This window comes from Phoenix dactylifera, chromosome 10 (assembly GCF_009389715.1).
Source record: "Phoenix dactylifera cultivar Barhee BC4 chromosome 10, palm_55x_up_171113_PBpolish2nd_filt_p, whole genome shotgun sequence".
NCBI lineage: Eukaryota > Viridiplantae > Streptophyta > Magnoliopsida > Arecales > Arecaceae > Phoenix > Phoenix dactylifera.
The window spans coordinates 6,370,954-6,574,126 of record NC_052401.1 but is presented as its reverse complement, the minus strand read 5'-3'; the positions used below and the strand labels follow the sequence as shown (position 1 = coordinate 6,574,126).

At 40.1% G+C, this 203,173-nt stretch overlaps 12 protein-coding genes across 28 annotated transcripts; 7 read left to right on the top strand and 5 right to left on the bottom strand.

Moving 5' to 3' along the window:
• Positions 1–1,384: 1,384 nt before the first annotated feature.
• On the top strand, positions 1,385–9,202 carry LOC103720303 (protein LOW PHOTOSYNTHETIC EFFICIENCY 1, chloroplastic). The gene is made up of 3 exons (XM_026809686.2): positions 1,385–1,867; positions 2,743–2,970; positions 5,109–9,202. The coding sequence occupies exons 1-3, from the start codon at positions 1,624–1,626 to the stop codon at positions 7,478–7,480; spliced, it is 2,844 nt and encodes a 947-aa protein (XP_026665487.1). The 5' UTR covers positions 1,385–1,623; the 3' UTR covers positions 7,481–9,202.
• A 2,982-nt stretch (positions 9,203–12,184) lies between these two features.
• LOC103720292 lies at positions 12,185–25,665 on the bottom strand. 8 transcript variants are annotated; one of them, XR_003388109.2, is made up of 7 exons: positions 25,459–25,665; positions 24,844–24,911; positions 21,280–24,706; positions 20,536–20,597; positions 15,077–15,143; positions 13,077–13,829; positions 12,185–12,960 (listed from the first exon to the last, which is right to left on the bottom strand). XR_003388109.2 is itself a non-coding variant. In XM_026809689.2 (5 exons), exons 1-5 carry the CDS (start codon positions 25,592–25,594, stop codon positions 12,864–12,866), a joined length of 3,795 nt encoding a protein of 1,264 aa, XP_026665490.2. In that variant the 5' UTR covers positions 25,595–25,665; the 3' UTR covers positions 12,185–12,863. The 8 variants fall into 8 exon arrangements, 3 of the variants coding, with proteins under 3 accessions (XP_026665490.2, XP_038986832.1, XP_038986831.1); XR_005513685.1 differs by lacking the exon at positions 20,536–20,597 and having other exon boundaries at positions 13,077–13,348; positions 13,471–13,829; XR_005513683.1 differs by lacking the exon at positions 20,536–20,597 and having other exon boundaries at positions 13,077–13,340; positions 13,471–13,829.
• Positions 25,666–41,181: 15,516 nt separating this feature from the next.
• On the bottom strand, positions 41,182–46,502 carry LOC103720290 (very-long-chain 3-oxoacyl-CoA reductase 1-like). The gene is made up of 3 exons (XM_008809925.4): positions 45,828–46,502; positions 44,890–44,959; positions 41,182–41,629 (listed from the first exon to the last, which is right to left on the bottom strand). The coding sequence occupies exons 1-3, from the start codon at positions 46,469–46,471 to the stop codon at positions 41,372–41,374; spliced, it is 972 nt and encodes a 323-aa protein (XP_008808147.1). The 5' UTR covers positions 46,472–46,502; the 3' UTR covers positions 41,182–41,371.
• Positions 46,503–48,740: 2,238 nt separating this feature from the next.
• Positions 48,741–49,130, bottom strand: LOC120112233. The gene has a single exon (XM_039131102.1). It carries the CDS (start codon positions 49,128–49,130, stop codon positions 48,741–48,743), a length of 390 nt encoding a protein of 129 aa, XP_038987030.1.
• Positions 49,131–49,862: 732 nt separating this feature from the next.
• Positions 49,863–51,925, top strand: LOC103720289 (anaphase-promoting complex subunit 11). 2 transcript variants are annotated; one of them, XR_003388106.2, is made up of 2 exons: positions 49,863–50,246; positions 50,432–51,925. XR_003388106.2 is itself a non-coding variant. In XM_008809924.4 (1 exon), the coding sequence occupies exon 1, from the start codon at positions 49,870–49,872 to the stop codon at positions 50,131–50,133; it is 264 nt and encodes an 87-aa protein (XP_008808146.3). In that variant the 5' UTR covers positions 49,863–49,869; the 3' UTR covers positions 50,134–50,397. The 2 variants fall into 2 exon arrangements, 1 of the variants encoding a protein (XP_008808146.3); XM_008809924.4 differs by lacking the exon at positions 50,432–51,925 and having other exon boundaries at positions 49,863–50,397.
• Positions 51,926–52,966: 1,041 nt separating this feature from the next.
• LOC103720288 (DNA-(apurinic or apyrimidinic site) endonuclease) lies at positions 52,967–92,841 on the top strand. Of its 2 annotated transcripts, XM_008809922.3 has the most exons (9): positions 52,967–53,388; positions 56,914–57,006; positions 59,233–59,377; positions 61,610–61,808; positions 63,345–63,423; positions 64,442–64,503; positions 71,747–71,833; positions 73,016–73,119; positions 92,326–92,841. In XM_008809922.3, the coding sequence occupies exons 1-9, from the start codon at positions 53,128–53,130 to the stop codon at positions 92,397–92,399; spliced, it is 1,104 nt and encodes a 367-aa protein (XP_008808144.2). In that variant the 5' UTR covers positions 52,967–53,127; the 3' UTR covers positions 92,400–92,841. The 2 variants fall into 2 exon arrangements, with proteins under 2 accessions (XP_008808144.2, XP_038986829.1); XM_039130901.1 differs by lacking the exon at positions 71,747–71,833.
• Positions 92,842–93,861: 1,020 nt separating this feature from the next.
• Positions 93,862–107,076, bottom strand: LOC103720287 (kinectin-like). The gene is made up of 8 exons (XM_008809921.4): positions 106,580–107,076; positions 106,193–106,483; positions 102,703–106,089; positions 100,392–101,241; positions 99,644–100,293; positions 95,174–95,318; positions 95,011–95,092; positions 93,862–94,197 (listed from the first exon to the last, which is right to left on the bottom strand). Exons 1-8 carry the CDS (start codon positions 106,808–106,810, stop codon positions 94,095–94,097), a joined length of 5,739 nt encoding a protein of 1,912 aa, XP_008808143.2. The 5' UTR covers positions 106,811–107,076; the 3' UTR covers positions 93,862–94,094.
• Positions 107,077–109,407: 2,331 nt separating this feature from the next.
• On the top strand, positions 109,408–116,353 carry LOC103720286 (phosphopantothenoylcysteine decarboxylase-like). 2 transcript variants are annotated; one of them, XM_039130902.1, is made up of 4 exons: positions 109,408–109,568; positions 115,086–115,452; positions 115,728–116,029; positions 116,140–116,335. In XM_039130902.1, exons 2-3 carry the CDS (start codon positions 115,114–115,116, stop codon positions 116,010–116,012), a joined length of 624 nt encoding a protein of 207 aa, XP_038986830.1. In that variant the 5' UTR covers positions 109,408–109,568; positions 115,086–115,113; the 3' UTR covers positions 116,013–116,029; positions 116,140–116,335. The 2 variants fall into 2 exon arrangements, with proteins under 2 accessions (XP_038986830.1, XP_008808139.1); XM_008809917.4 differs by having other exon boundaries at positions 115,728–116,353.
• A 2,524-nt stretch (positions 116,354–118,877) lies between these two features.
• On the top strand, positions 118,878–128,377 carry LOC103698759 (cystinosin homolog). Its single transcript, XM_008780806.4, has 8 exons — positions 118,878–119,094; positions 119,248–119,380; positions 121,441–121,530; positions 121,652–121,776; positions 121,975–122,017; positions 124,436–124,553; positions 124,640–124,689; positions 127,988–128,377. The coding sequence occupies exons 1-8, from the start codon at positions 118,976–118,978 to the stop codon at positions 128,132–128,134; spliced, it is 825 nt and encodes a 274-aa protein (XP_008779028.1). The 5' UTR covers positions 118,878–118,975; the 3' UTR covers positions 128,135–128,377.
• Positions 128,378–128,672: 295 nt separating this feature from the next.
• LOC103720283 lies at positions 128,673–132,901 on the top strand. The gene has a single exon (XM_017845972.3). The coding sequence runs from the start codon at positions 132,085–132,087 to the stop codon at positions 132,703–132,705; it is 621 nt and encodes a 206-aa protein (XP_017701461.2). The 5' UTR covers positions 128,673–132,084; the 3' UTR covers positions 132,706–132,901.
• Positions 132,902–133,950: 1,049 nt separating this feature from the next.
• LOC103720284 (anaphase-promoting complex subunit 2) lies at positions 133,951–157,331 on the bottom strand. 7 transcript variants are annotated; one of them, XR_001880153.3, is made up of 17 exons: positions 156,109–157,331; positions 149,974–150,063; positions 147,735–147,966; positions 144,613–144,893; positions 144,378–144,449; positions 142,888–143,129; positions 141,856–142,272; positions 141,511–141,712; positions 141,266–141,380; positions 141,087–141,169; positions 138,650–138,769; positions 138,351–138,439; positions 138,191–138,272; positions 136,135–136,317; positions 134,906–134,974; positions 134,632–134,816; positions 133,951–134,284 (listed from the first exon to the last, which is right to left on the bottom strand). XR_001880153.3 is itself a non-coding variant. In XM_008809912.4 (17 exons), the coding sequence occupies exons 1-16, from the start codon at positions 156,319–156,321 to the stop codon at positions 134,694–134,696; spliced, it is 2,613 nt and encodes an 870-aa protein (XP_008808134.1). In that variant the 5' UTR covers positions 156,322–157,331; the 3' UTR covers positions 133,951–134,284; positions 134,647–134,693. The 7 variants fall into 7 exon arrangements, 6 of the variants coding, with proteins under 6 accessions (XP_008808134.1, XP_008808132.1, XP_008808135.1 ...); XM_008809912.4 differs by having other exon boundaries at positions 134,647–134,816; XM_008809910.4 differs by having other exon boundaries at positions 133,951–134,816.
• Positions 157,332–161,394: 4,063 nt separating this feature from the next.
• On the top strand, positions 161,395–201,346 carry LOC103698315 (telomere length regulation protein TEL2 homolog). The gene is made up of 13 exons (XM_039130898.1): positions 161,395–161,844; positions 162,145–162,173; positions 165,272–165,374; positions 170,382–170,556; positions 174,593–174,790; positions 175,838–175,998; positions 181,642–181,918; positions 182,518–182,732; positions 182,807–182,905; positions 182,988–183,502; positions 183,634–184,397; positions 184,476–184,674; positions 200,853–201,346. The coding sequence occupies exons 1-13, from the start codon at positions 161,664–161,666 to the stop codon at positions 201,006–201,008; spliced, it is 3,072 nt and encodes a 1,023-aa protein (XP_038986826.1). The 5' UTR covers positions 161,395–161,663; the 3' UTR covers positions 201,009–201,346.
• The last annotated feature ends 1,827 nt before the right edge of the window (positions 201,347–203,173 follow it).

The following is a 203,173-nucleotide window of genomic DNA, read 5'->3' as shown; positions in this document are numbered from 1 at the left end:
ATATGCAAGGGACTATGGTTAGAGACAAGGAACAAGGGAGCATTCCCAGATCTCCTTTTCTCCTTACCCAAGAAAGGTGAGAGTTTGGCAATGACTTTCTAAAAAGTTGGCCAACATAAATCTTTGTCCTTGTACACCCACCTAGCCCAAACCATAATGAACCATGGTAATAATGGGTTAAATAGGTCATTTGATTTCAACCTACCAACCTACCAACCTACCAAACTAAAGGAGCTTTTGGTTCATCCATGCTCTCTCTTGTTGGAAACCATGAAATTTGGTGAGAGAAAAATTGCTGAAAATTGTTGGAACCAGCAAGCAGCTAATTTGTGGCTAGAATCATACATAAAAGAAAGTCGACTGTAATTTTATGTCTTGTTCAAAAGGATAACCTAGCTCATAAGGAGCTCATTTATGTCGCACGAGTGGATGAGATCACTCAGATCACCTAAATTGGACGCATATATACATTTCTTGCATGATTCGGTCTAGGCTTAGCCTTTTAGTTATGCTTGCTTCTGAAGTTGTAATTTCGCTCAAGTCTAAATCTAGCTCCCAACACCATCAAATTGTTATTGAAAAAATGGATTAGTTGCAGGCTGTAGGCTTCTAATGATCAACGATTTCGATTAGGTTCAAAACGGTGAACATGCCTTTTCGGAATAGTATCTTGGACTCATGCATGTTGGAGAAAATTATTATCTTAACTGTGTGAATCCTCAAAGCCAGAGTACCATGATTTGCTACGTGCCAAGTGTGCATCATTAACTAGAACCTACAATCTCTATCGCATATCAAATGCTAAAACATTAGGTGTGGTTTGTACCACCCTTTGTCTTGCCTGAAAAATATTTTTCACTTAAATTTTTTTCAAATTTAAGTAAAATACGCTCGTTTATCTTCTCTCAAAGGTAATGTCTTCGGAGACATAGTCACAATTGGTTCATCTCCAACAATAAGTACACTTATCGACCATCAAATTGTATCTCTAGCTATCAAGAAATAAGATGATTAATTAAGCTTCCTAGTTGGATTTTAGATTCATGTCGAGTGATCAAAAATCAATGAATCCTTAAGTTAGATTACCTAGAGTCAAATGTTAACCGAGTTTCAGTGGTTTCCTATCAGATTTTCATACACTTATCCTTAAATACCACTTCATTTTCTAGTCTTTCATCCATTGGCAAATGCAATCTTGATGAAGTGGTTAAGAAAGACTTTCTAGTCTTTCATCCATGGTGTGTCACCAACCTTCACTATTAAAAAACCCCACCATATTAGACCTAACAGACCATCAGCATCATTATGCTGCCCAAAAGCCAAGCGTGTTGCCACCCACCATGTGCTGTGTGCTCTCAAATCCCCCTTAAAACTCGCCACAAGAAGCTCCACTCAAATTACTATTCTAGTAGGACATCTCCAAAATATACCTTCTCTTTAGAAAAGAAGCTTATCAGAGCCTGTACTTCAGCATTTCTTTAGATACAAAGCATCTATCAATGAAATCTTTATCTTGAAGCACGCTTCCAAAGCCTGTCCAACCTCTCTATAAGTACTCCACACAGACACCAAACCATCAGCACGCATTTAGAAAGAGAGAGAGAGAGAGAGAGAGGAAGAAGAATGATTAAGCTGAGATCAAAGAAGCTCTTCAAGAAAAGTTCTAAATTGAGCAGCGGTGGGAGCGGCGGCGGCGGCGCTGGAGGCTGCGGTAGGAGCGGCGACATTGAGTGGGAGCTGCGGCCTGGGGGCATGCTGGTTCAGAAGAGAGAGGGAGCAAAGTGTGATAGAGAAGGGGTGATCACTGTGAGAGTCTCCACTGGATCACATTGGCATGACATCTCCATTGGAGCCACCTCAACATTTGGTAAGCAAAGGCTTCTTTTGCTGATATTAGATGTGGAGTTATCAATGCTGCTTTGGCTATGAAAGTGATATAAGGTGCTCATTTACTTTTTAATTTAGAAAAAAAAAAAAAAACTCAAACGCTTATCATTTTCATTAGTATTTTATTGCTGCATTTGGTATCTGTTGCTAGCCATTATGATGGCAGAAAACAGCTTGCAGCAGCAAAAACAAACAGTAGTATAGATATCAACCCATGCTTATTTAGAATAAATTACTAACCATATGATCATCAACAACAATTCTGAAATTTGTAATGGTACAATATTAAATAAGTGCAAGGTGGTCAATATATAGTTGTGTTATGACAATCATAAAATAGAAAACTTGCCACTAAATATTTTCACAACATGATGGAAGCATAATAACAATATTCTCCGAGTTCATGATAAAATTTTGAAACATTCTCATTCTTTTCCTTGTCCAAATGCTTCTCCCTGCTAGTTTCAGATTATTCAATCATCTACATATTTACCCATAAATTTTCTCAACTTACGCGAGAAATACTCTTTGTTCTTATTTCTTGGGCACCTATTTTCAAATAAACAAATATATATAGATACATTAATGATCTTGAATTCTCTGTTTTATTAATATGTCAAATTCATAGTCATATAAATCTTTTTCCAACTTCTGAATCTCTGACCCAAGACAACTTGATCGAACTTGCGACTATAGAGGTTTCTTAAATGTTAAATATGCTGTATATCAGAAATGTTAAACATGCTAGAAAACTATAGTAAATTTTCTTTTAGTGTTAAAAGCTGAACAATTGATCAAATTCCGCACTGTAATTATGCAATAGCTGATCATCCATGGGTTAATGTGGCATTACAGCTGAGTTGAAGATGATTGTAGCCATGGTGACAGGGTTGGAGCCCAGAGAGCAGAGGCTTTTGTTCAGGGGGAAGGAGAGGGAGGATGGGGATCACCTTCACATGGTGGGAGTCAGGGACAAGGACAAGGTACTGCTGTTAGAGGACCCAGCCATCAGGGAAATGAAGCTGAAGGGAATGACAAGAAGCCAAGTCATGGGGAGCCCTTGTCACACCATTATTGAGGTGTAGGCCATGGGGCTGTGCCTTTGTTTCCCTTAGGACTGACTACTTCAGAAGGTGCAAGGCCAAAGGTTCTGCTGCCTCTGCAAAAGATGAGTAGTCTGCTTCTGAATGTAGTGTGGTCTTGAGTTATATGTAAAGCTGATCTCAAGTGGAGATGTTACAGAGTTGCATTCCATAATATATGGTCTGATGGAATGAGAACCTGGCTCACCTGTTTACTTCCAAGTATCAACATGATGCTGAGTTTTATGTGATAATTACTTTTTATCAAGGCCAAAGGTTCTGCTGCTAATTACTTTTCATTTAATCATTTAATTTTTGGGTAACTCTAAGCTTAATAAAATTGGTGAGCTAACACCCTCCCTTTCCATCAAAACAAAAAAAAGGATGTAAAGTTAGTCGTTTAATAATTTTTTAAAAATTTAAAAGAATTGCAAAGAGAATTAAGACCCAAATTTACTTGTAATGTAGGCGTACAAAATTTGTTTTTTTGGGATGTGTTAAATGAAGTGAAAGATGACTGTTATCCGAAGAGTTCGAGGGAGGGGATGTGGGAGATTAAAATTTTTCACTCTTTACTTCATGAAAACATTTTTAAAACATTAAAATAAAGGGTTCTTAATGCTTGGATTCATGTTGGTTGAGTAGGCCGATCAGCATCATACACCCTCATGGTGATCTGACTTAAAATCCATCTCTTTTTGGAGAGCATGAGTTCGATCTTTCGAAGCTTTAGCAACTTTCTCTGAAGCACATCATGGATCCATTAATGTCTCACATTAATATGCTTGGTTCTGAAAACTTAAGTCCTGCACAAATGGATGACACTTTGACTATCATAATGTACGATAATATGCTTTTTGCTTGAGCCCATGCTTCAGCAGGCAATAAATTCAGCTTCTGCAGCAAAGATGGGTACCCACCTTTGCAATTTGGACTCCCATAAAATAGCTCGTCCCACAAAAAGAACCAAGTAATCCAAAGTACACTTTCTTGAATCAATATCTCCTGCCATATCTACATCTGTGTAGTCTTATGACGAAGGATTGCCTTATCCATAACACAAACACCTCTTAGAGGTTCCTCTAAGGTATCTTTGAAACCATATTACTGCTGCCCAAATGCTCTTTTCCTCCAGGATTGGGAAGAAACAGGTTGACCAAGCTAGCTGCATTTCGGCATATATCAATCTTGCAATGGCCAAAGCATATTAGATATTCTTCATTTCATTGATATAAAGGGAAATGCAAAGTAAATTGGCCCCTACATTCTTTCAAATCTTTCCAGGGTTGGTTTTGGAAAAACAGAGATTTCAATCACCTCTCTCCAGCTTGCCATCTTCATGTCACTTTGGTTGCATGGTCCCCTTCTCCTGCAACACATCATCAACAAAAGCTACATAGTTTCCTGCCCAGATCTCTCTTTCTTGTCTCCTTGGCTCCTTCCCTCTTCCTCCAACATAAATAAATAAATAAATAAATAAATAAAATAAAATGTCCATTTTGTCCTTCCTACAGCCTTTCTTATTCCGGTCTAAAGTAGGCTTTTTTTTTTTTTTTTTTACTAGACCAGATGATTGATACAACACGTGTACAGATGCACCCAAGAAAATCAGAAAGCAAAATATTACGGAGCTCTAGAGGCAGCTCCCCATCCCCCGCCCATAGGATGTTATTGGCATGGTTAGCCACGGAGGTGGCCACCCAATCTACAGCCCCATTGGCTTTTTTAAAAACATGCTTCGTCTGGATAACCCCTCCATCCAGCATCTATCATCTAGATATCTCTAGTTTCAGTTTGTGGAATAAAGCAGGATAAGTAAGGCCTAGAATACTTATTCGTGGTAAATTGGATGGGGAGCAGGCCAAGTGTCACCCTGCCTTATCCCAACCTTGTGTTGGGCCATATCTAAATGCTGGATTTTCCCAGGCCTGCGAGGGGACCAGTACTGGGAGTCTGGGATTGCTGAAGTCCCCATTCCACAATCTCCAAAACCAAAAGATTACAGCCAAACTTCTAATCCGTTCTCAGTTCTGAAACCAAAGGTAAGATTCCACCTCCTCTTCCTTGTGATATAGATTAAGAACCAGGCTTTCTATTCTCCTTTCTCCTTGTTAGTTTTCTCAGAAGGCTGCTCTTGAGTGCTAACTTTCCTGAATGGAATCCCTTTGTCTGGAATTTTACTTCTGCGCATAAAACACCTCTCCAATATGCAATCTTTAAGCAGTTATTACTCAAAAGGAGCCTCTTTGGCGACTCCATATCTGGATTCTGATACTTTTCCCCACTATACTTTGAGGAAGAGGAGGACGGAAAGAGGGGTTTGTGGTGGTATGTGTGGTGGCAGTAAATTCTCCCACCTGTTTTTTCTTTCAAGCAGTACTTGCGGTTTAACTAGTTCTAATCTACATCCGAGAACTGGGTTCTCTGCTAACAATCCCAAGCTAAGCTTTTGTGAATCAAAGATGAGTCCTTTCGGAAAGTACTTTGCTTTGGCTTTGGCATTGGAGCAAGAACCTGATGGGTGTGAGCATGTGAAAGAAGTAACAGAATCAGAGAAGCCTGAGGGTAAGGAGGTTAGCTTTGACTCTTCGGGAGGTATTGGAAATAATGAGATATGTGATGCCAAAGATGGGGAAGAAGAAATGGTTGTGGACTTCGAAGAGACTGCTCGCAGGGATGGTGCTGAGTCAGTCGAGAAAGACCGGATCGATGTCCGAGCATTAGCTGCAAGTCTGCATGATGCTAAAACTGCAGATGATGTGGAGGAGTTATTCAAGAATTTGGAAATTTTGCCTCTCCCTGTTTATTCATCAATGATCAGGGGGTTGGGATCAGATAAGAAATTGCATTCTGCATTTGCTCTTGTTGAATGGTTGAAGAGAAAGAGGGAGGATACTGGTGGATCAGTTGGCCCGAACCTCTTCATTTATAATAGCCTCTTGAGTGCAGTCAAGCAGACTGAACAATTTGATAAAGTTGATGAGGTCATGGATGATATGAAATCACAAGGCATTGTACCAAATATCGTGACTTACAACACTTTGATGTCAGTTTATCTTGAACAAGGGCAGCCTAACGAGGCCCTCGATGTTTTAGTGGACATTGAGAATAATGGTCTATCTCCATCTCCTGTCACCTACTCAACTGTCTTATTGGCCTTTAAGAAAATGGATGATTCATATGGTGCACTTGGATACTTTGTGAAATTGAGAGAGCAATATGAGAAGGGGGAGGTTGGGAAAGATAAGGATATGGACTGGGAGACTGAGTTTTTAAAGCTTGAAAAGTTCTTGATGCGCATCTGTTATCTAGTGATGCGCCAGTGGCTTGTGAAGGAAGAGAATCCAACTGCCAATGTCTTGAAGCTTCTAAGTGATATGGATATGGCACGGGTAAAACCAAGTCGTGTGGAATGTGAGCGGCTTGTGTGGGCATGTACTCGTGAAAGCCATTATACTGTAGCTAAAGAGCTGTACAGAAGAATAAGGGAGATGGACAGTGATATTAGCTTATCAGTATGTAATCATCTCATATGGCTGATGGGTAAGGCTAAAAAATGGTGGGCGGCTCTTGAAATTTACGAGGATTTGTTGGATAAAGGGCCTAAGCCAAATAATCTATCATATGAGCTGATTATTTCTCATTTCAACATCTTACTCACTGCTGCTAGGAGAAGGGGGATCTGGCGATGGGGTGTTAGGCTGCTTAACAAGATGCAGGATAAAGGCTTAAGACCAGGAACTAGAGAATGGAATGCAGTCCTTGTTGCTTGCTCCAAAGCATCAGAGACTTCTGCTGCTGTGCAGATATTTAGGAGGATGGTGGAGCAGGGAGAGAAACCAACTATACTCTCTTATGGAGCACTGCTTAGTGCACTTGAGAAAGGGAAGCTTTATGATGAGGCACTGCAGGTGTGGGAGCATATGCGTAGAGTGGGTGTTAAGCCCAATTTGCATGCATACACGATATTGGTTTCGGTTTTCATTGGCAAGGGAAGTCCTGATATGGTAGATTCTGTTCTTCGTGAAATGGTATCATCAGGTATTGAACCAAATGTTGTCACCTACAATGCAATAATCACAGGATGTGCTAAGAATAAGATGGGTAGTGCTGCTTATGAGTGGTTTCACCGCATGAAGGTTCGAAAAATCAAGCCAAATGAGATTACTTATGAAATGCTAATCAAAGCTCTTGCACAAGATGGTAAACCAAGACTTGCATATGAGATGTACTTGAGGGCTTGTAATGAGGGGCTACATCTTTCTTCAAAACCTTATGATGCTGTTTTAGAGTCATGTCAGGCTATGGGTACAAGCATAGATCTTAATGCTTTAGGTCCTAGACCTGCTGAGAAGAGGAAAAGCATAAAGATAAGGAAGAATTTGTCTAATTTCTGTCATTTTGCAGATGTACCTAGGAGAGGAAAACCATTTGATGAGGCAGAAATGTACTCTACACAGATGCAAGAAAGTCAATATGTAGATGGCATTATTGATGAAGTCCGTTCGTGAGACTATCTGCTAGCTACCCTTTGTACTTTGGCTGCCCTAGTTTTCATGCATTAATCGCTTAGAGCAGAATTCATCTTCAAGGTCCTTTATTACGCTTTTTTGGTGAAGTATTAAATCGCAGCAAATCTTACTGCACCGCCTCATATCCATTAGAATTTCATTGGCACAAATCAATAAGTTTGAGATTAACATTCCCCTCTGCACTATGATATTCTGTCAGTGAGTATAAAAGGAACCACTCAGTCTCTTAACTTTTTACCGTGCTCTGTTGTTTGCTTGGGCATAATTAGCTTCTTTTTACTTGAATTTTCTGACTGTTATATAATTCCAACTTGTTTTATAAAATCATTTTCTGATTTATAACTCTCATTTTCCTTCTGCAATAGGTGTATATATCATATTAATTGGATTACAAACAATGTTTGACCACCTATTGAAATATTATTCCTAGCTCTGCATGCTGGAATGCACGATTTTCATTAAAAACAACAAAGCAGTACATATGCTACATGCTTTATGATAAGTGTTTTCGTTGTGAAACATGTGATTTGTTCATGAGCATCATAATGTACATAATTAAACATTATCTGCATCTTCTTATCTATTAGTTCAAACAAAAAATTTCCAAGTCAGCACCTCTAAGTATTGTATCTGCCTAATTGGAATTAGACTTATATAACGTGTCCATTATTTTGTTCAATAGTTATTAAATTGAGGTATTGTAGGCTTTTAGGATTAGTTCAACATGTTCGAGCTAGAAATACTTCCTCATTTATGAAAAATAAGAGATATCTTGCTGATTGTTCATCGCATATCTTTCACTATTAATTATAGGCACATTTGATATGAATATGAAGTTTGTTTTAAGGATCCATCAATCAGCTTGTTGAGTGGTCTCCTCTTCTCCAAAAGGTGCCTCCTCCTCCTTTGTGTAATTATGTCTACAATGCACATGCTGTCAAGATACCATCTCATTGAGCTTAGTGCTTTGTGCATGGTTTTAAAAACTGCTCAAACGAGATGGTACGACCAGTACCATGCCGTTCTGACACGGAACCAGCATCCGTACAGGTGTCGGGATGCTGAAACAGCTATATTGGTATGTAACGGTCATATCGGTCCATACCAATGCATATCGGCAGTATTGTACCAGCCATACGGATCGGTATCGATGGTTTTTCAATTTTTTTTTGGAACATGTTAGTTTCGATACATACCGTCAATATCAGTACGATACTAATACTTTATATTTCGACGGAAAAATGACGCAGGGTTCAGTACGGCTATTTAAATCCTTGCCTATAATATTCTAGCTCCAAAGGATTCACATTCCTTTCAAGCAAGAAAAACTGAAGTCTCTATTTCAGAGAGAGAGAGAGAGAGCTTAAAGCAAATGCCAGAGAGGCATCAGGATAAGGGTGAATATTTTATAGGCCCAGAAACTCCATTCAAGACCATCTATCTTCAAGTACAATAGCAAAGATGAATTACATTTGGTGGTGAAGATGTAGCACATGCATCACATGGATGCTCAATGACATAAAAGTGGATCATGTTCCTCCAACAACTATTTTCTATGTATTATTGTTATCTTATACAAATATCATAGTTCAATTTTATATGAATACTATTCTTTTGTACTTATGTAGTTTGTGTAATATTTGCATAGCAGTGACCACAGCTTTTGTCTTTATATTTACTGGGATATTGGTATGATTGATTGATGATATTTTGCATATTTTTTTTCTAAGATTCACTTTTATCCTTACCTATGCATTGTTTTTTTATCATAAACTAGTCAATGATGTCTTGACTAGTGCATGTAAGACTTTATGGCCCTTGTATTTTTGCAACACTGCTATGATCATGCATCGGCATTAATGTAACATCTCAAAACATCTTTCTCTGCTGCACTCGGAGTGCTGTAATGCAAGAAGACTTACTATATAAAATGTCAACCAAGAGCCCAAGTACCTGGGTTATGTGTATCTTGAATGTTGAGACCTCAAACTAATGAAAAATCAATGGTTTGGGCATGTCACAGTTTCTGCAAAGAATAGAGGGACAAAAAGTAGAACAGAGAGTAATAGGATTCAGAAAATAGGATTCTATTGAGGCATTCAAGATTCATAATCCACTACCTGATTTCATGGTGCACTGAGCATGGTGCATAAGCTGCAACAGTTGAGACATTACCTTGCTTTTCAATCAAGAATGTGCATAAAGTTCTTATTTCATCCTAAAAATTTGGATTGTTGAAAAAGCATGCTCACAATTCAATGGACTTGAATCCAAAAATATAAACCAAGATCAATTAAAACTTGGATCCTTCAGGATGCCTTCACAGAGATATGGATTTTCAAGGATATGTAAATCGTTTTGCATTTATCCAATTTTGTATCAGCCTATCTTCATAATTCTCGAACCCTATTCCAACAATTGTGTCATGTGAAGATCTAAAGAACCACTGGCACCTTAGCACTTGTGCATGGAAGCTTAACTTGAAACTCTGGATTTTTTTTGGCAGAAGGAAAAAAACTATTGATGGTTTAGTTCATATTGTGGGAATCTCAATAAAGGTATAGCTGTCACACAAATTGTGACCCCCCACACAGTATCAGTCACCAAAGTAGACATGAAGTAACACTATACAAGCACATTTAGCTTGCATTTTCTTCTTGAGACCTTTTTACTTTTTTTTTGTCATGTGGGAGTTAGAATTAATTTCTGTTTACTTCCTTTTATCCATTGGGGGAGGAGAAAAACGTTTTTACTCGGCCACAAAGTTTATTTTGTACACAGCATAGGGTTCTATTTTTCTCTTAATGGGAGTTCTAGGTATGGGTTTATATGGTTCCAACGAACCAGCATTAGATTTTGAAAGATTAGCTAATCAATCATATCCTGTGGCTGTGGAAATAATATTATATTTTGTTTTTTTATTGCTTATGCTGTTTATACTTGTGGTTTGATCATGCAATTGAGTCAAGTCAACTCTGTTCATCAAGTTTTGATTCCACACGTGATAGCAAACTAATTATTGGACTCAACAAGTTAGCATACTGCCATAGAATTCTTAGAAACATGGTCACCCAATGCTTTACTCGTTCATGTCTTCCAAGTGTTCTAAGTTGACCTAGTTCTTTTGTGGACTTGACAAGTCAATGAATAATCTCATACATTCAAACTCATAGGTCAAGTCATCTTGATGTATGATCTATGTCTAATTAATCCAGGTTTATCAATTCAAAGGGGACTTTTAATCAGTAGCGGCTTCTGAGATGTTGCAGCGAAGTTGCTTCCGGGTTAAAACTAGACATGCAAGTTGGTGATGCAAAGCCTGGATGCTGCCTACAATACCTTATGGTTCTTGAGTCCGGGATCTTGGTCTATGAAAAATATACATTTTTATGCCAGATATCGCAAATTATATATATTAGCCATTGATTTGGGTTTTAACCATTGTTTTCATCTCAGCTGAGGTATCAGTACGTATCAGTACATGGCACTAATGATACGATCAAGCTAATACATCTGCTCTTATTACTTTGGCTTATGGAAACTGATATATTTGAGATATCAGTTGATATAATAACAATATATTGGTCAAGATTTTACATTTTAATATAGACTTAGTTATTAAATGTTTACAAAATGATTTCAATTGAACATTATTCTCATGTTTATTATATTAGCTGTTTGACATCTGGGTTCTCAAAATATCCTTGTTTTCTCCAATATTTCAGAAGCTTCCATTTCAACTAAGGGAAATCTAGATATCAGTTTATCCTAGTCAGGCTACCATTCTAGATGGCCAAGATCTTCAGTTCGAGAACCTCGGTTTTAACTTGAAGTTTGTGGATTTGTACATCGAAAATAGAGATGTGAATGAGCTGACACCACTTCATCTCATATCATCTTGGGTTGGATCATCATATCAGATTCATTCAAATATTTCTCTCTCTCTCTCTCTCTCTCTCTGCTAGGTCATCTTTCATGGACATCCTAGTTGTAGACATGATTTTTAAGCATATTTTGGTTGATCCCTAGAATTCAAACAAAAATATTTGGATAATGTTTTTTTTAAAAGACTATTTATACTATCATATAATGTGAATTCTAGTGGCCTCCCAAGCAAAAGATAGAAGGTTCGAGTCTTGAGACGTGTGATCTCGCTAGTGATCTGTATAAATATCCAAGATCTTTTCAACATACAAATAATATCAGACTCAATAAATGTTTGCATGGGCTAGTGATTGGGTTAGGATTCACTTTGGCTTGTGACATGTTTTGACATGTTAGCTCTCCGCTGCCCCTTCATTTTCAAAAACAATATCCTCTTCTTCTCAATGAAACGTACCACCTGACAATTTGATGAATCAGGCCAAATTAGACCCCCTAGTTCAACTAGGACCAACTTGATTAATCTTTGTTCTATTAAACAACAATTTTAGATTTTTTTTTTTTACTGAAATGCAAACTACTTATGTGGATGATAAGGCTTTCCGCTCTCCTCCAAAGAGCTGTACTTTAATGTTGAGGTTCTTTCTTGGCCTGTTCTTTATCACCTACGACAGTTGCTTTTTTCAGCAAATTTGATCAAGAGATTTTCCATAGTAATGGCTAAGTAAAATTACCAGTGACTTCCTTTAAAAGTAAAATTAGCAAAAATGAAAATATATGTATCAAGACAACAACCTTTTCTCAAATCACAGGTCTAGTTTAGCTAAATAAGAGATCAATCTCATAGTTTTCTAACAGCCCCTCGAAACTCCTTGCAACACACCAAGCTCCTTGCTGCCTCCATCTCATCAGATATATGTCATTGTCAACACATTCCAACAAGAAAGCTGCTAGGTTTCCAAAGAACTTTCCTGGACAGGGTGCAAACCCAGTTTTTGGTATGAAATGAAGGGGGTCTGGGTGCTAATCTGGGGCTACAATGCCAACATTTCCTTGGTGGTTCCTGGAAACCATGGCCTACAGCCTCTTCAGGGATGTGTTAGGAGAGACGAAGAATTTTCCAATAAATGGTCTCCTATACTTCTTGAGATCTGATTCACCAACAAATATTTCCGAAAAAATGAATCACTGTCAATTTAAAACCTCAACCAATACCATGGATACATGAATAGAAGCTCTAATCCTCATAATTTGCTGACCGTCAAAAGTCGATACGAGAGCAGGCGAGGCCAAAAAAAAAAAAATGCAGAAAACAAGGTGTATGATTCTCTGCACGGCCACACTGCTTTATCAGAAACCAGGTGCCATAGGTGGTAGAGGACAGCAGTAGTTTCACTTGCAAAACTGCAAGCATTATCAAGGTGCAGCAGAGTCCGTTTGAGTTTCAGGGACTATGTCGATGGACTGGATTTCAGAGTCCTCAGCTTGTGATTGAGATGCCAAAAGCCTCGCCTTTTTGTAGCTGCTTGCACTTCTGGATCGTGCCTAAGGGCATATTCTTTTTGGATGCATTTGATCTGGTAGCAAGGCAAACAACAAAAAATTATTACTAGTTTGCAAAAAATGTTAGAATATGAGAAAATCCTTTTGCACAGTTTCCTAGTAGAAAATTAGGAAGCATATCCATAGTTACCTTCAGAAGTGTGAAATCAAATTACAGTGTGCATGCGCGCAAGCTAGCAAACAACAGCCACATTCTTTACCTCAGCAAACTCTAGGTGAAACTCTTAATGTTTACAACTAGCCAAACACAACAACCATATTTTATTCAGTTGTACACTCTTGGTCACAATAAGCTTAAAAGTTAAGCTTTTTCTTGAATACTTCCAAGGCCATCTTTCTGCTAGTGTTGCAGTGCAGATGGATGTAATAGCGCTGAGTTTCTGATGTCGTGAATCTACACGTCTAAAACAATATCATCAGGTCCACAGAATGAACATTGGTGCACATAGACAAAACGTATAACTGATAGAAGTTAAAATTATCATTAGATGATGCATCACGCATAGTAGGCATCTTACACAAACCTCATCAATGTCCCTTTCAGAATGGCAAGTCTGATGATCTTGAGTGATGTCTCCAAAATAAAGCCATTTGCGCATTAAAATTGCCAATGTGAACTAGTGTCTGAATCTCTTGCATACTTTTCATCTGTAAAATAATAGTCTTCCTCATCCTTTTCATGTTTGACCAAGCCCTTGCATCTCTTTCCACCCCACTCAGTTTTGGTACTATGAAGTTCCAACCTGGCATTTCCAATCTTTCCGGATACTCGCATCCTACTACTCCCAAACCTGTCAACCAATTTTCCTTGAAACCTGATGTAGCACCTCATCCAACTACTATTTGTCTCTATTACTAACTAGTTATTTTCTCTTCGATCCACCTAGCCAAAGAATCTCTCATCAAAAACATAATCCTAAGAAGTATTTGGACATTCGTGTGAAGTGATATCATTCATAAAGATATCCACATTAGACAAGGAAGCTTAAGAGATTCACTATGAAATTTAAGATATGGAAGAGAAAAAACTAGATATGACCAACTGCAGCATACCGGGCTCGGAATTGCATCAAAGAGTCAAAAAAGGCCAATAGAACATCTAGGTAAATTGAATGAAGGTTGTGTGTACATTATCAGGTTTCTATGATAAAGTTACCCTTCCAAAGCCAGACCCCTAATTTATTATGCAAAGCATGTTGACAATTAATCACTAATTATGTTTGACATATCTAAGTTAAAGGAATACCTTTCTTGTGATGACTTTCAATTATTCAATTTCCACATTTCTGTCTAAATATTCATATGTTTGAAATATCTTTTTCTAATTAAATAATCCATGTTCTCAGAATATTGCAACGACATTGTAAATAAAGGGAGATGAATAAAATGAGGCTATGAGTTTCCACTTTAGGTCATTATTATTACAATCAAGGTATGCTAAACTCAAGCTTAGTGAACCTATTGTCAATAAATAAGAATGATAAAATTAAGTATAGATTAGCCTGATGACATCAAACAGACTACAAGTATAACAGCCAAAACATTCAGCATATACCCAACTTCTGTGATCTATAAATCCCAATGCATATGATACCTTAGAAGTGACCAAAAACGAGAGTCAATTACAGTAACAATCTTGAACAATTGTAAAATTATCCAAATTATGATTTCCTTGTGTGTTAATTTTCTCCCTTCATAGTGAACACCACATAGCAGATGGAAAGCTTTTCCAATGCAAAACTTAAAGGATAAGAAAATCTATTTATTGTAACAAAACTAACAAAAGCTCTGAGAATAACTGACTTTTGTGATGATTGAAATCTGATCACAACTAACTTTTAACACCCCATATTTTCAGGTAGAGGTCTCCACTAAGAGACACTCCTCTGATTGTTCCATTATGATTAATAACAAGGAGCTAGATTTACCTGCATGTCCTACAACTTGCATAGCTTTTTAAATTTTCTAAAGATCAAGAATAAAGAAAGTAAATTGAACAATCATGTGATTAAGGAAGAATGTCTATTTTCTAGCATAAAACAAGTCAGTAAAGCTTGAAGGTATGAATAATATTATTCAAACTAGAATAGAAGAAACATTTTTATTATTAAATCTTATAAATATACTTACTGTGACAGAAAGATACTCCTACCATCAGTTCCCTCATCTTTTTTACCATAAGCAGCAGGTTTAATTCCTATAAAAATTAGCAAGGAACATAAAAGTGTGGAAATTTGCTCATACAGTGATTATTTTGAGCATATGATTAGTTGCAAAAACTATAGAATAAATTTTGCAAATTATGACAGCAGAGTATATGTTTCCGAACACTGAAGCAACATGATATCAGCACTACTAAATATGGCCAACAACAATAGCTAGTTGCAAATACTCCATAAGAAACCACACTAAACCAAATCCAATCAGTATAGTCTAGGCTCACAAAACGTGTCTAGAAAAACATTGAGAAATGTAAGCTACTAAAAAAAAGATGAATCTGCACTACCATGACTCAAATTTTGAACAAAACTCTAGCTTGTCAATGATACTAGGATCTCACTCCATTATGAATAGCTAGCAGATGAGAAATAGAGTAGGAGCGAATGCTCTAACTGGTTGCCGCCGATGTAATGATCTGGCGGTGGCAAATTCCAGAGTATAACTACAATAGGTCATAGCTCTCAGTAATGATACAAACATGTGCATTATAATAATGAAACATAATCAGTCAATCAAGGTCATAGATACCCACTTAAGCATTGCCAATGACTAAATCTCCCTTTCAACTACTCATCAATTATTATCTTATGAATCAATTTCAAGACAAATATTAGACCAGCCATAAGACCATGAACTACATGTTATTAAAAGAAGATTAAGGTAAATTCTCAACGATTATATTGCATAGTATGATATATAAGGTCCCAAAGTAATGCAGAATGCAGTCAACTTAAGCTGCCATAGAAAGCTAAGTAATTTTTTTTATTTTTTTATTTATTGATATATTTTTAATAATTTCTATTTAAAAAATGTTTATATCATAAATTCAAAAAAATATGATTTCTAACTCAGGAATTACTTCTGAATTATCTAATACATGCTACTAATTTTTCGTAATTTTAGGTATTAATTAGACATTTTAAATTTTTTATATTTAAATTAATTTTTAGATATTAATATATCAAAAAATTAATTTCAGCTCAGATCTATGTAGAACCCAACAATGGATACTACATATATATTTTTTTAGACTCTCGGGCATGTATAAAAGACTACTTATTTCTCATTTTTTTCTAAATTTAGGCGTAAGCTATTGTACACATGATCGCATCAAAACTTGAATGAATGGATACCAAATTTTTATATAAAGTAGCTTGCATGTCCCTAAACACATTTATGATTTTACATTTTTTTAAAAAAATATCATTTTTTAATCCGAAAATATATTTTTAATTTTTAAAAATTATATAAAATTCGAAAAATAAATTTTTTTATGTTAATGTGTGCATCGTCCATAAATCTACAACATATAAAAAAATAAAAAATAAGCCCAAATTCAAAAATTTAGCATGAACTTCTTTTATTTTGCAATATTTGAGCTATTTTTTTAAACCCAAAAAAATGAAGGAAGAAGATAGCCTGAATCGGTGTTATTTGTGAAATTTTTAGCCAGGAGAATCTTTGGCAAGAAAAGGCAACTCACCATTGAAGGAGCTTTTAAAGCCCCCAGCAGGCCATTGTGGCATTATTGCCATTTGCCACAGTGTTGCTATGGCAATTGAGAAGGCCTTCCCAATGTCACTGAAGGGGCTTTTAAAGCCATGGCAACAGCATTATTGCCACAGTGCTGTGGCAATAATGCCAAAGCACTGTGGCATTGCACTGTGGCAATAATGCCACTGTGCTACTTGACTCGGTGTAAACCGACTGGTTCGTACCAAGTCATCATCGAACCGGTCGGTTCCGATACAAAAAGGACCGGATTTAGCCAGTCCTATTACGATTCCGGCCCGAAAGGGCCGAAACTATTTTTTGTAAACGAACCAACCCTATTCCGACACGAAAAGGACCAGATTTGGCCGGTCCTATTGCGATTGTTTTCTGCAAGCGAACCGATCCGAAAACCGGGTCAATTCGGCATACCTTGACATACATACATATACCTATACATACATACATACATATACCTATACATACATACATACATACATACATATATATATACATATATATACATACATATATATATACATACATATATACATACATATATATACATACATATATATATATACATATATACACATACATATATATATACATATATACACATACATATATATATACATATATACACATACATATATATATACATATATACACATACATATATATATACATATATATACATACATATATATATATACATATATATATTGCCTTTATCCTTTATCCCAGTTGCCTCCTCTCTCCTCATTTCATTGCTGTCAAACCTCACCATCTCCTGATCTCCCAACCACCCATACTCTACAGCTACCACCCCCTACTTTCAACCCGCCTTGCCTTCATTGCTACCACAATCCTATCCTACACGCCCCTTCTCACCAATGCCCCCACTAACACCCTCAGTAATTACCACAACCTTGCCCTTTTCTGGCCCTTCCTCATCACCCTCACCCACACCTTCCATGACAACCTCCCCCCACCCCCCCTCAACATGCTGGCCATTGTTGGGAAGTAACATCACGGCAGTCAGTTGTGTACCCTAGGGAGTTGAGGGAGTTGGGCATTTACCAAGTCAGGTCAGACTTACCTCAGTCTGCAGATCTCAGTATTAGACCAAGCCTAGATTGCAAAGAGTTATCCTAAGACAAGGCGAAGCCAGGCACGAGTCAACATGTTGAAACTTGATGTCCGAGTACCTGACCAGGTTTGGTCAATGCCTAGATATAATGTCGGTTCACTAGTAAATGATTTACCATAGTCCCCAATTTAACCTAACCCAGCAAATTCAAAATTTTTGTATTTGATGTGTCCATGCACATGAACGCCAAGACACTTCATGACAATCCTTGACACTTCAAAATTCAAATCAACAAACCATAATGCCGTCATGGTCATGTATCAGCTCTGGGCACTTAATACCTAGAAGTTTTCAAGTTGAAAATAACATGTAGCAAAGATTCCATAAATTTTATGAAATTAAAAAACAAATTTCTAACAAATTACACATTATATACATATAAGTATGCTTATCTACATAAACATCTACATATTAGTATGTCTCCCCATATTCTGTTATTAGAATTTTGAAGGTTGCTATGTCAAATTTTATCAGACATTTTAACATCTAAAACCTATGTCATAACATTGCATGAGCCTAAAGGCAGATTTTAAGAATTCAATGTTGCAGCCACTAGGTAGTTAAGGTGATCTTCATGTGAAGACAGAATTTCTAATGAGGATACTCCAAATGTTGGCCATCTAGATTATAGTTTCATCAAAAAAAGGATCTAGGTATCTGACAGTGCTTCATAGATTTCTCAAAATAAATATTAATAATTAACATTAATGGTAACATGTTTCATTGACCTAAAGCAAGAAATCCTTAGAATTTCTGGTTAAATCAAGTTGTTCATTGAATTGCACAATAATTTTGAGTTAGACAGTTATTGCATGCTGCCAAAAGACTACTGCAAGATACTAATAGTATGGTGGGATTAAAATTTTCTGAGTCCCTTGAATGGGAGGGACCTGTACATAATTGCTTGGTCTCATTGGTTCAGCCATAATATGGAAATCCCACATCCAAGGATGTATATAGAATAAAGGAAGCAGCAACCCACCTGATCAAGCCCACAAAGCAAGGTCCATTGGTGTGGAATCAGAATTGGGTTCAACAAAAGATCAAAAAAAAAAAATATATTTCGGTTACCCAAAAAATCAGAACTGGTTGCCTTCAAAATATATTTTGATCTGGTAAATATCTAAATTGAATTAAGAATATTAATAATGAAACAAGAAAAGCATGATTAACAAAATGATGTGTAGAAAATTTTAGACTAAGAATTAATGAAAGGTAGATTTGAAGCATTATATCATTGCATATGAACTCAAGTAAATTTATGAGTTGAGCTGGTTTATTTAGTCTTAGATGAAGGACAATCATGTCGTCTTAAATGTTCGAACACGTATTTTATCCTGAACTATATAAAAATGGAGAAAGCATCACCAAGTCAATTGAATTGATAAGATTGGGCAATTAACATGGTTTCGTACTTGAATCAACCAATTCAATCTGATAAAGGTTACTTCAATACGGACCAGGTTACACAGAAGAGTTGGTTTGCTTAAGACTACACAGTGAAGGACTGGTTTGGATCTGGCCATTCAAACATGTTCTCCTAAAACCGAATTTGGGGATACGTTGGATTTGGTTGAAACTGAATCTATATATATAGGCCGGACAATTAAATGGACTGGGTTCCTGCCAACAATTTTTTGTGCCTAATATGCCAACCCAACTATGCCCAAAATATATGCTAAATGCATAGTTTACTTTTAAGTTTTGTTTATACCCAACGGTCAGAAGATCCAAGCAGTTGTCCCCGTGTTAGAAGCAGGTGCCACCTGTCTGAGCATGATGTTGCACAAATCCATGCTATGTTCTACTCTGATGTCAAAACTTTGATATTTAGTTGTAACCTGAAATAGTTCGGGCCAGGTGTGGTAAAACTAAGTTCAAGCTAAGAAATCAAGAAACAAACCAAGACTATCCCTTGCACTGCCCAGCTTGCTTGATGTATACCCATAAACACATCATTCTTGAGCGGTGCACAATAATTATTTTAATCATAGCTCACAAAGTTTGTCCTGAGAAGTCAGGATAGACATGCAGAGGTGCAAGAGGATAAAGCCCATCAGGCTGACCCCTATTAAGGGAAAAGAAAGAGGAGGTAATCCCGTAGAGGTTGGAAGATCATGGTTTCGTTTCTAGCATTCATCATTTCTAATGTGGCCCTCCGTCTTCATTTTCAAGATTCACCTGATGTAATTTCAACTTGTCATGTATAAACTTCTAGAGCCATACAAAATGAACGGGGAAAGCAGTAAAGGCTGATTTATGATGTTCTTAATCTTTGTATGGAACAGATCATGAATCTGCCTCTCATGATAACCTACCAGCAATAAACACTACAGCAAAGAATAATTGAGCTAGTTTAGCATGTGCATATAAAGGGACAACCCAAAAATAACAGGATTTAGATTTCTGAGATGACCTTTAAAAAACAGAAGAATACAGCTAAAATGCCAGGACAAAAACTTATAAAGGAGAAAAAATAATGAAAACAATCAGATAAGGCTTTGCTCTTGGTTAGTTTGGAGTGTGATTCACAATCGCCACTCTATATAATTGCAAATAGAACTGTATCAGTAACAATTTTGGCAGCAAAGATCACACATAAACTAGAGTCCTTTCTAAATAGAATATTAAATGCACAGTATAACATAGATGATTTTACTATGAAAGTGGAAACAAACCGAGCAAGTAAATATATCTGGAAGGAGAGAATGAGAAATTATAATACCAGAAGAAGCATGAGAGTAGTCCAGACAGGGAATAACTTTGGAAAGTTCAGTTAAATTGACTCTGCATACAAATCAAGGGCGGGATGCACCTTCAATCTAGGCAAAACTCATAAAAAAGGGGAAGTCCTACAATAAAGCTGAATGGATATGAGAAAGAAATTAGATTCCATGACAGTTTGTGGCAAAAGGTCATGGCCTCAGTGGTAATAAAATTTTTAAAAACAGAACTATAGTTTGTTCCAAACAGCTCAGACATTATTGATCTTGGTGACATTAACAATTCCTTTAGGTTGTGGCAAACAACACACAGCCTAACACATGGAAAAATTAAAGCCCACAGCAAATTATTTCTGATGAACAATTCCGGATATATGCTAACTCATCTATTCAGTTCATAATGCCATAGATCGACTGTGTACCCATACCATACTGTACCAGGTCAGAACTAGTACAAAACTTATGTTCGGGTTGGTATAGGCTTTGTACGACTCCACACTGCCTCATACCGATGTGTACCGAGGTGTGCCTACCCGTACCAAGATGTAACGAGGTAAAAAGTGAGAAAAATGATTCAATGGCGATTTCAAGCATGGGGTACGTACTATATCGTACTAACCTATACCATACCGAACCACTAACGTACTGGTACAGTATCCAGTACCAACATTGTGGACCTTGCATAATACAGTATTTTTTCTAAATGAAATAAATTCAAAAAGATAAGAAAGTAAGAACACCAATACCTGGAGTCTGTGTTTCTTCAAGGTCCCCATCTGAGTCAGAAGACGTAGATGAATTATCTGAGGCTGCTTTCATAGGATCTTCTATATTACTAATCCCAAACTCATCATCAGAACTTCCACTTGTAGCATCATCAAATATTGCACTAGAAGTAACTAACAAAGGCTTTTCTTGTTTAGAATTCTTAAGAACCTTCCCAAATCCTTTACTTGGAACCTTCCTAACTGCAACTCTATATTGTTTAGTTTGGTGTGGTATATCTTCTGTGCTGTCACTAGATGCTGCCAGATTAGCCACTGCATCAGCACTATCACTCTGAGTAGCAGGTGCACCTACAGCACGACCTCTGATGACAGTACTTAAATTCTCAGACTGGAGGACATCGTCTGAGGAGTGCACAATGGCAGTGTCATCCTGATGATTATGAGATTTAAGCTTACCATCAGAAACAGAAGACTTTTCCTTGGGATGATGCACATGCTTGCTATGCTCATTCCTTGACAGGGATACCTGACAAGAAGTGTCAGATTTGTATTCCTGAAGCTTCTTTTCAGGTCCGCTATCATCATGTGGCTTTCGTGGTGAAATCATAATAGAAGAGGTATCACCAAAATTCACATTGGATTTACTTGACCTCTCTACAGTTTTTTCATTATGCACTTTTTTAGTTTTAACTTCCTTATCTGTGAGTTGTACCATAGAATCAGTCAGAAAATGCTTACCAGGATCAGCATCTTGGTATTTCTTCTTATGCATGTGCTGCTCATTTGAACTTGAAGGCTTTACCGTGTCAACAGTGGAATCTTGTGAATACATGCTTGATTTTTTTTTCCTTTTACTTTTTCCCTTTTTTAATTTCCCAGTTACAGTCTCCTTCAATGGAAGCTCCTTTGCAGAAAGAACAGATTCATGCTCGACAACTTTAGGAAGAAAAGAATCGATGAAGTTAGTCTTGCCACTACCATACCCGGGAGGATCCATATGTTCATGCACTTCAATAGAATCTGCAGATCTCTTATGGGTCATATTCTGGCCAATTTCTTTACCAGAATTATCATGAGTATTTCCCAACAATTCCTTTCTGTTCTTTTGGGTTATGTTTTTTGCTGAAAGGTGGGCAGTTTCATGCTTGTTAGATGAATCATTGAACAACGAGGCTGAACCTAGTTTAGATATATTCTGTGAAGCATCATCAGGAAGCATCGTAGCATTAGATTCATTACCTGAATCTCTGTGAGTAGTTCCAAATGCTCTCTCAAAATTCTCTGGAGTACTCAAATCCCTTGAAGATAGGTCATGATTGCTGGACATGTTGTTTAACACTTCTGATTTGGCTAATTTTTTCTTGTGGTGATGTGAGATTTTAGCATTGTTATTTGAAGGAATGACAAAATCTACTTTTGAAGGACTTCCAAGAGCTGCAGGCTCTCCATGACTGGTTGTTGGCTTAGATTCATTACCCAAATCTTTATGGTTCATATCCAATGTTTCTGTGGGCTTTTCTTTAACAGGACCTTTCCCCAGAGAGTGGGCATGATGAACGAACTCATGATTTTGAAGTTTGGATTTGGCTGATTTTTTCCTTTTCCTACATGATCTTTTCTCATTAATATTAGAAAGCATATGAGAATCCACTACAGCAGAATTTTCAAGGGCAACAACCTCTCTAAGAACAGTTGCTCCCTCATACTCTTTACCAAGTTCACTATGGGGGTCACCTAATGTCTCTTTGCAGTTCTCTTCAGTGACTTGATCACGTGAAGGATGAGCACTCCCATTTTTATCAGGTTGCAGACTGGTAAATTCAGTTTTCTTTGTATTCTTTTTCCTCCTACTATGTACACTTCTAATATCAGTGCCAGAAGGAACTTCAACGTCTAAACTTGCAAGGTTGTTAGGATCCCCAAATTTTTTAAGAATGGTTGCTGCATCTGATTCTTCATGCAGATCCCTACAGTTGCCTCCAGATGCTTCACCAATATTCTCTTTATTCACATGTTCTGAAGGATGAGCAGGATCAAACTTGCTTGACATGGTTTTTGGTAATTCATTATTGGACATTTTTCTGCTGTGAAGCGAGTTAGTTGGAAAGTCATCAACTCCAGATGGATTTGTAAGTGATGCAGCCACTTTCAGACCATCTAGAATGCTAGGTTCTTCACTCCATTCTGTATGGCTATGATCCAAAGGAACTTCCTGGTTCTCATCTGCTGCATTCTTAGTAGCTTCTTCAGTATGGACTGCAGCATCAGGCACTTTGGTCAGAGTTCTATAGTTGTTTACCCCTGCTTCCTTGGCATGACCTTCAACGGCTTGTTCACCTACAGGAATAACAGTACCAGTTAAATCCACTGAGCTATCATAAGGTCCAATTTTGGTATGGGGTTCCTCCATGCTGTGTGACAAGCTAGTACCACCATTATTGAATGGAACAGCTGGTTCAACTTCATCAAGAAACTTGGATGACTTTTTTCTCCTTTTCTTTTTCCTTTTATCATCCACTAGATTTTCTGGCACTGAGTCACCTCGGAGTAGTTTACTGGATAATTCCTCTATAAAAGCCAGATGTTTCTCCTGAGAATTGGTTTGTGGTGGAGCATTTTCCAACTTGGGTGTCTCTTTCTTATAGGCAGGCCTTTCAAAGTTATTTCCTATTGCAGGATCCTCAAGAGGTGCCTCCCTAAAAGAGCCATCTTTTTCCTTGTTGTGCTTTTTCTTCTCTTGAGAAAGATGTTCTGAATCTCCATCCAAAATAAGATTGTTCACTGAGATGTTACTCCTTTTTCTGAATTTTTCTTTCTTGGTAGCAAAAATAGAAGCATCTCCATCGCTAGATCCAACATCAGGATTCTCAGATCCTTTTTCTCCACCATCCTCCTCTTGACCAACAACAAGGTCAGTTTTGGACTGTACATGCAGTCCAACCTCTTCACTGCCCTCATGAACTTGTCCTTTGTGCATGTCTGTTACATTAGGAATCTGATCAAGTCTAGACACCCCTTTCTCTCTTAAGTTCATCCCCTTTGATGTGTCAACATTTGTATCACCCATACCAATCTGATCATGTGAAGAACCATGCAAGCTTTCAATTTGACAATTTCTAGCATTTGGCAATGATGAATTACCATGATTGGCTGATCTGTCCAAAGAAGTTTCAAGCAATGATTGCCTTTCATCCACAACACCTTGCAACTTATCACGGCAGTGGCCCAGTGAGACCCTAACATTAGGCTCTGCATGAAGCTGAACATGCTTTTCTGATTGCTCAACATTCTCACTTACAACATTTTCTGCAATTCCTGCTTGACTTTTCATCATGGATACAGGAGCAGCATCGATATGAAGAAACCAAGTCCCTTTGATCCCATCGAAAGCACCTCTAACAAGCATCAAATTCGACAAATTATAGAAGGATGATCTGCGCTTGACCTGCCAACATCAGAAAAAATCCATAACTTAGTAACAAGAAGTAATTCAATATAACAACTACAAAGAAAACAACAAGATAAGAGCATTCAAGGATCTCAAAGATAAAACTTCACAATAGCTCAAATTTGCAAGCATACCTTCATTGCATGGATAGTGATTTCTCCAACATTTGGAAAGCAAAGAGCATGCTCAATCCTTATCTTCCCTGCTCCACAAAAGCATGAAATTTGCACTGAATTACAAATCTCCAAGAGAAGCGCACCAAATACTTAAATATGAGTAGAAACAACAGAGAACAACTACAAACTCCTGCATGAACTATGAGAAGATAAGATCGAAGATAGAAATGAAATGAGATCACAAACCATTAAAAATAAGGAAAATAGGAAAAAATATAGCATGAAAATGTTACAATTTAGTGCGGAGCGATTAAATGGTACAGTTACTACACTTCTCCAATTGATAATACCATAAGGAATGTAGGACCAAAAATCGACATTTGGATACTCAAATGACTCAAAAATTTCAAAATAATTCTATAATCTGAAAATAAAACAAGCATAATACGATCGAGAGAAATAACATATACACCCTATCAAGATTTCCATAAAAAATGGAGGGGGCGGGGCAAACCATTTGGAACCACAAGGAAATGGAATCCAAACTGAGGAATGCAGAGAGGCACGAAAGAAACGAATCCAAATCAAGAGAAGAGATTCGGAGAAGGGAAGGGAAAAGCATCGGGGGCTCACTCCTGAGATCAGCAACGGTGTCGTCCGAGGAGACGACCATGGCCAGATGGGTGTCGAGGCTCGAGTCGACGAAGAGGGGAAAGGACGACGCCGCCGCCGCCGCCGCCGAAGAAGAAGAATGGTTACCTTTCGCCATTGGAAGTGAGGTACAGAAGGGGGCTTTCGGCTTCTTGGCGGAGGGGAAGGCGACGGGTTTAAAGGAACGAGGGCTTTACCGGCGAGGCCTGCAACCTCTGGGACTGTCGTATATATCGATAGGAGTTCATGAAATCTGGACCGTTATTTTGGGGTACATCTGATTGATGGTTCCAGTTCAACGGTTGGAGATGGACAGTTGCTCTCTTGGTGAGATCTTGAGCTGCTAACGACGTCCGTTAGGTGTCGCGGCGCGGCTCAGTGGGAAAAAGGAAAGCAAGATAAAAAAAATTTTAAAAAATAAACTGAAAAAGAAAACGATGGAAGATTTTCTTTAATTCAATCCGGTTTGAGCATCCAAACATCGACTGCAACAAATTTTTTAGGATGCAGACATCTGGATGTATTATAAAATGGTTTTGATCGTAAAAAAGTGGAACAGAAAGTCCATTTGATTGAGCATCTAATTTTTAAAAAAAAATATGTAAAAAATATTTTATGCCATTCATAAATTAACTAAAAAAAATTTAAGTGACTAGAATTAATATATATATATATATATATATATATATATATATATATATATATCTTTAAATTTTTTTAAAAAATATTTTATCTTGATTTTCAAATAATAGAAAAGTGTATTTTCTATATCTACGTGAGTTTTTATTTTCTATAGAAGATTTTTTTATCTTTTTTATTTAAAATCTCTAACATAAATAAGTTATTTTATTATATTTTTGTTGACGTACTTTTTTTCCTTTTTTTTCGTTCCGATGAACAAAATGGGTTTTTCATGTAGAGGAGAGTTTGAGCTTGAATACAAGCGTAGACACATAGACATGCAAAACATAAACTAGAATTAAATTTGTCTAGTTTGCTAAAAGTATTTATACAATAATATATTTTAATTAGTGTGTGTTAGTGTGGGGCACAAGTGAGGCGTAGATTGAGGAAACTATGAATGCTGTGATCACAATAAAAAAATAAATATTGTTTGCTCTAATTATGTTTGATAAACACGCTTTCACTTATAGTAAGCATATTTCCTATGTTTCTCTTTCATTAAAAAAGAGACATAAATTATATATACCTGGAGCACATCAAACTTGGCTTGAAGCATATCCACTATATGCCATTATATTTTGCCTTAAACAATGATTCTTAGTGTTGGGGGAAAAACCCCAAGTCATACCGCCACGGAGGCGCTCGGCCAAAGAGCGCCGACCGGAAAGGCGCTCGGCCAAAGAGCGCCGACCAGGAAGATGCTCGGCCAAAGAGTGCCGACCGGAAAGGCGCTCGACCGAAGAGTGCCGACCAGCAGGGTGCTCGGCTAGAGAGCGCCGACCAGAGAGAGCGCCAAGAAGAGGCGCCCAACCAAAATGACCAAGTAGGGATGCTCTATAAAGAGTCGACCAGAAAGCGCCGACCAGGAAACCAACCAAAGAGCGCAAGACGCTCGCCCAAAGGGCCCCGAGCAGAAGTACTAGAAGCAACCCTGCCACAGGGCGCCCCTCTGGGCGACCAGCTCGGCTCGGCACCCCTGCCGAGCCGATGCCTTGCCTAACCTTCCCGAAAGGTCTGGCGGCTATACACGCGACTCCACTACGACCTGCCACTATCTCCAAGCCATCAAGGCATAAGATCTCCGCAGGTATTTGGCACGACCTGCCATTAATGCATGAGACCCCCTCAAGTCTCCGATGCACTCAGTAATTTAATGAACACGGCCCAAGACGATCTCCGGATCACTGAACCGTCAGAGCGTATGGCTCTCCCTGACCGCCGGTTCACTCGGTAATAAATGCACTTACCATCCACGGACCCCAGGCCCACCACGGCCGGCGGTTCAACCACTCCAACAGGTCCGATCGACCGTGACAACTCCCTGACTCCGGTCCGATTCGGCCTTATTCTCCACTACGCCATTAATGGGCCAAATCGTGCCCAATTATTACAAAACAGGACAAACCTCCTGTCACCTCCCAGGTAACAAAAATCCTTCTATAAAAGAAAACCTGGGGGAAAAGGGAGAAAAACCGAACCCGGACCGGAACACAAAAAAACAGCACAGACACAATTGAGCACAATATTCTCTTCATCTTCTCCATATACTCTCTTCCTTGCTCTCTCCACATATTGGCCCCCTCTGACTTAAGCATCGGAGGGCCGGCGCCGGGGAGCCCGGCCACCGGCTTCTTTTTGCAGGACAGGACAGGACGCCCTCTTCGTCGCTCACCCCACTCTCGCTCACCCTCCAGGAGGACGCGGCCGGCCGGCGCACCGCCGTCCGCCCTCCCTGCGGCGGAGCTCCTCCTTCCCCGGCTTCGCGGCGGCCCCCGGGTCCAATTTCCAGCAACAGTTGGCGCTAGAAGGAGGGGACCGAGTTCGCTGCCATGAAGCTAAGAAGCAAAGGGGCTTCCAACGCCTCTCGACGTCCTCCACCCAGTCCTGAGCATTCCGTCCGAAACTCACCACCTCCGGCTGAGTCAGTTCATCAAGTTCGGCCGGAGCAGTTTGATGCCCTGGTGCAACAGGTGCAGGCCCTGGCTACCGTTGTCCAAAGCCTGCAGCCCAGGGGCATCCCAACGGCACCGCCTCCTCCGGCTCCAGTTCAACCGGAGCCCCCTACAAGCGGACTTCCCCTTCGAGGTCAGGACTCCCAAGTCCAGGCCTAGCTCTGGAGAGAGCACCCAGCCAGGGGCCACGGAGGCTGGCCACAGCCTTCAGAAGCTGAGTCGGTTCCAGGGCAACCTGTGCTCGAACGAACCGCTGCAGCGATCCTCCAGAATGGCGAACTCGACAAGAAGGTCGAGAAGCTGGAGCGCCAAATCCAGGCACTCCACGGGAGGAAATCAGGACGTGACGGCGACTTCGAGTTCAATACGAAGTCGCCCTTCTCTCCGGAGATTGAAGATGAACCGGTTCCACTACGGTTCAAGATGCCCCAGGTGGAGCCTTACAACGGCAAGGCTGATCCCCTTGACCACCTGGAGAGTTACCGGGTCTTAATGGCCCTACAAGGAGCCTCGGAGGCCATGATGTGCAAAGCTTTTCCGGCGACACTCCGAGGACCAGCCCGGCTGTGGTTTGCCGGGCTGAAGCCGAGTACTGTCTCATCCTTTGAGCAGCTCGGCAGACAATTTGCTGGCAACTTCGCCGCCAGCCAGCCCCAGCGACGGACGTCCGACTCCCTCCTGGACATTAAGCAGAAGGAGGGAGAGTCCTTCCAAGAGTATTTGGATCGGTTCACCGCCGCAACATGGGAGGTCCGGGAGCTTGACCAGTCAATCGCCATGTCGGCGTTGAAGACTGGAGCCCGGTCTTACAGATTCCTCTTCTCGATTGAGAAGAATTTTCCTGCGGACCTCACCGAGATGTTCGCCCGGGCGCGGAAGTACGCCAAGGCTGAGGAAGCCGTGGCCGTTAGGCGGGGCGGGGCCGAGCAGAACCCCAAGAAGAGACGCCGCGAGGAGCGCGGCCAGCCCAGAAGCTCATCTCCGCGACGAGCTAAGAATCCGCCCCGCCCGAAGGGTCCACCCCGGTTGAGGGGACCACCACAGCAGAGGTTCCCACAGCGGGCCCGCACGCCCGAAGGGAGGTATGAAAGATACACTCCCCTTAATGCTCCTCGGGCTGAAATCCTCATGGAGATTGAGAGTCGGGATTGCATCCGGCTCCCATCTCCGAAGCCAAACACCAGAATCCGGCGTGATCTCCGGAAGTATTGCCGTTTCCACCGGGATCATGGCCATGATACCGAGGAGTGTTACCAGCTCCGAAATGAGATCGAAGCACTCATCCGCCGAGGGGTGCTCGATCGGTTTGTGCAAGGCCGGCGTGAAGGGAAGAGCCAGCCGAAGGAGCAGCACAGCCTGAAGGTTCAAATGCCAACAGGCCCATCGCCGGCGTCATCAACACTATCCGAGGCGGGACCTCGGCTGGGGAAGCCACAGGGGAAGAAGTCTCCTCGAAGCGCCCGCGCACCTCTGAAGCCGTCTCCTTCTCAGATGATGATCTAGAGGGAGTCGAAACTCCCCGTGATGATGCCGTGGTCATCTCCATGATCATAAATAAATTTGATGTAAAACGCATCCTGGTTGATAATGGAAGCTCGGCGAATGTTTTGTATTTTGGTGCTTATTGTAAAATGGGGATGACAAAAGAGCAACTACGGAGGATGAATGCTCTGTTAGTTGGATTCACTGGGGATTCAGTCCCAGTAGAGGGCGAGATCGACCTTCTGGTCACAGCCGGGCTCGCCCCTCGTGAAAGTACCGTGGGTATGAGCTTCCTTGTAATACGCCTGCCCTCGGTTTACAACGCCATCCTCGGAAGGCCAGGACTCAACGCCCTCCGAGCAGTGGTCTCGACTCACCACCTGCTGATGCGATTCCCCACCAGCCAGGGAATCGGTGAAGTTCGAGGGGACCAAATGGTGGCAAGGCGATGCTACCTAGCGACCCACGAGGCAAGACGACCAGCCGAGGTGCCTGCCCCAACAACTGACCAGCCCTCAACTGAAGCTATGGAGGCACGGGTCAACCCCCAAAAAGAGCGGGTAGAGCCTGGTGAGTTGTTAATTCAAGTTTTCTTACGAGAGAACTCTCCCGAGCTAACCGTGCAGGTTGGCTCTGGCCTTGGCGAACACGAGAGGAGTCGCCTCGTCAACTTCCTACGGGACAATATGGATGTCTTCGCATGGTCGCCTGCAGACATGCCGGGGATAGATCCGGAGGTCATGGTCCACCGGCTTCAGGTGAAGCCGACCTGCAAGCCCGTGCGACAAAAGAAGCGAGGCGCCGCCCCTAAACGACAACGAGCAGCAGCCGAGGAGGTCGGCAAGCTCCTTGAAGCCGGCTTCATCCGGGAGATATCCTACCTGGAATGGCTCGCCAATGTGGTCCTCGTCAAGAAAGCCAGCGGAAAGTGGCGTATGTGCGTGGACTACACCGACCTGAATAAAGCCTGCCCGAAGGACAGCTTTCCACTTCCCAGCATCGACCAGCTCGTGGACTCCACCTCGGGTCACGAGCTGCTGGCATTCATGGACGCCTTTTTGGGATACAACCAGATCCGCATAGCGCCAGAAGATGAGGAAAAGACAGCCTTCATCACCGACGGGGGAACCTACTGCTACAAGGTAATGCCATTCGGCTTGAAAAATGCCGAGGCAACTTATCAAAGGCTGGTCAGCCGAATCTTCAAAGACCAAATAGGCCGAAACATGGAGGTCTACGTGGATGACATGCTGGTGAAAAGCAAGATGGCGCAAGACCACATAGCCGACCTCAATGAAGCATTCTCCACACTCCGAAAGTACCAGATGAAGCTCAATCCAGCTAAATGTGCATTCGGGGTCACCTCCGGCAAATTCCTCGGCTTCATCATTACACAACGAGGAATTGAGGCCAATCCAGAGAAGATCCGAGCCCTCCAAGAGATGACGCCTCCCAGGACGGTCAAGGAGGTACAACGGCTCACAGGCCGAGTCGCAGCCCTCGGGAGATTCATTTCCCGCTCGGCCGAGCGCTGCCTTCCATTCTTTGCAGCCCTCAAGAAGCCGAAGAACTTTTTGTGGTCGAACGAGTGCCAGCAATCTTTTGAAGAACTAAAGCATCTCCTGGCTTCCCCTCCCCTGCTCATAAAACCTCAACAGGGTGAGCTCCTCTACTTGTATCTAGCTGTCTCCCCTGTAGCAGTAAGCTCGGTCCTGGTCCGAGAGGAGGGCAAACTCCAAAAGCCAGTATACTACACCAGCCAGGTCTTGAGGGACGCCGAGACCCGATACTCCAAGCTTGAGAAGACTGCCTATGCTTTGGTCATCTCGGCTCGGAGGCTCCGACCCTACTTCCAAGCTCATACAGTGACTGTGCTGACCGGCAGGTCCTGCAGAGATCAGATCGTGCGGGTCGGATCACCAAATGGGCCATTGAGCTCGGGGAATTCGACATTGAGTACCGGCCCAGACCTGCGATCAAAGCACAAGCACTCGCAGACTTTATAGTCGAGTGCACCATACCGGATGAGGTCGAACCCGAACCTGAGCCACCGGTGGAGCAGACCCCGAGTTTGACATGGACTCTGCATGTCGATGGCTCTTCAAACTCGGGGGGTAGCGGAGCAGGGCTCATCCTCACCAGCCCAGAGGGGGTGGTCGCCGAGCAAGCCTTACGCCTCGAGTTTTCTGCTTCCAATAACATGGCGGAGTATGAAGCGCTCGTCGCCGGGCTCAAGCTAGCCAAGGAGCTAGGAGTGAAGGACTTGAAGGCCTTCAGTGATTCTCAGCTCGTCGTCAACCAAATTGTGGGCGACTTCGAAGCCAGAGACCCGACCATGCAGAAGTATCTTCAGAAGGTACGGGATCTCGCCTCGACCTTGGACTCTTTTCACATTCAACATGTTGCCAGGTCGGAGAATCTCAGGGCCGACCAGCTATCAAAGCTGGCGTCCTCTCGCATGAGCGAGCTTCCCAAAGAGGCAGTACTGGAATATCTCCAAAAGCCCAGCACAGACGAGCCCGAGCAGACCCTCTGCACTGAGTTCGAGCCAAGCTGGATGGACGAACTCATCAGCTATCTGCAAGACGAAGTCCTCCCCACTGATGAACAAGAGGCTCGCCGAATCAAGCACCTCGCCACCCGGTACGTACTATACGAGGGAAAGCTCTACCGGAGATCCTTCACTTCTTCCCTCCTCAGATGCCTCCGCCCAACGGAGGCTGATTACGCCATGCGCGAAGTCCATGAAGGGATCTGTGGAAATCATCTGGGAGGATGAGCATTGGCCCACAAAATTCTACGGCAAGGATACTATTGGCCGACACTCCAGAAGGATGCTATGGACTTCGTCCAAAGATGTGACCGGTGCCAAAGGAACGCCAATATTCAGCGCCGGCCCTCGGCTCCTTTGACTTCTATCAGCTCCCCTTGGCCTTTTGCCCAGTGGGGAATTGACATCCTCGGGCCATTTCTACTGGCCACCGGGCAAAGAAAGTTCCTGGTCGTCTCCATCGACTACTTCACAGAGTGGGTAGAAGCCGAGCCCCTCGCTCGGATCACCGAGCAGAAGATGCGGGATTTCGTCTGGAAGTCCATTATCTGCAGATTCGGGCTTCCCCGCATCCTTATCTCTGACAACAGTCGCCAGTTCGACAACATCCACTTCAGAGAGTTCTGCTCCGAGCTTGGCATTGACCATCGCTTCACCTCGGTCGCGCACCCTCAGACGAACGGAGAAACCGAGGTAACAAATCGTACTATTTTGCAGGGTCTCAAAGCCAGGCTCGACAAATCCAAAGGACAATGGGTCGAAGACCTATACAATGTCCTGTGGGCTTACCGGACCACATTCCGCGTCCCCACCGGCGAGACTCCCTTCAACCTAACATATGGGACGGAGGCCGTCATTCCACTAGAGATTGGGCTTCCCTCTCCAAGAGTCGAGCACCACGATGCCAGCTCCAACTCTTCGCGGCTCAGAAGCAACCTCGACCTGATCGAGGAAACAAGGGAGGCCGCCCGAGTTCGTATGGCGAGGTACCAGCAAAGGACAGCTCAGTACTACAACGCCAGGGTCAAAGTTAAATCTTTCAGACCGGGGGACCTTGTCCTCAGAAGAGCTGAAGCCTCCCGACCAACTGAGCAAGGGAAGCTGGCCCCGAACTGGGAAGGACCATACCGAGTCACGCGCATCCGCCGACCCGGAACTTATCAATTGGAGTCTCTAGATGGGACTCCCATTCCGCGGAGCTGAAACTCTGAAAATCTCCGCGTGTACCATCAATAAAACCCCAAGGGGTCCCCCATTGTTCAACTATGAATTTCATTCTGTGAATTTCATTTTATGATGGTCTGCGTACTTATTTTGAGCTCACCGACACTCCTCATTATCTTATGGTGTCAGGTTTATTTCTCCTTCCCTGACCACGGTTGGGATGCCCCGATGCCTCGGGATGATGGAGTACCTGCGTGGACTCCCTGAAGATGTTCGTGAGTTCGTGGTGCGCTCTCCATCGACCAACGAGCTCGGCTCGTTCTCCTACCCTGACCACGGTCAGGATACCCCGCCACAACGGGATGCCCCGATCCGTCGGGATGGCCCGAGACGTGGGTGCGGTCTTAAGTGACCAGACGAGCTCGGCTCGTTCTCCATCGACTTCCACCGACGAGCTCGGCTCGTGCTCCATCGACTATGAGTTGAGGTCCTCTCTGACCAGACGAGCTCGGCTCGTTCTCCTACCCTGACCACGGTCAGGATGCCCCGAGACGTCGGGATGCCCCGAACTTCGGGATGCCCTGAGACGTCAGGATGCCCCAATATATTGGGATGCCCTGCCACAACGGGATGCCCCGATCCGTCGAGATGGCCCGAGACGTCGGGGTGCGGTCTTAAGTGACCAGACGAGCTCGGCTCGTTCTCCATCGACTTCCACCGACGAGCTCGGCTCGTGCTCCATCGACTATGAGTTGCGGTCCTCTCTGACCAGACGAGCTTGGCTCGTTCTCCTACCCTGACCACGGTCAGGACGCCTCGAGACGTCGAGATGCCCCGATCCGTCAGGATGCCCCGAGACGTCGGGATGCCCCGGCTATAGGGAAGCTCGAGACGTCGAGATATGAGTTGCGGTCCTCTCTGACCAGACGAGCTCGGCTCGTTCTCCATCGACTTCCACCGACGAGCTCGGCTCGTGCTCCATCAGCCAACGAGCTCGGCTCGTTCTCCTACCCTGGCCACGGTCAGGATGCCCCGAGACGTCGGGATGCCCCGGCTATAGGGAAGCTCGAGACGTCGAGATATGAGTTGCGGTCCTCTCTGACCAGACGAGCTCGGCTCGTTCTCCATCGACTTCCACCGACGAGCTCGGCTCGTGCTCCATCAGCCAACGAGCTCGGCTCGTTCTCCTACCCTGGCCACGGTCAGGATGCCCCGAGACGTCGGGATGCCCCGGCTATAGGGAAGCTCGAGATGTCGAGATATGAGTTGCGGTCCTCTCTGACCAGACGAGCTCGGCTCGTTCTCCATCGACTTCCACCGACGAGCTCGGCTCGTGCTCCATCAGCCAACAAGCTCGGCTCGTTCTCCTACCCCGACCTCGGCCGGGATGCCTCGAGACGTCGAGATGCCCCGATTTATCGGGATGCCCCGATGCATTGGGATGCGGTCTTCATTGACCAAGACGAGCTCGGCTCGTTGTCCGCCGGCTTCAGCCAACGAGCTCGGCTCGCTCTCCATCGCTGGATTTCTCTGCCGACGTCCCCAAAAAACGGAGTCCGAGCAGAGAAGCGTCTTCAGTCGCCTCGGCGCCAGGATGCACACGGTACAAGGTACCCATTTACTTAATGTTTCTACATTAATATCTCTATATTGTCTATTCTATTCTTGGATTTCTCTGCCGACGTCCCCAAAAAACGGAGTCCGAGCAGAGAAGCGTCTTCAGTCGCCTCGGCGCCAGGGCGCACACGGTACAAGGTACCCATTTACTTAATGTTTCCACATTAATGTCTCTATATTGTCTATTCTATTCTTGGATTTCTCTGCCGACGTCCCCAAAGAACGGAGTCCGAGCAGAGAAGCGTCTTCAGTCGCCTCGGCGCAAGGACGCACACGGTACAAGGTACCCATTTATTTAATGTTTTTACATTATCTATTCTGCTTTTGGATTTCTCTCTGCCGACGTCCTCAAAGAACGGACACCGAGCAGAGGAGCATTTTCAATCGCCTCGGTGAAGGGGTGCTCACGACACCAGCACAATTATACTAAGCCCGGTGAATCTCCGTCACGAGCTGACGAGTATTCAACCCATTCATTGGAAAAGAATCCGACCCGCCCCGGCAATGTGGGGCTCGGACCCAAAGTTTACTAACTTTGCTAAAAAGTTTAAGTCCCAGTGACCGCTTTAGGGCTTGGTCGAATTCTGGGCTAGGCTCGGAAAGACTCTCCGAGCCCAAATCCCTTAAGCACAAGCATTGCTATACCACTGGTCGAAGGGCCGAGCAATGGAGCTCGGCAAGCCGAACCTAAAACCAAACCCTGTGGCGGGTAAAGCTGAGGCCCTAGAGCCCATATCCTCGGAACCTAAAATGGATCCGAGCAGAGAAACTTAGCAGACGAGTTTTCAAGAAAGTATATTCATTTCAAAAAAGGTCCGTAGGCTAAGTACAAAAATTCGGGTTTGGCCCTTACAAGTATGGGGGGCCATCCCGACTTTACAAAAAATAACAAAAATTACATCGTCTCGAGCTCGACTACTTCGGCTCCAGCAGCACCAGGAGTAGCTGGCTCACCAGTCGGGGCCTCTTCGGCGGCCTCGGCAGCAGCAGGAGCGACCTCGGAGGCGACCTCGGTGACTTCGGGGATCGCCTCGGCCGCATCACCCCTCTCGACCCCTGCTCCCGGTTGGAGCAGGTTCACGTCAAAATCCGGGAGGAGCCGCCGCAATTGATTGCGGAAATCCCGGAAGCGTTGGATTAGCCCATTCACGCCCTCCTCTGCTAGGAGGTCGTGAAACTCCTCCGACTCGCGGAAGAGCCTCACCGCGTTCTGAGCTTGCTCCCGGACCTCGAGCTCCCGAGCCTCATGATATGCGGCCTTCCGCTCGAGGTTATTCAATCCCCGCTCGAGCTCTAAGTGGCGAAGGCGGGCGTTCTCCACCTCCTGCTCGCGGGAGGCCAGCGCCAGCTCGGCGGCAGCCAGACGAGCTTCCGCGGCGCGCAGTTCGGACCTCGCCAACGTATGCGCGCCCTTTTCTTCGTCGAGCTCGGCGGTGAGAGCTCGAACCCTTTCCTCGGATGCTCCTACTTTTTCCTGGAGCATCTGACATTCGGCCTCGGAGGCCTGGTACCTTGCCTCGGCGGCCAGGTACCTCGCCTGGGCCTCGTCATACCCACGCTGATACCTCCGGGCCCGCTCCCGGTAGTCGTGGGTGATGTGCATCAGCATCTCCGTCTCGTGCAAATGCTGTAAAAGAGACGAAAAGAAAAACATAAGGCGCTGCGAGTAAAAATTTTACAAATTACACAGATGAAAAATTTTACATACCCGGACGGCGCTGCAGCGGGTAGAGTCCATGAAAGCATTGTAGCTCATGGACTGTATCAGGGCCCGGTCGGCCGGGAGCAGCGCGACCCGAAAAACTTTGCGCGCCACTCGAGGGTTTTCGAGGGCTGAATCGCCCTCGAACACCGACCAGTTGAGTGCCAGAGGCACTCGCTCCTCCGAGCCCGATGGGCCCGGAAGGCCAGCATCGGCTGGCCTAGGCAGAGCCGACCCCGAGGCTCCCTGACTACCCCCCGGCTCGGAGCTAGGGGGCTGGGGTCGGGCAAGCGGCCGATCTGACTGCCGCACGACTGGAGCAGGACGCGCAAGCGCGGGACCTGCGGAACTCCTCTCCTGGTCGGCAACTGGAGCGTCCTGCCGACCAGGAATTTGCGCCAAGGGCGTCGGGCATGGGAGCGCCGCCGAAGCTCTCCGGGAGCCCGAGCCCCTGAAATCCGCGCCCTCCCCCCGACCAGCCTCGGACTGCGCGAGGCGAGAAGGGCCCGCCTCAGAGTGCGAAGGGCGAGAAGGACCCGCCTCGGTCACTGCTAGCGCCGGGGGCGCTGGGGTCGCCGAGACCTTCTGCTTCTTTCTCGGCTCAGTGGGCTCGCCCGAGAGCTCGGCTGCCCTCTTCTGGAAGCGGGCGTAGAGGACTTCGCTTTTCGTCACCATCTTTGCGATATCTGCAAAGGCAAAAAGGATTAGAACATTAGAACAGTAAGGAAATAAATACACCTTGTAATTACTCTTACCGTGGGGACGCGCCGAGCTCAAGCCCACGTTCACCAAGGCGTCCTCACATATGAGGCCGTTCAGTAAGATGCCGTCCCCGAGGCTGCGGATGGCGTCGAGGATCCCCTGCTCACGTGGAGAAAGTCTGGGGGGTTTGTTGATGGACTTGAGCTGGGCCGGTCCCCACCTGGTCAAACCCCCAGGACTGTGCAGAACCAAGGAAGAAGAATTTCTCCTTCCAGCCATGAATGGATGAGGGGGCACCATGAAAAAGTGGCCGACCCGCCCGAAAGGGCGATATACAGCCACTCTCCGTCTCCCGGATTCGACTTAAAGATAAAAAGTCGTCGGAAAACGTTGACAGAGGTCGGAATTCCCTGCAGTAAGCACAGCGATAGGAAACCGACCACTGTCCTCCAGGCGTTCGGAGTGAGTTGCGCCGGAACCAACTGGCACACCGTTAGCAACTCATTCACGAAGCCGTGAAGAGAAAATCGGAGGCCGGCCCAGAGCGATTCTAGATGCACTCCGACCCGGCCTACCGGAGGATCGGCTATCCGATCCCTTCGCCTGGCGGGCTCCAAGCGGAACCCGTGAAGAGGGAAAAACCACTCTTCGGTCATTTCGACCTCCAGGACGCTCATGGTAGACTCGACCTCACTGAGGAGAGAACCCATTGTAAGGGAAGAAAGGGATTAAGAAAGAAAAAAGGACGACCTGGGGAAGACGCCGGAGAATAGAACTTCGGACCGTGAAAGGCTGAAGGAAGAAAAGCTGGAAGAAGGCGATAAGAATGGGACAGAAGGCCAGGGGAGAGTTTATATAAACCTCCCCAATGGCCCTGATCGGCGAAAAGAAAAGCCGCATCCCGTTGAGATGACCACACGTGTCGGTCCAAAAGACAGAACGACGCATTTAATCAGGGCTAGCGCTTCGGACGCCGAAGCGCCCCATCGGATCGTGCGGCCCCATCATGAGCCCACGACGCGAGGACGCTTCGCAAAAAGTGTCCCAATAATGAGACTTTTCGGGAAGGGAGAGACGCCGCCTATTAAAGGCACCTCGAAGCGCTCGATAATTCAAAATACGCAATAAATTAGGATTTTCGGAATCCGTAATGACCCAACTAAAGCTACTTCCCGCGCTCCAGCTGGTAGCCAACTGGAACTCGGAAGTCGGGGGGTAGTGTTGGGGGAAAACCCCAAGTCATACCGCCACGGAGGCGCTCGGCCAAAGAGCGCCGACCGAAAAGGCGCTCGGCCAAAGAGCGCCGACCAGGAAGATGCTCGGCCAAAGAGTGCCGACCGGAAAGGCGCTCGACCGAAGAGTGCCGACCAGCAGGGTGCTCGGCTAGAGAGCGCCGACCAGAGAGAGCGCCAAGAAGAGGCGCCCAACCAAAATGACGAAGTAGGGATGCTCGGCTAGAAAGAGTCGACCAGAAAGCGCCGACCAGGAAACCAACCAAAGAGCGCAAGACGCTCGCCCAAAGGGCCCCGAGCAGAAGTACTAGAAGCAACCCCGCCACAGGGCGCCCCTCTGGGCGACCAGCTCGGCTCGGCACCCCTGCCGAGCCGATGCCTTGCCTAACCTTCCCGAAAGGTCTGGCGGCTATACACGCGACTCCACTACGACCTGCCACTATCTCCAAGCCATCAAGGCATAAGATCTCCGCAAGTATTCGGCACGACCTGCCATTAATGCATGAGACCCCCTCAAGTCTCCGATGCACTCAGTCATTTAATGAACACGGCCCAAGACGATCTCCGGATCACTGAACCGTCAGAGCGTATGGCTCTCCCTGACCGCCGGTTCACTCGGTAATAAATGCACTTACCATCCACGGACCCCAGGCCCACCACGGCCGGCGGTTCAACCACTCCAACAGGTCCGATCGACCGTGACAACTCCCTGACTCCGGTCCGATTCGGCCTTATTCTCCACTACGCCATTAATGGGCCAAATCGTGCCCAATTATTACAAAACAGGACAAACCTCCTGTCACCTCCCAGGTAACAAAAATCCTTCTATAAAAGGAAACCTGGGGAAAAAGGGAGAAAAACCGAACCCGGACCGGAACACAAAAAAACAGCACAGACACAATTGAGCACAATATTCTCTTCATCTTCTCCATATACTCTCTTCCTTGCTCTCTCCACATATTGGCCCCCTCTGACTTAAGCATCGGAGGGCCGGCGCCGGGGAGCCCGGCCACCGGCTTCTTTTTGCAGGACAGGACAGGACGCCCTCTTCGTCGCTCACCCCACTCTCGCTCACCCTCCAGGAGGACGCGGCCGGCCGGCGCACCGCCATCCGCCCTCCCTGCGGCGGAGCTCCTCCTTCTCCGGCTTCGCGGCGGCCCCCGGGTCCAATTTCCAGCAATACTTAGCACATTCAAGCATAGAGAAGCGTGACTTTGGGCATAAGGTCACTAGCACTTCGACAAACATGACAAAAATACTTCATCTTATAGTTTTTTTATATGTTTTCCTGAAAGCAACTAGAAACCATTGTCAAAGCTCACTTTCAAACATTCAAATAAATTAATTACTAGAAAAGTAATCAAGCTTTCATCGCACCTCTTTTTGTTTAGCTATTAGAGAAATCTAATCAACATACTTTCAATTTTATTAAAAATGAAAACACACCTGCTTAAGCATGCGCAAATCTACTAGTTTTTAAATATTGTCCTAAATTTGGATTTGTTATGTGTTTATTGCACCTTCTCTTCTTGCAAATATGCAGCTTTAGATATTTAATTTTGTAGATACTTGCAAATAACACTTCACCACAAGAGGCCATAATCTTTAACATCTTTTAAGTTACTAGCATAATCCTAGATGGCATAGTAACTAAAACTGTAATATTATAGGCACCCCATTTTGTGCTCATGTATTATTTTTTTCCTTGTGGCATGAGGGGTTGCTGTACTCCAAGAAATTATTGCCTCCTCAAATTTTTACGGATGACAATCATATTTTAATCCAACTGGAGCTTCAATCTGACCAAATAGAAGCTCTAAAACACACACGTGCGCACACACTCTCACCCACTCACGCTACCATCAGCAGAGGTGCGATTGAGCCAAGTAGCTAGAGATCCTAGCTCGACTCGATTCAAAATATTTGATTTTGAAATTGGACTTATGATTGATCAAGCCTTAACATTCATGCTTGTACTCAATTTGATAAAAAAATAAATAATACTCGAGATCGGCTTGAATATCAACAAAGCCATACTTCAGCTCAAATTCGAGCCCAAGTTCAAGCTCGAATTCGAGCCTTAAGCTTAATTAAAAAAAATAATTAACATATAATATAATATTATATTATATTTTAAAATATTAAATTAAAATATATATATATTATAAATAAAAATATAATATTATTAAAAATATCAATATTCAACTATACTTGCGAGCCTTCAAGCTGAATGTTTTACTACGCGTGCTCGATAAAAATCGAGCTAAGTCAAGCACTCAAGCTCAAGCAGCTCATTAGCTATTCAGTTCATTTACACTCCTAATCTACAAGCAACTAGCTTGACAAATTCAGCTGTTGTACCATCATTTGAAGAGACTTCACCCCACAGACCATTTCAACTATTGTGGAAATTGACAAGATGCAATCGGTGGTTGCAACTCCCTTTCAGATAACCATGTACAACCAGTAGCATTATTTCTGCATCAAGGGGCAACGACTGACTCACCTACTCGGCCTCCCAAGTGACCAGATCTAATTGTATTTATAAGACCTCAGGAGAGTGACTTTTCTTCAAGTCTCTACAACTTAATGAACAACACAACCCAAAAAATGCATCACTGGTCAAACAGAGAACTAGTTGAACTTTTCATCCAAGTATACAATCAATTTCCCAAATTACAACTACTAAGAACAAGAGGAACCATCAGTAGTTATTCCTGATAATGGAAACATCGGATAAAGCAAACAGATAACTGAAGTATAAAACATATTTTGCAGCTAGATATCATCAAGATGCAAGCATCAGACACTATTGTTCTTTCTTTTTGGCATCTTTGAGCTGCCCCCTCTTGCGGATGCCAAGGCAGAAGTGCAGGCGCCAATTGTCGATAGCAGCCTCTGGCAGCATGGAAAGTAGACACCATAGGAGGGAATGCGGCCAGTAGGGTGTACATCTTGGTTTGTAGCCGATCCACCGTAAGGCAGCACGAGCGTAAGCGTCTGCTGATGGCACGAAGAAGGAAGATCTCTTGATAGATGCCATCTTTGTCGCCACGTACAAGGGTACCTGTGCACGAAAAGCCATATGTGGTCAAACACAAGTATCACAATTCCAGATAGATGACTTGCTGAAGTGGATTTGTTTGACAGAAGAGGACTCGCATGCTGCCTATATAATTTGTTGATGTTTGCGGTTTACATTTCTTACTTTGACACCGACGTTAGACCTAACAACAGCACTAAAGCCCAAGGACATCGTAGGAAGACACCACAAGAAATACAATGTCAATGAATGTTGCTGCAAAATAACAGTTATAATTTCTGGAAATAGTATATGCATGCGTTCTGATACATAGGTACCAGAGGCAAGTTGACCTGTAAGAGAAATTTCCAGAACATCATTCTACTGGCATTTAGTTCCTCTCATTTCTGCAAAGCTTTTGCTTGGAACTGATTCCAGTTCATTGCTATCAAAAATTTTTCTTTAATTTTTCAGAATAACATATAGGCATGTTATCTACTCAGTGATTTACCAATGTCATCACTTAAAACAAATAAGACATTTCAAAGTTATATATGACTGAAAGCACCACATTTTAAATCATATAACAGTCTATGGCTGATGTGTGTCAGAACTTCCAGGCAGAAAACATGTCCGATCTTATGCTTACTAACAAAAAAGCAAGTAGAGTGGTAAATCCTGTCATCCTGAGTAGTTTCTATGTTGTAATTATACAGCCATGCGATCTTTAGTTGATATGTTGAACAGCTTCCACTTCAAAGTTGCATAAACAACCACTACTAAAGGGTATTATCAACAATATCAATAACAACTGTTTCTAAAGTAGAGCCAAAATTTGATACGCATATAAAGCTGTTGTGGCCACGGGATCTTTAAGGGGAATCGAGTTTAATAAGATGATTACCTACTTTGATATTCAGGAAGTCATGAAAGATACACCATGGATATCTTTTTATATCGAACATATATATATATATGTGTGTGTGTGTGTGTGTGTGTAATATATATATATATATATATATATATATATATATATATATATATATATATATATATATATATCAAGAAGGTTTTTTATAAGGAAGTACAAGGAAGCTGTCAGCTATAATGACAGTAGTGCTTTATACACTAATGAATATCCTCGGTCTTTCACTGCAAAACATTCTAATTATTTGTACCAGACTTACTTTCAGACTTCCTTTCACTTCAGGTATAACTTAAAGACCATAAATCTTCTAAAAAAACAATATATATTTGCCGCTGCCTGCCTTGACATCACAGCTATAATCTCATTGTTTGCAATTTGCTTATTTCCATTGTTTTAAATAAAAACCAGGAATTAATCTTTAAAGATGACTGCTGTCCAGGCTTTTAAATGACTTCCTGATCAAGTTGAGGAGGAGAAAGGAGGGAGGGGAGGGGAAGGAGGGGGGGGGGGGGGGTGTTGTGGAAAGCTGATAATATTTTCTGCAATTATATGGCACATTTAGCATTGTAGACATCATATAAGCTACCAAGCTGATCAACCAGATTCTTGAATGACTGTCTATTTCTAAAAGTTTGACATCCATTGTTCCGTTATTAAATTTACTTTTTGACTAGCGGCTTGTGCTTACAAAGATGAATGTGGTTCCCACAGAATGCCCGGCCTTCTTCTGTCTCGTCTAGACTCCTTTCAAGCTTAGAAAAGCCTTGAAGAGGTTTGCTCCCTGGTTATATAAGATGAGGCAACTAATCTATTAGGTTTGAATTCTTGCTGGCCAAGTGACAATATATTGTTCCACAACAATGCTCTATCTTGTCCAGAGATGCCTATGAAAGGAAGTGACAGTAAATTATAAGGATAACATCAAGTTAAGAGCTGGTTGTAATGTTGTCTTGAACTTAGATGGACTATACTTTGGTCCTTGAAGGAAAACCTATATAGACAAAGCAAGGCTTGTTGGTTTGCATCCAATGAACACATTATCTTATCCTTCGCATTCTTTTTAATTATCTTCAATTATCAAAAGTAGACAACAATGCACATCCATTATTTCTAATTCTGGTTGTTAGTCTACTACTCTAGTAAAGTTCTCATTAAAGAAGTTTCTGTAATAACTTTATTATTACTCTCTTAACCAAGATCATATTATCTCCACTCTTTTTGCACCTGATTTTATTGACATCTCCATTTTTTCCTACCCAATACTAACAGGTTATAGGCTTCCATTGCGATTTTCTATTAAGTGTAACCTATATCAAAAGTCAGATACATGGCCTTGCTATTTAACCACCCTCTTTATTTTACTTCTCAAGTCTTTGTGTCAGTATGAATCAACCCATTACTAAAAGAGGGGGGAAACGAAGAAATCAATAGAAAAAAAAAATCATTGAAAATGCTTGCTTAGTCATGCCATATACACCACATTTTGATGGATTAAAAAGAAGAGCAAAATAAAAGAAGAATAAATGTAGTTGATAGGAAAAGACAAGTTTGGGTCTTTTATTTTATGTATCTGACAAAGGCAACTAATAGGAAAGCAATGAATAGAAACAAAATTAGAAGAATATAATAACTATATGCTAAGGATAGCTGACAGTACCAGAGAGAAAGTAAAATAGCAGTACAAAGCACAGCCAAAAGCCATATAAGAGAACCTCATGCTATCTGAGTATGAGATAATGAAGTATAATAAGGCCAAACGTAGCACCAAAAGGAACAAATAACTTATGTGAACCATTTAGATAGTATGTTTTACTAGTAGTCAATCTTGCATGCTTCATACCTATTTCAAGGATAACCAACAGATCCAGAAAGAAAGTAAAACAAAGAATAAAGCTCAGTCGAGAGTTGAATAAGAAGAGCTCATGCCATCCTGTATAAAGTTTTATAAGCCTAAAATGAAGAACACCAAAAGGAGAAAAAACTTATGCTAGCCATTTACATGGTGCTCTTTTCTTCTAGACAATATTGTGCCGTATCTCAAGGATAACTGACATAGTCAGAAAGAAAGCAAAATAGCAGAATAAAGCTCAAGATCTGTACAAGCAAAACCTCATGCCATTTAAGCATGAAGTTTTACAAGGATAAAATAGAGAACACCGAAAGGAGAAATTAGCTTATGTTAAACAATTAGATGGCGCCCTTCACTTCTAGACAATCCCACATGATTCATACCTATCTAAAGGATAACTAACAGAGCGAGAAAGAAAGTAAAATAGCAGACTAAACATCAGTCAAGAGACACATAAGAAAACCTCATCCCATCTGAGTATAGATGTACTTGTCAAGGATGCATGAGAAAAAACAAAGAAAAAGTTACCTGGCATTGCACATCTATCCCCTTGTTCTTGTACTCAACATAGAGGCATCTTGAGAATTGGTCAACATACCTGATAACAAACAAAAATACCTTGTTAAGAACAACCAGAGAAAAGAACAGAAACGCATCCCTCATCACTCAATACCACATAGCACATGCTACCAACCAAACCCTTAAAAGAAGGAAGGCAAAATGATGATGAAAGATCTTGTTCAAGCAATAGCTTATATGAACTAAATCATCTGTATCTATCTTGATTAATGGATGCGAATTGGAAAGCTAGTTTTTTTTTTAAGGATTTCTTTGCGTGATAAAAAATTTTCATTGAACAAACAATTATATAATCCAATCCTCCAGAACCGGAAACACAACGAACGTATGAACTCGTATAAGGAAGTGAAATAAGTTTTTCCTGTACAGACTCTAAATTAAAACACCACAAGAGGCCAGGACTTTAAGGATCACACCAAATTGATGACCCTTAAATTAAGGCTTTCTAACAAAGATCACCTTGCATACGGACTCCAAATTGATTTGAATTTTTTTTCCATTACTTACTCATATCTGCTAACCAATTAACCCTTATATCATCCATTTGTAACACCAAACTACAGCTAAGCCAACTAACAAAATCTTCCATCACAAATTCAAATCTAACAACTAAAACATAAAAATTTAATAACAAAAAAAACAGACTTGCTTGTTAAATAAGGATCACTATATATTACCAATATACAGACTTCTAATGACTTTTTCTAGAAAAAGTTTTTTTTTTTTAATGATCCTCATTTTGCTTCCTTCGAATCATCCATTTCTCACACCAAACTAAGCCAACAAAACTTTCCGACAAAATCTTTCATAACAAATTCAAATCTAACAACTAAAACAAAAAAACACTATCATCGAAATTACAACAAAAAAAACCGTGCAAAACTTACGCTTTGGTGGCGGCATAGACAGCATAGAGCGGATCGGAGGGAATAACAATGGCAGCTCCCGACCCGATGTTCACGATGGCTCCCCGCTTCCTCTCGAGCATCCCCGGCAGCACCGCTTGGGTGACCCTGGTCACCCCCTCGACATTCACCTTGATCAAATTCCTCATCAACTCCTCATCCACCTCATGAAAGAACCTCGCGTAGGGGTACGACACGCCAGCGTTGTTCACCAGCACGCCGACGTCGAGCCCCTCGATGGCCTCCCGGAGGTGGCGGACGCCTTCGACCTGGTCTCCGGCGAAGTCAATCACCACGGTTTCGATCCGGCAGCCGCCGTGCTTCGCTCGGATGGCATCGGAGACGTCGCGGAGCTTGTCGGGGTTGCGTCCAACGAGGACGAGGTGGAGGCCGCGGCGGGCGAGCTGGAAGGCGAAGGCCTTGCCGATGCCGTCGGTGGAGCCGGTGACGACGGCCCAGGAGCCGTAGCAGGCGCGGAGGTCCTTGACAGGGCGGAGGCAGGAGACGTAGAGCCAGGAGAGGGCGGCGAACGAGAGCCTGAGGGCGGAGAGGAGGCCGAGGGAGGCGAGGAGGAGAATCCAAGGCGGCTGGGACCGTAGGCTTTCGAGGCAAGCGCAAAGCTCCATTTCTCTCTGGGTTTCGGATCTGAAGTCTTAACTCTCTGAAGTGAAATGGGCTGTGGGCGGTTTATAAAGCAGAAAGGACCGATGTAGGGTGGGGACAGCTGGACGTGGGGTGGGTCTGGATGGTTGAAGTAGCTGAGCTGAAATTAATAATTAAAATTTAAGACTGATTTTGGCAGGAAAATTTTGTATATTTCTCTATTAATTTGGTATTATTTATTTATATATCTATTTTTTTCTATTTATTAGGGGGTATGGATCCATTGCATTTTTAGACATACATTCAGAATATTGTTGAAAAATTTGTATAAAGTTGAAGGAGGGAAAAAAATTAGTCTATTGCCGAATTTATATTCTTGGGACAATTATATCGTGTTGCATGGCATGCACTAGGAGCATGTTTGGTTATTCTTGCCGCAGAAACCTAGTATGGTGGTTGTTGCTGGTGGTCCAAACCGAGAACGATTGGCACAGCGGTGTGAACGGGATTCCGTCTGAGCTGCCTTGGTTGATGTTGATTGTGCTTCACCTTCCACCGGGAAACCTGCAAGCAAGTCTCGCACCACCACTGGGGTAGTGGGGGCCCTCTGACGATCAAGTCAGAGGAGATTGGAGGAGAAGGAGAGATAATTGCAGGTAGTAGGAGAATGCTCTGGAAGTTCTTGCTTACCTCCCCCCTTCTCCCCCCCGCAGCATATATACCAGGCTGGGGGGTCCTTCGGGGGGGTTGGTCATCGTGTGGCACGATGGAGTTGCCACTGACATGGCCGTTACAGGGCGTCGTGGGGCAGCGCTGGGTACGGCCGTGACAGGGTGTAGTGGAGCTCCGCCTTGTACGGCTGTTACAGGAGATCGTGGAGCAGCGCCGGATACGACCGTTGCAGGGACAGAGGGTCGTGGCGTGCTTCAGGGGAACAGCCTGTCGTTGTCGAGAGGTTGCCGACTCGGGATCGGATTGCTGGATCAAGGGGCAGCCGACTCGGGGTCGGGCTGCGAAGCCGGAGATATCCGACTCAGGGTCGGATTGCTGGATCAAGGGGCAGCCGACTCGGGGTCGGGCTGCGAAGCCGGAGATATCCGACTCGGGGTCGGGTTGCTGGATCAAGGGGCAGCCGACTCGGGGTCGGGCTGCGAAGCCGAAGATATCCGACTCGGGGTCGGGTTACTGGATCAAGGGGCAGCTGTAGTCTTCTTGGGCGCGCGTGTCGGTCACGTGGGGCATGGTGGCTGAGTTCCCCCGTAACAGTGGTGATAGAGAAACAAGAAGGGCATTTGTCGATCTGCTATGGTGGAAGACAAAGTGTCAATCTGCACACATAAAAAAAAAAAAAAAAAAAAGCAAGAAAGTCGTTGGAATTAATCTAGCTGGGAAGCCTCCAATTTTTTCTGAGTTTCTAACAGTACTATGATGCCATGAGGCTCGATAGACATAACAAAATTTTCTGCATTTAGATGCTAGCTTCGTACCTCCATCAACATCTCCAGGAGAGGCTTTAAACTAAATATTTCTTTTATTTTTTGATCAATTAAATGTTAATTTAGATCCAAACACAAAACGTTAAAACCAAATTTGAAATCAAGAATTATGCTCTTGTTCAACCTTGAACCAAGCTTCATTCAATCTCGCATCGATTTCAACTCGATTTAATATTATTATCAAGCTGGTCGGATATGCTCGGCCTGATTTAGAATTAAACTTGAATCGTGATCAAAAATAAGTCAAGCTTGATTTGGAAATTCAAACTCGAAACTAATTTTAAACTAAAGTTGGTGGGACCCGAATAGATTTGTTCACAGGGTGGTAGGGTTGGGTCGACTTTGGGTCGGGCTACGGGTAATTTTAGATCGAGTTTGGCCTTAAAATTTCGGGCCGGGCTTGGATAGTTACGTGGCGCGGCTCGGGCTTGAGTCTGGGTCTGACTCCAAAACCTAGTCCGGGTTCAGGCTCGGAGCCGGCCTGATATCTGGCCCGAGGTCTGGTCGAAATCATGGCCGCTGGGTTCTTCCCCGATCCCTAATCAAAAACATCGGTTATCCGCTCGGGTTCTCGACTTCTCGTCTCTCCGGCTCCACCACCTCTCCGATCCCTGAAGCTCGTACCTCATCGCCGGTCGCCGGTCGTCGGTCGTCGGACCAAGCAAATCGACGGGGAGCCTCCTATCGTCAACCGACTGCGGTTCCATTGAGGTACCATGATCTCTCTCCCCCCTCTTTCATCTTCGTTCTCGTTTGGGCCCATTGTTTTTTGTCTACTGCTCCATCACCGTGATGTCTAATCGCCGATTTCGGTTCCATTACCGTGATTGGCCCATCCCGGCCAGCCTCCCACCTCCACTGCCAACCCCCTTGCCACCACCTCCTTCTTGAGCGGCACCGGTGGCAGCATCGCCTTCTTCTTGCCGCCGCTGGACTTCCTGGACCGCCGCTGCTCCGTCTTCTTCGCAGTGCCGATCCGGTACTTGAGCCGGAACCGGGCCAGCCGGTTCTCAAAGGTGGGTTGGCGGTGGCGGATGCCGGAGGGGGAGGAAGAGGAGACTTTGTCGGGCTTGGGATCGCCGTTGAGCGCATGAGGGGTGAGGGGGAGGGGTTTTCTTCTTCTATTGGTAAGTAGGGAGGAATTCAGGGAGGAAGGGGGTGATGGATTGGGGGAAACTAGAAGCATTGTCAGACTTACTTTGTGGTTTACTCTAGCAAGATTCAAATCTGGGAAAACTATGAGAGATTGTTAACATTTTATTCTTTCTCATTTGAATGGACTCCTTTAAGGTTTTGACCAACTTTAATAGGAGTTCCCTTTGACATCATAGCCTTCCAACACTGGTTTTGGCTGGAAGGGATCACAACAAAGACATCCATTTTGATGTTTGGTTGATAGGATGGAAGAATATACATGAAGTTGATGCCAATACTCTTTTCAGAATTTTAAAAACAAAATCCAATACTTTTTCATAGTTTAGTTTATGGTGATAGGCTATTTGATTAATATTGTTGTGGGATGGTAGGGTGGAACCTCCTAGGAGACATTCTTCACTTGTTAATCCTGATATTTGGGATGTTAACAAGTTGGTCGATCCTCTTCGACATTGGTGTTTATAACCGACTCTTTGCATTATATCCATGGTTTAATGTTACTATTGTCTGGTTTTCTAGGACCATTTATTTTGTATACACTTAGAATTTTCATTAAAACATGCAAGATTTTTCACTAAGATTATTAGCCATTGTTGCTTCCTGGGATTATGTTCATATTAGTATCTCAACTTTGAAATTGTTCCACGTACCTATCCAAAGGAATAGTTGAAAAAAAAAAGAGGAACTCGCTTGCTTAAACTTTTTAAGGGCCTTTAAAAATTTATCTGAAACCTAAATTAGTAATAGCAATCTTTTCTTCAGGTGGCATTATGAAGGTCAAAATACTTAATTGGCATGCCGTGGCTTCTTGGACATGGGATGCTCAAGATGAAGCATGCGGGATATGTAGAATGGCATTTGATGGCTGCTGCCCTGATTGTAAATTCCCTGGTGATGACTGCCCATTGGTTTGGGGTGCATGCAACCATTCTTTCCATCTTCACTGCATACTGAAGTGGGTGAACTCACAGAACTCACAGACATCCCAGCCACATTGCCCCATGTGTCGCAGAGAGTGGCAATTTAAAGCATGAGAATTGATGAGTGAGTTCCTGGAAGCAGCTTGTTGTTTACGGTCCATTAATGTGCTGGAAAATAGAGTATTTTCTGTTAGATGAAAGTTGGAGACTTCCCTTCTCTATTTCATGTAAGTTGGAGAACATCAAAGCTACTGAAATGAAGTGTTCCTTTGTCTGCCAATTTTGATCATGTTAATGCTTCGGCGTGACAATAGTTTATGCATAGATTGCATACTTTTTTGAAAAAATTGCAATTACTGCGCCGATATGCCTTTTATGCATTCATTTGTTGTTCTTTGTGCAATTTATTCAGGTTCTTCAGACAACTTGATATCCTGTGTACCAGGTGCTGGAACAAGAAAAAAAATCTGTGTTTGCACACGGTATTGGATTCTCCTTTGAGAATGTAGGTCATGCTGTTGGTTGGTTGATCGATGCACCTAATATTCGAAATAGTTCATTATGAGTTCTGTTGCAACCTGGATTTCTGCAGATTATTAGTAGGGCTGTTTTCTCCAACGAAGCATGGGTGCATTAGCTTTTTAAAACAGAGCTGGCACTACTGGTGTATAGGCAACTGCAAAGTTTTATTACTCAAATTGATATCTTAATACAGGAAGAAAAGCTTTATTCTTTTTAGGATTACTCTTGGATTGCAGCTGCAAAATTTGACAATACATCTTTTATCTCTGATGATATGATTTGAATACACTTGTGTCAAGCCTAATTTCACCTTTCAGGCAATGGTTCCTTTGAAGCAAACTTAAAGGTCGGTCGGGCCGGAGGGCATGAGCTCAAAGCTGCCACCTTTATCAACGGGGAATGTTTAAACCTGCCAATTAGTGTTCAAACATCGAACCTGGAATTTTTCATTGATTAGGTGAAGAATGTGATCTCATTATAGTAAAATCAATGTGATTCTAAAATTCTCTTTTAATACATTTTGCAATGTAATGTTTTCATAATAATTTATATCATTCCATCTGATTCTCTGACAGAGTACACTGGTTATCTTCTTCTTAACATGAATATCCATTATGTTAACAATATTATGACTGGAATTATGGGGACTGGTGGAAATAGCCTCAGAGTCTCTTTGATCACCAGTTTCTTGCAATGGAACCTGTTGTCCTTCTCGGTGTTGGCCTTTTCCTTGGTGCTGACCATGCCTCCACCTGAGAGCCCTCTCCATCTCGGGGTGCCTCATTAGCTCTGCCATAGTGCCATCACCAATTCCAACCTTTTTGATGATGTGTGTGGTCCCTGGGCTGAACATATAAATCTTGAAAGTTACGATGAGACCTTGAGGATTTGAAATAGCATACATGTTTTGCCATATTCTCTTTTTACATTGGATCAACGCCTTTAGATATATTTACTTCATCTAAAAGAAAACAAAATTCTCTGAACCTTTCTTTGTTATTTTTGTTACATTCAAGTCTGACGGTAATAATATTCTACGGCTAACAACTCGCTTATTTAATTAGACTTATGGACCATGATAGGTATGAAATGCCTAATATTTTATAATTTTTTTGTTTTTTTTAACTTGAGCTTGAAAGAGCAAAAGGCAAGAAAGCTGAGTAAAACTCAAGGTTGATCGAAATGTATATCTTAAGCTCACATTTTGGCCCCACATTCTGCTCATTTGCTAGTCCAGTGATCACTTATCAATATAAATTTCAACTGAATAAGAGATATATATTGATGTACAACTTGGTCACTTAATCACATGCTCTTTCATATGTATAATGAATATTGGAAGACCCTAAGGGTTACTACAACTTCCCACCTTACCACCACAAAGCTCAAAGCTCCTGACATTTTGTTATGCTTGGATGATTATATATATATATATATATATATATATATATATTCATATATTCATCGAAATTGGTAAAATTGTTCAAAAAATGTGTTCATGTGTTACAATTATATAGTACAAAGAAAAGAAATACATATTGGTAAAAAAAAAAAAATTCTTTCTCGGGAGTTCTCCCTCTTTTATGTTAAGGGGATGGAGAGTCACATGTGAGCATATAATCTAAGCAACAAGTAAGTTAATATAAATACATACATATATATACACACACACACATACGCGCACACACATATATATATATATATATATTATTATTATCTTGGTTAAAACCATATTTATATTTCAGCTGGAATTTTCTAATCTTTTTTTACCAATGTTAAATAAATAATATAAAAATATCAATAATGATGAATATCTTTACTTTATCAAATTCAATTGGTATTCTAATATCTCTCGGTCTTTTCTTGCTTACTATATTTTTCCAATTTACTATTAAAACTACGTTTGGTATTGTTTCTATTCTTTTATTTTTATAGATTTCTTACAATACAAAATATAGTTGCTTCGCTCTCTCTATTTTTTTTAAATATTAAGAACCCATTATTTGGTAGATAAATATTGTTATAATTATTATATTATATTATATTATATATTATGCTATGTAACTAGAAAAATCTATCTAAAATTATTATAATAATTATATATTGTAATCAGAATAAAAAAAATTTATTCATAATTTTTAAATATTATTATAATTATTATAATATTATATTATTATTTATTGTATTATAATTATAATATTAAAAAGCCGGCAGAGAAATAAGAAAGATATAAAAACTTATTTTTAAAAAATAGAAAAAAAATTTTCTCTTCCATTTTTGTAAGGAAACAATAAAAAATATTTAAAATAAATCTAACCAAACACATGTTCTACATTAGTTCCGTATTTTTATTTTTAAAAAATAAAGAAAAAAAACCAAATGGGTCTAAGTTTTCTTTTAATTTTAAATTTTTTAACGCCTGGAACGTTGCAATCAAAATCTTTAATGGTAGAGAGAGAAGAGTGGTATTTTCCAACCTCGAACCCTGAGCTCCGAACCTCCAAACCCTGTTTTCCAGAAGCACAGCACAACTTCTAATCATAGTTTCGAAGAGAGAGCGATTCTCCGGGAGAAGGAGGGCATAACATGAAGCGGTTCTTCAAGCCGGTGGAGAAGGAGGGCTCCTTCAAGAAGCCCGCTCTCTCCGCCCCCTGCGCATCCGCTCCCGTCGACGGAGGCATCGCCGGAGCAGAGGGCGAGGGAGAAGCCGGAGGAAAACCAGAGCAGAAGGATCCGCTCAAGTTCCTCACGTGGAATGCCAACAGTTTGCTTCTCCGCGTCAAGAACAACTGGCCCGAGTTCTCCAGATTCGTCCAGTCCCTCGACCCCGACGCCATCTGCGTCCAGGTCCCTACAGTTTTTCCCCCCTCTCTCTAATGTTAATGTGGATTGCTGTGGGTTTAAGGGTTTTGTTTCTCGTTTTGAGTTTTTCCTTGGATTTTAGGGTGGGTTTTGGCGTACATTGTGTTTTCTTTGATGGGTTTGTGTTTGTCGGTTCTTTGATTGACTTGAGACGACTAGGAGTTGGCGTGGAGAGGTTTTTGTTACTGGAAATTGGAAATCTTGGCCAATTTTTGATGTAGTGTTAATGTTAGTGTTGCTGTTAGAGTTTGTTTAGATTTCTGGAGTGGGTTTTTTGTGTACATCGTTTTTTGCTTCATGGCTTTGTGCTTGTTTCTTCTTATATGGGCTTAAGCCGCTTGAAATTGATGTTACAGAAGCTTTCGTTACTGGAAAGTGGAAAACTTGACCAAGTTTTGGTTGTAATGTTAATGTATATTGCTTTTTTCCTTTTCCTTAATTTTTAAAGAAAAGGCCAAGGGTAGATAAAGATTAAGATATGTAGAGAGGATTTTCGTCTATGCTCTTGGTTGTTTGTTGGATTTCTCTTTGTTGCTTCTTTTATAACTTCAATTGATGTTAGAGAAGCTTTTGTCACTGGAAATTGGAAATCCCTACTAATTTTATGATTCTAAGGTTGACGTGGACTACTCAGTTTAAGATCCCCTGCCCCATTTTTTTTAACAAAGATGACGTTTTTGGGCATCGTTCTCCTAAACTTTTACCGTGTATTTTTGTATACCTTGTGTTTTGTCCGAATACTTTGTTATTCCATTCGTTGATTAAAGGTACTTCAAATTAATGTTAGAGAAGCTTTTATTACTGGATATTAGAACACTTGATCAGTTTTAATAATTGCTACGAGTTTAAATTTTAAGAAAAGAATAAGGGTTTTAGGTATAGTTCTTCGATATATAGATTCGGATTTTTAGAGTGGGTTTTTGTGTATGCTGTGCCTTGTTCTGTGGCTGTGTTTTGTTGCTTATTTTATAACTTCAAATTGATGTTAGAGAGGCTTTTGTTACTGGTAATTGGAAACCTTGACCAATTTTGATTCTATTATTATTGTTTTATGAAGTTTAAGAGTTTTTTTTCCCATTTTTTTTAGGGAAGAGTAAGGTTTGGGCATAGTTCTTTTAAATTTTCAGAATGGGTTTTTGGGCACATTTGTTTTGTCTGAATGCGTTGTCTTTGTTGCTTCTTTTATTGCTTTAGGATACTTCGAATCAATGTTAGAGAAACAAATCATATGTTTAAAACATATTTTATATAAAACTCAGACTTCTTTTCGATTCACAAATTCCATTATTGTCAGGGCAGTTGCATCATCCCTTTCCAGATGTGCTCTCATATCATCAGACCCTGACGGCAATTTGGAATATATCTTAATAGTACACTCTCTTTAGTATTAGACATACTCAAGAAGAGCATTTCATTAGACAAAGTTTGAGGTGAGATGGAGCAAAACGGGTGTGCCTTTATGATTTATCAATCTTTGAAGGCCCTGCTATCTTATCATGTGCATTTCACATGTTGAACTTGTGTGAAGATCAAAGAATATGATGTGAGGGATTGCCTATTTATTTTCATTTACTGGCTATGCTTTGGTTGCCCAACAGCTAATTTGTGGATTTGCATGGAACAAAGGTATTCATAAATGAGCTCTAAAGGACCTGACCTACTTGTTTGCCTGATGTCTTGGTATGAGACCCACGCTCTCAACCTTGTAATAAGATTTTTTTATTTTTTTATTTTATTTTTTTTTTTGGGGGGGGGAACGTGGGAGTTAAAAGTTGGTCTTAGGCTCTTAGCTTTTTTATTTTTATTTTTTTTGGTTTCTTAGGTTGGCAAAGATGATAGGGTGCTTCAAGGAAATTTTAGTTGCTAGATATATTTGTTAAAGTTTTGTGATATTTGATGTCTTGGTCCACATGCATTGTAATTCAACTGTTTAATGTGGTCTTGTTGTTGGAGGTATTCATCTATTTTTTAGTAAGCAGCTTTACCCAACAGATTTAAGATTTATATGCTACCTGATCTATTACTTTTTCCTTGAATGACTTCATCTCTAGATTTTACTTAGTAGTGAAAATCAGATTTTGCGCCTTACCTCTTATTGAAAATGTTAGGGTGCTTTGAAAGAGGAAGGTGAAGTCTTGGTGCATGGATTAATTTTTATTCTAAATATAGCTGTGCTTATTTTGACTGCAGTTGTATTAAATGGTATAAGGTGTTATGTCTGAAGCAGAACTTTCCGCCCTACCTCTAACATGAAAGCCGAATGATGTATGGAACCAAACTCAAAGAAGGCATGGTAAAGATCGTATACCTGCCATGAAAGAAGTTGCCAATGGCAAGATCTAGCCCAAAAATATATAGATGCCTAACCCATCAAATAGGAAAAAAAAAGAAGTGAACTGTCTGACTTCAAAGTCGAAAGACAAAAAATATTTTTACAAACTAAAATTTCACCCACCACATGGCCAAATTGAAGATTCCAACGGCTGCAACCCTGCCAATAGGTCAAAATAATTTGAAACATCCTACTCTTGTTACCAACCAAACTTCTCAGCCCATTTTGCTGCTTCATAGAAACCCCCACATCTTATGCTTTTAGAGAAAGGAATGCTGTTTGAGACTCTGAGAGGGTTTTACAACTTTCTGCCCTTAGAAGAATATCATGCCAAGTGTTCCTTAGCCTTTATAACAGTAAATAACATGCTTCAATCAACCAAAAAAGTTATGCGTGACATGAATGTTAAAGATTAATGTTGCTTGTAATGAACTTAAATTAAACGTGAAGCTTAACATGTGAGCATTTGTAAAACACAAAATAGCATGAGAATGACCATATCCAAGTAGGTCGCATATTCAGTTTCTATAATGCCATATGATAGCTGATAAAAAATAAACTAAGACACAAGATCCTATGTGTATTGTGTGGACAAATCTTTCATATAGTTCTTCTCCAAAGGTGAGATAGAAGGTAACTTTATGAGGATATTGTATGGACAAATCTTTCAATAGTTCTTTTCCAAATGTGAGTTAGAAGGTATCTTTATGAAGATATACTTAATAATGCTAGCCAGATTTATGGAACTACAGATTAATGTTTTTAAGTTGCAAGGTACAATATCAGCATAATAAGGTACGCTATACTAGGCTGAACCGGGCGGTATCAGCGTACCGTACCAGTTCGGTACCGGTATCCAGTATGGATGGTGTACTGATACTCGGTATACTAAAAAAACTCCGTACCGTACCATACCGATGCTGTGCTAGCGTGTCACCGGTACAAGGTCCGGTACCGAGACGGGAACCTTGGCACAATCAAATTCTTTTTACATTTCAAAGCATGGGAAAGATGATTTCTGATGTTTGGAACAACATCACAATCTACTTGTCAAACTGGCATTTGTTTATGACCCAATTCTTGGTTGGGTAGTATGCCACAGTATCACTGGTCACTGAGTTTATTTTCAGATGCGTGATTTGGTTAGATTTTAATGTCTTCTAAATGGATGTTTGTAGGAAGTTCGAATGCCTGCTGCTGGGTCCAAAGGTGCGCCTAAAAATCCTAGTGAACTGAAAGATGATTCAAGCTCTTCACGCGAGGAAAAGAAGGTACACATTGCTTTGGATTTATTCATTTTTAGCTAATTTTGTAATGGTTATAGGTAAACAATGTGCAAGTTTCTTCCTATGTTAGCTTGATAATACAATGGCAATTATACGGAGTGACAAATGTTCTGTTTTTTTACATAATGGTTCGGTGCCCAACAGACACTTTTTATCTAGGAAATCCGTTCCTGGTGTCATGATTTTTTTTTTTTGCAATATAGTGCATTTTAATTTTAAGCTATAGTCTAACCAAACATCAGTGATGGTGTCTGTTGAGTTCAGAATCTCGAGACGAGCACTAGATGAAGCAGTATAAGGGCAGATGGTGTCAGTAAATAAAGTTGAAAATCCTATATCTACAGGGCATATTGGAGCACATGAATTATCCAAGTAGGACTGTCTGTCTAGTATCCATTTAATTGTTTCAATTTTTATAGTCAGAAGATGTCATATGTGAGGCTTTGGTCATATAGATTGAATAATGGGAATGGGATTACTCGGCCCGTAGATGGTGATAATACCTTTAAATTGGATGATTTATACTTCATTGGACTGAGTAAAAGTTATTAGCTTTACATGATCTTCTACTTTAATGAACCCTGAAAACTATTATTTATGGAGTTTTGCATTTTCTTTTTTTAGATTGCCATAATATTAATATAATTGGGAGGTTGGTTGTCAAAAAAATCAAATTGTTAAATTATTCCAAATCCATAGGTTTTATGTGTATTAGTGAACCGAAATATGTTAGCAGCTAGGAAAATATACATTATCTTAAGAATAAGTTTGATACATATAAAGTAGTGGTTATCGATAACAAATGGTTAAAAATGACTTATCAAACTGGAAAGTACTTAAGGTTCTTGTAGTGGTTGAGGCTAGGATGGAGGAAGAATTTGGTAGGCGAGAAGAATGCTAGTATTAGGTCTCCGAAGTGGGAGAGTTTCCCCTAGTTTCAAAAATTTTTCTCTTATTTTTGGCTAGGGTCTAGTGCCCTATATATAATGGGAGAGAAGTAGGATGGATGGCGACCGATGGTTCTATAGAATTCTAGGGGTCGAAGACTGAAGGGACAGGATTAGAGTCTCACAGGCTATGGTGATTGTATAGTGGAAGGGTGCTTCAGATTGCTGGGGTGCAGGGCTGGTATTAGCTTCTAGAGATTTCTCTTATCTCTATTTCGGCAGTATTTTAGTAAAATGGTGGTGTATGAAGGGCAATGGAGGGTAATCAGGCATGGTGTGCAATGCAGAATGCAAAAGATCATTTTCATCCAATGCATGTTGGTTTTCTTTCTTAGGGAGAAATCACATAGTTATGAGAAGATATCTTACTTTTGTTTTGGAATGGGTCGTATGATATATGTGGGGGCCAAACACAAAAAGACAATGTCTAGAGGCGTTAGGTGGCACAAAGAGAGACCAAAAGCAATCTAGCTTGTTAGATTCCTAACTGGGTTACTTGGTGAGTGGGGTGGGTTCATGATCCATCTATGTGGGTGCAATCTATGTGCTTTCTAGCAGGTCTAGGTTAGGATGTGAGTGTGGTGTGTATTGGATGTGTGTGTGTGTGTGTGCTTGTGTGCACATGTGCATGCGCGTGTGCATGCATCTAATAGTGTGGAAGTGGGTGAATGTAGATTTTTTTGGATATGCCAGTCGATGCAAGAATTGGTGAATATGGAAATGGGTGCAAATAGGTAGTCAAAAATAATGTGAGCTTGGAATTTATATAATGCATGTTTGGGTGTGCATGTAGGTGTGCGAGTAGGTCCACTAGTAGGTATCTGCGTTATTTTATGTTATGTTATTAGATGTGCTCGGGTGTATAAGTGGATTTTTTTGGATGTGCCAATCAGTGCATTCTGGTGTATAAATGCATTTATGTGGTTGCATTAATGGGTGTCTTCTGGTGCTGGAGTATATTGGTGAGTTACTGGTATGGTATGCAGAAAGCACCCATATCTATTCATTGTTTGCTGGCATGGATGATGCCCTTGTTTTGATATGGATTGATACGGGCCAATATGATGCACAATACAAATTGGAAACAACAGATGGTATGGGGCGGTATAGTCAGCATTTAAAACTTGCTTCAGACACATTTAATTTTGCATTTGTTATTGTGCCGATGAAAACTAGTTTATTTCAGACATATGTACAATGTCCAAATTCTCATAATTCCAACCACAACTTGTTAACTTATGGCTGTTTTTCCAAATCTACATAGGTGCTGTTGCGTGCTCTATCAAGTCCTCCTTTCAGAAATTATCACGTATGGTGGTCTCTTTCAGATACCAAGTATGGGGGGACTGCTTTATTTGTGAAAAAGCAATTTCAGCCAAAAAAGGTTTCATTCTTCCTAAATCGAGCAGGTAGACAGTCATGAGTTGACTTTGTATTTTCAATTTCTACAATTAGAGAATTTAATGTTTTTAGTCAGGTTTTTAATTTAATGTTGCTTTTTTATAACTTGCTTTCAGCTTGATGAAAAATCCTTCCTTTATGTATAATTTTGACTTGCATTTATGGGGTTCTAATGATAATCTTTTTAGAAAAGAATTAATAATAACCTTACAATACACTTGATCTTTAAATTTGTAACCTAGTGAGTTGTATTCTCCACCTCAATAGTACGTATTTAACATCAAGGTCCGCCGTACCGTTACCGGTCGGCATACCAGTGGCGGCCTGGACCGGTACGTACCGGTCTCGTATTGGTCCGTACCAATCCTGTGCCGGTACGGCAGTCCTACCGGCCAGTTTTTCAATGAAAAGCTTCCGGTACCGGATCCCACGCTGATCCGATACTGGATCCCAGCCTGGACCGTTCCGTTATCGGTCTCAGCCTGGACCGGTTCGTATGCCGTAAAGGCCGGTACGGGCCTTTACGGCATACCCTGCTTAGCATCATTACTAATAGCATAGTGGCTCAAGTCTGTATATAGTAATCAATGACACTTCCTTGAAATGAAAGCCTGAGTGGGGATGGATTTGATGATCATGGTGGTCAAGGTGATGGTGGTGGTGGTCAGGCGCACGGGTCAATCCCTTTACTTGGGAGGTTGAGTTCACCTATGCTATGTAGGACCATGACTGTGTTGTCAGACAGTAGATCTAGATATTAGGGCAAGGAGGGGCTGCTAACTTATAAGAAAAAAAGGGGGAGGGGGAGCGGAATCGTTTTAGGACGTGGCATACAGGCTGCAGATATTCTAAATTATTTTTTGGAGTTAAAGATGACCGAGAAACATTGACGTCGAAGATAGTTGGAGTTAATGGCTCTAATGCAGCAGGAAGCTTAGAGGGGCAAGCTGGAGTTTGAGCAAATCAGGCCATCATCTTCATCATCAATCAGAGCAGGATTCATTGGTGCATCGAATAGAGTGCATATTATGGCCTTTCCCCTGCTACATATGATTCAAATGTATGCTTTCAGTTGTCATATTCTGAGAGGCGCACACAATATCTACCTTTATATGGATACGTTTTAAGCACAATATGGTGCTTCCTTTCATTACCATGAGCAAGGATGGTCAATGTCTTACCTGGCGTACTATCAAGAGGGTTATCCAGACAGTACTAGACATAGGACGAGCAACAGGGATGATATTAGTATCCAAGCCGGCATCATCTTTAAGGACCTAATTTTGAACAGGGCCTAGATGCATATGAGCACCTTAGACATTCCACATGAGATTAATGGTGAGTTTGATATGTTTATCTTAAACTCATGAATTCATTTTGTTTAATTTTGAAATATGGTTTATTAGGCAGTATTCAGATAATTTCATTTCCATTTACATAGCTTCTTACCTAAGAGTACACTAAATAGTCCAAATTACCTGAAATATGTTACTTTTGAAGTTCAAATATGTTTGGAAAAAAAAAGAATATAAAATTAGTGTCCCAAGAAAGTACCAGGATGCTCGACCAGGATGGGGCGGGATGCATGGTGTCCTATTTCGTGGGGAAACCGGGATGTCCCCATCCCACCGGATTTAAAAACTTGGATGTTGTTGTATACTGAGTTAGGAATTGCTGTATAGATATGAGAAGTCATGACTTGAAAGCTAGAAGACCCTATGGAGATATGGCGGTTCAATTTGATGTTTTCAAATTATAAATTAGGTCATAGGTGTGCACTAATTAAATCAGCGGATATCTCGGGTGCCATTGGACATACTAGTAGAAATGAAAATCCATGCTAAGTTTGGACATACCAGCGGAAATGAAATTCCATGGTAAGTGATTTGAAGGGAAATATTCATATCTAGTTTTTTTTGGTACAATAAAATATTTCTAGCTGGAATGATAGTGGCAGTTATCCATCCGAAATGTTGATTTTCTTTGTAGAATCCGGTGGAACTTGATTAGAAGATTAATGATAAGAAGGATTGTCTGCTTGATGTTGCTGCTTGTAAGAATTTTCCAGATGTGCAGATTGAATTTTGTCAGCAAATATTTCTTTGTTGTATCTTATTGATTCATTATGAAAGTAAATATTTCTTATTCTATGGAGTTCTCTTGTCCTTCATATGCCTTTCCTAGTTATTTGTCTATCATCCCAATGATGGGAAAATCACACATATGTTCTTTATTGGCAGCTTCAAAACATGAACCAGATGGTCGGGTGATTATTGCTGAATTTGAGTCATATCTCTTGCTAAATACATATGTACCAAACAATGGTTGGAAGGATGATGAAAATTCATTTCAAAGAAGAAGAAAATGGGATCAAAGAATGCTTGACTTTGTTCTACAGCTGGAGAAGCCTTTGATTTGGTGTGGAGACCTCAATGTTAGGTAACTGGATTCTCAATAGGAACCGTCTTTTTTGTTAATTTTTTCACTAGTGTTTCCACCTACATCTATTTTCCTGACCCTTGCTCTGTGAGCTTTAAGCCTTCAAACTTATCTTTATTCATGGTAGTTTTACATAATGTTTAGGTGCAATGTTATTTTTTTAGCGCATGGTACATAATTTTGGAAATGAACCTAACTTATTTAAGTTAGCATCTTAATTCTGGTGATCCTGTTTATGTTACAACTAACATTTGGCTAAACTTCATGGATTCTTTTTTTTAGCATTTGGTTTGGTGGCCATATACATGACTTGTCTTTTAAAGCATAAGTATCATAAAAAAACTGAAAATATGGTTTATACATTATGCAGTAGTTGCATGTAGTTATGCTTTGTGGGATCACAAATAATTTATGAGTTCTTTTTTTCTGGGTTGCCATTGTATTGCCTTAATAAAATATAGTTATGGTGCCGTCATGGATTTTTCTTTTTGGTAGGGATCTCATTTAACTGTTTTAAGTACAACTAGTAAGCCATTCAACAAAACATTTTCTGATTTACTACTAATGGGGTTTCATTCATTCACCAACCTCCCTGTAAAATATCTGCCCATATTCAGTCTATACATGTGCTTATTCATCAGTTCTATTGCTATATTGGTGCCAAAACATATATGATGTTTCGTTCTTCTCAACTTGTGAGGATTCACCATGTCCATGACTCTTAAAGAAGAGTGCTTAAAAGGAGAGGCAAGGACATGGGAAGGGGAGGGTTGGCTGCTGTCTATGGTTTCATATGGCTTGGGCTATTCTACATCTCTGCCTTCTTCAATCACTAGTCATGGTGTAGTAGAATGTAGGTACAGTAACTCTCAGTGAGATGGATTGCATCATTGCAATGGAAAACTATTGACATTTTATCTTCCCACTCAATTTCTTTTCAATTGATCTATATCTTCAGTTTCTTTGTACCCTCACCCCTATTCGTTTTCATAAACACTAAGTACAAAATCAATGGACATTTAAAGCAACATGCATGCCCGTGAGCAGCCTCTTGTTATTCTGACCTTTTCATGGTGGGAGTCCTACAGAAAGACCTGCTGCTTTCCCCTCTGAACACTCTCCATTCATCCACTACTGGCGTGTTCCTTCAACTGCACTACCAAATCAAGGTGTCTTTCTCAATGCAATGCACGTACATCTACATGTTGGTGCTTTAGATCATCCTCTTGTTTGGCTTGCTTTTTGTTTTTTTTCCAGCAACCTTGTATTTTATTGGTCTTTCTTTTTAATTCTTTTGATGTCTTGATAATAAAGTACAACTCTTGCCTTTTACCAGAATCAGCTGCTTGTCTGTCTTGAGCTCAAAATTTTAGAAGATCATAACCTATAAAGAAAATTGACGTTCATAGTTTGTACAACCTTTTTTTTTTTGGGTACAATTGTACAACCTTTTTTACTTGGTATTCATTACATCTATTTTGACATCATTCCTCTTATAAAATTCACATTCCTTGCAATATTTGTCATTGTTTGCAGCCACCAAGAGATCGATGTGAGCCATCCTGATTTTTTCAGTAATGCAAAGCTCAATGGATACACTCCTCCAGATGCAAGGGTAAGAATTTTACTGCTCACATGCAAACTTGAAAGTTCATGTACATCTTGTATGCATTATTGCTGGATCTGTTACGTTCAAGGGAGATGGTTTTGAGTATGTAAAAATAAACAAACAAATAATAAATAAATGAATTGTGAGAATGCACAGGAATCATTGAGTTTGTAAATAGTCGTTATATTTATTTATCATAATCCTTTTTTTAATATAAGCATTATTTATCATAATCCTGGAGTATCTTTATATGGTAAAAAAAATGACATTTTCTTGATATACCATGTATTAGAAGTATTAACCTCAAAGAAAGATTTATATTTGCCTTTTTTCGGTCCTGCAAGTTCCAATAGTATAAATCAGTTGATTCTGCTGTCTTATTTTTATGACTTTTCAGCTGTTTTCTGGTCTTTTTTATCTGTTCTCTTATTTTTGTAACTTTCCTAATCATTTGCTTGTTTAGGTTTTTTGATTTTTTCCCTTATTGTTCTTTTCCCTTAATCCATTTGGATTTTCTTATATACACTTTTTGCTTATGCCTTAAGCCATCATTCCATTGTTTATATATCAGTAGCTGCTGTGGTTTGAGGTGTCATAACAACTATTGGATAAATTTTCATCTTCCACGGTCATGATATTTTAATGAGAAACAATTATCCAAATCATAGCACTGAATCACTGACTTATTCAAAGACATGCTAACATCATTTAGAAATAATAAAGATATTGATAGTTATTTTTCCAATCATTTTTTGCTTAAAATTATTTTACTTTTTCAATAAGATTCAATCATAAATTTCGTGATAGTATAACAATCTTGACAGCTAAGATTATTTAATCTTGGCTGAAGGCTGTTTTGGTAATCAAAAGCTATGAGTTCCTCTCCCCATTTAGTAGTTTTTAAGATTTAAGCTATATATTTAGCGTTGCAAATTCATATTACCTTTCTGTTTCGATATTTGTCCGCTTGGCAGTAAACTGGTCAATCAAAGCTTTGAAACTAAAGGTACATATTCTGGTGCAGGACCGTGGACAGCCAGGGTTTACCTTAGCAGAGAGGGACCGTTTCTCGAAAATATTGTCCCAGTGGGTGAATATGACAAAATCCTTTATTTTTGTTCAATTATAAATTTAAAATTCATATCTCAGTTCCTGCATTATTGATAGACTATGCTCTTCTGTTTTAGTGCTTAATTTCACATCTTGTATTGAATTGGATAATCAATCTTTCTAATTATTAATTGTTGATCCATGTCTGAAGAACCATCAGCACCAAAAAAGATTTTGTTTTAATGATTGTTATATGGAAATAATTAATTGTATTTTCCTTTGGGTCTAAAATTTCACAACTATCATCTATATATTCCTTTAATATCAAGATCAAACCAACATCTGATTTACTAATGAACAGCAATCTCCTTGAAAAATTTGTTTTTCAACTCTGATGCTGGATATTCTACAACTAAGTATTGTGCCAATTGGTGAGTGTGATGATGGTCTTTTCCCCATCATTACCATCTTTTCCTTTTTTTCTTCTGAGTGGCTGTTGGAAACTTTATTTTATTTATGTATTCTGCTATATAACACGAACTTCGCTAATGCCCATTCCTTAGGTGCATGTGTCTGTCTGCATTATCCTACTCTTTGTCAGGCCAGCAAACTCCCCTAATGCCTATTCCTTAGGCGCATCTATCTGTCCACATTCCCCTACTCTTTTTCCACTTGCTTTCCATCCTGGTCAGACCCTTCTTTTTTGAAGGCTATTCACCAATTGAACAGCCATTTGGTTAGTATCATTTCTATTTTTTCCATCTTTGTGGGGATGATGAGCCACATGGTGGGGCTAAAATTGGAGATTGGGCTAGGGTGGGGTAGCAGCGGTGCTCTATAGCTTGACATAGACCTGAGAAAGCGGATCTTGCAGATCTAGATGGAGGAGAAGAGTGAGAATAGGGGGGGCCTCCAATTTATGATAGGCTTGAAGATGAGAATTTTTCTAGCCATCCAAATGGAGAAGAGGGAGAGGAGAGGCGAAATAGGAAAGGGGAGAGGAGAGAAGAGGGGAGAGTAGTAGCCCGTGGAATTCCAGGCTTCTATGGATAAGGCTATATGTAGTTTTTTAAACATTACAACCCAAATCTAACCCGACTTGCTAGCTGGTCAAGTTTTCGAGACCCATGCTCGACACATTAACCCTACCAACTAGGTTAAACAGGTTGATGTTCGGCATGGGATCTGGTTGGGTAAACTGGTTTGTTTTCAAATTGCCAAACCCTACCTTGAAGGACACATGCCTTAGAATCTTAAGAACCCTAACATGATTTTGTAATATTCTCAATATTAAAATTCATTCCAACTTCTTATTCCGCTGATTTTGTTAGTATTGTCAAAGGCATGCCTAAGGTGCACCTAGGCGCAAGGTGCAGGCAAAGCCACCCTAAGCACCTTGCCTAACGAACAAAAATTATATGGGGCAGGCATTTTACTTTGCCACATTTTTTCTAGTGCCCATCTTAAAGAAGAAATCTAAAAGTCAGAGACTCCTTCTAACGGAGTTGTTAGTCCCGTGAATGAAAAAAATCAAAGAAAGGAAAGAAAGTCGCACGTGGCATTCTGTTTCTTCCTCGTTTTCAAAATATACTTTTCACCGGTACATACTATCATCTCTAATGAAGAATATAGCTCCATGAGATGCGGGAACCACTTAAAAGCATATATCAATGGACTGAATCTCAGCTCTGCCCAAGGTGGGTTTTGCACTTGGTCATGGTGATATGCTTGATAAAGGTTTGTTTCGTCGATAGCATTTTCTGATTTGGGATGCGTAGTAGCTGTTGTCACAGTAGGGGTCCTAAGGCGGGAATTGTCCTACCCATTTTGGGAACGTCCAGTGGCAAAGTCACTGAATGGGTAAGTCGCCAATCCCTAGCTGAATCTAGGGCAGAGGATTGAGTTTCTTTTTTACCAAATCCAGAAGATGAAGCTACTGAGATCTCTCGCAATACATTTTTCTTTTTCCGATACGGCTCGCGACCTAAAAAAATCCCGGCCCACTCGCCACGGTCCACTCGTTCACTCGCTGCTTCAAGTAAACCACTCGATGCTTGAAGTCTCGGATCCACTAATACGAGCAGCGCGAGCAGTGGTGCAATGAATAGTAGTTGGAAGCAGGCAGCTCAATAAGCGAATCTGTCCCGGATTCAGATTGGTATTGGTGTAGGCTCTAAGCCAAGCCTATCTCGTGTGCTATAAAATACACAACGTACTTTCCCAAGCCTTTCTCAAGCTACGCCAGTCAAGCTTTCTCAGAAAACAAAGAAAGAGGAGTACGCTTTCCAGCGAGGATACAAGAGTGCGTCGTTTTCAAGCCAGTTTAGCTTCTTAGACCCCACTTTCTTTTCCTGATGCTGAACCGAAAGTGTTCCATACTCCCTCCTCCCTTCTTTGTATGGTGAAAGATCTAAAGCAAAAGACTCATAGGGTTCGGTTAGAAAGCACCGCCTTCAATCAATGTCCGTCCCCTGCCCACACTCACCGGTAGAAAGAACATGAACGCATCCGTTTTCTTTCTGTTTGGATGGCCAGCGGGCAAAGTAAGGCTTCGCCGTTTGAGAACCCCTTCTTTCTGTGGAGCCGTTAGGTAGGCTACCTGTGAGGTTGAGGTGAGTGTGGGCAGGGGACGGACATTTCTTGTCTTGCTGCTTGGTAGGCCAGCCAGTAAGTCGGTTGTCTCTTTTTCAACAGGGTAGGAAGAACAGGAGGCTTCCCCAACTCAATGTAAGCGTTCCTTATAGTCGAGTGGCTTCCATCTCCTCTCCTTATAGTCGAGTGGCTTCCATCTCCTCTCCTTTTAGTCGAGATCTTTTAGAACCTTCACCTTTGAGTCGAGTTGCTTCCTAGTCCACCCATCCTAAAAGTGGTCTTCCAAGCAAGATGAAATACTCGAATCATCCGTTGATTATACTTTGTCAAGCGATTGGAGTGACCACAGAAGCGGAACGGATATGGCTAAGTAATACACTAAACAAATTAGTCATGTAGCAAGCCAATACACACAATTAGATAAATCAATAAACAGTTTCTAGAACATAATGTTCACTGGTACAAAGTACACGGTCAAGTGATGCACATTTAACAAATTAGTCATCTAGTAACTCAATGCACACCTCCAAATAAATTGATATATAATTTTCAGAATATCATGTTCATCAATACATACTATATGGTCAGGTGATACACACTCGTCGACTTTCTGCCACATACTGCAAGCATCTTTGATACACACCCAGCTGTAATCAAATACAGACCTTTAGGTAAATCGATACACAGTTTTCAGAACATATTTTTTACTAATGCACTGCGTGGCTAAGTGATACTAACCAAGCAAATTAGTCATCTAGCAAGCCAATACATACCTTTAGATAAATCAATACACAGTTTTTAGAATATGGTGTTCATTAGTACCAATACACAATTTCTTAACTTTGTCTAACATAAGAAATTATATACATACCATTTCTTAGATTCTATGAAGCCTTAGGTGCAAAGATCCTAAAAAAAGAGAGGAATTTAGAGGAGGAAGAAAGGTACTCGGGAGGAGAAAGAAGACCTAACGGATGGGAGAGACGGCTTGATGAGAAAAAGAATAGATGGAGAGGCTTGACGAGAAAAAAAGATGATGTAGTTGGTCTCTCTTGGTGCATGCAATTTTTTTTTTCTTTTTTTGTTTTTTTTAAGTTACAGGGCTAACGGACTCTATTAGTAGGAGTCCTGCCCCTATTTGACTTTTGGATTTTCTCTTTAAGTTGGATGCTAGAGGAAACACGGTAAAATAGGAGTCCCATCCCATATGATATTCTATGGTTCCCGCACCATATGATTTTTGTTCTTGCCTAACACTAGGAGATTTCCTTTTGCAAAGGCACGAAAAAGACATGTCGGTTTTGCACCTTGAAGGAAGCCTAGGCACAGGAAAAGCGTGCCTAGGCTTTTTTCAATGACAACTGTTTGATCTTGATCAGTTTTTGAGGCTTTCTGGCCAACCAAAAAAAAAAGAAAAGAAGAAAAGATTGAGAGAAGAAAAAGGAACGAGATCTAGGGATCCAATGGAGAGTAGCAAGGACAGTGAATGATCACAGGATCTAGGGCTTCTGATAATACCTTCTCCATTTGGGAGGCTTCTTCCACCGCTGCCGCCATTCTTCCACTTCCTCTTCCTCTTATTTGTTTTCTTCTTCTTCCATCTTCTTTTTCTTCTTCTTCCTTCACTGCTGCCTATCCATGTGAAACATTGAAGGGACACCTCCTCCTCCTCTTCTTTTTCTTCTTGTTCACTGCTTCCCTCCATCAAAAACAGGGGAGGGGCCGGTCCATCTGCTACAGTGGAGGGGACTCCTGCTCCTCATGCCCTTCCTTCTCCTTGTCTTCTTTCTGTTCCACTTTTTCTTCATCTCCCCCTTCCTTTTCTTCATCCATTCTCTTCTTTTTCTTCTTATTCTTCTTCAACTACTGCCCTCCTTCATGAGCAGAGGACGCCTCCTCCTCCTTCTCCTTTCCTTCAGATGTTTCTTTTACATTGTGTTCATAAATGGATAATTCATTGCTAAATATGTTTAGAATCATGTATTCATTATTAGCTATATGTAAGTTGATATTTTTGTTGTGCCTCACGTTGTCAAGGGGTGCGCTCTTGCATTGCGCCTTGTGCTTAGGATAACATAAGCTGAACCGTGCTTTCTTCCTCCCTTTCCCTTCCCTCCTCTCTTCTTCTTAGTTTCAATCTTGTGCAGACATTCTTTGTTCTATTCTCCTACATAATCATCTAATGTCCCTCTTTGTTCTTTGTTTTTTGTTTTTGTTTTAATTTGTTTTAAGGGACAACATCCCACTACCTTCTGCTTTGCTGAATGTTCTATATGTGATCTATCTGTAGCCCTTAAGGCTGCTTTCTGCTAAATATTGCTAGAGGACCTCGAGTATCTACATTGTTCCAAACAATCATGGGCAGCTCTGATTCTACTCCCCCCCTTCTTCCTCCCCTTTGCCTGCTGTGATATCTTTTCCTTTTTCCTTTTCTCGTTTTTATTTTAGTCATGCATGAGTATCAAAGTACCTTGGAGCCATAAAGCAAAGAGCTCATTATTGTAGTTCTGAAATCATTTGGGTGTACTTATGTGTAACTAGATGGTTTTTTCCTTGCACCGGCAACCTCTTTGGTGTTTTTACACCAATGTAATCAGTCATCTATGATCTAACTGAAGTGCCTGTAGTTTCTAAAGTGTTATTCACAGATGCATGATTCTAATTTCAGTAGTTGAAGGTGTTGTGCATTTGTTGCTATTTCAAAGTCTAATGGGAGAAATTTAAAATGTTCATGAAGAATAATGATGAGAAACTTCTCTAATGAATTATTCTATTTTATACATTTATTTTGTTGGATTTCCATTAGGAGTTGCCCATTACAATAAAGTTGTTGAGTGTTTGTTTTTTTCCTCCTCTTTTAGTACTTAGACAACAACTCAGACATCTTGTATGTGCAAAAAATCATGGAAAAGTACTGTGGGATAAAAATGTGTATAGAGGCAGTCTTTTGCACTTACTACCTCTTTAAATCAACGGGTGATAAAATTGAGATGCAATCTGAAAAAGGTGTTGGTGACAAGTTGTTGGTGCGGGTTTAAAACTTGATGAAAATTATGAAAGATATTGGAGCAATAAAATCTGTTGATATCATGGACAATTCAATCATATGGCAACGAATGCTGAAATCTACATGATCAATCTGGCTTATCATGTCAGAGACATTTTTTTGGAGGAAGCGATTCACCAATTCATACTGTATATGTGAATTCTAGCAGGATTTGCAAGTTGTCCAGGAAGAATCATTTTAATTTCAGGCAATGCTTTACAATGTTCCTTTAGGCGGAATTTCTCAGTCAACAACTAGCTCTTGTTGATTGTCTTGAGAGCTTGTTCCCTTGATAATCAATTGTAAGATTTCAGATCATATAGCTGGGGATCTCTTATTTATTAGTCCATAAATAGATAAAGTATGTATCTGTTACTTTGAAAGGTAAATCATTTTCTTGTTTTGATGAAATTGGGCTTGCTTGTCCTTCTTCTTTCTTACTCTGTCATCTTCACTACTTATACATAGATTTCATATGAATCTTCTATTGTGACTAGATTGACCTAGCCACCTGAACTGTTTGATTACCTTCTTCCAGACCATTGAGTTTTTACATTTTCCAGTACCTTAATGGCTAAGAGGTTGATTGAATGACATGAACCTGGAAGGCTTATTATCTGAGCTGATTGGCAAACTTGAAATTTCTTATAAAATCTCTTCTAGACAACTGAGCTGGTGTGTGGGGTATCTGTTAAGAAAGCATCAGAATCCTTCAGCTCTTCATTCTGACAGCTATTTAGCATGTGGAGGCAAGCCTTCATTGCTTCTCCTTATGTTTGTTCTCTGACTAAATGTTCACATAGGAACAGAGCATGCCTTGGAATAAAATTATAGGGTTCCATTTCGATTTACACATCTGAACCTTCCTCATCTCTGAATGTTTCACAATTCATTACATGCTGCTGATAAATTGACCCGACGCAGGTTGTCTTACTTGAAAAGTCCTAGCATGAGCAGTCTAAGCTGGCATGTTGGTCCGACTGATGTCCTAAACTTCGATCATCTGCTGGTTCTTAGGAATAAATTCAGCAACTTTCTGACTGCATTTTACAAACCGCTAAAAGCAATCCTGGCCAAGCTGATTTAAGAGGCTGGCACTTTCCATGTAGCACTTCCATTCAGTCACAGGTGCCGTTTCTCATCCCCTATCTCATAACCGGCATATTCCTCTGCTCGCTATTCTAGCTGCGATAGATACTTCATGGGAAGGAATTAGCATCTAGGATGTTACCAACCCTAAATGTTAGTGTGTCAGGCCCAAAGAAAATTCTATGCAGCAAATGGCCTAAGATTCTTTTTAAAATTACGTACACTCATGACCTGCAAATCCAAGTCACCATCATAAAGAGGTTTCCCCATGTTTCACACCACGGGAAGATATCCTCTCATTTCTGATGATTCCAACAGGGAAAAAAAAGAATGCCACAGAAGTTTACCCAACAAATGGCATTGTTTTGGGTGGTAAACCTGTAAACTTAATTTTGTCCTTGTTTTTGTGCTTGCAGAAGACCATAGTTGATGTACTTTACCCAACAAATGGCATTGTAATTTACTTTTAGGTTTTACAATTTAGTATCATTAAGCTTTTGCAAGTTTTGGTCTCCTATGAATATCTGAGTGCTACAATAAAATGTCTTACAGGGGTAAGCTGATAGATGCTTACAGATTTGTTCACAAGGAAAAAGACATGGAACGTGGCTTTTCCTGGTCTGGCAACCCTGTTGGCAAGTAAGACGGTCTGCATCCTTTCTATTTTATGCATTTTTTGCTTGCATTTGTCAGTGTAACTGTTGGTTGCAGCAGGTGTTTTTTTTATATTTCTGGTGCTGAGGTTGCATCATAGGGCTTTGTGTAATGAACTTCTGATTGAGATCAAGGAAATTTGAGTTTTTTTGCAAGCATCGGAGAATGCTTCAAGACATTGTTACTGTGTTTCTTTTTTTCTTTTTTTTTTTGAAGGGGTCTTTATGCTACTTCCTTAATGCAACTTTATAATTGGGCCAACTAAGAAAATATCATCTAATATTTTAAAGTTGTCCACAATATTTTTCTTTGTTTAAATGCAACTGATCCTTATCACCAAAAATCCAGATATCTTTAAACTTGAAATTTTCTGAAGCTCAAGCCCTGTCTATTTTTGTCTAGAATTTTAATCTACACCTTCAATCTTTGAGCCGGCACTTGACCTTTGACCTTTCTCTGGAACTAGACCTTACGAAGGCTCAACTAAACTATTAGAGAGCTCGCCGCAGGCTCTCCCCTTTAGGCTTTGTCTCATTCTCTGTATCGTCATCTCTGGACGTTCTAGCTATGGTGGCTGCTCCCTTTAACAACCAATCCCTTTCTTCTCTCCCTACTCGCATCTTCCAATGTGGTGTTCTTACTAATTTCTATAGGTACAGAGTGGCCTCCCCCAACTCTACTTCACGCAATTAAGTTTCGTGTAGGTTTGATGTAAGGTTGAAGGTGTGTCTGATGGTTCCGAGAATGCAAAGAAATCCAGGAAGGCTCTCGGAAGAAGGTTATAAAGGACAGATTCCTTCCCTACCCAAAGCCCCCGGAATATAAATTTTTCAAAGCCATTAGGTTTAAATTGATGAATAGAATGTTAACAAGAACCTGAGTAGGTCTGTTTATTCAGGTCTTGCACTATTAGAGCATGTTAAACTGACATTTTTCCTTATATTCTTGAAAAATCTTTCGTTATTATGAACCATGGCTGTATATCCTAGAGCAAATATAGCAGGTTTTTCTTATTTATCAATTTTTTAAGAATGTTGAATCTTTTCTCTCAATGCAGATATCAATTTTTTCACTAATTCTCCCACGGCTCTGTACTGTTCATATTAAGTACTCATTCCTTCAATGCATGCTACTGATTAATAAATTCAATGAATTTTGTGTTTTTAGGTACCGAGGCAAGAGAATGCGGATCGATTATTTTTTAGTTTCAGAACAGCTTAAGGACAGGATTGTTGCATGTGATTTGCATGGGCATGGAATTGAACAGGAAGGTACAATAATAATATCTTGCACTTCAAAATTTTGGCATAATTGAGGTTAGGCCCTTGGAGTGCCATTTAACATCTAGGCCCGGTTGACGGGGCATTTTATTGCCGGACTTTGTTGCAATGTTCATTTGCTAGTTCCCAGTCCATGCATCATGTAAAGAACATGCATAACTGTGCATAGAAACAGGCCTCACTGTCTGTCTGGGACCGCACATCAGATGAAACTTGGTAAAGGATGAATGGTAAAATGGCAGTGAAACAAATGACAAGGAGTCAAGTTGTCCAAAAATGCAATATCAGAACCTTTCAAAACTTCAATATTCTAGACCATGCATGGCTCATCATACAAAGATTTCTTCTGTTAAACTATACATCCCCCGTGAATGCATACCTATCATTTGTTGCAACTTTTGTCCATGATATTCTCAAATCATTATTTTCCCTTTCATCTGAGTCTCTCTCTAGTAGCTCTTCTCTTGCAAATGCACAAACCATTTCAGGCAGTTTTCCATTTTTATTATCAAATGCAACTTTTAAACTTAATGTCAGACTTGTTTTTATCATATGCTCTTTGATTTCACCACATCATCCATGACATTCTCATCTCCATCATGTTTGTATTATATGATCAGACTTTAACATACCAAATACGAATATGCACATTTGCAACCCATGATATGAAGATCCCTTTTATCCAAGGTAAGCGGAACTGGTGCCGTGCCCTGTACCAGTTGGCTACCGGTTCGGCACGATACCGGTTCAGTGTTGTACTAACACATGGTACGGTGTGGCATGCTAGTTCCAAATTGGCACATCATTTTTTTATTTTTTATTTTTTTAAAAAAAATTAAGATTAAATGAAAAGCAATTAATTTTTTATTTTTTGAATGATTTTAAGTCTAATTGGTTGTTTCTTGATGTCTTTTGATGTTTTTGTCATATGCTATACCTTAAATGATACTACTTGATATTTTGGGGTAATTTTTCTGCATTACTGTGGTATTACTCTAAAATAATGCTACCTTGGAGAGGCAAAGTTTGGCAATTCTATCTTATTGGATTTGCTACCCCCAGCTATGCCTTTCGCGTCATGGTCTGTCGAACTGCCCAGTTTGGGCCGTACCGAGCCGACCTGGTCCTTTCGCGTCATGGTCTGCCGAACCGCCCAGTTTGGGCTGTACCGAGCCGACCTGGCACGGGATCGGGTTGGTTTGGTTGTGGGAGTCAGGACCGGTGTTTGGCTATGGGAGTCAGGACCGGTGTGAACCGTCCGATTTAGACCGTTCCAAATCGATTCTCCCCCCTTACTCTCTTTTTAAGTGTTGGGAAGGCCTAAGAAGGTTTCCAAGCCTTCTCAAGCCTTCAGTCATGTTTTCTTCAAATGTCCCCTTCCCCTCGGACAAAAAATGCTACAATTCGAGATGATTCAAGGAGGATCCAACCCAAAATAAGGTATGCTTCTCCTGTCCTGCCTCATTTCTTTTTTTTCAACGACAAAAATGCCTCAAAATTTTGAAAATAAGGGGAGATTATGCCAAAATTTTTGATTTTGGCATGATTTTATATATTGTAGATCTATGGATGATTTACACAATTTCACTAAATTTTTTAATTTTTAGATTATATATATTTTTTAATACAATTGCATATAGGAGACGAACTCTTCGAGGTCATCTAGGAGGATACGATGCAGTTGCAGATGACTTCGCATGTAGATTACAATCCATAGACGTATCAGGTTTCAAGTCATATAGTGGATTTTATTATCCACAATCACAAGCAATTTTTGATCCATACGGATATGGATATCGATATGGTGCGTCTGAGATATTCTCTTCTAATGCCACTATCCTATGCAGCTTGGAGCATCTTATGGGTCGGATTTTGCTGCCGACATATTCAGATGGATTCTCGGCCGTATTATCTGACAAAGGACATCTCTCAGAGCCAGAGCTTCAGTGAGAGCTCCGAGAGGTTATAATCCAGAGAGCGTTCCTTATACGATGAGTGTACATGACTACAATGCCGCTTGGTTAAAGGAGTGAGTTCATATGTCTTGAGATTATGCTAATGATCTGGATATCTACGAGAGGCATCGCCACTCGATGAATTTTTAGATATCAATATATATGTAGTACTTTAAATATATGTAATTGATTGTATCATTTTATATTTTGTATCTTACTAATTTATTTTAGGTTATTTCGTGTTGCTTCTTATAACATGCAACATCTCATTAATTATTTTATGTTTTGCATCACTCTAAAACATCAAGATGCATCATTTATACTTAAAAATCATTAAAAAAGTTGAAAAAATAGATTACCAATAAATCAAACCTAAAAAATATTGAAAAAAAAATTGGTGTGCTGGTTCAAAACTGGCAGGCCTCTGCGTACCATTTGTAGTACGGTATCGGTTCAACGGACCTTGTTTCGCGTAGTGGAGTCGAGATTTTGATCCAAAGGTGACCATCGATATGTAGTTAATTAGCGACAAAATTTACAGTGGTATAAAAACCAAAACAATTAAGGGCTTTAGAAATTAAAGCATTAGGCTGAAACCAAAATGAAAATAAAAAAGCCAGCAATCCTGGCTTCGCATGCCAGAAGAAGCAATGTGAAATATCCTAAAATCAATTAATGAAATACAAAACATATAATGATACAATTAATTAGATGTATTTAAAGTATAACATACATACGGGCATCTGAAATTTTTTCGAGTGGTGAAGTTTCGTAGATATCGAGATTATTAGCATAATTAGGAGGCATATCAGCCCACCTCTCTAACCAAGCAGCGTTGTAGTTCGGTACACTTATCCCATACGGTACGTGTTTTAGGCTATAATCGAAATTTGATACGTCTATGGATTTTATTACACGTGCGAGATCATATGCAGCTACATCTTGTCTTGAACAATCTCGAGTTGTTCGTCTCTTATATGTAATCGTATTCTCGCGAGGTCTACTAGCTTGTGTACCATTGTCCTATCCTATGTGGCATATGTAAAGTGGGACTCACTAATAAATTGAAGACTGTTCTGTGGCAGTATTTCATAAACAATGGTCTCATATTCTTCACTCTTTTCATAGCTACTAGATTCCTGATCACCAAAACTCTTATTGCTGCTCTCCCTGGTTTGTGTTTGAGTGAACTGACTCCAGTCTCTATCGGGCCTGCAACTGCGTTTTCATTTTTTTTCCGACTGTATTGAGCAGTTATTTGCTTTTCCTTCATGCCCTTTTGCTTGGCTATGTTGCGGGAATAGATGTCGCCCTCCTAACCGAGTCAACCAGATAATGTTCGCCTTGTCTAAGCAACTCTCAGTCATGTCTTTGGGGGGGCGTTTGGTAACCCCAACAGGATCACCACGATGATCTAAGATCCCCGATAATCCGAATGCTGGGATGATTTGATCCTCAGTGATCTAAGATCAATGTGTTTGGTAGGCCATGATCTAGTGATTAAAAATTTTCGGATATCCATGAGTAACTTGTTTGGTATGGTACGAGGATCCAAGATCACCGACCACATAATACCACAAATACTCCTGATATATCTTAGATGGATTTTTTTGTGTTTTTAATTCTTATGAATCAAAAATGTAAGTCAATATGTTAATTCCTATAATAGCTCCATAATTTTGTCACGTATTCTACTTTTAGTAGCCCTTATCATATATTTATTGATCATATAAAATATATTATAATAAAATATTAATATATTTATCAATATATTAGTTATTAATATATTCTATAAAATTATATTTATTACTCCTATAAATTATTAATATTATAAAAATATGTTATTTTTATTATAAAATTAATGTTTTTATTTATACTTATAATAGATTTTTAAATACTAATAATTATTTTGATTAGGAAAATAAGGTAAATAAGAGTAATATATTAAATATTTTTATTATATAAATAAAATATAATAATATATTTCTACTATAATTTAAAATTATCCTTCAAATAATAGGATAATAATATGATTACTAATATATTATAATATAATATATATCATTAATATAATATATAATATCAACATAATATTATATATATATATATAGCATTGACATAATATATTGATGATATATTGATATATCAATTTTTCTGCTAAATTGAGGGGTATTTTTCTTTTAACTTTCATCCCAGGATCACTGCCCTGGGGTGATCTTGGATTTTCGACCTCAAGAACGGGTATCCTATCACCCAGTTGGGCGGTGATTTGAGGAGTGGAGGTGATTTAGGATCACCGCCACGTAGGATCACCGTGGTGCAACCAAACGCGGTGATCTCATCACCTCTACCCACATCACCCTTGATCCTCAGACGATCACCCCATACCAAACGCCCCCTGGGAGCATGTCTCGGATATGAAGTCATATGATGATTGGCTCCCCACTGACCCCTATGGTTATAGCTGATTAGCTGGAAGCATATGTGGAATATTGCGATTTGCTTATTTCTCTGCATCCACCTAATCTCACTGGCTATGAAACCTGGCTAGTCTAGAGGCGATCCTGGCTTATTGAGCTTCGACTCTTGCTGCTGACTCACAAACCATCCGATCATGGGATCATTCTCACCCCGAACAAAAGCATTGTGAATTGGATCTATGTACTTTAGCTCCACTTCTTTCTGAATACACTTCAGTATCAACCTCAAAGTGTTGGTATTAACTTCAGTATCATTGTGGTGTCTATGTGTTAGACGATTCTTCTTCTTGTTGTGGATGATGGTAAAGGTGGACCAATTACGCTCATAGTCACTTGAGAAGACCGTTTGGTAGAGGATCCGGATGGCTAGCCACTTAAAATGTCTTGCTGATAGATCAAAATGAATCCACAATTCAACTGCAGAAGCATTGAAGAAAATTATATAAGATAGTATCATATTAGTAACTGTTGCTGGTGGTCCAAACCGAGAACGATTGGCACAGCGGTGTGAACGGGGTTCCGTCTGAGTCGCCTTGGTTGGTGTCGATTACGCTCCACTTTCCACCAGAAAACCTGCAAGCAAGCCTCGCACCACCACTGGGGTAGTGGGGGCCCTCCGACGATCAAGTCAGAGGAGATTGGAGGAGAAGGAGAGATAATTGCAGGTAGTAGGAGAATGCACTGGAAGTTCTTGCTTACCTCCCCCCTTCTCCCCCCAGCCGCATATATACCAGGCTGGGGGGTCCTTCTGGGGGGTTGATCATCGTGTGGCACGATGGAGTTGCCACTGACATGGCCGTTACTGGGCGTCGTGGGGTAGCGCTGGGTACGGCCATGACAGGGCGTAGTGGAGCTCCGCTTTGTACGGCTGTTACAGGAGATCGTGGAGCAGCGCCGGATACGACCGTTGTAGGGAGTAGTGGAGCAGAGGGTCGCGGCGTGCTTCAGGGGAACAGCCTGTCGTTGTCGAGAGATTGCCGACTCGGGGTCGGATTGCTGGATCCAGGGGGCAGCCGACTCGGGGTCGGGCTGCGAGGCCGAAGATATCCGACTCGGGGTCGGGTTACTGGATCAAGGGGCAGCCGACTCGGGGTCGGGCTGCGAGGCCGAAGATATCCGACTCGGGGTCGGGTTACTGGATCAAGGGGCAGCCGACTCGGGGTCGGGCTGCGAGGCCGAAGATATCCGACTCTAGGGCGCGCGTGCCGGTCACGTGGGTTATGGTGGCTGAGTTCCCCCGTAACAGTAGCCCCCCACTTCCGAGCCTGGAGCCAGAAGGGGAACGGGTGAAGGAAGTGATGCTTCGAGATTGTCGCCATCCCTCGGAGAGGCGCGCGCGCTCCGAGCTCCCCGCCTTCTTTATGGCGTATGGCGGTTGTTGCTGACCTGGCAGTCTGAGGATTTCGGCGGACATCCTTCCTTAATGGCGTCGATTCGCCTTTGGGGCGCGAGCGACCCTTCGGCAGCCAGGCGTCCTCTGGCGTCACCGAGGCGTCACCCACCTTTCCGCCTATTTAACCGGGGGTCCTCCTCCGTCCGCCTTTCTCTTTACAGACATCTTCGAGTTTCTCCTTTGCGCTGCCGTCATCGCCGTCGGACTGTTCGCTTGCTCCTCCTTTGACGCTCTCGGAGCCGTTCTTCCTTCTCTTCCGGTGAGTTGCTCCATTCTTTAATTTAGGGCTCTCCATACTCTCCTTTTGTATTAGTGTACTCCAGTCGTTCCGGTCTTTTCCCCCTTCTCGACCCTGTCCTGACCGTAGATTCACTGGCCATTAGGGATGGGCGAAGTGAGAGCAGACCGCATTAAGTCGGAGTTGGCCGCCGAAGACCTAGATAGGTTCGTGGCTCGATACCATCTTCCCGAGGCCTGCAATGTTACGCTCCCGGGGCCTGAGGAGAGGATGTCCCACCCTCCTCCGGGGAAGGTTGCCATCAATGAGGGCATTCTTCAGGCCGGGTTCCGCTTTCCCCCCTCGGACTTAGTCGTTCAGGTGCTTCGGGGTTTAAGAGTGGCGCCGACGCAGCTGGTGCCGAACTCATGGCGCGCCCTGACAGCCTTTCAGGTTCTCTGCCGCATGCACGAGGTTCCCGCCACCCTGAATGTCTTTTGGGAATGCTACGGCCTGAGTGGCCACCCCCAGGATAAAGGGTGGTGGTGCTTTGCGGCGCGGCGAGGGTGCGGCCTCGTCAAGGAGGCTCCCACCTCCATTCACGGCTGGAAGGAGCGCTTCTTTTTCGTTGACGCAGATCCCTCTTGGGGAATCAGGGCAACCTGGGAGACGCCGATGAAGTCCCCGATTGGCCTATCGAGGTTGTCGAGGGAGGAATCCGACGGCGTCGCCGTCTTGAAGGAGTTGGTTGCCGAGGGTCGGCTCCCCCCGGTGTGTCGCCTTATTTCCGAGGATACCTTGGTGAACGTCGGTCTGAGCTCGGTCCCCACTGACCGTGAGCCCGCCACCATTTCTTTTTTAGCTCTTTTCTCCTCTTTCGTTTCGTTCTTTCCTTCAGTTTCTCAACCTCCGACCACCTCATCCTTTTTGCAGAGATCGACGACGTCATGCGGTCGGACAAGGCAACAGCTGTTGGTAGGACGTCCCTACTGGAAGCAGTCCGGAGGAAGAAACGAGCTCCTCCGAGCGGGGCTCCACCGGCGAAGAAGTCCCGCCGGCAGGCGACTCCGACGCCGACAGACGGGTCCGGACCCACCGATCAGGGGGACGCCGCGGGCGCGGACCGGGAGTTGACGCTGTATCAGCCCTCCGATGCCGAGACTACCGTTTCTCCGGAGGCATCACCCGGGCGCGCCCAAGATGAACGGGTCGGACGTGATCGGTCCCCAGCCCAGCCTTCGACTCGGTCGGCTCCGGATGATACGAGGAGGGACGCGCCGAGGCCCCGGCCGAGCGGGACCCTGTCAATTCCAGGGGCGGTCCCCGCCCCGAGCGTGGTCAGCATGACTCTTCCCCAAGCGATGGGTAAGGGTAAGGCTGCGGAACCACCGTCCGACTCCGGGGAGAAGTCGGGGTCGGCCTTCACTTTCGCCGGCGCCCGAAACCTCATCGAGACGGTACTGCTGGAGAAGGACCGCAGGCAGGTCCGGGAGATGAGGGTCCCTGACGTTGGGGCTGCCAGCTGCGTCTGTCTCATGTCGGTGAGTGTTCTTTCGGTCGCTTTCATCATTTATAGGCTCTGTTGATCCCCGCCTGACGCCCTCGTTTTTCCTATCTCTTAGCTCGCCCAGTACATGATTCGCCTGGAGGAGTGCTACGAGGAACAGGCGAGGCTTCTGGCGAGGGCCGAGAGCCAACTGAAGGCAATAGAAGAGGGAGGTCAGGCTGCGGCGGGGAGGACGACCAGGGACCTCGAGACGAGGCTCCAGGTGGCCGAAGAGCGGGCACTCGGCTTCGCCACCCTCGAGAAGCAACTGTTGGAGGCTCGGGAGCAACTCAAGGTTGCCTCAGGTCTCGAGGGCGAGATCAAGAAGGCGGAGGAGCGGGCCGAGAAGCAGTCCCGGAAGGCTGCCGACTACCGGGAGAGGTGGGAGAAGGCCCAGCGGTCAGCCGACAACGCCCGCAACCGAACCCGGTCTCTTGAAGCCAAGCTGGGCGAATTGGAGTCGGCCTTGGAGAAGTTCCGCGCGAGCGACCAGGAGCTTCATTCGCGCCTGGAGGAGGCTGAGGCTGCTCGCATTGCTGCCGAGGCGAAGCACAAGGAGGCTCAGGCTGATCTGCTGAGGGTCTCCTCCGAGGCGGATGACCGGATTGTGGCGAAGGTCTTGGAGGCGAAGGCTCAGATTATGGAGCGGGCAGAGGCGACGCTGGCCGAGAAGAGTGCGGAGATCGGGCGTCAGGCGGTACAGGCTTATCGTCAGTCGGCCGAGTTCACCCGTGATATGTCGGAGGCGGTACAGGCCTATCGTCAGTCCGACGAGTTTGTCCGTGATATGTCGGACGCGGGGTCCGACTCCTTTGTCTTAGGCTTCGAGAAAGGCCTGGCAAGGGTGTCGGCTAAGTACCCCGAAATTGACCTGAGTGGGATCTCCCTTCTCGACTCCCCTCCGGCGCCATTGCCTGCTGCTTCTCCAACCGTCTCCCTACCCCCTACGGACGTGCCCGACGTTCTCGACCCGGGGGTTCCTCCAAGCTGACCTTCTGTATTTTGTTCTTTTCTTTATGTGTTGGCGTTTTGCCAAGTTGTATGGGTCTCAGCCCTGAAACAATGAAAGTTAATGCAAATAGAGTTTCTTCATTTCACTTTCGTCCTTCTTCTTTTTAACTCTTGGTAGCGTCTCGCTGACTTCCGACTCTTGAAATTCTTCTGGCGCTAGGCCAGGCATCCGAGGGTTAGGCCTCAGGAAATTCTTCCGGCGCTAAGCCAGGCATCCGAGGGTTAGGCCTCAGGAAATTCCTCCGGCGCTAAGCCAGGCATCCGAGGGTCAGGCCTCAGGAAATTCTTCCGGCGCTAAGCCAGGCATCCGAGGGTCAGGCCTCAGGAAATTCTTCCGGCGCTAAGCCAGGCATCCGAGGGTCAGGCCTCAGGAAATTCTTCCGGCGCTAAGCCAGGCATCCGAGGGTCAGGCCTCAGGAAATTCTTCCGGCGCTAAGCCAGGCATCCGAGGATTAGGCCTCAGGAAATTCTTCCGGCGCTAAGCCAGGCATCCGAGGATTAGGCCTCAGGAAATCCTTCCGGCGCTAAGCCAGGCATCCGAGGGTTAGGCCTCAGGAAATTCTTCCGGCGCTAAGCCAGGCATCCGAGGGTTAGGCCTCAGGAAATTCTTCCGGCGCTAAGCCAGGCATCCGAGGGTTAGGCCTCAGGAAATTCTTCCGGCGCTAAGCCAGGCATCCGAGGGTTAGGCCTCTGGAAATTCCGCTCGTTGGTCGGCCAAGGCTGGCGCAAGCCGAGGCGACCGGTCGGGGCTTCAGGCTAGTCTGCTCCCGGGATGATCATCGGGTTAGCCTGGCATCCGAGGGCCGAGCCTCGGAAAATTCCGCTCGTTGGTCGGCCAAGGCTGGCGCAAGCCGAGGCGACCGGTCGGGGCTTCAGGCTAGTCTGCTCCCGGGATGATCATCGGGTTAGCCTGGCATCCAAGGGCCGAGCCTCGGGAAATTCCGCTCGTTGGTCGGCCAAGGCTGGCGCAAGCCGAGGCGACCGGTCGGGGCTTCAGGCTAGTCTGCTCCCGGGATGATCATCGGGTTAGCCTGGCATCCAAGGGCCGAGCCTCGGAAAATTCCGCTCGTTGGTCGGCCAAGGCTGGCGCAAGCCGAGGCGACCGGTCGGGGCTTCAGGCTAGTCTGCTCCCGGGATGATCATCGGGTTAGCCTGGCATCCGAGGGCCGAGCCTCGGAAAATTCCGCTCGTTGGTCGGCCAAGGCTGGCGCAAGCCGAGGCGACCGGTCGGGGCTTCAGGCTAGTCTGCTCCCGGGATGATCATCGGGTTAGCCTGGCATCCGAGGGCCGAGCCTCGGGAAATTCCGCTCGTTGGTCGGCTAAGGCTGGCGCAAACCGAGGCGACCGGTCGGGGCTTCAGGCTAGTCTGCTCCCGGGATGATCATCGGGTTAGCCTGGCATCCGAGGGCCGAGCCTCGGGAAATTCCGCTCGTTGGTCGGCCAAGGCTGGCGCAAGCCGAGGCGACCGGTCGGGGCTTCAGGCTAGTCTGCTCCCGGGATGATCATCGGGTTAGCCTGGCATCCGAGGGCCGAGCCTCGGGAAATTCCGCTCGTTGGTCGGCCAAGGCTGGCGCAAGCCGAGGCGACCGGTCGGGGCTTCAGGCTAGTCTGCTCCCGGGATGATCATCGGGTTAGCCTGGCATCCAAGGGCCGAGCCTCGGAAAATTCCGCTCGTTGGTCGGCCAAGGCTGGCGCAAGCCGAGGCGACCGGTCGGGGCTTCAGGCTAGTCTGCTCCCGGGATGATCATCGGGTTAGCCTGGCATCCGAGAGCCGAGCCTCGGGAAATTCCGCTCGCTGGTCGTGCGCCTGTCGCTTGCCGCCCGACGGAATTTCTCCATGGCCAGCTGCGATTGTATTTCTCCTCCTCTCCAAGCGTCGCCTGGGAAACACCAGATGGGCATTAAGTGCTAATTAAGGGGTTACCTGGAAAATCGGATCGCCAGTTGCTGCTTGCGAGGAGTGTTAGTTAAGCGGCCGCGATACGCGCGTTCTTCGAGGCGGATGCGGCCTGGGGCGCGAGCGGAGATACGTGGACCTAGGGGTACAGGCCACCCGGAGTGTCCTGCACAAAAAATGCGATTAAGGAGAATGACGCTTAGGAAATCGCGGGAAGATACGCCTTGAGAGCCGGATCGGCTCCGGATTCAATGCGCCCGCATTTATTGGAGCCACCCGTATCGGAACGACCGGGGGGCCGCAGTTTGGCTATAAATATAGGTGCAGGTGCGACGGAGCCTGCCAAGCCGGAGCTGTTCAGGTTGCCATGGATCGTGGGCCTCCTCTCCGGCGCATGGTTGAGAGACCCCTGCCGAAGGAACGGGAGGCGCGCCCTTCGCGACTTCCGCCAACTAGCCGTTTCATCTGGGATCAACAAGGAGGTTCTCCCCGGCGGAACTCAGCTCTAGGCGTTTCATCCGGGATCACGTCTCCCCTCCTTGAAGTTCGGCCTCCCGATTGAGCTCCGCACCAGGTGCTTGATCCGGGACCGCGCCTCCATATGCTCTTCCCCCTTGTATTCCTTCTCTTCCCTAACACTGGGGAGGACCGGAATATCCCTTGGAGGTGGCGTTCCCCTGGAGGCAGCGGGAGCTTCGTCTGCGGCGGCTCCTCGTCCTCTTCGTGGGGCGTGGATGGCGCCTCCGATTGGAGGCAGTGTGGACTTCTCCTTCGTCCACTTCTTCTTCATCCGCGCCGGCTCTTCGTCTCTTTCGTGAGACGCCGATGGCGCCTCCGGTTGGAAGCACCCACTTCCGGCGGGATTGCAGCCGCTTCAGATGGAGGTTTCGGGATCCCAGATCTTCAGCTCCTCGGAGTCTCCACCTCTTCTTTACTTTCTTTACACCCTAATTCCCCTCTGGGAATTCCTTGTAATCACACGAGCACGCCGTTGTAACCAGAAATTATTGAAATGCAAAGTGTTATACATTTTTGAACTGTCTTTCTGGCATCGTCGTTCTACTGGTAATACATCCGCAGGTTAGCGGAATTCCAGCTCCTTAGAATTTCTCGACCATCTAGGGCCTCCAACTGGTAGGAGCCAGGTCGGTTTACCCAGCGAACCTTATACGGGCCTTCCCAATTTGGCGCTAGCTTCCCACCTTCCGCAGGTTGAGATGCTTTAGCTCGCCTTAGCACCAGATCTCCGATTCTGAAAAGCTTCGGTCGGACCTTGGAGTTGTAATATCGGGTCACCCTCCGCTGATACATCGCCATCCGAACCTGCGCCATTTCCCTCGCTTCTTCCAAGAGATCCAGGTTCCCTCGGAGTTGCTCCGAATTGGCCTCGGGTCGGTGCGCGACCACCCGGGGTGAGGGGAGTCCGAGCTCCACGGGGACAACGGCTTCCGTGCCATAGGTTAGGCTGAAAGGCGTCTCCCCGGTAGGGGTCCGATGCGTGGTCCGATACGCCCAAAGGACATTCTCGAGTTCTTCGACCCAAGCTTGCCCCGTCCGACCGATTCGCGCTTTGATTCCTTGGAGGATTGTCCGATTTGTGACCTCGGCCTCGCCGTTGGTTTGGGGATGCGACACAGATGTGAACCGATGCTCGATCCCGAACTCCTCGCAGAAGTCACGGAAATGCTTGTTGTCGAACTGTCGGCCATTATCCGAGATGAGGACCCGAGGTACCCCAAATCGGACAATGATGTTCTTCTTCACGAACTTCCGGACTTGCACCTCCGTGATAGTGGCCAGCGGCTCTGCCTCCACCCACTTGGTGAAGTAGTCGATTGCAACAATCAAAAATTTCCGCTGAGCTGAAGCGACGGGGAATGGTCCGAGGATATCCATTCCCCACTGGGCGAAGGGCCAGGGTGCAGTGATTGGTGCCAAGGGGACAGAAGGGACTCTCTGGACGTTGGCGTGGCGCTGGCAGGCGTCGCATTTCCGTACATGATCCTTTGAGTCCTCCAACAAGGTAGGCCAATAATAGCCTTGCCTCATGATCTTGTGCGCCAAGGACCTAGCCCCCAAGTGGGATGCGCAGACGCCTTCGTGGACTTCGCCGAGGACGTAGGCCGCTTCCGAGGGGCGGAGGCACTTTAAGAGGGGGGCGGTGAACGAGGTCCGATACAGCCTCCCTTCATTGAGTACGTAGTGGGCGGACTTCATAACAAGTCGCCGAGCTTGATCTTCGTCTTCAGGGAGGATCCCTTCGGCGAGGTAGGCGACAAGCGGGTCCATCCAAGACGGCTCCGGGTCAATCGCCATCACCGCTCCAGCCTCGCCGATGCTCGGGGCATCCAGGGTCTCCAGGTAGATCGCCCTCGACAAGTTGTGCGCGTCTGCGCTCACTAAGCGGGACAGCCTGTCGGCCCTGGCATTTTCACTTCTCGGGACCTGCTGGATGTCGACACTGCCGAGGTCGGGAATGAGTGCTTGCACCTTCCGGACGTAATTCTGCATGGTCGGGTTCCGGGCTTCGAACTCCCCACGGACCTGCCCGACCACCAGCTGGGAGTCGGTGAAGACCTTCAGGCGCCGGATGCCGAGCTCCTTGGTGAGTTTGAGTCCCGTGACTAGGGCCTCATACTCCGCCTCGTTGTTGGTCACTGGAAATCCGAACCTCAAGGCATACTCGGCTATCACTCCATCAGGGCTGGTGAGGACCAGCCCGGCCCCTCCACCTTCGGGGTTCGACGACCCATCGATGTGAAGCGTCCAAATCGGGAGGTCGAGGCTAGGTGTTTCCGGCGACCTAGGTTCCGCCTCCTGCACCGTGCACTCAGCGAGGAAATCCGCGAGCGCCTGGGCCTTGATGGCGGGTCGGGGCTGGTAGCGGATGTCGAACTCACCAAGTTCTACTGCCCACTTCACCAGCCGTCCCGCATTCTCAGGATTGCTGAGGATCTGCCGCAGCGGTTGATCGGTCAAGAGGGTGACAGAATGGGCCTGGAAATAGGGGCGAAGCCTCCTGGTCGCGGTCAGCAGCGCGAAGGCGATCTTTTCAGCCTTCGTATACCGCGTCTCGGCATCCCGTAGGACCCGGCTGATGTAGTACACAGGCTTCTGGAGCTTTGCCTCTTCCCGAACCAGTACCGCACTGACTGCGGTTGGGGAGACCGCCAGATAGAGGTAGAGCATCTCCCCTTCTTGCGGCTTGGACAGCAGGGGAGGAGACGCCAAGTATTCCTTGAGCTGGTCGAATGCTGCTTGACATTCGGCCGTCCAGAGGAAGTCTTTCGGGCGTTTCAACACCTTGAAGAAAGGTTGGCAGCGTTCGGCCGACTTTGCTACAAATCGTCCGAGCGCGGCGACCCTCCCAGCGAGCTCCTGAACCTCCTTCACTTTGGTCGGAGGGGACATATCTTGGATGGCCTTGATTTTGTCAGGGTTGGCTTCGATCCCCCGCTGGTTGACAATGAAACCGAGGAACCTCCCGGCCGAAGCGCCAAAGGCGCACTTCGCTGGGTTCAGCTTCATGCGAAACTTCCGCAGGGTGGCGAAAGTCTCCTCCAGATCCGCGATGTGCTGGTCTGCATGGCGGCTCTTCACCAGCATATCGTCCACGTACACCTCCATGTTCCGGCCGATTTGCTCTTTGAAGATTTTGTTGACGAGGCGCTGGTAAGTGGCGCCAGCATTCTTCAGACCGAAGGGCATTACCTTGTAACAGTACAGCCCCCGGTCTGTTATAAAGGCAGTTTTCTCCTCGTCCTGTGGAGCCATCATTATCTGGTTGTAGCCGGAGAAGGCGTCCATGAAAGACAGCAGCTGATATCCGGATGTCGCGTCGACCAGTTGGTCTATCCGCGGAAGCGGAAAGCTATCCTTGGGGCATGCCTTGTTCAGGTCGGTGTAGTCGACGCACATCCTCCACTTTCCGCTCGCCTTCCGGACAAGTACGACATTTGCCAGCCATTCGGGGTAGCTGACCTCCCTTATGAATCCTGCCTCCAAGAGCTTGTCTATCTCCTGGTCGACCACTCGGATCCGATCCGGGGCACGGTGTCTCTTCTTCTGCTTTACTGGTCGGTGGGTTGGGTCGACGTTGAGGGCGTGAGAAATGACCTCCGGGTCGATCCCAGGTACATCGGCCGCCGACCAGGCAAATACATCGGCGTTGGCTCGGAGGAATTCCACCAACCGAGCCCGAGCTCCCGGGTCGAGATTGGTGCCGACCCGGACCGTCCGGTCCGGGCGACCTTCCTCGAGGGGAACTTCGATCACACCTTCGGCCGGCTCCCCGTGCCGCAAGGCCACCTCGTCTCTGGCGTCGAGGGACTCGACGCTTAAGGCTTCTACGGGCTTCTTCCCTTTGAGAGTGCTAGGAAACATTGCCTTGCGGTCGGTTGGTCACCTCGGACCTCTCCAATCCCGGCCGCCGTGGGGAACCGCATGAGCAAGTGGTACGTAGAGACCACCGCGCGAAGGGCGTTCAGTCCGGGTTGTCCGAGGATAGCGTTGTAGGCCGAGGGAACACGGACGACCAAGAACCCGAGCCGCACCGTGGCTTCTGCGGGTGCAACGCCCGCAGTCACAGGCAGCTCAACGACACCTTCGGCCGAGATAGCGTCACCAGTGAATCCTATGAGGGGGGTGGATGTTTTGTGCAACAATTGTCTGGACAAGCTCATCTTTTGGAAGGCCTCGTAAAACAAAATATCAGCTGAGCTTCCACTATCCACAAGAACACGCCTTACATCATAGTTTGCCATAGTGAGGGAGATCACCATGGCGTCATCGTGGGGGGTCTGAACCCCCTTTACATCTTCATCACAAAAAGTGATTACATTACCGACCTTCTGCCTCTTTGCGACGGCTGCCCCTGATGCTTCAGTCGAGCCCCCCGCGTTCCTCTCGGGCCGGGGGCAGCCCCCAGTGATAGTATGGATCACGCCCGCGACGGGTCGATTCTGCTCCCGAGGCTCCGGAGGGGCCGGGTCGGCCGGACGCGAGTCTGCGGGGGGACGTTGGTCGTTCACATATCGACCGAGACGCCCTCGGCGGATGAGAGCCTCGATCTCGTCCCGAAGCTGGAAGCAGTCTTCGGTGTCGTGGCCGTGGTCCCGGTGATACTCACAGTACGCCCGAGAGGGCCTCCTCCCAGGGATCTTCTTCATCTGTCTCGGGACCGGGAGGTCCTCCCGCCCCTTGATTTCCATGAGGATCTGGGCCCGGGGAGTCAGGAGAGGAGTGTACCGGTTGAAACGTCGGGGCGGAGAACGAGGGCGTGGGGCGTCGTGGTTCCTCGCCGGCGACAGGCTTCTGCGCCGACGTTGAGGCGTCGGGCTCCTCCCCTGGCGTGCCTCTTTTCGCCTTTTCTTCCCGAGCTTTGGAGGGATCTCGGCGGCCTCCTTGCTCCGGTGGGCGGCCGCCTCCTCGGCGTCCGCATACTGGTTCGCCCGGGACAACAGCTCCGGGAAGCTCCGCGGCAGGCGTTTGTCCAGGGAGAAGGTGAGTCTGCCCTTTCGGAAGCCACGCTTCAGGGCTGAAAGAGCCACCTCCTGGCTCAGGTTCCGGACTTCCAGCGTAGCCTTGTTGAAGCGGGTAAGATAATCCCGCAAGCTTTCTCCCTCGTTTTGCCGGACATCAAAGAGGGAGTCGGAGACCAGTCGCCGCCGGCTACTGACGGCGAAATGGGTGATGAAGAGGCGAGTAAACTGGTCGAAGGACTGGATCGAGTTAGCCTCCAAGCCGGCGAACCACGCCCTTGCCGGGCCACGGAGGGTCGCTGGGAAGGCCTTGCAGAGGAGAGGATCTGATGCTCCGTGGAGGAGCATAAGAGTCCTGAAACTCTCGACGTGATCTCGCGGGTCCGCCGCCCCGTCATAGGGCTCGATCGCCGGCATTTTAAACCCCGGCGGATTCGGGGTCCGCAGGATCCTCGAGGCAAGCGCCGGCTGGGAGGAGATCTCCAAGTCGGCGAAGGGATCTTTGGAGTGGCCCTTCAGGACCTGGAGTTGTCGGTGGAGATCGTCCACCCGCCGGTCCAGAGAGCGCGACCGATGGGTGGGAGACAAGGAGCACCGAGAGGGGGACCGACTGGAGCGCGGGTTCCTTGAGGACTGGGGGGTCTGGGAACGCGCCCGGGCCCGCCTCTCGTACCCCGCGCAGCTCCGATGGGAAGGTCCCGGCAGAATGGACCGTGCTCGAGAGTCTTCTTCGCGCCGGCGCTCCTCCCCATGGGAGAGGAAGGAGCGCGGGTTGAGGAGGACAGGTGAGCGCTCAGGGAGCAGCGGCTCCTGGGCCCGCTGCGGCGCCCGAGACATCACACCCTGCAGGTTCTGCACTGTCTCCGCGAGGGTGCGAACCTGCTGGGCTAACTGGTCGAACTGAGCGGCTTCGACCATCTGAATGGGGGGTGGAACGGTGGAGTGTTGCTGAGAATGTGTTGGAGACGCAGCGGCCTCCCGGCCGGAGGCGCGAGAGGCCCCGCGACCGGAGGCATTGGAAGCTCCACGACCACCTCGCCGTGCCATTACGATCGCTCTAAGATTCGGGCCCTTCCTCTAGCGCCAACTGTTGCTGGTGGTCCAAACCGAGAACGATTGGCACAGCGGTGTGAACGGGGTTCCGTCTGAGTCGCCTTGGTTGGTGTCGATTACGCTCCACTTTCCACCAGAAAACCTGCAAGCAAGTCTCGCACCACCACTGGGGTAGTGGGGGCCCTCCGACGATCAAGTCAGAGGAGATTGGAGGAGAAGGAGAGATAATTGCAGGTAGTAGGAGAATGCACTGGAAGTTCTTGCTTACCTCCCCCCTTCTCCCCCCAGCCGCATATATACCAGGCTGGGGGGTCCTTCTGGGGGGTTGATCATCGTGTGGCACGATGGAGTTGCCACTGACATGGCCGTTACTGGGCGTCGTGGGGTAGCGCTGGGTACGGCCATGACAGGGCGTAGTGGAGCTCCGCTTTGTACGGCTGTTACAGGAGATCGTGGAGCAGCGCCGGATACGACCGTTGTAGGGAGTAGTGGAGCAGAGGGTCGCGGCGTGCTTCAGGGGAACAGCCTGTCGTTGTCGAGAGATTGCCGACTCGGGGTCGGATTGCTGGATCCAGGGGGCAGCCGACTCGGGGTCGGGCTGCGAGGCCGAAGATATCCGACTCGGGGTCGGGTTACTGGATCAAGGGGCAGCCGACTCGGGGTCGGGCTGCGAGGCCGAAGATATCCGACTCGGGGTCGGGTTACTGGATCAAGGGGCAGCCGACTCGGGGTCGGGCTGCGAGGCCGAAGATATCCGACTCTAGGGCGCGCGTGCCGGTCACGTGGGGCATGGTGGCTGAGTTCCCCCGTAACAGTAACTATAAAACATCAAGTAATAGTTGTCGTTGATATCTAATATACTTGGATTTATAGTTTTCTTACTTACGACAATTGCCGAGACTCCAAAGCTTTTAGTGTCCTTAAATATTTTCGTCTGTAAAAAAGAGACGTATTATAATATGTTAATGACTGAAGACGAGTTAACTTACGCATGCCACTTGAGTTAATTTACCTCATGTAGACATAGGGCTACGATTTTGAGATCAGGCTTTATCTTGTAGATCGCATTACGCAGGGCGGCCAAAAGTTTCTTGTCCATATCGATCCTAGATACAGTGTGCTGGAATCTTAGATTTAGGTAATAGAGTTTGTAATTGTTTTAGTAATATTTTACAAGTACAAGAGCAGTCAAATTTTCAATGTTCTTGTTTTCTTACTAGATGCAATTTCTTGTCCATCTGGTAGTTTTACCTATGCTCGATGATATTGATGTACTTTTGGGCATACTTCGGATTTGCCTTTCTAATATGATTTTTTGTCATCTCCATCATATGATATAGAAAGCCCATATGGGGTTACCTCTCGCTGTTTACGGTCCGAAGCACTTCATATAATGGTTTGATAGCTTTCACTATTCTTCTTGGCCTGCTGTCAGAACGTCTGCCTCGTCATCAAGCTCTCAACATAGCTTCTCTCCGTCGCACGCCTACTTTCCTCTCAAGGAGGCTATAAAGTGTTATATAGTTAGTAGCAAACCGTATCACAATTGGTTTCAAAATCTCCCCTCCTATGTACCTTCTTATTAATGATAGGACCCATATATAGTTATAATAAATCTGGTGGATTAGGTTGTCTCCATTGTGTGTTACAACCTACGAATCTTTTCAATCTCAATCAGTATGAGGTTGATATAATGTGCAGCAAATGAGATCCAAAAAATATATGACTATTGCTCCATCAAGATCTTCTTTTTTTTTACCAATAAGAAAGTTATATACATATATTTTCAAGTCACGTTTGAACAGTCACCAGGTGCTCATCATGTTTTCTTGGTGTGTTTTTGCCATGCTACCTCTTGGGCCTTTGCAAACTTTGTATCAAATCTTCTGTTGACTGATATTCATGATGTACCTCTCATGTCCACAACTGCTGCTTCCTTTATGAACATCTAATCTATCGCCTGCAAATATCCTTGTCCTCTAATTTTTTGCAACTATCTATTCATTTCCCAGAAATTATTTTTTATTATTTTCTATCTGACCTGCACCACATTACTAACTTTTGACCAATATCATATGCATTTTACAGGTTTTCTACATAGCTATTTTTTTTGATGTCCTGATCTAATGTTGTAAGCCAGCATATCTGTCTTCTTTTTGCTGCAGGTTTTTATGGAAGTGACCACTGTCCTGTTTCACTTGAGCTTTCACCAGAAACATTAGAACCTAATGCTAGCTGATGCTCCTTGGGAGAATGTGAATTTGAGATAGGATGCCGGATTTGTCCTGGTATTTGGACATCACACTGCAGTCCCTTTGAAACATACCACACTAGCCTCTTTAGGCTTGTGCTTTTTTTGCAGCTACAACTTATTTGAGAGCCATAATGCAGTATGAGATTTACTTCTGGAGAAATTATGTCACATTTGACTTGCATGGTACTGCTTATTGTGTACAAAAAAATTGTTTTTTTGGTTACAAATATTTAAAGTGTCCTAATTACAACTGAACAATGCTTTTCCTAACGGGACTCTGAGATATGTCATTCAAATATGACACTCCTGATGTGGCTATGGAGTCCCACAAACATCTTTAAAGACAGCATCTATAGTTGCCAACTTAGATGTGAGACCCTCTAATATGTAAAATTCTTTAAAATATCTTTATTCAAGTTGTATATTGAGAAGCAAGGTAACCTGTGTATGATAACCATAGGCAGGTTGAATTTGTCAGATTGAAATCCAAGGCATTGATGGAATGCACAAGAAGAAGAAAAATATTTGATAGAGCCATGTTTGTAGTGGAAGGATCTTGTTCATCAAAAACTGTCAATTGATAACAGCAACAACTTTATCTGCCACTAATTGGCAAAGTTGGGAGTCTGGAGAAAGTTATGCTTTTATACCTGACTTACGAAGCCAAAGCATCCATGAGCTAAAGCATTGATGCTACTTTGATGGAAATCTTCATTATGTTCACATATCAACATATGCCAAGGTATGTATATCATTCGATTCATGAACCAGAGCTTCCTGAAGATATGATGGATAGTTTCCAATGGAAGGTTCAATCACCCCACAGGAATACATAAAGACAAATCTGTCCTCGTACAGCTTGAACAAAAACTCATGAGAAACCCATAGATTTTTGTATTATAAATATTATCACGCCAGGAGACAACATTTATAACGTGTAGGCATTTATCAACTAGCCGTTACACCTAAGACTGGTCAACAATATTTAAAATATTACTAATTATCTAAACAAATGAATAAGCGTGTTCATTGTCCATTTTACAAAAAAAAAAGAAGAAGAAGTTAAGCTTTAGTTTTAGTTGGGCATCAGATGGTCCAAATCAAATCCATATCTGAATTGGGTTACATTTTTGTTGATCCTATACCGATTGAATATAGTTTGGTTTGGACTGGACCAAACTATTTCTGGTGTCAGGTGTGGGTAGACAAACTAAAAATCTGTTTCAAACCCTTCTAGAGTTCACATTTTTACATGTTGCATGGACATGCAGTCCATTTGCCTGACCCAATTAAGTGAAATACCTGGTCGGGACCAGGTATGATCGAACCTGGATGGAGCCAGAGAAACCTGATACATAAGAGGCCTTGTCTCACTCGTATCACGTACCTGATATTTTTCCACGCCGAGATTGCAGTCCAGACATGTAAAATCACCATAAGATGTAAGCAAAGCAATGCACCTCCCGACTTGAATCTACTCAAGAATGATATTTATCTCATTAACTTACATCCATGTATGATATCAAATGAATGCTTGAATACAGATTTATGTGGACAAGAAAAAAAATGAATGACCTATAGACGACATGTAAAAAAAATAATATAAAGTAAATAAAACCATAATTATACATTCTATGGTACAATTTGCAAGCTATTAATGGTGTCCACTGCTCTGCAATGTCATAAAATGGTGCCTAACAGCCATAGGTGCAAGAAGATCCAATATGCTATGAGACCTAGCCTTGCTCCCGGGCGGGTCATCAATATCCGACCTCCGGAAACCCTGCAAAAGCACCAAGTGCAGATTAGAATAACTTCATCTGCTTAAATTTAGAAAAGCTATGATCTTTAGCAGCAAACTAAGGGCCTATATGCAAGACATCCTCCATCACAGTGGGAACTATGTTACCTGGACCATTAGATTTATCCTAAAATACCTGCATCCAACACTTGAAAATTGATATTGGTATGGTACATGGAAATGGCTCCATAAGGAGAAACTTTTAGATATTGAAAGGATCCAACACTTAGACACATAGCCGTACCCATATAATATAAGGTGGGAATGGCTAATAAGGGAAAAAGAGGAAACAGAAGTAGGACTGACTAGAATGGCTCCATACTAGGCCAGGGCTGCAAAATAAGTGGGAGGAGACAGATATCATTTTACCACAAAATCCGAGTTGTTGGGGATTGAAATCCACCTAAATAGTTGATTTTTTAGAATCCCAAAAAATCAAGGGATTGCAGGATACGTGCTCCAATGACCCCCAACCTATTTCTATCCGTCTTAATCATGTCTTCACCTTCCAACTTTTGTGGAGATGCACACAGGTAAGTTAGATGGACAACCAAATAGACCTACTTGTGCATGCTAGATGAAGATGAAATTCCCAAACTAAGGCAGGTTTATCTTAATACGTAAGTTTGGTCTATCCAATTAATATTCAAAGTGATAGACAATCTTATCAAATGACTGATTATCATGTCTCGTGCTCAAATATCTATAAGAAATAATACATTTTCTGTAGATTTAGTTCTCAAACGTTAATCATATGAAAAGAAGTAAAAAGCAATGCCAAATTTAATATCTTACCAGATACCATCAACTCTATCTGCAATCAACTTTCCTCGCTTGGGAATGAGACCTGATGTGTTCAGAGATTTGAAAATGTGACCTGCCAAGAAACAAATTGGTATTCCATCAGGAACGTACTGCAGCTAGAACTACTTTAAGATAGAGGCTAACAAAATCAAACCTTTATCATCAGTTTCCTGGGCAGCAATTAACCGATCTGACTCAGAATCAATACTAAGAACAGTGTGGTCAGTCGACCCCTTCCGCATTGTTCTCACATGTGCAGCAGTGGGGAAGGGCGTTATTGAGTTCTTTCCAACTGCCCCCTGCATATATGCATATGTAAGTTCAGGATCTCCACTATAAATAATTGAAACTGCACTCAGGTTAGTATTTCAATGATAGACCAGTATTACGGTGTTGCAGTTTAGTTTTACAAATCTGATGATTTATAAAGTATGGATAAACTGATACTGGACCAATAAAGATACTATAAGCATAGGGACAAAGACCACAGGCACTAATTTTGTGAAGGGCTTAGAAATGGGGTGGGATAGGACGGCCAGGAGAAAGAAAAGAGCCGGTTTAAGCTGTAACAAAAAATTAAGACTTGATAGGGACAAACAGCAAATGATTAGTCTTGCTAGTTATGGTTTTATAGTTATGCTTAGTTTGTCAATAAGTACTTGAAAAAGCTTGGTATGGTAATGAGTATAGCCACAAGCTTTAAATGGAGATGGACAAGCACAGAATAAGGCTTTCTTTTATTTTACATTTTTATGATACGAATATTGTTATCTCTACGTATTCAGAACTGACTAAATACATGCATTCAGGGTTCATGTTTTTAGTAGTTCAATAGTTACATAGACGAGCAGATGCATGTGATGACGTGATGTCTGATGATAATTTAAACAGGAACCAGCATTGTAAAAGTTGGGCACCTGGGTGGTTCAATTAGATGCCTGGGTAAGCTTGACGGCCTAGGTCGGCCTTTTTTTATAATCCATTTTATGTGCATGCCTACATTATGCAGCTATATACTCTCATTCTTTTGTTTCTTTTGGTGTGGCTCTTACAATAGGGTACGCTTACCTAAAGCAAAAGGGAAAATAAAAAAGCTTGTGTAAGAAGTTATAAAACCCTCATCCTAGAATCATCCAAATCCAAAACCTCTCCCTCCACCAAAACCTCTCACTTCACTGATGACCCTCAACAATTCTACAATTCTGCTGCCTACTGGAGAGTCCCCGGCAGCCCATCCAACCACCAGCAGCCATCTGACTGCTCAAAGGCTCCCATAAATGCACCCACCCCCATTTTCATAAGATTCTTCCTCTTCTTTCCTTTCTCTGTTCTTCTCTCCTTCCTACTTTCCCCTCCTTTTCTTATAGATTCTCTTTGTTGTCTCCTTAAGGGTTTCAAAACGGGAGAGGGGCGAAGTGAAGCTAAGATGAAAAGGAGGGGCGACCGGGCGAGCTTTATATTCCGAACCGAAGATTTGAACAGTGCTAATAACCGACTAGTCCAGTTCGGTACATCCTGAACCAGCCGGTTTGGCATAGTTCAGTTAACCTTGCTCTCCTTTTCTATCCTCTTTAATTCTTGCCATTAAGCTCTTTTACCCCCCCTCTCATCCCCCCATACATGTCCCTTCTTTTATTCTTTATACTTCTACTTTATCTTCCTCCCAATTGTTTTATCTTCTCATTTCTTTTTAAATACGGTTTTTGTGCTTCTTTTACTGTATATGTTTCACTCTGTTATTTTTTTCTTAACTTTTTCCTATATGCATACTCTTTTTTTTTCAATTCTTCTTTTGTTTCACTATGTTGTTTTTATTACTTCATCTACATTTTTCAATACTCTTTTTTTCAAGATCTGAAACTATTTTGTAGATGATAAACACAGAAAGCTAAGTGATAGGCGAACTCCATTTGTTTGATAAGTTGTGAAAAATCAAGATCTGGGCTCTTAAAAAAGAATTATGATGCACATGGTAAAAGAAGAAAAATGAAGGATAATAGTCACCATGCTTAGGTTAGAAGGAAATAGAGCCAGATAGCTTCTCTAAATGATAAAAGCATTGCCCCATACTTTGCCACTTTATGATGAGAAATTATATACAGCCTTGAGCTTATCTGGGAGATGATAATCTCCAAGGAAGACATGAAATGCAATATCTAGAAATAGGGTTTTCATTAGCAGACTCATGAGCTGAATCATCAAATAGAGGCTTTGAAATTGCATGAGATAAAAGAGAGAATAAAACAAGTGCTGTTTCCTAAAAGGCAACCAAGAAAGCAAGGCACACTAAGCAAGGAGCATTGAGAGGATAGCCACCACATCGATGAGAAACTGCAAGCAGCCTTGACTACTCACCAATTGAAAATATGAAGTACTATATAGAAGGGGCTTATTATGAACAAAATGAAACTTCAAATCACCATCAAATAAATAGAAGATGCATAATTCAAACAAATGCATGCTATTAATCAAATTGGAGTTTACTTCTATTTGGCAACAGTGTCCATAAGAAAGAAACCTCAAGACCCATGAAGGGAAGGGCTCAAAGATTATCCATCTAAAACTAGCATCGGAGGAATTGCTTTTGAGGAACAAAAAGTTATCCCCAACAACAATGATGGTGTCTACATACAAGAGCAACTGTGAATGTTAACGGGAGTATCAAGTATGGATTAAATGTCCATGATAGCTTCCGGTAAGCAGGGATAACAACATATCTTGAGTCTGCTTGATAAGACAGGTCAAATCCCTATGGCTTCAAGCTATTTTAGTCTTTTTACGAACAATTTTAGGTTATCTTCTAGACACTGAAGATCTAATGAAATTTGAGATTATTTCTGCTCTTTCCTCTTACGTGGAGAATATGCAGATTAAGTATTTGAGTTTGAAGAATTGGCCTGTCCCCCAATCCTTGATCAATTTGAGGATTAGATTTGCTCACCTTGATGTGATAATTTAAGACCAATTCATAATTCATACCCCCTCAATCTAGGCTGGCTCCTAGTTTTATCTTCCAAACCAGCCTAGCAATACACAATTTTCCTTTCGTCCAAAACTGACTAATCTATCTCATATTTCTAATTTTTATCATCCATGACTTAATCCACAACCGACAAGTTCCATCCCAATTGTTTATAGAGTTCACTTTGTCAAGCACTTCTACTACTACAAGCTTTATAATAGCCAAATTTATCGTTAATGTTTACAATATTTCTTCCATGTGATTTTATGTCTTCCCTTCCTTTCTAAACCCTAATACAAGTCGAACAACATCCTAGCCACAACCACATCCTCACATTGGATACACCTATATAACACCAATTAATGAGCAATTACTCATCGTCATCTCACATGCTCTTTTAGTGTATTCCCTTTGTAAATGTTTCTTTTCTTATCTTAATACACATCCAATGCAGCATTGTCAACTTTGCCACACTTAGGTCCTTGGAACATGATAAATATACTGCTCAACATGTTGATCCATAACTTGTTGGCCTAATCTTTTTATTTACAGAATTTACCACACAAGTATGAACAGTATTCAAGGATTACTTAATACTTCATAAGCACCTCTCTAGTTCATCCACCCTACTCTTTCACTATTAGACATTTAAATATAGTTGTCTTCATGGACTTTGAATCACAAACTAATACATGTGTTACTATTGTTGGATCTAAGGGCAGACCTTAGTGCTGTGGTAAGCTTGCTCCATTATGACCTTGGTGTGACTAGTACGAAACACGGAAACAACCTCTCTACACACATGGTAAAGCTATGTACATCTAGCCCACCCTAGACCCCGCAATAGTGGGCCCCTCGTGCACTAGCACGCCCTTTTTATTATCTATTGTTGGATCTATGCATGTATAATTTTTTTTTTTTTTTATATAGATTACAATCTGGAAGCTTATTATTCCCGCAAAATATATATTCTCATTCCAAAAGTACATGGATGAATATATATAACAAATCGATATTTATTTTATGATGTGAACATATTTATGTACTCAATAGGCAGAACTATATATGAGAATTCTGCATCATACACCTCCATCCCAAGCTTCTCTCATCAGCCCTTGTTATTAGGCCAATATACTAGCCTTTTCTGCCTTGACCGTCAAATGTATTAATGAATGTACAATCTCAATTTTGCTCTAGTTTGTTTCACTGTACATATTTTCAGAGTTAAAATGCTTAATTGTACTCTATGAAGAAATAAATAGAGTAAGTTTTGGAAATCAAGTATTAATGACTACCCATTTACTGTTTTCGACATCATTTTTATGTTCAGATATTTAATGAGTTCTAAACTATGTTTCAATTTTTATATGTTTAACTTTTTTTGGAGAGGAATCTAGTTCATTTTGTAGCAACCAGTATATCACTCAGAATTAGACTTGTACCCCTATCAGCTATGGCCAAAGAGTCAACAAGTAACAGGACTTTGATCCACAAAGATGAAGTATTTTTAACTATGTTCCTATCAATTTAAGTTCTTGTAAGCATGTAATAATCATTAATCTAAGGCATACCTACATCAATCTACTAAATTGAACATACTAAATAGTAAAGATAAAATATGACTCCAGTTGAAAACAGAAAGAACAAAAAAATTAATCTTACCACATCATCAATTTCAGATATCTCTGATCCTATTGCTGCTGGAGATGCTTCAAATACGGTCCTTTCTTTTATGGTGTCAGGCTGTGCAAGCTGAGAATGAATTGACACTTCGAGCATCTTAATTCTTGTTGATAATTCATCCACAACCCTTTCCTTTTCCTGCAACTTAGTTCCCAGTTCCCGTATTCTAGTCTTCGAATTTTCGGATTCCATACTTGAAGCTGTCGCCAGTCTTTCCAGAACTGTCACAAGGGCTTTTGCCTTGGGTTTCTGATCTTCAATTGAATCATTTCCTCCCATCTTGTGAATGATTTTTTCCAGACCAACAGTCAACTCAAATAACTCAGACTTCTTTGATTCCAATTCCTGATAATCAGTATCAATGGCTTCAGCAGCCTTTCTCAATTGTTCAAGTTCACGAACATGGGATGCAATAATCAACTGCATATCTTCCTTCTCATCAGTAAGAGTATCCAACCTGTGCAGCAGCTCGCTGAATTTATCTATAATATAAAAGAGTTTGTCAACAGGACTTGAGAAATGAAATTCTTGGCTCTGTGTTTCCAACTCGTTAAATGGAATCTCTATGTCATTTATTTTATAAACAAAGGTTTCCAGTTGGTCTTGTGAGAATAGTTGATCACCTATTCCTGCAATAACAAAAGAAGTTTTAAAAAAGAAGAGAACAAAATAAGCTAGTAAGAAAAGATGACTAGGGAAAATAAAAGTGCTAGATTGCAAAAATTACCTCTTTCTTTCGCAGTTAGAGTGTGTTGTAGAGACAAATATTCTTCTTCTTTATACCTCAACATATCCTCTCTGGCCTGATAATTTTCTAACTTAGATTTCATTTCAGTGCAGATCTCTTGCAGTGCTTCAAGATCCCTCTCCTTTATAGAAACTTTTTCTTGGTTCAGATGCCGATCTTGTATGGCAGTTTCAGCAGTCAACTCAGCATGTTTCAATCTGTCTTTCAGATCATCTATGGATGTTACCCAGACTTCCTTGATATTTGCTAATTGTTGGTACTGAATTTTGACCCTCCTGGCAGCACGTAATAGATCATCTGCAGCCTTCGCATATTCATCAGCATACCTGGATTCTACCCCACTTGAAACGGCTTCTCTGGATCTCAAGTGCAAACTAGAATTCATTATGTCTTGCTCTGTGTTTGATTCTGAATTCATTAAATCATGGAATTCAATTTGAAGTTCTTGCGTAGCACCCACACATGCTGAAAAAAGTGCAGTCATCTCTTTTTGTAAAGAAACAACTTTGACTTCTTGAGCCTGGTTATGAGCTTCCAACTTAACCACGTCTGACTTCAAGGATTCACTGAATTCAACCATATGAATGAATACATCCCTCATTGCTTGCAAACCTTGCAATACAAGTGCAATATGGTCATCCATATACTTAGACAAACTCCCAAATCTGACACTGAGAAGTTTAGTTTGGCCATGCAGTCCTTCTATGATTGAAGCCAAGGATGAAACATCACCAAGATCAGGTGTGCTTGTCTCGTTATGAAGCATTCTATTGTTGAAAAAATCTTCAAATTTGGGCAGGGAGAGAAGCTTTGCAAACTCATGATCATGCTGCAGAAATATTACACATTTATAAAACAATCAGATGGGAATTTAATGGTCTAAGACTGTTTAAAAATAAATACAAAGAAGAATAAAATAAATATGATGGTGAATTTTTATAAGGTTTAGATACATGAAAAAATGAAATTTGAAAGAAAGTACTTGAACATTTTTAAAGTTTCTAAACAGGAAAAATTGGGCTATGATATGTTTATCTGAAACATAGAAAGGCCTAAATAAATTCATCAGATCATCCTAGGGCTTATTGCGGCAATATAATACAGAAACTTTGAAAATTAGGACCTAGATTGCCTGTATAATTGTGGAAATACTTTGTTATGCTCCTTTATAAGTTGAATAAACTAATAAGTAGCTGCATCAATACCAGACTCATGTCCAGCTATAAAGAAGCCCCGACATCTAGCCCAGTGTGGCTCATAAATGTTACACCAAGATGTAATTTTTGATCCGTATAGGAAATGGTGCTATGAACTTATACAATAAAATATCTTTCCAGATTACAAAAGTAAACCAAGAAATTCAATGGGGCACCTTTTTTTTTGGCCATCACCTTTGATCAGTGCCCTCATTTTTCACTTTTATTTTGACCAATCTGTATTTCAAATACAATTTTATGGAACCAAGACAAGGCAAGAAAGGAAGGTGAGAATGTGACATGTTAATAGCTTAAATGTATGATCAGTTACTGTTTAATGATCATATCCATGACAAGACCCCAACCACATGAGAAATATATTATGGCCAAACTTGAAGCTCTAAAGAAATAATTATCAGCCATATAAGAAATTAAAATGGTCATAGCTAACAAAAACAAATCGCTACTAGCTCCAGATAAGGATGGGTATGTAATCCTCTCAAAGTAAACTTTCATGCATACTTTGAACTAGAAGGTTCATGTTTCCAGCCCCCAATCTTCCCTACGTTCATCAGTCATTAGATCAAACAATGTAAAAGCCAGGGCACATACTCAATCAGGATTTTCTTCCCATTTGGTGTATATTCCTATTGTGTCTTTTGCTTCTCCCTAGGACCTCGTGATACCAGCTTGCTATGAAATGCTTCCTGTTATAGGGGGCTCTTCGGTAGGCTTCTACCTTTGTTGCTTTTATTTGCTTTATGATTTAAATTAGAAAATAATTCATCGAGTATAGAAACTAGCCACCAAGGGAAATGCTGGTACCCATAATGGATGGGGAATGGATGGTACATTAGTGTTGCATATCATACTGTATCAAGACATGATACACTAGTAAGTACTGGCACAACAAAAAGTGAAACTAATTGCCATGCATCAGTATGCTATTGGGGTCATACCGAGTATCAGTTCTCTACTGATACAATGTGATATGCCTGGTACAGACTGGTATAGACTGGTGCTTCAACCAGTGACAAAAACCAGCATAGACAAATAATAAAAGATAACATCTAATAACCACAAATTGCAACTACCTCCAAGTCAGGGCGAAGATGTAGTCCCTTCTCATCAACCTGCTCATGCATATTGTGAATTAGAAGGCCCATACTTCTCAAGCTCTCAAACTTTTTCCTGAATTCTTCAGTCATTAAGGATATTAGGGCTTCATCTTTCATAAACATCTGAAGATGTCCATAGTGACTATTCATCTGAGCTGCATAGTTTTCTAAACTGCCACGAGTTCCTGCCAACTCTTCCATGCACTCAACTAACTTGGCATTCAGTGCAATGATCTCCTCTTTGCTTTTGGTTTCTGCTTCACTCTTTCCAGCATCCAGTAGAGAAATGTTCCTTTCTGCCTGTAATAAGGCATCTTCCAGTGATTTTATGGTTGCGTAAGCATCTGCTAACTTGCTAGCCTGCATAGAAACTTCCTCTCTCATTTTCTCCAACTCTTGCTCTATAGAAGTTTTACCATGTTGCATATCCTTCTTTTCTTCAGAGATGAAAGATATACAATTTTCTGCATCAGCTAATCTATCCTCTATGGATTTTATAGTTGCAGAGGCATCCGCTAACCTGCTAGCATGCAAGCTAGATTCCTCTTTAGCTTTATCTAGCTCTTCCTCTGCACGAGCCTTAGCAAGTTGTAATTCTTTAATGTGCTCTGAAATCCAGTTCAGCTTTTCTATAGGCCCTTCAAATATATTATCAGTAGGAAGAATAATGTTTTCTATGGAATCAACTAATCTTTGTAATGTACTATTGCTTTTATGCAAGATCTGTTCACTTTGATCTCTTTGATCTTTCAAGGAAGCAATATCTGACTCTAGCTTCTGAATGAACTCAGGGAACCCAGATAAACTCTTGATCTGCTCCTGGTAATCATTGATTGCAGAATCTTTTAGCTGGAGGTCATGTTTTAGCTTCTCAATTTCAGAATTTTTGTCATCCAGAGAGTGTTTAAATCCTTCACGTTCTTGCACCAAACCCTTTCCTTTCTTTATAGCCATTGACAACTTTTCCCTAAGAAGAGAAGATTTTTCCTCAGCTTGCTCAAGCTCCTTCTGTAAGGAGTCTTTATCATTTCTCAAAACAACTACTTCCTCTGACACTTTTCCCAACTCATCTGATAGCCTCATCATTGTGGACCTCTCGATCAGATCTTCATCCAGAATCATCTCACATAGCTTCAGTTCCTGACTGCTTACAAACAATAAAGTTTTCATCCTTTCTATCTGTTGACTCTCAGCAATAGAGGTTTTTATCCTTTCTCTGATTTTAGCCATACATTTCTCTATCATCACATTCACATCAACCGATGGTTGATCATCCACCGCGCTTTCAGAGATTTGCAGTAATACCTTCATCAACCCATCTTTTTCAGAAGAAAGCATAGACAACTTTTCAGCAATCTCTTCATATTTGCATCTTAGGTATTTGTGCTCGTTTTGGAGAGATTCCTTTGCTTGTTTTTCTTCCAAGAGAGACTTGGCCAGGCAGTCTATTTCCTTGTGTGTTTCTGACAATTCTGATTCATGTGACGCTACCGCAAGCTGGGTGCTAGCAATTTCTTCCTGCAGCTTGACAATATCATCTTTAGCCTGAGTAAATGAGTTCACAAGCCAATTGATTCGAGAATATAATTCACTTGATGAAATGGTCTCTGGTAGCTCGATCAAGGACAAGGCATCTTTAGCTTTGCGGTTTTCCAGGAAAATGATATCTGCAACATTTTTTTGATTCACGAACCACCTTACCCTATCTATGACCTTCATGGAATGCAGTTCTTGTGTGGAATCGGTTGACATGATTTCTTCTATTTCCTGAAGAATCACATCTCTTTGTGAGAGTAACTCTCTTAGGGAACTAACCAAAGTGTTTGTTTCATTCAGCTCCTCTGTACTAGCTTTAGCAGTTTCTAGGGCATCAGATTTCTTTTGCAAGTCTACCAAGCACCTCCCAAGCTCACTTGTCTTGTCATCTAATAACTGCTTCAACTCCTCGGCAATGGCTTCTGTAGTTTGTAGTGCATCAGATTTTTGTTGCAACTCTGTCAAGCAATGCTCAAGCTCACTTTTCTTTTCAACCAATAACTGCTTCAATTCCTCAGCAGTGGCTTCAGTAGTTTGTAACACATCAGACTTTTGTTGCAACTCCTGCATGCACCTCTCAAGCTCACTTGTCCTGTCCACTAATAACTGCTTCAACTCGTCAGCAGTGGCTTCTGTAGCTTGTAAGGCATCAGACTTCTGTTGCAACACCAGCATGAACCGCTCAAGCTCACTCACCTTGTCAGCTAGTAACTGCTTCAGCTCATTAGCACAGGCCTCACTAGCTTGAAGGGCATCAGACTTCTGTTGCGACTCCTGGATCCGCTCCTCAAGCTCACTCGTCTTCTTAGCTACTAACTGCTTCAGCTCACTAGCACTGGCTTTGCCAGCTTGTAAGGCATCAGACTTCTGTTGCAACTCCTGCATGCACCTCTGAAGCTCACTCGTCTTCTCAGCCAATGACTGCTTCAAGGAATCACGATGCTGAACCAATGATTTCCCCTTTGTCACTGCAATGCCGAGCTTCTCTCTGGCTGCCGCCAACTTGTTCTCTGTTTGCTCAAGTTCGATCTTAGTTTTGCTTGTCTCGGCATTTGCCTCTTCTAAACTCACTTTCATCTTCTCGACCTGTTCATCCAGTTCCCTGTTTTCATCTTCAAGCTTAAACATCTTTTCCTGAAGATAAGATTCATTTCTCTTTCTTTCAAGCAACTCTTCACAAGCAATACTAAAAATAATACCCGATTCATTTTCTTGTGAATTTGAAAAGTCGGGCCTGATCTCTGCCAAGCACTGCCCAAGCTGTTGGATATCTGATAAGAACTGCATGTGCTTTTCTATCAACAGCAAGGTGTTCCTCTCAACAAGAGACATTCCATCAGCAGTGGAATCTTCCAAAGACCCATGTTCTTGTCCAGCTACTGAAGCAAGGGAAGCTAACAACCTCTTGGAAACATCATCAGATGACTCTTTCAAAGACACAGACCATGCCTCCCGAAGTGAATCCAAGTAAGAAAGGATGACATCGCGAGACATCAAAAATTCTGAGGCTTTCGCATTGAGGTCTTCAATCTCTTGATCTTTTGAATAAAGAACAGACTGGAGATTTCTAACTGTGTTATCAGAATTTAACTGCTCACCTAGAATGCCATTCAAATGATGCATAAACTTAGAGCAATCACCTAACATCCTGTGCAACGGCGTGGGGGACGACAACACCTTGTCCTCCTCGCCTTCACCTGTGTCCATCCGGCAAAGATGACCAACCAATTCAGCATTGTTTTCAGCACGTACTGACTGTTTATTGATCATATCTTGAAGTTGTTGGCGTAGAGCGACAACTTGCCTCCCAAACACCTCCCTCTCTTCCTGAACCAAAACATAGCATCTGAATTCTTCTCTTTGATGAACAAAATAAAAATCAAATATCAAAAAAAGAAATCCAATATGAAAAGAAGGGGCGGCACCTCACCTTATACTTTCTGCACTCGGCCATGGTGTCCTCAAGCCGAGCCCGGACCCGGGCAAGATCACTAGCAGCCAGTCTGTCCCCGGCGCTATCTCCCACCTCAATTACGGCCATTGACTCCTCGAGCCCGCTGCTCCGCCTGCTCACCATGCCCAGTTGGTCCGATGCGTCCTCAAAAGTCTCCTCCTTCCCCGCATCCTCCCCCCGGTCCCCCTCGTCCGGCGGCTCCTGCATCGACCCATCAATGTTTACCAGAATGCCACTGTCTCGGCCCCCTCGCAAGCCTCTGGATTCCTGTATTTCCAAGTCCCTTCAGCATCAATTCAACAACGGAACCGAATCTAAACTCATAAAAATCCCACCTTCAGCCAGAAAAAAGAAACAAACTACCTGATCTGGGTTCGCGGGGAGCTCGACCAGCACTCCGTCGCTGCTCCCACTCTCATCCGAAGATTGCTGACCGGTACTCGGGGACTCGGGATCAGCGTACGCACTCGGATCCTCGTCGGTGTGGGCCGGCGTCCGGATTGCGGCAACCCGCTTCTCCTCCTCGTCGCTGGAATTTGAATCCGAACTGCTCGACGCCTTCGGACTGGAGTCCGAATCCAGGTGATCCGCCATTGGCAATCAAGAAGAACTCCAGAGCTCCACCCACTTTCAACTCAAACCAGAAGCAGCAATCGAAACAAACAGCGCAAAAGTAGAGCTAGAATCGACCGGAGAATCCGCAGAAACCCTAGACTCAACGGATTCGTTCGAATTCGAGCTGTATCCAAGAGATCAAAGAATCAAACAAATCCAGAAATAAAGAAAACTGGAGCTGTGAAATCCTTGAAGGCGAGAGAGAGAATTTGTGACACGTGAAGATTGGAATTGTTGATACGTTATGCCTGTACTACGGTTGAGCATTGCACGGAACCGAGGAGAAGATAGGTATGGTGTGCCTCTTACAGTGATTAGCTTATCTTGAGCCGGCGAACTGGACAAGAGGAGACGGAGTTGGAGACTTGTTTGAGTGTTGACGTGGGCTCCGACCTAACGGATGGTCGGATGTCGGTGTCGGCGTCGGGGGTCGCCGCAGCTCCGCACGTGCTTTTTTCCGTTCGGGTGGAAACCGCACGGAATGCACGTGGGATGGGTTGACTTATGACAACTCCAACGCCGGCGGAAGTAGGTCGGAGGGCAAAGTCCTTGAAATTGACTACAAGTTGGGAGCCTTCTCGCATTGGAAAAAATCATGGATGGATGCAACTTTCACCAGCATTTTTTTTTTTAACACACACATCATTATCTTTATAAATTTTCATAAATACCTTCTAAATACGGTTTTTATATATTTATCTTTCCAAAAATTCTATTTGTATGTATAACCATCCTATTTTATAATAATATACCTATTGTTAAATTTTTGCCTGACAACATTATTAATTAATTATTTTAACAATAAAAAATGTATTACCTTTTTCATTAATATTTATAAAAAAATTTACACAAAAATATAGCTCTTTAAAATACAAATTAATTCTAAATTTTACAGAGATATTAATGCAAAAAGGTGATGGTACTTTTTTCACTTCAAATATTATTAGTCATAAATCTAGAGGAGCTGTTGCAAAAATAAGGTAATTTATGGGTGTACATCCAAATAATAATATCGAAAGATAAATATGATATATATGCAAAAAAAATATTTTTTTGTGGAAGCCTGGGTGGTAAGCAATGCGGAGGTGCAAGAAAATATAAAATATATAAATAAATTTATCTCATTTTATCAACTTAAGCTTTTAGGATAAGTGGTGATTTTAACGGGAGAAAACAACAGAAAGAGAGGGCAAGAGAGATGGGCTCGGAAGCAGCCATCTCCACTTAGGCCACAAGAAATATATTGGCTGACTAAGGCCCTGTTTGGGAGAGCTGTTAGTAGTAAAACTTTTGGAAGTAGAGCTGTTGGAAGTAGAACTGTCTGAAGTAGAGCATTTATAAAAAGCTGTTTGCTGTTTGGTAACTACATTTCTAAAGTGTTGTGGTACTTTAACATGTGTTTGGTAAACAAACTGAGAAAATACTTTTGTGTGACAAAATGACCATAAAGGATATTACCAGTATTATACAATAGAGCATAATAAAATATAATATGTATTAATACATAAATATATGATATAGTACAATATTAATGTGATGTAATATAATATTATTATAATATAGTACTATAACATTATGTATTATAGAATAATAATTTAATATAATATTATATTATTTAACATAACATATCAATGTATTATGATATAATGTAATATAATATTATATTTATGGTATAATATAATAATAAATATATAGAATATTATAATTATTAATGTAAATTAATTTTTCATCCTTCTAATGACCATTTATCTCTCTAACAAATTTTCTAGCTAGGTGATAAAATTGGTTAAATAATTACTAATATTTTTATTTATTTATTTAGATCAGATTATTTACCACTCACTCATTATTTTTCTTTTTCTTTATTTTATTTATTTATTATCTTATTTTATTAAAATATAGAGGGGTCGCTGGACATGGATGGTGGCTGGCATAGTGGCTGCCACCGTGGGCAGCCACGAGCTCCCAAAACAAAAAAAAGAAGAAAAAAAAGAAGAGGAAGAAGAAACAGAGGCTGCGGCATTGAGAGGAAGAAGAAGATAGAGAGGGAGAGGGAGAGGATGAGTGAGAGAGGAAGAGGCGGGATGAGGGTTTTGGAGAAAAAAAGTGTGATTTAAATGGGGTATTTTGGTCCAAAAAACAGCTTCCCGACAAAGTTGAAAACAGTGTTTTCGGAAAGCTCTATATTGGAGCTTCTCCTCAAAAGCTGTTTTCAGCTTCCCGCAAAAGCTGAAACAGTTTTTCAAAAATTTTACCAAACACCATTTTTTATCTAAAAGTACTTTTGGAGGGCCAGAAAGTGCTTTTTGGCCCTCCAAAAGCTCCCCAAACAGGGCCTAAGCGTCGGCGATGGGGTGGTCGTACATGTAGGTCAACACTATGCTGAGTTCCATCGGGCTGGCCCAATTGGGCTCTATTCTGGATTTAGAAAAGAAATTGGGCCTAAGCCTGACCCAAAGCCCGAAATAAAAAACTTTCGGGCCAGGCTCGAGTAGGGGTGTTCTCCGGCCCGGCCTGGCCATTTTCAGCGATGGATATGCTAACTTGTAATAACCATTTTCGCTTTTTAATTCAAACAAAGTCGCCGTGCCAATTCCTCCCTTTCTTCGGTGCTTCGCTGCTCCCGTTCTTTCATTCCCCTCCCAACTCCGCCTCGCCGGAAAGAACAACCGCGGAGCGCCGCCGGCGGAAGCGAGGGCCGCGGCCTCCCCCGCCTCCACTCCCTGACCTTGAGCAGGTACGTTCTTTCCTTTTCCTTGATTCCTATCTGCACTCCACCCGTAAAAAACTTTTATCCAACCCTAATCCCTAACAAAATCACAAACTCCTTTGATTCTTTAGCCTAAATATCTGTTCTTCATCTCATAATCTTCCTGCCAAGTCTCCGGGAATGTTGGTAGTATTGGCAGATTATTTCATCTCATCATCTTTTTGCTTGATGTAAGAGTAATTTATCTGATTAAGTCCATTGTATGCACTTGTGCTTGATGTTTATTGTTGTCGTTCATGTTAAAATTTTAATCATTAGATTAATTAGACAAAGGACTCTTCTTTAGCATCAACCTTGTGCTCAAGGGGGGCTTTTGATTTGCCATAGCTCATGAAAGAGTTGGTGGGTGGGACAAAATGCGAATAAATTTGAGTGCAAAACTAACTGTAGAAGAATTTGTAGACCTGAGCGCAAGTTGAGAATAAGGGCATTAAAACCTTTTTTTTTCTTGGGAAAAGTGACTAATATGGTTGTTTAACTCATGGAAAGGCAAGCGATTATAAAAAGATGGCACCTTCTGTTTTCTTCCTGAACTTGCAAATACTTAAAATTAAGCTTACACCAAAGAAAAAAGAAAAAGAAACCTTTGGAGTTTTCCAGTGTGTAGAGACACTTTTTTATGTAGTTCTGTTTATGTACTGAGTTTATGAGTGTAATAATTTGTTGAAAAATTGAATTTCCTTTTCTAATTCCCATAGAAAAAATAGTTACCTAAACTGAACTTTGCTAAGTACGGATTCAGTATTGCACAGTCCAAATGTGTATACAATTGGAGCAAATACAGAAATAAGTTACCTAATTCGTTTTCAGCCCTATCATCTAGGTCCTCAGTCATGCTTCTTAGGTCCCAAGCGGCCCTATATGTGATTTGGCCACTTTGTCTAGAAGCTTCCATGTGCAGGTTAATTGATTAGATTCCAAGTGTAAAAGGGAACGTTTGGCATAAATAAGAGGGAGGGTTGCTCCTGAGCGGGTAAAATGTATGATACCTTACAGATTTGCTTCATTTGTGCGATAATCACTAAGCAATCAACATATGGGCAGCAAACTCTATTGCATCAACTAGTGTGAAGTAGAAAGTAGTATTCTAGTGGATACTGGATGATGATGCTTCAAAGTATTTTGTTTTGATATTTCTCTTTGGCTTTACCTTAGAGATGAATTTGATTTCTTATGTGAAATGCTGTCTTTTGCTTTGTTAAACTCTTCCCTAGTCTAGGGTATTTTTTTATGGTTGCTTTCGAAGGCATATGTTTAAATTGTGTAGCCAACAAGGTTGGCTTTCCTGCTGCTAAATATACTTTATGTTTCAGATTTGTATCCCTCTTTTGTCTAGTGTTGCCGCAGTTGGTAATTCAAAACCGATTCACGAGTGGTTAAAAAAATTTCAATTTTAAGTCATTTTGAGTCTTAGATGGATAATTCCATAATCCATATAATCGCCCTATCAGCTGAGACAAGGTCTGTTGGTAGAATGATGGGATGCCATTTTGTTCATCTGTTGCAATTTGATGCCAGTTATTTATGGCATCCATCTATATAACCCATTTTTGAGACTGAATCATCTAAGAACTGTATGGAATAGGTTAAGGTGCTCTGTTGACAATTTTGTTGGTTATACTTACAACAATCTGCAACGAGGGCTAACAAAATCTGGTGCCCTGGAACCACATGTATCAGTGATTAACCGTAAGTTGTTAAGTCAGAACTAAAAGTTTCATATAACTTATTCATAGCAGCATCACATAACTTGTGATAACCAATAAGCACTATCATATTTAGCTTGGTTTTCTAATTCCTGATTGCTATTTGTTTCCATCAAAGTCCAGATCCTCTGTATAGTCACTTTTCAAACCCCCGCTTTCAGGTTATATTAAAGTAATCTTAGTCTTCATCTTTCTTGGCGCCAAGTTTTTACCTGTTTCATACCAGGCCTTCCTATGTCTTCATTGCATATACTCCCACCATCTTAATTGATTTTAAATGATGTTAACCTTCACATTTTCATCTACTAAATTTCTGGTATTTTTCTTATTACTAACCCTTCCTAGTTTATTATAGTTCTGCCACAATGTATTCTTTTTAATGTTAATATTCTTTAATGCTTAAAAACTACCTTATTCAACATTGTTTTTCATACTGTGTCTTATCATACTTTACTGGTTTATTCAGCATTGTTTTTCATGCAATGATTGTATAATGCTCAAGATCAGTGTTTTAATTCACTGCCACTTTTGTTTTCTTATAGATATCTTTTGCATCTCTAATTTTTATAATGGAACAAAGATCATAATAATAATGATAGTTGTTTTTTTTAACCTCTTGGTGAGAAATTATAATTGCAGTCACAATATTAGTTTTGTTTGTTATCGTCTGAAATGAGAATAAGTACTCCATTTTGGTCAATTTAAAATTTGGGCTGTGTTCTCTAGAATTCCCATTGCAAGTCCAAGTTGACATTCACCCCTTCTCTAGTCTTATATGCTTTTGCTATATCATCTACAAGTTTGTACACTAATGGACCCTCACTTGAACAGTGAGAGTTAGTGTATTAGTAACATTTATAAAAAGGTAAGACCTAAAGTCTGACCTCTATTGAAGGTTTACTGCCACCAGTAACCTCCTAATCTTTCCATAGTCTATATGCTTGCTAATACTTTAGAAACTTTTCTTTATTTATCTTAATTCCCATTTGCTATGCTTTCCATGTGCCGCCAATTTAACTCTTTGTATATTTGTTCGGATTCAAGACCTAGAGCATAGTACCCAAAGAACAATAAAATCTCTCGCACTAGAAACTGCCTCCATAGAAATGCTATAGAGAAGAATTTGAGAAGAAAAAAAGAAACAGGAAGATTAGAGATGAATCGAGAAAGAATGAGAGGAGAGGGAGAGGAACTATGAATCGTCTTATTAGTTTGTGTTGTTTCTTATTGGGGCCAAACAAATGTGGGCTAAAAGTGTCGGCACCTAGAATTAGTGGCCAAGATGAACAAGACTGCATCCAATGGTAATACTGGCCAACCTACAATGTTGATCAACTAAGTTTGTCCAAAAAATGCCAGTTATATCAAATTAATAAATTAAATCATAAATATGAAATCTTCAGCATTCCCTTCAACCTTGATTGTATCTACAAATCATCCAAGTTTGGATTATGCTCTCCTAGTTGTGTCTTTCCAAGGGCATTGTGAGACTGCCAACAATATGATTTGATATACAACGAGATTTTAGCCTCATATCCACTTAAGTGAATTAATGATCCACGTTTATACAAGGACTAAAGGATCACTTGCCATGCCTGAGATTGTCACATGTTAACATGGTATGCCTAGCGACTTATCAGACATCGTGGCAGACAAAATGGGTCCATTTCAGCGCATGTTGATCCTACACACCAATACAGATGTACATGCAAATATTACATCTTCAGTTGCATTGTTAGTTACAGGCCTTTGCCCTTTATTTATTATGTCTTATCAAATTTATCTTCCTCTATTTTATAACAATTCTTTGCCCATGAGTATTCATTTCCCTTCTGGTTCTCTTTACATCGGCATATCATGCCATCTCAGAATTGTCATTTGCTTCTTCCTTTAATACTGAATGCTGTGCATAATTCTGGAATGACACAGTTATCTCCCCGCATAATTTGCCCTGCACATACTTGCCCCCCCAAGATACGCCAATTTTCCAGCTTATGAATGCATTTCTTTTTCCCTTATGTTTGCAATGGTGTATTGTCTCATCCTGAAATTATCACCTGATTCTTTCCTTTTGTGCTAGATATTCTGCAAATGTTTTACGTTATCAGTTATATCATCTGTTAAAGTCTCTATTAGCTAATCATTTAAAAATTTGTAATTTGTTAAATTTAGCTCCCCTATGTTTAATTTGCAATGTGCATTGTCTCATCCTGAAATTTTTTACTTGCTTCTTTCCTTTTGTGCTAGATATTCTGCATAAGTTTTACTTGTATCAGTTATATCATCTGTTAAAGTCTCTATTAGCTAATCATTTAAAAATATTTAAGTTGTTAAATTTAGCTCCCATTGGTTCTAATTCATCCTATCATTGTATTTGCTACTTTGTTGCTATTAAATTCTAGTACCCGCATTCCAAGTGGACGGATGGAAACGATTGCTCTGTAGAATTTACATTTCATAACTGAGGAGTTACATGGACAACCAGAAAAAGCATTAGGAAAAAAACTTTAAAAACAGGTGGCATACATTTTTTATTGTATAAATGGTGCCCAGTAATGTAGATTGGTAGATCACTATGCTTATGCGGTAATAACAGAGATATTTTTAAATCTTCACCTAGTTTACCAAATAAAAAAAGAGCAAACAAACTTGCTAACGGTATAAAGTTTTGGAAGCTGTAGGATAACTGGCATGCCTGTGTTAATTTGTCATCTATTTTATGGATAACCCAGATTGAGTTTATATTGTTGGAAGTATTTTATCTTAGAGATCACTTCAGAATAATTATGGGATAGTGGTGAAACAGCTGTGTAGCTGTTTTCTTGCTGTCATGGTGCCTTTTGAACTACACCCCTGGCAGCAGCTATAGAAATCTCCAAATTTACCTGCTAAACCCCCCCCCCCCCCCCCCACAACCCAACCCAAACAAAACAAAAGAAAAAGGTGATATCCATCTATGTCCAGATCCTGAATGCGAAGGATTTTTCATTGAATAATAATGCGCACTTGCACATATATTGTAAGCATAGATAGGCTGTAATTGTTATTTCAAGTAGAATCTTTGTTGTCCGCGTACCTGAATTAATTGCAGCAGGGTTGCTGTTTTAACTGGTGGGCACTTCTTTTGGTAAGGATCTGCATTCAGGAAATTGAGTCCACATAGTGAGGTAAAAATAGAATTCATGTGTCATAGCTGTTGCGAGATAGGGTTCTTCTGAGGCCATCGTGCAATATTTTTTCTCCTACTCTTCACAATCTACCTTTATTCCTAGAACACCTACTGCTATACGCTTGCTTTGTCCAATTGTCGTACATTATCTTCATCAATACTAGTTCGATGAGAATTGTGTTAGCTTGGGAATTTCTTTCAATATGATGGTGTGAAAATGAACCATGTTGTCTTCAACACATTCAACTTAGTTTAACCAAAATTTACATTAAAAAGAAAAAATTTCTTGTATCTTGATAGCTTTAGATGAGAGGATAATTGCTTTTTAATGGTAACCTCGTATGATTATAATAATTTTATTTCAGTCACCTGACCATGAAATATATTGAAGCAGGTCATTTGAAAAGGTACTATGCTTATATTCTGAAATCTGAATGAGACAATTGACAGAATAGACAGTAGTTCCACATATTTGTTATATTTAGCCTTTCTGCAAAAGTTTATAAACATCTTCCTTACTGCATGTTATCTCCCTCGTTCCTTTTATTAACTATGGAATCATTAGTTTTCAATAAGCAGTTCCTTTCTCTTATTTCTGATTATCTTCAGCTCAGCTTCCTGTATTTAAGAGGGAGTGATGGCTAAGGTGGAGTCATCATCAGATAATGTGATGCATGACCATGAGCAGCCTGTTAAGCCACGGATTCTCCTGGCTGCCAGCGGAAGTGTAGCTGCTATAAAATTTGAGTCTCTTTGCCGTAGTTTTTCGGAGTGGGCAGAAGTCAGAGCAGTATCCACAAAGTCATCCTTGCACTTTTTAGATGAAGCATCACTTCCAAGGGGTGTGACTCTTTACACAGATGATGATGAATGGTCTAGTTGGAAGAAAATCGGAGATGGAGTGTTGCACATCGAACTACGAAAATGGGCAGATATTATGGTAATTGCTCCATTATCAGCAAATACCCTAGCTAAGGTATGTGTACAATCTACTAAACTTCAGCTCTGGACTAATGGCTCCATTAAAAAAGAAATTGCTAGTAACGTGCACTAATCTATCCTGAAGGGTTTTTTGATTTGTTTGAATGCATAGTCCATGTAGTAAAATGATGTGAAAATGGATTCATCGATGATTTCTGTTGATCATTTTGTCTTTCTACACTGATCTGCTAGCAATTATTTATGCCCTACCAATTTAATTGATACATTGCTTTGTATGGCATTCATGCATATTCTTCTTGCCTTAAGTAGATTGCAGGAGGACTTTGTGACAATCTATTAACATGCATTGTGCGAGCTTGGGATTACAGCAAGCCTCTGTATGTTGCTCCTGCCATGAACACCTTCATGTGGAACAACCCCTTAACGAAGCGTCATTTAGAAGCAATCGGCGAACTTGGTATAACTTTGATTCCATCCATCACGAAGAGGCTGGCTTGTGGAGATTATGGAAATGGGGCAATGGCTGAACCTTCCGTAATCTATACTACAGTGAGGCTTGCTTACAAGCCATCGCCAGTAAATGGATCTGGTTGATTCTCACATGTTATCAGGTGCTAATCAACTTTTTAACCTAACATTTTCTCTGTAGCTGTCTTGTTTTGCTCTGCATAATGAAAGATACTATGCTTAAAAATCCACTTTGGTTGTTTCTCCTTGTCAGTCAGAAGGAAGGTCATCTGCATTGGAGTATAGTTCTTTTAAATTGCTTCTTAAGAAGCCATAGTGACTTTGTAATTAGAGTTGTATAATACTTTAAAAATCTTCTGGCAAATTCTATTGTCTCCTATAAACTGAAGGGCTGTGATGTACATGATGGATGGCAATAGATTCATGATCCAGATTTTAATGTGTAGAAATCATGACAGTTGGAATCTTCCTCATTTGGGAAACCCTTAAACCACATGATGATTTATTCTTCGCTATCACCATGGACACCTATTCTTAGGAATAGGTCATCAGATTGTTAGAATTTTGCGGTCACACTTATCTCTGATCTTTGCCCGTTGACGGATTAGATTGTGCAGGGATGAAGCTACAGGCAAGTTCAGAACTCCCTTCTGCTGCTGAAATATGTTTTCATAGCTTTAGAATGCTGAGAAACTCCACCTTCCAGCAGTCTTAAGGTGCTGTTTGGAAGAATGGGGTCTAACCTAATTCAGCTGCATTCAGAAGTATGGAGATAAAAGAACATGACCACCGGAATTGTCTTTTTGGATGGAAACTGTAGGGATTACTCGCAAGTGTTGCCTTCCCAGGCTTCATTAAAAGATAAAACCACCCAAAAGAACCCCAAAATTCTCTCTTAAGCCACTTGTAGTTGTCAGAAACTAATGTGTTAAAAAACATTTTAAAGATGACAATGATAACAATAACGAAGTGCATTAGAAGTTGAACTCTCAAAGAACAAGCAAAGCAAAATAATTGGGATTACAGAAGAAAAGAGAGAGGATGGATATGAGTCAGACTTTCTCCATTAACCCCCATAACTGATCAAAAACTAATACCTTCTACCATGAGGCAACACACTGTGATCTTAAACCCTGGTCAAGGATCACCCTCCTTCCCACCATTGGAGTGCAACTTGTAATGTGAAAAGTTATACTCCTAATTTTCTGATTTTTTTTTTAAAAAAAACAATTCTTCTGAAAAGAATAACAAAATGAATTAGTTGATAAGGAAAAAACACTTTGTTTCCTTTTTTTTTTTATAATTTTCTTCCTTGTTTTCTCTTACTGCAAGATTTGAGTGATTGGTAAGCCACTAGAATGCGACCGAGTATGGTGGACCGAGAAGGTGAGATGGGTCTTGAGGACACGTTTATTCTTTGAATGCTTGACAGCACAAGTAGTAGCATGAAACGGAAAGATGTTGATGAGGTGTTAGCAACTTCATTTGATAATTACCGATATAGATAATAGCAAGGTCTTCAATGTTCACGTAATCGAGCCGTGTATTCATGCTTCAAAGAGAGAGCGAGCTTGCTGTGCTCAGATTATATATATGGTTTCACAGTACATGGAGTTCGATGACATGATGTATGTATGACAAAAAGCAGAAGAGCTTCCTTTGCGGCCAGTGCAGCGGACTGGATGACCTCATTTGCGGCCCACCATTCAGAAGGATTCATCTAAGGTGACCATGCATATGTGCCCTGATCTTTGTGTTATTTGCTCTTTTTCTAATTTTGTTGGTTATACCCATATCCGTCGTGTGTGAGCTGCTATTGTAAATAATAATAATAATAATAATAATAATAATAATAATAATAATAATAAAAGTTTTTTTTTTCTATAAACTAGAACAGGAGAAATTAATTTCTACCGACAAAAGCTAAATAAGCTGGACTATAACAACGCAAGAAGTCGTAAACTCGTTGCGGATGAGACAAGATACAGTTGCAGAGTATATAGATTGGAAACGAGACTCTTTCATTTCAATTCTAATTTTTCTTTCCAAAAAAGTTTATATCACCTGAAAAAAAAAATCAAGTAAACAATAATTTGGACAATAACTGTTGTTATAAAATCTGTTTAATCATTACAATGGTTAATAATGATTTTAGATAGAGTGACAATGATAATAGAATAACATCATTACTGATCCTTGAGCCCCAAAAAAATCTTTCCTATTCAATTTTTAAATATTTTAATTTCTGACCCTAAATAAATGGTTTAATTTATTCAATTTATTGAAAAAAATGAAAATAAAGTTCAGAATTTTTTTTCCACTAAAGCGAATAATTTATACAGCTTTAGTACATACACATCTAAAAAGAATCAAAAAAATAATATATTTCGAAGCGTCCTCGGTAACTCCCTTTTTTCGATCCATATAGCACTTTTACAGTAATTGGTCACACATGAGACTATTCAATCTGCGGACTCCTTGGTCTCTTTATATAGATATTTGGCCTGAAATACTATGCCATCACTGGCCATGAGCCAAATATCTCAGAGTAGAGGGTGACACCCACACATACTATCTATTTTTCTAGATCTAGTTAATAATTGTGGCCGAATCATCGGCAAGCATAACTGTCCAGCCCCGCATCGCACGCTAAGCATGGCCTCACTCTGCGGATGTCGCCCTCAGCTGGAATATTCCATTTTTCACTCCCTTGGTCAAGCGTAGGCACCAAGACACGTTAGTGTGTCGACGTCCATCACTGCCATGCACTTGGGCCGAGATCCCAACCAGATTCCAACACTGTAGACGCCGGCCTCCTTAAAACTCCACGAGTCATTTACCAAAAATGCCCCTACCCTGAACAGCAATATAACACTCCCTACCCACGAGGTTCTTTCGTAAATCCTGGCCACATCGAAGGCCTTAATCACCTCATCGGCCGCGTTGGTTCGCCCAATCAACGACTGGCCTTCGGGAAAAAACAAAAGGAAAAAGAAGGTCTCTTGCTTCTCATCTCCCTTTTCTAGTTTTCTTCTACTCTCTGAGCGGCGAAGGGAAAAGAGATAAAAATTTCGTAAAATTAGGAAAAAATGGCTGCTTGGAATTCTATATACCTTGAGGTCACCTACCAGGTTTTTGGATGGATCGCCTTCTTCTCATGGTCTTTTAGCTTCTACCCTCAAGTCATACTCAATTACAGGCGAAAAAGGTTCGATTTTTTGATTTTTTTTTTTGCAGCAATTTTAGATTCAAGTCCTGTTTTCTCGGGGGAAGATTGGATTTTGATTGGGCTTTTGTTCTTTTCTTGAGGTTTTGATTGCTGGATGACTTATGTTGTGGGTTGATTGGTGGGGAATTGCAGTGTGGTTGGGCTGAACTTTGATTTCTTGGTGCTCAACATGACGAAGCACTCGTCGTATCTTATATACAATGCGGCGATGTTCTTCAGCCCCACAATTCAGAGGCAGTATCATGAGAAGTACGGATTTCAAGAGGTAGGTGGTTCTTGATATGTGTTTCAGTTTCTTTGGATTGCAACACTTTGGGGCTGTTTGGATGCCCGCGGATTTTTTTAAATCAGATAATCTTAAAAACATGAATTTTTCTTAAACAGGGGGCGGTTTGTTTGTCATGAAACTCATGTTTCAGGTTTTATGATTTGTCAATTTTGGCAGAACATATTCTATGGAAAGCAACCAAATAGGCAGATTTGTAAAACTCATTCGTTGTGAATTTTTTGTAAACCTGTTTTACCAAAACTTGTCAACCAAACAGCGCCTTTTAGTTCACTATCTGGTGTGAAGGTTCGTGTTTTTGGAGTTGGAAGATAACACCCCAAGAAAACATAAATCTATACTAGCCTTTTTGTTTTTATATTTATACATATAAATTAGAAGCCTATGGTCATAACCTTATGTAAATGGGCCATTTCATGGTGTTATTGTGGTAATTGTTTTTTTTCTTTTAATTATATAATCACCAATATGATGTTATGAGCACCAATTACCCGCCTTATGATGTCTAGTTAGTTTGTCGGTTGGAGGCAAAAGTCCATTTAACTATGTTTCGGAACCTGAAATGCTGATGTCCTTTTCAGAGTTGAGGTTCTAATGGTTTGGATGATTAATTTAGTTGAATGGATAAAGATATTGTAGGTTTTTATGTGCCTTCAGTTAAAATTTTGGTGTGCTTGAGGTTGGATTGATACAAACAAGATAAATATTATTCATCAATTATATGATAATGAAGTAGATGAAATCTTACCTTTTTCTGAAGAAAAATCTTCTTTATTGTGTAGTTCTTTAGTCAAGATAGAGCAGAGGGATTAGATCCCAAAAAAGGGCACTTGACAATTATTAATATTATATAATATTATCTAATACCAGTCCAATTCATGGACAATGTGAAGTGGGATTATGGTAGATTTTGATGGCACACTTAGCTTCTAGTTCCAGCTCGCTATGGTCCCTTTTTTCAACTATATGGATTGTTTTAGTTTGGAACATATAAAAACTGCTGTATTATTCTTATGCTACTAAATGTCTCGATTATTTTAATGATGGCTTAACCAGGAGGATTCATTTTCCCAACTTTTTCCCATTCCAAAGTAGGTGCGAGATCTGTTCTTGGTCAGTCATTTATTACTGCAAAGTGCAAACAAGGGGTTCCTTGAGAGCTACTATTTCATGTTAGTTATAGAGCATTAGTTTGAAAATGCAGATGTGCATATTGTCCACCATATTTACATGATATGGACTGTGGAGGTTCTGTAGTCACCATGTACAGCCAGGATAAAATGTTGTAAGCAGTAACACAAGTCTCCTCAATGACATATATCAGTAAGACACCTCCAATGAGGATTGCCATATAAGATCTTATTGTTTTTGGTATATTGATTTGGTTGATTCTTGTTTGCTACTTCGGGGGATCTTTTGATCTGTTTGCTTTGAAACTTGCCAAAATCTTTTTGATATCTGGTCAAACCTAAACTGAAACTTTGAACTTTATGAGGCTGTACATGCATGCATGTTCAATCCTGTGCATGATGTTTTGGCCTTCTTTATGGTGCATATATTTATGTATTTTAATTCCAACAGGAAATAGCATATATGGATCCTACTGCAATCCGAAAATTTTGTTCTTTTAAAATTAGTAGTAAAGTGATCCGGGAAACATTTTTATTTTTGAATTGCAGTCTAAACTACATAAATTCTGCTTTCATATTTATAAGTTTGGAGGTTGACCAGTCTCCTCCCTCTTTAAGGGAAAGGAGGCTTGCCTATATATTTCACATTGTATTTACATTAAATTTAGCCTAACTATGCAAAGAGGCGTAATTGAGCAGGCAGCGCCATTTCCAATTTGACATTTTTAAATCTACACAATCAGTTTTTTTGCCACTTTAAAATGACGATGACTAATTATGGTGATGTTGATAGTTGATCATGACATTACTTTAGATTTTTGCTTACATGAATTGCCATCCTAAACATTGTTTAAAGTGACAATACATGAAAATGGATTATCTATACATCTTTTTTCCCCATCATGGCAGATGATTCCTGTGGCTGCAAATGATGTCGCTTTTTCAGTGCATGCTGTTGCATTGACAGCTTTTACTTTATTCCAAGTTTTAATCTATGAAGTAAGTGATCTTATCTTGAACTACCTACAGCCTTTTATCCTCTAGATAGGTGACAATCTTGCCCTCCCCAATCCCTCATTGTAAGTGCTCACTTTTCACATTATTATCTTTAAAATGACAGCGTGGAACTCAGAAGGTCTCGAAAACTTGCACTGGAATCACTACAGCTGTTCTGGCTTCTGCTGTGGTCTGTCTGATCATAGCCTGGCCAAAGCATTCATGGCTCTGGCTCATTTCCGTGTTCAAGTAATTCTTTGTCTTTTCAGAAAAAAGTTAAATTCTTAACCTATGGTTATCCAAATAAACATTTTTGGTGGCTTAGTACTGTGATGTTTGGATGTCAAAATAACAAGTTACCGCAGATATATCTTCAATTTGTACATTTTTTTCCTGGCATCAATTTGATAATCTGATTAATCTTTCCTTATTGCATGCGTGTTTCAGCACAATACAAGTTATCATGACAGCGATCAAGTACATACCACAGGTAAAAATACTTCTGCAGTTTCATAAATTTCCTATTTCCTGTCTTTGATTGGGGTTTGTTCTTAAGATATTCTCTTATTTTAGCAGGCAATTTTAGGAATAATATAAGATCGCATTTTTCATCTGAAAGTTGCAAAGCATAAATCAATGAATTGTTGTGGTAGCCTTGATATAGGAATTCAAGCATTATAAGAGAAATTCTAATTTGATTACCAATCTGAAAATAAAGCATTCCTATCTTTGAAGTTCCAAATTTTCCTCTCACTGAGAGCTAATTCCTATCTCCAATTCCAAATTCTGCATGGGAAATGCACCAATATGTTAATTTATGCTTGTCACTATTCTTATCTGAATGATCTTTAGTAGATTGAGTCATTGAGGTCTACTTACAAGAGATTACTTTGGCTGTAAAGGTTAATTAACTTAGGTGATTTAATCTAGAAAATATTCTTTCGAACTTACAATATAATTGCTTTTTATGTTAGGAGATTTGAATTCCTATAGCCTCATATGGAAAGTATGTAAACAATTCTAATCATTATAACTTTACTCTTCCTCTGCGAACTAGCCTTAGATCGGTTGGTTGGCATCCCTCTTCATTTGGGAGAGGTCCAGGATTTTTAACCCTAGTAGTGGTATCACTGATTCTTAAAAAACTCTGCGTCTTCTTTTGGTCAACTGCAACCAATAAGCACAGCAGGTTCTCATATACTATTCCCACAGAAAATACGATTCATACACTTCTAAAGTATTCCTGCTATCACAAGCCACAACTTTCTTTTCTCTTCGTGAGTTATAAATCAATTCATTTGTCTATTCAGTGATTTAAAATTTAATTGAAAATATGGGCCAAAAAAAAAGATGCACAGAGATGCCCACCAGTGAATAAAAGAACTTGGATATATTTCCTTAAGGGCATACTACTTGTGAAGGTTTAGTGACCCAAGCTCTAGTGCTTACGATTGGAAGCTTTATTGTGAATCTTTGATATACATGGCTGTAAATTTAAAACTATATATTTGAATGCCTTACCATATTTTAAAAGTACATAATACGCAAGATCCATTTACATAAATAGTATATTATTAGGTTGGTTCTTCTAAAATTTGGTAATTGGTAATTCTCTTTACACGTAATGGGGAATAGGATCTACAAGGTTTTAGGTAACTTAATTGTCGTGTCAACCAAACAAGGCACTTGTTAAATTCTCAGATTTGAAATTTGGTGGGGATAGGGTTTTATGGTTTGAGACACTAGGACTTGAATGAGGTTTATAAGCTTGTTAATGGAAGAAAAGGAGCTTCAGGTTGAAGTTATACAATGGGATTTTTTTAATTTAAGAATAATGATATAACAAACAGTATGGGAGTGAACATGGTAAGTGAGTGAACATGGTAAATTAGGTTGAAAATCTAGGAGGTGGAGAAATTTATCTAGCTTGGAGGATTATAAGAAGTCAGAAAGAGTTAGTAGGAAAAAAATAACCAAGAAATCTTTAGATAAATAACCAAGAAAGCTATAAAAACCTTTTAGATGTGGGGATGATATCTGGTGTTGCTGGAACACCTTGATACCTAGACATTGCAACTCGAATTTTAGGCATCAGACCTTTACAGGCACATTTAACTGGGCGAAAGTGCTAAAAATATATGGATAGAAGTTCTTCAAAGTCAACTTAGAGAAACTTGAGTATTCAAGTTTTTGGTGGGTTGAAGGTTGCTAGCATCACATTCTGCTTTGGCTTCTCCCAGAATTTATTTTGGTGGAATTAAAACAGATTGAAATCAAAATTTCAGTGGGTATCACCATGTGAGTATTAAAATGCATTAAGTGTTGTTTGCAAGCTTTAAAGAACCAACATCGAAATCCAGAAATGTGTTTTCTGTGAAAGTATGAACTTGAGTTTCCCACTTCAAAATTTTCTTTGTTGAAATTTCTATGGTTATGCTATATTTCATCTAATATAACAACTATTTTTATCTTCTACAGTAAAAGACCTCGCAAAATACACAGGCAAACCATTAAAAAAAAATGAGGTTCTATTGATTATGATTTTCTTACATCAATGTAGATGTATTCATCTTCATGAAATGTGAAGCCATTCAAATTAAAATCAAGGCTTAGTTAGGCATATGAAATTAGTGAAAAAACAGGGAGGTAAGATTATTATCTGGAACTTGATATTGAAATTCAGTTAGAAGGACCATATATGAAGCATTGTATTCTTTTTGTTTTTGAGGAAAAAACATGTGATGCTATTGATAAACTTATTTGATTCATTTAGTGGAAAACAAATATTCTATCTGGTCTCTCTGCCTATCCTATTTGTTATGTTCAGCTCTTTGATGCTAGACTTAGGTTTATTGCTTTCTTTCTTAATGGATCTTATTTATGGACATTACCTAGCTCTCTTTATTAGGCCATAATGAACTTTAGGCGCAAGAGCACGGTTGGCTGGAGCATTGGCAACATTTTACTTGATTTAGTGGGAGGCATCCTGAACTTTGGTCAGCTGGGTGTACAATCTATAGACCAGGGTGTGTTACATGTTTCTTATAGAAAGCGCTCCAAAAGTTTTCTTATAGTTGTTTTCATTTTCTTGATCAAAATTAACATTGTGCAGATACATGGGTAAACTTCTATGGTAACATTGGGAAAACACTGCTTTCATTGGTATGCTATACTATCTCTACTCTAGTTTTATTTTCTATATGAAGGAATATAATAAAAGCTTCGTTTTTTCCCTACAGCTTTGTTGGGCTTGCATATTCATCTTCTAGAATCTGTCCTTTCCATTATTCTATTTGTTTGTTATATACACCAGTTTTTTACATAAAACAAGCACTTTTTTGGTAGAAACATGTAGCAAGCATTTGATCCATTCTGTTAGAATAGAGTTCCCTTTGCTCATGAGGTTGAGTTTGGTGGGGAAAGAAGAAATTCCACTGATTGTGATTCATAATGCTAGTGGATGAAAAGGTCTAAAAGCAATAGGATGACTGCATGATGAAGTTATGGCATGCTCAGTTGAGAGAACCTATAAATTTCCCTGTCTACGCAACTCCTTCTCAAAGTGACGGCAAGTGACTGCCATTCCATTAGCTCAATAAAATCACATGGGCGGAAGTTTTATTGCACTAAGATGAACTATGGACCCTCATGAAAAAAGACAGTTGCCTAGTCTTTATCTGTGTATGGTGACAGTTTGCAAAACAGAATACCTATTTTAGGGAGAAAATGAATAGATTGGTTTGAACTTTGAATACTTGCTTAGGCCTCTTGGTTGTTTTGAGCAGAACGTAGTGAAACAAATAGTCAATAGTCTTGCCAAGAAAATTATAAATGAGGCAAAAGCTACAAAATTTATAAAAACATCATATTATCTGAATTGAGAGTTGCATCTATGGTCCGAGCTTAAAACTGTTGCCTACTTTATTAACTCGGTACTTTTGGAGGAATATTGTCGTCTTTTCATTATATTATATACTTGTAGCTATCTTGTCGCTGATATTGGAATAGGTTTTCACATGGATACATGACAAGTACTTTAAATTCAAGTGCAATACCAGCTGAGATTATACGATAGTTATTTGGTTTCCTATTACTAGTCCTGGCCATCCTGAATGATACATAAACATTGATCTTCTTTTCAAATTTCTTACTTTCATTTCATTCCTGTAATAATGCATTTCACTGAATATGTGAAGATATGTTCTCTTAGCCAAAACACTAGCCCGAAGGTATTCCAGAACTCTAATAGCTTGACTCTCTCATCCTTGTATCTGATGCTTCCGAACTTCTTCATGTGGATCCTTTTAGTATAACACAGTAGGCTTAGCTACTTCTGCAGTCCTGCAATGCTCTCAACCTCTGAAGTTTGATGCATGAAGGATTGATGATCTGAATTCCCTGATCTAAGGCTGCACATTTCCTGATCAAAATTTAAGTTTCTTTGCAGTTTGAATTCGCCAGCTTTCTTTCTCGTCCACTTAGATATAGTCGAACTCTTTCTCAACTCTTCTTAGCTATTTCATAAGAATTGGGAAATGTGTTGTTGATTCTTTGGACTCTTTTCTACTTAACTCCCAAACATTATTTTAATAAAATCTTAAATTGCACATGAGTATGTATTAGATATTTAACGAAGTTCTCTGATATTTTTTTTTTGTTTTTTTACTTTTAAATCTTCTCTTCTTTTTTTGACAGCATTTGTATTCGCTAATATATGTTCCCTTATTTTGTTATACAGATCCTTTATTTTCCTGAATTTTGACCAACTTTCAAAATAATTTCTTTGGCCAATCAGCTGTGAATCCTGATTCATAGTGGGTCACTAGAAATTTCTGAGATAAATTTCAACATTTTATTCTTTTTTTCCTCTATTTTCTTCTCAAAGAAAACTCTTTGGCTCTTAGTTTCAGTTTTCCCCTACAATTTTAACTGGTTTATTGAGAGTTTAGTTGATCAGAATTTCACTAACAGTCGATTTGCCCTGAAAGAACAGGATTTCATTTCTGTGTGCCAAAATTTTTCCCTGTTCTTCTTCCAACAGGATACCATCATTAAGAACAAACAAAATCCACAAGGAGAGCAGAAAATAAATTTGGGTATAGATCTAGACCATCAAATCATCATAATGTTGACCTTTGTAAAGATTTTTCAAAATGGTTCTGAAATAAATTAAGTAATGATGATGCAATTAGCAACTTTAAGACCTGAAGAAATTTTGGGAACACATGAGGTTAGTGTTGATTTTGGTGCTGATTTAGATATCTCAAAATGGATAATCAGATGTTTTAGGAATTTGTATTTCATATTGGTGGGTTAGAGTAATTTGTATCCTTGGTTAGTGATTGTGTGTGTATCAAAACGTGGAAAGAATCGGCTCGTGGATGAGTTTCTATTTACTAATATTGTGAATGGTACTATTCATCGTATGACATACAGATTTCATGCTCTGCTTTAAGCCAATTGATTTCACCATAATAGTAGCTCTCCAAGGACTCCACTGTATGTAACTCTTATGGCCTGCCAGAAATCTTCTATCCTGTCCATGAAGTTGGCCATTCTCAATGGTCCAACAATTCTTCTTATTTCTGTGGTTATTGGAGGGTTACTCTCCTTAACCTCCTTTTCATCAACAAAAAAGCTATCTACTTATTAATTCAACACTTTGGATACTATAAAATGATTACATCATTTGATGATCCCTTGTTGGCCCAAGGTTGTCTTTTGTGGAAGGAATCTTCTTAAGGAAGAAAAGGAAAAAGGAAAAGGAAAAAGGAAAAAAGACAGAAAGAAGTCTACTTCTTGTCTCTTTATGTGAGCAATATAGAAAGGCCAGGTTGATTTCCTTGTCTTTATCTTTTCCAAGTCTACCAGGCAAACAAATGAAAAGAAGGAAGAAATTCATGCTTTAGGCAGAGAAGTGAACAACTTCTACGCATGTCATTTAGGACTTCCCTTATATGCCATAATCTGAGAAGAGAGTATTTTTTTTTCAGATGTTTGATTCTAATTCCCGAACTTGTTAAGGTTTTGCAAATAAATATATAAGACCTTTATGAATACAATTAAATCCTCAACTTCTTAATTCTGCACATACTCTTATGCACTGATGATACAGCCCTCCTTGCTTCACTATAAGACACTGTGTTTTACCAAGACTTTGAATGCAAGTACCAGTTGAATTTCTTTGTTACATGAGATTGCTTTAGATATATTTAATGTATGCGGACACCCCATGCTCCCATAGTTGGTTCATATTGAAGGCACTCATAGTAGGTTGAGTATTGCTAGATGGGCTGATTACCTTGGGAATTACAACCAAAGTATCTTTATCTTGGTCCCAATATGATCCTCTTAAAGAGTCCAAAACTTGATGGGTTCAAAATTGGTTGCTGAGGTCAATATTCTTTCAGCAAAATGAACTTAAACTCAAATTCATAGTCTTTTATTTTTCTTTTTTCAGGAAGTTGTATTTTTCGACCTTCTCTTTATCTTTCAGCACTATGTGCTCTACCCTGCCAATAAAGAAGAAAGAAATCAGGCAATTATGCAAGAGAGTGTCGCCCCACTTATCAAGCCTCCGGACGAGCCTCAATCAACATTGGTATAAGGGGATATATTGCCCTTCCTTCTCTATTGTCTTTTTTTTTTTTTTTGTGAATAGAATGGAGGCCAAAATCCCAGAATAAAAATATCTTGGCATCTGATATGGTAAACTACTCTTGTGGTTATATCTATATATCATTAGATAGGATTTCTTATTTGCAACACAGGATTCAGGTGATGATAAATATATTAATACGAGCGTTACACCGTTATATGAAGTTGTAATGCATGAATGCTGTTCTGTATATATGGGATGGTGGAATATGTAGCACACAAGTATAAGGTTGGCTGATGTTGATCTGATTGAATCGATCAGCCTTCCAGTTTGCATGATATTGTTTCATCAATCTTTTCAGAGATGCCTAAGATAAACCAACATTAACGAAGATAAGAGGACACGAGGTGAAAGCCTTCTCTTCATGGTCAAAAACTATTGGTCTGAACCATCAATTGTTGTGTCATGGATCCCTGCTTGAAAGTTTTGTGGATTATGTTGAAAGAGCTATATGTATGATTTGGCATCAATTACATCCAAAATGAAAATAAATTATTTTTTTATTACAAAAATGTTGTTATATCATGTTATTATCAAAGAACGATCTGAGTTTAACAACTTTTTAACAATACAATTAACCTAGAATTATTATATAAAGTTCATCTAACAGAAACTGAAATGTTATATTTTTTTTAGTCTACAAATACTCATGTAATATTTTTTTTATGTTTTAACCGTGTAGAAAATTCTAAGCTATGACTTAATTTTGTCTGCATCTAATGCTAATGCTATAGTATGCAATTGGGACCTGACACAACCCAACATCTGTGTCTTAAATTCAGCCTTGCCAAATGTTGGGGTTTCTTCAACCCAAACCATAATCTCATATCAAGCTAGATTTAAGATGGGTTAGATTGATGGCAGATTGGATCGAGTTGGATGGGGATGATTTAGTTAAATGGAGGATAAAACTCTCTCACCGCCGTATTATTACACAACCACCTAACCCAATTAGCATGTTGGACCAACAAGATTTAGAGTATGCTCAACTCAAGTTGTAGCCATATAATGATTTCAAACATATCATAATTTGTGTTTCGGAATAATGTAGAATGTGGATTAGGTATGCCACAAAAAAAAAAAAAATATAACCCATCCAATTGGGCATCAAATTGGAACTCATGCTCAAGTACTTTTTTTGAACCTGCTTCATAACAAATTTAGTAGTTATACACATTAAAAGATCATAAGAAATTTGACTTCACATTGGGCTTATGCTTTAATGAGCCTGATAATTATATTTCACATTTGGTTATTTTGGGAGGACATACCTTGATTAGATCAGGCCAATGCTTTTAATCTAGTTATATATGATATATCAAATCCATTCAAGTTGGGACTTGGGAGCAGCCTCAAACTAGATGACCTGGCCTGGACTTTGGTTTGAATTGAAGGACCTAAATCTGATACTAAACTTGATCATGGCCTGTCCACAAAGCAGCCAAGTCATGCACAAAAACAGTTTTAATTGTGTGTGAAAGCAGGTTTATCTTTGTATAAAAGATCAAAAGTAAAATGTTAGCAGTCATATTAGAAACTAGTTGACAAGTTCTCTCTGTCTTTTCCTAATATATAAATGGTAGGTTGATTCATGAGTGCACGTTTCCTAATTTTCTTCTCGATATAAAAGCCTAACCTTCCAGACCTGGTAGGTTCTTGTAGACTATTTTAATGGATATTTGTTTGTGTTTTTTTAGTAGATGAATCCACTTTTCTTCTTAAAACAACAACAACAACAAAAAAAAAACCCCAAAATCTCAAGTAGATGAGTGCAATCCAACTGCCTCTTTCTAACACGCTTGAAGACTACTTTCCTTCTGAAAGATAACAAATTTAAAAGGATTAGGTGGGTACATGCGGAAGGGTACACATAGCCCAAATGTTACCATGTACTATTGGAAAGAGAGAGGATTCAAGCATGACAAATCTGAATAAAGTAGAAGGATCCAAGCATATGGTTCTTGGTTCTTCTTTTGTTTATTTCTAGAAGAGAAGAATGTCATATTTTAGGTGCCTTGCTCTATAAGAACTAGGAAATTAGGGAGAATTATCCTGAAACAAAAGGTAAAATTATCATTTTTAAAAAAATGTACTTCAAGACCCAACCCTAGTATTAAAAAGAGTCATGAGAGGATTGATACTTTATACCATAAATCTATCATGAAAGGATTGGTATAGACCTCTTTTGGGACCATTCTTGAGGTCCCTAGCATTGTATTCTTTTTTTTTTATTTATAAAAGAGAGGATAAGCAATCGGCACCATTTCCCATGGAAGTGCTATAGAGTGCCTTCAGGTTTTGATTCTAATTTTAAGGTCAATTCTAGATCCATTTCTTAACAAATTTAATTGTAATCCTTTTCCTTTAATATAAAGGAAATTTATTATATTGTCCATTGCCTAAGTGTATAGCCTGCTGTTCTGATGACCGGTTATGGTTTACAACCATTTTGGGTATATTTTGGAGGATGCTTCATTGTTATCACTGGAAAATTGGATGTTAAGCCTAACCAAAAGATTTGAGGTGGAAGGCCAATGGTCAAGCTATTTGGTTTGAGTTAGGACAACAACTACGAACTTGGCTTGTGTCAAACTTGATATTGAGTTGAGATTTCTTGATGCAAACCCTGTTTGAGGGTGAAAAAAACTCAAGATCGAACCCCTTGTTATGACCATACTTATCAAATCTTATCCCAACTATTTAGGATTAGCTCTACGAATTCTAACTTGCTAAAGTTTTTCTGCAAAATTATCTCCAAAATAATCTGAAACCTTTTTATAAGGTAATAATTTGGCTAATCCTTATTCCCTTTTCAAATTAGCAAGCTGCTCATTAGATAGGAAAGAGGCACTCTAACATTTAAGCATGTGAAATATAGATCCATTTCATCATAGTTGGTAATTTTCTATAATAGTCAACCCTCTATCTTTTTGAAAACCTAACATGATATTAATTCTTGGTCGACCATACATGAGCCAACCTTGACCTACCTTGATCCAACCAATCTATCCTAGCTTGACATGCTTGAGATAATCTAAACATAGCTAATTTTGACCTAACACAACTCCATATGGTTTTTGGAGAACAAACAATTAAAAATAAAGCAATCAACCAACGACTAAACTTCAGCTAAGATGGTACAACCTCTTGCCACTTAAGACAAGGAGCGAGGGTTCGATTCTGAAAGGTGTTGATCCTCGTTTTGATCCCCACTACTCGGCATATACCGCGATTCCATGCATGCTATATCTATCTAAGGAGTTGAGTTTCTATAAACCCCCCAATCAAAAAATAAAGAAAAAGTTGATCAACCAATTTCTAACAACTAACTAGCCTCCTAACCCAATCCATATGACTCTATTGATAATCAAGCCGTGTAAAGTTTGGCCAAACAATCTAATCCACGCAGTCCCTAATACAAGCCATGGTCAATCAGAATGAGGCCAGGTTTGGTTAGTTTTTGGCATGGCTAATTGGAGGGGAATTTGTTGACTTACTGTTAAGAGAGAGACTAGCTAGTTCTAGTTTGTACCTCATAACACGGACTAATCCGTTTAAAATACTCTTTTGCTTGCAATACAAGTAAGTGCTAATTTACCAAGCATTTGGCATGGCTCGCGGAACCTTCCCTTCCCCTTGCATCACCTCACAAGATACCACTTCCGTCCCTTAACAGCTATTGGTTTCTTTAAAAAAAGGATTGCTTGCCCCGTTTTTCCACCAGACATCGTTGGCTTTGTCCTAAACAAAGGCCATAACCAGTCCTAAACAAGAGCCTTGCCACCATTTTAGAACAACCAGAAGTTGTAGAAACAAACGCCAGCCTATCCATTTGAGCAAGCAAGAAAGCAAAATTTAAGATCTCCATTTAGCCTTCTCCATTGCCAAGCCACAAGAAGATGAAGAGAGAAGGATGGCAGCATGGAATGGTTAGGAGGCCAAGCATTATTTTGCAACCACCATGCAATCCAAGGCACGACGGCAAGATCTTCGATAGCTCCGGCGTGCCTCCGACCGCTGGAACTTGCACCAAGGCGTCATCCAAGCCCACCAACCATTGGAAATTCGGCGGCAAGTGCCGACGGGCTAGGTGTCAGGAGTGCCACTCCCACCCCATATCCAAGTCCAGGAACAAGGCCAAAGGTACGTACAAGCTCAAGGCATGTGATGTTGCTTTGAACCACAAGTTGGTATCATGGCGCATCGTCGTGGACGAGGAAAGAATGGTGAATCTCCGAGGGGCATCGGCGAGCGAGATCTTGAGCCATTTGTCTGGCAACTGCTGCAACAAAGGATATGAGGATGACGATCACACAGTAGAAGATGATGTAGAATTTGGCCATGGAGATTCTTTTCCAGAGCCTGTTGATTTGACGATCGAAGAAGAAGAGGAAGAGGAGGAGGCTGGGCCGAGCTGCTCGAGTGGCGACGAAGATGGTGGTGACATGGGATTCTATGTGGTTGAGCTTTCTTGGGATTACTTGGATGAAGAAGATTGGCTTGTGGTGGGGGAGAAATGAGCTTTCAGCTAAGACAAAACGTAGGGAAGAGAGAACTTATTTCTCTTTCTATTCTACTCTTTCTTCTCCTCCTGTTGTTTTATTTCATTTCAGCCAAAAATGTTTATCATCTAGATCTATGGTCGTGTATCATATGTTGAACTTTTGTAAATTATCTATGAAATGATCCAAGAAATCAATTATTGATTCAGAGAAAGTTGAAGTATCAAACTTCTCATTCCAAAACCTCTTTTTCTTTTCCCTCTAGTTTTGCATGGATCTTTCCTTTTAATGGAAAATGCAGGGAAGAGGGAAAAAAAAAAGAATTATTGTCAGAAAAATCTGCCATTAGTCCATTATAGCAGGTTGCTCACTCCCCTAACCAGCCTTTTTGATGCTAACAAGCTCGACATTGGACACCTGCAGATCAAAGTCCATGATTAAGAATTGAAGAATGTCCATGGAAGATCCAAATTTATGCCAATGATTTCACAGTGAGCAGATCAATTTTAGAATGACGTTACTAGCATAAATGATGCCAGGAAATCAATTGCCCAGTTGAAAGGTTTAAGGGTAGGACACGGTTTAAACCAGTTACAGCAGTCGGCTAGAATGGAATTTGTTTGCCTAAATTTTCCATATAACTTCAATTAAATTCACAAGGAAAATGAGAACCATCTCTATGTATATATCTATTTAAAAGAGTTAGTTTGCGGTCATCAACAACATGCCTGTATCAGAGATTTGCAGTGAGAATGCACACAACCTTTCAGTAATAAAAAATTTAGAGTTAGAAAGAACAAAAATAAGCAGGTGGCTACTTCAACTAGAAGGCGTAAATGGTTATTGGTAAATTTCGGTTTCTAGTTTAGGCCAACATTAGACTTCTTTTTTTTTATGAAAAAAAAAATCAGACTTTACACATCGGCCGGTTAAGTAGGACATAATTCTGCACAAGGTCGGCGGAGGCTGCGGCAGGCTGGGGCCACGGAGGGCCAGCGGAGGCTGCGGCAGGCTGGCGATGGCCGCAGCAGGCAAGGCCATGGCTGGACCCTTGTTTCACAGAAAGTTGAAAAGAGACCACAACATGGACTGCACCTTCCCTCTTATTTAATCCCCTTTGTTCTCCATATTCCACAAGACTGATAGGCTTTGGGTGCAACAAGAAGCAAAGTTAGTTTATAAAAGAAACATCAGATAGGACTCAGCTAAATGAGGCTGATGGATCCAGCATACAAAGGCCAAATAAGTTCAAGACGAGTTACATGCGAGAAGAAATGAAGAGTAAGATCAATATTTACTACTAGTATTAATTACAACTTTGAGATACAACTTGATTTCACCATCACAGCAATCTTTCCTATAACAATCTCATTTTCTGTTTCTGTAATTACAAGGACTTGATTCCACCATAACAGGAAATCTTTCCGTTAAGACCACTTTTTTCCTTCCTTCAATCAGAATAGCCACTGGAATCGAAAAGGCAATCATTTCTGTTATGTTTGTAAATCCAGCAAAGATTTGATTGCACCATCACAGAAATCCTTCCTACGACAACCCCCTTTCTCCAGTCCTTTTGATCGAAAAGCAGCCACAAAATCTAAAAGGTAATCACTTGTCAAGTTTGTTGGACAACTTAATTAACAACGATTTCACAACTTAATTGATGTGCACTGGAAGATGAAATATATCTAGTTGTAAACAAATAAATAAAGAGTAATGCTGTGGGGAGCCAGTTATATACTCCCCGAATGCTCATTTCGCCATGTGGCACAGGAAGGTTGGTGTCCAGGCGCGAATTGGTGCACCATACATGAGGGGGTGGTTGTTAAGCTGCCAGCTCAACATTGGAGCCAAGGCCTGTTAAAGATGCACCCCTTTGTACCAAAAAAAAAAAAAAAAACACCCCAAAGCATCTTTTAGAAATAAAGAGTCCTTTCAATTTACATTAGTAAATGTCACCTGGCCGCCCTTCTTGAACATGCAAGACTGAAAGGTTGCAGTAATAGTTACTTCTTGAGAAAGTACAACCCATCCCTCATTTCTAGCTTCTCTTCAGTTATAAGACCTGTCAGAAAGCTCTGCAGTTGCTGGAGTGACTTGTCATAAGAAGGTTCAGCTACACAGAACATCTGAAATACAAGGGTGTTGTATAAAAATACGCAACTTTGTCAAGATATGCAACTTCAGAGAAAATTTGTTAAATTTGATAATGAACTACCTTCAAAGTATTATGTATCCTATCCAGTGTCATACTGCCAAAATTGGTGAGCATCCCGATGATGAATTTCTGCATCCAAGGGAAGCATTAGTTAGCAGAGCTGGTGAATTTGTTAAAGAAAACAATTTTCACAAGGGCAAAAAAGGAGAAGAAAGTCAATTTGTTTTCTAACTTCTGGGATATCCATATTCAACACAATTTTCGGCCCCGACAGATGCCAACCACATTCAGAACTACAAGTAAAACAAAAAAAAATAGTATTGCAGATTCTATATTATATTCAACTTGTTTTATGGAGGACTCATAATTAATAAGGATGAGAATGTGCTTTCCTGTATCACATAAAACTCATTGTATGCCATGATAATGGACAACTTTTGGATGCAGGTGTTGCTAGTACCATGTTGGCAAAATCATACAACATCAAAAGTATGTTCTTTTATAACAGACAAGATTATAGCATTAGCAATGAAAAACAAATAATGTTTTGAAGGTCTTATGTTGGTTAACTTCAATAAACCTCATTCTCAAAGCTGCAAAGGCTAGAATGCAATCTGGACATTGAAATTGAACAAGGAGAGATGGAAATCGTCCGTCAACCTTATAACAGGTTTTATCTACTTCATTAAAATTATGAATATTATGCAAGATTAAGATTGTTATGGCATAGAAAAGTATCAGCTTATTGGCAGTAGTAACATTACAACCATTTGACATCATATGTAAACTCCAACTTCGCAGATTTACCAGATGGTCATTGATGTCAATGAGTTGTTTAAATCCCAGTATTGAGACCCATCCAGGCCTGCTCCCTCATTGGTACAGGACTGGGATGGATCAGGACGGACTGGGACGGACCAGGACAGTCATCAATAAACAAGAATAAAGAGAAAAAATGAAAAAGAAAAATGTGTCCCAAGATACCACCAGGCCATCTCAAGTGTCGGGACACAACCATCTCAGTCTTGATCAATGCCAAATGGTATGGTCGGGACATTCCTCAAAAGAGAACCGGTGTCTTGCACCCATCCCAGGTACCATCCTCTCACCAGAATGACACAGTACTAGCAGGAAATGCCAGTCTGCCAATACCGTAGAGACCCAAATCCTTGATGCCACCATTTTTTTAAAAAAAAGAACCATGTTCTTATAGAAGAAAATCTTCCATGAATAAGAACTTTGCTTGGGTTTGCAGATGCCAATATCATTCAGAGTGCAGCAGAGCAAACCTCATATACAGTCATTTCTTTCCGCAGCTGTTCCTCCACAGAGGCCACGGATCTCTCGCCTTCCTCATCTGCTGCTAAAAGGCCTTCAGAACTCCCATGGATAAGCCCATTATTATTCACATCATCAACAATGGTAAAGACATGATCATCGGAATCTGATCCAGCTGACTCTGCTAGGATTCCCTGAGAACACATGAAAAAGAGAATATAAACAAGCTCATTGCTGAAAATTAATCTATATGATGCTAGGATTAGTATTAAATCAATAAGACTAAGAAACATGTCTGAAAAGTTTTGCAAGATATAGATAGTAACACAGAACTTTCTATTTGACAAAGATATAAGCATCCATGGAGAAAACGCATAAACATGTGGAAAGAAATTAAGGGAACAGGATCCTGGTGAATCTGTCCTGTCTAAATTTGTAGTATGTCATTGTGTATGCTAGCATGTAACAAACTTAAAAGGTCCCACTAGTTTATGCAAACTACATATTCAAAGTAGGGAAAGATGTCATTGAACATTAAGGTAGATTAAATTATTTAGTGCCTGAAAGCTTTGAAGTTATGGTAGTGGTGTCCTTGGTTAGAATTTCAGCAAAAAGCAATGTCGAATTTCTCAGGCAATTTTGGTCCAGTTCAACCAAATAAGTTAGGTTGGGGGTCTGCTAGAATGAATGTGATCCAAAAAGAAGAAATCTGGAACAGAGAGAAAGCCTGTTCTTTTGTCCTGCTTTAGATCAGGGAATCAGATATCCAAAACATTTTGCTAAAAATGTTCCAGATTTGGCCAATGGATCTAAGCATGAAATTATAAAAAGAAATCGTAACACCTAAAAAGCAGAAACTTTATCAATGAATTTGTTTGTCAGTGGTAGCTCTAGCATTCCCCCTTTGCATATTGCAAATGTGTAATAGATGAATTTTTCAGGAATTATTTTGAGTCTTTGACTGCCATAATCTTGTGGTTTTTATTCTCTTTCAGTTAAGAACTTCAAATTGGTGCCTTTTTATGTCCCTAACCTCCTATTATATCAGTGATGCAAGGTCAGTCAAAGACCTAATGGGCTAGGAAGTTCTGGGACTTGCTCACTTATAATGCTTGCCATCCCACCTCAGAAAACAACTTAGGAATAAATGACTTTGTGGTTCAAAGAATACAAGGAAGCTTTCTAGGTCTTCCCTAGGGTTTAGGAAATCAGGTTTGCCCTTAGGGCTTTAACCTTAATAAGTTTACTGCTGAACTAAGATCAAACTTAAGGCAATAATAAAATCCTATGCATAAAAAAAAGGTTTGATGAGGACTGAGAAGAGGAAATAAAGGAACTATAGAGGAAACAACTAGAAGCAGAAGGCAGTAGAAAGAGATGGGATGAAGAGAATGAGAAGAGAGAGCTGTTTGGAGAACAAATTCCTTTTCCCACTTAGACAATCATGTATTTTGACCCTTAATTTTCCAGTGGAATTTCTTTTCGCTTGAAGAAGAAAAATATAAAGAAAATGGAAATTATATTCAGTGGTCAAGAACAAGTTGTTACTTGTTTGACATTTTCTTAATAATATAATCTGAGTTCCTTTTAACAACCCACCATCTAGAACATCAGCAATGATGCATTAGGGAACATAAGTTGAAACTTGAAAGTATAAATTTTGTGGATGAGTAGCATATGTAATGTATTGAATAACAAATAGGAGGTCCTACACATTTTTCTAAATTCCTTTTCCCACTTAGGCAAACATGTATTTGATCCTTAATTGTTCCCCGTGGAATTTCTTTTTGCTTGAAAAAGAAAAAGAAAAAAGAAAAAGAAAATTATTTTCAGTTGTCAAGAAACAAACTCTTACATGTTTGACATTTTGTTAATAATATAATCTAAGAGTTCCTTTTAATATCCACCATCTAGAACATCAGCAATAATGCATAACAGAGCATAAGTTGAAAGTATCTTTTTGGATGAGGAGTATATGTATTGTATTAAATAACAAAATAGGAGGTCATGCATGTTGTAGATATTATTTGCATGACTTGATATCTTATTAGAACTTATCTGCCATACCTTGCTAATCCAAAAATTTATTCTCCGGTTAAGTGTATCCACAGGCATCCCAGTCGCTGCCGCAAGATTCTTGGAAGTCCAACTGTGGTGAAAACAATTTTTTAAAGGCAAGGCAATAACATATACAAATATACACACCAAAACACCTCGAAGACCTTACCTTGTTTGCTCCTGAAATTGCATGATAATCGCTGCATGCACTGGAGTCACAGTAAACTGCATGTTCCGATCTTCAAATTGCAGTTCCAACTGAAAGTGAAAATCATAACAAAACATCCAGTAGATTGAATCATTAGAATCAAATGCTTCTACCCTTGCACGAACTGCATTCCTTGTTAGTAGAAAAGCATCTTCCACAAAATTGTTTATCCAAAAATTTTCTAAAGCTATTCAGCCAGAAGAGCTTTTCTAGACAATGAGAAAATGATGGGTACTCCCAGATTTTTCCAAGTTTCTAACCTTCACTGTTCCAAGATTCTTCTTCCACAATAGCTTACGAGGCGTCTTGATCTCATGGAACCTCTTTGCATAATCACATAGTAGTTGATCAACAGAAGCAGGGATGTTAAGAGACTCCGCCTGCATTTTTCTCAAGGTCAACAAGAGATCAGCAAGAAATCATCAACCAATTAACTGTATTATAGAAACAAATCATCTTATAGAGATATCTATCTCATAGACAAATTTGCATAAACTGGGTTACCATTTACATAAATCCATCATCCTCACAAGTATCATTTATTCATTGTACACCAAGTAGCAGCACTATAGCAGCATGTACAGGTTTCTCTTAGACAATACAATGTTGCTGATTTCAATTAGGCTACTCTTGGTAAGCATGCTTTCCGAAAAAAAAGTACATGCAAACATAAATTGGTAGGTGATGCCATTCCATCTCCCATTTTCTTCTCTCCCATCCCACTATTTTCGCGCTTTGATAACCAAGCAATGTATTGAAATTAAGAAGACAAGAAAACAAAGGAAGACAAGGAAGATTCAGGTCAGGTTGCACTTGACACCTTGTTTTGAATGCTATAAAAAGTACAAAACTACAAATCATATCTCTCTGTAGTCAAGGACACATAAAATAAGAAACCTCTATATGGTTTTAAAATTAGTCCTATTGAATTAATAAATTATAGGGGCGATTATTCATGTTTTATCATGAAAACAGTTAGATTTACACCATGCACATGTTAATATACTAATGATTGGCACATGCGACAGATACCATAAATGGTTCAATGGTTAAATGGGAAAAGTAACCATACATCTCTTTACTTGAGTTCAAGTATAGAACCCGCATCAAGTAACCAATCCGTCTATTTTGTTCATATAGTTGATTTCTAGGGCCAACCTATACCTGTGATGTACTAAGTTTCAGAAAGTAGCAAAGTGAGAACAAAAGAAAGGGAGCTTAATGTTAAGCAGCCTATTCTATTGGATTGTTTAAGATAGCCAATCACCATCATAATCCCACCTACATATATACCAATAAATATTGATAATTCTTTCACTGTTGAGGTGCAGAAGGATGCGCTCTATGCTGTATGTAACAGCTCCTTAAAAGTTCTATGCGAATTACACTTACAGCATTTTTATGTTGATAATATCACTAGTTATCTTATACGAAGACAATCTACTGCTCAGTAAGTAGTCTAGGAAAATCTTTCCTGATGCATTTTGGTGATTATACCCTCCCTGGTTATCTATTTTAAGATAATTACTGGCGGTTAACTAATTTTCCACAAGTTCTATATTCACTTTTGCAGTATTTGTTCTTGGTTCATGAGTTGTTCCTTTAAACTAGACATTGCCACATGCAATGCAAGTGATGATTCAAGGGAGAGCTTGAGCAAAGAATTTGAGTGTGGGATGTCAAGATCAAGAGGGAGATGAGAGATGGCTGTGCTCCCATTGGTCTTGATTATAAAGTGTAAAATCGATAAATATTGTCCTTATTTTAGTTTACAAAAATGCTATCGACCACCACTTGGTTCCCTAGCCAGTTCCTCATCTAATATGATGCCGGCATGGTAGATGCAAAATAGAAAATTGAAGTGAAAATGTTCACCAACCCCGAGTGCAGTACCCAAATCCTCTCATGCCACGTCCCCACTTCTTTCAAGAGAGCTGCCTGACACTCCATAGCATTTATGTACCCTTCTTTCCATTTTGTTTTGCCAAATGGGTGCGAGTCCCCCACTTCAGATGAAAGAAAAGAACAGTTTCACTTCTATCCTTTTCCCATCAAACTTATAAAAGAATTTGGCCACAATAGAGGGAGTTCAGCCACAAACAGCTTTTCCATTTAAGAGTATAGATGCTTCCATCAACCTCAACATATCATTAATGCCCTCACAAACTAACCATCCTTTGTTATAATTTTACACCAGCAAAAACACCAAATCTGTTGAAATTGCCAGCAACCTGATTATATTACTATCAGAGTTAGAATACTACTTTTTATACTTATTATAGGCTTCATTCTTCCTTCTTACAATTTTCCAAACTTGATAGAAAACCTTCTATTATCACTGCTTACTCATATCGCTTCTCTCAATTCTCCCCAATTACATTATTCTCCTACACCAATGAGTCCTGATATCTAACTTTTAATATGCATGAATATTGTTTATCTGGCCTAATCTCTTTAAATTACAAGCCCTAGTCAGGTTCTTAGAAGTATTTATGCATGAAGAAAGATAGTGCTCTGGGTAATAGATACTGCTTCTCCAAGCGTCTTAAACTTATTACACAACGGACAGATGCAAACAAAAGCATGTTCTATTCAAAGAAAACTAATAAAGGAAAATGTCAACATTTTCATAACAGATCCTATACTCCATTTCCATTTTCTAAACAACCAAGAGTTGATATCCCAGAGACTATATACCTGTATTGGGGGCCAAAAGTTTGAAGATATTATTGTTGCATCAAGAATATGCAGAGAGATGTCTGTCTCTCCTTGCTCAGAACCTAAGAAACATTTACAACAGCAAGTTAACTTAAAACTTACATAGCAATAGCAACAAGCATTAGCGAGTGATTATTTTTCAAAAAAGTTCATAATACCACTGAGAGATGGCTGGGGTAGAGATGCTTTAATATTAGCATTTGTCCTCTTTGAATCAATCAAATCATTAAGCATAATTTCACATTTCTGCATGCTGCTCTCTCCAAAGTGTATCTGGTTACATAGAAACAAATTTCAGTTTACAAGACGAAAGCATTAGTCTACAAAAGCAAAAGTGAAATTGCAAAGATTTTGTTATGACATCAAGATGGACTACTACTAGATTTATGTGCATGAAGCCCACCTTAAGGAGCTCTAAGGTACGTATCTCTGAGTCAATATCATAATCAGATTTATTTAGAAGCTTTTCTGCCAGCATAACACGGTATTCATTAACTAGCTGGTCCTTCGAACCAATTATGCTGACCATCATTCCAAGTATGTCAATCTTCCTTCTGTTCCTGCTACCTTTCAAAGGGTCTGCCTCTACTGGATCTGGTTCCCAGCTGAAAAGAAGCACAGGAGTGATGGTAAAACAAGCTGATTGCTAATATGTCAACTCATAGTAGTGCCATATGACTGTTTGATTAGCAAAGAGGATATTAACAGTAAGCATAATTGTGCTCTGAACATCATTAAGAAAACATACCGTTCAGCATTTATCCATGCTTGCTTGTCGTCCGAATTGATATCATCATCATAATCAGTGCTCTCTTGGTTCTCTGCATCTCTATTTAACTCTTCAAGAAGACTATCACCAGCATTTCCTGGGCCACTAGGATTTCCCCCGGGCCCATCAGTAAGCATGGTAACAATGCATTTTATAGTATCTTTTCTTCCCCTCAAATAATCCCTAATTGGTTCACCTACTGCTTCAAGAAATACACCAGTAGGATCTATTATTCGAAGTGCCTTGATAGTGGACATATATTGGTGCAATATGTCATAGGTTGAGGCACCAGCAGTAAGTAGGCGATATCTTAAAGAAGAGATGAATGAATCAACAAGCTTTGAATGCTGCCCTGTATATTCTAGACACTGCTTCAAGTCTTGAATTGCAGGATAGCTGCATAAACTTCCAACAAGACAGTGAGAAGCAAAATTGGGCATAAAAAGTGAAACTAAAAATGGAAAAAATAAATGATGAGAATAGAAGTAGAACAAAAGAATGAAATATGAGCAGGTACTACATACAAGCATGAATTGGCACATGAATGTCCACATCCAGAATACTGAGTTTATACCAGAACCCAGACAAGAATTGCTCATCTATAATAGAGAATCATAAACATTAAATCATGACAATGCAGAAAGTTTATTCAGCTCATAGCCTCATATTAGGGCTATTAAGAGACAAAAAGAGAACTGCCCTATTCATGTACATGTAAGCAAACAAAGGCCAGAGGGAAATAAGTAAGAAGGGGAAAAAAGAAAAGAAAATCTATGCATGCACCATGTGTTAGAGAACATATGCATAAGAGAGCACTAGCATTCATAGCACAAAACTAGAAACTAAGAAACGTACCCATCCAAATGTACATCTAACATAAAACTATCAGCCAAAATCATTTTCAAATTACAAAATGAAGGAGAAGGAAGAGCTTGTCAGAATTCAAAATAAATCAAAAAGTTAACTATTCTAAACTCCATACAAAACTTAAAAAGAAAGCAAAACAGTAACCTGTCAGGATAATCCACGATAATCTCAAAAAGTTTGCCTATTCTCAAGTCTTGCAATGTTTCATAAGCAAAATACTCAAGGCGCAACTGCCATCTAACAAGCCCTTCGGAAGGAGAATCAATCCCTGGGTAACATGATGGACGTGAAGCCAAAGGCGATTTAAGACCAGATGACATGCTATCATAGTCAAATGAGTCACCCAGATATGCTAGAAGAGCATGTAAGAACTGCAGAGGAACAGCCTGGAAAAAGGTCAACAATTATTAGTGAACATTTTTAAGTAATCATCATATGCCTTTCAGAAAAATCAGGAACTGATAAACCCAGTTAAAACAACATGATTAAGAAAGCATATGTCGAAAGATAATAACCAATGATAGAAAGCATGACTATTTTTTGAGAGGGAGGATGCTTAATATTGGTCATGCATCAGCAAGGTACGCCGTACCGGTACTGGTAGGCGTACCAGTCGCCTACCAGACCGATACAATTCCAATTCAAACCGGTTTGAACTGGTATCGAATCAGCCAACAGAGAGCAGCGCGCGAGGAAAAAAGCCAGCGAAAGCGCGTAGCGCACGTGCGCGCGCCGCGTTAAATGCCATAGAGTGGCATTTAAATGCCCTGCGCGAGCGCGGTTCCCAGCTCGCGCCCGCGTGAGCACGCTGCCCAGTGCAGGGAACCGCGCGCGGGCGAGCTGCCTCGCCCACATACCGATTCGCACCGGTACCGAACTTGTACCGCTCGGTTCCAGCCCCTGCCCACGTACCAGTGGAAACCGGTCTGGTTCACACCGGTACCAAACTTGTACCGCTAGGTTTCGGCCCTAAAAGGGATGGAACCGTTTTCCACGCTTGAACCGGACCGGTCTAGTACGGGCTGAACCGGCCGGTACGAGCGGGTTCAGCATGCCACATGCATCAGTGAATTCTACATTCTTGGATCATTATTATATTGTACTGATACAACTAAGCCAAAAAGGTAATTTAACACCCATAAAAGTAAAGATCATCTTAATAATTAAACAATTAACTGTTTCCATGCATGGTATTAAGGAAAACAGTGGAAAGTGGAAACCCAACATGGCGGGTACAAGTAGGAATTCTTTCCGACTGGACTTGTTCAAAACATCATCTTAACAATTCCAGGGGGGAAAGGCATTTTTTCAACCAGAAAAGGAATAGCTATACAAATGTACATTTAGGCAAAGGCACACGCTTTGGGGCCTTGATTCTTTTTTTTTGTTTTATTTTTATTTTGCTCTGCTAGCTCACGGCCTTTAATGCCAACAGCTAGCAAGGTGCATACCTTAGCTGGTAAGCTAAGATTGATCATCAAATCAAGGCCTTACAAGTGATGCCGTCATAACAACAGGGTCAAAGAGATAATTTCTAATCGATCAAGGGTATTAGTAAACTACAAATTGTTAGCACGTGACAAAGTTGCACTTTAACCAAAATTTCTATATTCAAAATGAAGCCTAGAGAGTACCTGAATCCACTCTTTAATAGATCCAAGAACAGGAGCTCTGTAATCATCACCAGCTAAATTATGAACTTTAGCCTGTTAATGAAGACAAAATGCATGCATGTCGTAAAGAACTCTTAGATATAGAGAATAATTATGGTAGACATATCCAAAGCCACTCTAAGAAAATAGGATAAACATTCTTAAAAGCAAAATGACATCGATATACACCTGTTGTATGACAGAGAGTGATGCTAACCTTCAAGAGTGAAAAGATAGCAGAAGCATAAGCATCTTCAGTCAGGGATGTAAAACCAAGACTTCTTAGATCACGAACAACAGCACCAATGTTTTTAACCAAGGAAGTGTTCTTTGAAAAAATTGTCTCACGATTGCTCCCATCAACATCCATCTCTCCAGATGCAAGGTTACTCTTGCTCTTTTGGTCATCAATTTGGAATCTGTTTCCATCTTCATAATCCTCAGCCATCAAAGTGCTTAGCTGCTCCAATTTTTTTTTAAAATAGAAGCGCAGCATCTCTAAGGAAAAGAAAGACATAAAACTGTTGAGTAAAGGATCATTAGCAATAAGTAGCACACACATACAGAAACACTACATGGCAAAAAAAGTGGGATCCCTTAAGGATATGTTATATAGATATCACATCGTCATCTAGCTCGGTAATCACAACCATAGCCATGAAGCTTTGTCCCAACTATTCAGGATTGATTTATTAATTCTCATTTTACAAATGTTCCTACTTATGACTAACTCTAAAAGTTACTTCAAGGCTTTTCAAATCATTTTTCATAAATTATATATATGTTATCTTAGATCTTCCCTTCTCCTCCTAAACCCTCCAACAAGGACTCAAGTACCCCACCCCACTACTCACCAAAGCCTGTTCAGATCTATGTTGCAATGCATACCATTTTTAATCAATTCTCCATCAAATTTATCCTTAATAAGTCAACTCTTACAACTCCTCTAATATGCTCATTCCTGATCTAGCCTTTCTAGTTTTACCATATGTCCATCAAAAACGTTCTAATTTTTTGTACCCTCAACTTTTTTCTTGGATCTCATTTGTTGCCACACATTTTTGAGCCACAATATAATAGTAGTCCTAATTGTCATCTATAAATTTTTCCATAACCAAGGTATGCTTGATCACATAATACCCCAAAAGCATCCCTCCACTGTATTGAACAGTTCTAATTCTAACGAATCTATTTCTCCATTATTTTAACCGATCCTAAGTAACAAAGATAAAATTGTGCTGTCTATTGCCATCAATCTTGACCAATGTCTCATTTTCATTTCTAGTGTTAAAATTGTGATCTTTTATTATATTTTATTCTCAAGATATCTAAGCCTTTCTAATCATCTTTTGCCTCAAATTTGAGTATTTATCTATTTATGTTCATGTATGTAGAGACAGAAAGAAAAGGAACTACAGTCCTCTTGAGGGGATCTAAGCTCAAATCAGATCATTGCAAATCATGATAATTGTTATTTTTCTTTTTTCTAAACTTACAAAGAATGGATCTAAATAGTGGGCTTTTTAGTTGGGTAAATCTTCCAACTACATGATTTTTCCTACCTTTCACCGCGCATCTATCCATTTTAATTCTCCTTTTCACAATGGAACACTACCAAGAAAACCTCAATTCCAAGGTCGGAAGAACTGGTACCAGGCACCGTACCGGTTCCCGGGCGAGACGACTCGGTATGGGCCGTTCCGGGCCCGTACCGAGAGAAGGATCATGGGAGAGAGGAAAAGAGAGAGAGAGCAAGCAGGGGAGGGAGGGCCAGAGGAGGGTGGCGGATACCGGAGGAGGGTGGCAGATGCCGGCGAAGGCCGTGGCCGGTTTTTCTATTTCGAACAAAATAGGGGTCCGGCCGTGACTAAAAGATTTCGTGTATTTTGAGTGAAATCGACAAGTAATTTGCCAACTTTACTAAAAATTGCAATTTTTTTAAGGCCGCAGTCGGACCTGTTTCGCTCGAAACAGAGGCAGCGGTTGCGGCCTCACTTGCCGCGGCTGAGGCAGGCCTCCGCCGGCCTCCACTGACCTCCGCCGGCGTCCCGCCCTCTCTCTCCCTCCCTCCCTCCTCCACTAGCTCTTTCTTTCCTTCACCTACTCCGAATCCGGCAACGGGTTCCGTTTTCGTTGCCGAAACCGCACCAGTGAGCCACCGGTACGGCTCGAGACTACAGAAACCGCCTGGTTCGGGACGGTTCCGCCGACTCTGTTCAATTCAAAAGATCTAAAACTTTAAATCAAAGAAAATAAAAACAATCATATCAACATGATTTTTTTTTAACTGTAAAAGCCTCCCGAAGTACCCTTAGTGTTACTTGTCATCTAAATTCTTATAAGTTGAACTAGAATATAGTGTTACATAGAGCTAAATTGATAGGTAGACTATGTATCCAGTATTTGAACAAACCTCTAGCATATAAGACCATTGACAGTCACAATAGAAATTTAAGCTAGAAGAACCAATTTCTTGAATAAATGCAATTTACAACATAAATATCCAAAATATTTTCCTACCTTATATGATAAAAAAGAAATGATATTTCCATGGATTCAACTCTGCCCAATGTACGTGTGAAGCAAAGAAAAGCATTTATTTCAAAAATGAGGATCAAGGATAATGGGGCTAACTCATTAATACTCCAAATGGCATTGTTGATTGCCATTAAGACATGCAAATAGTAATGTGTTTCCTATGAGGGGTATAAGCCCCTTTTCCATCCTAACATTAAAGGAAGCAAGCCTGCTAATTAACATGATATATGGGATGGCCAGAGTTTAGAATGCAAAGGGCCCCTTGATTTCCTTGAGGAGTTAAAGGCCTATAGATGTTCCACACTGACTAGAACTAAACAATTACCTAGATTTCCTTGTAGGGTCACCATTGATGTCTTCTAAAGAACAAATTCCCATTTGCTCTGAAACAGAATGATGCAGAAAATAAGCTAACAATAAATCATGCAAATGATTTAACTTAAGCCGCTTTGCTCCTAAATAAACAAGAAATGAAGAAAAGAAAAAGGAATGCTCAGCTTATTGACGAGATAGAATTTTCATCTTAATGCAGGTCAGCATTAGTTAAAAACAGAGATAAACTTTTAATTGTGAAGTCACAAACCTGTAGTAAATAGACAATATTCTGTATAAAATGCCATGGAGGAAACCAACTAAGGGTAGCTTACATAAGGGAACAACGGATTGTACAGTATAACTGAAAAAAATCATGCTAAAGGAAACCAAAACGACAGCATCAGTTGACCTTCTATGCAATATGAACACATATGACATCAATAAATATGATATGTATATGTAAGAAAGGGAAACCGACAATTGTACCAGGAAAATGCCGAGGAAGCGTTGTTAGGAGAACTGATGATACCATCAACTGGTATCTATAAATAAGATTGGATCCATATTGCTCTAAGTTCACCTTTTCTGCTGATATACTCTCCTCACATGACTGAAAAGCATGAATCAGAATCAAAAGGCACTTTTCCAGATAACCTTTTTCTGAGCATATCTCTTCCAATGACTTATTCAATATTTCCTCGGGCCAACCTTCCTGACTCTGTTTTGCATGCAAAGAAGCTAATGGCATCATCGAGTGTTCATAAGGTTGAAGAGATCAAGAAAACAATTAAAAATCTTATTGAATTTCGTGAAAATATAATTCAATCTTAAGGGCATATGGCATACCAACCTTTTTTATAAACCATCCCTTCATTTCCTGAGCTGCAGAAAGTTTTAGTAGGAAAAAGAGAAGAAAATAGATTCCACAGGCATGAAAATGGGTATACGGAGTTATGATGCAGGACACTTCCCTTGAGGCTAGGAAGCATAGAGAACCAAAGAAAGCTTAAGGTATTAAAGGAGCAGAAATTCCTATTTATATTAGATTTTATGTCATTAATTAGATCTTACTTGTAAGCCTCCCGATCAAAACCACATTTAGGGTTGACAAGATTTGCATTAATCGATTAAAATTAGTTTCAAATCCTAAAAAGGATATAAAGATCTCGCTGCCCAGCTGGCATTCTCTAGATCTGTCACTTGTCTCCGTCCCATACTTTAGGTAGGTTATGGCTATTGACTTGAGTACAAGCAATTGAGTACCAATAAGTATCTTGTTTGGGCAAGGTGATGACTGATGACCATCCAGCATATGTACAAAAGTAAACAATGCTTCTAAACATAATAATTTATGGAACAGTAAATGAAAGTTAAGTTGCTTGGGCCACAACCAATCTGATTCTTCTCCATGGTATATCTTATAGAAGTCCTCATATTTCAACCAGAGCAACATCAGATGATATGTGATGCATCTACTTTATAAGGCCTTCAACAACTCTGACTTCTGTCCATTTATGTGCATAAAAGTGGATTAGATTACAGTATCATGCAGAGCTATCATTCAAGGTTCACTGCAATCAATCAATGCTTCAAGGCACATGAAAGGAAAATAGGTGCCATGGCAAAAAGCTTCAAAAATTTAATTGATGATTTCATAAAGTTTTTGAAAATATATTCATATTTAAATGACAATTTACATGCCTAAAAGTTTAATCATAATCAGCACAACCTATCATTGGAGTTTCAACGTTAATTCAAACTCCTCTTGACGTACAGTCTGATCTGACGAAGGCAGAAGATATTCATAATGAACTTCGTTGTTTCAAGGTGCAAAGTAGAACTCCATGCATGAGATGAGAAGCAAATGGTGGAAGATCTGATTGTCGAAGACTTACCAAGCAGGAAATGAAGTCAACAACAATCCACTAAGCAACCAATCTGTCTTCACAGATCCACTACTTCTACCTTGATCAAAAATCTGACACATAATAGCATGTTTAATTAGGTGTAAGTCAGGGTCTCAAATTGTGGGGTCCTCAAGGAAGTGCTGATTTTTGTTTTCTTGCTGACAAAAATTTGATCTCAACTGTGAAATGCAAGTTTTGACTTCCAAAAACACATTTTGACTTTTCCCAACACAAATTGAGGTCGAGTTCCCTAGCATGGTGCATTTAATATTAATGATCATTAACCTATCCCCATAAATATTTTGACTATGGCCACCACGACTTTCAACAAGAAAAGCATTATAAGTCAACAAAAAACTGCAGTTTAGTGCTATCGACTTTCATCGGACTAAACTTTTCATTATAACCAACTTCAACGAAACTTGCTGCGAGGTGAATTTCAAAAGCAAAGTAGACCTTTGGCCAACTAAAAGAGCCCTAAGGTGCATCCAAACGAGATAGTGCAAGTCTAGAAACTTTTGATCAACGACCTCTTATTTCAGATTCCTATAGAGATCTTTTTAAAAGATTCGCACATCATTGAGATGCAACAACTAGATCTAATTGATGTAGAGAAGATACTGACAATCCAGTGATTCTGATCGTGTTACCATTAAACCACAATTGAAGGATCCAAAGATCAACACCATCTTGTAAGAATTTCTCTTCAGAAGACAACAGCTTTCAAGTTCGATAACCTTCAGCTATGGTAAATCTTAAATGCCGCTGCAATTATAGATATTCTTTTAAAAAAATTTAAAAAAAAACATCAACCATACATGGAGTTTACTCACTGCCAATGTTTGAGCATCATAGTAAGCATGAAGTTGCTGCCAAAATTTGAAGACTGCATTCTTCTTGAATGTCTCCTGCAATATAAGAACTTGACATATCAGTCCCAAAGTTTATTTATTTGATCATACAAAAACTATAAGTTCAGCAATAAAACTAAACAGACCAAGTTTCATTAACAGGAAAAGGTCTCTAGAATGCAGGTAATTAAGTATACATTTATATCATTATCAGTAGGCCATAGGTCACTTTAACCAAAAAAAATCCTGCCAGAATGCAGGTTTAGATCTGTCCCAAACCACACATATAAAAGGTAATGAAATTAATCATACCTATCTCTATAAGCTGATTAGAATCAATATTTTGTTTACCCAAAAAGTCGATGTGTTCTACTATTTATATAACCTAAGAGGAGATACATTCAAGGAAGATGGTAGCTAATGCCATCAAATTCCTGTTTGTCGGTAATTTCATACAGCTTGCTTGCATGTACAAAAATAATAATACTGATGAATGGAGATTGAAGTGGTGCTGTTCTACATGACTGCCTGTGATGCAGGTTGCAATTATTTTGGGGAGGGGAAGTGGGGTGCGAGGGCAGTGGGGATTCAAAGACCTGGGGCAAAATATTTCAACCATATGTCTTGCTTCTATACCAAAGTTCAGATGCTTCCAACTCTCAACCATCAAAACTTCTTGTTAAAACATGGAAGAACATCACACATGAGGTTAGCCGTGCTTGAAGAAAAAAAGTCCTATTCTTTCATTCCTTTTCTCATTAATTTAAACCCACAGCTCTTTGGTTCTGAATCCAGGAAATATGTTACAATCCACTTTCCAGATTACCATTGTAATACCCAATGCTTTTGTTTAGAAAGAAAAAAAATAACTTATTTATGTTGGACTTACCTAATAGTTTGGATTGGGCATGGTTTCAATATACTAAGAACACCACACATGAGGTTAGCCATGCATGAAGGAAAAAAGTTCCTATTCTTTCATAATATCGTCCCTTTTCTCATCGATTTAAACCCAAAGCTCTTTGGTTCTGAATCCAGGAAATATGTTACTATCCATTTTCTAGATTACCATTGTAATACCGCATGCTTTTGTTTAAAAAGAAAAAAATAACTTATTTATTTTGGGCTTAGCTAATAGTTTGGATTGGGAATGGTTTTGTTATTGTAAATCTCTTGTTGTTAGCCACTGTGCAGTAGTTAAGATGTGATTAGTATTTATTTTCTTGAATCTCAAATTATATTAAGATGGAAACCTGGTGGTGTTAAAATTATTAGATTTATTAAGAGTCCAACATTTTATAAAATGGAGGCTTCAACTTGGAATGGAAGCAATAATCCTTAATCAGCTAGGATTGAATGCCTATGTGCCATACCATCACTTATTTGATGTTTAAATATATTAGGACGAGTTGAACATGCCTATTTTGTTAATTAGTTTAACAATCCTGATAGGGATGGTCTAATAGGATTTATGTTTAGTATTGGAACATGATGACTTGTGGTGGTGGTCATACTTGAAGTGAATCCCCAAAGAGGTTGGGCAGATACAGATTATGGCATTTGAGAACTAACAAGTGCTCAGAGTTTATTCCTTGGGGTCAAGCTAGGAGAGATGTCTCCGAATTTGACTCTGACGAGGCTTGTAGAGTGTACAGGATGGCTTTGGCTTTATAACTAAGCGGACATCAGTCCTTTTGAGTCCAGGACTAGGATTACTAATATTATATAATAAAGGTGCTTTAGGTGGCATCCTCTAGTGCTTTTGGATTTGGGTGTCCTTTGTGGAGAACTCAACAGTGATGGAGGGAGTCATGTTGCGAGAGTGAAACTGAGTAGTTGAAGGTTTTGTTAGTTTTATTTTAAATAATTTGATTAATCCCTCTATATTTGTTCTCTCAATTGTTTGCCCATAGTCTTTAGTTTTCAAAACTTCTGTATAATGTAATTTTTGCAAAAGTTATAAAATCTGTATAAATTTCCGAAAAATAATATCCTGAAAATCTGTTTTTCCCTTAAAATTTCTGAAGATTTTAATTTTCTGAATACTAAATTTCTGTATATTGTATCTCCAGAACTTAACTTTGTAAAATAGATTCTGAAAAATTAATTTCCAGAAAAACAATATCTGTTTGCAATTTCTGCAATTTAATTTTCGTTTAAATTTCTGTATTCTAGAATTTTATGTTTTAAAATTCTGTAACTTAATTTTCTGTAAATAAGAATCTGTAAATTAATTTGTGTAATAATTAGCAGTAACCTAAAATTCTGATTACTATACATTTTTTTGTGTGTTATATTTCTATAATCTAATTTTTGTAAAAGAAATTTCTTTACACTAATTTCTATACAATAGATTACAGTAAAGTAAATTTCAAATCACGTTCCGATACTGGACCCTGTACCAGTACCATTCTATTACAGTATCGGTACATCGTACAGTACGATATAACGAGGCGTACTGAGTGTCGGTACGGTACAAGACTGCATATTAGTTTAGTACCGATATGGTACGTCCGGTATCGGTATCGTCTGGGATGTTCAGTATCAGTATGGTATGGTGTGCCCGGTAACTTACGGTACCAACTGATATGGCAAATCCTGTTACAGATTATTATATTATTGTAAATTTTAATTCTATGACTTAATTTCTGCAAAATAAAAAGTTTTGTTCATTAGATTTCTGCATAAAATATTTCAGCCACTAAAATTCTGTCAATTATTTTCCTAAAATTCAGAATATAAAACTCTATGGTTATACTTCAAATTCAGAATAGCTTTGGAGAAAATCAATTTTTTAGTTAGAACTTGTATGGTTGATGTATTTATCTTTGTTTAAAAAGTGTTATGGAATTGATGGGAGATTTCATAAACTACTGAATTATGGAGTATAATAGTTAGATAAACTTGTTTAGCTTGTGGTTATAGCAAAGTATTTGGTTTTTGATAATTATGGGTTATGATCTTGCTCATACTTTGAGAAATTTTGTAAGTCATGCACCTAAAACCTAGTTTCCAGGTTGGGATGCAACAATCATAAGAAAAACATAAATTTACTCATCGTGGAGCTACCAACTAGGAATTTCTTCTCCCAACCAATCTAGAAGTCCATGGTTGGTCTTGTATATAACATTCTACTCACAATCCAAAACATAGCCATGACATTAACAACAATATCTTATCTAACCCCGCATTTGATCTTTATCTTCATCTTCACCCAAGATCCAGCCACCCACCTTACCTAATCAATCGAAACTGCACCTCCAGGACCACTTGGTGCAGTAAAGCAGATGGCTGATACCTTCAGCCATGCTGATTTTAATCAGGTCCTTTTTCTTGACAAAATTGAGTTGCTTTTGGAGTTGGCTCTCAAATGCTACCTCATCTTGCTTACACTCAGTGAATAAACTCGTACTAAATTAAGTAATTTGAAGCCTTTCGTTAGTTATCATCTAAGAAAACAATAAGATATACTGCATTAGTTTAAAAATCACTGCCTACTACCATTAGGAATTAATGTTTGAAAAATTTTCCTAATATCATATGTTTCAATACTAACTGTGACTTCAGACAATTTTAGACCAAAGAACAATTTTAAAATTATTAATAAAAAATTAACAAGGGTTAGCACCTTTAAGCATATTCAACATGTTAATCACTATTATGCCCTTCTCAACTAGGGAAAGCTTATTGCTTATGCGATATCACCAATAACACACAACATTGACACATCAACCATTTTCCACCTTTAACCGTGCGTTCAAGCATCTATTCAACGTTCCACCGTCATTTTTGCCCTTCATAATCAATTAATCACCATAGCAGCTTTCATAGTAATTGGTTCTTTATTCGTGCTCCTGCAACAACCCACAAGCAGGCTTCACTTGCTTTCCCATTAAAAATCATTGTATTGACTATGTCATCAAATAGTTGTATCAGAGAAATTATGTCTAGCCACTAATGAAGATAGGCATGAGAGCAGCCATGTCATTCAACTTTCTCCATCACCTTTTCAAAAAATATGTCCTTGAAACTTAAGCTATATGGACTATGGAGGTTCCCAATTATTTCTTCAACACATGGTATGCTGTACCAATCGGTACAGGTCGGTACCGGGCGTACCGTACCCGTACCGATGGATACCGGTATCGGTACGCCAGTGTCGGTACGCCTGACATACCGCGTACCGTACCGTACCGACATTCGGTACGCTTATGCTAGTGCGGCACCGGTACGGGGTTCGGTACCGGTACGGCGAACCTTTCAACATCTTCGAGGTTTAGAGTAAAATGTACCCAAGACTCGCCACTCTAAGGAGGAAGAGATGATTCCATTTGGAGATAACACATGGCTTGACTTAAAGATCTACAGCCATATATGTTTCATGAAGTGCTGATGGTTCTAGAAAAGATAAGCACTTCATTACAAAAGAAACTGAATAATTTTGTATTACATGATGAAAAGTATAGCCAAAGAACACAGTCTATGCCAATGTTAACTTGTGTCTCTGAAAAACAATTCAACACACCTGACTACATGACTTTTGATTCCCCGTTTGCTTATTGTGCGTAATTCTTTGAAAGGATTACTAATTCCCTAAGCTCCTGCTCTTTTTCAAACATCCATCTGTAATTTGTAGAACAAAATATGGCTGCTTTGTAGTTTTGTCTGTCACAAATGTACACATGTACGTTGAGCCTTGACTTTTACATGCCCATTTCATCCCCAAAACATGCACTAAAAAGATACTTTGCTCTGAAAGATGACAATTCTGTGTAATGCACCTTAACCCCAAGGTAATCACCCATATAGTACATTCTGAGCACCTATTTGTCTTAACTAGATGGATCAAAAATTTCTTACAGTTGGCTATTAGATTTTGACAGCTTTTGGTTTAGCAATTTAGCTTTTAGGAAACTGACACTCGAATTTTAGAAAATGGATGAGTTTTTTTTTGGAGTCTTCCCTGTTATAGGCATCAATCTAGTAGGTTAGAGAGTCTTTCTCCAAATAGAAAGTACGAAAGATTTAATATGAAAAAAGAAAGGGGATTTTGCAGATGAAGTTCACCTTATTTTCAATTTTGCAAAAACAGGTTACTTTTCTTGTTTTTGCAGAAATAGTCCATTTTGGACTCAACTGGACTATTATGTCCCTGGCCTTAAAATAAATGTACACATTTAGTTCACTCGATTCACCCATGTTGGTAATGGATACAGAAATAATATTAGCCAAGAAAAATGTATAATGTTCTAATAGCAGGCCTAAAGGCACGTATCATGGCCCAATAGAGTCCAAAATGGACCATTGTTGAACAAAAAAGAGGACAAAAAAAAACGGCTATTTACCAAAAACACAAGTCTCCATAAACTCGTAAGACCATGTATGGGGGCTAATATCCGCCCAGTGCCGGTAAGTTAAGAAAGTTGGTGTCCTGATGACAAGAGAGCTGGTGACTGAAATCTTGGTGAACGATCCCCGTAACTATAATGACTCTAAGATAGTAAATTTTTTTGTCAGGTAAGTTCCGACTTGTATGGAAAGCGTAACAATCTAGGCACTTTCTCGAAGAAAGGCTCGATGAAATAGATATGTCCATGAAGATGCGGACTACTTACACCTGGATAGAAAAATCTTATGAAGCTTTACTATTTTTTGGGACTGGAGCTTAGGTGGAAGGCAAAGAAGGCCTCCTTCTTTTGCAAAAATAAAACTGTGGATTTTTGTTTTCGAATTCCCTAAATTAAATTATAATTATTCTTTAATACCTCTGAACACCAATCTCCTGTCAAAGATATCAACGAGAACATATTGGTGAAGTCATTTACCCCATTTTCTGTTCTATTCTCAGTTCTCACCAATTCACCATGTAATTCCTATTCTTGTCACTATGTATTTTGGAATGGAGATTTAGCATCAGCACCAATTTAACAAAGCACCTAGCCATCCAAAACACTACTTACATGGGCCTTCTTACAAACATTAGATGTGTAGCATGTAACGGTCGGAATTCCACTACCCAATGCAGCAAAAGTTGAAAACTTGAAATTTTTGGGCGCAAAAGGAGCTGCATTTATAGAAAAAGAGGGAAAGAGGGCAACGCACCTCGAGGGCATGGAGGAAGTGATCCCGCACGAGGGAGGCAAGGCCGTGACGGCAGAGCGTGGCGACTAGGGGGACGAGGTCGGGGCCGACGGAGAGGTCGCCACGGCCATCGACGAGGGCTTGGGTGCAGGCGCAGAAGCCGCTCCAGCTCTGGAGGATGTCGCCTATGGCTTCATCCCCCAAGGAGTCGAGAATCCCCAGGTCGCTCGACATCTATGAATGGGGCAGCTATGTAGAAGCGAAGGAAAGAAAACGGCAGCGTCTCCGCGCGGGGTCGATTTTTAAGCGGATGTCTCTCCCGAGAAATTATTCCCTGGACCCGGTCTACTGCTTCCTCCGTAGAGCGGGCCTATAGTGGCGCGCCATGTGGACAGGGCCTTCCACTCCTAATAAACCGGGGACGTGGCCTGTGCGGGTACAGAGCGGCCGGCGGCCTTCTGGAGGCAGCCGAAGGTTTACCCGGGGACGACGTCGGAGGCGAGGGAGAGGGAGTCCTGCGCGAATCCAGCGAGGAAGGAGGAGAAGCCGTAGGTGAGATTGAAGCCGCAGGCAGCGGTGCCGGCAGGGCAAGTGGGGTTGGGTACCAGCGAGCGGCAGAGCGCCGCTGGGGACGGAGCGGTAGGTGGTGGAGCGAGAGGTATCAAACGGCAGGGCGGCGGAGGAAGCCGGGCAGCCGGGGAAACCGGAAAAGGGGAGCCAGGCGACGTTGCTGCTGGTGTCGACGGCGAGGAGGAGAGACTAGGGAGGGGAGCCAAGGCTGGCGCGGATGTCGTAGGTGGGGGTCTGGAGGAGCTGACTGTCGGAAGCGATGGGGACGAAGGAGCGGCGGGTGGTGGCGAGGGAGGCCAGGTAGAGGAGGGAGTCGTCGCGGGAGAGGAGGTCAAGGAGTGGAACTGTGGAAGGGGGAGTAGGGGTCGGAAATGTGGAAGACGCGGGAGACGCTCGGGTGGGCGGGGATGGCGGAGGCCTTGAGGTGGAAAATGACGGCCTCGGCGAGCGGAGAGGAGGAGAGGAGGCGGTTGCGGGCGGCGGAGGTGGAGAGGGTGGTGGCGGCACGGGAGGAGACGCGGCAACGGCCTCGAAGAGCGGGGAGAAGGAGAGGAATCCGTTGCAGGCCTCGGAGGTGGAGGGGATGGTGGCTGCACGGTTGGAGAGGCCGGCGGCGTGGACGGGGGTGAGGGGCAGGGACGAGAGGAGGCCGCGCTGGGATCCCAGAAGAAAACCCGGTCTAGGGTTTCTTTGTGGAGGGTTTCTGTAGGCCAGGTCTGCAGCTGAGCTGGTAGACCGAGTCTATGGAAATATGATTAGATAAAGATGGAAGGCTCTCATGATTTATATTATTATAATAATGTAATAACAATAGCTTTTGTTTTTTTGAAACAGCGAGGAGGTTAACCTTAAAAAAAAAATTACAAAGCATTACAGAAAACCATCTACATCCAATATATAGCCAAATTTAGGTGAAATTGAAATATGATTCTGGATATCACCATGTACAGCATGTTTTACAATCCGATCTGCTACTTGGTTTTTTCTTTATGATAGATATGAATTGCATGAAACACAAATAATTTCGCTATTAATGGATGATATTTCTTGTTAGTGGATGGTCGGTATATCTGTAAGTATGGGGAGAGTTAATCCAGTTAATCACTATTGCCGGTCTCTCTTTCTTTTTTTTTTGGTTCTTCCAAAGAAATCCCCTAGAGTATTGACTATTGAGTCGCAAAAAAGGCTACCCAGTCGGTTGCACTGTTCATCTTCTAATAAACATGGGAGGCTCGGAAGGAGCTACACTCTCATGCTACTCTCCAAATGTCGTGGAGCACTGATTACCTGTCTGTCTCGTTGTGTCGGCTTCAAACCCACTCAATCACCGTGGTTGAGCCTCCTTCGAGGTGAATATAAAATGCACGTGGAGCATGGATACTCTCACATGCAGCTCTAAGCTCAGTTCCAATGACACAGACGTCGAAGATCCGTCGGTTCCTGACCACTACAAATTTGGCATTTGTGGTCCCTGATAACAAAGCCCACACCCTTGTTATCTCCTCCCCCAGCAGTGTTGCCGTCGAAATGCACCTTAGGAAAGCTAGGGAGTGGGGCTCTCGGAAAACAAAAACAACTCTGGTTTCCGAGTCTCCTTTGATCGAAACTTCTTGTGCTTGAAACTACAGTAATGATGTGCCAATTCCAGCCTAAGCTACTACTAGTTTTACGTATATAGAAATAATAAGTGCTTGTTCCTATTATGATATAAACCTTGATACATGGATGCTCTCATGATTTATACTACTTTAAATATATTTGTATCTACATATGTATGTGGGTAAGAGTTTACATGAAAATACATATGTTAGTATATTACTTACACTGCATAAGATCAAATTATAAGATAATTACATAATTATTCTATTATAACTTATATTAGAATTATAATTTAAAATCATATGTAATTATTATATTATATTATACTCATGTTATAATTATAATTTAGAATTAGTTACATCAAATAATTTTTTTTTTCAATCCTATTGAAGACATATTCAATCCCAAGTCACCTGATACATTTATCCAGGATTTTACTAAGTTGGTAAGGTAGCACCTTCCTTGAAGTGTAATTTCAATAATTAAAAATTATTTATTATGAAAAGTTTCAATTTATCCTAAAATATACTTGTAAAATTTTAACTTATTCAAAATACTCATAGAGTTTTAGTTTGGTATGTCTAAAACATATCATGAGACTCCTAAGTTTCAAAAGATATGTCAATTTTCTACTCTTGACCTGTGTTTATACCTATATGATTCCAATTAAGTGCAAGCATACTTATAAAGATATGAGGTAATATATATAAATTTTAATTTTCAATAGACTTGGACTTTCAAAAAATTATGTGCAAAAGTTTTACTTTATCCCAGATTATACTTTTAAAGTTTTGAATTATCCTGTAAAGTTTTAGCTTGATGTTTAAGACACATAAACCAAGATTCCTAATTTTTCAGTAGTCTTATTAATTTCCCACCTTTGAAGATGGCCTACATTTACATTTATAAAATTTCAATTTTGTAGAAAATACACTTATAAAGATATTGAGGTTGAGAAATGCTTCTAAATTCTGGCAAATATATATATGCCTCCTTTTTCTTTTCAATCTCATAACCAAACTAAACATAACTTATAAAATGTTTATTACTATATGGGTATTTTATTGTTGTTTATATATTAAAAATTATAATTTTATGGGTTAGTATTTCACTGATTGCCATCCTATGAAAATATAACAAGATTTTGATAACTCTCACTTGATAAGGTTTAGCAGCATTTTTAAATCGTTCGTGAAGAAAGCAAACATACAATGTCTCCTAGAATAATAACTAAACTCGCTTTCTTCCAAACATCTTTTTTAGATCAATTTGCTTCTTTTCATCCTTTCTTGTATTCTTTCTTGCTAGATGCTCCATATTTTGCAAGAGAGTAGACCAAAGTATTTGTACACCACCTTTCAAAAGTGTTCACTTTCTCCGCATTGAAAGTAGGGAGGAACCTTTACTAATTTTATTATAGAACTACATGTTAACTCCTTGACTAACCTTTCTCAATGTTTTACTTTGTCATAAAATGTTATATATTAATTTTTAAAATTTAGCTTTTAGTCAAGCTTCGAGGCAAATGAGTGCATGGAAAGAAAAAGGATTTTAATTTAGTTCTAATTTAGATCTTGGGTTTATATTTATAACTCTTAAACCCCACAAGATAATACCTTAAGTTGGTGAATCTAGTTATTTTGACAGCACATACTTTTATCAATGAAATTTATTTTTTTAACATTTTATACAATTTTCTATTATTATAATTTTCTTGAACGTTTCAAATTTAAAAGATGAAGGTCTCAATGTGCAGAAAAAGCTTTGAGAATAAAAGAAGATATATATTAACAATTTTTTTGAATCTAGGAACCTGAAAGGAGAAATTTTCCATTTTGCAAAATAACTTAAATGTTTGAAAACTTGCAATATATAAGATATAGAAATTTATCCAGCCACATAGGATATTGATCAGATGGGTGCTTCATCACTCGTCCAGATAATACAAATGGTATTTTTACCATTAACTAGTTAAACATGCACATGTCAGTGCACACATAATCAATAAATATTGCTTACAAAAATCTTAGAGAACGAACTATATTAAAATAGTTGAATCCAATTCTTCCGAAAAAAACCCCCTAAGAGTTTAATCTTTCCTTCTACAATTTGATTCAACCAACCTATGAAACTGGTTTTAGCGAAAGTTTTTGTTGGTATTTGTGATAATTATGATTAAATTTAGTAACCCAAGATCAAAAAAAAAAAAAAAGTAATAAATGGACTTATGCAATTTTTTTTTGGTACAACGGTTGCTCACAACAATCTATTGTGAGTGTAACCAACAGAATCAAGAAAAACAAAATGGCTTAAGGTTGTAGGGGCAGTGTGAGACCATGTCCACATGACCTCTTTTGACCCAATTTGCCATCTTGTTCGCCTCTCAGTACACATGGATAGCCCAAAAGGAGTAACAATCTCTCACCAGCCTCTAGATATTTCTGAGCAAAAGGTGACCATCGCTCTGTTGCTCTACATCCTGGATCCACTCGATTACTATGGTTGAGTCACCTTTTAGAATTCTTAAAAGTCGAATCTAAGAATCATGTGTATGCATCTAGATATATAAGTAGGATCGAACCCATAACCTCTTAGTTTGTTACCTTCTACTCAACTACTACAACACCTTTAGCTAGTTTTTTTTTTTCCTTGAGAGATCATGTTGACCAATGCTTCATTTGTTTGGTTATATTTTTGTTTCTAATGAAGATGGAGGTGAAGAAATAAAATGGAAGAATTTTAGAAAGGTGAAACCAAGATGCCACTAAAAATAAAGTTTTGTAGTTTTTTTTTTTAAATTTCGTTGTGCATAAATTCTGGAATCTTCCAGGAACCTAGCTAAGTCCAGGTGTCCGAATCGGATCTGGGTTGGGTCAGAATCCATCAACGTTTTCGACAGGCTAAGATATCGTTTTTATCCCTGTGGATGGCCGAAACAGAGATAAATTCTGTAACGGTTCGTTTCGGTGGAGATCGTAAGCGAGTGAAAGTCCAACAAAACAACCGATCGATATCGCTTGAGATCTCGATTTTCGTATCACCACCGAAATGTCAAGATATCTCCAGTAGAAAAACAAAAACAAGATATCGGCCGATTCATGAAAGCGGCACGAAATCCTCTTTTCTGCCTCGGCTTCCTCTCTCTCCCTCTCGCTCTCCATCTCCATCTCCCGGCCCCGGCCGTTCCTCCGCGGCGACCACCTCTTCACCATCCGCAGCCACCTGCTTCTCCTCCAGCCACAATATCTTCACCGTCATTAGCCACCTCCGGCGGCCACCCGTTGATTGGGTTGTCAACTTGTTCCGGCGGAACGCCCCGGTACGAACTAAATAACCTATCTCTATTTCGGGGACCCAAGGTCGGGTCTTTTACTACGGGGGAATCGGGAAAGCAGCGAGCTTTGGCCATGGAGGAGGAGAAGGGCGGTAGTGGCAGCAGGGGAAGAAGAGAGCTGGAAAACCTACTCCTTCGAAAGGTTGGGGATGTCTCCTCTGCGATCGATGCTGCGAGGCACGTCGACGAAGTGATTTGCGCCCTCCATTCGCTTGCTGTCCTCCTTTTCCCCGTCGATTCCTCTCGCGTATCCGGTTCGATTGCAAACCATTCCCTTCCTTTTCTATGTGTTCTTTGCCTTCTTATTCTTCTCTTTTTGTTGTTGAAATTCTTAACTATAGTAACAATCATTTGTTTATTTCTTCTTTCTTGCGGTTCAATCTAGTCTCAATTCATTCTTCTAATTATAAAAAATGAAATAGTTTATAATTTTGGTACGGCAAAGTAAAACGGCTGTCATATAAAATTTCAGGAAACAACTTTTTTTTCCACATAAAGAAAATGAATGAGTATGTTTTTGCTTCTCTCATTTATCTTGTTGTTTATATTTGCAGGTGTCATGGATCCACGTTACAGAAGCCAGGTATTATTTAAACTTATTAATTTTTTTTTTAAAGACTTTCATAGAAAGAAACTACAAGCTGCGTACTGGATTTATGGATGCAACTACTAGAAGCTTGGTCTGGGAAAAGCGGGGAAAAAGAAGAAAGAGATGGGATTTACTTTGAGGGGAATGGCCGCCAAGAATTTTTTCCAGCAGTTTCTTGCATATTCCCGATATACAAGAATCTCCATTGCGAGAAAACCCCACAGCCTAGTGCAATTTTTTATTGAATTTGCATAAAATCCGCCAAATGTTGCACCTAACAAGCCCTCCTCTAAATAAATAATCCTTTAAATTCATAAAAAATGCAAAGTGTTAGGTTCTTCTTCTCAGACCATTCATTGTATGTATTTAGAGTGTTGGTCTCTAGGGCAGAGAAGATTATGAAAACAAGGGTGTTCACTTTAAAAGGAGTTACCTCCTGGAGTCTTCCTTCAATATCTTGCTTAACACCCACATTCAAGTTTCTCCATCTTAGATATCCCATACCCCAAAACAAATCTTTTTCAAATTCAAAAATAACAAATTATATGTACAACATTCCAAAGGTTCTAAAGGTACTCCATGTAGTTGCATATAAGCATGCTGTCAGTTGGCTTCCTTGCATATGGCTAAATGGACCCAATAAGCACCCGACCATACAACAGTCATATAGGCATGGTCTGTTGTATTGCTCGGTACGAGGTGTACCGAATTATTTCGGAAGAAAATTGGTATGAAACTCAACTTTGAGTCGGCACAAACTTATACCGACATGTACCGAAGTATGTACCGGCCTAACCGAAGCGTTTCGAGAGAAAATTTGAGAAAAATAGTTAGAAAGCTATTTCGATACATGATATGTGCCGTACCATACCAAATTGGTAAGGTACCAATACGATACCCGGTACTAAGATTGCGGACCTTGCATGTAGGTGTCGAGACGTATATAGTCCATATATGTAGCTTAGATAAAGATATCTGGCTTCTTCTGGCTTTGCCTTCTCTTCTTCTTTGCTTATTTTCTTATTCTTCTCTCATCAGCCAGCCTCTTCCTTCTTCCCCTCTTCCTGCACCTCGCCTCCTCCTCTTCTGCCTTCTATCATTCGCACTCTACCTGCTACCTCATCCTGCCACTTGTTTTCTTCTTCCACCTAGGTGCTTGCTTTGGTGCTTGCATATTGCCTTAGGCACTGTGTGGTGCCCCAGTCACCTACATATGGCCGCTTTTTAGAACTTTCCTTGCAAGTTTGTAGAAATTCACTAAATGTAATGCCAAGGAAACTATATTTTTTAAATCATGAAAATAATATAAGATCTCTGTTTCAAGAAATGCACCAAACTTTGTATGTAAGGTTTAAGACACTTGACAAGAAAATTTTGTCTATATCCTTACTTAATTTAACATTCCTCATCCCTTTTTGTTGCTTAGTCACTCGATATGAGAGACAAACGTCCATAATATGAGAGACAAACGTTCATGCATAGAAGTATTCTCATAAAATCTTGAAAATTGAAATATCTAGGTAACATATCTCCCCTATGATCTACATGCTTCGAAGATTGAGGTTCAAAAAATAGCTTCTCCAATGGTGAATCCTATAAGCATATAGGCGTCCTAAACAAACATTTTGATTTTTGACTACTACTCATGTTAATTGACTATCCAATGGTTCATTATGGCTTTGGTAGGGGTATTGTAATACTAATTTCTACCATTGAAGGAAGGGCTATTATTGTCATTACAAGATTCCTACACTTTTCTTTTCCTAATTGCTGAACATAGAAAACTAGCTGTGTTTCAGACTTTGTTGGTGGTTCTTGTCAGTATGCAGCATTTTTAGGAATGTATAACCTTAGTGCATTCTTTGAGGTCATTTGAAAACTGTCCTTTCATTGTTATTTGTAGCCTACAAATGCATTGGATTGGATTAGGTCCAGTGCAACCAAGGCTTAAAGTAATTGAAGTTTGGGCTTAGAGTTGGAAACAGGTCCAGATCATCTGTAAATTGGGCCAAGTCCACTAGAGAAAAGGATCACCATGTAAATAGGAGCAAGGCGGTTCCAAGGTTATGTGGTTAGGTTAGGATTGGATAACATCCGTACTCTAGTCATTCACCTAAGGGAAGAAAAGGGATGGAGGAGGATGAGGAGGTAGACTAAGAAAAGGAAAGGGTATAGGAGGAAGAAGAGGAGTTTATGGAAGAGAGGAGGAAGTAAGAGGGAAAGGGATGACTATCGAAGAGAAAGAAGAGCAAAGGAGGTGGAGGAGGGAGGAGTGTTGTCAAAGAGAAGAGAGTGAAAATATGCGAACAGGATGGGAGGAGGAAGAAGGGCAAAGGGAAGAGGAGGGGAAGGAGGAAAGTGGGTAAAGGTGGGGAAAAAAAAAGAGATTAGGTGGGTGGAGATGGATCTGTATTTCCATTTACAACTTTTCAAAATCAAGCTGGTTTGGATTGAGTTCATTTATGCTAGAGGCACATAGAAATTGTATCATTGCAAGCCTAGTTGAGCTCGAAAAATATGACTACGACCTAATGAAGATGGATGTTTTGCGAACCAGCCACAGTCATCCTTTTAGACCTCTTGTTATTTTTAAAAGCTAATTTTTTGGTGGTTGTTTTGTTAGATATTGAGGTCTCTTGCCTCCCCCTTACCCACCTACAAAAAAAAAAGAAAAAAGAGAAAGACTTTGACTTAAACTCTCTATCTCTTAGAAATTATCATGACAATGTAGGAGGGCCATTTTTTGATTGATTAGTTCTATACGTTTCTTTTTGATGGACCTATGGTTTTATTACTGAGAATTCATAACACTTAAAAGCCACAGATCATGGTCAGTGAAAGCGTTTGTAGGTCAAGAGGTGATTCTTTCCATTAGCTTAACAAATGAGAGTAAGCTTGCTAACATTTGGCTGAGAGAAAATTTAGACTATTCTAGGCACTCTAGCAATGTGAAAGTTTTTCAACTCAAACATTAGCAAAGCTTGTCACTTGGTATAAATAATGTGTAATTAAGGTTCTTTATGAGGAAATTTGTTACAAGGAAGTTGACTTCCTCCATAATGAGGTTTTATTAATTTATGACTTTTTATTAGGTCCTTGATGTTAAGCGTCCAACTAAAGCTGAAAGCAATGACTGGAGACATGCTTTCTATCATGGATCTGCATTTCCAACAATGTCTAGAATATTAATTTATGGTAAGTTACACATTTATTTGCAACCTTCTTCGTTTAGTTAGATGTTATGGATGTAAACGAAGTTTTTTATTCTAAAAATTTAGTCATATCTGTTCTATGTGCTTCAAACTGAATATAGCAACATGAGTCTATCTGAGATGTTATTGGTTTTGTTATATAAATTTTTTGAAGTTCCATTTTCAAATGCCATAAATGTCTCTCTATGGATTTGTTTGTTTGGATATCATTCTTTATATTTGTTTATAACCTTGTATTAGTTCAGGATGTTTGCATTCTTCATGGTTTTAATATATAATCATAATATCATTATGCTACACTAAATATTTTATCAATGTAAAATTTAAGTAATAACTATAACATAATGATGTCTTGATTCTTTTGGATTGACAAAGTTCAAACGATCGTGATATATGTTACTGCTTAATAATTCATTTTGTTTGATATCATTCTTTATATTTGTTTATAACCTTGTATTAGTTCGAAGATGTTTGCACTCTTCATGTTTTTAGTATATAATCATAGTATCACTATTCTATACTAACTATTTTATCAATGTAAAATTTAAGTAATAACTATAGCATAATCAGTGTTGATTCTTTACAATTGACAAAGTACAACCAAGTGTGGTATATGTTACTGCTTAATAGTACATATGGGCACCAAAAGTTATATAACACTTTATGGAGATACTATAAAAATGATAATAAGATAGATCTGTGAACTGTTTTAGATTCCTTTTTGAATTGAATTACTTTTTGACTTGCATACACAACTTAAGAATCCTTAAGGGCTCGTTTGGTTCGCGGGAAGCATTTTCCTTCCTAGGAATATGATTCCTGGGAAACAAATTCTTAGGAAGAGGATGCCTAGGAAAGTACTTTTGGCATGTTTGGTTGACCATGGGAAAGTGACAAATTTCCAAGGTGCTTATGTTTGGTTGGCTATCCACTTTCCTAGGAAAGTTATATATAATTCCTATTATACCCTTAATAAAAATTAGGTTTTTAATACCTCTTTAATGCTTCTTTAATGCTGAAGGGACTTTTTGGAAAAAAGTAAAAATGGAGTGATTCCCGCCTCATGGGAAAGTAACTTTCCCATGTTTCTCATGGGAAAGACTTTCCCATGAAATGTGGGAATCACATTCCCATGGGAATACAACTTTTCCTTCTCTCTCCTTTGAAAACTCCAACCAAACAAGAGGCATCTCATTACTTTCCCGTTGACCACACTTTCCCCCCTTCTTTTCCCGCGAACCAAACGAGCCCTAAATAAGCATCCTGGATGGATGTTACTCATAAAAAGACATAAAAAACTGTCTAATACTGACAGAAACAAAGTTACACTACTCTAAAAAGCTCCGGCTATGAGATGCTAGTTTAGGTTGAAAACATGGGAATAACATGAAACATGTACTCAATATCAATGTCAATTACCCAAAAGAAAACATAGTGATAGCATGTATAGTGATGATGCTGCTGTACGACCTATACCACTTTTCACATTGTCTTAAGAAGTTCATCCATTTCTTTGTTTTTGATATTGTAAATGACAACATATCGATTAATATGAGCTACAGCTTATAGGATGTGCAACTTTTGGATGTGTTATTGGCATGTTTTAAATGTCGTGATCTCTGATTGTGGCGCACTTGGAGATATGTTGGGTATCAATTAATGGATAGGATGAACCATAGATGGAATAAGAGTCTGAATGCCGAGAAATGAAAATTATATTTCTATGTTGACGATGATGAAGCAGCTGCGCTTCATGTCATCGGTCATGTCCAACCATTGGTTGCTCCCATGACGACAGGCTGGTTTTTATTGCCAGCAATAGCTGGTCGGGCTTTACCTTTTGAATGGGTATATGGTCAATTCATGAGAAGAATTGGTCAATATTGCTGGTACTTTACTGAAATGGAGAGTCAAGTAGCGAGCTTGCTTGGCTCAATGCAATTATGCAATGCAGGCTATGCAAATAATACTGCTTTTTTCTTCGGTGAAGCACCAAATGAACTTAAAGAAAAGGAAAAATAGGGAGGTTTAAAATAAGGGTTTTTTATGTACATGTCCTTCTAAATATTGAAATTTGCATGAATACCCTTCCAAAATTGATATTTGCATGTAAATCCTTATAAAATACTTGTTTTGCATATATACCCTCCATTTTTCTTTTTTCTTGCATATATGCCGATCCCATCTAACGCCGTTAAGAAATTAGTGGTTTAAAATTAAAAATGACTGAAATATCCTTAATAGGTAGATATACAAAACGATATATTTGATAAGGGTATATATGTAAATAATACTTTGTGAGGGTATTCATGCAATTTCACATATTTATGAGAGTTTACATGCAAAAAATCTAATTTTATTTTTTCTATTTCAACCTGCTTTAGTTTTTAGTGAGATATGTTAACCTGTTACCCACTTTAGAAATAAAAAGATACTTTCATAATTTTAATTAAATTTTAATTTAAATAAATATAATTTTGGCTAATTACGTTAGCTGAATTGTTATGTCAAAAGTATTCATACAAAAATAATGTTTTGTGAGGGTAGACAAGTAAATATCAATTTGGAGGGTATTCGTGCAAATTTTAATATTTAGAAGGGTATTTATGCAAAAATCTAAGAATTTTTTTTGCATGTATACCCTCCTAAATATATGAAATTGCATGAATACCCTCCAAAATTACTATTTTCATGTATACCCTTATAAACTTTTCTTTTTACATGTTTACCCATTAATGGTATTTTCGTCATTTTAATTTTATACCGCTAACTTCTTAACGGCGTTAGATGGCATGGGTATGCATACAAAACAAGTATTTGATGAGGGTATACATGCAAATATCAATTTTAGAAGGGTATTCACGCAAATTCCAATATTAGGAGGGTATGTACGCAAAAAAACCCTTAAAATAAAAAGTGAAATTGGTTTTTAAGTTTCTTTTGAAAGATGTATGCATGCTTTTTCATATTCCCTTTGTAAAGGAAAATGCATTTATTCCATATGAAGACTGATTTTTTTTTAGAACACCTAACGAGATTTACTGAAAGCAATTTCTTGATTCACTCGGTAGAGAATCCATACATGCTGGACCTATGCATGTTAGTTTCTTAGTAATTTGCAAGCACCTCAAATGTATGTTATTCAACCATTTTTTTTATATATTTTGGTTTTTTTCCTACATCTAAAACTTTTAATATCTTAGATCTCAAGTAGTATAATTAGTTAGTTTGTAATTTTTACCTGTTGTGCACCAAAAATTACCAGCACAATAATTGATATCAATATTAAAACCCTTGCACCACCTCTAGCAATCTTAAAGTTAAAATGACCTGAGGTCTTTTCTCATATCTTCATTTTCTTATTAAGGTCTTGTATCTGTGATGCTTGTTATGAATGCCATTGCAGGAGTTGCGTTCTTCTGTTCCATAAGGGAAACAATGATTGCTTTCTATACTATGTTTGCCCAGAGTCTAGTGGTCGATGTCCAACTTCTCTGCAGATATCCTAAAACCACCCTGCAACTATGAAGCACCAGCCCATCTATGACTGTATCATCTTCATTGTTGTTGTTTCTGTCATCATCATCAAGATTATAACCAGATACAGACAATTTAAATGTGACAAATGCTGTTCTTCCTGGAGGCTAGTCATTAGCAAAATACTGAGTATCCACTGAACCTGTAAACTGTTCTTTATTTTTGGAACTACCCTCATGTGTCAAACTTGTAGCCCTAGAGCCAATGTCAAATTATAATGCCTTGAACACCTTATCTGCAACAAAATTCACTGTCATCATCATGGTCTACACTGCTACCCCTTTTTTCCTTTAGTATCGACTTGTGACACTAGCTTGTGCTTTGTTCTCCTTTATGAGCTAGTCTGGATCCTAGATGCCTACCTCAAGTGCAACGAAGTCGTATGGCTAGGGTTGATGACTTGCGTTATGAACGTGATTATCTTGATTATGCTTTCTTCATTCAATTCTTCTTATGTTACATCATGACATTTCGACTACGCCTATGATTTCGTCAATGTTAATTATGGTGCTTGAACCACTGCCCATTTAAATTATCTCTCCTGTCAAATTTATGTAAAGGATTTCAAGACCTTTAAGGATTTAACAGTTTATTGGGCCTCATTTTTGTGCTCCTTGTACTTGGAGAATATGCTTGTTGCAGGAAGTCCACATATTTAACTCTGCTATTGATGCTTAATCAATATTTCATCCATAGTTCAAATAAGCTTCATCAATTAACAGTCTCTCTAGCTCCATACCTCTTCTCCTAAAGATCCTTTGTTGTTTATCATCATGTTTGCATGACGATGTGTTGTTCAGACTTTGTGCACCAACTATGGGTTTAATTGTTTGTTAATGCATTTTACCTCAGTATTAACTGACTTGTGTTAAAACGTTAACTTGCTTGAGGAATTGATGGTGTCGTTTTGCTGTTTGATTAATTTTGCCTGATGAAGTCAGTGTTTAGATAAGTTTAATTGGTTAGCTTAGTGATAGTGATGGTTTCTTTCTGCTGAAGTTTTTGAAAATTATTGAAAACTTGTGAAATTCTTTTTACTTTTTTTAGCTTTTTTACTTTGCTTAATTTATTTTTACTCGATTAGGTCAATATCTTGGGGGAAAACTCATGATTCTTGACTTAATTTTTATTGGTAAGATAGTCATTTGATTCAAACAACTTGATTTAAATCCAGCATCAGTCTATGCGGTGGCATCCACTATTCGAGATTTGTTATTACCTGAGTAATTGAAGTTAGTTATTCTTTTGAACTATACAAAGTGCATGCACGCTGTGGAGCTTAGGCTTGATTTTTAATCTTTCTGGAAGTATTCCTGTGATACCTGTATAGAAATTTTAGCAATTATATGCTGGGGCAGTTAGGTGCTATAAGTTATTCAGCAAATAACTGTACTGTTGACAACATAATTTTTTTTAACCATTCAATGACCCAGCATCACATTGAAATGTGCAGATGTTGCATTAAATTGGCTTGCGTTGTTTCCTATATCAGCAAGGAAACAAGTTTATGATTCATTTTTTGTTGAAGGACCTCCAACTGAAATAGTTCAAGCCCTGGTTCCTGCTCTAAAGCAAAGTGGAACCAATAGAGATGCTGATCTTAATACTATCTGCTTAAATATCGAAAGGTATTCTGCTTTGTATTGAGCTTTTATTTGGTGAACCTTATCATTTAGAGATACTCTCTGTACTACTAGTTGTGTTCACTGTATCATGGAAGCGCGGTTGCTTTTCATCTTTTGACGACAACTTGTTAGCATGCCTATTTGATTTGCAAACCTGTCAAGCTTGACTGCATGCAGCATGGTTTAAGTTTGGAAAAGTAATCATGATGGCTGGTCATAATTGATTTCATGGAACATGAGGGCACATGATAATGAGATGTATGGAACAAATTTATCTTTCTTTTTCTTAATATGTTATTTATTGGTTGTTGAGAGAAAAATGTTTTATTTTATTCTTTTTTTGCTGGTTTGTGATTCTTTTTTATTTTTTATTTCTTTTATTTTCTTTCTTCACCTGTTTTGTTATTCTTTTACTGGACCTCTTTTTGACCTGTTGACCCAGCCTCCAAAGTCTTTTGAGTGGGCTCTCTCTCTTTATGTGAGCGGGAGAACTAGATAAGAAGTTGGGTAATGGCTATTGTTAAGTTTAGTGGGAAAAACCCACATTTCTTTGTGTGCATTCCCATTAGAAAATCCAAATTCAATAATTGCTATATTTTTAGGGAGTTTATAATTTCATAGTGATTTTGATTTTAGAGTTATGTTGTTGATGTTAATAATTTTCCTAGATAAAAAGGATTTACCATATGAAAAATATATCAGAATTGCTTGACTTTTTTGAGTTATTCTGCGCCAAGAATTAAATTCAGCTTGTTAATGATGTTATCCGTGAGATCTGATAAAGAAACTGAGTTCATTTACTTCCTTTTTTTTTTTTTCACAAACTCCATATTGCTTCTACCAATTGGAGAATGGAGTAATTGAGAGAAGCATTATCATCTAATGGAGGTTGCCAAACTCATTCTTCAAATAACTAGAGTTAAACACATAGCAATGTACAGGGGATTATGGATGGTTATGATCCAAGCAGAGCCTCACAACCATGTTATGACATACTGGAAAAATAGAAATGCCGGGACCAGGTGGAATCATGCTCCCTTAAAAACAATGAGAGGCATGAAGTCTTGAATCTTTGAAAGGGTTCTTAGGTGATAAATAAAATGGAGTTGCATTCGGGGTTGCTGTCACATCCTTGCGCATGTCATTACAAATCGAGATGTTACTGTGAAGCGATTGTTCTTCCTTGTTATCTAGTGACTTTGTTATACTTTATATACTATATAGTATACTTAAGGGGGGGTTACATTGCATGATGTTGGTACCGTTAAATTCAGTTCTTTTGGTTTTTAGCTGCATTTGTTTTGTTTGTGAAGTGGACCAAGTGAAAAAAAAATGGATTCTCATTTTATAAGGGGTAAATTCGTGGGTTATTGAATTCTTATTTTATCATTGTGTACTTCTTGGGGCCTTCACATACTAGAATGGTTCGTGTTGTAGTCCTTAATATTGTGAAAGATTCATGACTACTGATGTAACCTTTCTTCTAGTTTGTTCCCTTCCAAGGATTAAAGTTCCATATCCGGTGCTTGTGCCGGTCACAGGTTGACATGGTATTTATGGTGCTTTATTGAGTTGCACAGGTCACATGCCCAACCACATGGCAAACAAAATGGGTTGGTGCTAGCATGCTCTTATCCATATCCGTGTATAGAAAACACATGGTGCATACCCCTATACTATACCCTTGTCTTGCCAGCATGGTATGTGCTGGACAACATGGAATGGCATGCAAGATACTACATGTGCTCTTTTTTTTTTTAATCTGGGTGAATAGAATGCAAATCTTTATTGGGAGCAAATTAGTCTTGCTTTCGTTCCTAATTGATGGCCTGTTCTCGACAAGTCAGTCATCTTATTCGTACCTTTAATTATTGCATCATCTGAAGGACGAATTAGTGTGCATTATGCAAGAATATGTGAAGCAATCTCTTCCTTGGTATTTACTACAGTCAACTCCAGAATTTGGCAATCTAGAAATCAGGAATGTGGAGAGTTTTTGACTTGTGGAAAATATATTAATAGATCTTCCTTTAAGTGAAAAGGTGAGTAGAATATACATACATTATATGTATGCATATAATGTTTGTATATTTATATCAGTATATGTATATATATGCATGTATATATTCGTTACATATATATTAAATATATGAAAGAAGAGGGAGACAAGATGAAAGAAAGAGGATAAAAGGAAATAAAGGGTGATGGTAAATTGGTAATATGGTCAAACAAGTTGGTCATATGCCCCTTGCCTATATTGCAACATAGGTTTTCCATGTTTAGTTGATGGTCATCCAAAACACCATGTTCAAGTGTTTTAAAATGTGATCCATGAGGCTGCATATGTTGGGGCGGTCTCTTGACCTTATTGTATTACTTATATGCAATTAGTGTATGTGGTCATACTATATATGAACAGAAAATTCAGACCACTTGGTGCTATGCAGTTGTAAATGTGGCTCAATTAGCATTGTTTAGCTGCATATGTGGCCCACAGCTTTCTGGGGCCAAATATTGTGGGGCACTAATGTAGGCCTGTGCAGATGGATCATGTAAAAATTGATGGTGAGGTTGGATGTTAGTTTCAATTATGTTACAAGTTTACAACTATTGCTATTAGTATTAAGTACTAAATAAGCATAGATTATTAGTTGTTATTAGTATCAAGGATTCAAGTCCTGGCGGGACGTCCCGTGGGACACTAGGATGGGGTACCATCCCATGTGTCGGGATGATAGACAAGATCATCCTGCTATCGTCCTAGCATCCTGATTGGCACGTCTTGGGACATCCCTTATCCTCAGTGTCAGGACGGGGCAGAATTGCGGGACGTCCTATTCCATGAAAAAATTGGAACAACCCCATCCTACGAGATTTAAGACCTTAATTAATATTCATATTATTAGTCCAAAAAATATTACCATCACCTTCCTTCGACAGGATGAGCCCTAAACCAGGTTTTGTGCACCATAAATTGGTGCTAACTTAACCTGACTCAAACCCGATCCTGGTTGTAACTTGAGCTCCCTTCAACACCTCCTCTCCTGATTCTGTCCTTCCTCTCCATTGCCTCTTGCATCCTATCGTCACGATGGTACCACCTCTAGACCCTTGGCCCCCTCTGAGCCTCAACAAGAAGATTCCCCGCATCGGGAGCCCTCCAAGCATTCTCTCCTTGACTCCACCACCTAGTTTACCTGTCCAATCTCCCAAATCCTCTATAGCCTTGTCCGTAGCTTCCACCTCCAATACCATTATTCCAACATCCCGCTATCGACAACTGGATTGAAACCAAAAGAAAAAAAAGAAAGTTGAGGATTTGAGAGTATGAGAGGCTGGTGAAACCAAAATTAAAGAAAAAAAACCAGAAAAAGTACCATGATGGTACTGGTATGTACCATTGTCTCGAGAGTTGGTACACGATGGTATGGTACTGAGAAAACTGGCTCCACCCACAGTATCGGTATTTGAATCCTTGTGTGTCTGTATGTATGTGCATATGTAGCACATGTTTATGTATGCAAAGCTGAGTGTACTTCTTTTTATGTGGCTTCATATGCATTTTTCTTTTGTTAAGGTTGTGCTCTTGCTCATATTGTTTTGCTTCATATAGGGTTCTGTTTTTCAGTAAGAATTCAAGGCTTGTAAATCGTGCCTTAGAAATATGCAGTTTCTCATATCATACCTAGCCTTCTTCCTTCTTGTCTCGATTCTTTACATGCCTACTAGAACATTGAACGATTACTTCCTGCTTTTGCAACCCTGAATGCTTAATGAATAAGACAGTTCACCTGGCCAACTGCTCTTGAAGGTTTCATTGGCAGGCATCTCTTCTTGTCCAATGTGCATTAGTGAGGTAGTTGATGTGAATTTATTGGTAGCCAGTAAACATTCTCAAACTTTGATTCCATATAGATTGGACAAGCCTTGCTTCTTGTCTAATAACTTGTAATCCATGAACACTTTACCACATTTTTTTCCATCTACATTTTGCTGTATGAGATTTCATGAACTCTTTAGTCTTTACCCATTGCAACAGGTTATTGGTACTATGCTTGCTTGAGAATCAAGGAGTGCGTCGTGTAGTTGGAGAGTTCGGACTCTCATATTCAAGTGATGAATATGGTGATGAACTGCTTAAGCCAGACGTGTCAATGTTCATATCTAGGGTGGCACAACTACTTGCATCAGTTCCTGACAAAGCAAGATTGGAGGCTTTACCTGCACTTTCGTCACAGTATCCTCCATGGTTCCTGTTTGAAAACTACATTTCATATATATATATATATATATATATAATATACATATAAAATAGTTTCAGATGGGACCTAGATGCTATTTGACTGCTACAGTTTGTTCTGACCTCATCAATAATGTACAACATTTTTATAACTCAAAAATACTGGGTAACTTATATTGATTTTAAAACTATATACACATTTTGGTTTGTGTTTCTGTTGTTTTGTTTGGTTACTATTTTGACCTTTGAGGGAAATCTCTTATCATTAAACCATGCTTTTCATATAAAATATGCTACAATTTGCTTAATATAATATTTGAAAATGAAAGCTTTATACTAAATGTAGAACTAAATTCTAGCAAACTGATGCACTGGAAGAGTTTGAAGATCATCTGTGGTTGGAAAATATTAAACTGCAAGCATTAACCTCTCAACTAGAGTTCTTCGCATACATGCATGTCAGTATGTATATAAGAATTTATGGATTCCAAAAGAGAAAAAGAAGATCTAAGGTTCGTGTCCCCTGTCTTTGACTTCCCTGGAATGAATAAAGATCCCTCTGTAACTTAGATTATTGGTGAATTTGTGGGATTTAGTTAATTTCCTAAAATTAATTATAAAATTGATCATGTAATCACATGCAGTTTAACATAACTGACTTGATTACTGATTGGTCGGATGTGGTTTGAGAATCCTTCTTTTTGTTAATTTGTCATTTGCTACTTGATTTGCTAATACAACCTTTAAATGGTAGGATATCTTGGAAATAATCTGTCTTTACCTCTTAATTTTCTGTGAATAATACCCTTTTGATGTAAATTTGATGAACACTCATGATTGCAATTTGCACTTTACAAAATATTATGATAATGGATTTAAAACTTTCTAGATTATCTTCGGTTTAGTTGAGTTTCTCTCCTTGCCTTTATCGAAATCTGTCTTTTCTGTTGTAAAAGAGAGGTGTGTTTCACTCTACTAATCTTTTAAATTATTTTGTGATTAGTCATTTTTTATTTTGTGTTTAACCTTGACTAGATTACTAAGCTTGTTCTTCCAACAAATTACCAAACAACTTCTGGTTGGAGCAGAAGAAAGAGCTATGGAACTATTTAATAAGAAAGATGCCTCAAATAGAAATGTTCTGGATGGATCATTCTTATTTGTCGGGGAAACATTTTCACGGATTTGTAGACGTGGTTCTACAGGTAATTGGAATTTTGTACTGCTCCTAATAAAAAAGAAATGCACATGCCTTCTTCTTGTACTTATATATCATTTATTGAATTGGCAGAATGAAATTATTGAGCTATTAGAGTGTCCACCAGGTTCGCACAACTGAGCAGGCATAGATGACAGCTAGTGCGGTGGCAAACTATATTTTATGCTCTACATAGATTATAAACTATCGATATTGACATGAAATGCTCTGTGAGCTTCACTTCACTTATATGCCAACAAAACTAGAAAGCCAAACGCCAAAAGAGTTAAATTTCTTTCAGGATTTAGTTGTTGGATCTCTCTTGTCTAGTTGAGAGGCCAAACCATAGCTTTTGAGGAAGTAATCCTTATGAGTAAATACCTCTGTGTTGTGTCTTTCTTGTCGTGCAGTTATTTCCTTGTCATAGAAAGAACTTCCTTCTCTGTTTCTAGAATTGTTCCCTTACAATGCTGACATGCTTTTTTGTATGGTTCTTTAAATATTATTAGGCAAAAGATAGTTATTAGCATGTGCATTTAAGGTTTGAGCTTCCCTAACGCATTTGCTGCTTTTGTTTCCTTTGGCAATGATGGATGTCATCATCCATCATGCATGAAGCCAATTGATGTTATCATCCATTTCTACATGGAGGATGTGGTCTAGTATTTACAATTCGATGAGATGCTTAAGCCTGCCTATCTAATATCAGTTGGTACTTGGCTTAGATTTTTTTACCATATGCTGACTTCTTTGGTTTCCCATTGCTGTTTCATGGCGTTACTGATTCCCTCAAATGAATGATTTCTTTCAGTTACCAACTTTTTAGGGAAGTTTAATGTTCACTTATAGTTTTGGACTGTATGAGAGAATTATCAATTTGATATTGTTGTACTTCCTCTACACCCTTTTTTTACTTAAATTTAGAAGAAATTGTGAAAGCAAATGTGCTCTCTCTGGGCTCTGGGCGCTAAGCAAATATACACTAGAACCTGGGCCAACTCTAGTGAAAAGAAAGCCAAATTAGGCATGCATGCATATACGGATATAATATAGAGTCGATGTGTATCCAAATAATATAATTATTGTATACAAATATAATACTCAATTGATGTACAGACTAGTAAAAACTATGAAGACTTGTAGAAGCAATGAATAGATAAATACGAAGCAGTAGCATTTCAACACTAGTATGATTTAAAATGGATGTGGAACAGTGGAGGTGCTGAGTTTGTAGGATGTAGTGAGCTGCACAAAGCCATGGATGAAGAACTACAAACAACTAGGAGTATGCTTTTGGTGTTAATAAATAGAGTCCATGAAGAATTGAAGATATAAGGTAACAAAGATAGGTACATAAGTGAGTTGAGATTATAATGACAGGAGATGAATGGAGGAATAATTTTAAATAGAGGAGCAAAGTTTAAAATACCATGCATTAATACTGAGTGACCAAGAGCGGGTTACAACACATGCTATATCGAGGATTGTGCTGACTAAGGGCATGCTGGGTATCCATAGATCTGTCCTAGACATCACTTGTATGACATTTTTTGTCCTCCAAGATCTGGTTTTCAGTTTTTAACTATGTTTTCTTGTCTCAATGCTATGTTTTGCAAGAACAAGCTGGGATTATCAAGCTAACTACTCTGGCCATGGTTTCTGTGCTTGTTGAAGTTAGAAACATGCATATTTATTGCATAATTCATATAATTTAGAATCTAAAATACATGTAAAACACATTGATCATAAGATTAGCATTTAAAAAGTAATTAGGTTACTAAAATCATAGATCCAATATAGGAGTGTACCATCAGTTACATTTTGATGTACACTGAAGAAGTCCATAAGTAGCATCGATTATTTGACTAAACAATATAAAAGATAATTTAATAATGCCATTCAACAACAACATCATGTTCTTCATACAATCCCCCACGTCAATAGCATAATGTTCTCCATGCTATCCCCCATCTAGGTGCCAGTGTGAGTGCATGGTCAGCTTGTAGCATCCTCGTCGATTACCAAGTCCCAAAATTTGTTTTCTTCCTATTTCTAAATATTATGTTTTTATAAATTATTTTTTAAAATGATAGCTCAAAAAATTATTTTGGTAGAATTGTGGACAAGTGAATTTCATGCAGCATATTCAAAAATCAACCAAACAAACAACACATGGTTGGGCCGATTTTGGATTTACATGATTTTTGGGTTCTATGCGAAACCTCCAAAATCCTTGAATTTGAGTCCAAGCATCAAACAGTTTTTACACAAAAAAAAATTTGAAGAAATCTGAGCTTAAATAGAGATCTCCAAACTTCTGAAAAGCCACCGGTCTCCTCTTTGTTTTCTGCCATGAAAGAATGAAAATGAGGGGACAAAGGAGGAGAAGACAAGCTCCCAAGTGGTATTTTGCAGGATAGCTAGGTCCTATGCATGAATAGCTTAGTTTTGGGGCGACCCGAGGGGGTAACTGCCCCAACTGCTTGATCCATGATTGTTTTGGGCCTGTTCAACCAGTTTCGGCCTTGAACCAGAGTACCTATTTTGAGTGGTTGGTTTGGCATGGAGCAATATGTTTTTCCCATCCATAGATAGGTTCAACATGCAATAACATGTGGTTATTATTAGAACAACTGAGGTATAATCCATGGTATGCTGTACCGGCCCGAACTGGGCGGTACGGGGCGTACTACACCGTACTGGTTCAGTACCGGTATCAGGCATGGATGGCGTACCGATACTTGGTATACTAGAAAACTCCGTACTGTACCAACCGACACTGTGCTAGTGTGGCATCGGTACCGGTATAGGGTCCGGTACTGAGACGGCAAACCTTAATATAACCACGATAAAATACTCTGAGCTTTTTTAAAAATAGTTGCCAATAACATGAGCTCGATAATGATGTCAGTTGCTAACTAGAAACTGGCTAATGAAGTCAACTAGTAGAAACCTAGAATCCTAGACTGTCTATCATATAGCAATAAGCCTAACAGATAATGCCTAGGATCAGTAGCAATATCATGGTACATAGGGCCATATCATGAGAGGCAGATGCTAGCAGCAGTAGTTTGTCTCCTTGTTGTGAGGATCTCAAGCTAGTAGGGTTATAATGTAGAAAATCTCATAAACAATGCAAGTTTCAGAGCCAAGTAAACTAATAAACAATCACTAGTTGAGTGGACTGAAGAAAAATTAAAATAATTTATAAGTTAGAAAGAGCCATCAGGTTAGAATGAGCAGGAGTTTAATAGTCAAACCAGAAGATGATAATAATGAAATCCAAAGTAAAGAGGTAACAAGAGTCAAGGATGGACAGTGGAAGCATGAATATACTAATAGTCAACCATGACCAAAACTACTGTAAGTCACGAGCAGGAGGCTTTCGGCATGAATGGTGATTCAGATGCACTTATTGATCCTCTGTTGATTTAAAGAAGTTAAAAGATAGATTAGATCTCGAAAAACACAAAAAACAGAAATAAGTGAAATAAGGACTCAAGGACATGAATCTTGTGAAAGGGGGTAGGTTTTGACAAATCCTAGTGATAGATGGCCTCCAAAAAAAAAAACTGACATATTATTGATCCTCTGATAAACTGATCTAGATAGAAAGGATCTAAATGGAAGAATGGTAAGATTTAAAGGACTTGTGGAATGAGAAATTGAGGAGTGCAACTAGGGTCACAAGCAGTCCCATTAGGCTATACATTACATAAAAAGAACGGCCTTCACAAACCATTAAGCTATGCAGAAGGCTTATTAAGTGGTGGGGTGCACGACATCAAAATAGTGTGGCCAAGGCTGAAATCCTAGAAAAAAGTAAGAGCCCAGTGAGAGAGGAAAAAGGAGGGGTGAAATTATAATTTCTATTTGGATAGGTACCTAATAACTTAAAACCAGGGTCTAGAAGCTGCAAACAAACAATCAAAAACAGAATAAAGGAGCCATAAGATGAAGCAAATAATGAAGAGAAATGTCCATCTGGTGGCCAAGAATAAGATGAGCCAACGAAATGCAGCATTATTTTAACGAGGAACATAACCCACAAGTCCTAAGAGTGTCTGGGTAAAAAAATGCTAGGCTCTGTTGATGTGTTGGTACTTACAGAATCTTACAGGGATCAATTAAAAAACACCAAAGTACCAAAATGGACAGATTGGATTAAACAATGACAGATTCCCAGTAGAGATGTCAAAACTGTGACAAACCACCATTTTATTTATCAATTTTCTTTTCTTTTTTGTTTAGAAAATGTATCTTGTATGCAAGGAATTTTGGGAGGGCAACAGAAATAACCTATTCGTGGCGTGGTTGGTGTATTTTAGGAGGAACTATAATGAATCTGAGTATTTGGACTTACGAAGGTGTCACAGGGGCATATATTGTGTTTTCTGGCTTGTTGGCAGCTGTCTGGCATTGGGTGTATAAGAATCTAAAAATATTCTATCATGAGTGTACAGGATTTACACAAAACCTCTATTCCTGCATTTATCAAGAGATTAGATCTCAGCATATATGGAAAAAAGTTTCTTGGCCTATCCTTTCTAATTTAATTTAATGGAAGTGAGATGAAACAGAGTGCAGCTTATGACAAAATTCCTCATGATGCTAATCTCATATATATGAAAATCTTTTTCCCCCTTTTTCCTTGCATTTGGGAATGTATTGTAAAAGTGGACAAAAGGAAGCCAACAATCGAAGTAAGAGATGATTGTAGTCAATTCCACGTGGTTTGGCTTCAATGTACCATTTCATTCTCCACATTCACTTAACCTTACTTGATTATAGATGAGGTGTTCTTATTTTAAGTTGAATTGTGATGTGCTACTAGACTATGAATGGCAATGGGTAGTGGACCTGCAAAATTTGCCCTACCCGTATTCCAACCCATTTCAAAACCTACTACCTGAACCCATCCCAAATTTGATTAAAAATTTGCCCAAAAATCTTAAACTTGTCCCATCAAAAAACAATAAATCTATTGGATACCCGAACCTGCCCGATTAATCTTTATTTGGATTGGGTTATTTAGGTCGGATTGGGTGTCTGTCTTGAAATTATGAAAAAATAAAAATAGGGGGGGGGGTGGACAGAGGGAAAGGCTTTTGTGTAATAACCTAAATGTAACTAATATCAAGTAAAAATCAGTAATACATCAAACTTTCAATTCAGACTTGAACAAACAACCATAATCCATAATACAACATTAAGTCCATAATCCCCGCACCCCTCTATTGTATATATATTTTTCGTAAAATTTTTTTTTTTTGTGTGTGTGTGTGTCTATATATATATATATATATATATATATATATATATATATATATATTATAATCTGGTTCGGGTAGTGGGTACTCGAGGGTCAAATCCCAAACCCTAACGGGTTTTAATTTTAAATCCCAAACCCTTCTCAAACCCTATAAGGTGTTGCTAAACGTGTCGTATTAGGGTTCGGGAAGGGTCGGATACCTGAAAAAACTTGCGCAGCTCCCATCCCTATACTAGACTTATTTCTTAAGCTTCCCAGTATTTTAAATTAAGAAAGGCTAGATATTTAAAATATTCAGTGCATTATCCTCCCCTTTTGGAGGTTTAGATGGTAATATATAATTCCTTACTCTTTTACTAATGCTATATTTGTTTTCAGATGTTCTTCTAGTTGAAATGATACCTAAGATTCTTGATCATGTTCGTAGCTGCTTATCATCAAATGTTGATCCTATAGTTCCTGATACGATTGAATCCAAACCCGAATCCCAGTTTTGGTTAAACATGATCGAAGCAACCAAAGACCAATATGCTGTGGAAAGGTTGTCTGAAGAGTTGCTGCGCCAGCTAGCCATTAAAAATGTAAGCGATGTAGAAGCTTATTGGATGCTTTGGTTGGTGTTTAGTCGGGCTTTCAAACAAAAAGCTGCAATGAGGTGAGCTGACGTTCCGCAGATTCTATGCCGAATAGGAATTTTAGTATTGCATATCAGCTGTTTCCCTTTTCTTTCAATTGATAGATGAAGTAAACTACTCAAAATATTACATGATACGTCAGCCAGCATGAATTACAATATTTTCTAAATTTCTTTTTATCTTTTTTATTGTTCTTGAAACAATGTAAAAAAAATCCTTTATTGTATCTCTACATGAATACAAATTTCTGCCTTCTGTATACAAACTTCCTAATTGATGGTGACAAAATTTTGCAGTGTGCTTCCCATGCCTAGTGAATTCTGACTGAATACACAGCTCATCAGTTGGCTTTCCTCTTTGCACATTTAGCATCAACTTGAATTCAGATTGAACTGCTAACTTGAGCCTATATCATCTGCGAAATTCACTTTTGGCTATTGTACTCCCGCATCTTCATGTCTTTTATAGCTATGTTTTATGAGCTCTTCTCTATGTCATTACCCACAACTCCTGTTGCTGAAAATTATGAAGCTAGAAATTTATAAGTTTTCTTGTTCTGTTCTCTCAGGAAGGATCTAATTCAGTTTTTTCTTTAAATTGTTTGATTTGTTTATTTCAGGGCTATTTTTGTTGATAAATTTCTACACTGGAAAGTGTTTCCCATCGCTTGCCTGAGATGGATTCTTCAGTTTTCTGTTTTCGAATGCCCACCAAATGCTGATACACGAATGGAAGGTCAAAAGACATCACATTTTCTTGATACAGTGGAACGTCTGGTTAACATTTGGTCCAGACGCGAGTTTGTTCAATCATCTCCCATGGAGCAGCAAGCTTGTATCCCTTATGGCCATTAGCATACTCATTACATTTAATCATCATGTATTTGTATTCCCTTATGTCAAATTCAGATGTAACTGCAGCTGTTGGTCTATGCATAGAGAGAATGTCCAAGGAAGAATTAGAGACTACCAAGGATGTCTTGCATTCCATTCTTCAAGGAGTTAGCTGTAGTATTCTGTCTCTAAATCAAGTAAACTTTGTCCTGACAGCCTCTCTTTATTTTTAACAATTGATTTTCATTGTTGATAGGTAGACTGGAGAGCCCCATCGATCTAGTTCGAAAAATGGCTAGTTCTATTGCACTGGTGTTCTCCAAAGTTGTTGATCCTAAAAATCCTCTCTACCTTGATGATGATTGTGAGACTGTTGACTGGGGATTTGGGCTTTTATCACAAAAGAAAGAGATAACAGCTGCTTCTCATAACAATGAAACTATAGATAAATTTTCTTTATCTAAGGAAAAGAAACGTGCATCTGATAAAAAAAAGCAGAAGGATATGAAATATGAAACTGTCCACAGTGATGCTGTGATTTCAGACTTTAGGTTGGTAGATCCTGATGAAGTTATCGATCCAGCTACACTAAAAGGCGAACACATCTGGGATGAAGAGGAAAAAGATGATGAAAGCAGGCATTCTGAGACTTCAAGTGACTCATCATTACAGCCATATGATCTGTTAGATGATGATACAGATTTGCAGAAGAAATTCTCACAGCTGGGTGAGATTGCTGCAGCATTACGAAAACCTGATGACCCAGATGGTGTAAGTTCTTAATCCATAGTTAAAATTTTCATGTCGTGATAGTATCTATGCTGGAATATTTGTCATGATAAAAGGAGGACTTTCAATTGGAAGCTTTTTTTGCGAAATTTCTTACATTGTCCTACTTATAGGTGGAAAGAGCACTTGATGTTGCTGAAAACCTTGTAAGAGCATCACCTGATGAACTCCGGCATAATTCAGGTGATCTTGTTAAAGCACTTGTTCATGTACGTTGCTCAGACATGACAATAGAAGGAGAGGAGGATTCTGCTGAAGAAAAGAGGCAAAAGGCGCTAGTTGCATTACTTGTCACATGCCCATTTGAATCTTTGGATGTTCTGGCCAAATTACTATATTCACCAAATGTGGATATCGGTCAACGTATTCTGATAATTGATGTCATGACTGAGGCAGCACAAGAGCTTGCTGACTCTAAAATCATAAGAACAAAACATCAGCAGAGGGATTTGATATCTACAATTTCTGGAAGTCAGCCATGGTTCATTCCTAGTAGCAGAGGGCCTCCTGGAGCTGGTCCTTGGAAGGAGGTTGCAGAACCAGGGACTTCTTTAAGCTGGTCCCATCATTATGAGAGAGAACTTCCTTCTAGACCTGGTCAAACAAAGTCGGGAAAATCACGTATATGGAGTCTTCGGAAAGCAAAAGATTCCCAACTGGAATTGTCAAAAAATAGATTTCCTTTGTATGCTGCTGCTTTTATGCTCCCTGCTATGCAAGGATTTGACAAAAGAAGACATGGAGTAGACCTGCTTAATAGGGACTTTATTGTTCTTGGAAAATTAATCTACATGCTTGGTGTTTGCATGAAATGCATGGCTATGCATCCAGAAGCATCAGCTTTGGCCCCTGCCCTTCTTGATATGATAAGATCAAGGTACCATAAACTTAAATGGTTTATTGGTGCATCAAGATTGATTGCAATGTTTATAATAGTGGCTTGTGCTTGTGCCAGGGAGGTCTCACGTCATGCAGAAGCATATGTCAGGAGATCTGTTGTCTTTGCAGCTTCTTGCATACTTGTAGCTTTACATCCATCATATGTCGCATCTGCTTTAATTGAAGGCAATCAGGAGATTTCTGTTGGGCTCGAGTGGATTCGTACATGGGCCCTTCATGTTGCTGAAGCTGACCCTGATACAGAATGTTCATCAGTAAGTATTATTAAGACCCGAATAGAGACTTGCATATCGTCTATATACTGTTTCCATCTTTATTTTCTTTTTGATTCAGATTTTGTATCACAAGCAAGTATTAATACCGTGGAAGTTTTTCATAAATATTATTAGCAGCGAAGCATTTGATAGATGAAGATAAGCAGGCGATGTTTCGAATATTTTTTTTTTATCATATGCTACCTGGAAAATATGACTTAAAGTGTATATTGTGTTGTCGTCCAAGCTTTGCGATGTCTTGCTTTGACACTTTGTTGCAACTTGCAAGAACCATCTGCCTTTCATGGTACACCTGCTTTAAAAGTTTGGTTTAGTTACTGCATTTACCTTTTGACACTAAAAAGATTTTCTTTAGCAATATCACAAGCTCTGGAATCATTATCTCACATGAATGACATCTGTCAAACATATACTATTTTCCTTTCTATTTCAAAATCTTGTAGATTGAACTTGTAAAAAAATCATCATGCAAATTTTCCTTGTTTTCTATATGTTGCAAGAATTCTTCCACTTGGCTAAGATACTGGGTTGGACATGATGCAGGTTGACACTAATTCTGCAGGCTTTGTCTATTCTTTTTAAAGGAGTGTAAAATGCAATCTCAGGGACATAGAATGATTCAAAAAAAATCCTAATCATTATTTCTTTATTTACTTCTAATCCACTAGATCACTACATCACATTGAAGAAAAATATTACGGTTGTGAAACGCTAAAGAGTGCTATCATGAGACATAGGTGGTCTTAACTTACATTTATTTGGCTTTATTTTTGATGAATTATCTAAGTCTACATGATGTGCTTCTTTCATGAGTTGGCCATGTTGTTTGGCACATCGCTGATAGGCTGTTCTTTGGGGTTGTCACTTCCTTGCTCCTATACACGAAAGTGTTCCCTTAATAGCATGTTTCATCTATAATTTCACATTATTTCTGTGGTCCAGATGCCCTGAAAAATTTGATATGATGGATTTAGCATCTTTGGTTTCAGAGAATTTGTTCAGTACTCTAGTCAAGGACTGGTGTCTCTATCATATCTAGAGCAAGTGTTGCAGCTAGAAGTTATAACAATTTGTTGTTGCCATGCTTGCTAAATTGGTGCAAAAGATGTTAGATCATATCGTGAATTTTTTTATTTGTAAGCTCATGTAACATGAAACATTTCATATCTTGAAGGGCATCTAATTCTAAAATTGTTTCTACAATAATGTTATTTTAGGTAGCATAGCCCTTGATAAGCTTTACGCTGACCATTGAATTGTCCAGTTTAAGGTTTGCTGTATTTGAGCATATTGCCGTGTATTGGGCGTATCATTCCTTACTAGTATTGAACAGAGTCCATACGAGGGGCGCACTGAGTCTCGGTATGCCAAACCAACCCCCATACAGGGTGTAGCAACACTAGGTAGTAGCCTAGTAGGTATCGAGATAGCGAACCTTGGTCCAATTTAATATTATGATAATGTATCTTATCTTCTGTTCATTGTGGTGCTTCCTCTTGTGCTAGTAGAATGAGTAGTGAGAAAGGAAATATGTGCCTGGTTGCAATTTTCATCATGGACGATGCTAGGTTTGAGGTGAGAGAGATTTTGATAGTGGAGGAAGTAAATGCTCGGTATATAAGGCCAAATATCAGGGGTGGGCTCATGTATCTCCACCTAATACTTTCCGTTTGCACTCCAAGTCTTCTTTTCTCTTTGGTAAATAACATGCATATTACATGCCAAATACTAGTAGGTACATAGATTAGATCAATTGAAACTTGAGAGTTATAACATTATATTATTAAAAAAGGATTTTGGAAGTGGTAGTAATATCATGTTGTTAAGTAGTATATAGGACCTTGCACTTTGCCTATTGACATAGAGGACAGAGCGTTTTTGTTTGCTTCATATATTTTTAGGCTTCCCTATTTTGAGCCATGCTGGAGATCCTATTTGCCCTGCTTTTGTTAGCTCTTTTAATGTGCTCCAAGCAAGGTTCGCCGGATCGACCGTACCGACGTACCGGTGTGTTGCCCAAAGTGACAATCCAAGAGGGGGGGGGGTGAATTGGTTTCTTCTTTATTTTGGTGCTTTAAAAGCTTTCTTAATTAAGTGCGGTGGTTGCTTTCTTAGATTATTAGAATGAGTTAAACTAGAACAAAGATAGAAGGTAATGCAAGAATAAATGTAAACACAAGCACAACACAAACACAACAATATATAGTGGTTCGGTGCTTTCCTTAGCACCTACGTCCACTCCCCAAGCGACCCCTTGGGAATTCACTATAATCTCGCGGATTACAGTTGGATTGTTTTCCGGGCTCACAATCCAAAAACCTTTGTTGGTTTTACGGGCTCACCAACGAACCTATACACTTTTGGTTTTCCGGGTTCACCAAAAACCTTTGTTGGTTTTACGGGCTCACCAACGAACCTTTATACTTTGGTTTTCCGGGTTCACCAAAAACCTTTGTTGGTTTTACGGGTTCACCAACGAACCTTTACAAATTGTTCGACAAACAAAAGGAAAGATTCAAACTCCTAAATGAGCATATGAAACAATATTAACTACAAAGAAGAGTTAGAAAGTATTTATCGCTTTGAAGTGGCTTTGCTCTTATTTGTCAAGGATGCTTCACTCTTCAAGGGAGGATGGAGCTCTTGATAACTCTTTGAATCTGCTCAATCCCTTTCTTTGATTCTTGAATGAAGCTCTTGATGAAGAAGATTAGGGCACTTTTGTTTTCTTGTGTACTCTTTGATATTCCTTTCAAAAAGTTATGCTATCTGATGAATAGTGCCCCTTTAAATAGCTTCCCACATCCTTTGGACAAGCCCCAATGGTTAGATTTGAAAAACTAGCCATTACTGACCTTGGGAAGGACAAAAAGTACATCTGTAGAACTAGCCGTTACTGTTCAGCCCGTGTTTGGGTCGGCTCAACCTGTCCTTGGGTCGACCCAACTTTGCCTTGGGTCGACTCAAACATTCCTTGGGTCGACCCTCTCAGAGAACACAGAAACTTGAATTTCAGACTTCCTTCACTTGGGTCGACCCAACCATTCTTTGGGTCGACTCAAAGTTCACTTGGGTCGACTCAACTTCTTCTTGGGTCGACCCTCTCAGTAATTTCAGAGAACCATTTTCTGTCTGTCTTTCTGTCTTGCCTTTGGGTCGACCCTCTCAGGGTTTGGGTCGACTCAAGCTTGGGTCGACTCAACTTCTTCTTGGGTCGACCCTCTCAGTAATTTCAGAGAACCATTTTCTGTCTGTCTTTCTGTCTTGCCTTTGGGTCGACCCTCTCAGGGTTTGGGTCGACTCAAGCTTGGGTCGACTCAACCACTGTTTGGGTCGACCCTCTCAGTAAATCCAGAGAACATATTTCTTTCATGTTTTGAGGTTCTTGAAGTTTGGGTCGACTCATGCTTACCTTGGGTCGACCCAACTCACTGTTCATCTGTGCCATTTTTGCAGGAGTGTGCCAAATGATTTTTGAGGTGCCGGGGTCGACCCAATCAACCTTTGGGTCGACTCAATCCACACTTTGCTGCATTCTCAAGGTTAGATTGATTCAAATGAACAAAGCCATGTATCTATTATCAATCATACAAATATACTGAGAGTAATGAACTTATAAATGAAGTATCAATTTAACTTATAATATACTCTAGATAATTGCTTGTTAATCATCAAAATAACACTATCATCCTCAATCTCCCCCTTTTTGATGATTACAAAATAAAGAGTATAAGCCTATTGATACCTGTCTTTAAAAACAGTTTATAAAAGGGTTTAAATTGCTGAATTTCAGCTTTTCATATATAAGAGTGAAATCTCCCCCTATATCATTCAAATGTTGCCAATTTGACTTTTTGAATTGCTTCCCCTTTCATTTATAATTCATTAGCGATGAAACTTCAAAAATTTGAGATAAAATATGAGTTTCAGGTTATGTATCGGGGTGTGAGAGGTGCGTGCCAAATTCTGAATTTATATGTGCCAAATTCTGAATTTTAATAGAAATTTTTGATTTGATGATTTTCATTGTTACAAATTGCTCCCCCTTAGATGTATAAGCTATCTTATATGATTTTCAATTTGTTTGCCCAGTTATTTCTCTTTTCTTGCATAAGTTCTTATTTCTTTTTCTTTACATAATCCTTTCTTTAACTTTCTTTACTTTTGCTCTTCTTATTCTTTCTTTACTTACTCTAAACAATATCTTTACTTCTCCCCTAAGATCTTTACTTCTCCTAAAATTAATACTCTTTCTTTACTTCTCAAATTAAATACTCTTTCTTTTCTTCTCAAATTAAATACTCTTTCTTTTCTTCTCCCCCTTTTTGTTATCATCAAAAAGATACATGGGAAAGATGCAATATATAACAAACTTCAAACTTCATTGATCAAAATAGGAACATTTTAATACATTCATGTCCAAAAACAAAAAAGATACAATGTTCCTTAATCAAGATTTAAAGATACATATGAGAAAAGCAAGATACATGTGAGAAAAGCAAGATACATGTGAGAACTAGATTTCTAGCCTAGGCTCTAAACATAAGTGCTAAGAACAGCCTAGGGAGACTCTAACGGCTGGGATCTAGTCCTCATCCTCCTAGTATACGTGGCGAGGGGAGGTCGAGCCTGGTGGGACTGTCTGGCGTGGAGCACGACGAGCTGGATGACTCTGTGCCGAAATTTCTGACTCAGCAGCCTGTGGCACAGATGGTCCATGGGTCTCTCTCTCTCCGGAGTGCTCCAATCTGCTGCCTCAGATCACTGATCTCAGCAGACATGACATCCAATCGGGCGTCCAATCGGCTCGTCAGCCCGTCAGTGATAGTCTTCGCCTGAGCTGACATGAGCTCAGTCATCCTGCTCCAGAACTCATCCGTATCTGACGGAGGAACGGATGACGATGGTCCAGCCTCTGAGGGTGCAGTAGGATGATCCATATGCTCCTCATCCTCATCCTCTGGTGCATCTCCCTCTGGTGTCTCACCCTGAATGCCTGCTCCAGTATGAATCCACTGCCCGTTCACTTTCTCATATCCCATGCGTATAAGTGTCCGTGCAGTGTATGTATCAGTATGATGCAGACTCTTGGATGCCTCCTCCTCGAGAGGTAAACCGTGCTGACGAAAAATCAATGTGAGTATCATACCATAAGGTAGTGATACCCTGTTGCTGCACATCACCTTCCTCATCTGTCTCAGTATCATAGCCGGAAGATTTAGGGGAATCCCCCGAATCATACACTCCATCACTGCCAGATCTCGCTCAGTAATGAGATCGAATCTCCCGGTCTTTGGAAATAAAATCCTATTGATCATATTGAGCAATAATCTCATTTCAGCAGAAAGAGAACTAGCTATTACCTTCGTGGAAAAATCGAAGTTCTCATTTTCCATGATCAACTGTAGAGCTCTCATTTTGTTTTCTGGCTTTTCCGGAGTGGCTCCTATGCAGGGTAGATGAAGTAGCTCACTCAAGCTCTCCTCGGAAACTCGAATTCGAACCCCTCGAACTTCCGAAACAAGCCCTCCCATACCAGTTTTGAGGAAGGCATAGAACTCTTGTACCAATCCGGGGTAGATAACCACATCTAGGGAGCAAAGATACTCCCAACCTTGCCTTTGGATCCATTTCCAAATCCGAAACCCTTCTTGATTGAAGAACTCGGAATGGATCCTTCTCCCCGTTGTAACCGGCCTCCTCGCAAATCTTGCAAGTATCACTGAGGGGGAAGGAGGAGGAGGGGCCTCCGCACGTGCCTCACGTCGTGGAGACACGGGAGAAGGCTCGGTAGGTTGCCTTTCCTCCCGTTGGATCCGAGTTACTCTTCCGGATCTCTTGGCTACGGCTCTTTTGGGTCCCATTTCTCTAAGATCTCAAGGAAATCTACTGTTTGGAGATGATTGGAGAAGATTTGAGAGTGGGAAAAAGGTTTTTCGGAAGAAGACAAAGGGCAAACAGTGCCCTAGATAAGCTCTCGGGTCCCCTTTTATCAGTGGGGTCCCGACGTTGGGTCGACTCAAGATTTTTCTTGGGTCGACTCAACGTTGGGTCGACCCATGTTCTGGGTTGGGTCGACCCAAGTGCAGAAATTTTCTTTTCTCTTCCTTTTTGCTTCTAAAAATTTTTCTTGCTTCCAAACCTTATAAATTCTCTCTGGGACAATGATACATGAGTAAGGAATCTCTAGATAACAAATTTGACTCATGTTTCATGGGATTTTAGAAGTTAGAGGAATGTATCATGAGACTACTAGCTCCCTTTTATATTTCTTCAATAAAAAGGATCACATATGCCTAATTTCCTTCTTAGCATGCAGAATCTATCTTCACTCAATGGTTTTGTAAATATGTCGGCTAATTGTTTTTCCGTGCATATATGCTCAATACATACATTTCCATTTTGCACATGATCCCTAATAAAATGGTACCTTATTTCTATGTGTTTGGCTTTAGAGTGCTGAACTGGATTTTTAGTAAGATTGATGGCACTAGTATTATCACACTTAATAGGAATATTATCTAGTTTCACTCCATAGTCCTCTAGTTGTTGCTTGAGCCATAATACTTGAGCACAACAACTACCAGTAGCTATGTATTCAGCTTCAGCTGTGGACAGTGCCACTGAATTCTGCTTTTTACTAAACCATGATACTAAGTTATTTTCTAAGAATTGACATGTGCCACTTGTGCTCTTCCTATCTAATTTGCATCCGGCAAAATCAGCATCTGAATATGTAAGCAAATCTAGACAGGAGTCTCTCGAGTACCATAATCCTATATTGGTAGTTCCTCTTAAATATCTAAGGATTCTCTTAACAGCACTTAAATGTGACTCCTTAGGATCCGATTGGTATCTAGCACATATCCCTACACTGAATACGATGTCGGGTCTACTAGCAGTAAGGTAGAGCAAGGATCCAATTAGTCCTCTATAGAGCTTAATATCAATGCTCTTCCCTTTTTCATCTTTGTCTAGCTTACTAGTAGGATTCATTGGAGTACCTACTCCCTTATGATTTTCATTCTCAAACTTCTTTAGTATTTCCTTTGTGTACTTAGTTTGATGAATGAAAATGCCTTCTTTGGTTTGTTTGATTTGTAAACCTAGAAAGAAGCTTAGTTCTCCCATTAGACTCATTTCAAATTCTCCATGCATTAAATCAGCAAATTCTTTGCACAGAGTATCATTAGTGGCACCAAAGATTATATCATCTACATATATTTATACCACTAACAGATTTTTGTCCTTTCTCTTGAGAAATAGAGTTTTATCTACATTTCCTCTACTAAAGTCATTATCAAGCAGAAATTTACTTAAACGATCATACCAAGCCCTAGGTGCTTGCTTTAATCCATATAATGCCTTATGTAATTTAAACACATGATTTGGCAATTCATGATTTTCAAATCCTGGAGGTTGTTCTACATATACTTCCTCCTCAATAATACCATTTAAGAATGCACTCTTCACATCCATTTGATATAATTTAAAATCCATGAAACATGCAAATGCTAGAAGCAATCTAATAGCCTCTAATCTGGCTACAGGAGCAAATGTCTCATCAAAATCTATTCCTTCTTCTTCATTGTATCCCTTAGCTACAAGTCTAGCCTTATTTCTTATAACTAATCCATTTTCATCTAATTTATTTCTAAATACCCATTTTGTTCCAATTACTGAATTATGCTTTGGTCTTTCAGTTAATGTCCGTACATTACTTCTTTTGAATTGATTTAATTCTTCTTGCATGGCATTTATCCAGTTAGTATCTTTTTCAGCTTCTTCATAAGTCTTAGGTTCTAATTGTGAAACAAAAGCAAGATAATCATTTAAATTTCTAAGAGATGATCGAGTTCTTACCCCTTGTGATGGATCACCAATGATTAAGTCTTTAGGGTGCCCATATGCATACCTCCATTCCTTTGGCAAATTTTGGGGTTGTGGTGGCACGCAATCATCTCCCTTATCTTGATTTGGCACGTCATCAATATTCAACTTTTCAAAGTCGATAATTCCTGTATCATCATCAACAATATTTTCTTTCCTAGCAGACTCACTATCAGACTCATCAAATATAATATTGACTGACTCTTCTACTACTAAGGTTCTTTTATTGAATACTCTGTATGCCCTGCTAGATGTGGAGTATCCTAAAAAGATACCTTCATCTGACTTGGCATCAAATTTACTTAGATCCTCCTTGCCATTATTTAAGATGAAACATCTACATCCAAACACTTTAAAATATTTAGCAGTTGGTTTCTTATTCTTCCAGAGTTCATAAGGAGTTTTCTTGGTTATAGGTCGTATTAAAACTCGATTTAGAATATGGCAAGAAGTGTTTATAGCTTCAGCCCAAAAGTACTTTGGAAGATTTGACTCACACAACATTGTGCGTGCCATTTCTGCCAATGTCCTATTTTTCCTTTCAACAACCCCATTTTGTTGAGGCGTTCTAGGTGCTGAAAATTGATGTGATATTCCATTTTTAGTGCAAAATTCTTCAAAGTGTTGATTTTCAAATTCCGTACCATGATCACTTCGAATTGCTACTAAGGTGAGTTTCTTTTTATTTATGATATTATTATATAGTTTCAAAAATTCTAAGAATGCTTCATTCTTATGTGCCAAAAATGAAACCCATGTATACCTTGAGAAATCATCAACAATAACTAGTCCATATTTCTTCCCTCCTAGACTTGTAGTTCTAGTAGGTCCAAATAAATCCATGTGTATAAGTTCAAATGGTCTAGTTGTTGATACTACATTCTTCGATTTGAAAGATGATTTAGTTTGTTTTCCCAATGAACATGGTCCACATATTTTGTCCTTTTCAAAGATCAATTTTGGCACGTCTTTTATTAATTCCTTCTTAACTAGTTTTGATATTAATTCCATACTTGCATGTCCTAATCTTCGATGCCAAAGCCAACTAGTTTCATTTTTCTTTTCTTCATTTGTAATTAAGCATAATCCATTTTTCTTGCCTAACTCATGAAGATCTACTAAGTAAATATTTCTTTGCCTTTGTCCTACAAGTACAATGCTATTATCTTTAGGATTAGTGATTATGCATACAGATGCTTCAAATGTAACTTTAAACCCTTTATCACAAAATTGACTTATGCTAAGAAGGTTATGTTTCAAACCCTTAACTAATAAGACATTTTCTACAAAAATAGATGGAGCAATTAAAATTTTACCCTTTCCAATGATATACCCTTTACCATTGTCTCCATAGGTTACTACTCCACCTTTCTTTGATTCCAAGGTGACAAATTGATCTTCGTCACCGGTCATGTGTCTTGAACAGCCGCTATCTAGATACCATCGTTTTTTCATTTTATCAGCTGCAAGACACACCTGCAATCAAGATCAAGAAGAGACTTTAGGTACCCAAACTAAGTTGGGTCCTTTAGGGTTAGTGCTCCATGTTCCTTTTGGAACCCAAACTTTCTTGAATTTAATCTTTTGATTATTACTTAATTTGTTTTGATTAGACTTTCTAAAGTTACATTCATATGCTCTATGTCCTAACTTATTGCAACAATAACAAGTAATATTCTCACTTTTAGCTTTTACAAAAATGTTCTTTAAGAATTTTTGTTTCCTATTTGTTCTATATCCTAAACCGGCCTTATCATATACAGCTTTTTGGCTATCAAGAATCAAATTTAATTTGGTAGAACTAAGAGTAAATTTATCTACCAAAGTTTTATATTTTTCAGCATCTTCTTTTAGCTTGATATTTTCAGCAATTAGATTCTTGGTTTCATTTGCAAGTTTCCTACTTAATGTTTCACAGTTATGAGACAGTTTTAGCTTATCTTTGACAAGAGATTGATTTTCTTCTTTTAGAGCTTTATTTTTATTAATTACTTTCTTATGTTCTTCCATGAGTTCTAAGAATGCATCATGTAATTCATCAACAATAAAATCACAGTCAAGTTCAGAATCTACCTCATCGTCATTGGCCATATGGCACATTTGGGCCGTCTCTTGATGATCTTCCTCCTTCGAACTTGATTCCTCACTTTCACTCCAATCGGCCATGAAATTCTTCTTTTTCAACTTTCTTGCCATCCACTTCAAATCTGGGCAATCTATCTTATAATGCCCGGGTTTGTTACACTCATAGCAAATGGGAGTCTCTTTTTCCTTTTCTTTGTCCTTACCCTTTTCTTTGCTTGAATTACCTTTAAGAAAGGGTTTCTTTTTATGGAACCTATTCTTACCTCTCATGAATTTTCTAAATCTTCTCCCAAGCACAGCCATCCCTTCTTCATCGATTTCTTCATCATCATCTGAATCTTCCGATTCAGTTAGTTGTTTAGGGGTGGTAGTCTTTAGGGCAATGGGCTTTCTTCTCTTGACCTCATCTTCTGAATTTTGCCTCATTGTCAACTCATGGGTCATGAGAGATCCTAGAAGCTCCTCTAACTGCAGTGTGTTGAGGTCCTTTGCTTCTTGAATAGCGGTTACCTTGGCCTCCCAATTCCTTGGTAGAGACCTGAGAATTTTTCGCACCAAATCAGAGTTAGAGTAAGATTTTTCTAAACTCTTAAGCCCATTTATAATGTCAGTAAAACGAGTAAACATATCAGTTATGGACTCAGTAGATTCCATTTTAAACAATTCATATTTGTGTACTAATATGTTTATCTTAGACTCCTTAACTTGATTGGTCCCTTCATGTGTGACCTCAAGTCTGTCCCAAATTTTTTTGGCGGTAGTGCAAGTAGATATTCTATTAAATTCATTTACATCTAATGAGCAGTAAAGTACATTTATAGCTTTTGCATTTAACTGTGCTAATCTTCTATCACTCTCATTCCAATCCATTTCTGGTTTGGGTATGATAGTGCCCTCTATGTTAAGTGTGGGTGTGTGAGGTCCTCTAGTGATGATTTGCCATAGTTCATAATCTGAAGCTTGAATGAATATCCTCATTCTAGCTTTTCAATATGTGTAGTTTGTGCCATTAAACAGAGGTGGTCTATTTGTGGATTGCCCCTCACTCATTGCACATCCCACTTGGGTTGTCATGATCTTTAACTCTTGATTGTGAGATCAATGAGTACTATTAGAGCACCTTGCTCTGATACCACTTGTTGCCCAAAGTGACAATCCAAGAGGGGGGGTGAATTGGTTTCTTCTTTATTTTGGTGCTTTAAAAGCTTTCTTAATTAAGTGCGGTGGTTGCTTTCTTAGATTATTAGAATGAGTTAAACTAGAACAAAGATAGAAGGTAATGCAAGAATAAATGTAAACACAAGCACAACACAAACACAACAATATATAGTGGTTCGGTGCTCTCCTTAGCACCTACGTCCACTCCCCAAGCGACCCCTTGGGAATTCACTATAATCTCGCGGATTACAGTTGGATTATTTTCTGGGCTCACAATCCAAAAACCTTTGTTGGTTTTACGGGCTCACCAACGAACCTATACACTTTTGGTTTTCTGGGTTCACCAAAAATCTTTGTTGGTTTTACGGGCTCACCAACGAACCTTTACACTTTGGTTTTCCGGGTTCACCAAAAATCTTTGTTGGTTTTACGGGTTCACCAACGAACCTTTACAAATTGTTCGACAAACAAAAGGAAAGATTCAAACTCCTAAATGAGCATATGAAACAATATTAACTACAAAAAAGAGTTAGAAAGTATTTATCGCTTTGAAGTGGCTTTGCTCTTCTTTGTCAAGGATGCTTCACTCTTCAAGGGAGGATGGAGCTCTTGATAACTCTTTGAATCTGCTCAATCCCTTTCTTTGATTCTTGAATGAAGCTCTTGATGAAGAAGATTAGGGCACTTTTGTTTTCTTGTGTACTCTTTGATATTCCTTTCAAAAAGTTATGCTATCTGATGAATAGTGCCCCTTTAAATAGCTTCCCACATCCTTTGGACAAGCCCCAATGGTTAGATTTGAAAAACTAGCCGTTACTGACCTTGGGAAGGACAAAAAGTACATCTGCAGAACTAGCCGTTACTGTTCAGCCCGTGTTTGGGTCGGCTCAACCTGTCCTTGGGTCGACCCAACTTTGCCTTGGGTCGACTCAAACATTCCTTGGGTCGACCCTCTCAGAGAACACAGAAACTTGAATTTCAGACTTCCTTCACTTGGGTCGACCCAACCATTCTTTGGGTCGACTCAAAGTTCACTTGGGTCGACTCAACTTCTTCTTGGGTCGACCCTCTCAGTAATTTCAGAGAACCATTTTCTGTCTGTCTTCTGTCTTGCCTTTGGGTCGACCCTCTCAGGGTTTGGGTCGACTCAAGCTTGGGTCGACTCAACCACTGTTTGGGTCGACCCTCTCAGTAAATTCAGAGAACATATTTCTTTCATGTTTTGAGGTTCTTGAAGTTTGGGTCGACTCATGCTTACCTTGGGTCGACCCAACTCACTGTTCATCTGTGCCATTTTTGCAGGAGTGTGCCAAATGATTTCTTGAGGTGCCGGGGTCGACCCAATCAACCTTTGGGTCGACTCAATCCACACTTTGCTGCATTCTCAAGGTTAGATTGATTCAAATGAACAAAGCCATGTATCTATTATCAATCATACAAATATACTGAGAGTAATGAACTTATAAATGAAGTATCAATTTAACTTATAATATACTCTAGATAATTGCTTGTTAATCATCAAAATAACACTATCATCCTCACGGTGAGCACTGGTACCGGTTGGAACCGGTACCGAACCGGAGACGCGCACGCGGACGCGTTAAATGCTTAATGCTACTCTGTGGCATTAAGTGGCCCACGCGGGCTGGAGCCTGGGTGGTCGCGCCTCGCGTGCGGGCTGTACCGTACCGGTGCCTGTCGGCAACGGTTTGGTACAGGCCGAACCAACCGGTTCCGGTTGGTTCCGCATACCTTGGCTCCAAGTGTATTTGGAGTTGAGGCAAGGTGGGAAATCCTAGTCTAGGTTTGGTCAAAGTCCATAACATGATGTATTTCTTTTATTGTATTATTCAAATGCATTATTTGGGCCATTCAAATGAAGTCCTTACCGATAGAAAATAACTAGGATAAGGATCTGTTTAGGAGTGCATGGTATAGTATATGCAGGGCTGGTGGTATTAGAGAGCAAAGGTCACTGATGATCCGATTGTGAGATGGAAAAGTCTAAGAGAGAAACCATATTCAGTTACATGTTAAGAAATTCCTGCAGTCAGAAGGATGGGGCTTTAGAGTTTAGGTACATAAGTTATTATGTCTTGGTATGATCTCGGAATATATTTGTCGAAGGATGTAGGAAGAGGGGAAGACCTAAAGTAACATGGATGGAAGTTGTGAAAAGGAACCACAATAACTCAAAATACCATCAGATATGACCCTAAATAGAACTGCTTGGCAAATGAGGCTTCATGAAGCCAACCGCAAATATTTGAGGCAAGGCTTGATGGTTATGGTTGTTATGGTAGGAACTTAGATGGAATAAATACTTTCCATTAAGGAAAAAAAAGTATGACATGGTTTCCTATCTCTCCCTAGAGGAGGACTCCTCTAGGAAGAAAGAGATAGGAGAGTTTTGTTGCAAGAAATTTTGATGGACTTCGAGCTGAACAAGGTTCTATTTAGTTTGTATAAGTACACCAATTACTCTTGTCAAATGGATCCCTTACCAATCTCATAATCTTTTTCCTTGGTCGTGGGGGTGTTAGGATCCTAAAATCCTCTTTTCTTCCATGTTGCTCGGATATAGAAAAAAATCACTTCTAAGATTTTATAAATTCAGATACCATTATAGGATCACTCCAATTTCATACAAAATCTGGGCCCATGCATTGATAATGCAAATAAGAAGCAATATTGAGATGAACCTGCTTGATGAAATCAAAGCATGAATGAAAGGAATTGTTGAATAACTAACTTCCAGATATTCTATTTATAATGAGGAGTTATTGTTACATTGACTTGTAGAATTCTCTGCTTTGAATCCAGAAAACAAAGTTCATGAGCAAGTTTCTCTTGCCACCTCAGAAAAGATCGAAGATGAGACTAGATCTCTCTCTCTCTCTCTCTCTATGTGTGTGTGTGTATAACCATGTACCATATAATATCAACCAGTAAGCTACAACGTGGTACGTGCTTGGTTTCTAAGTAGATTTTGCCCCTTACGTATTCAGGACTCTATCTTTGCTAACTTAAGACAAAGGTACATGTCAACCAGCTTGGCATTTTTACCATGCCAATGTTTTATAACATGGCATTGTATACTTTACCTCGCCTGCTTTATTGCTTCTTGCTAAGCTTGTTCATACAAGTCATTTTTGTTGTTTTTGTTTGTGATTGGTATAGAACTATTAGTCCTTGATTGCTTCATGGTACTCAGCAGTCTATGACAAAGTAATTTCTTTCATGCATGTTAGTTTCCCGGTAGTCTCTCTAAAATATCTTGTGTTTAATTGTTTGGCACAATCTATTATTAGATTCCCCATGTTATTTGGATCTCAGATCAGTTTAAGGATCAACGTTTGTTACTATCAGAAAAAATTAAAAGGCAAAACAAAAACCTCAGCATTGCTCCTTCATCATTTACCATTGACAGGATATTCTTGTCAAATAAATTCGAGAAAAGATATATCATATCACGCTTTAAATTTCCTATCAGTCTATTCAATATTAAGAATTAAGATTGGATTATAACATCAGCATTATTCTAGTGAATGATATTATCTAATTGTACTTGCTTGTAACTTTTCATTGTGTTTTCCTCTTGTCGAAACAAGTTTGTTTTAACATAAGAAAAACCTCAGGTTGCTCCATCATTCAGCATAGACAGGATATCCTTGTAAAGAAAATTTCAAGAAAGGAGTATATAATTTCACACTTTAAATTTCCTACCAAATTATTCATATTGAGAATTAAGATTGGTTTATAACATCAGCATTATTCTAGTGAATGATATTATCAAATTGTACTTGCTTAACTCATTCATTGTTTTTCCGCTTTTTGAAACAAGTTTGTTTTAACAGAAGAAAACCTTCAGATCACATTTGGTTCATTGGAATAAATCAGGAATAGTTATCAGTTTCCCATTCTAGGACATTCTTATGTTTGTAGGGGGGTTGGTGCAATGGATCAGGTTCGGTTGAGTCAAAAAGTCCTCAAACCATATCCAACCCATAATCAGAGGAAATATGCAAACCAATACTCAGCCCATTTATTTTATATGGACCCATACCAAACCTATAAACCCAATTAGCATTATATTGTCAATTATATATCTTAGTAGATTAAAATGAAATATAGCCAAAGATAGGGACTTAGGATTTGTGTACAACTAAGGTGAAAACCAGGAAAACTGAAAAAAAAAAATAAAATTGGCTCTTTAACATGCCATTCACTCTTCCTTTTTTCAATTTATTTATTCTCTAATCACTAACTGTGTAGTCTTTTTTATTATCCAAACCAATCCTTTGCTAGGCCATAGCTCATCACCTAATTACCACTATCCTAGAGGTTTTGGGATGAATTTTAAAGGTTTGTTCAAACCCATGGCCACCCATTGGGTTGGAGGGCTAAACCCATCATTGACCTATTTATAATCATGTTAGTCTGGCTAACCCATACCCAATCAATTGAAAGACTCTTTCCCAATCTCATCTATTTTAGGTGGGTTTGTGCAGGTTGGTAGGTCTGGATCAAAAATTACTACCCTTATATTATCCCTCGTGCTGGAAATGTGCTCGAGTAATGATGAAAATTCATTCTTACCCTTCAAATGTATGAATCCTCATCATTGATCATAATTAACAATGTCGATAATTTCTAAATCAAGAATCACATGCTTTTAGAGTTCCTAACCAATTCATCTACAAGTTCGATAATGGACATTTTTCCCAAAACTTAATAAGTGGGTTTATATTCGGTTCTTTGTTTTATGGATGTGTATCTCATGATCGGTGGTATGATATCTTCATGTGGATGACATAGCATGTGCTTTAGCACTATGACTTTATTCAATGAACATGCTGTTATCAAATTATTCGTTTTTGTTTTGAATATCTTCTTAGACTGAAATCGTTGGTGCATATGCGCTCGCATGCATTGGTTTTGATCATAAGATTAATTGTTGTCATCATTATGCATCCACATGCCTGTGTTTGTTCATTCCTAAAGCTAACTGTTATCATATGCAGATGGCTATGACATGTCTCCAGCTCCATGCTGAGATGGCTCTACAGACATCCCGAGCACTCGAATCTGCTGAAAATTACAAGGCACGGACATGTCCTCTGCCTTCCAAGACAGATAACATCATAATACCCTTCTCAAACATGGGATTTGAATTCTGAGGTTTAAATGATTTGTACATATGCAATAGCATCTCATGATTATTTTACTCTTGATCTCATCTAGACCTCAGCTTCTTATGGTAAGTTAAGAAAATTAGATTCATCACCCAGAAATGAAGTTCAAGTGCATACGTAAACCCACTGATGAAGCCTGATCATGATTCAAGCGACACGTAGTCACAGGTTTAGATGAAACTGCCAGTTGATCTTATTGTTTTTGATGACCACAAGTGACCATCTCACATTAGGTGAGTCTATTCTTGCGCGTCGTCATTGAATTGTATGTGAACCTGCAAAATGGCATGCAGCACATATACAGCCTATTTTTACCTCGAAAGACGTATGGCTCATGATGACGATGGATCTTCAGATTTTTCTAATTCCTTCTTGATTTTGTGACTACTCAGATTTAGATTTTTCTAATTCCAACAAATCAGTTCTTAGGTATTAAACTTTCAGTGATGTATGCATTTTTCACATAAAAAGCTCCAAAGCATTTAACATTCTTACTGCATTTAATGATAAGACCTAATGGATGAGGATTCATGTTGCTGGCCAAGTCCTGGGTTGTGTCTTATTGCTTTAGAGTTGCAAAGCCTACAATTTTTTTTTCTTTTGGATCACAAGAAAACAGCACTAATGTCACACCCCTGTCAGTTCCATTAAGACGTCCTGCTTTAATGTTGTTATTCATTTGCATCTTTATTATTATTATTGTTATTGTGATCGTCGTCGTCATCATGATAATAATCATAAATATCATCCCAATCATCATCATCATAATGAGTGATGATTGGATGACTGACCTAAATGGAACTTTGGTGAAGATCTGACGCAGCTACAAAGCAAGGGATAGGCATTCCACTAATTATTTCTCAAAATGCAGGATTTCTTATGTTCTGCTTGGCTCAGAAAGGTGTGATGGTTTAGCAGAAAGATGCATGCGGACATGGCATGCATCTTTAGCTGCTCACAACGAATAACAATGCCCTCGCTGCACCAGACAGCCAAACACCCATGAAACCAAATCCTACATGAACTCCTCCACAGCTATTTTTGGTTCACAAAGGGTAACTAGCGACGGTCTTCTTGTAAGAGCTGAAGCCTTCTCTGGTTGCACCTTTTGCCCTCGTCTACACCAAGGTTGGAGAGCAACTAATATATATTTAATCACTCCTGTCTCAAAACCCATGGCAAAAATGATGGATCTACAACATTGATATAAAAGATTAGCTAAGTTGAGTGCTTGTTTGAATGGTATCATCCCTTGCTATTTAAGCAAGAGGATTATTAGTCTAGGGATGTTAATGGGGTGGATTGAGTGTAGTTAGTGAAATACCAGACCCTAACCAGGACGATTTTTGAAATAAAAAATTATAACTGTCGCAAAAAAAACCCATAAAATTTAAACCGGAAAATCAAAAACTGTTTAACCCTTTTTATACATTTCAGAATTTTTACATATAAATAACTAAATTAAAGCTATCATCCATATATTTTTGTAATATAAAATAATTTTATAATTTTATAATATAAATTAATTTTTATAAAATTTTATATGTAAGTTAAAGTTTTGTTATTGAGTGGAGTATGGGATGGTTTGGATTATTTCATAAAGTTCTTAATTTGAATTTATACAAAATATAAAGAGTATTAACCATCGGGTATTTTCAGTTTGAGGGCCAGTCTCAGATTTGGTTTTGGATTTGGTTTCGGTGGGGTTCGGATCAGAGAATTTATCAAAATTGAAATCAAAACTGAAAACCATTCCTTTTTAATTTCGATTAAAACCTCTCCATCTGGTTTGGAGATGGATACCATTGACATCCTTAAGTCAGTCCACAGGCCATAGGTTAGATCAATACAGAATAAAAAACAAAGATTAGCACCCCTTAATCTCAAAAAAAAAAAGCAGCTAAACTGATTTTGGAGAGGAAATCCAATGCTCTCTTCTCGTATATCGGTTATCTACTTGCGCTGGAGGTCCAATTCTTCAGTGCAGTGAATAAGGCATTACCTACTTGACACTGGTGGCAACCAGTGCAACACACTACAGAGTATCTCTTTTCTTCACTAAAATATAATATCAAAAGTTCCTTTGCTGGCCGAAAATTGGAGCTCCCGCAATAGTTTGTGGGCTTGCAAATTACGAAATAAACTCGAAG

Bases quoted from the DNA above. Each gene is read 5' to 3' on its own strand.
- LOC103720303 (XM_026809686.2), top strand. From the start codon at position 1,624: ATGATTAAGCTGAGATCAAAGAAGCTCTTCAAGAAAAGTTCTAAATTG. The intron at 1,868-2,742 runs GTAAGCAAAGGC...GTGGCATTACAG, and splicing joins TGGAGCCACCTCAACATTTG to CTGAGTTGAAGATGATTGTA. The intron at 2,971-5,108 runs AGGCCATGGGGC...GCTGCTCTTGAG, and splicing joins TCACACCATTATTGAGGTGT to TGCTAACTTTCCTGAATGGA.
- LOC103720292 (XM_026809689.2), bottom strand. From the start codon at position 25,594: ATGGCGAAAGGTAACCATTCTTCTTCTTCGGCGGCGGCGGCGGCGGCG. The intron at 24,707-24,843 runs GTATGCTTGCAA...TGATGTTGGCAG, and splicing joins TCACTATCCATGCAATGAAG to GTCAAGCGCAGATCATCCTT. The intron at 15,144-21,279 runs GTATTGGTGTTC...TAATTTTTATAG, and splicing joins TGAAGAAACACAGACTCCAG to GAATTAAACCTGCTGCTTAT.
- LOC103720290 (XM_008809925.4), bottom strand. From the start codon at position 46,471: ATGGAGCTTTGCGCTTGCCTCGAAAGCCTACGGTCCCAGCCGCCTTGG. The intron at 44,960-45,827 runs GTAAGTTTTGCA...GTTTGTTATCAG, and splicing joins GTCTATGCCGCCACCAAAGC to GTATGTTGACCAATTCTCAA. The intron at 41,630-44,889 runs GTAACTTTTTCT...TTTCGTGCACAG, and splicing joins GGATAGATGTGCAATGCCAG to GTACCCTTGTACGTGGCGAC.
- LOC120112233 (XM_039131102.1), bottom strand. From the start codon at position 49,130: ATGCTTCTAGTTTCCCCCAATCCATCACCCCCTTCCTCCCTGAATTCC.
- LOC103720289 (XM_008809924.4), top strand. From the start codon at position 49,870: ATGAAGGTCAAAATACTTAATTGGCATGCCGTGGCTTCTTGGACATGG.
- LOC103720288 (XM_008809922.3), top strand. From the start codon at position 53,128: ATGAAGCGGTTCTTCAAGCCGGTGGAGAAGGAGGGCTCCTTCAAGAAG. The intron at 61,809-63,344 runs GTAACTGGATTC...CATTGTTTGCAG, and splicing joins TGTGGAGACCTCAATGTTAG to CCACCAAGAGATCGATGTGA. The intron at 63,424-64,441 runs GTAAGAATTTTA...ATTCTGGTGCAG, and splicing joins ACACTCCTCCAGATGCAAGG to GACCGTGGACAGCCAGGGTT.
- LOC103720287 (XM_008809921.4), bottom strand. From the start codon at position 106,810: ATGGCGGATCACCTGGATTCGGACTCCAGTCCGAAGGCGTCGAGCAGT. The intron at 101,242-102,702 runs GTAGTTGCAATT...ATATTTCTGCAG, and splicing joins ATCTTCGCCCTGACTTGGAG to CATGATCATGAGTTTGCAAA. The intron at 100,294-100,391 runs GTAATTTTTGCA...TTGTTATTGCAG, and splicing joins TCTAACTGCGAAAGAAAGAG to GAATAGGTGATCAACTATTC.
- LOC103720286 (XM_008809917.4), top strand. From the start codon at position 115,114: ATGGCTAAGGTGGAGTCATCATCAGATAATGTGATGCATGACCATGAG. The intron at 115,453-115,727 runs GTATGTGTACAA...TGCCTTAAGTAG, and splicing joins CAGCAAATACCCTAGCTAAG to ATTGCAGGAGGACTTTGTGA.
- LOC103698759 (XM_008780806.4), top strand. From the start codon at position 118,976: ATGGCTGCTTGGAATTCTATATACCTTGAGGTCACCTACCAGGTTTTT. The intron at 121,777-121,974 runs GTAATTCTTTGT...TGCGTGTTTCAG, and splicing joins TGGCTCATTTCCGTGTTCAA to CACAATACAAGTTATCATGA. The intron at 124,554-124,639 runs GTGTGTTACATG...AACATTGTGCAG, and splicing joins TGTACAATCTATAGACCAGG to ATACATGGGTAAACTTCTAT.
- LOC103720283 (XM_017845972.3), top strand. From the start codon at position 132,085: ATGAAGAGAGAAGGATGGCAGCATGGAATGGTTAGGAGGCCAAGCATT.
- LOC103720284 (XM_008809910.4), bottom strand. From the start codon at position 156,321: ATGTCGAGCGACCTGGGGATTCTCGACTCCTTGGGGGATGAAGCCATA. The intron at 143,130-144,377 runs GTACTCTCTAGG...ACCTTTTTCCAG, and splicing joins CTATTAAAGAGTGGATTCAG to GCTGTTCCTCTGCAGTTCTT. The intron at 138,440-138,649 runs GTTAGAAACTTG...TTTCACTTTCAG, and splicing joins AGAATCTTGGAACAGTGAAG to TTGGAACTGCAATTTGAAGA.
- LOC103698315 (XM_039130898.1), top strand. From the start codon at position 161,664: ATGGAGGAGGAGAAGGGCGGTAGTGGCAGCAGGGGAAGAAGAGAGCTG. The intron at 162,174-165,271 runs GTATTATTTAAA...ACTTTTTATTAG, and splicing joins ATCCACGTTACAGAAGCCAG to GTCCTTGATGTTAAGCGTCC. The intron at 183,503-183,633 runs GTAAGTTCTTAA...TCCTACTTATAG, and splicing joins AACCTGATGACCCAGATGGT to GTGGAAAGAGCACTTGATGT.